The sequence below is a fragment of the Zootermopsis nevadensis genome, unplaced genomic scaffold (genome assembly GCF_977971745.1).
Source record: "Zootermopsis nevadensis isolate Lab colony 2312 unplaced genomic scaffold, Znev_1.0 Znev_ptg000002l, whole genome shotgun sequence".
NCBI lineage: Eukaryota > Metazoa > Arthropoda > Insecta > Blattodea > Termopsidae > Zootermopsis > Zootermopsis nevadensis.
In genome coordinates this window covers 21,165,774-21,407,405 of record NW_028259134.1, presented here as the reverse complement: position 1 = coordinate 21,407,405, position 241,632 = coordinate 21,165,774, and the positions used below count along the sequence as shown (strand labels likewise).

Genomic DNA, 241,632 nt, shown 5'->3' with positions numbered 1-241,632 from the left:
CATTAAACCGGGCATTCAATAATAACTACACAGATCGGCGTGGAAACTTCCTGCATTACCACCAGACACTATTAAGTTGAAATGCGTTATGCATGTTTGCAGTGTGAGACGTAGGGGTCACGGAACGACCTTTAAGAGGCCAATGAGAGGAAATCAGCGCCTGCGTTGCATGTCGTTAAATGTTCACAATACCGAACAAGTTAGGAAATGTGCGCATAGCGTAAAGATCACGGAGCGTTCGCCAGAATTTGACCTTCGTGAATTGCACAGTTAAGGTCAGGTTTTTTTGGGGGTCAGATGTACGAAGTATGTCGCTCTGAAACGTCGTTGCACGACCAGAGGGCCAATATCTAGCGCACGTCACCACAAAGACGATCAAATTCTGCGTAAAATAAAACAAATTCTCTTACAAATTTTCATGTAGACATCTAACACCAAATTTAATCGAAATTCGTTCAGCAATAAAAATTCAGTCCCTACCTCAAAGAAAATGCAAGACGTCTTCATCACAAAAACAAGTTCTTTAATGCTGATTAAGGGATCTAGGTACAATTTCAGGCCTGATTTACGCTCATTTATTAAAAATTTAAATATGAAAGAAACTGGGAAATCGAACTTGGAAATGAGGAAGACGGGAAAAATGAAATGAAAATTTTGCTGTCAGTTCTAATAACTTCCTATATTTTTATTCCACTTAAACACATTTGCTATGTACAAATAGAACACAGGCTATACACAGTAAAACATATTCTCTATAGGCGGTATCGATGCACTATTTCTTAGTTTTAAACATCATTAAAACAACCACAGACTTCTTTCTCATAAATCACAACACGTCCTCAGGCGACGTTCAAATATTTAGGTTCATCGACTAATGATTTAATGACAATAAACATAATTAAACTGTCAAGAGGGAAAATAAATCCGGCAATTGCTGCCAATTATACCAATAATTGTTACAAATAAGCCTTTTGCACACTCCATGCTATTTAAGATCTGAATTAACAAACTAAAAGGATAGTCAGGTAATTTTTGCAATGTGACACGTACGTAGAAACATGTAAAACACTTATAAACCACTAACGTTAATATTACTCATTTATAATCAATAACAGACAACTTTAATCCCTTGTAGTTCATCTAAATAATATTTAAGAATCCAGTCCGTACCGCAAAGAAAACGCTACAGTTCACCATTACAAAGATCAACTGGTTAGACTTGAGGTTCTCACAGCGGTGAGTATGGAGATTTCCGTCTTCTGGGTTGTTGCAACCCAGAAGACGGAAATCTTCATCAACTGGTTAACTTTGTTTATGGAAATAATCGCTGTCTACAATGAGAATTATACGGAAACCACAAATACAAAAGGAAGAGTTCTTAATTGTTGAAGCAGATGGAGGCAGAAGTTACAATTGGGTTTTTAAATTTTTAAATAACACACAAAAGAAAAACTACTGAGTATGCAAGTAGATGAATGTTTGCAAATACTGGAATATTCGTTAGGCTTGTTTTTTCGTTACATTTAATAATGTTCCTTGGTTGTATTCGATGAAGTTCTTTCTTTGTTCATCCCCACAGGAAGAAGAAATAGTTTACGTACAGAAAAATAGGTTCCAAAAGCTCATAAATGATCTCTCAGTATCAACGACTCAACCAAAACATTGTGACCTCTTCTTGTAAGAAGAATATTTAAAGGGAAAAGTTTGTCGTACCAAGAAACATGATTAGGCAGCCGTGGGAAACACCCCAGTTCGGTTCAGAATGTGGAATCTTACTTTTTGCAAAGATTTGAAGCCAATGCAGCAAAACCTAATTGAATATTCTGTTAGTGGCACTTAGGAGATGGTAGTCTTTCGGAGGTCGACGCATCAGGACACGGAGGAACTCGTCGACAGTTGAATTTCAGCAATTATTCCCACTTATGTATCAATGAGGTCATGACACTGGAGAAGTACAGAGTAAAACCTTATGTAGGCTATTGTTATTAACGAGATGAAACAATTAATTAATATAAGAATACTTAAAACATACTGAGTTTCAAATACACTACAATTGACAACTGTTAAAAAGCTGTAACAGAAATAAATACCGCATAATTTAAAAGATTAAAGATAATATTAAAATAGGAAAATTCTGATGTGTTTTTACAAAATATCAGGTGATAAACGATTAGCAAAGTAGCTAACTGCGCTGTACGAGTGGAATTCAAGATGCATGTTTTACCTTTAGTCGACTCGAACAGTCACTGAAAGATGTAACTTAGGAGAGAATGTTATAATAACACTTTAAATTCAGTTTCACAAACTTAATGGAAATCAATAGATGTTAAGCTATGTACAAAGTTATATGACTTGTAACAATTCATAATGCACGTTGCAGAAAACTTTAGAAAAAAAAAAGTTTAGCCTCTCACTTCACGTCTGTCTTCAAATGTTCCATCTCCAACTCGTCAGCGTAAATTTAGCAGTGCAAATATCCTTACACAAACGTAGCAGTCAGCCATTGTTTCTTAATAACACAAAACTATTTTTCTTTGGTTGATAAACAAAGTATCACCGTCGAACGCCTGTAAACTTGTAATTCCAAATTTCCTAACATTTAATACCGCCCTTGATAAGTTAAAATCTAAATATCAAATCTAAAACTTCTTGACGATGGTGAAGAGTCAATTGAATAAAAATTTACTTGGATATTATCCATCGTCTAGTATAAATATAAAACGTAAAACGACGTTTCGGAGATGGGACTCTATCTCCGTCTTCAGGTTCCTACACAGTTGGGCCCACTAGATAGAGCTAATCCCTATCTCCGGACCGGAGATAGAGTCCCATCTCCGAAACGTCGTTTTACGTTTTATATTTACTAGACGATGGATAATATCCAAGAAAATTTTTATTCAATTAAAATCTAAATAGTTTGTAGGTACAGTCGACGTATTCAGTACGTATTTTAATTTTTTTTCCAAGTGTCGGTTTAAAAATGAAATATTGTGATGGGTGTTTTTATCTCTCGGGCGGGTTTTGGTCTGATAAATAAATTAAGGAGACACTTTTGCTGATATGGCAGGCCATTTAAGATATCTGGGAGCATTTAAAATGCCTACGTATGTCTAATTGCGTAGACCTTCTGATGTCCGTTCAGTCTACAGAACTGAGGCATCATTTCTATTCTTGGTAATTCTGTTGTCTGCATCATGAAACCAGGTTTGTTCACCACGTCTGTGGTTAAACAAGAAAGTTCCCGTCTAATGCCCGCGAGAAGGTGTGTTCAACAGTAAATTTTGTGCCTATAGAATATTTAGGCTACAAGGACAGTCTGGGCTAACGAGGTTCGATTCCCGACAAGAGCAAATAATCCTTTCGTATTGGCGAACGTCGTGGAGGAATGGTCAGTACTTCAGCTTCGTATTCCGGAGGTCCATGATTTCAAATCTCACCTCGGACACCAGCTCATTTCATTATCAGCTGAATGTTAGGATAGTACCTTAAATTAGGCCACGACTTGTGTCCGTGCATATTTGCCTTAAGGTCCTCTTGTCGAGTTCCTGGTCGTCGGACCGTGGTCTTTGCATTGCACACATCACGGTTCACGCGCGTTCGGTGAGGTCCGATTTGTAGGGCTGAAACAGTTTGGGGGGCTCGGCGTGGGGGCCCTTGAGCGCTGTCGTCATGATCAAGGAGGCGGGTGGCGCGGAGGAACTGTAGTCACTGTTCTTGCCGTCTCCCGTCACGCAGTTGACGATGCCGCATCGGCAACTTGGCGATCCGTCGCAGTTGCCTTCGTCGGTGTTGGCCGAGGGCGGGCTCAGCGTCGGGCTGCTGTTCTCCGACCGGGTCGAATGTGCGGGGCTGGAACCACGCACGGGGAACGCCGACGGCCGCAGAATCGGCATATTCGGGAGGTTGAGTTCGGCGCCCAGCGAGGGCACCGCGGCGTTAGACGTCGTCAGGAGGGGCGGCGGAGAGGATTGGCGGTGGGAGAGGTAGGGTTGCGGCCGGTGGAGCGGCGAGGGTGGCACTGGGGGTGGGAAAGGGTTGTAGCGGTGAAGCGGGTGGTAGTAGGAGTAGGGGCTGTAGGCGGCAGCCGCGATGCTAGGAATTCCGCCCGCACTGGCTGCAGCAGCTTGAAGGATGCTGGCCGCGAAGACGGGGTCCGTGTACACGGCGTACGGCCAAGCCATCGCCATCCGCTGTCGCTTGTCCTTCATTCGTCGGTTCTGGAACCACACCTGCAGCAGGGACAGGATACACATGTACATACGTGGTCTGCATGCCTAGGAGCCGCGGGTTTGATTCCCGTCATTAACAGACTTGGGCCGAGGTAATAGTTGCAGCAGTGTGATCCAAAAATTACCTCGGTTGGCGAAGAACGCGACAGACGGAAATGAACGGGTTCTTTTACGCTACAGCAAAGAAAACCTGATAATGAATTTGAAAGAAATCGATCATGGATTAACTTAAGAAATTTCCCCAGAATTGTCCTAGAGTGACTAAGGGGAACCATGAAAGACCTGTCAGTGTGGCCGATTTCAGTGCTGTTGCTTGAACCCAGGATCTTTCGAGCACAATGTCGAGTGCTAACCACTCCATCAGGACGTACGACCATTAGGAATGAAATTATGGCGTGCAGATGCATGAGGAGTCGGTCTCTGAACCGAGAACCATCAGGCCCTGAAGATGGTTGAGTAGTGGAAGGAAATCATCAGCTGACTCCGGATCTGCTAATTTGTCTCGCAAAAAACAGTGTGGAGAGTCTGCCATGCCAACCAGTCGCTAATGAAGCATTTATCGGCCGCTAATTAATTGCGCTGTGGAGTGGGCCAGGTGTTAAAACGACGTTAAGCTGACGTTACCTGCTGCCACCAAGCGAATGATTGCAAATCTTTTGAGTGATGAGACCCCGAGTAACGCTTACAACATGGCGATCGTATAAAATGCAGCTCAGACTCACGATGACCCACGTTAATATTTGTGCGATAATGACATCGCGACGCCCTTGGGATGTTACTGTACTCAGAGTACAACTTTTGTTTCTTAAGAGATACGAGCGGTCAGATCTCAAAGCTGACTGCCCACTTCCGTTCAACGTTCATGTTAATTTTATTTATTAATTTGTGGTTTATTTAACGATGCTGTAAGTAGGTTAGACTGGTAGTTGCTTATGAAACTACACGTCACTGCCCAGAAGATAGTTTTTTCTCGTCTGATGGATCGCACCTGTCACGTGTCAGTACTCGGGAGTCGCAGTGTTTTTGGTTCAGTGTCGGATCACTGCACTTTGCGCAGGTAGACAACCTGGCGGCTGTTAAAATTTTGTAAAAGGTTTTTACGTGCTAGTAATTAACGCCGAAGAAAGCGGTACTAATGGATATATTGAAGCAGTCGAAGTAATAATATAATTATCACATAAGCTACCAAACGTAACATTGTGATGATGGCAGAAAGATGGCGGCACGTGAAAGGGTTTCATCATGTGGTTGCTAAGTGATCGCGCCCATAAACAAGTGAGCGGCAATTCTTTGTGCGAGTCTAGCAGGGCGGTTCGGAAAACATTTGGCTTTCTTTGATACAGAATAAGATTTTATTGAGATCTCTGGCTCTGTGGCCCGTGAGACACCGGAATGTACAAGGCAAACATTGTACCAAAGCGCCATTTCAGTGAGGCGTAATGTAGCCCCGTGATTTTGAAACTTGCCCAGTTTAACAATTTTTAGAAACGCTGAATTTTTTAAATGTACGATTCATACAATTCTTATCACTATAAGCAGCGATTATTTCCTTAATCAGCGTTAACCATTTGATATTTGCAATGGTGAAGTGTTGTGTTTTCTTCGCGGTACGGACTGAATTCTTAAGTTTTATTTAAAAGAGCTTCGGCTCCAAAGGTTAATTAGCGTTTTTGTCGTATTATTTCCTTAAACAACGTTAACCATTTGATCTTTGTAACGGTGAAGTGTTGTGTTTTCTTCGCGGTACGGACTGAATTCTTAAGTTTCATTTGAAAGAGCTTCGGCTCCAAAGGTTAATTAGCGTTTTTGTCGTATTATTTCCTTAAACAACGTTAACCATTTGATCTTTGTAATGGTGAAGTGTTGTGTTTTCTTCGCGGTACGGACTGAATTCTTAAGTTTTATTTAAAAGAGCTTCGGCTCCAAAGGTTAATTAGCGTTTTAGTCGTATTATTTCCTTAATCAGCGTTAACCATTTGATATTTGCAATGGTGAAGTGTTGTGTTTTCTTCGCGGTACGGACTGAATTCTTAAGTTTTATTTAAAAGAGCTTCGGCTCCAAAGGTTAATTAGCGTTTTTGTCGTATTATTTCCTTAAACAACGTTAACCATCTGATCTTTGTAATGGTGAAGTGTAGTGTTTTCTTCGCGGTACGGACTGAATTCTTAAGTTTCATTTGAAAGAGCTTCGGCTCCAAAGGTTAATTAGCGTTTTTGTCGTATTATTTCCTTAAACAACGTTAACCATTTGATCTTTGTAATGGTGAAGTTATGTGTTTTCTTCGCGGTACGGACTTAATTCTTATGTATTATTTACGTTACGTAAAGCCCTTCATTTTGATTATGAGCTTATGTTTTCAGCATTGTCAATGCAGCAGGAGGTGCTAATTACAGCACTTCTCTCCGCCATCTTGTGTGGTCGACGTATCCCCGTGGAGAATGAATTGCTCATTACAGTATCTGCGTACAAATACCACTCACGCACCGAATGTGTTGAACTCGTTACAGGGCAGATGTTTCTTACTATGAAGACGTCTTGTATCCGATTAAAGATCAAAGACGGATGTACCAAATACGAAAGAATTTGTCAAAGTCCTGATGTTTGAATGCCATCTGTGATAAATTTAATATCTTCTCGTTTTCGCATAAATTTTGCCTCGTTTCGTGTTGTCGGTTGTTAATTGGATTTTATTGTAGGCCAGTCTAAAGCTGTGTGTTTGTAATCTGTTGATTTCTTAGGCCGCACATAAAAAATTAGACTTAAGTTATTCAGAAAGCAATTTTAAAATGAACAAGATGCAATCCGTCTTCATCTCACGCATTTTTTTGTATTGTTTACGAAAATTTATTTAAAAGGTGTATTCGGACATAACCTTGTTTTGACTATGATCTCAGGGCTTTTAGATGTATCTGAGGGCCAATGCCGCCGTAGTACTTTGAAAAGGTCCAGACAACTGTCTTCCAAATCGTTAGCTACCCAACAACCTGCAAATGAATTACACACGGACAATTTTGTCATGCTTTGAGCTAGGTACATGACGCCTTCAATTGAAACACTGTCGTTAAAAAAAAGCTAATAAACCTAACCTAACCTCATATATGGCCTTCATACCTTAATGGTTGATTCCGGCAAATTGAGTTGAGACGCGAGTTCGCACCTACGGGGCCGCGACACATAGTTCTCCTTATAGAATTCCTCCTCCAGCCGCCCCAACTGTTCACGTGTGAACGCCGTTCGGTAGCGTCGGATGTTCTGCTCTGCGACTGCTGACGAACCACCGCCACCGCTTGAACTGCCATCTGGTGATCAAAGAAAATTATAACAAACCATAAGTCGTCGGTGTAAAATGTAAGAAATATCAGGACTGGCTATTAGCGCCTTTGGATTTCAAGATTAAGGCATTAAAAAGATTGGTATTACAGTGGGCGGGGCCTGTGGAAAGATGAGAAGTACAGAATCTTGGTTGGAGAGCCTGGGAGGAAAAGTCCATTGAGAAGACCTAGACGTAGATAGGAGGATAAATCTAAAATGGATATTCGAGGAATATGATTGGAAGTGTGTGGATTGGATTCATCTGGCTCAGGATAGGGACCTGTTGTAAACTCTTACGAGGACGATAACGAACGTGTTTTATGAATGGCAACAATTTAATTAGCCGAGCGTATTTTCAGCTTCTGAAGAAGATTTCCGTTCTGGAGAAGGACATGTCTCTCAAATTGTCTGGCCCCTTTAGAGTTTCCAATCAAAATTTGTTAAGTATATCTCAGTTCCCTGATATTCCCATTCATTTAACGATCACCCTGAAATTAGAAACGAAGTTTCTTATACCTCGGAGCGTTCGTGATCAATCTGTAGCTTCTTATTAGCCGCTACTAACTTCTGCAGTTGGATCTGTGTCGTCGGATACATTAGGAGTGCAGTTTCCGACCTTGTTGTGTCGATGTCGCCGGCAGAACGGACAAAGTGGTGTCCGTGGCAAGTCGGGCGGGCGCCTGGCGGCTGTCGAGACAAGAGCCATCTTCCGGCTGTGGGCTCTCGTGCACCGCAAGATAAGTCAAGTGCTCCGTAAGTCCGTGGGAAGAACCGATGTTTGCAGTTTCTGCCGCACGGAGCGAGAATCTTACGGCGTTCTTTACACAAAAACTATACTTTGTTTGCGTCGAATAATCAGTCTAATTACGTTTCTTAAGTATGTCTCAAGTACAGATGTTAGATACTGTCGAAAGAATGAGAAGATGATTATCGACGTGGGGAGGGTAACAAACCTGTAAAGAAGTGGCCGTGGACTATCGCAGAATTGGCTTGGGGAAACTGAAGACATTTATTAAATATCTCGTTGAAAGTAGTTGGAAATTGAACCGGGAAATAAATTCTGTGATTTCAATCACCAGATTCGATTTTTTCTTATTTCCCCGCGTTTTCCTGTTTTCCTGTCAGACGGGAGACCCGCGATTTCACGTACCCACGGGAACACACGGACTGTCCAGTAAGTTAAGTAGAAATATTTAGTCCATGACCTGAATAAATAGTTTACGAAGTAAGAAGATTAGTTCGAAACTGGTCTCACCCTAGGAAAGTTGTCGAAGATAAAAGCAGACTTCTTGGAAGGTTAATGGTAGGGCGCTGAGGACAGTATTGGGACCCAAGATGGCGAAGCGACAGGAGACTGGAGAAAACTGCATAGTGAGGAACTTTAGCATCTCAAGAAGGACTCTGCTCCGTGGACTTACTGTACTTGGAGATTTAAAAGTGCGGAAGGCAGAATTTGACCCGGGATATTCCGTGTTTCGGGAACTGCGAACAGAATATGACGATGAAGAAATAAGGAGGAAGATATCTGTCTTCTGGGTTATTGAATATTCATCGCCCTGATGACGGAGGCAGTATGACCTCTGAAACGTTGGTTAACATCGACCAGACTACACGGCGCAACAACCCAGAAGACAGAAATCTTCATACTCATCGCCCTGATGATGGAGGCAGTATGACCTCTGAAACGTTGGTTAATATCGACCAGACTACACAGCGCAACAACCCAGAAGACGGAAATCTTCATACTCTGATGAAGGAGGCAGTATGACCTCTGAAACGTTGGTTAACATCGACCAGACTACACAGCCCAACAACCCAGAAGACGGAAATCTTCATACTCATCGCCCTGATGATGGAGGCAGTATGACCTCTGAAACGTTGGTTAACATCGACCAGACTACACAGCGCAACAACCCAGAAGACAGAAATCTTCATATTTTTAATCGCCCTGACGATAGAGGCAGTATGACCTCTGAAACGTTGGTTAACATCGACCAGACTACACAGCGCAACAACCCAGAAGACAGAAATCTTCATACTCATCGCCCTGATGACGGAGGCAGTATGACCTCTGAAACGTTGGTTAATATCGACCAGACTACACAGCGCAACAACCCAGAAGACGGAAATCTTCATACTCTGATGAAGGAGGCAGTATGACCTCTGAAACGTTGGTTAACATCGACCAGACTACACAGCGCAACAACCCAGAAGACGGAAATCTTCATACTCATCGCCCTGACGATAGAGGCAGTATGACCTCTGAAACGTTGGTTAACATCGACCAGACTACACAGCGCAACAACCCAGAAGACGGATATCTTCATACTCACCGCTGTGAAAACCTCAAATCTTACAAGAAATAAGGAGGCTTATGAAGCAGGTTGGATTGGCTGTACCACGTCCGAATTGCTCTCCGCGGGATTTCCAATTGTGTGACATTTTCTCTGGGGTATTATGTACCTTCATATAGTTCAATACCACGTTTTCCAAAACAGATTTCCACATTGATGTTATGAGTGAATTCGTAGGAATGTTTCGTAGTTGAGCTACGGGCCCGGAAGGTTGAGGACTGTTCTGTTACGCGGTCCTACGTGCATACGTACAGATATAGACCCATGTTTATGGATATGGCTACAATGAAGAGCGGGGGGGCAGGTACAACAGGACTCTATGTGTATTTGACATGTAATTACTTGAACGGTCAAATGCTCCGATGGGGGATTCATAGTGATGATCAATTTATATGTATGAGATGGGATTCACTGTAATTGTCCACCCTAAAATCGACACTTGTTAATGGATCATAGTGGGGTGGGAGGGAGGCAGCTGTCACCACTTCGTCCTCCTGTTGGGATGCGCACACACGTTGCCCATTAGGGGTGTTAAAAGGATATATTTCAGGTAGGGCGCACAAACTAGAGACTGAACTGTCCCTAAGTCCGGCAGAGGACGAAGTTCTAATGAAGGTGTGTCGAATAAGCCGCAAGCAGGCAGGAGCGTGGTGCTTTACCTCTCAAAGCGCAGTGGTAACTATATATACCAGCTGTAACAACCAGTAACTTTGCATTTTATACGTAAGGACGTTGTTTGATTCTTAGTTGCAACAGCGGTTATTTCCTTAAACAGCGTTAACCAGTTGATCTTTGCAATGGTGAAGTGTAGTGTTTTCTTCGCGGTACGGACTGGATTCTTAAGTTTCATTTGAAAGAGCTTCGGCTCCAAAGGTTAATTAGCGTTTTCGTCGTATTATTTCCTTAAACAAGGTTAACCAGTCGATCTTTGTAATGGTGAAGTGTAGTGTTTTCTTCGCGGTACGGACTGAATTCGTAAGTTTCATTTGAAAGAGCTTCGGCTCCAAAGGTTAATTAGCGTTTTAGTCGTATTATTTCCTTAAACAAGGTTAACCAGTCGATCTTTGTAATGGTGAAGTGTAGTGTTTTCTTCGCGGTACGGACTGAATTCGTAAGTTTCATTTGAAAGAGCTTCGGCTCCAAAGGTTAATTAGCGTTTTAGTCGTATTATTTCCTTAAACAAGGTTAACCAGTTGATCTTTGTAATGGTGAAGTGTAGTGTTTTCTTCGCGGTGCGGACTGAATTCTTAAATATTTTTTTAAGACGAGCTTTGGCTTCAGAGCGTCAGTATTCTTATGGGCACTACGTAGCTTCTAAAAACCTTAGTCACTGCTTGACTTAAACCCCTGTTTATTTATTTTATTTATTTATTTATTATTAACTGCAAATGGGTTTATACCCGGTGGCAGTGGTGTTACAATAAGACGCAACAAAATAACACACATCACACAAAATAAGTCAACTCATAACATTACAAAACCATAAGGCACAAGTATTTAAACACAACAGATAACCTAAAGTAGAAAACTTAAAAATTAATACCAACTAGACATAAGACAGTAACAGTAATGAATTACATAGGATTAGGATTATAAAACGGTTGGCACGTGTATCGCGCACGGAGGACGACAAATGACTACAAAAAGGTATTTGGCAAGTCTAAAGGAAAGAGACCGTTTGGAAGATCTCGATGTAGATGGGTGAATAATATTAAACTACATGCGAGATAAATTTTGTTTCGGGTGTTGACGAGCTTAAATTGGATCAGGGCACGGAACGATAGCGGGCTCTTCTGATAACAGAAATAAAATTTTAGATTTCATAAAAGGAGGGGAGTTCTTTTGTACCTAAGCGTAAATTATACACGACCTTTTCAGGAGGGACATTGGGCCACGGAGTGGCTACCATGTTAGTAGATCTCACAAGCCAGTCATCAACATCTAAAGCATCAGTGAGCCTGAGCGATACGTTCTGTGTCAACTGTACGGCGATCTATCCATTATTTTACCCCCAGGGACCGGCTTTCACGCCGACATAAATTCAAATTCTTGTTCTCTGCCAACTACAGTTCGGAATATTGTCCATTGTGGTCTTCCTGGTTGCGAGGCCGTGCAGTCCCGTATTCTGGAATCAACGTTGACGACAAACCTATCTCCCCCCCACCTTCAAGGCTGAAGACCAATACAATAACCACAATCTACACGTTTGCCGCCTTGAAAACCTTAAAAATGAGACAGTAATGAATATCATTCGCCAAATATTATGGCGACCGTATGAGGGAGAATGAGGTGGGCGGGACATGTAGCACGCATGGAATAGATGTGACATGCATACAGTATTTTAGCCGGAAATTCTGAATGGAAGGGAGAAAACGTTGGTATTGATGGCAGGATAATAGACTGAAACATGTGGAGTACAAATTAACAAATCAGATTCCAGCTATTAAAATGTTGTAGGCCTGTACAGCGGTTCATTTAATGTTGAAAACGGAAAAATTAGTCCGAAATGGAAGTACATTGGTGTAGGCCTATAGTAAACTGTGTCTAAGTGTTCCATGACGTCTTGATTTTCAAATGCGTCTCTATTTGTTCACAAATCAACAACAATGATATAGTGTTCCGTCCTGTTTTTAGCGTGCTGTCACGTAGAAAATAATAAAAAAAGGTGACTTCATGCAGTCCGGTTAGTAGAATCACCATAAATTCCAAAATACTTTTATTTGCAGGACTTCCCAGTATAGTCCTTGTGAATAAGCCGCGATTCCAGGAGGCCGTGTCCATTACTTATCTCTGCTCCCGGCTTTTCACGGCCTTCTGTATGTCCGTGCCCGCTCAGCGCGTCTTAAAAATTACAAGTAACAAAAAAGGTAAAAGAGAGCCGCGGGCAATGTGCATAATCGAGCTACGCCATCAATGTCTGAGGCTGTTTAAGTAGCGATAAGGACTAAGTGCTTACAGGAAAGTTACTATTTTGTACACAAAAATGGCTCTTAATGGCAAGTTCTTTTGAAAGGGGGATTATTTTTTAAACGGTTGGTAATATGGTGGTGATTTTTTGAGTGTTGGCGCATAAATCTTGCGGGAGTGCATGCGTCTATCGGCCAGTGCATCCAGTGTCACCACATCACACTGTGGTCGTGCGTTTTCATCCTAACACTTTCTTGCCCTTGTTTCCTGTCCAGATGGCTCTCTAATAAGACAGACAAGAACCTGATATCACAGCAGCTCCTAATAAGCACAGAATGTGATGGTGTACAAACAGACCGCCTTAAATTGCCTTATTCTCTAGAACACACTCTTAAAATGCTCTGGGCGTTATTGATATTACCATAGGTTTTGTCTGGTTAAGAAAAGCAGTGTCTTAGTTTAAGGGAACGCAATGCCTTCAACAAGACCTCCGTCACCATGGCTTGAACGTAACTTCTTAATGAAACTTTTCTGAGACAAAATAATCCGTCCTATGGTCCATCGCTGAGTAAGTAAACCTTATAACTTTATGGTCACGTTTCGGGGTCTTACGGTGACGAGTCTGAAGATGACTGTCTTCTGGAGTGTTGCGCCGTAGTCTGGTTGAAACAAGCATCTCTGAAACGTCTGTCAAATTCTGTGAGGCTACGCGGCTCAGAATCCTGGAAGGCTGTCGTCTTGATATGTTCATTTGTGGACATGGCAGACACTGAATTGTCCGTGAAGACTGCAGGGCTCTGAAACTGGCCTAATTATGTCGAGGGGGCGAGGGTTCTGTCCCCAGTGCTTCCCCGCGCAAATGACTGTCCAGCTGCCTCGAGGACACCACCCACGTGGTAGAACACAATGCGACACCGCAAATTGCTCGTTTAGGTGTGGACACATGACAGGGGGGCAGGACACCCGCGAAAACTGCGGTCGGCCAACAAAGGAAAGAACGCTCCGTAAATTTCCACGGCAAATATTTAGGACAGTTAATGTCTTAGGTGACACTTTGCGTGTTAGCGGTTAGCTATTAATGATAAGCTGACAGTAAGCTATCAGTTGATGAGGTTATAAATGTGTGGTGAGTAGGAAGGGGTGCGTTTTGAAGCGGCAGTATTTCAAGGTAATATCCACCCCTCTACCCCCAGCATTCATTAAGGAAAGCGCATCTAAATATTATTTAAAAATTCGGTACGTACCGCAAAGAAAACACAACATTTCACCGTTACGAAGGTGGACTGGTTAACTCTGTTTCAGGAAATAATCGCTGTTTGTCATGAGAATCATATATACATGATAAGTAAACTGAAGAACACTGATGATGGAGGCAGCAAGGACCTGATTGACCTGCAATAAGAATTTCGATCATCTTCTGGTTAGGCCCGACCTCAGTGTAGTCTGAAGTCAAATATTACGGAAATATGTACTCTCTCCATGGTATCACTGACGATGGAGGCAGTAAGCACTTTTGAAATGTCGGTCATAAAGACTTAGTCAAGACTTTGTAGACCGACGTTTAGGAAAAGATTTATTAATATTCACCTGCCCCAAAGCAAGTTTAATTGATAACATCGAAACCACTTTCTTAGAACTCCATTTCAATATCATCCCCAAAAGTGTTCTCTTCGTATGAGCTATTTAAACTGCAAGTCTTTTACAAATTTCTGATTTTATCCATGCGTACTACATTTCCTATCCATTCCAACCTCATTATTTAATCACTAACAATTTCAAGCGAAAACTGAAGTCTCTCGCTGCTGACGAAGAAATATTATCATGAATGAGACTAGCTTATTCGTGTTTTTTTCCCGTCTAATCACAATTGTATATAAATAAAATTTATACATAAGATATTAAAATATCATTTACATATTTGGTACATCTTTTTGCTACATGTTTCGGTTACATTGAACCATCTTCAGGTGTAAAGTTAAAAGTTAAAAATTATAATTTTATAAACTAAAACTTAATTACTGTTGTTGTGTAACTTCTGATGATGTTTACTGCCAAATTCATTGGAATGAGGGTATATTTTGAAGTGATAGTGGTTCAATATTGGCCGAGGAAGAGCGTGAATATGTCATGAAGGTATTCAGAAGTACTAACGTATCCGAGGAGAACTGGATTTTATTTATATACAATTGTGATTAGACGGAAAAAACACGAATAATTACATTTTAATTCACAATATGACGCAATTATATCAACTTTTCTATAGCTTAGTTTTCGGGATTATAAATTTTTAGAATTAGACTCGACAGGGATTACAATTAGTCGAAATTTTTTGTTAGCTTAAGATGGTATTATAAGTTTTCAGGAACCGATCCATCGTTGCAGCAAGGAGACATTTGACAAGCTATTTTAAAAATAAAAAATTTTGTGCGTTAAGAATAATAACTTACGTGTTTCACCTATGTATATTAATATTCATTACGTCTGCCTTTTGGACACAGAATGTGGTTCTCCCCGAACAATAATCGATTATTTCCCCAACCTTTCGATCTTTATAATGGTAAAGAGTTGTTTACTTTGCGGTACGGACTGAATTCTTAAACGCTGTTTAGACAAGATTGTGTTCAGTGTAATATTACCAAAAGTTACTCTACCAATATTCTTCGTAATTTACTGTTGACGGAACACTTCGCGCAGGCTTAGTTGAATTTTCTATCTACTTGCAAACATTGCAAGACTGTTTAATATAACTTTATTACCATAAGCTGAATCGAACTTCGCGGCTGAGCGATGTGTAACTTTCCGAATCTCCTGCCGTAATCTGATAGCGTGAAGATGAATTTCTTCTTGAGAAGTTACGCTTTATCTCGTAGAAATTTTACGACGTTTCAGAGGTCACTTCCTCCCAGATTACATCCCATAAAAAAACCATCTTCATACTCACTGCCATGAGAACCTAAAATATCATGCCCTCTTGAGTACTTTCGTGATTTTCCTCAGTTTCTTCATGCAGACGACGAGATAATAAGCCGGAACAATTTGAAAATATTATGCGACATTTCCAAAATCCCTCCGCTTAGAATCCAGCAATGTATTAACTTAACAAAGAGGTGTGTAGGAACTCACCTATCAAAGTGTCGACTTTTCCCTTCTGGGGTGACGATGGGGGCCCCTGGAGGTGCGAGTGCCCGAGAACTGATGTGTACGCCGGTGGCAACAGGTCAACCACCACGGTGGCCGTTGTCGTCTTGTGGTGATGGTGATGACTCTTACTGCCGGAAATGCTGAAGTCTTCAGCTGCGTGCGACGTCGCGTTCTGGCGATGGTCCAGCGCTCCGCCGGATTGTTGCAGAACTCGAAATGATTCCTGCATCTTCCGTCCGACAGCGTTCCAAAGTCAGACGAACGGTCTCGGACCGAGAACAATCGAACACCCACGTTAAAAAATGTCAGTTTCAGAATGAAACAGAGACGAATTTTCGATGTATCTTCCGCTAACAAATTTATGCGAAGACAATTCTCCACGAAAAATCTTCGCTTTTCAACTGTTTCTTGAAACAGAGGAACAGAACACGATATTGTTCAGTGACCACATGGAGAAGTCGAGAAGGCTCCTGTAGTGACGTCCTGCTAATTGTTGACTGACGTTCCTCACGTGAGCGATGAGCTATCATCACCGCTGGGGCCCATCAAGCCCCAAGTCCCCCTAGTCACGTGTCACGACCGCTCATTGGTCGCGACTCTGGGCCTGCCCTAACTGGTTGCCAGGGTTACAACGGGGAGGAGCGAGACCCCTCTGAGGGAAACAGCGGCTTACAGCTAGCCGAGCTATTTATAGTAACAGGCCTAGTGCTTATTGAGAAGCTGATGGCTTCCTACAGCTCAAGAAATGCCTTGCATCTCACGGATCCTGACAGTTCATAACAGTTGGACTTTATCCTGAGAATCTAACAGATACCCCGACGCGTAGCGTATTTAAAAACTCGGTGAATTTATACCAGACTTCGTACCATAACATCCCTCAACAGAAATAATCTTCACACTCGTCGCCTTGTGTACCTGAAATGTCGTCAATGTAAAAGCTTGTTAACCCGGAGTTAGAATATTTGCTTTTTTTTTTTATTTGTAGTGTTCTGTCTGACGACAGGTCCATATGAACAGGATCCTTCCATCCTTTTCTCGGACTGGGACCTGTTCATATACGTTCTTGGCAGATGATCCAGAAGTGGTTTGCCATTGCCTTCTTCTGTGTGTGAGTGGAGTAATTGTTGGGATGCCACGGAGAAACCGGGGAAGCCCCCGGAGGAAAACTCCGTGATGCCTAGACCACGGCCTTGCCCAACACAAGTTATAAATTCGGGCACCACCGGGAGTTGAACCCGGGACCCCAGGCTTATAAGGCTAGTGTTCTGACCGCTAGACCACCGTGACACTGTAATATTTGCTTATGGAAACAAAATAAGCGAATATACGTTGATAAGTAGTCGAACCAGCACGGAGTTAATCGCCATTGCTGGTACTTAACTAAGTACGACGATGATTTCAGTTACAGATCCATCATACAACTCCGCCAGTTTCATTTTCGATTTGTTTATGTTGTAGGCTTACGTCATTTACAAAAAGGAACAACATTGACTTCAGAAATCCGCAATACCGCGTAATAACAGTTTTCGGACGACTGTCTGAAACGGTTATTAAATATTATGTGTGTGACGAATTGGAAACCAGAACGATAATGTTATTACTTGGGCTGAAGGCTTTAAATATTTCTTGTCGTATAAATTCTAAATATGTCTGTCTGTCTCTTTGTGAGAAAAACAATGCAGATATACAAGACCACACAAGACTTTAATGGTGTTATAAATCGACTTGAAAGGCTTTGTATCGATTAATCTAATGTTTTTAAAATGTTATGCTTTTTTTTTAATTTCTGAAGTTTACTTTGTCAATTTCAGTCTTAAACTTCGTGTGTCTGCTGTCTTCGTTAACCTTATTTAAATATAAGTAATGTCGACAAGTTTAAGGCCCTACTTTAGATCAAAACTTCTTTTAAACTTGAATACGGAAGGAGCAAATGCCTGGGAAACATTTATAAACTCCTACAAGTCCTCGACGTCATGTCCCAGACGATCACAATCAGCATCACTGCCGTTCTAACCTGAAATCACATCAAGGTTCACCACAGAGCTCTGTCCTACCTAATCCCCACCCGCCGCAGGTATTAGGATCATTAATTTAATGGCGAAGACAATTAATAGGATTTGTCTCAGATTCACAATGGCAGGTTAACAAAGCAGATGACAGGGGACATTAGTCTGTTGACCAAACAATTTAAGAACACAATCACTCACTAGACGCTGAATGGAGGGATTATGGAACCGGTTTGTTCTTTTGTTTAGGAAACAAAGACAAGTAATTTTCATAACTGGATACTTCTCGATTTCCTGAAAATTCTGGACTATTGATTGTGACTCCTGAGAACCTTCAACTGTTATTAAAGTCGTTCAAATGCTGAAAGTATAAATTCTTAAGTTAGGCCAGGTCTCTTTTGTTTCCCGATCCCATACCAAAATTCTTCTCACAGATTTTCTGCAATGGATTTTCCTGCTGTTTTCTTTGTACATATTTAACAATAAATTGAAATCATGGGACAAGTATTTTGTCAGAATCTCGATCTATAGCCAAAAGAATTCTTTCAGCCTTATCATATCGGGTCTTAGTCATGTCAGAGTTCATTGATTTGCTGGACAAATGAATGAATGAATGACAATTTATAGATTACTTTTCTACAATTTCAATAAGCGATGTATATAACTTTTTCTTTTACGCTCGGCCCAACAATTTGTGTGACTCGTCATCGCTAAGTGTCCTAAAAATTTGCAGGCCCTACGTAGGATTAGAGTTTCTCGCATCGTTGAATACTAATTTTCCTGATTAAAAATACGCGTTCCTTATACTACTCCTGCATGCGAAGGCAACCCTTTTTACGATACTGGTCCAGACGAGCAGATGAATGTAAGCTCCGCCTATCTCCCCCTCTACGATGCCGTTTCTATGGTAACTTTCTCGATAGCGAGTCGCTGAAAAGGAGAATGCAACGCCTTGAGGTCGATATAGGTAAGAGCATTATTACGTCACTAATGTGGCTGCCGTCCGCACTGGCTATAGTTCACTTGTTACGGGAAATTTTGTTGCGCCGAATGAATATGTATGAAGAAGTCCGAATGGATCATGTGTGTTAGAACTAACAGATCAAGAGATTACTGAGACTGGAATATAGAAAAGTCTTCGTTGATTGATTGACTGCTGATCGTTTTTAAAATCAAAATTTGTATTAAATTAAATCGTACTTTGCCTTCACTCTTCAATTAAGTAATGATAAGCAACGATTTTAAAATAATTCTAAAGGATATTGACCATGGGGAATTGTTACAGTTGTGGTTAAAATTCTGAGCGTTATCCATCGTCGGTTGTTTCTCATAACAAGACGTTTCGGGTACTCCATCAAAAGGTAAAATACGAATAACAAGGGGGTTCATACTCTGAGGGGTCCCTTGGAAGGAGCTAGTCTCCATCAGATCCAGTTCCCGAAACGTCTTGTTATGAGAAACAACACGATGGATAATGTCCAGCATTTTAACAAAACGTGTAAAGATTTTAAGTTTTTGAACACTTCTTTGTTTAATTGAATAAAAAATTTCTTGGATATTATCCATCGTCTAGTAAATATAAAACGTAAAACGACGTTTCGGAGATGGGACTCTATCTCCGTCTTCAGGTTGTCCCATCTCCGAAACGTCGTTTTACGTTTTATATTTTACTAGACGATGGATAATATCCAAGAAAATTTTTATTCAATTGACTCTTCACCATCGTCAAGAAGTTTTAGATCTGATATACTTCTTTGTTTGTGTTATAAATAAAATTGTTTTTACGTGCTATAATAGAACTTCGCGAGTAATTAACGGATATTAATGAGTTAGGGTACTTCATAACTCACGTTGTAAAAGCTTAAAGATGTGAAGATCACCATGTCTGTGAAACTCAGTTTTACGACCAAAATTGTTATGAAACTTTCGACTCCCCCATGCGAGCTGTATCTCCCTCTTGAGGTGTTCGCGTGTGTAATTATTATAACAGAAATGTCTCAGGTGACGAAATTATCTTTCCCCGAACGTGAGGAACGAATGAGACCAGCTTTTTCTGAGGATGTCTTTTGAAAAAACGAGGACCGGAGTTTGGATATTAGAACAGGCGGTACATAAAATGTTGTTGAACTAAGGAGAACTTCCATTAATTCAGTAGTCTAAAACAGTGGTATTCAACCTTTTTTGGTTCGCGTACCCCCAGATATAATTTCTCCTCTACTTTGTACCCCCAAAGTTGTTGGTGTATAATTCAAGTTATATGTAGTATATAATCTACATCTAAAATAAATTAAAAAAATTACATTACTGATTATTCAGTGTTTATCATAAAATATATTTTTTTTTTTAAATTTCACGTACCCCCTAAGATGTCTTTGCGTACCCCCGGGGGTACGCGTACCCCAGGTTGAATACCACTGGTTTAAAATACGCAGGAATACTTGAAGAATTGTTACTGTATTCGATCCCAGGACACAAGGTCAGTAGTCATTCGGGTTGTCGGCGTTCTTCGCCAGATGTCTCGCCCGTGTGGAACCACCGCCATTTTCGTCCAGACAAAACACAATCAACAGCCGGTTTTAAAGATTGTTTTACGGAGTGCTGGCGGCTTAAGTAGCTAATTCCGGCTTTTTATGAAGGGTTGGATGGCCTGCCGGAACCGGAACTGAAGAATAGCTTATTACAGCTTGTTTTGAAACAGACGACTGCAGCTCTGCAGACATCGGCAATGGGGCGATATATTAACCTAATTGCGCTGTTAGTTTTTGACTGTCAGTGGCGAGTGCACAGTAAAATATAATATACTATTTTCGATTTTAAATGAAAGGCTGTCATTGTTACTGCCAACAATGTAAATTCGCTCGTCTCTCTGTAAAATAAAAATGTAATTTCATCTGAGATTACTCCGAGATTGTGCTGATACGAAACGGTAGTACGTAATTCCGACGGATAGATGGCTCTGTCAACAATAAATAATCGATAATCGTGAGAATTAACGCCCGTTAATTACGAAAATAATTGAAGAAAGTTCATAAATTGATCCCGAGAACGAAATTCTGCCTAAATTAGGGTGGTGATTGCGAAGACGTACACAGTTAGAGTGGCTTATAATAGCATTTATTTCGTATCAGCTTTAATAATAAAGGTACCAGCCCTTTGCGTGGGCAGACATGATGACAGAAATTGCGTTGAAAGATCACTGTACAGTTGGTTCTCTTATTGGTTGCTAAGCAACAGCAAGACTGTATAGGCTAATTCTGAACTTGCGAACTAGTCTCTGCGCCCTGCGTGTGGTTAACAAGGCAACTTGATGATGGCTCCTGTAATCGTGTGTAATGGCTCCCGGACCAACAAAAAGCGAGCAGGATAAGCTGCTGAGGTTTGCGAGTACAGCACTGCACGAGAAACGAGCAGCAGCGGTTATCTAACCCTGTGGATAAGCTAATTGTCGTTCAGCCAGCCAACAGACGTCCTGGTATGTACGGGAGCCCGCACGATAACTGCCGTGTTCATAGCAGCACCCCAATAGCCATTAGATGACTTCAGTGTAACAACCATCCAAAGATATTTCTTCAAGATCCATTTTAATATTATTTCGCATCTACGTCTTGGTCTTCCGAATGGTTTATTCCATTCAGGTCCTCCAACCAAAACGTTGTATCGAGTTTTTAACTTATACTTATTATGTGTTGTTTCCGCGTTGTAAGAGACCGGGCTTTACACCTGTACAAAAAACAGGTAAAATTAAGTTCTGAGTTTATACCGTCGTTAGCTCACAGACCTGCATGTCTGAACGTTGAGATTTATTAACAGCATTCTATTATAGGACGTGTGGGGCATTTTGGCAGTAATTCGATTTGTGGACTCTTCTAATTAGCAGGCTTTGTACGATGTGAGACAGACAGCTTTCGGGTATTTGGAAAACCCGACCTTTGTCACAGATCCGTGACTTACGGGGGAATACGTGACAAATGCCAGTCACTAAGAATGCTAATGGTATTATTAGATTTACGGCTAATTACGTTGTTACTTGTTCTAATGATCTGTCTGGAAGGCAGTGGTCTAGGCAACACGGAGTTTTCCTTTGGGGGCTTCCCCGGTTTCTCCATTCACACACAGAAGAAGGCAATGGCAAACCACTTCTGGATCATCTGCCAAGAACGTATATGAACAGGTCCCAGTCCGAGAAAAGGATGGAAGGATCCTGTTCATATGGACCTGTCGTCAGACATAACACTAAATAATAATAAGATGAGGTGGTCTAGCGGTTAGAACGCTGGCCTTGTAATCCTGGGGGTCTCGGGTTCGATTCCCGGCGGTGCCCGAATTTATAACTTGTGTTGGGCAAGGCCGTAGTCTAGGCAACGCGGAGTTTTCCTCCGTGGCATCCCAACAATTACTCCATTCACACACAGAAGAAGGCAATGGCAAACCACTTCTGGATCATCTGCCAAGAACGTATATGAACAGGTCCCAGTCCGAGAAAAGGATGGAAGGATCCTGTTCATATGGACCTGTCGTCAGACAGAACACTAAATAAATAAAAATAAAATATTCCCATGACAACAAATAAATTCTATTGTTGAAAAGCCACGAATAGTTCGTGTTAACTGTTGAAAGATGGCGGGATACTTTTTTTCGTTGTTCTTCTCAGACATCAAATAAAATCAGACCAGAAGAACCAGAGACTTTAAGCGAGATATCTCGTGCGTAGCATTGAAAGGTTTAAACATCTGGCTAATCTACAATTCGATATTTAGGACCTGTCACCTGACAAGTTTGTAAAATGAGCCAAATGTTTTTGGATGAGCTATATAGCTGGTTGCAAGCCAGGTCTTGGCCCTTGGGAGCCATTTTCTATCGATTACAGACGCTATCCTCAGTGTGAGTGCAAGAGTGAGAAAAGGTTTGCTCGTCTCAGTCGCAACAATGAATGGGCAGATTTCTGAGAGGAGATGGCAGTCAGCGTGTCTCTGTGATTTCCAGCTGCGACGAGATTTCTTTGGTCCGTCTGACCTGGCGAAAACAATGTGCTAAGAGAATCTGTAGATCTGCTTTCAACTCTTAAAATTCCATAGTTAACTACACGTGCCACCTGCTTTAATGTTCATGAACCCTTCAGTTTGCCCACACAAGAAATTATTATGTGGGTATTTTATATCTCACAGAATGAACTTACTTTCCCTACATGAAGTCAATTAGCTGATCCTTGTGATGGAAACTTTTGTGGATTATTTCAGTAAAGAACGGGATTGTTAACAATTATTTAATATCAGCATCAAAGGGCTAACCGCAAAAGTGTAGAATCAGAAAATATTTGTATGCAGATGACATCTCAGGTTCTGAGGGGCACTTGTAGGAAGTTGACTATCTTGTAGGATGTCACGTCGTGTAATCTTGTAAAAAGTTGACCAACGTTTTAGAGGCTCTTACTGCTTAGTGATTTCCCTGATGATGGATGCAATAAACACCTTCGAAACGTCGGTCAGTTTCTATAAAACTGTTACAACAACCATCTTTAGCCTATTTTCAGGAGCGTGAATTTAATGTTGGCAACACTGTATGTCCTAATTTAATATTATAGTCACTTCGACGCTTGTGGAAGTCACAGAGAGGCAGGCGCGCTGAGGGGTCGCGCAGACAATGAGGTGCCCACTTGGTGGGGTCAGAGTGTCGAGAGGCTTATAAACAGATCTGTGGGGATTTCCCGCTGTCTTTATGATGAATGATGTTGGCCGGTAGGGGGCAAGTAGGGTAATCCTGCTTGTAAATGTTCTCCTCTGCATTAATCTCACAACAGAGCCGATAAACCTTCTCTGCTTGTCGCTCTTTTAAACAGTTGGTAGGCCTGTTGTTGACGCAGTCTGTTTCTTGTTCTTTCTCGATGAGACCCTTCGAATTTGGAATTAATTTTAGATATTTGGCAGGACTGTTTCGCTCCGTACAGGACCTCTCCTTACATAAAATACAACGCGATTATGATCCCCCCCCCCCCCCCCCCCGTTCCCTGTATCAGTCAGAGGGACTCGATTATGACATTTTAGCTTTCGAAAGGGAAATTTGTACTTTGTGCTATAACGGTAAATAGGAGATCTAGGCGTGGAATGTACCGGTCGCACGAGAATAGATATTAATACAGTTCGGTTCTAAATTAAGAGGGAAGACAACACTTGGAAGACCTAGGAGTAGATGGCTCTGGATTGTAGGTTGTTACTAGCTTGCGCTGCAATTGATTCTTCTAATACCACAACCCAAAGCACTTCATTTTCATAATACAATCTTCTGGCTTATGGCGCCGTCTTTTGGTGCGGGTGATGGACGTAATCACCATAACCCAAAAAACCGCAGTCGTCATTTTCGTCGCCAGGAAAATCTAAAATCTTCATCACTCAGAATCCTTGTGATTCGGTTTTTCCATTTTGTAGCAGATCTCAGCTTATTATTCCAGAAGTGTCTTGTCGTTTTCGACCTAGAGATGTCTTCCACATTTTTGTTGCAGTGTTCAGTGATTCGGATTTGGGTTGTCTTCATAAATCGCATTCCTTCTTTCTCCCCAGTTCGCAGGAAATTCTATGACACTATACAGGGTGTTCATAAAATCCCTTTAAATTTAGAAACGTAACTACATCGGTGCTGTGCTGAAGTAATTTTAATGCTAACGTAGAATTAAATGACCAAGTTTTATTAAGAAATGCCGACTGTCTTGCGTTTATACTATTCCATTATTTATTCTAAATTGCTTTAATTTCAACTTTAGGTTGGATGGTTTTGTAATTTATGAGTTGGTTGATTTTGAGTGGGATGTGTTGTTTTATTGTGTCTTATTGTTTTTTTTGTGTCCTTTTTTTTATTGTTTTGTTCTGTCTCTGTGGTGATGTATCTCATTGTTTGTTGTGTCTTATTGTTTTTGTTGTGTCCTTTTGTTTATTGTTTTGTTCTGTCTCATTGTGTTGATGTATCTCATTGTTCTGTTGTATCTCATTGTTTTGTATCTTATTGTAGGGCACTGCCACCGGGTATAAACCCATTTGCAGTCAATAATAAATAATAATAATAATAATAATCAACAAAAGATACGGAGCATTGAGAATGTTCTTCTCCGCGACACTGTTCTATTCACGGCGGAATTATGATGTCTGCCATAATGTAATTGTAACTGCTGCACAGACAACTGTAATTCTGGCACGTTTTAATAGTTGAATTATCTGAGATTTTGTTTTCAGTTTATTTTCTTCATTGTCTTCGTTATCACTCCAATGGTAAGTGATGACAGTCAGCAGAGGTTTGTCGTCACATGCAACCACAAGGTCGCATTTACACTTATAGATATCTCTTTGTTGCTGTCATAACTCCTCCACTTTTGTGCGCAAGTCTGTACTGCTGAATAAAGTGTCTCGGACGCCTGCACGACTACTACCCGTGTAACAACGGTGTCGGAGAAGTTGCCGCGCGGGTACGGCGCACCAACAAAACGTATGATAAAGTTTTCAGAACTGTCTTCTGGGATACTACGCCGTGCAGTCGCCCTGATGATGAAGGCAGTAGGTACCTATGAAACGTCCATAAATTTGTACCAGACTACACGGCGTACTCATTTAGAAGACAGGCATCTTTATACTCACCTCCGTGAGAACCACAAATCACACCAAGAAATGCGGTCGTAGGTTTAGACTGATTATTTTTAATTATGGTAAAGGCAAATATCATTTGTTTTGTTATTGCCTTTGAGTTTCTTAATTTATTTAAACAATAATAGCAACGATGCTGCATCGGGAATTTGTGAATGGCACAAACATAGCCCATAATTTACAATGCCCCTGAAAGTTTGTGTAGCAGATTATGTTTTAGAAATACGCAACTTAGTGTTGTGGCCATGTTTTTATAGAATGTAAGAGAATGATGTTGGATAATGCGGGCAGAATGAAGCATTACCGGTTCTGAAAGTCAATTGTCGAACTTCATTCAAATCGTCAAACGAGCGTACGTATTAGATAAACGAATTCAGAGAAATTTAAAACTTTGCTCCTAAAATTGTACCGTTAATTTTGCTACAATAGTGAAAAACTTTACAGACAACATATACAGTATATTCTGTTGATTTTTTCCATCGCTAAGATATTAATTCTTAATGTACTGTGGTTAAGTTTTAACGTAGTATAATGAGGAAAATGTGTTGTCATAATCAACTGGCCAGCATTTAATAGTCTACTGGGACACTCTGAAGGCGAAAAACATAGCTTTGTTTTAAAGTTTTAGTCTGAAAGGCGTGTCTGGGGCATTATTTTTCAAACTCTGCTACCAGTCGACAACTTCCTGTCTGGTAGAGTACAGTGCCCTTTGATAAATTAACGGTAGCTTCAGCTGTGAAGGAATGCCGTTTTTTATAGACCCAAAATGTTCATTACCTTCCTCACAACAGCCCGCAACCGATTCCTATTCTGGACTAGATGTATATAATCCGCATCTCGCCATCATATTGCCCTAAAATCTGTTTTAATATTATCCTAACAAATACGCCTTGGAATTCTGAGTGTTCTCGTCGCTTCAGGAGTCCCATAAATTCTTTTTATCGATTTCTATGCTCTCCAGTGAGTGCTATATGTCCAACCCATCTTAAAATTTCTGATTTGATTATCCTAATAATATCAGATTAAAACCAAAAACTATGGAGATCCTCAAATGAAACTTTCTTCAGCCTCCTGTCACTTGATCGAAGTACAGACACCACGCTTCGCAATTTTTCCTCTGGCTGTACTTGCTTCATTCTGTTCATGCACTGACAGTATCGTCTACGCCAGCGCCTCCATACGGATATTCCCAAAAGATAAATTTAAACAAGAGAGCATCACATTTTTCCCCCAGATTAAATTTTCTAGCATCCCGATAAACGTGCAGTCCGTTTCCATGGTGACGGCAGACTGATCCCCCCCCTCCCAACCCCCAACCCCTAACCCCACTTCACCCCCGCACATTTCGGACAGAACCACTTGGGTTCGATCCCAATGTTCCCTCATTCTTGTGCTGTCTTGCAGCTGGTATTCGGGTCTTTCAACATTTTCGGGACTTGGTGATAATATAAATAAAAAAAATTCTCTGTCTCTTTTATAAATATGATTGTTATGGCCGACGGAAGAATTGCAGTAATTATTTACTTTCAAATTCTGGGTTTTAAATGCAGTTTAATATTATTCGCCCATCTATTTCTAGGGCTTTCAACTAATCTCTTTCCCGTAACAGACGAACATTTTGTTGTTCTTCTCATCTGAATTTGGCGTCGTCGTACACACTCAGCCAAAAATTGTCTCTCTTAATTTTGTCATACGTACAATTTTTGAGTATCGCAATATGTAACTTAATATATACACTAATTAATTTTAGGGCCCTGAATACATTTTTATGTATCTCGCTAAGTGTTCAAGTGAGAGAACATTATCTCAAATAAAGCTGTGTATATGTGTGTGTGTCTCTATAAAACATACGTCATTTCGCTTGTAATGGCTGCACAAAGTTTCTGGGCCATCGTAAGCGTTGTCCAATCGCAATCATTGCGATCGCCCCGTCATCTGACGAGGTCCATTTAATGAGCACAGCACAAAAACCCTTTCGTGCATCCACGCACTCACAAGCCACGCTTTATGCGTGAATTAAATGCGTATTTTTAGTGACGCCCTTGTTAATACGAAGCCACGATGTTGCAGTTTTCTTTGTCGGCGCTGTTCTCTAGCGGCAGTGTGATAAAGCTTTAATTGAATCATAAACCTGGAAGGAACGGCGCGCGAGCCCAGTTTTATGACGTCATCATCTCGCTGCCTTATTTCCTTTCTCGCTCCTCACGAGGCGCAGAGATGGGCCTGTAGTTGCTTCAGAACAGTGGCGTGAAACGTCGCTGCAGTTTATTGAAACGTCGTAACAAATTCATAAAAATGATACTCAAACAAGTCCACTCGTCACTGAACGTTTGCTAATCTTTTATTTTGTATTTAACGTGGGTGATGTCACAAAACATGTGCGCGTGCCTCAGGTTGAGAACCCTTTGATTACGCTTATGATTTCATTCTCTAGAGTTATACCGAACTTCTTTTGAGTTCAGGGAGACTTTTCTTGATTTGTATCAACAACTGATATGAGAACATTACGCCTGTTTATATTCTATGTCCCGTTGATTTCAACGGCCCGCCCTCTAGTATTTATCTAAAAACAACCCATATCTGTGTAAACGCTTATCATTTTTATCCTGTGTCTTATTTATCAAATTTATTTTGACTATGTATACGTATTGTCACGACATGACATTCGTTCATAAATCAGTTCGTCAAACACTTTTAATTGACAAAATAATGATGAGGGAAATTGCCATTGTCAAACACCGAAGGTATTTAGAGTTCATTTTCAGGTGTTTCTGAACGATATAGCTCGTTTTTAGAAGCCACGGTGGTCTAGCAGTTAGAACGCTGGCCTTGGGGTCTCGGGTTCGATTCCCGGCGGTGCTCGAATTTATAACTTGTGTTGGGCAAGGCCGTGGTCTAGGCAACACGGAGTTTTCCTCCGTGGCATCCCAACAATTACTCCATTCACACACAGAAGAAGGCAATGGCAAACACTTCTGGATCATCTGCCAAGAACGTATATGAACAGGTCCCAGTCCGAGAAAAGGATGGAAGGATCCTGTTCATATGGACCTGTCGTCAGACAGAACTCTAAATAATAATAAGATGAGGTGGTCTAGCGGATAGAACGCTGGCCTTGTAATCCTGGGGTCTCGGGTTCGATTCCCGGCGGTGCCCGAATTTATAACTTGTGTTGGGCAAGGCCGTGGTCTAGGCAACACGGAGTTTTCCTCCGTGGCATCCCAACAATTACTCCATTCACACACAGAAGAAGGCAATGGCAAACCACTTCTGGATCATCTGCCAAGAACGTATATGAACAGGTCCCAGTCCGAGAAAAGGATGGAAGGATCCTGTTCATATGGACCTGTCCTAAGACAGAACACTAATAATAAATAAAAATAAATAGCTTGTTTGTACCACGTGAAGTGTTAAAAAAGCGACCAGACATCTGCGCAAAGTAAAAAAAATAATTGAAACTATATCGAATTTCGGTTTCAGGGAGAAAAGGGGTGGCCGACAACCCTCTGTTCACCCCGAAATGAATTCGAGCCGCCGATGTAGTGTTCCTACCTCTCTCCTTGACGTTACGTCTTAGACTTTAGTTGTTTTCCCCTATTGACTGTAGCTGTCTCGCGCCACGCCACTGTGAGTCTAGAAAAATCAAATTTTAGACTCCACGAGGATAATATTCAATTATTAAACAATAATCCACCGGTTAATATCCCAGCGGTCCCCCTTTCCCCGCTATCAAGTTTGAATCCCTGAAGAAATTAATTCTAACCCTGATGCAAGCCGTACCGAACAACTTCCATCATGCAGGAGATAGTGGCCTGCCAGAAAACGTCGACCTCTTGTCCACTTTTACTTGGCACGCCCGCAAGCCTCCAGGATAGCGCACAGACGCCATGACATGCGGTGTGGCAACTTCTCTCATGACGACGAATATGAAGATGGCTGTCTTTTGGGATCTTGAGCCGTTCAGTCCGCTTTGAAATTTGACTGACGTTTCGGAGGTGTTTCCTGCCTCCATCATCAGTGCGATAACTGAGATTTATAGTGGTTTTCGTAAAATTATGAAATTCTGTCCTAAAATAGCTCACGACCTCTTCTTTCGAACTTTCTTTTATTCGTTGTTTTATAATCCATTTGTTCGACGATATTTTTATGTAACCAACGCCATTAATTGAATGAATAACTAGATAAAACCACGATTTTGCGGGATGTGTATAGCGTGAATTGGCAGATAACAGAAAATATCGTGTAGACTCGATCTTAATTCTTATTTGTTGTATTTCAACCTCTGGCATATTATTTCAAGGCATCGTGTAATGTCGAAAGGCACCGTCCTTGTTGTTGTGCTTTATTCTGCAGCTATCAAGTTAGTCTCGCCCACAGTATGCGTGTAATGATGTCATTAAGGGTGCTACGAAGCCGCTCATAATTGATGATGGCGCTGCAGAAGCTGGTCTCAGAACTAACATGATGAAAGTGTCAAGTTAGGAGACGCTAGATCCATCATCGGGCCTCGGATTAATCAACCTTCTTCTGTTATGCCTCATTACCTATGGCACCCCCGGCGTCAAATTAAATATCTATGTAACAGCGACGTTACCAGATACTTCGATGTATATCAACCCCTATTTTTACAAGTACCCGTTTAATCACTGAACACGTAAACAAAGCCTATTATGTCTTGATTTTGCTACATTTAAATTATAAAGACTGCAGTTTGTAATAAAAGATGTTAATTGTTTTATTGTCGATAAATGCCCCGTAGTTGGCAAGCCTGTTTGACATCTCCTATCTATTAAATGCAGCTGTGGATACAGCAGAATTTGAAAGCCTATTTTTCATTATTTATTTTTTATTTAGTGTTCTGTCTGGCGACAGGTCCATATGAACAGGATCCTTCCATCCTTTTCTCGGACTGGGACCTGTTCATATACGTTCTTGGCAGATGATCCAGAAGAGGTTTGCCATTGCCTTCTTCTGTGTGTGAATGGAGAAACCGGGGAAGCCCCCGGAGGAAAACTCCGTGTTGCCTAGACCACGGCCTTGCCCAACACAAGTTATAAATTCGGGCACCGCCGGGAATCGAACCCGAGACCCCAGGATTACAAGGCCAGTGTTCTAACCGCTAGACCACCTCATCTTATTATTATTTAGTGTTCTGTGTGACGACAGGTCCATATGAACAGGATCCTTCCATCCTTTTCTCTTCTCGGACTGGGACCTGTTCATATACGTTCTTGGCAGATGATCCAGAAGTGGTTTGCCATTGCCTTCTTCTGTGTGTGAATGGAGTAATTGTTGGGATGCCACGGAGGAAAACTCCGTGTTGCCTAGACCACGGCCTTGCCCAACACAAGTTACAAATTCGGTCACCACCGGGAATCGAACCCGAGACCCCCAGGATTACAAGGCCAAATTACGATTTAATTTTCGGTATAGCATATAAATATCCAGTTCTTTCCGGGGCTTACCTTAGTAACACAACACAACAATAAATATCTTTTGTGTATTTAAATCTTTTACGGAACTGATAAATCATTTTACTAACCGATCAGATCAACATGGTCTTTATTCCATTTTCACAAAATCATCAGTCATTTTCATTATTGTTTTGTTAATGGAACGTAAATGAAATGTTTTAGAAATTGCTTTAAAGCAATTGAAGCTTTTAAAAATCATGGAATGATACAAATAAACGAAGGTAAAATAGCCTGGTAATGTAAAGAGTATATAACTCGCACATAATTATTTCCGTGCAGCCAAGTAGCCGTGTTCTTAGAAATATGAGGATTCTTAAACAATAGCATTCTTTACAATAAGAACCTAGCGGAAGATGCTTGTTTCTGCTGATCACTATTCAGCTTTTGTTGTAGCGATACTGAGAGATTCTAAAGATTGAACACGTACACATAATGCATTTCTGGGTGCGCACATAATGCTTTTAACTTTCAGTCATGGAGACTTCTTAAAGCAGTAACCAATGGAATACGACAATTCGAACTCAGTCCATGGCTCTAAACTTCAAAGTCTCATCGTAATCCGTTGTTGTATGGCAATCATTAGGCAGGTGTGTTTGTTATCTACGATCACTACAAACCCAACACAGTAAAGGCAGACAATCTCCACTGACCGGTCGTTCCCACGCGAAAAATCATCAAGACAGTGACTCACCCCCCTTCCAAGGTCTGTTTACTTCTTCGTTATTACCTTAGTTTCAGTAAGAACGCAGGTGCACAGTTAAAATGGGGCAGGGATCAGATGATCAACTGTACCTTCCATAAAGACAGTTCAAAAAACAATCAGGAACACAGCAATTGAATTCCCTGTTTAACATAAGGATTACAGAAAAGTTTTATCTTGGCTTTCGTTAAATATAGACACAAATATGGGTAAATACAGGCCTCTTTGATGACATATATACGTATATGCGCGTTTATTATACGCTTACAGATTTAGTACTGGCCTTAATGGTGTATTTATTTTTCTACGTGTTTTGGTAACATCAGTATTTTTCTGAGAAATTTGTTAACCAGATGTTTGGGTTTATGGAACGCTGAAAAGCATGATTATGACCCCCCCCCCCTCGTCTCACTAATTACCAAACATAATACGGAGCATTTCTGATGCAAATACAATTAAACTAACGTTACTTTAAATCTCGTAAAATAAAAACTAGTTATTTGTGTCTGAAACGTACGGGTGATGAAGGGACCCACAGACTAGATTTTGTTAACGTGGTGATGGAAACCCAGAGGACCGGGTGAATAATTATTAGCTGATCTTTTAACGTTGTTTTTCATGTATTTCATTACAGTGCTAGGTTCAATGACCTAAAAACACATTGGTAGCCCAATCCTCTCTTCCGATCTAATCTGTATAATAATCTCACATGTTTATGTTTAAATTTTGTGACAGTCTGAGCAACTATTAGCTTCTGAGCACACAGTTACTTCAAAAAATCAAATCCAGGGGGGAACATTATGAAAATGGTCGGTTGAGGACGGGGTGACAGACGATTCTAGAAAATGTAATTTTATTAAGGTGTAATGTTTTTATGATTGGAAGCCATTACTGCCTGATCTCTGACCACTTGGCTTACCACATAATTATAATTAATGTTTATTGGTATTCTGTAATTCAGATAAATAAAACAGATTTAAACCAATAATTTAATTCATCAATAAAATACATTAATATTGGCTAAAATCTTCTATTTTAAATTATAAATTAACATATGTCTGATTTTACGTTTTGAAATTCTTTACGCTCGGTCTGGGGCCGCTAGACACACCGCGTAATTATGATACTGTTTCTTGGCTTTCAGTAATTCAGATAAGTTTAAACAGATTAGGAGTAGAATGTGCTTAAAAACAAAAACACATTCGTATGAGATAAACTGTTTTATTTTAGATTATCAATTTACCTAACTGTGGGGAACACTTGTTGCACAGCACATAGGACTTGGATCAGTGCGTTCTTATGCTCGCTTCGGGGCTACTTTCATGTGGTGACGTCACTCTTGTCAAAGAGGGACGCAGTGGTGGGACGCACGTTTGACAAACTTCTGAACATGTCACAAGTCAACAGAATTACTATTAATAACAAATGGAATTCTTGAATTCTTTCTGTTAATCACATTATAAAGTCCGCTAATCGTTAGGTGATAACAGAGACATCTGTCGGAAAGCATTAATCAGCCATTTTGGCGGTTAGTTCAGAGAGTCCTTGGATCGCGTATGGAGTGGACGCAACGTTACGTGCTTACCAATTTTCTGTGCAACCAACCGCTTGTAGTAGGCCAGCTTGCATTATAGTGAATTTAATCAACAAATTGCAAGTATTTATTGCTTAGTAGTGATTAATTAAGTTTGTAGAAGCTCAAAAATGTTCATAAACTACTTTACACAAGTTCGTTAGTTGAGCAGTGAGTGGGGTCCATCGTGACTTTAATGAAGTTTATAAGTTAATAGTTTCTTAAATTCTGCAGTAATAATTTTAACTTAGATCAAACGTAAATATTACGAGGATAGAAATTGCATAATTACTATGTAGAGAAGTCATTAGTTGTCACTAAAATTACTTGGAGAATTCGCATTAATTATGGCGCCATTTTTGACGATAGGAAAGTTTATTGCAAGCGATGCAGCCATATTTGATTTCCCAGCTTCTTTCAGGCGCCAACATGAATATTACAACTTTACGATAAAATTTATGTGTGAGTGTGGAAACACTCATTATAACACTAAAATTATTTTTTTAAAATTTACTGTTAAACTGCGTAATTAAAAAATTTGTTGGAAATTCTGTAGGAATTTTAGCGCCATTTGTGACGACAGCAAAGTTTATTTGAGAAGATGTAGCCATTTTGGAATTTTAAGATTGTTTTTGGTGCCAACATGAATATTAAAACTTACAACGAAGTTTATATGTGACTGTAAGGAAAGATTCATTTTCCGGTTTAGGATGTTTTAATTAATTTCATTCATTTATTTGTTGTGTTGTATTTTCTGTGTGCTAGAAATGACCGTCTTCCAAAAATAATGTTAGAATGCTTGCACTAAAGTTCCAAGAACAAGTCTCGGGCACTCGGGAGCCATGGACAGGCCGAATGCACTAGAGTGCAGATGTTAGAATGAGTCATTAATTCGTACGTAGTGTTTTTACTGGGGATTTGTGGAACCGTTCTGGAAACCAAGCAAATGCAAATAGTCTTAGCTGACATCCGACATTTTATGCACTGTTACAAACAATAGAATTGTATCACGCCATTTCTTGTAGTGGTCGCGTAGTTTCTGTATTGTTCGCGGTCAAAAATTTCGAGATGCGGCTGTGAAGTGTACGCGTTTATTCTCGAGGACTTCATCAGGTGCTGTGGTTTTATTGTGTTTGTGCGCACGCGCGTGATTACAAGGACTCTCTTAAGTATCTGTGGTGCTGTGTTGTGTCAACGGCTGCAGCTTTCCAATGGAAACAGCAGTTGCAGACTTCGATGTCCAGATTCAGAGGAGGCAGACTTCGAACCAGGGACCATGGCAGGAAGAGCAACGCGCAAACCGTAACGTTAATATTAGTGTCGGCCGAACTCTTAGTGGTTGAGGACAAAGATTCAGTTTAACTTAAAACATAACTTGATTTTAGTTTTCTCGGTCTTTCACTTCATTGTTGAAAGAACCGTCTGAATCTATAGAGCAGTGAAATGTCATGTTTGTCTACAAAATGAGTTCAAGATTCAACATTAGAGAACGACATCGAATGTTTTTTTTTACACAGAAAAACGCATTAAGCGAATAATTAGATGTAATTGTTTTATGCATTTTTTAATTATCGATAAACGGGCATCCGTGACGTTTACATTTTGCGTTTCACGTTCCAGTAGACGCAACCGAATTAAGATTTTACGTATTGAAAAAAAAGTTACTGGCGTTGAAATACATTTTCAATCGAATGCGTCATTTTACGTCGAGCTGAGTTGACACCGGACTTATTCTGGCGACCAGTTCCTTCATGAGCAACAAGGTAAGTGCAGGGAGGGAACTTTGCAGGTTGGACTTCGTTTTATCTTCGAATTCAACGGAGTGTCGTGACAAAGCAAGTCTGGCTTCCGTTCTCACATGATAGTCGAAGTAAGGAAGATAATTTTGGCGGCGTTTAATTTTCGTCATTAAATGTCTCGGGTTGGTGGCGTTCGACTGTGAATATCGTATTTTAAATTCATTTGATTTGTACTTGATGATAAGTTCGACTGCAATGAACAGATTTTTCTCTCAGTTCGTGATAAGAAATACGAAAACGTACAGCGAATCCACCAAGAATTGTGCGTCTGAATTTACATTTACATGAAGACAATAAGAAGAAGGGAGTCAGAAGCAGGGGTAAGTTGTCTGAGGTGATTTTTTGAATTAACCTCAAGTTGTTTGTTACCGTTCTGACAGAACGTCTTTCGTTTGTTTCAGGCCCCGTGAAAGTGTGTACCATTGAGATAACATGCTTACCAGTTTATGAAATTTCTCTAATCACCAATGTTGGTGAAGATGGCGAGTTGTGCAGACAGGATGCCCTCTTAAAAGTCGGCCAGATGGGAGTGCGCCGTCAGCTTCACGCTCCGCCTTCTTCATCCACGTGGATAGGCGTCAGAATACCATTTCTGGTTGCTCAGCTGGCCAGGGGAAGTGTATCGACAAGGGATCGAACGCGTCTCCTACCAGAATAGATGCACTTCGTTTCGTAACGAGGATATAAAATATATCACGCATGTCAAGGTAATTTTATGTGGTGTCTGTTTTGCGTAATAAATAATTAGCAGCTTTTGTGTTGATTTCTTTGTGTATTTGCTTACATTTATATTGGAATGTTGTAATAGAGGATTTCAGATGACGTTATTTCTTACCAAGGTGATGGCACATTTTCGTTTCGAATTAAGGCGTCGGAACAACTGAATGTCTGGGCCTCGGCTGGCTTCTTGCGGTGTTGATGCTATGTTCTGTCGTTTGTCGTCGTCCTTTTACATGGTGGAGGGGAAATACGACAGTGAGCTGCCGATAGAAGGAGGTTTGAGCACGTGTTTCTGTCTGTGACCGCTAGATGGTGCAGGCAGCTACCTTCTGGAAATACATTTATAATTTTTATAACGTGGGTTGATTTTCCGTTCTCATTTTGAGAGTAGAAGGTTGTTGGGTCAGGTTTGGGTGGATTTGTAAGCGTGAGACTACGGACCGAGGTGTGAAAGGTGTCCAGTCCATCTTCAGAGCTGTCCTGAAGAATGGCGTTCGGGAAAACTGGACACATTTCTTCCCGTTACTTTCGAGAATGTGTTACTGTGTTCCTCCAGTTGAGATGCAATGATACTTTTGGATAAGCGTCTTTCTCTCTCTTAGTTAAAAAATACATTTAAATATGTCTGAACGAACCACTAGGAAAAATACCTGAGCTTCGAAGAGCTTCTTGGTCTTTATTAATACAAATATAGGTCTCTTAATTCCGTGGCTGAAAACGTCAAAATTAATCTTAAATTTTGGAAGAGGGACCTGAACACATCTTGGCACATTTTTGTTAGAGGCCCACGAATGAATGACACACGCACACACCAGATTTATGCAGACAATGCAAGTAATGAAATGTAGGAGGCCAATATAAGCTGGACAAGTTTTTAGCATGGCTTGGGGAAACAAGAAATACATGCTCAGTTTTGTTCGGCAAATGTATTTGGAAACTGAGGTGTCGGGTAGATAACATTCAGATGACAGGGAAACTGGAACTACCGATGTCAGCAGTAAGCACATCAGAAACATTGGCAATTTTCTGTTACTCGGCTTCTGGCCACACGGCTATGATCTGCTGCTGCAGCATCTTTATGAAGCTCAAGGTCACATTCACAGTCGGAGGATATTAAGTTTTTTGAAACAATCTCCAAAGTAAGCTCCTCTTTAATTTATTTTTATACAAAATTTGCGCCATTACAATGAGAAGAAAACTGTATTCTCTTGAGAATGGTGTACCACTCTTAAACAGTAAATCTGCAAGAAAGTTTCTAAACCCCACCCTCCCCTTCACATACAAACACACAGTATACAAGAGGTATGTTATTTATTTTTGTACTACTTTAGTATTCCATCTGACTCACGTCTGGAAACTCCTATCTCAGAGAGCTGACAAAACTGTGCGTTTATGGGAATGACATAACCTCACAAATGGATCTGGACCGTCTGCCAGTAAGAGTTTTCCTCCTATCATAAGTGTTACATCCAAGTTAGAGCAGAAAAGCACAACAGCAATTCAATTAGAGCAGTGGGCAAAATTCCAGTGCCATAATTGCTTACAAACTGGTTCAAAATGAGAAGATATTTTAGCAGCATCCTCGTACGTTGCACGTCAAAATCGACAAGCTGTTAAACAGTTTAGAAAAAGGCCAATAAAGTTTAAATATACCTAGACAGTAATCCATGTCCAACATAATTGTCGTCTCTATAAAAAAATAAAATACATTTAACATATTCAAGCAATACAATATATAAGTACCTCAAAGTACTTTTGCATTAAATCTGTCTCCCTGGCTGCCAGCTGACTCTACAAAATGCAGTCTATTTTTTATTTTATCCTCATTACTTCAAACTATTCTCGTCAAGTCACACCAAAATCTGTTACATTGTCACAACCCTCACACGGTAGCCATACGCAGAATAACAGCGAAGGGGGTCACCAAGACCGCCAGCATAGCCTCATGCCTGCAAGCTGCTGATGGCTGTTCTGTGGTGTGCCCTGTCTGCTTCTTATCAACCTCCTCCTCCTCCTGTTTCTCCTTCAGTGTCTCGGTGATTGTCCTGCTAATTGTCCTCATGAGCGGATAGTTACTGGAGCCACCACCACTGTTGTTGATGCAATCTCCATGGAAGTCATCAGTGTCAACTGACCAGACCATTGTACCGGCTAAGTCGAGTTTTATGGCAAACTTGACCTGAAAGAAACAGGAATGAAGTGTCAAAAACCTTACTGTAACTCATCATGAGCCGGAATAGCTCAGTAAAATATTTTGCAACAGGCTGGATGACTAAGATTTAATTCCTGGCAGGAACAGGGATTTTCCTATCTGTTCAGAAGAGTTTTGAAGCCTCCAACCCAGCCTACCCTATATTACCCTTTTGAAAGCTGCATCAAGAAAATTATTAACACAATTTCAACAGAAGTCCCGCCTGTAGAAACGATTCATTTTAGACCTGAGTACTGCCTCACAAGTCCACCATGAGAACATTTACCTTCTCTGCGATACTGCGCTCGTCGTCGTACGTGATCACTTTGTTGCCCTGCACTGCATATGGCGTCATGGAGTTGTCATCCCAGAATGTCTTCCAACCGTTCGATATATTGACACATATCTGGGAACAAACGGATGGATTACGCAGGAATTATCTAAAAATCCTATTTATTCAAAATAACGAAAGTATTGATGTAGTTGGTCAGACCTCTTTTAAACTCAATGGTTGTAGCAGCGTCAGGCATCTGCAGTGTGAACCCAGAATCGAACTGCCTTATCCTGGGCAATATGCTTTAAGAGACTAGATAAAGATTAAGTATGTAAGACTTGAGGTTCTCACAGCGGTGAATATGAAGATTTCTGTCTTCTGGGTTATTGCGCTGTGTAGTCTGGTCGATGTTAACCAACGTTTCAGAGGTCATACTGCCTCCGTCATCAGGGCCTGATGACGGAGGCAGTATGACCTCTGAAACGTTGGTTAACATCGACCAGACTACACAGCGCAATAACCCAGAAGACAGAAATCTTCAAAGATTAAGTAGTAAATAAATGCATTGAAATTCCTTCTGGAGTTGTACTCTGTCGTCAGAGCACTTTGACCCCTCTCTTTGTAACTGCTGACTGTGTTAGATACCTCATTATATCCCATAAATCCATCCTCCTTGGTGTAAGGTCCAGGGAAACCTTTAGGACTTGCAGGTACATCCATCACCATGGGGTTGTCCTCATTCTCCAGCAGGAATGTACGGCCGTACATCGGCAGTCCCAAAACCAGTTTCCGGGCCGGGGCTCCCTGCTTCAGCAAGTACTTGATTGCATATTCCTGTCAACATTAACGCTTGACGCTAATTGTATGCTATTATTAAACCTAGGACTTCTTCTTCTTCTATGGCTCTCCGGTCCGTATTCGGTCGATGGCCTCCTCAATTCTCCTCTTCCATTCGGTCCTCTGTCAGGTCCGTCTGTCGGAGGCTTTGATTGAGGTTTCGAAACATCTTCCTTTTTATGTGCAAGGTTGTTAGCCTTGCGACCAACCCCCAACCTGGAGGACCAGGGTACCTGTCTTAGTCTGACCTCTCCCCCTCGACCAATCTGGCTAGGGAGGACCTACCAGTAGCTATGCTACCGCCAGCATAGCTCTTGAGACTCTAGGCATACTGTGAAATATGTGCAGTCTAGCTAAATATATATATATATATATATATATATATATATATATATATGACAGACATCTTTAGAAAGAAACGTGTACATACGCTCCATATTTAGTTTTATTTATATTTACAAACTTCAAAATCAAGTTAAGTGATGTGTATAGTCTAAAGCAAAGGCAGTCCACAGGAATGTGTAGAAAATGCATTTGGAGGGAACTTACCACGGTGAGCGTGTCATCTGGCTGTGTGGATTTCAGGGGTGCATTGGCCCCCACGCGTTTGTCCCAGGAGCCATGAAGGTCATAACACATCGCATGAATATAATCCAGGTACCGGCTGAGCGCCGGTATGTTGTACGCTGCGTCGACCGTGTCTTGTCCCACACCCAGTGCCGCAGTCAGTAGCCAGCCATGTTTGTCAAACTCCTCACGCAACTCCTGCAACACATATTATAATGCAGCAGCCCGTCCATAAGCCACGGAAATTGCGATGAGATCCAATTAAAAAGAAAGCTAGTTCTCAGACTGGAGTTAACTATATTGACTAATGTTCTTCTGGTTCTCAGTTCATTCAGACAAATTCTGAGACGGTACCTTCAATTAGTCCGCGATCACTTCCTTCCCTATCATTTTCAATTCATTACTCATGAATAATCGTATTATTTGATGATTCGGCAATTAGTATTATATTTCATTCTCTCTCCTTGCATCGCTGATAACTTTTACTTCGTCATGCTCACCTTTACAAGGTGTACAAAGTTCTCCTTGTCTCCAGGGGCCCCACCCCTCTTTGCTGGGTACTCCCAGTCCAAGTCCAGGCCATCAAAACCATATTTTCTGCAACATTCAACACAACCTGTGAAAAGCGTAACAACGACATCATTTTGGTACCTTTAACAGACAAACCAGTGAATGGGGCACACCTGTTTTTGAAAGGTGTTCTTGAAACATTTAGCCACGTGTGTCCTAACAAGGAATTAGAAAATAAGGCAATACACTAAATTGTAACAGAATTTTGGGACAAAGAAAGTGTTTGTCAGTGGCACGTGCTCCCTGAATGCCAGAACAGCTGCAATTATTCATTGACAATCATTTCTGTGTCTTCCTTTAAGAAACCGCAATGAAATAGAATTCTGGGAAATAATACATTAAATGGGACGAGTTGGCTCTAGGTGTGGTCCAGTGGTGGATGCTGACAGAGGCTGTAGTGGACTTTTCAATTTTGTAATCTCACAGAGTACTGAGGAAGTTTGATGACTTATGACATTAAGTTGCTATGACGGGGCTAAGGTAATTTTTACTTTGCAACTGTATATTTGTATCTGTAATAAATGAACATCAAAATAAGCGAGTTATGAAGAAATGACAAAGAAAGCATTTGGAAAATTTGCTTACTCAAGGCGGAGTATACCATTTCTCATCTGTAGTGAGTGAGGTAGTGTGTTGTACTTGTTATTTTAATACATTAAACAGTCCCACAAACTAAGGAACAGTTCAAACTCTAACTACCTGATGAAGTTGGAAACACTACTGATGAAGGTCTGTCTGCTGGCGGGATTTGAAGCCATGATAGAATAGTTGGTTGACCCCTCGTTCCAGCCGCCTATAGCCAGTGACACTTTGAGATGTGGGTAACGGTTCTTCAGGGCAGTCATCTTCTTGTAGTTACCTGTGTAACACGCACATTTAATCTAAATTTTAAACTCGGTTCAGGACAAGCGACTGACTTCAATACAGTAAAGGATGGAGGCATGCGGTCAGGTTCAAATCCTGACTGCTTTTCCCATGATGAAAAAGCCCGAAGGGGACTGGTGGGTCCCACTGCTGGCCGGGATATGGTACCAAAGTGAATCAAACACAAGTCAGGGAAACAGTTAAAAAAATTGGTTAAGATAGTTTTAATTTTGAAGATGTCTGCTTGGCCCCCGCAACTGCTGCCATTATCTGCACAACTTAAACCATCATTCAAGACCCACCTTTGCCATAGTTGTCCTCAAGGTCATGGTACTCATCTAGGCTCCGGATTGTGTTGGTCCTGTTGTCGAGCCCAGCGAAGGCATACACGAGGTGTGTGCAGAGTGTTGGATCGAGGTTATCTAGCGACCATGAACCTCGGCCAACTCGGTAGACGGACCAAGTGCTCACATAACAGACCACTAGTCGGCCGTGCACGGTGGCACCCCCGACTCCTGCAACAAGCAGTCACTGGGAAGTCATGTCTGCAAGCTTGTTTTCTGAAGCTACTAAATGGATTTTAAGGCAATCTGGTACTTGATAACAAACTAAAATTTTTCATTGCAAATTTACACACAACTTAAGAGTACCAGCGTTAATAAATGATATTGGTTTTCCACTCCATCTACATAACAACTTTAAAACGTTAATATTTCTTTTCATATTGTCATGTAACTTTGGGCCCCAGCACATCCAAATCTGACCCTGTGAAGACCCAAGTCAATTGGTACATGTTGTAAAGGACACACAATACACAGCATGAAAGGTATATTTTCTTAGTGGCTGCCCCCCCCCCCCCCAACCAAAATGATTAAAATTCATCCCATGTTTATGTTGCGTAACAGGATGCATATACTATTAGGATTCCAAACAGAGAGTGAAAATGATTTCACATGCTGAGATAGGAAGGTTATGCCTTGGCCTGAGAGGACTACTGACGCACTGTCGACCTAAGAGGAGTGCTTTCTGTGGAAGCAGTCTGAAGTTTACAAAGACACACTTAAACTGCTTGGACCAAAATCAAATATGTCTGAAGAAAGTTCTATTTCCAAAATTGTACATAATATAGGTAAAATATTTCCATCTGTTCATCTGATGTATACTTTCCGATATGGTGAATACGTCTACACGCAAAATGACGATTACAGCCTACCCTACCTGGCAATGTGATTAAGAAAACATTTTATTCTCAGTCTTCAACATTGGTAATCTAAGTAATATTTAAACATTCAGTCGGGAGACCAACACTGACACAATATAAATATAACTGCTTCTGTTTGTTGTTAAACTTCTACCACTTTCCTAATTTTGCGTATTGAATTCAGTACAGCAAGGATTTCATTTGACTGGTAGACAGCTGATATATATGGCCGCTAAAAACCCAAGGCAGTTCATAAATTTGTTTTCTTCACAATTCCCCTATCGCAAGACAAGAGTTTCTCGGGAATAGCGTTTCCGGTGAAGTCAAAGGTCTAAACACATCGATTTGTGAGAGCTGCAACCGGTAAGACTTCTCCAACAGCATAGGCAACCATGACCGCATCACGTAGTAGGTAGAGATGGAAATAACTCGGGATTTCGCGAAAATGAAACAACCCGGTAATCCCGTACGGTAGCTCGGCAAAGTCATGTTTCCTCACTTCCTGGTTCATCGGTCTGTGTTTTGACGCTTGATCGTCGAGGTTGATGTTCCAAGCTCTGTACAAAAAAATGGTCTCTTGTCTCTTGTGTTTAAGCCGTTCACTGTTCATTAAAATAAACAAGAGTGGAAACAGATCGCGTATTTCATAGATGTTTTCCTTCTAATCCCGCACGCTGTATTGACCACTGACCTTAATACCAGTTTATTAAAGATAAAATTGTAATCGCACTGTAGATATCACATTGCAAGATAAACCATTCTAGGAGGGGCACAAATTCTTATACGAGCTTCATACAATAATGGACTATAGCTAGGTTCAAACCAACAGTAAGAAAAATTATTTAATGATTTAATTCCGTGAAATTGCGTTCTGCTGTTAGAGAGCTAAAAAACGAGGGCGAACGGACAGACACCATGCCTACATTACGCGTTCACTTTATGTTCTTCGTGCAAAGAACGCATTAAGGGGTATGAATGAATGATATAACACACGAATTCAAACATATCCAGTGGCCAAAAACGTTTAAATATAATAACAACTTTGTCTCTCACATTAAGGGTGTTTGGAAGAAGAATATTTGGACTTCAGAGTTATAAAGTGACAGAAGGATGGAGTAAATTGCATAACTATGCTCGTTGCCAAATATTAGGATGATCAAATGAAGGAGAATGAGATGGGAGGTGTATGTAGCACGCATGGGAGATGAGAAATACGTACAGGGTTCTGGTTGGAAAACGTGATGGGAGGAAACGATTTGAAAGATACAGGTATGGACGGAAGGATAATATTGAAATTCATCTTTAGGAGGCAACAGTATTTCTTACGAGGCGGGGAATTCCTTGAAATGTTTAGTGGCAACAATTTTCTCAAGTGCAACTCTGCGCCATGGAGTTTCAGATTACAAGGCGTAGATCGGGAGCATTATTACGAATAAATTTGAAAAGAGGCCATTTTTACTAACCGAGAAGTCAGATTAGTCAACATATGGAATGAGAATTGAACTCGCAAGCTTCCGAGCTTTAACCACGACGCGACGTCTAGTTCTTGGATTGAGACAGAGAGGAACTTTGCCTCCTTTTCTCCTATGCACCTTCATGGCTTTGGTGCTTGAGCACAGGGCTTACCCTCCCACAAAGATGTCAAAGTTCGTTTTAAGAAATAAACCGGTTTCGTTTTCAAGCAAAAAGAAAACTATTGTTAACAAGGTACGAATTAAGCTACACCAGCCACCATCCGGTTAAGTTGCACAAGCCAGTGACATCAACAAACGTTAACCAACTTACCCCCTCGGAAGGCGTCCACATCCGTCGTGATGGAAATCAAAGGCAGCAACAGGAGTATAAAGAACGCTGGCGTCTTGCGAACTTCCATATTGAAACACTCACTTTCACAAACTACAGACGCAACCTTCACAAAGAAGCCCACAACAGCCGGTGAAAGAGCGGCCCTCGAACGAGCATAACCCGTCAGTACCGTTAGTTTGTGACCTGAGGTGGTTTCCGACTTCACAATAGTATTGGCATTACGTCATTCGCCAGGTAATGCCTGCTTTCAATTTCCGAGAATCTTTCATGTGCCCTTATAGGATCTGGTCTGTTACGCCCTTTTCTATGACATCCTGAATTCTTTCGTATTGCTCCAGATAAAACCAAAATGTATGATAATGTGCTGCTTGGTCAGGGTGATGAATGTGGAGGGATGGTGGAATGATGATTAGGAAGGGAAAGCTGTAGAACTTGAATAGAAATTTGCTGCATTACCATTTCATCCATTATGAAACTTCTTGAAGTCTCATGGGATTGAACTGTTGTCCCTGCTGTGAGAAAGTGATCTCAGAGGCGTGTACTGTCTCTAGCATCAGAGCTGTGAGCAAGCGGAAAAGCAGTATCAGTTTTAATTTGTAAGTTTAATGTGAAACATGTAAAGGGAAATAAATAATACAAGTCCATCAAAGAACTTCATATCATCACAAGCTTGTCGACTTTCAGCTAGTTACTGTCGTAATGGGAAATATTTTTTTCTATTTATTCTTGAAATCAAAGGATAAGACCACTGAAGTAGCATTCTGTCCATAGTTCTGACATGGAATTCCAAATCAGACAGTGCTCTATTTTGAAATAAATCATTGTTATTCCTGAGACATTAAAATAAAAATATTTGTGAGGTCAAACTTTCATGGTCGTCTTCTGAATCACAGCAATTTTAGAACATTTCAGATCATTTCTTATGTCTGTGAGCCAGAAACATGACACCTTTAAGTATGTATAAGCACTGACTTATCTGATGAAACCGAACAAAACTGGTTCCATGGCTGGGGTTTGACCTGTACTGTTAACCTCGTTATCATACGTTTCCAGCGAAATCCAGTTCAATTTACTTTTTAATCATTGTCACATTTGGAATCACATGATTTCTTTAAAAGATGCAAGATAAAGATTATTTATTTGCTTGAGGTATTCATCATGGAGAGAATTCAGATGGTAGTATTCTGTTTTGTACCAAAATACAATCTTGCAGGTGATTACCAGCATTTAAAAAAAACATGTTGTCTCTATGTTCAGGATAGATTTTCATCTGAAATGTTGGTTACCATCCATAAAACTACATGGTGTAATAAATTGGAAGGCCACAAAATGGTATATTTATTTATGTTTGCCATTTCACATTCTGAAATTTTCATCGCTCTCCAACACTTGTCCTGTGCAATGATGTTATAGCTCATATCAAAAATTACTGCGTCATTTAGGAATACCATATCAAAGAATGCTTTTGGAAGTGTTGCAAGCTGTTATAATCAGCAGTGTACTGAAATATTTTATTAAAAACAGTTTATAAATTCTGCATATTGTTAAATTTTTTATTTAAACACATTATGAAGTATATTAATTGAAGTGAAAAAGTAGGAAGATGGTGGAAGGGCAAGGATAGGGCAATCATACAGTTTTAGATTGTGACAATGAGAGGTCATCAGTGGTATCTCAGGATTATGTAAATTGTTGACCTTGGTGTTTATGTTCATTCACAAAACAAGTGCATAATGGGGATTTATATGTCTGTCTGTCCACCTGCTTACATATTTTATTCATTAAATTCGGTATGAGGGTGTCGAGTGAATGTTTGAGAAATTTAATTTTGATTTGTATCTGTAATTACTTAATGGTTAATGAGGTGTACAAGTCAGTAGGACAGACATCATAACAATATCTAATTTTGAAAATATGTATATTGTTATTTTATACCATTCATACAGAGATTGAAAATAGTGAACACAGTATTCTGCTCGAAACAGCCATCTGCAACTTCCCATACCAGTCTGTGCAGAATTTTTTTGAACGTAAAATTTAGGATTTTCAAATTAAATAAAAGCCAAGTATTTTTTCTAATAACTTTGAACTATTTGATTTCTGTCCAGAATCTGGTCATCTGTCCACCACTTTTTCTTTCTCTCCGCCTCTCAACATCCTCTTGATATCTCAACGGAAGACACAAATATAGTTCAGGAAATTTGGCGGCTGTGCCGCAGGGAATAAGAACCTGGGCAGTCAGAAGCAGCAGTCACGCATTAACGGAAGACAGGTCGTGCCGTATAGCCAAATATCCTCAATGTACCTCTATCCAGTTTTAACGAAATTCTTCAAGAGACGCGAGTTGATGCTAAATATGGATCAAGGGTCAGTAGGAACATGAATTTAGAATGTTCGGGTTTTCATATATCAGTTAGTTTTTGTCACTGATTATTTGACTCTCAGAAGGGGAAAGTTTCGAAATTGTCTGGCAAGCCAGAAGTGTGGCCTTGAAAACGTGATTTTCAGCTTATTGGTTTTTATTGACTGTACTGGTTGGCCTCAAGGCAATCTAAGGTCAGCATCCATTATGTTTATTTATATATCTTTATTTGTGCTTTCATTCCAGACTGTTAACCCTGCTCATTTCCCTCATCAAGTGTGTAGATTACCAGACGACTAGCAATTGCCGTTCGCAATGTTGTCTGTACTCGTGCCATTTGTGTCATCAAATGTTCGACAGGTGAGTGATTTGTATTTGTTTTTAATGGCCAATAACGCCGGTAAGAAGTTGTAGGAAATCTCATTTCCAAATTATGAAATGAAATTTAATTTGTGCAGTAATTTGAGGTTACATTTAGGTTATGTTACACGTGTTTTCAAAGTTTTAGATGTTACACCTTATGGAGTAATGTTCAGGAAGAAATAACATTAGTTTTATATTTTGCTTGTTGCTTAAATGTTTTGATGAAAATATACATCAGAAACAAAATGGAAATTATAATAAAAGAAAAAATATATAATTTATATAAACTATGTTAACAAACACAGTAATGTGATTTGCGAATGGTTTTTTTTTTGTGTTTTCATTTGAATGTTTCCTCAGCGATACATGTGAAGATTTTTTCCCGTAGGGTTGCAGAAGGGCTGCCATTTTGCACTGCCTGATGTCAAGGTGGACAGGACAGGAGACCCTCGAGCAGGATGATCCAGAAATGTGGGCTCTTATCCACGAGGAAAAGATGAGACAGAAGTCAGGATTGGAGCTCATTGCATCGGAGGTGAATAAATCCATACCCCTTTATTATGTGATGCATATGTAAAAGGAGCCTTTATCTTACCCATGGTTTGTCTTTACATTATAGTGACCTTTTATACTTGCATGATGTTTCGATCTAAATTATTTTCAGGGATCTAGAAAAACAATTGTCTGCTTGCGATTTCAAGAGTTAATGGAGATCAGTGTCAAATATACGATCAATAATAACTGCTAGTCTGTCGGCAAGTTTATTTTCATCAGTGGTTAGTAGATTTAAGTTGTATTTCTGGAGCCCTGGTTATCAACATCTGTAGTTTTACTAGCATTGTTAAACACATACAAGAGTTGGTAAAGAAATAGTGGCGACACTGCTTAGCTTGTACAGAATGATTTGCTAGTTGTGAAACAGGTGACAGGTTTATGCATCAGTAAATGCTCCTGTGTACCACTGCAACATATACGAGCCAGGAAAAGGATGTTGTCATAACATTCTACTTTAAAATTATGTTTGTGAAGTTGCAGCATTGCTCCTTCACAATGTAGAAGCATAAGGCTGTAGCTTCAACAGTTTCTTTGCTGCGTGAGATGAGGTTTCTGTTTTTGTACCCTGAAGCAGGCATATTTTGTGAAACATTATCTTTATTTCTATATATTTCTTTTATATCGCATTGAAAAAGCTGGTTGTTTTTGGTGAAATTTTCAGTCACACTTTCTTCAACACAAATATTCTATAAGAATTTTAGGTACTTGTGGGTTATCGGGACACATCGCTTTAAAAATAGGTTAGGTTAGGTTAATGTGTGTGTGGATAAATGACATATACTTGAAAGTTATTATATTTTATTTCAATAAATGACAACTAACCTAACCTAACCTATTTTTAAAGCAATGTGTCCCGATAACCCACAAGTACCGAATTTTATATTTAAGGACCCTCAGTTCAACATTTACCTTTTACATCTGTTCTGGATATAAACCCTTATCTTTGTTATTGAGTCTTTTATCTAGTCAACTACTCCTAACAGAGCAGAATACAGGAAACTTCTGGCAGATTCTTTAGGGCTGTCATCGTCTCATGTTTAAGTAAACTGTCCACCAGTACCTGCAAACAAGAAAGGTGTCCAGTAAATTCAGATTGGGGACATGGTATCCTTACATAGTTAAAATAAATCCAGAAGATGGCAGCACCCTGACTTACCTTGTATGCTCCTTACCGATGTTTATTTTTCCAGAATTTTGCAAGTCGAGCCGTGCTGGATGCTCTGGGTTCATGTCTCAACAACAAATATTCTGAAGGCTATCCTGGACAGAGGTATGCCCCTCTCTGCTTGCTTCCTGATTTCTGTAATTTAAATGTAACAAGGATGTGGAGTACTGGCAGAATTTTCTCTTTGTATTGCTATAATAAGGAAACACGTGGGAAGCTAATTCTGTGTTTGTTTCCTCGAGTGATTGCTTATTCTTTAAACATCAACCGTATTTGTCACGTATCAATAGCAACAGCTGTTGCCAACTGTTTATTGTATACCTGTACTTCTTTTAGGTTAGGTTCTTCTCTGGAGAAGTATTTGATATGGTGTTATAACCTGGAAGTGTTTCTGCAGATACTTGCTTTGATATGTCATCTTCCTTTTCCTGTTCTCCAGCGTGAATACAATATTTCTAAAATACTTACGAACCCCTCAAAACCCAGTAGTAAGTTTATGTACCATGTGATTTACCAATCAGTAAATCTGCGCTGTGCATGGTGTGTATTTATGGATTCTTTATAATTCTCATAATAATCCATTATTATTTCCATAACCACTTGATCTTTGCAATGGAGATGAATTGTGTTTCCTTTGAGATAAGAGTTTACTTTTTAAATAATATTTAGATGGAGACTGTCAGTCATGATAGCCATCCCGTTGTCAAGATGTGAATTTGGTACATATATTATTGACTTGAAAGGCTAAATCAAATTTTTAAAAATATATCACACAATATTCCCTCTTCCACCCATGGACTGCAGAATGGTGTTTCTGCTGTTCCCAGATATTATGGTGGCACGGAGGTGATCGATAAGATTGAGTTGCTGTGTCAGAAGAGGGCGCTTGAGGCATTCAATCTCACCTCATCTGAGTGGGGTGTCAATGTTCAACCATATTCTGGTTCTCCAGCCAACTTTGCAGCGTATTCTGCCATTTTGAAACCGCATGATCGCATTATGGGGCTCGACTTGCCGCACGGAGGACAGTGAGTCAGTTTTTAAGTATATATAACGCGCTTATTGCTGGTAAGAACAGTGTTTATGAAATTAGTATCGTGCTGACATGACAGAATTAAATTGTAATGTAAATGAGAAGTCAAAAATTATGCCTCATAACCACTGACAATCAAAAATTTGCCAAAACAGTTTGTGAGGACATGAACTTGTTTAATCTGGCTCAAGATATGGTTCATATGGCAAGTATAGTATATTTAGCCTCCATAATTAGATATTTCTGGAGTGACTACTTTTAGGACAGCCTGTACTCTTTTCTTTCTTTTTAGTGATGCAGGATTTTAGTTTTTCGCTGTCGTGTAGTTGTGGATTGTGGTTTTCTGTTTTGTGATGCTGCGTAATCTTGTAAGTAGTTACCGACAGTTTGGAGGAATATATTGTCTCCATTTTCACTGTAGATTGGAGTCAAGTTCAGGATGCGAGTCATTTATATGGGGTCGGAGCAGCCAATGGGAATGAGGACAAAATATATTACTGTAAAAGAAAGGCCCTGGAGGAGGGTAGCTTCCATGGAACTTTCTAAAGGATGAAACTTCCATGGAAGCTTTGGTGACAGTGTTTCATGGCATTGACTGTCTGCCCTCTCATTTTCATAAATATGTGGTTTATGTCGACAATTTTATATTGTTTTGTGTTAATAGCCTTACCCATGGCTTCATGACCGATACAAAGCGGGTGTCTGCCACATCAATCTTCTTTGAATCAATGCCGTATCGTCTTGATGTCAACACTGGACTCATTGACTATGACATGCTTTACAAGACCGCAGTGCTGTTTCGCCCACAGCTTATAATTGCTGGGACGTCAGCATACTCCAGACTCTTGGACTACAAGCGCTTCAGAGAGGTATAAGATACAGGATTATATCCTGGTAACTGTCTGTAACTCATGGAAACTTGATTATCTTCTTCATTGAATCTTTTGAAGCATTATTTTCAGAACTTTGCACGTGTTTGACAAGGCAGCAAAATTTGATTTTTCTTTGGCCATGTGCTTGTAATTTAATCCAAAGAAGAGTTTACATAAAAATAAGGACTGGCATTCTCATTGCTATCAGTTTAAAAATTGTTTATTGATCGATATTTATATATTACCTTTCTTGTGAGACGCTTTGATACGATATCCCATCTTAGTGTATGTAATATTATTTTTTTCCCTTGAACACACTTTTATTTTCTTGTCAGATTTCTAACATCTCATATATTTAAAAACTTATTATAGATGTTCTTGTCAAATTCATGAATGTTTTTAGCTGTCTCGTTCATATTTATGATATTGATGCTGCTTAGTTTCGATGGAATTAGAAGTTCAGTTGTGTCCACTCTCACAAAGTTACCTGTAAAATTACTGAACCTTATTCTGAACCTTATTTCATATTTCCAGTTTTATAATAACCTCTGTGACCCTGTTGAGTAGCTGGTGGTGGTAGTCACTGCCGTCAAAGGATGCTAGGTAAGTACTTTTGCCGCTGGAACAAGACACAGAAACTTTATATTTCAGATCTGTGATGAAGTGAAGGCTGTGTTGTTGGCAGACATGGCACACATCTCAGGTCTCGTGGCTGCGCAGGTCATCCCATCTCCATTCGAGTATGCAGACATTGTCACCACTACGACACACAAGACCCTGCGTGGAGGGAGGTATTTAATAGCTTACGTTCAGTAAGATTTAATGTGTATTCCTTCTGCTGACGCTTGTAGGAGCTTCGTCATATATTGAGGGTTTCCATGACAGTCTTCTCAAATTTTCTTTATTGTCCCATATACACTTTTCTCATTTCTTTGTCCACTCTTTCCTTAGTCCGTTTTGCATACCTTCCTCCACCTAGTCTCTCCGGTGGTCGATTATCGACATCTTCACTCTTTTGTGCTCTGAAATTACTTCTGAATGCATAACGCAAGCATCGCTTTCTTTTCAAGGTCCGGTGTGATTTTCTTCCGACGAGGCACAAAGTCGGTAGACAAGAAAACAGGAAAGCCCATTGAATATGACTATGAGAGTCGTATCAACAACTCTGTGTTCCCATCTCTGCAGGGAGGTCCTCACAACCACGCCATAGCGTCTGTTGCAGTGGCCCTGAAACAGGTGAAAATGGAGGTGGTGCTTACTCTGAGGCGTTGATGTACTCAGCGCAATTCTCTTCATCACTTGTGTGATTGTCCAAGAGATATGTTGGAATTTACGTTCTTGTTGAGAGCATTCTGACGGTGAGATCCGAGGTTCTCATGGTGATAAAGATGTTGGTCTTCTGTGTTGTAACACCACTGGACTTGTAGGTTGATACAGTGAGCACTGTGAAACTCTGTTCTACTTTTTTTAGGCTCGCACGCCCGAGTTCCGTGAATACCAGAGCCAGGTCCTACGCAATGCAAAGGCAATGGCTGCGGCTCTGGTTGAGCGAGGCTACGCTCTGGTGTCTGGTGGGACAGACACACATCTCGTGTTAGTGGATCTGCGCTCCAAGGGTCTGGATGGCGCACGCGTAGAATCTGTGTTCAATGCGTGCCATATCACAGCTAACAAAAATGCCTGTCCTGGTGACCGCAGCGCTCTGAATCCCAGTGGTCTTAGACTTGGTAAGATTTTGAGCTCTTCATTTCCGACTTCAGAATTTCAGTTAATTATGTGAACTGTCATAAAATATAAATCTATCATTTTTATATCTTTGTCACTAGAAGCTCTTTTTTGAGGAAGTGGCTCTTCATAATGAAGAAGTATGTAACGTAACATTTTTACTTTGCTGGGTTTTGTAGATAATGTGTGAAAATTTTTGATCTTGTAAATATGTAGATATTCTTAAAAATTAATTTTAAATTTTATGCAACATGACTGCAGTGACTGGCCGAGTTGAATTTTATTAACGAGTTCCACATTAAATGTATCAAAATGTATGAAAATATTATGTAAATTTTTTATGAGAAAATTGTGTTTATTTTCCTTATGTGAAATAAATGTAATGATGACAATGCTTATGGAACATAATTAATATGTAAGTTATAAGATGTACAAGTTGTGTACAATTATGTGATTGGTTATTGACAGGTGCACCTGCGCTGACATCGCGGCAGTTCAAAGAGGCAGACTTCATTAAAGTGGTAGAAATGCTGGACCGCGGTGTCGCTATTGCAGCAGAGGCAAAGATCAAATCGGGTAATGAATGAATGAATATCTTATTACATGGAGTGATAGCTGGGGGACGCTACTGGACCTTTGCTACCTGAAGGAAATATTATTTTAATCTGTAAGATACTATCATCACAGCTATATTTATTATTTTTTTTTGTTTTCTTTTCACATTGTTCATAAAATTAATGAATATGTGGACAGAACCGTACTTGACAGAGGTAAGTACTGAATCGTCTTTTATATTGTTATGTAATTGCGCGATTTAAAAATATGGTGTTATTCTACTGCGGTTCATGTACTGGACCATATGATTCTGTTTGTTTCTTCCAGTCCTCTAACGTTGTGCTTATTCTTGTTTGTAGGCAGCAAAATTAAAGACTTCAGAGATTTACTAAGCTCTGATCCAGACATCAGACGCCAGCTTCAGGACCTGCGAAATGATGTGCACAACTTTGCTCAAAAGTTTCCCATGCCTGGCTTTGATGATCATTAGTACCCTGAGCTGATAATTTGTCGATGATGCGCCATTTTGACTGACTTGCATTTATGCAGATAATTTGAATGCTTGCGGACTAGCCAACAGCGCTGATGTATGACGTTGACCATCTGAGGTTAATATTTGCGACCCTTGGCGGTTGTAAAGGGATCATAAGGCATATTTTGTCTGTGGTACACTTTTGTAGGACAGATACGTAATGGACATGATACTGCATTGGATATACTCACACTGTAAGTTTTTGGAGAGTAATTTTGTCCTAATAATATTTAAAAGACTAAGAAAGATCATGGAAATTTCTAAGCAGAGTAGTCGGCCACTAAGTCTGATATTCATGAGAAGTGTTTTAGATATAGAAGGTTTTTTGTTTGTTTTTAAATGACAGTATTTATTTTACTTCGTTGTTGTGCAAGCAAAATACCGTATTTTGCCTTATGATTGACCTTACATCCGTGTTAAGCCACAGACAAGACAGCGGCATTAAGAGTGTCATTTGAAGATCAAGTTAATGAATACAGAAAAAAGTTAAACCCATCATCCAATTTTTCAGATAAATATTTATCTTTTTCAAGAGGTCAAGTTGACAGTGACATGACATTTTCATGGTTTTTGTCATGTCATTTAGGAAAAAAGAATTGTGTTGAATATGAATATCAAAAGAAAATGGGTGACCAAACCATTGATATCAGAGCATATGTTTGCAGGTTATATATAGCATTTATCTGCGTAGTTGCAATTTTTTTTTCCTTTGGTTGTGTTTGCAGACTTCTGTAATGTGATGTGCTGTCCATACTTTTGTGGCATTCTTTAGAGCTGATGTATAATATTATGTTTTTTTGTATATGGTGTACTTATTTTTGTATAATTATTACTTGACATTGCAATAATTGGCTGATTCTGTATGTTGTTTCATATTTGTCTGAAACTCTTTGTCCCTCTTAGATGTGAGATGAATTAACAACAGACGTGTTTCTGACCCTTTGGTGTAAGGTTCTTACACCAAAGTGTCAGAAACACGTCTGTTGTTAATTTGCAGTTGTGGGGGGCATTTGTGTTTGTATTCATTATTTTAACCTATAAAAACCCAGCATTCTTAGCATGACATAGTAGGAAAGGAGGCAGCAGAAGTAGTACTTGTTTTCACGAGAACTTCTTTAACCACCATCTTTCCTCTGTGTGTGTTAAGAAAGCCTTTTGTCTCCTTTTCTCAACCACGTGCTTTTCCGCCACACTGAATACAAACTCATTATGTATGTAGATAGGCTTTTGTAGAATTATCATCCGTGCTGGGAACTCAAAAAATACGCGTGTATGAAAATACATTATGTAGTTGAAAGCCGTATCGAATGAATTTACATAACATGCAATATTAGTGGTCCTTGCTAACAATTCCATATTATTTTGTGTTTAAACCAAGTGACAGGTTTGAATTTTCTGATGGCGCTGACATAGCGGTGTATCGTTTGGTCGTTGCTTGATAGATGGCAGGGCATGTCCGTGGGTGTACGTTGTATAAAGACTTTGACCGATATTTTGGTGTTTATGGTTTTAAACGTATATTTGTTCTTCTGCTAATAATTATTGTTGTGCTTGAATTTATATCGCAATAAAATTTAAAATGAATTTACGGTAAAAAAATATAAACATTCTCGTAGTATGTAAAACTTGTATCACTCCGCGCGGGATTACATTCCGCCTACAGCGATGCATCAGTTTGTTGGCAGCTGTAGTGGTGGAGTTGTCCGGCTCGGTTTGTTTACGACGTGTTGACATTTTGTAGTTATTTAATGTGACTTCATGTAAGGTAAACTGTGAAAATGTAAACCAAATGGATGGATTATTGTTCCGTTAAGTGTCCCTCAAGATGAATTGGACAGGAGGGAAGATATTCGCATTAAAATCATGGACTACTATCGGAATCATTTCGCTGTTGACATTGGTTGTGCAAGGTAAGCCAACGGGTTATGAATAAGAAAAGAGAGAAACATAGATTTCCAGGAATAAATAACTGAGTTATTTTTCTGAATCAATAATTTATCACACTCTGCTTTTGTTTCAAGTCAGTGCTGCTTTGAAAACGTTTTATTTTTTTCATATTATTGTTTTAAGTAAACGTGTGTTTCCATTACTGGGTTGTGTTGGTCGGAACAAGGGCTTTTTGAAAGAACACACCATTAGTCATCGGCCGCAAATGTCATATTGGTTTAACTGATAAACACAACATTAAGATTATTGCTTTCGTCTTATCAGAACGTTTTGTGTACATTGCTAGGCTATACCTTTGTGTGATAACTGCAAGAGTTTATCGACGGGCGATTACTGGCCCCCCTGTTATCGTTTATTGCTCATTTTATCCGTGAAGAGTTACAGAATATTAAAAGAACTTCCCGTACGTGCTGTCTTTATCATCGGACATGCATTTTAAGATGTGAAATTAGACGGCATCTAGACAAAACTGTTTTGGATATACATACACACGTGGTTATGGCATAGATTCAAGATTGCCATGTGTTTAAAAATGTTGCTTATCACTTCCAGTACAGATAAGCTATAACCAGTGCACACACGTATGTGACAAAATTAATTTGTTGGCACATATTGTACATTATTTTAAGGATTTTTTCTGCCTTACCTGCTTAGTTAACTCAGGTTGTATTTAACACAACTGGCCTTCACATAAACCTTTCAAACCTACTTAATCCATTAGTAATCTGTACTCCTCATTCATGTTCGGAAGGTCCCAGGTTCAAATCTCGGTTTGGGGATCTCCTTTTGTAACTTTGTTTTCCCCAGTGTGTACTGGCATGCCGGAACTCCTCATTCCAGTCTTTTCCAGTCATGGTTTTCATTAATGTTGCCATCATTCGACATTACCAAATGCCCTGATATCCTACATTACCCATGCTTTATTCATCACAGGCCCAGATATTTTCCTGAATGTCCTCCGTCAAAGAAAAATACAAGCAACAAAATTGTTTTGTCTGTCTTGAACTTCTGTTTACTTCATAAAATAAACTGGATGATAATTTTTGGACTGAATAATATTTCCTAATTTGTCGTTTACCTGATTTTATTTTGCATAAATTTGTTTGTTACTGCCGTTTCCGGTGGCTTGTTATGTGTAGTATATTATTACGAAAACTACATAATGACGAATTTAAAAATCTGTACTCCTCCCCCAGTATTGTCAGGGCGATTAAGTCGAGAAGAATGAGATGGGCGGGGCATGTAGCGCGCATGGATGGGTATTGGTTGGGAAGCCTGAGGGGAAGAGACCGCTGGGGTGACCTGGACGTAGATGGGAGGATAATCTCAGGCGGGATCTATGGGAGATAGGAGTTGAAGGAGACTGGATTTTGTTGGCCCAGTGGAGGGCTTTCGTTAATTCGGTGATGAACCTTCGGGTTCCCTAAGCCACCTAGGTAGCTAGTATATTATTACATTGTTGCCGAGTTAAGTAATTTGTCATGTATTTAGTTTAATTTGTATCTAGATGTTGACGTAACGCCATGTTTGTATGTCATGCCAGGCTTACACAGATTCGAATGAAATACCGTGACTTGGTAAGGATGTAGAAGGAAGCGGTCCTAGCCTGAAATTTGTAAGGACGGACGCTGAACATTCGTCAGTGGTTGCACTTCAAATGTCTGTCTGTCTGTCTGTCTCATTTGAGCGACTAGGCTGCAGTTTAATACTGACTTGACTGTACTCTTGTGTTCTAATCCTCTCTACCATTCTTTCCTCTCCCTTTCTCCTCAGCTTTGCCACTTCTCTTTCATTCTTTCCCCTACATTTACTCCAGACCATCACTGACTCACCAAAGATTCGATCCACCCCTTCGTATCATCCCCGTTGAAAACATTCACCCCTCGTGATGTCAATTTACCGGGATTCGAAGCTTGGACCGGTAATGGGAGCAACAGTTTCAGTCTCTGCTGCCCTCTGTGTTGGAGGGAGGTACAGTCTGTGTCATGCATCTGTCTCACCTTGCTGTTGATGGCGGAACTTATGTCGTGATTCAAGAAATTTTATTTCTCGAGAGCAGAATATGTGAGTGTTGAATGCGCAGAGTTTTAATATCCGCGGTGGCACTGGCGGTCGTACGGTTTCAACATCCCTTCACGGGGGCTTTGCCTTTTGAGGCCACTATCTCATCCTACTTTTCCAGTTCACTGTACGTAATTTCGCTGCAGTGGATGCTGCTTTTTTACACAACTTACGACTGAAAAGGGCTTTGTAACTTTTTTCAGGAGAGCTGTAGCATAATTGGTGACTGCAATTGTCATTTTTACCAGTCGATTGGAAATTGAAGGTTTGCCAGATTCCAGTGATGTTAAGGGAACTTACCACCTTTTTAATGTAACATGGACAATTTTTGTTTTGATGTTATCAATCGTTGATGGAGGTTCCATCAAAATCTGTTTTACAGAAAAACTTATACGCGAAAGATGGATGCAGACTTGATCGAAAATGGTAAATCGGTTTGACGACTGTCGCCAGGGGTTTATAAGACTCGGTTTCAAAGTTCATCTCCTCTGCTGCTTAACGCTGGAAATAAAACGTGTGTCTTATTGGCCCAATAAACGTTCGTAACAAGTAATGTAACAGCCATTTGAATAATGCACAACATTCTGCTTGCTTTTTTCGCGTTGGTTTGTCAGCTGGTTAAATTGTTATCATATCACAAATTGTGTTCTTTCGGTAAACTAACATAACCTCGTAAGACTTGAGGTTCTCACAGCGATGAGTATGAAGATTTCTGTCTTCTGGGTTGTTGCGCTGTGTAGTCTGGTCGATGTTAACCAACGTTTCAGAGGTCATACTGCCTCCGTCATCAGGGCGATGAGTATGAAGATTTCTGTCTTCTGGGTTGTTGCGCTGTGTAGTCTGGTCGATGTTAACCAACGTTTCAGAGGTCATACTGCCTCCGTCATCAGGGCGATGAGTATGAAGATTTCTGTCTTCTGGGTTGTTGCGCTGTGTAGTCTGGTCGATGTTAACCAACGTTTCAGAGGTCATACTGCCTCCATCATCAGGGCGATGAGTATGAAGATTTTTGTCTTCTGGGTTGTTGCGCTGTGTAGTCTGGTCGATGTTAACCAACGTTTCAGAGGTCATACTGCCTCCATCATCAGGGCGATGAGTATGAAGATTTCTGTCTTCTGGGTTGTTGCGCTGTGTAGTCTGGTCGATGTTAACCAACGTTTCAGAGGTCATACTGCCTCCATCATCAGGGCGATGAATATGCGAATAGGGTGTGAGGAGCTGGATTTATAGGCAGGGAAGTGAAAGGTGTAGCCTACCCCGAGCCAATGGGAGCAGGTATGGGAGTGGACCAATGGTAGCACGTGGGCGAGAGTGGGAGAGGGAGAGAAAGTAGAGAAAGTAGTAACATCACTTAAACACCAACTGGATAGGGCGAGATCTAAATGGGAACTGAGACTTTTGCACTAAATCGAAATCTAGTTCGTTATGTCAGTGTAAGTATTCTGCTGTCCATATTGTCAAGAGGAGGGCTCTGAATATTTTGCTTCTAATTGATTATTTGCTGGTCAGGGGATAGGCCAGTCACAACACTCGACACAAAGACGCGGTCATGTATCGATGTGAAGAGATTGATTAGATTAAATTGGCCCAGATCTGACGTTACAACCGAGTGAGAACATCGCACTTGCTTCGTATTCGGGAGTTGACGGGTTCAAATCTGGGCCCAGAGAACGGCTGTCCTGTCTGAGGTTTCTCGTAGTTTTTTCCTCAGTACCTCCAAAAATTTTGTAGTTTATGAATAATTCCACCATCTGACATGACCATCTGAGCGAGTGACAGCGTCGTTAAACAGACACCGTGCACTGTAATTTAATTTCGGATCCCGTAAGAACTGGAAACGTTTTGGCCAGCTGAGGGACTCGTAGTGCCTCTCTCAAAGGACGGACTGATATGGAAGAAAGTAAGAAACTGTGATCTATGATACACGCGCAGGGCAACTGAAAATGACAGACAGACAGACAGAACAGTTTTTTCAGGATTGATTCATTTCTAGTGTCCACAGGCTTTACTGGCGTCGTCTCAGGACGTACATTGGCGCCGAAGCTCGTCGTTTTAGTATGGAACTGCTTTATCAGTGAGTTATTTAGAAATCTGGTCATGGCGTAAGTTGTTGGTTTTAAATTAGCAGTTTGCTTTGTGGCTTTTCGCGAGTTAGATTTTTTTTTTTTTTTTTGCGTGGTCGTTCAATTAAACGTAGTAGTTGAGTAGTCCATATATCAGTTGGTGTTGATTAAAGGAATCGGCTATCTCCAGCTGTCGATGTACCTCGTATCATTTTAATGAAATTAGCGACCGGAATGTTCTGGAATGCGATGCTCGCTGGCTTTAGCGCTGTGTGTCAGCCATGTTTGTTCTTCCCACTGCTACCCGTATAGAAAGTATGTAATTTTCGTTCATTGCAAACACGTCCCAGAACGAATGTTAGGCTTACATTGGAAATAAAACAAGAGGAGACTTTTTTTTTTCCCTTTCAAAAACTCGATCTATGCAAATTTGCTTTGTCTTTTGTTACGTTTGCTGTTTCGTAACCAAACGAGTTTCTTAATTCCTTTCGTCGTGTCAGTTTTTGCCTGGTTCTTGAGACATTGCGGTATGAGCAACCAATGTGGTCCTTTCGCCCGTTCACATGTCACGCCACTTCGCTTGAATAACGATGCATTAGGGTATCGCCGCCTACCTCCAGACAGGTCATCCTCGCTTTGTTTCGCGTTCAGGTAGAAACAGCTTCCCGACCCGACAGCTTGGGCTCGGTTAACGTGACTGTTCCTTCCCGATATCTTCGCGTGGGGGCTGTATCGACTGCTTTATACTGTGGCATGTAATTCGCAGGGTAGAACAACATTAGATAAGATGGACAGTGGTAATTAGAGACGAATACATTGCCTTTGTGCTTCGTGAAACATTTCAGACCGAATGTAGCAGAAATAGTGAGGGACTAATCGTAATTATATATAGGATAACAACATGAACCAACTTCTGTGCTTCAACTTATTTCGGTAATAAAACTTGCGGTTAAACCCGTGTATTTATTTTAATCGATTGTTTGAAAGAATTCTTAAAATATTACTTGTAAGACTATCGATTTGGATAAGTTTATGAATTTGTTAGTAGTAATATGGGAGTCTTAAGTTTCTAGAAGGCTAGGTGTATCTATTTTCTAGGTCTACAAAAGCCCTTTTCATATTTATGGGCGTGTTTGTGTGCGTTCCGAGAACCATGGATATTCTCAGTAATGCCATTAGGTGTGTTTTACAACATTGTACAGCTTTTAGAATTTATAATATGGCTGACGAAAACGTAGAAATATCATAACAGGGAAAGGACTAGGATTGCGGGGGGGGGGGGGGGGGCAGTTAAAGATTCGAAAGGGCCGAGTGTAGAAGAGACGAAATGAATAATTTCTCGTTGGATTCCAAAAGTTAGGTAATTGATTGGATTGAGTTGGCCGATGATATTGTTCAGAGGCGGCATGTCGTGTTACCTTCTAATTTTATAGAATTTGTTGTTTCATACAATTCGACCACTGTAATTATTATTATCCACAAGTTTAGATTCGGTCTGGTTCTAACTTTTCTCCATTCCACGTAATTACCCTGCCACAATCTTCCATTAGTCATAAAAACGTAAATTAATGAAGGGAGGACCCTAATACGTGACGTTTCCATTACAATTTCCCAGCACTCGGTTTGGAAGCTCAGAGGTAAAGGACTGTCACTACACAGAGCATGTTAAGTAATAATTTTTGGTTTCGTTACCGTAAATGTCGATTCCATTTTAATTTACTTGATATGTCGTTGAAAGACGACACATTTTGATCTTAGGCCCGCCGTGTGAACGCGTCATTTGACGTCAAAATAACTCAGGATCAATAGAAACTAATTGTACAAATTATTAGATTAAAAAATATTGGAACATTTGAATGCCTGAAAACTTCAGTAAAACTAAAATTGTATTTTCAGTGGGGAGCGAGAAAATATAAGTTTCAGGAAACACGTATTTCCTTTTTCTTTAATATATTTATTTATTTCCGTCAATACACAAACTTAGTTGTTAAAATTGGTGTTATTAAAGCTAAACTTTAAAATTTTAAAATTTGGCGCTTATCATCGCTATTACGATGTTACAATTTTAGCGCTCATTATTTTATTTCACAACATGTTTCAATGCAACTGCATCATCTTCAGGCTATTTTCGTCTTTAAAACTAATGTATATTTATTAATGCAACTATCATTGATTTGTTTGTTTTGTACAAATCCTTTTTCTTTGTTTATTTTTCGAAGGACTGAAAAGTGTAGTCCTATTTCATTCGTTGTTTAGTTCAGTTTGTGAATCGAGGGGCTTTTTGAACACAGAAAGTAGGTCGTATGATAATATTAACAAGTTAGGAAAAAAAAAATTAAAATAGCAATTTCTGTCACGTTCGCCACAGTCAGACCTTTGATCTTTAATCAGGAAGGCGGTAGTAAGCAGAGTAACCAATAAGCAGGTCGTCTTGATATTCTGAATGAGCCCGAGGATAGAACAATTAAAACAATAAATTTATATTTTGATTTGGTCGTTTGTCATTAGTTGCGATAATTACATCTTAAGTGGGAAATAAAAAAAAATTAAATTCGAGTCCAGCGTGACAGTTTTGAAATGTAGACGAAAAGAACTGAGCCTAGTATAGTTCTGTGCATAAAAACAAGGGCCTGTGGGCCCCGAGGGTCAAAGTCGCCCAAATTAAATATTACACGCAAACAAATGCTTGAAATTATAAAAGGAATTCAAATGACCTAGTCACGTGGTTTGTTCATCAAGAATTCTGAGAGGCCAGTCGGTATCGGAAACTTTTGTTTTTAAATTAAAAGAATTCTTTTCTTGTTAAGCAGGAGAAGTTTTATTAATTCACCGACGACAGTCCTTTGTTCGTGACTACGCATTGTATTTCGTGACGACCTGTCAGGTGGACTCATTTCGCGTTTTGCTTCTGATAACTGTTATGTTGTGTAGGATTTATTTTATAAGTTTGGCGGTGTTTACCACCGAGTATTGTGGGGGTGGAAAAAGAATCCGGAATGAAATTTTTATTTAAATCCGTGCACAACATTAAATGTAATTTTTGTTTCAACGTCTGTGCAAAAGTACAAGCCTGCCAACCACTGAGCGTATCAAAGTCCTCAGTTTCAATAGTCATGTTGCCCGAGAAGGTTTCATTCTGTCCAGTCGCCGTGAAAACTTCAAGTTTAACAAAAATTAAATGTTCCTTCGAAAAACGAGTTTAAAATTATTAATATGTGAACAAGAAAAGATAATCGTGATCACGAAGCTTCAACAGCAATTAAACAGAACGATGCCTAATTAATTCACTGCATTCCTCATTTTCTGCAAACAAATGACATGAAATCAACTCCACGTGGCCAGCACGTAAGCCTACAGTGGTCAGCGTTTTATACCAAAGTTTCATTTTAAATTATCCGACACCAAATATACCTGTAATTTTGCTGCCAAAAAACGTAAAAAAAGAAAGACCACGAAGAAATTTGCGTTCTGGGATGTTGTGCCGTGTTGTCTCGTAGAAATTGACCGACGTTTCAGATATGTTTACTTCTTCCATCATCAGGGCGATAATTACAGAGGCAACATCCCACAAGATAGTATAATTGCGTCATATTTTGAATCAAATATTAAATTAATTATTCGGTTTTGTCCGTCTAATCACAATTATATTTAAAATTTAAAATTTACAAATAAGATAATTAAATTATCTTTTTATGTTCCGCATCGAATAATCGATTTACGTTTGGAACATTTTTACAACATGTTTCGGTTTCATCGAACCATCTTCAGGTTGAGTTTTAAGTTTATTGATATAATTTTACACCTGAAGATGGTTCGATGAAACCGAAACATGTTGTAAAAAATGTTCCAAATGTAAATCGATTATTCGATGTGGAACATAAAATGATAATTTAATTATCTTATTTGTAAATTTTAAATTTTAAATATAATTGTGATTAGACGGACAAAACCGAATAATTAATTTAATCCCACAAGAGTCTTCGTACGTTTCGCCACGAGAACCCAAAATCTTAAGTCTGTATGAGACGGTCTCGTAACAAAACGTACGTCAAGAAATACTATTTTATTGTTAAAGAGTATTATGTAACTCAAAGCGTGTATTTAGAGTCGATAATTCAATTCAGGGATAAGTTTGGAACCAAACTGTATTAACTTTCTAAGAGTATTTTACTACCATGAAGCATCGCTAATAATGTCTCCTTTATATACTTTATACATCAGATACAGAATGTTCGTGTAAGCGTGAATTTGCCTCCAAACGTTATCTCGTGTAAGGGATAGCCAAGACGTAGGATCTGAAGCCTTCACGGCGACTAAGTGTGAAGAAAGACTTCATTAAACAACCTTACACGGGTATTAACCCGATAAGAATTCATTATATAATATATACTACTAAGACTAGACATTTTCACAGAGTTAACGTAGCGGTATAAAGTGTTTCAGAGCTCTGATACGAATCTGGACCTTCTCCTCGTGGTTTTCCTCAGTTCACCCAACCAAGATCGCAGGTCAATCACGGGCAAAATATTTGGACTTTTCTCTATGTTCCATGGGGGGGGGGGGGGGTCTTTCAAGGTCATTCTGATATTTCCGTCTCTGCGTACAAGAAAATGAGGCATTTTAAGGGCGCTGTAGTTCTTCTGTTCGGCTCTGCAGCGTGTTGAAAATCCATCTCAAGATCCCACACAGCCATCAGCGCGACATGCAACATTTCCTGGAACCTTCGCGGGGCTCACCGTATAGGAGAGCAGGCTCGTAAAACCAGCGAGCATTTCTACATCACTTGGGGATCCCCCCTTCTCAAAAATTAATTTATAACCGGTACCAAAAATAACAGCACGACTCATTCCATGTGGCCATTTACCGGAAGTCGTAACACGGACCAAGATTGTCAGCGTCGCTAAAAGGAAAACCCAGAGAAGCAAAACACGAAACTATCTATTTAAATGTGCAGTGTGAGCGTTCTGAGACATCTGTGTCTGCGTTCTGTTTCAGTTCGCAGAAATGTACGCGTAGCAAACACGTCGAACCATTCAGATACTCGGAGATACGCAGGCCGTGGATGCTGGATCAGTAGCCAAATACGCTATCCGCATTTGTTATGTCTTAAGACTATTATTTATTTATTTGTTGTGTTCGGTTAGCAGTTCAATTTAAGTTACTTTTTTTTATTCTTGCTGTTGTTGGAGTGCTTTGCCCCACCGCAATCCGAAATGGCTGTCGCTCGTCTATAAGACAATGCATTACAAAGACTAAATTCTATTGAGGACAAAGCAAATCAACAGAAGAGATTCTACACGCGTTTAATCAGATGAGCTAAAAAAAAGCTTTCAATTAAAGTTGGTGTTATCAATCAAATTACATTTTACGCCATATACCAGTTCCAGGTTCAAATCTCGGCTGAGCTGAAGTTAGTACGACTTTCTTGAGTCCTTCCAGGAAAACTCCGGGATAGTACCCTAAATTAAGCCACGATTACTTCATTTCGCATCCTTTCCAATTCATCATTCACTGATCATCTTCTTTGCAGCGATGTGTTTGTTTTATTTAATCGTGAATATTTTGCGCCGAATTATTGGTTGATTAACGAATAATGAACTGGAGTGGACGTGGAAGGAAGCGGTCATGTCCTAATTTAAGATTGTTCCGGAATTTGCCTGTAGATACTGAGTAAAATAACGGGTAGTTCCAGTCAGGTTAGCAGTTCTAGCCAAAATTTAGAATTCGGGACACACTGCCTCGACGTTCAGTCAAGAAATTGTTCGAACGCCTTCCAGTTCGAATACGAATTCGCTCTGTGGGCGGAATGGAGAATTATTGATATTTGTAGCAGGTGATGCGTATAGTTTTCATTGGGCGCTAAGGGGTTATGACCTTTGTTTGTCTGTCTTGATGACGTAGAATACAGACGTTTAAGTGGTGATGGGATACCATATTTTTATTATGGCTCCTGGGTGTTCATCAGATGTGTCTGGTTGTGTTCGAGGGTTAAATATAAACACGTTTTTGTGGGTCTTACTTCGCAGCACAGCAGCCAAGCAACTTGTCTTGTCACATTGGACCTGAGCTTCGCGACAAGCACTTTTTTAAGCTTCGGAGAGCGTCGAACAGTGGGAGTCTCTGTGTTGAATTATAATCCTCTGATATATTCTTGGTTATGTTTAAAAAATTTTAAGCAGAAATAATCTCAGATTCCATCTTCTGTTTAAGTAACGTTGGAAACGGAACTTTATGATTAATTAGCAAAAGTTAGTTCACATAGGCTTGGTGTGTTATAGATTCTTAGATGGCTGTATTTTTATACGTATCATAACAAAGCCGCGGGCTGCAGCTCCTGGCCTAGGTGGTTGGTTCAACGGTATTGATTCCTAAGTTATTTACTTCGTAATTAAACATCGGCGAATGAGGTTGTTAGGCCATGGTTTTGCTGTTTGGATTTTTTGTTTGTTTCGGTAGTTGACAATCAACTCTGTGGTCACTGAACTGCAAAACGCGTTCCGTGTGTGATCGTGTAACTTGATCTCTACGAAACCAACCCCTTTTGCCATGTTGCTTAGCAACGCGGACAGCGTTCCGTGTATCTGATGAACGTTGGCCTTCTCCTAATTTCTGATTTGTCATGCGTTTCTCTGTTCTCTTCATTACGGAATTCTATTATATCGCCGTATGCCTCTTTAGCCACGGTGGTCTAGCGGTTAGAACGCTGGCCTTGTAATCCTGGGGTCTCGGGTTCGATTCCCGGCGGTGCCCGAATTTATAACTTGTGTTGGGCAAGGCCGTGGTCTAGGCAACACGGAGTTTTCCTCCGTGGCATCCCAACAGTTACTCCATTCACACACAGAAGAAGGCAATGGCAAACCACTTCTGGATCATCTGCCAAGAACGTATATGAACAGGTCCCAGTCCGAGAAGAGAAAAGGATGGAAGGATCCTGTTCATATGGACCTGTCGTCAGACAGAACACTAAATAATAATAAGATGAGGTGGTCTAGCGGATAGAACGCTGGCCTTGAAATCCTGGGGTCTCGGGTTCGATTCCCGGCGGTGCCCGAATTTATAACTTGTGTTGGGCAAGGCCGTGGTCTAGGCAACACGGAATTTTCCTCCGTGGCATCCCAACAATTACTCCATTCACACACAGAAGAAGGCAATGGCAAACCACTTCTGGATCATCTGCCAAGAACGCATATGAACAGGTCCCAGTCCGAGAAAAGGATGGAAGGATCCTGTTCATATGGACCTGTCGTCAGACAGAACTCTAAATAAATAATAAATAAATGCCTCTTTGAACATTCTTCTCGAATTTTATTGTGATTTGTTATTACATTTACTGCGTAACGAGTACTAGGTGAGACTTTTGGGCAGTCAGTGCTCTGATGGTGGAATTTAAATTCCTTACAAAATGTTCATAGTGATTTTAATCTTGTATGACATTAGAGTGCATAATTACCACACTTGAAGACGTCTGTTGTTAAAGTTCTTTTACATTTATTTTGGTAAGTTGCAAAAATGTTTGTTGTGCGTGATTTAACTAATGATTTTTTGGTATTGTTTCTGCATACTACTTCGTTTCGAGACGGTAGCATTTGTCAAATAATGAAATGGAGTCGGCGAAGTTCACATATTTACCCAGTGGAGAAGTTTACAGTTCTGCAAACGTGACCGGCCTTGATGTTCATTTCTTGCAGTTACGAATGGAATGTTGCTCAGCTGATCGAAGTACAGACGCCACACTTAACGGTCACAACGATATCTTCTTGTCATCCGGGACGCATTTGGCCGAAATCGAAAAATATTTTAAATAACAGCTATTTTGGGAAAACTGTTTAAAATCACGACCCCTATAATTTTTTTCTTTTGACCGTGTGCGAGGATCCTTATGAAATTCGATTTGGGTTTCATGTAAAGTAGGGATTGTAGGGGAGATAGAGGCTAGTTCATACAATTTTCAATTACGATTTTACAATTTACAAAGTTAGCAATTGTGGATTCAAGCACTACCACTATTCGGCTATATTAATAACATTTTTTCAAATGCCTATTCATTTTTATTTCATGTCAAAACTTGTTTATTTAAGAGAAGGCGGTTTGTAACAATATGCCCTGTTAAGGTTCTGGTTGTTACAGTGAAGGGGAAAATTGTTACAAGGTCAGGTTTGTTCCTTCCCTTTACTAAGTAATTAATTACAGACAATATACCAATTAACAATTAATTACAGAAATTAACTTCAAACATATGAAACATCGTCATCATATATTAGCAGCTTGCCTTAACGAGATCCTATATATATATTTGTTTTTAATGCTGTTTTGCGCTGAAAATAATAGGAAACCAACTATTATAAATTTTGGACAAGATTGCATGATCATTAATTATTAAATAAGGTGGTACATATACATACCACTGGGTTTTAAAGCTTAAAATCAACCGACTTTCCTGTATATGCTTTCCCTCACTCAGTTTGCACAAGGAACTCGTAATAAGATCTGTGTACACTGATATGTAGGCCGAACATGTCGTTGATTAGTGAAATATTAAGCTACTCTTGCGAAGAAACCAGCAATAGTGGGAATAGTCTGCAAGAAAGAAAGGTCGATGTGGGTATTTTCTGAGTGAGTCTGTGTTGGTGCTTGAAATTTCAGTTACTCATCTGCGCTGAGATTCACGGCATCCAGAGCTGCCGCGTCGTAACACGTTACCCAGAATCCCTCAGTGTCAACTTCACCGATTCCAGTCATCGCGTCGTACGCCGTTGTTACAGGAAGCCTTAGTACGCCTGGTTCATATTATTTGGGGAGGGGAACAGCGACCTTTCAGATAGTACAGTCTGCTCCAAAACTTAGACGATTTTTGTTGCAGAATGTATTATTATTATACATTGAAGTCCAGAAGGGAAGTGTGTTTAATTTTAAACCTGATATACGTATTTTATGAAGAAAGATGTGGTTGTGGTAGCTTCACATTCTTGTGGCTGAACCCCAACCCCACCCAATACTTTTTTTAAAATTAATTTTCTGATTTTTAATGAAACTTGATATTAGCATAATTCGTGACCACAGTATGGAAATTTTTCGAGCAAAATTTTGTAGAAAATTAAAATGCTTTACACATACTGCACTTTTCTGTCAAATATTTCAGTTTTTGAAGTAATTAAATAAACTTTGGAACTGTTTGGATCAGATCATATATTAGGTATCATTTCTCTTGCGACACACCTCTTACACATTACTTAGGCTATAACAGAACACCAAAAGTTTGCATTCAGATAGTACTGAAAATGTGTGGGCAGTATCATAGCGAAGGCGATGCTATTTGCTACGCTAGACGCCCATTTCCTAACTTGTTTACTTAAAAAGCAACTGAATGACGTAATATAGTTAGAATTTGGAGTTTATGATTTATGTATTTTGAATGTAGATGGCATGACGATCGATCGAACATGGTGGTGTTCTGTCTTCAGACTGCGTTCTTGAGATACGGGGTAGTAACTTAAGTCCCCGTCGCTTAGTCGTAACAACTTTGCCGCGGCAGAGTTTCGCTCTCGATCGTCTGTCCAGGCCAAGTATCTTAATGTTTTTACTCAGTTGCCCGGGGCACCCACGTTCAGCTTCGGTGCACTTTGCGTGTGTCCGCGGTAAGTACCACCGCCCAGGATGAACATATTTTTCTGTGGAGTTTGGATTTTGAATTAAATCTTGAATCAACCGGGGTGGAGACAGTACTCGCTTCTGAAACGTCTGTAAACTTCTCCAAGACTGCATGTCGCAAAGTTCCAGAAAGCTGTCATGCTCACAGAAATGTGTTTTTATTTCGAGTCATTGACCACCGTGTAACAAAGTATCTGTGCGCACTTCTTTTGTAGCTGGGGCGGGCACCCCGGTTGTTTTTAATGCAGTTGCCCCTCGGCTTTGTCCCCCCCCCCCTTCTGGGCCTATATTGATCAACGGCCGTCTTGTGTTGCGCTTATCGTGGTCCCTTTGTTTTAAGTGCGGTGCATTCGAAGAAGACGTTTCGAGTCTCAGCCCCCAGCGCCGTGCGTTGCGTACTCAAGGGCTCTTTGATCCGCGCGGTAGTGCAAGAGTGTGCTAAGGTCCGTGTTGCTGTATGTTCTGGTGTAACAGTTACAGAGACCTTGGGTGGAGTGGCAGAGTGACAGTGCTTCGTAGTCCTGAAGGATGGAACTATAAAGTAGGATAAAGCTGGAATAAAGGGGTTCGTTACTTAGATTCTCCCGGTGTTCGTCGGGATAGCCAGGAGCTTCAGAAACCATCATCAGTCTTACTGAACTGCTGCAGCAGGTCTGATCGTCTGCAAGCCATGTGTCTTCTCCCCTCACAAAGGGGTTGGGGGGGGGGCTTTAATGGTGATAGTGTGCCTGTAATTAGCTGCACAGGGGCTGAAAATTGCTTTCAGGGACAGCTGACCTGCTGCATGGTTTCCGACTCTTATGCGTTGGCCAACAGGTATAGGGCGGGTTGCGTGTAGCTTACCGATGAGATGTATTCATTGCAAGGTAGAGTAGGAGGAACTCATTTTTAAAACGCCTATTTCTATGCGATTTTGCAGATCTCATTAGCCTTGGTGAGGTTTAAGTTTCTCACGACGAGAGTTTGAAGGTAACTGACTTATCTACTTTGATTTTGCTCCGCGTAGTCTGGTAGAAATTGACCGACGTTTCAGAGATGCTTACTGCAACCATCGCCTTAATAATGTTAATAAGTATCTCTTGAAACGTCGGTAAATTTATTGTTGCAAATGTGTTCTGTATAAAACCAGGAACTGGTTGTATTTTTTAAATTATTCATTGTATAGAACAATATACCGCCACGGTGGTCTAGTGGTCAGAACACTAGCCTTGTAATCCTGGGGCCCCGGGTTCAATTCCCGGTGGTGCTCAGATTTATAACTTGTGTTGGGCAAGGCCGTGGTCTAGGCAACACGGAGTTTTCCTCCTTGGCATCCCAACAGTTACTCCATTCCACACAGAAGAAGGCAATGGCAAACCACTTCTGGATCATCTGCCAAGAACGTATATGAACAGGTCCCAGTCCGAGAAAAGGATGGAAGGATCCTGTTCATATGGACCTGTCGTCAGACAGAACACTAATAATAATAATAATAATAGAACAATGTTTCACATCTGAATGATATTAGTTTGATAACGGCCTACGATGTTGTAAGTAAATTTGTGAAATATGAAGGTAAAGTTCTCACTGTACTTAATATAAGCGGGACGTCATGAAGACGTATTTGGGAGTGGAGGAAAAGCTTCACCGGCAATAACCGAAGGTGCGTGATCAGCCTCTCTCTTCCAGGCTGTTCACCGCCTGCCCCTAACGGTACCCGTTTTATAGAGGGCTAGGTGGACCGCAGAGCCGGAAATAGACTTGTATCGCCTGAATTTAGCGAAGTTCTGTGAATTTCACCGTTAATAGCGCCGTCGGAAATGCGGCAGATGTCCTGCAGACGACGCAGAGAAGGGTCGTTGTGCGTTTTATCAGTCATTAGCCTCGCAGAATGAGTCCCCGAAGACGTGTTTTGTGACCATCACGCAGATTGCAGTGCGCCCCCCCCCCAAAGTACAACATGTCGTCATGGCTACGGCTCCCTTCATGACTTTCAATTGTTCGCTTATGTTATTGCAACAATACAACTTTGCTCGGCGCAACAGCGGCTCAAGGCATTTTTCGGTTGAGTTCTGGTTACGGCTTTTGTAACAGCATGTAGTAACGGTATTAACCTTTCAAGGTCGAATGGTAATTATGCGTGCGCTCTGTTTTAACGTTCAGTAACTCTGTATTTTACCCATGGAGTGTATCTGTGTCTTGCCCCCCCCCCCCCCCCACATCTCAGAGTCCTGTTTTCTTTGCGGTACGGACTGAATTTCTAAATAGTATTTAGACAATTCTCGGCTTCAGAGGGTTTCGTCTCATTACATGGCATATTCGGGCTGTTAGTGGAATTATGGACACGCTGCTAAATGTTCATTCTGTGGGCCATGGTTACACTTCTAATAGCCGTATCATTTTAGTGGGGCATACTAGATTTTTATGGCGTTACTTATGAGGCACCCTGTGTCTGATTGTTTCCTAATGCCGCGTTGTACTACGAATAGCGATTAAGAAAACAACTTGGTATGTCATTTTGTACTGGGTACTTAGTGGTTTGACTTAATCGCTACCACTTATGCATTCTGCTGTTTATGACAGTGAAGCACTTTATGAGGGATCCTGTGGTTTATTGTGATGTCACTTGAGTCAGTGGACGTATGTTCCAGTGTCCGATTCTGTGGTTGATAGTAAAGTAACTTTTGGCACAGTCTGTGAGTTGTTGAGAATCAGGTGACAGTGTACCTCTCTGTACTTATTTCCTTTCCGCACGCTGTTGGTGATAGGAAAGGTAATTGTTAACACCGTGCGAATGGTGATGTATATTTATGGGGCACCCAGTGGTTTGTTTTAGCGCACCTTGCATATTCTTAATTCTGTAGTTGTGAGTAGTGTAACTTACGTTGCTATGGTAATATGCTTTTTGAGGCGCCCTGTGGTTGATGGTAGTGTAAGTTGTGATGCACCTTGTTGTCATCTAATTCTCTCTTTACACGCTTCAGTGGCTCTGGCGTGTGTTTCTGCTTTACCTGATCCATTTAGTTTTTATATTAAAAGACTGGATCTTGTTACGACGAGGGAAACGGAGTTCCTGCTCACGATAGAGCAGTATCGCGGGTAGTAATTATGTCAGATCTTTAGCGCGTTCGATGCCTTGCGGTGCGCCTGTTAAATAGTTTGTCCGTCCGTCTGCACGCGTGAAAATAACTCGAGAACGGCTGAATGAATTTTCGTGAAATTTTATATAACGCGGTTTTATTAAAATGTTACTTACAATTTGCATTTTTGTTCAGAATCGGGTAACAGTAGCGTACTATTTTTTTTTGAAGATGTATCCGTTCGCCGAAGTTGAGGAAACTTTAGTCTACTTTGGTTACCATGCCAGGTGTTTAAAGTAATACGACTGTCCACTGCATGCGACCTGCCCTAGACCAGGAAAGTGGCCATGTCAGAGATGAAACCCTTAACTTGAGACCAAGGGCGTGACAGTGTGCTGCCCTTCGAGGGTTATCGCACATCTCATGGGGCGGTGAAAGGTGAGTGGCGGACTGTGAGAGAGTCGACCAGTTGTAGGATCGCAGTTTTTGTGAATTTGTGTGGAAGTGATCAAAATAAGTTTTAGGATAATTAACCATAATCAGGGCATGGCCGCCACGGTGGTCTAGCGGTTAGAACGCTGGCCTTGTAATCCTGGGGTCTCGGGTTCGAATTTATAACTTGTGTTGGGCAAGGCCGTGGTGTAGGCAACACGGAGTTTTCCTCCGGGGGCTTCCCCGGTTTCTCCGTGGCATCAATTCACACACAGAAGAAGGCAATGGCAAACCACTTCTGGATCCTCTGCCAAGAACGTATATGAACAGGTCCCAGTCCGAGAAAAGGATGGAAGGATCCTGTTCATATGGACCTGTCGTCAGACAGAACACTAAATAATAATAAGATGAGGTGGTCTAGCGGTTAGAACGCTGGCATTTTAATCCTGGGGTCTTGGGTTCGATTCCCGGCGGTGCCCGAATTTATAACTTGTGTTGGGCAAGGCCGTGGTCTAGGCAACACGGAGTTTTCCTCCGTGGCATGCCAACAATTACTGCAATCACACACAGAAGGAGGCAATGGCAAACCACTTCTGGATCATCTGCCAAGAACGTATATGAACAGTCCCAGTCCGAGAAAAGGATGGAAGGATCCTCTTCATATGGACCTGTCGTCAGACAGAACACTAAATAATAATAATAATAATAATAATAATAATAATAATAATAATAATAATAATCAGGGCATATGCACTGTGCTACATGCATGTATCATGTTACTAGCAACCGAAAAATGTGCCTTGCTACCTAATGTGTTGTAATGAAATCGTTAAGAACATATTTTTTTCGGACGAAATATTCTTGTATACTTTCGAACATGCATATCGGGACTCTTAGGTGATCGATTGGGTCTGACAACGTCTGCTGTTTCTTTGAGTGAAGTTGGAAGCCGGTCTGCCAACCCATCCACTCATATAGACGGACAGTTGTGAGGCTCTCTGCGGGATATTTGTTTTAGGTTGGCAGCTGTGTAACTGAATTTCCTCGTCTTCCGGATTTCTGTAGCAGACTCAAGCTGAGAGGTGTAATTGAATTTGTGCTGTGTTTTTTGCGGAGAATTTTGGGGATACCGAAGTATTGGAAAAATTACTTTTCAGAAGAAAAAATGTTTCTTTTAGCGAAGAATTTGCATGGATTTAATTGAAAACTGTTCAGAATTTTTTATTACGAGCCAAAAATAAATTGCAGTTTCCATCCATATTCATTTATGGGTCTTCAATTGTCTTTGTATTTTTTTCAGCAGAGAAATGTTTACTTTTGTTTCTATAAGACAAAGAAATTTTAAGAATATTAACTAATATAAGAAGTATTTAATTTCTTCTTCGTTCATAAAACTGATTTGTTCCAAATGAATCAATTCTCAACTCACATTTGAAATAAAAAATGTATTTTCCCAAAAATTATTAGACGTGACAAAAGGAATCGGTATTTAAAATTCATTGTAGGTGTCATATTTACGATTGTCCGGCCATGTTCATATATATATAAGAGAAGATGTTCTATTACGCATTAGTTCATGTAATACGTGGAATCTCATTTGAAATGGGTCGCGTGTAATGTGAGGGCATATAAACCCAGGCAGGGCAAGTGAAAGCGTAGTTCACAATGAGCTGACGGTCGCCCTGGCCCACTGTTTTGTTACTGCGTGAATCGCCCTTGTACCAAAAGTTACATCAGGTCCCATAAAAGGTAGGGAATCTCTTGGAAAAGTGAGCTGTTGTTTAGCTTCTGAAAGTGTTACTCCGTCGAGTTAGTTAAAGTGTCACAAGCGTTTGTTTCTAACAGCAAGAAATGAAAGACCGCGTTCTATTATCTATTAGTGATGAAAGTGGGTGGTCCCGTTTACATTGTACTGTAAGCACTCGTCTTATTACGTAATGAATACACGGTTTTGGCATATAAAATCCGAAAACAACAATATCGTCTGTTTGTACATGATTTTTATCTTTTTCTCTCGATGTAGAGCCACGGTGGTCTAGCGGTTAGAACGCTGGCCTTGTAATCCTGGGGTCTCGGGTTCGATTCCCGGCGGTGCCCGAATTTATAACTTGTGTTGGGCAAGGCCGTGGTCTAGGCAACACGGAGTTTTCCTCCGTGGCATCCCAACAATTACTTCATTCACACACAGAAGAAGGCAATGGCAAACCACTTCTGGATCATCTGCCAAGAATGTATATGAACAGGTCCCAGTCCGAGAAAAGGATGGAAGGATCCTGTTCATATGGACCTGTCGTCAGACAGAACACTAAATAACAAATAATCCCGATGTATCCGCCGTTTAAGAAAACGTAACCTCGAATTAAATTTATAGGATGGGTAAGCTAAGTAGTTATCCTTGTTAAAATTTTAATTATTGCCATATGTGTTTATTATTTGCGAGTTTTTTTTTTTTTGAGACCAAACGACCTTAATCCTCTCAAAGATCTCCTTTTCTGGAAGGACAGACGTACACTGAGGAAGACCCTTTACCCGTTTAGAAAGTCGTACTAAAAAGATAAGGTTGTCAACGAGTTTATCTGTTTATTTATTTCACTGGACACTGGAAATGCATGTACTGGACTGACTGACAGTGGCGACGGGATGTCGCCGTCTTGAGGCGTCCTAATTCATTTGGCGCCACGTGCCTTTCGCCGCTCCTTGTGAGTACATCTTGTGTTGAACACTTTTCAGTCCAGTGAAATCAAAACCTATATATATTCGCCGCATAGCTGTTCTCGCGAAATTTGTGTATTTATACCAGTTTTCAGATGTCCATAACATAATTCGTTGAGGCACGAAGATCATCTGAATATTAGACCTAGTTAAAAATCCAGTCCGTACCTCAGAGAAAACACAACGCGTCTTTGTTACAACGGTCGGTTAATATAGTTTACAGAAATTGTGTCAATTGAATAAAATTTTTTTTGGATATTATCCATCGTCTAGTAAATATAAAACGTAAAACGACGTTTCGGAGATGGGACTCTATCTCCGTCTTCAGGTTCCTACACAGTTGGGCCCACTAGATAGAGCTAATCCCTATCTCCTTTGGTCCGGAGATAGGGATTAGCTCTATCTAGTGGGCCCAACTGTGTAGGAATCTGAAGACGGAGATAGAGTCCCATCTCCGAAACGTCGTTTTACGTTTTATATTTACTAGACGATGGATAATATCCAAGAAAATTTTTATTCAATTGACTCTTCACCATCGTCAAGAAGTTTTAGAAATCGTGTTTTCTGAGAATAGTACACACGCACTCTGGAGACAAAATGCAGAGTTACTGAGGTTAAAACGGGCGGTACAGTTAAGTTGATGGTAGACACCCCTGTGCCTGAGCACCGCGTCATGCAGGCATATTGGGGACGTATAGATAAAGCTCCTTGTGTTATCAATGTTAACACCAGATGGCGGTGAATGGTTTAGCGTTCAGGTCCGGTCGCTTTGTGATTGAATCATTGAAGGTACAGGGATATTCGCTGTGAGGCGTTCAGCTGTGATAACCTGCCATTTCACTCGGAAGCAGCTGGTGAGCACAGTGTCGCCAAAGGAATAAATCAGAAGCCCAAAACGTTTTGTTGTTCCAGCTTATTTCTTCAATTCTCTGATAAAAGATAAACTTATTTTTCAAAGTTGCAAGTTGTAGCCGAAGTTATGTTGGTAACGCTGTGTGGTGGTATTTCTACTTGTTTGCCAGCAACACTCTGGAAACATCTGAATGTGCAAACGTTAATTGTACCCTCCGGGCGAATGTAAAAGAGGATGCTCATGTGTTGTGCAAAAGTGGCACAAGGAAGGCGTCTGCTGCCCTTCATTCCGTGTATGTTTACGTGTTTTAAGGGTTTTTTCGTATGATTCTCACGGTAAACACCGATTATTTCCTTAAACAGCGTTTACCAGGTGATCTTTGTAATGGTGAAGTGCTGTGTTTTCTTCGCGGTACGGACTGAATTCTTAAGTCTCAGTTGAAAGAGCTCGGCTCCAAAGGTTAATTAGCGTTTTAGTCGTATTATTTCCTTAAACAAGGTTAACCAGTTGATCTTTGCAATGGTGAAGTGTAGTGTTTTCTTCGCGGTACGGACTGAATTTTTAAGTTTCATTTGAAAGAGCTTCGGCTCCAAAGGTTAATTAGCGTTTTAGTCGTATTATTTCCTTAAACAAGGTTAACCAGTTGATCTTTGTAATGGTGAAGTGTCGTGTTTTCTTCGCGGTACGGACTGAATTCTTAATTTTCATTTGAAAGAGCTTCGGCTCCAAAGGTTAATTAGCGTTTTAGTCGTATTATTTCCTTAAACAAGGTTAACCAGTTGATCTTTGCAATGGTGAAGTGTAGTGTTTTCTTCGCGGTACGGACTGAATTCTTAAGTTTCATTTGAAAGAGCTTCGGCTCCAAAGGTTAATTAGCGTTTTAGTCGTATTATTTCCTTAAACAAGGTTAACCAGTAGATCTTTGTAATGGTGAAGTGGTGTGTTTTCTTCGCGGTACGGACTGAATTCTTAAATACTTGGACACGCTTTGGCCTCTGAGGGCCACTGCAAGCTTCTCATGCAGCCCTCCCGATGTAAATTAATCAAAATTCACCACCCCTTCCCTCAGTAGGAACTTCTAAATTATGTATTAAACTTCCAAATTAATAGTCTCAAAATTTCAAAATTCCGTCTTTTATGTCAATCATCACACTAACGCCTTCACTCTTACTTTATCCTTAACAGAAGGACGAGCGGGCATTGCCTGGGGACCTTCTAGCTATAAGATGCTCTTTCTCCCCCCAGATATCGAAGTGTCTCTCACTTCTCCCCCACCAATTTCCTCTTTCTCTCTCTCTCTGAGGGCGAATCCTCAGGTAATAAACTATACACCAAAGGCGTTGAAGTCTTCAACATAGTGAGGAATGCGTTTGGGAAATACGTGTAGGCTATTGCGTTAGAGTACAGCTGCACGAGGTGGTAAGTAATATGGCATTGGAGCCTGCTACCAAGTCAGTTTGGGTTGCCGTGGAGACAGAAAAGAGTTTCGCACTTCAGAATTTCTTTCTTTCTTGGTAGGACGTGCTGTTAGTGGGCCGGGAGCCCGCGGCGGTCCGTGTACAAGGTTGTCTGCTCGCAGGAATTTCCTGGAGACCTCTGACGAAGGTCGCACTGACGAGGTCCTTCACCCGCCATAAATATTTAAATAAGTGATACAGTCAGGAGGAGGCTGATGGCCCGGGGGGGGGGAGGAGCTGATGGAATAAAGATGATACCATCTATTAGCCGAGAAACAAAGTGGAAGAGAGAGGTACAGCACTGAACAAAACACGCGTACCTCATCCTCCAGCTCCACAGTGTATGCTGTGCGGTTTTGCGTGTTTCAAGTTGTACGCTCTTCTGTTGAGAGTGATTTTAATCGCCCTGATGATGGAATCAGTGCGCACCTCTGAAACGTGTATCAGCTCTTTCGAGACTACACGGCGCAATAGTCCAGAAGGCCATCGTCTTCATACTTGGCGCCGTGAGATCCTAAAATCTCACTCGACTTTATCCATAAGGCCTTGAAACGAATCTCTCTCCTCAGGTATTCAGTACGCACGTGTGTGATTTAGGTCGTTTATTCTCCGTTCCGCCTATTTTAACGCCCATAATTAATGAATAGGTTGACTCTTCAGGAATCCATCTCCATTTTTCAGTGTCGCCCCGATCTTAATTAGTTCCGCTCTCTCCAGACGGGGGCGGACTTGGAAGTCCCTGGATCGAATGCGTGTGTTGTGTGAAATTATCGTGGTTTTTGTTTCCAGCGTCGGCTCGTTCGTCCATCAGGCACATGAATCTCAAAATAAACTACTCAAACTGATTATATCGTGGAGTAAATAATTTGATGAAGTGTGAAAGGACAGAGCACTGGCACGTGTCCATAGACGCCACGTGTTTAATTAATGCATTGAATTGTGTCAGCGAGGTGAGGGCACCGCAGTTCGCTGGTAGCCGCTCACAGTTTCGTTAGGTCAGTGGAAATTTGTTCGAAGGCCAGAAGATTTTTAAACCTAAACTTTATTATGTTTATAAAAATCGGTTTTGAGTCGGGGTACTTCAGTCAGTGTAGTGATCAAACTACAGGCTGGACTTGATGCCTGGGTTTCGATTCCCGGCAGAGGACTTTTCGCCACAGCGTCCGGACCGGCTCTGGGCCCCACCCAGCCTCCTTATTGGTTAGTAACTGGGTTCCTTTCTCGAGGGTAATGCGGCCGGGGCGCAGAGCTAGCAATTCATCTATAAAATTTTGGTTCGTGTTGATTCAGTATAGCACCTGATTTGTGTTGCATGACATAAAATCTTGACCTCGTTACGGTCGGTATTAATCCTTCAAACCCAATAGTAACAGTGCACCACCTGCTTTAACGTTCGGTAACAATGTTTTTTACCTGCAGTGTGTACCCTTTTGTATGGTTCTCAGAATAAATAACCAGTTTATTGCTGTTGTGGAGACGGGTTGTGTTTTATTCGAAGTAAGAACCTCAAGTCTTACATAAGAACCGAATGTTTATATATTGTTTAGTTGAAATCCGTCTTCAGCGGATAAGTAAAGTAAAGTTTGTCCCACTACACGCCATGTAGGCGCTTGGGGGGAGAGGAGGTATAGCTCCTCTCTTTCTTAACCTCGGCACTAGATGGGGGTGAGTGGTCAGGATCACGCCCCGGCCGGCTTTACCCCCGGGAAAGGACCCCGGTACCCATTGTAGAGGAGGCTGGGTGGGCCCCAGAGCCGGTCTGGACGCAGAGGCTAGAGGAAAAAATCCTCTGCCCCCATCGGGGATCGAACCCCGGTCGTCGGATACGAAATGCAAATGAAATTAATTTCTGACCGCGTTGTTGTCTGTAGCACTGTTGGATTTGTGTCAGCGACAAGTGAACGTCAAGACCACTGACGTATGAAGAATTCAGTAGAACACATTTGGAAAATTATGTAGACTTGTAGTGTACTTTGTGGAGTTCTGTAGCCTGCGCGTCCTGGGACTGTACTTTCACGACTTTGCTACTACTGATAGTTGTTACTGCCAAAGCACGCACGGTCAGTCCATCCGTAGCGGAGGTGGTAATTTTCATGTTAGCGTAAATGTGTGTTATTATCGTCTGGAATAAGGTTGTGACGTGTATCTGTTTCCCTCATCCGCCTCATGTCTGAAGGACGCAATTGGCCAGAGCGGCGTTGACGTTGGGAGTGTTTGCAGAGAATTGTTTTCTTTCATCCCGCTAATTGTCGGCTCGAAGACAAATGAAACTCCGTCCGAGGATCGAGGTCACGTTCGTGAAGCCTGTCACAAAATCAGTTTCAAATTCGGTTTTTCGTTGATGTTTATGGGGCGGATGTGAATTTATAGTCCTGTCACGGTGGTCTAGCGGTTAGAACGCTGGCCTTGTAATCCCGGGGTCTCGGGTTCGATTCCCGGCGGTGCCCGAATTTATAACTTGTGTTGGGCAAGGCCGTGGTCTAGGCAACACGGAGTTTTCCTCCGTGGCATCCCAACAATTACTCCATTCACACACAGAAGAAGGCAATGGCAAACCACTTCTGGATCATCTGCCAAGAACGTATATGAACAGGTCCCAGTCCGAGAAAAGGATGGAAGGATCCTGTTCATATGGACCTGTCGTCACACAGAACACTAAATAATAATAAATAAAATGGTACAAAGTATTTTTTTTTCAGGAAGAGTTACTAACATTTAATCAGTAAAAATTCAGGTAATAAAAAGGTTTGTCAGACAATGCGTTGCAAATCAGTTTCGTGCTACTCGCTGTCTTTTAAGCAACGAACGAATTTCGGAGACAAATTGGATTCATTTCAAGGAACAGATTTGTTCAGTTGTATTTGCCAGGAAGCTGATGTCGGGTTTTATCTCATTCACTGTAACATTATGAACCAGTGTACCTGGAAAGTTAATGTAGTAATTTGCTGGTTGACAAATGAAAGCGTGACGCTTATATATATATATTTTGCGTTGTTGGTGCATGTTGCCAACGTGTTCTAAAGGTATATATGGGATGTTCATTTAAGCTGAATATTTCCAACATTACAGCAGTTTTTCATGTTTTCACACGTTTTATTTACATCTTTCGTTGTATGGATGTGTTTTTAGGGCATTAGAGGACGGATTGTCGCTTTTTAGGGTAGTGTCCCAGAATTTGCTTTTAAAAGTGTCACTCTTGCATTGCATTGATCGTAATAATTGAAACCCTAAATCAGAAGCCCTTATCATAGAGGATAGTGTAGCGTTTGATTGCAGGATTTTTTTTTTCTAAAACAAATTCCGGGGTAGTACAGTGTGGGTCTCCCCAGCATACTTCATTGCTTGTTTTAATAATTTTATTTTCAGATCGAAGTCGGTTGTGCTGTGCCAGATATATTCATCGAGTTGTGATGAAGTTCCGTACGATTTGTGAGAGTCTAGGTTTCTGAATCTGGTTTGGAAATCTGCCATCTTTCATTTCTCTTACTCTTTCATAAAACATGGTGATGAATTTTGAACGAAATAATGGTTTGTGTGCGTCTAATATCGTATATCAGTCCTTGGTTCATCTGAATAATTTATATAAAGTCGTGAAGGGCCAGAACGTCAATCACCTGGCCTCACATCGCTTATGTTTTATGTCTACAGATACGAATTTGACAAGAGTGAGGCTACAGGATTTCAGACTCTGAGTAAACAAGTGTGGGAAGACATGGACCTATTTGGTTACACAAATTTTCCGCGTGTTCTCTACAATTTTGTACATAATTGGCCTCGATATCCAGTTATTGCATATCAGAACGGATCGTTACAAAGTCAGTACACACATTAAGGATATACATTGCCTAGAATCAAATTGTTTACATTGCCTGTCGTTAAATATTGACCGTATCAAAACGTAACTGCTTTGCTGTTTTTTTTTTTTAGATCCGTGTAATGTTCCATGTGAACTCCATGTAAAGTATGAGTTATACAGGGTGTTTTAAAATATTACTTCTCGGATATTAAAAAGATAAGCATATATATAAAATCACATAGGCGAATTGTGCTAACATTTTTGAAACGCCCAGTAAAAGACTGACGCGAAGAACAAGGAAATTCTTCCAAGGAATGTTAGTGGCTACTTTCAGTACCAAGTTGCCTCTAAGTATGTCGAGTGGTTTCAGAGATATGCTGACAGACTGACTCGTTCTTCCATAAAACATTAATTTCATAAACTTCGTGCAAACAATGCACTAAGTATGGAATTTCTTGCTCTAGAATAAGGGCATAATAGTTGAAGTTTGGTCAAGGTTCGCGACGTATCACCTGTTCGTTCAGAAATTGTTCTTTGTCAGAATAATGCTCTTATCAGGTTCGCATGATTCTCACAAGAAACAGCGATCATTTCCTTAAACAGCGTTAACCAGTTGATCTTTGTAATGGTTAGGTGTTGTGTTTTCTTTGCGGTAAGGACCGAATTATTATATGTTATTTAGAGCAGCTGCAGACTTCAAAGGATTTGAAGTTGCAGTGGTGCGAGAATTTCTATTGGAAATTAATCTCGTAACATCTCAACAAGCTCTTTCCGTGGTAACTGCAAAGGCTTCCTTTGTTTTAGTATGGGAAATGAAGTTGGCTGAGAAACTACAGGCGTTATTGATGTTAGTAATGAAGATTTGTGTGCGATACCATCAACGCAACCCCTCACAATTATGTTTAAAGTCTCCGCACTAAATACGATATTAATAACGAGATTAGCAGCGTTAGGTCATTGTCATTTCTCTTGTAAGCGGAGCGAGACATCCGTGGGTCGTCGTCTCTACGTCTGCACGTACACCATGTCTTTGCGTGTGTGCTCCTTAAGAACTGATTAAAAGACGTGTGAATGCACGTAAAAGAGAAACGTGTGTCGCATGCGAATGAAAGTAGAAGGATTACTGCAAACTTGACCCGAAAAATTCCACCCGGCATGAAGGCGCTTCCGCTGTAACAAATTTTGCTTTGATTTTTGAATTTATAGTCTGAATTCAAGCCACGGGGGTTTAGCGGTTAGAACGCTGGCCTTGTAATCCTGGGGTCTCGGGTTCGATTCCCGGTGGCGCCCGAATTTATAACTTGTGTTGCGCAAGGCCGTGGTCTAGGCAACACTGAGTTTTCCTCCGTGGCATCCCAACAATTACTCCATTCACACACAGAAGAAGGCAATGGCAAACCACTTCTGGATCATCTGCCAAGAACGTATATGAACAGGTCCCAGTCCGAGAAAAGGATGGAAGGATCCTGTTCATATGGACCTGTCATCAGACAGAACACTAAATAATAATAATAAGATGAGGTGGTCTAGCGGTTAGAACGCTGGCCTTGTAATCCTGGGGTCTCGGGTTCGATTCCCGGCGGTGCCCGAATTTATAACTTGTGTTGGGCAAGGCCGTGGTCTAGGCAACACGGAGTTTTCCTCCGGGGGCTTCCCCGGTTTCTCCGTGGCATCCCAACAATTACTCCATTCACACACAGAAGAAGGCAATGGCAAACCACTTCTGGATCATCTGCCAAGAACGTATATGAACAGGTCCCAGTCCGAGAAAAGGATGGAAGGATCCTGTTCATATGGACCTGTCGTCAGACAGAACACTAAATAATAATAAGTCTGAATTCAACAGTGTACTTAGGCCACAATTCCGCTTTGAACTTTTTAACCCTCTGAATCCCGAAATTTATATAAATTATATTTAAAATTTAATTTTATACAGCAAAGAAACCTCAACACGTCTCTGTTACAAATATAAGTTGATTAATGTTGTTTAAGGAAATAGCTGTTTATTGCGATAATCACAGGAAGTGCTTGAATGCACGGCGGGAAAATGCCGAATCACGGAATGGTGAAGCAGGTGGCAGCTTTCAAGGTCACATGTTTTTACTGTAGACGTATTTTAGCGTTGTACGCTAAAATGCCAACATGACGTGCGGCGAAGATCTGGCGTGTGTTCAGCGCTAGTGGCAATTAGTATTATTTAGTGTTCTGTCTGACGACAGGTCCATATGAACAGGATCCTTCCATCCTTTTCTCGGACTGGGACCTGTTCATATACGTTCTTGGCAGATGATCCAGAAGTGGTTTGCCATTGTCTTCTTCTGTGTGTGAATGGAGTAATTGTTGGGATGCCACGGAGGAAAACTCCGTGTTGCCTAGACCACGGCCTTGCCCAACACAAGTTAGAAATTCGGGCACCGCCGGGAATCGAACCCGAGACCCCAGGATTACAAGGCCAGCGTTCTAACCGCTAGACCACCTCATCTTATTATTATTTAGTGTTCTGTCTGACGATAGGTCCATATGAACAGGATCCTTCCATCCTTTTCTCGGACTGGGACCTGTTCATATACGTTCTTGGCAGATGATCCAGAAGTGGTTTGCCATTGCCTTCTTCTGTGTGTGAATGGAGTAATTGTTGGGATGCCACGGAGGAAAACTCCGTGTTGCCTAGACCACGGCCTTGCCCAACACAAGTTAAAAATTCGGGCACCGCGATGTAGTTTAGGTAATTTTTGGGACAAATCAGAGCGTGGTTTCCGCCAGAAATATTCAGTTTTTGTTGTATCGTTTCAACATTTTTATTTGTATTTACTCCGATATAGTAGTCGTGTTGTCTTAACCGATGGTATAAAACACAATTATGCCATTCTAAATAAATAGACTTGTTATGGTATTAGCAAGTGGGAAGTATTTTAAAATTCCATAACGCATTTTACAACGAAACTTCAGCGAGGTAATAATTGTGTTGTGCAATATCAGGGGCGCCCGACAAAAATAGTGCGAATACTACGGTGACTTTATTATGGCAGCAGAAATTGAAAATAAAACGAAGAAACCTCCTTTAAAACAAACCATTGGCATTAGAAGCATGATTGAAACAGTTTCCGCGTATGTGGGTCGGCATGGCAATACAAATTTTCGAAACGATAAATAAGTTTCTACCGCGGAACACCCACGATGGAATCGGTAAGATAGGAGAGCGAAAGTGGCACAAGGCGCAAGGATTCGACACTTTTTTTTCCCCCCTGTTTTTATTAAGGGATTGTTCGCATACCAGGCACAATGAGGATATTATGGGACTCAAGACATTCCACGGGACTTTACAACGCTAGCTTCAGCATTTTATGCTCCATTTCTACGTTGAAATATTGTCAATTCGAATCTTGTCTTTTGCTTAGGCGTTTTTGTATTCATACGGATCGCCTGTTAAACTAGCTTTGTCGTCCCGTCTGTACGCACTTAAACAATCCGGGAGCGTCTGAGCGGATGTTCTTGAAATTTGATATTGGGGAGTGTTACTGTAATTTGTCTACATGTCTCAGGTTTGGTTGAAATTTGACAGCAAAGACGGGCCCTTAGCCTGAACGCTGAAGTGCAATTCTGCGCACAGAAATGACTGGGTGGGGAATCTCCATCCGGGAATTCGTCGTGGGTTATTCCCAGACGGAGAATAGACCCTCGGCGATATGGCCATTACCATTGAAATGTTGGTCGTGATGCCATTCAAAAACGCCAAAGGTCAAATTTTGGCGAACGCACCGGAATTGTTCCGCGCGTGTTTACTTCCAAACTTGTGATTGAAGATATCCGTCTTCTGGGTTATTGCGCTGTGTAGTCTGGTCGATGTTAACCAACGTTTCAGAGGTCATAGTGCCTCCGTCATCAGGGCGATGAACAGACTACACAGCGCAATAACCCAGAAGACGGATATCTTCATATTCACCGCTGTGAGAACCTCAAGTCTTCCAAACTTGTGATTGTTTGTTTCTGTATTCATTAACTTTCTTTGACTTCGTATTTCCGCTGCTTGTTAAGGAAATATCCCAGCGATTTTCTGGCGCGAGAGACGAAAACCGGTATCCGTGCCGAAATGATTCACTTCAAGAGGAACAAGGAAGTAATTTTGTGCACGGAACTTCCCTTACAGACTTTCACTCCTGTCGACTTTGCGCCTCCCGAGCCGTCTCATATAAAACGGTCTCCCGTCTACAGGAAGTTTTACCAACGTGATGTGTGCTGGTGTGATGGTTAGGATCGCCTGTAGTGGGTTAGAATACTTGTAAGTGCTGTCAATGTTGTATCTAGGGGGGACGGATCGTCATTACCCTGGCATCGTCCCACCCCTTTGTTGTTGTTGTTGTTGTTGTTGTCCACCCTTATTGCCAAGTTTATCCCCGAAACGCGCGTGAGAGTCATGAAGGCAGTTTGTACGATAAATGAAATTTCAGAAATGTGTGGGTCTTAATTGAGTTTGTTTATGCTTGTATTAATGTCGTCATCATCATATTCTAGTGGTAAATTACGGTCTTAACTCTGTCATCGTGGTTTGTAGAAATCGTGAAAGTAATGTTTTATGCATTTTCAGGCGAAGGAAGACATCATCATTATTATTTTTCTAATTATTATTATTATTATTATAATTGTGAGACGAACAGAGGGCAAAGCTGATGTTTTAATATACGACGTTGAGTGCATTTATTTTGTTTTTGAGATTAGACGTGCTGTCTGACGCTAGATTCATATTTTGGCTCAATCTGTTGGTAGGTTTTCGAGATACCCATAGCTGAGTCTGCTGTGTACTTCAAAATTTGTTAATTTATCAATTTGATAGCTCACTGCGTCGGGGTTGATTGAATGGAACACGGGTTGATGCAGACATAGTACCAAGCCGTCGTGATTTTATGCGCGACCAGTAACGTGTGAAAACCGCCTTGTCGTTCACATGAAAGTTGTTATTAAGTGTGACACTTTTAATTTCGTCAGGTTGCAAGTGAAACTTAATTTGCATTCCTGCAGGCGGTTATGCCACTTATTCATTATCACGGATGTATGTGAGGCGGTGCAGCATCGTGCCCCTGGTATTGTGTTCAGTTTTCGTGTGCTAGTGCGAAGTCGCCCAGTGGAGACACGGTTTTTGGCGAGCGTCAGTTTCGAAAATGGCTCTCGAATTGCCAGGCACGATGTGGTCTGTAGAGGCTCGCGCCTGTAATGGGAATGCTCATACTGCAAGACCGATCTATAGTGCAGGCGATGACGTAACTCCAAACCAGCTGTTTCATTACCTATGCCCTTGTTAACGATTAATTAATATGTAAGAATTTATTACTATAGTATAGTGAATGCTTCATTATAAATTCATAAGGAACTATTTCCTGATGTAGTCTTGCTTAAAAATGTTTGTTTTTCAGACGATCGGGAAAAGTCCTTATTTTATCGAACACGAATGTGTATTAACATATTCACAAAAGCCAGCCGCTTGTTCCCGTGATGTGTCTGCGATCGTTTAACAGAATAAACGCCCAGAATCACGAAGAATCTTTATTTTAGCCAGTCCAATCAACGCGCATGTCCGCATTTTTCTCGTCGACCTCGAGTTTTTCTTCAGTTAAGTGTCCGGGACTGATGTCCCGTTCATTACTCATGTCGAGACGTTTGCGATGGTTTGACGAGAAGCTTTTAGCGCTACGCAATCTTTGGTCCGAGTCCTCAATGCGTCTGGCCTCTCTGCCCACCTTTTTTCACTGGCGTGCAGTCAGCTGTGGCCATTGCCGTGCGGACATTCGACTGAAGGGAGACTTGGTCTCCATGGAAACTGCGTGGAACGTTTCGAAGATGTGCAGTCACATTGGGGTTCCCCACAAATTTATCACAGTCATGTTAACACGTGCTGAGTGTGTCGTCAGTGGCGTTCGGGCCGCGTTGTAGTCATGTCAGTGGCGTGGAGACTTTCCATAGTTGATCATTAGTGGCTTTAGAAGTACAGAATATTTATCTCAGTGGCATGAATATCACTATAATCAATTATGTCGGAACTGTATTAGACGCATTCAGATATGGACCGTCGTACTGATCAGGGCACTTTGCCTTGTGGATCCAGCTGTATTTTCCGATGTACTGCAAAGTAAGTTTTGCCTTGTGTTTGCCAATAATGTTTATTATCATCATCTGTGTGTTTGTCTCTTGGTTGACGCTAAATCCTGCGAGGTACCTACTATTCACCTTGTGTGATATTTAGCATTCTTGAGGCCCCGGTTTCTGATATCGCCCCCCGTTATCCCGGTCCGAGATTTATCGTAGTTTTCCTCAGTCACTCCGAGATAATGCTTGGGATAGATTAAGTACTCCATCACAACAGGTTAGGCTTCTGACAGACGTACGTCTCAGGCAGTTGACGAATTACACAACTTGTCCCCTGAATTGAAGTCACTTTGTGGCTTGTGAGGCCGCAAAGAGGAGCCGACTTCTGGACGCGCATCAGTGGTCGAGTTGATGGACAAATCATTCATTGACGTGCGGTGTAGCCGATGCTTATGATAATCGATTTTTGTACTTGAGTAAATGTTCGTTGATCGCTGTTAATGATCCTGTGGGAACTGTTTGTAGTTATTTTAGTGGAAGATTGACGTACTAGGGGTAGGTAGACATACGAGGTGCGATCGGAAAGTTTCAAGACTGCGCTTATAAAAACCCGTACACTTATCTCAGGTATTAAATCCATCCATCACCCTCGAAGTAGTTCCCCTGGGAGTGAACACAACGATCCCAGCGCCGCTGCCAAGCCTGGAAGCATCCCTGGAAATCTTTCTTTGTCAGCCTGTCAAGCACCATCTGCGATTCTGCCTGAATCTCTTCTATCGTCTCAAATCTCCTTCCCTTTAGCTGAATTTTCATCTTTGGGAAGAGGAAGAAGTCACACGGAGCTTAGAAAGGAAGTTGGGGTCGGTTCTTGCAAGATCTTTGAGCTCCTGACAAACGAGAAGTCGATTCTGCTTCTGGTCCTCAGACAGGATGCGTCGCATGTGGAGTTCTTCCTTTAGAATCAGCTGACAGGTCCCATAGCCTATCCCAACAATGTCGCACAAGTCGTTGATGGTACGACGTCGATCTTCGTGAATGGCCTGCCGAATCTTCGTAACATTTTCGGGCGTTGTGCTCGAAGATGGTCGTCCAGAACGCTCGTCATCATCGACAGAGGTTCGGCCATTTTTAAAACGTGAATGCCACACAAAAGTTTGTGCACGACCCATGCGGACTCCCCAAATGCTTGCTTTAGCATTTCATAGGTTTCCGTAGCCGTTTTGGCGAGTTTCAAGGGGCTGTGTTTGTAGTTGTTAGCAAGGGACGGGCAGGTAATGCGATGTGGGTACGAAGTTAGATTCGGCGGAGGAGGAGGTTGTATTTGCTGTGTCCCTCTGTCTCCTGCAGGCTCTGCGGTAGCGTGGCGCGACTTCACGCTTCATGAGAATGCGTGGTGGAGCTTTGCCGTAATCGACATTCTGTCAGCGCTAGAGTGATGGGGATCTCTCGAGCCCCAAAGTAATACATGAAACAGATGACTGTTCTCTGAATTGATGACGGCCATTGAAGAATGAGCCTTGTTGCAAAGCGCCCGACGACGAGTCTGAGGCAGCTTTTCGTGTGTTTCAGCGGTGCCAGTAACTACCTTCGATGTGTTCCTTAAACACGGTTTGGGCTCTCTTCGTCTTTACCTTTACGTCTTTTCATTTTTTTTGTCTCCTTATCGACACTTCCTTTTCGCTGTCCTGGAGACGACTTTTGCCTACTTTCCTGGACCCGGATTTGTCTTTTTTCCCCCCATCTGATTGGCCGGATTCTCTCCCCTAAGCCTACATGAAACCCCTCTTTTAACCCTGAAGATGGAGGCAGTATGACCTCTGAAACGTTGGTTAACATCGACCAGACTACACAGCGCAACAACCCAGAAGGCAGAAAGATTCATACTCTGATGACGGAGGCAGTATGACCTCTGAAACGTTGGTAAACATCGACCAGACTACACAGCGCAACAACCCAGAAGACGGAAATCTTCATACTCTGATGACGGAGGCAGTATGACCTCTGAAACGTTGGTAAACATCGACCAGACTACACAGCGCAACAACCCAGAAGGCAGAAATCTTCATACTCACCGCTGTGAAAACTTCAAATATCGCCCTGAAGATGGAGGCAGTATTTTCTTCCGAAACTTTGGTATGGGCGCAACGTTCCAGAGGACAGTAATCCTCCCTTTGTGCCCAGGTTCACTGCTTTGTTATTTGTCGTGTAACTGAATGTTATGAAGTTTTTGTCGCTGGGGAGAACCTACATGGACGTTTCGTTGTTTAGCGAATTTCATCTGATGCTGCGGAACCCCCCCCCCCCTTCCTTTCACGTAACCCAAAGCTTCGTTACCGTGTTCACAAGACCCCGCCACTGCACCCTATCCGAGGCGAAATATGTGAAAGTCTACTTGTTGAAACGCGGGAGTCACCCGTTTCATATTTTAAGAAGTTCGTGTTATTGTAAGTTGCAGCCCAAAGTCTTTGTTTTTACCACCGTATTTAAGTTCGCCGATAAGGGTTAGGGTAATTTTGATAATATTAATAATAAATTTTACCGACGTTGTGCGTTTTGCGGGTGGACGCGCCTGGGAATTTGACACCAAAGAAAACAGATGAAACTATTTAAGAGCCACGGCCTGAGGGGGGAAAAACTCCGCTAAACGTGACAGCGCAGGTTGGAAAGCGACCCATCTGCCTGTGCGGTCTGCACCCTGCACCCTATTTCCTATTTGTATTCACCGAAAATATATTTAAAAGTTTTTCTTCTCCCCCCCCCCCCCCCCGCAGTGCGCGACTCGGCTGCCATTGCGATACGTGCAGTAGTGGCGTATGTACCATCACGCAAGTTTCGCGGATGACCGGAGTAAGAACGGCTATCGGAACCAGATACTTCGGTTTGCGCGGGGCTGTGTCCCTTCTGGCATGACGTGCATCCCGCCATTATGCGAATATGTCGATAGTACATTTTTGCATGATCTCGTCTTTTCATTTTTCTTCAGGGTTGTGACGCCGTGTATGCCCGTGTTTTGGGAAAAACGTATTGTCTCCATCTTCAGAGTATGTTTCAGCCCTTATTGGCGGCTCAGTTCAAATCGGGGCACATAAAATGTTCCAACTACGAGGCGCGTCCTCAAAGTAAGTTTCCCACTCGTCCCACAGCTAGCAAACCTTATATTGCGCGAAGCGACTGTGCGTACGTGATAGAGCAATGACGTAGCATGGCGCATGCACTAACGGTACTTCCCGAGTTCTCACAGTAGCATCGTTGCAGCTGTTGAAGATGGAGGTTCTTATTCCAGCTCCCGCCGACTGTGAAGTGCGGTCAGTGATAACGCTAGGCCGCACACGGCTCGACGGACAGCAAGTCTCCTGCAGGAGTTCAGCTGGGAGGTGTTTAATCATTCACCCTACAGCCCGGACCTCGCTCCCAGTGATTTCCATCTTTTCCTACACTTCTAGAAATTCCTGTCCGGTCAGCGTCAGCGTTTTGAGAATGACAGAGAGGCGGAGATGGTTGTCACACAGTGGTTCCAATCCCAGGCGGCAGACTTCTACGACACAGGTATTCAAAAGTTGGTCCCACGGTATGACAAATGTCTCAATTCCGGTGGCGAATATGTTGAAAAATAGCTGGACACTTGCTGTATCTGTTGCAATAAATATTTCCATGAAATTGTGTTTTGTTTCTGTAAACGGCCCCAGGGAAACTTACTTTGAGGACGCGCCTCGTATTTTAAGTTCAACGAATTTTGACACTACGTAGATACACTTGAAATGTATTTTAAAGCTGAACTACCAGACGGTGAGATACAGCCGATGTTTTATTTTCCTCTGGTTTGATTTTTCTCTGAGATATTCGTGCAGGCTCGCGCGATGAATAACAAAAACAGACAAACGTGGTAGAATGGATCAGTGGGTGCTGTAAACGTCAACGAGATTTGTTACTTACGCACTTGTGCGCCCTGCTCTTGAAAGGCATGTGAAACGTACAATATTTAAATAACGTCACGGGCGAACTTTAAAATGTCAGCCTTCTTAAATATTCAGCCACACCGAAAAAGAAAGAAACTTCATAATAGCCGGTTATCTGTCACACGGTCTACATAACCATTGGTTTAATAACTTTTATCTTACTGGATTACAGGGACATCGTGCAATCAAAATTAATTTGTATCTCCCTAGGAATATGCTTGAGTCGTTGTTGCATTGAGCTGGCAGAGGAAGTCTGACGAAAACCACATGTTTCGTTTCTTTGAGCCTTTCTGTCACTCTTAGAGGAAACTCTGCTCGGAAATATAGCAATTCCTGGTCGAGGTAGACACACGTAGGCAATTCTGATCCTGGCATTCTGTGACTCTGGATTCGAGGCCTCGAAGTTTGAACACAGTTAACTCAGTTCATTCGTCCATGTCGTAATTAGTTTCTTGTGTTAATGACGGGAAGGTTTTCCCTTGCAGCCAGCACTGTATGAGGAGTTTACATTATGTTCATGACCTATAGTTTTGTTATGTGCCAAGAACTGTGAGCCCATGTATCTCTGCCCGAAAGACAGATAGGGTTCAGTGCTAAGGCGGCTGTCTTCTGGATTGTAGAGCCGTGTAGTCTGGTAGTAGAACTTTACCGACTTTTTAGAGATCCTTGCTGCTTCCATCATCAGGGTGATGATCGCCTTGATGATGTAGGCAGCAAGGACCTCTGGCACGTTTTTAAACTTCAGAATAATCGCTATTTACGCTTAGAATTCTAGGAAACATAATGTGCAGAGGTCGGAGAGATATATCAGACTAGGCCTTAAAAGGGTTAAGTATATTATAAACCCATTGAATAAACTCACGCGTGGTGTATGCCGTTGTTACATTGAAGTGCTGTAGAGATCTGACATGTGGCGTCCTCATGCGATAGACTCCTTGAACTAATGTGCTGCATATGACAACCAAATGAACGTCATCCTACTGTTTGTTTTATGACAAAAGTTAGTTCGCTTTCATTAGAATTCTGTTGTTTTTCCCCCCATATTGAAATATAACGTTGAAACGTTTGAGACGTATTCAGAAATAGAGTAAAATCCATTAATACGGCTGGCCTGTGACATGTGACGAGTGAGTGTTCTCTATGTCGTCCGGCCTTGATAGTTTGCGGGCGGATTTAAAACAAAATTAATCTGTCTTGTTTAAGTGAAGCTGTTTTTCATCCAGTCTGTTGTTATATTTCGTGACAAACAAATGTTTTTTTTTGTGTTATTGGAATCGTGTGTTGAACCGACGCCACAAATTCAGGAGACTGCTGAATTGTTTTAAAGATCGCTGTCTGCTGGGATGTTGCGTCATGTATACTGGTAGATGTCAACTTTTCATCATTTACAGTGTCGCTATGGAAACCGTTGTAACAACACTGTGAGACTGGAAAATGTGCATTTTTTCATAACATAGTTTTCATCAAGAAATACAGTACGGCAATCTGACTATAGATCGATAAAGAATTGTGTGTTGTGGCAAAGGCCATTGCTGAGTTTTCTATGATTTTATATGTGTGCGTTAAAAATGGCAACATGGCGACGCTCATAACTTTCAGGTTAATTTCGCAAAGTTCCGAGTATGGAAAGTCGATATTATCGGAAACTGTGCTTAATTTATAACTTTGACAAGTTTTCCTTCCAAAGCCTGAAACATGTGTCAGGGGTAAACAATCATTCGCTTGCCACATGCGTCTAGTTAAAGGACTCTTGACGTCTTGTACACGTAATCAGTGTTTTAATAATGACGCCAGTAGACTGTCCGTTGTTTTCTTGTCGTAAAAGCTGTAAAAGTGTTACGTATCTTGCCAGTGTCATTAGCTACATTGATCCCTGAAAGCATTTGGTATTTTGTAGCCCGGTGATCCAAAGTTTTACTCACCGCTGATATGAAAGAAAGTCCTCCCCTTGAATGTATTGATATATATATATATATATATATATATATATATATATATATATCCAGCGAATTAAAAAGAAAGTTTCTCACAAAGTAGAAGACCCCCTCCTCCATCGTTGTGTTACATTTCCTTCCGATGATGTTAGAAGAATTTCCTATTAAATTGGAGAAGCCCAGTTATGGGAAATAATACGCAGTTTGCCCCAAACGTAGAATTTATTATCTTCAAAGAAGAAATAAGTATGTGTTTCTTTAGAAGTTAATTCTGGAAATATAGTTATTAGTTTAAATTATAGTTTACTTTATTCTACAGTCTGTTTCAATACATCTGATGTAAGATTTGAGGTTTTCACATCCGTCATCAGGGCGATCGCCGTGATGACGGAGGCAGTATGACCTCTGAAACGTTGGTTAACATCGACCAGACTACACAGCGCAACAACCCAGAAGACAGAAATCTTCATACTCTGATGAAGGAGGTAGTATGACCTCTGAAACGTTGGTAAACATCGACCAGACTACACAGCGCAACAACCCAGAAGACAGAAATCTTCATACTCATCGCCCTGATGACGGAGGCAGTATGACCTCTGAAACGTTGGTTAACATCGACCAGACTACACAGCGCAACAACCCAGAAGACAGAAGTCTTCATACTCTGATGACGGAGGCAGTATGACCTCTGAAACGTTGGTAAACATCGACCAGACTACACAGCGCAACAACCCAGAAGACAGAAATCTTCATACTCATCGCCCTGATGACGGAGGCAGTATGACCTCTGAAACGTTGGTTAACATCGACCAGACTACACAGCGCAACAACCCAGAAGACAGAAGTCTTCATACTCTGATGACGGAGGCAGTATGACCTCTGAAACGTTGGTTAACATCGACCAGACTACACAGCGCAACAACCCAGAAGACAGAAATCTTCATACTCATCGCCCTGATGACGGAGGCAGTATGACCTCTGAAACGTTGGTTAACATCGACCATACTACACAGCGCAACAACCCAGAAGACAGAAATCTTCATACTCATCGCCCTGATGACGGAGGCAGTATGACCTCTGAAACGTTGGTAAACATCGACCAGACTACACAGCGCAACAACCCAGAAGACAGAAATCTTCATACTCATCGCCCTGATGACGGAGGCAGTATGACCTCTGAAACGTTGGTTAACATCGACCAGACTACACAGCGCAACAACCCAGAAGACAGAAGTCTTCATACTCTGATGACGGAGGCAGTATGACCTCTGAAACGTTGGTTAACATCGACCATACTACACAGCGCAACAACCCAGAAGACAGAAATCTTCATACTCTGATGACGGAGGCAGTATGACCTCTGAAACGTTGGTAAACATCGACCAGACTACACAGCGCAACAACCCAGAAGACGGAAATCTTCACATCTGATGTTTATTCTTTCTTGGAACTGTCCTTTTCAAAATTTATGTGCGTACTAAAATAGGGCAAATACGGCAGACATATTTTTTTCCCCCGTACGAGTTGAACGGGAACCCAATCCCCGAAAACTTTACCCCCACACTGGAATTCGCTGATGGTCGCGGGTCATTGCCCGTCAAGAGAGTGAGCTTTTGTGTTCACTTCCGGCAGGCACATGGGCGGCTCTCAGCTGTTACAAGAGACCAGTGCTGTTCGTTTGAAGCGCCGGCCGCCTGGAACTTGTTCCAAATAAACACGCGACTGCTGCAACTGTTGCCATGGAAAAGGTTTCGTGGCTTCATTGCAGGTGCGAAGTCGACTCGGAAAGTAGGCTCTGCGTTACAGCATCCTGACATTTTATCTGCGGTGTATAAAGAGTGATCCAGTAGACGTTAGGGTCAAAATGTTTCGAACCCCATTGAGGATGGTACAATTTTTCACTTCACCAATTGTGGTTCTATCAGCACTGTCGCCTGGTGTACGGAAGACGGCCATCTCCGCTCCCCCTATACGCCTTGGAAGCCCCGTCACAGCCAGGCTTGTGTCGGCCCCTCGCTTGTATCCAGACGTGATTGGTACCATGGGCACTTGGCCACGTCTCGAATGTCGTAGCCGTCATGTTCGTATTTTTTAATTAGGCTGACTGACACATTGATTGCAGTTTTCCTGTGCAGGGCTCAGCGGCTGTGCGAACCGTCTTCTTCTTCTTCTCCTTCTTCTGCTTCTGATCTTCGTTATTTGCCTTAGTAGATGATTTTCTCTTTTTATATCTCACTATTCTTATTTATTTAATTTCAAATCTAAAACTTCTTGACGATGGTGAAGAGTCAATTGAATAAAAATTTACTTGGATATTATCCATCGTCTAGTAAATATAAAACGTAAAAACGACGTTTCGGAGAAGAGGCTCTATCTCCGTCTTCAGGTTCCTACACAGTTGGGCCCACTAGATCCGGTCCGGAGATAGGGATTAGCTCTATCTAGTGGGCCCAACTGAGTAGGAACCTGAAGACGGAGATAGAGCCTCTTCTCCGAAACGTCGTTTTTACGTTTTATATTTACTAGACGATGGAAGGTCCGGAGATAGGGATTAGCTCTATCTAGTGGGCCCAACTGAGTAGGAACCTGAAGACGGAGATAGAGCCTCTTCTCCGAAACGTCGTTTTTACGTTTTATATTTACTAGACGATGGAAGGTCCGGAGATAGGGATTAGCTCTATCTAGTGGGCCCAACTGAGTAGGAACCTGAAGACGGAGATAGAGCCTCATCTCCGAAACGTCGTTTTTACGTTTTATTACTAGACGATGGATAATATCCAAGTAAATTTTTATTCTATTTAATTTCATATGATTTTTTGTATTCTATTCTCTATATTTTCTGCCTACTCTTTCTCTTGGTTTCGCCTTGCTTATTTATCTCCTTTTATCACAGTATCTGTTTCGACCTAAATCTAGTTTCCCTTCCAGTCTGCCCTAAACCAATCACCCAGTGTTAAGTTTGAATCTGTGGCTGCGGCGTTATCCTGTTGTCAACAAGGATCATTATGCCCACTCATTCCAAACTTTGGTGGCCTCTATTGGCTTGCTGTTGTTCTATACTCACAATAGTAATAGATGGTAACACTCATCCCGCATGCATTAGTGGCTCAAGTCTCGTTTTCGTTTAGACGATGATGTATCTGATATTATCAAATGTCAGATCGGCGATTTCTTTTACCGAACACCAGCGCCAGCGCCAGTTAACTACTTCACGGAGTGCGTTTATGTTGACAACGCGTGCATTGATCTCAAATGCTGCTTTGTTTCAGATCAGTGTTTCTGAAATTGTTTATCTCAGACAGGTTTTTTTTTATGGTTGATAACATTAAACTTGCGTAATTTCATATTCGTCATAGTCCATTAATAGTACGAGAGTCGTGTTAAAGAACCACTCGTAAGTGTCGTCGGCTAACAAGATTAAATGTGCGAGTTGACTGGAGTTTCCTCTCAAATAATTTTGTAGGTGTCGCCTGGCCTTTATTTTTAGACGTAGAAACAGTTTCAGGACTTCACATTTTATTCTGTGCATACTGTATTTTTTTATTATTATTATTAGTGTTCTGTCTGACGACAGGTCCATATGAACAGGATCCTTCCATCCTTTTCTCGGACTGGGACCTGTTCATATACGTTCTTGGCAGATGATCCAGAAGTGGTTTGCCATTGCCTTCTTCTGTGTGTGAATGGGATGCCATGGAGAAACCGGGGAAGCCCCCGGAGGAAAACTCCGTGTTGCCTAGACCACGGCCTTGCCCAACACAAGTTATAAATTCGGGCACCGCCGGGAATCGAACCCGAGACCCCAGGATTACAAGGCCAGCGTTCTAACCGCTAGACCACCTCATCTTATTATTATTTAGTGTTCTGTCTGACGACAGGTCCATATGAACAGGATCCTTCCATCCTTTTCTTGGACTGGGACCTGTTCATATACGTTCTTGGCAGATGATCCAGAAGTGGTTTGCCATTGCCTTCTTCGGTGTGTGAATGGAATAATTGTTGGGATGCCACGGAGGAAAACTCCGTGTTGCCTAGACCACGGCCTTGCCCAACACAAGTTATGAATTCGGGCACCGCCGGGCATCGAACCCGGGACCCCAGGATTACAAGGCCAGCGTTCTAACAGCTAGACCACCGTATAATGTGTACTTATTATTTTTAATTCGTTGCCATAATTTGCAGTAGACAAGTAGTCTGTTAACGAGTAAAGATTAATATAGTTGCTTGCATATATTTATATATTTTTCATCAAGTTGCTGAGAACCTGAAACCTCTCTCACAAACGTTCGGACAGGAGAATTTCCCATTGAATGAGACACGTGGGACATCTTGATTTAAATGAGACGATGGTAAAAGAATCTTCTCCCATCACCACATTGTCACGTGTTCGATTGCTGCCCTGTGCGTGCTAGGTAGCGATATTGTTGAGTCGCCAGAGGCCGGCAGGAACATTGTTAGTGCAGGATTACAGTGTGACGCAGGGAGTTTATTCAGACCCTTCCAAGTCAGACAGACTTAAGCTGACTGTCAAATCACAGTGCTGGGGCCTGAAGCAAATGGGTGTTATTAGATAAAAGTTCATACATTAAGGAATATGTCCGAATTGATGTGACGTAGGAGGTCGAGGAAGATCAGGGGGACATTCCCCACCCTCTGAAGCTTGTATCTGACGGTCTGCGTATTTTACGGTAGAAGTCGACCGACGTTTCAGAGGTGCGTACTGCTTCCATCGTCAGGGCAATCGCCGCGAGGACTCGAAGTCTTATAAAAAAATTATATTGATAATCGTAATAAGAGATGTAAATATTGGAATTTGTGTTGTAATTGTTACCTTGTCCCCTAGTGTTCTGTGCAGTCCGAGTCGGGATGTTTAACCTGTGGATTATAATTCGTCCGGCGTTTGGCTACCAGGGACGTGACTCAGGGCTAGTGGTCTTCTTCCCCTGTAGTAGCACAGAAAATTTATCTCTGAACTCCACGTGCTGTCCCATTGTTTACTAGCTCTAGGGGAGTTCCCGGAACTTCGACACTCGATTTGCATCATAAGTCCCCTATTGAGTTTGTTTCTGTCACCATAGCAACTGGACGGATTAATTTAGTTACCGGTCTGCGCTCGGGGAAGAATTTTGCTGCGCTCTGACAGAACCAGGAGAGAACAGCGAGAAACAGAAATTGATTGTAAGAATATTTTTGAAAGGTCTTCATTTGAAAGCTGTCACAGTGTTTAAACAGTTCATGGCGTCAAGACTGTTAGGAGATTCTCTGTTTTTTAAATGCACAGGATTCATTGAAGTCAGAACAAAAGTGGTCTACGCCGCCACAGCGTTATTGTTGTATTAATATGAAGCATGTGATTCCTGAGAAGTAGGACGAACGAGCTTGGTATTTTAACACGTTGAACAATGAAAACCGGTTGGCAGTTTCGAGATTTTTTTTTTTTTTTTTTTTTTTTTTTTAATCTTGAGGTTCCAGGAGGCCACGAATCGACCGACGCATTCGAATCTCTCAAGAACGGTGCAGTTCCGTTGGGTCACGGTGTAGGGCAGCGTGATCCGGGTTTCCGTAGTCTTTTGTCCCGGTGGAATTTTGTATTGATGTGTCCCGTTGTGGTTAGCCGGCTTTAGAAGTTTCCTGAGGGCTTTCTGTCAATAACGTGACGGATAACCCGAATGAAAAATGTGGGGAATTTGTTATTTCAGGCTGGTTAGTTAATATGCAGGCCCTGCTTACGTTATTGAAAGTTATTTATTGCAATAAAGTATCTGTTTGTCGGTGCACATTGGGCACGAATCTTGTTCGTAAAAGATTTTTGTGTTTCGTTTATAAAGTTTGGCGTTTTTGTAACTGTCCCTCAGCGCTTATCAGATTTTTTTCCCCCCACTTGGAGACGCGTTTCGGCTTACTAAGTCATCTCAAGTGGTCGAACTGATGAGACTAGTCTGCTTTTAAAAAAGTGTTGTAGTAAGTATGGGTGGACAATTACAGACAAAGAAACAAATTCTGTTCGTACAAAATCAGTTCACTGTCCATGTGGCATTGTGTTTATTACTTCAGTTATGTGTTTAGAAAAGTCTTAACCATTTGCGGTCCACTTTAAGTGCCACTACGGCTCTCTCCAGGTCTATTTAAATGCCACTAAGCTGTGTACATTGAACTACTATTATGAACTGATTTTATTTTCTGTTTAACTTGCATAAAACGGAAGATACTTTGCTAAATATGGTGAAAATATGTTCTGAGCGGATCACAGTTAATCTTTTTTGAATACTGACCGTCTGAAATATTTTTCACGGACTGTACCACTGTCGATAGTGAGATGCGTAATATACGATGCATAAGCATTGGATTTCTTATTCTCAGAGCTGTGTTTCCTTACGTCCTAATTGTTTTCGAAAGGTCAAGACCAAATTCAACACCAGAAAAGGGAAACACAACGCGAAGTGTAGACGATAAGTCACTACTCACAAAGAATTCTTTATAAGAAGACGAACGAATGTGCACATGTCAGAGGTAGATTGCTCTATGCGCCAAAAATAATTAAAATATATGTAATTGGGATATGGGATATTCGTTTTCTAAATGTATCAGATATAAAATACATCTATTATAAGTAAATATGGGAGCTACACACACGATGACATTACGTCTCTATATGAGGTATGGCAAAACACTTGGTGTGGAGTCCTGGCTTCCTTCGACACGTGTCAGAATAAAACGAGTTGTCTCTCCTGCCTCCTATCACTGTTATAAGGTATACAGAGTCTTACCAGGAAAACTAGTACAAAGCAGAAGGCTTGTGTGATATGCTGACTCTGTTTGCCAGCCTCAGTTTTCACTCCAGATCACGTACAAATGCGTAAAATACGTGGCGGACTCAGTCTGACATCGGACCAGAACTCGGATATTTAAATGTCGGTCTCAGTCCGACAGAGACCGCAAAGGGTTAATCGTGAGTGTGATGGGTTAGACGCCTTGCCAGTGAAGAATGTCTCGATTGAATGCCCTCATTAGATCAGTTCTTCACACTTCGGAATCCTTCACCGAATTTGTTAAATGCGCAACTTCGCGCTCTTCATTCCGAAAACTCAGGGTGATTTTTTTTTTCCAGTAAATGTCGTCTTGCTGTCAGATGTTTTGCGCCTTCCGTACCTCCTTCAACCCGTATCTCTTTCGCGTTATTGAAGCTTTCTATAGAGAATTTTCTGATGCGATATCAGTGCTTCATACGGCAATAACAGTAATTTTTTTTTTTTTTCCAAAGAAGATTTTAAGTTCGTGCGCTGTACCTTTCGTATCAAGCAGTTCATTGCAGTGTTATGTATTTTTTTTAAAATTTTGATCTTTTGTCAGCGGAAACTTGCAAGACCAAGATGGAGATGGGAGCCGATCACGTTTTTAGTTATGTGGACGAAACCGAGGAATTTCACGGAAATCTCAAGTCAGGACGGGGGGTGGGGGGTGTGCCCGTCTTTGGTTCTTCCAAGTATAAAGCAGAATTTTGCATCAAGATTTGTTCTTCCTGGAATCGTTGTTTTACGTCGTACATAGAGGAAGATGACTGTCTTGGCAGACGTGAAGCTCGCTCGACTGATGGTAGGGATTAATACCTTTTAATAATGGAGTAAGGAATTTGTAACTGCACACTGGATCATTAATAACACGCGTCTGTTTGCAGAAACAAAAGTTCCTTCATCTGCGAAGACTAGGAAGGATGTAATGTAAAGCTTCTTTGTTAATATACGAGATGATGATATTATACTTAACATGTCACTGCCCAAAAACTTCTAATTTTAATTTTTCAGATTAAAACCCTTATATCACAAAAACTTCTTCGTGCACAAACCATAAAGAAGTCTTTTTATCTTTTCTCTCTTCGTACTTTATTTTCCAGGACGATCAGCTCTTTTTATGCCACCCAACTCTGAACGATTGTGGGTGCCTACCCCCCAACCCTCCCCCCAACCCTTCGCGCGAGGGTAGAATCAAAATGCGCAAGACGCCCTTTCAACTTTTCCCGTCCCCTCGTCTCTGTTCTTTCCTCTTTTAAAGAAGCTGGGAAACAAATTCTGTCGTGATGTATGTGACAAGAGAGCGGTGAACCGCGAGCTTTTTCAGGCGATAACGCTGCACTCTAGATGAAGAGGTATTAACGAGTAAAATGCGTAGAATTCTTTTGGGGTGCCGCGTTTCTTTGGAGTAAAATTCGTTCTATATTTGTTAATACTCAACGCAGACACTTCTATGTTGCGTGTATTAGCATTACCTTACATCTTCTTACTTTATTGACACAAATCTGACGACTTTCTACGGCGAAGTTAGATTTCGGAAAATCTTCTATGACTTTCTAGTGGATTTTGCACTTTACATAAGGTTCATATAAACTTACGCACAACTAAAGCTCGTCTACATAATTATGAGTTCGTACCGCAAAGAAAACACAAGACTTCACCATTACAGATATGGATTTGTTAACGCTGTTTAAGGAAATAATCGCTGTTTAGACTGGGAATATTGATTTACGAAGACGTAGCACAGGGGTGAATCAAAGTAGTAAGCATACTTCTTGGGGAACTTTATAATTCGTGCAATTTATATGACATTGTTTAATTTATTGATTGGAGGATGCGTGAAGTGAGTGGGACTTGTGTCATAGAATCACATGTGAATGTCCTCACTTCCTCTTATCAGCAGACTCTTGAAGTTGACCAGATATGAAAAATAGCAACCGATTCAGTGATCGCGCGTAGCGGAAAGGCTGTGTCCAGGCACAGTCGCCAGATAATCTCCCTGTAGAAGCTGTTGGTGAAAAAGTTTCCGGAACAGCGTACGTCTCTTATATAGATCTGGAGGGTAGATAAGAATATATGGATTTAAATCTGCATTGTGTCGAAGCATCAATTGACGGCGCCCTAATAATAACAGGCGGGGTGCACACCCCATGCGAAAATGTCATGGGGTGTTCTTTGTTCGGCCATTAAACATATTGACGCTGTGTGGAACTACTGCCATCTGCTGCCTTAGCGCCTGCAAGTTCGCGTGTAGGCAACCTGCCTCACTAATGTGTCGGAGAAGTTGCCGACCGAGGACGGCGAGCATTCTTCGGGTGAGTTGTTACAAGCCTCAGGGTCTGCTCGTTGATTCTGCTGATTTTCAAATATGATAGGGGCTGAGATGCGAATAGAGGCACATCACATTAGTTCTTCTGTCTGTCCGTATTTTATTTACAAGCGTGGGTATTGGTGAAATGAGTGGAAAATAACGAAGATGACTGTCTTCTCGGTTGTAGCGCTGTGTAGTCTTCTAGAAGTTTACCGACGTTTCAGAGGTACTTGCGACCTCATCGCCCTGACGAGATCTTTATAGGCCTATTGTTCCATAACCAGAATTTTTTAATTTCTGCAGTCGGCTTAAAATTATAAATGTGAGTAACTGTAGTTATTATTTGAATTTATTTTTTGTGTGTTGGATGTTTAACTTTGTATTCGGAAGGGCCGTGGTTGGGAATTTTGTGTGCTCCATAGATGTACCTTTCCACTATATTTTATTTATTTTATTTGTAGTGTTCTGTCTGAGGACAGGTCCATATGAACAGGATCCTTCCATCCTTTTCTCGGACTGGGACCTGTTCATATACGTTCTTGGCAGATGATCCAGAAGTGGTTTGCCATTGCCTTCTTCTGTGTGTGAATGGAGTAATTGTTGGGATGCCACGGAGGAAAACTCCGTGTTGCCTAGACCACGGCCTTGCCCAACACAAGTTATAAGTTTGGGCACCGCCGGGAATCGAACCCGAGACCCCAGGATTACCAGGCCAGCGTTCTAACCGCTAGACCACCGTGGCTTGGTTGTAATCAAGGCTTTCTGGCGAATACCGATTCATCTTAACCCCCCTCCCCTCATCGAAGTGCCGTAAAGAATTCCACGTGCAAAGAAACTTGAAGCAGTGACCGAGTCCAATGAATTTATTATTGCCAAAGATTCGAGAGGCCATTTTTTATTTGTTTGTTGGGGAATCTTTTGTTGTGGTGGTAATTGCAAGTTATTAGTTTCCTGTGGCAGGAACGCGATGTTCGCTTCTTTATATTGGATTGATATCTGACATAAACAAAAGATTGCTGGATTATTGCCATCGTCTGGACGCGTATTCAACAATGATGCAGCTGAGCGATTGGCGCGCCGCCAAACGGAAGGAGCAGGAACTATTATGTTCAGCGACTCGTGACCGTTGGCAGTTTCAGCTAAGAGCAGGACAGGCAATTGATCTTGCGGGCGGTGCGTGAAAAATAAGACAATTAAATAAGTAGAGACTTTCACCCTGACATGCTAAATTTGCTGCTCTCGCGTTTTCTGTAATAGAGTGATTGTTGTGTTCACGTGGCGGTCCAATAAATTACAACAGCGAGAAAGAAGAATGGAGTTTCTAATATTGCAGTCAGAACAATAAATTTATTAAATGTAGGGAAACCTTGAGTCATTTGCTGCGTAAGAAATGACATTTCACATAGTGTAATTCAAAGAAAGTCTCGAATAATGCTGCCATCCGTGTAGACTGTCTCTGAATCGGTTCGGTACATATACAGGGCGTTTCTACTTGCACGCAAGGGATATATAACGCTCTGTAAGCTTAACACTGAACAGGAAAACTGTAATGTGTATGGTACTTAAAGGCTTGGGTGTCGAGGTATATTAGACGCTTTGGAACTGAGAGTCCGCCGTAAGAGAAGACTAATCATAAATGTATTTTTAACAGAAATTATGTTGTTGAGTGCACAATAATTAGAACTAAGTCTGTTAATCGTTGAAGGCTTTTAACGCAAGCTTCAGCACGATGCCTCAAATAATTAGCCTGTCGGTTTATCTTCAAGTGAACATTCCTCGCGTGCTGTGTTTTGATTAATGTTTATATTCTTCTTCGCTTTATTTCTGCCGTTTGGCATAGATACGTGAGTTAGTAGACGTGTTATTTTTCTATCTCGGAGTGTGATGTCGCGTTTGTTGTGTGTCGTGATTTGCCTGTCCCATAGCGTCTTCTCAGCGTCGTGTTTGATATTCGACGCCTGTACATCTTTTACAGAAATGAAGTTGCTTTGCGTTTCTCTTTTTCTAAGCCAAAGAAATTTACTTTTATCATAGATGAGGCGGGGCGTTGAAGTGTCTTAATGTTTTTTTTTTTTATTATTTTGGCGGAATCGCAATGGGAGTGTTGGCACCCCTTCTTAACTTCCGTACCGGTTTTATCAGGGCAGGCAACAGCATGTGGAAATGGTCTTCTCCTTTTATTGGTGCTGTTGGCATCCATTAGCCAGATCCTTCACCTGATTTTTGTTGCGCTACTGAATTTACGCGTTGTCGGTTTCATATACAGGTTGCCCCAAAAACATGTATACACACAAAGTTAGTATTCCGTATTAAAATGTATATACATCTTTTTGGGTGAGTGCAACAGTGTAACATGTCTAGAGCCGGCGTAGTTTTGTGTGCAGGAGCAAAGCATTGGTCACCTCGTGTGTTGTTTGTTGTACGTAAGGAAACAATACGATGTGCGTTTAATTTTTGTTTGGATTCGAAGTGAACGGTGCATGAACTAAACATATATATGCTGTACCATTTCTTGTATGATCCTTTATAATTTGTCTCGACGTAGAATAAAATGAAATTAATCTTAACAAATAACTACGTAAGCAGTAGCTTATAGTAGAATAATTAACGTACGGTATATATTTATTTATTATTTCAGTCTATACACAAACTTTAGTTTTTTAAAATGTTGTTGTTAAAATTAAAATTTAGCGCTTTTCATCGTTATTACGATGTTACATGAAAAGCGCTAAATTTTAATTTTTAATTTTAACAACAACATTTTAAAAACTAAGTTTGTGTATAGACTGAAATAATAAATAAATAAATATATACTGAATTTTAACACAAACATGACGCATCTAAACTATAAACTCAATTAACGTACGCCTAATTGAATCTGTACAAGAATAATGCTCAGTGTTTTGTAGATTTTTTTTTCTGTGGAAGAAAGTGAATATTATACTGAAGGAAACACGACAATCGATCAATGGCTTATTATTTATAGCGTTATTTCAAAGCAAAGTAAAAGGGAATTTATTTTCGTAAAATCCTGTCGCTTGTTATTGATAGTTTCGGTTCGTCGTCGTATATACCGTTGTTGCACGCAGCGCTTGCCGTCTCCTTGGCGACAGGTGGCGTGTTTGCTTTGCGGAGCTGAAAACTACGGACGGTCGCCTCGGGACGAAATCTGCATTGTAGAGGATCTGATGACGTCGTCGAATGCTTATCCCCTCCTCCTCCTCCCCCGTTTGCGTCTCTTGTCTTTCGGTAATTACGAAGTCGCCTCAAAGGGGCCCGCATTAAAATGCGAGCTGACGAGCTCTGCATTCGGCTTCTGGTTTTCTCGCGACCCGGCGTAGGAGTGTGAACGGATCCAGCTGGACGGGGTAGGATGCTGGGTGTTGATCTGTTACGATTTGCGAGGAAGTACGTAACTGTAACTCAACAGCATACATTCTTGTGCCGTCTTCCGAGACGGGGCTGCTGGATGGCAAATTGTAGCCAGCTACTCCGTGTGGAGGGATTGATTTTTGTTAAGTGTTAATCCTTACAGAACGCAGGCGACTGGCTAAGATCGTTGCCCTGGCAACCGAAGGCGTCTTCGGATTGTGCACACGCAGTTTGGTTACATAAAACCCATGCAGGCAACTGCATGCGTCTTCCTTTGCTGACGTCAGCGTGCCACAGGTTGCCATGCACTGGTTCATGTTTGGCGATTGTCGGAGGACAATGATTCGACATTATTACGACTGTGAAGACATCGATGTTGGTATTATGGCCTGTAACGCCCTTGTAGGTAGATATCAGTGTTTCGGAGGTGTATAATGTTTCCATCTTCAGGGCGTATTTGCCTTCGGAATTCTCCTTGTGGACTCAGAAATACCACGGCATGTCTCGTCTCATGGTAGCGGTGCTCCAGATGAGATTCGAACCGGCTTCCTCTGAATACAAAGCAGGAGTGCCAACCACTGCATCGAAGTTTTTGTTTCGCGGCTTAATATTGAGAAATGGCCCGCTTTCTGTGAACTGTCGCTGTAATTTATCTTGATGTCTGTTACAAAAACTGAGTGCGTGAACGGTCCCCTTTTGACACGAAAGTTTGTACGCGTTCGTCCGCAGACTGATGTCTTTTGTCTGTATTAAAAATGCGACTTGTAAATTTCGCGTAATGATGATAAATGCCGAGCACTACTTCTCGCAAATGCTGACGCGTAATGTTAATGTATCGCTGTTATTAATTTTCAGCTCGCTGTCACTTGGTTCAACACGAAACAAGCAGTTGAAGGCTGGCGAGCTACCCGGCCGAGGGGACAACTCCCCGCGCGAACTGGAGCTCAAAATTTATCTGATATAACTTCGTATTACTTTTTTCTAGAGTTAAATGCACGTCTATACATTTCATTTCAGTGTTTGTAAATGTGTCTGTTTACAATATGGATTGATTGATGAATTGTTTATTCCATTACCCTGTCTAAATCATCTAGCTACGTAGTGTGGATTGGTAGGATGATAAATTTATAAAGGGCGTGTGTAAAGAAGTGGTCGTGACCTATTTTATGGCTATGTCCAGGCATTGCTCTCGTGGGACCCAAGAAAACAGCATAAAGATCCCCAGCTTGTATTGTCTTGCTCCGGACCGACATTTGAGGTTTCACGGACATGAAATTGTGGATTGTGTTCCGCTTTGTGACGTCCTGTAGTCCTGAAGATGGTTTGCTAAGTGAATCCGAAGCGTAACATTACAAAGCTACTCGCATTCACAACCCAGACCAGACTCTTCTTTCCATGCTATTCACGAGATATTTCGTTCAGAAACACTCCTTCCGGTCTGTGTTCGGGATGTGTAATGAGGAAAACGTGTCCCGCCATCTGTTAACAGTTAAAACAAAATGTTCTTTCCTTTTCAATAATAGGAATTACACGTTAACATTTGAAAATATTTTTGAGGAAAGAAACTTGTTTGAGTAAAATCAGTATTGAACTGTTTAGTGTAGTCACTTCTGTTGTTGTAAGTTATAAATTTGCGTTAAGTCGGAACACAAAGTGTTCTTTGTGCTGGTTACAGAATTGACACGTCCGTGTATTGTATTCTTATAGTTGTGCAGTACCGCGATGTTATTTGAATGCCCTTAACTTACACAGCCTCTGTCTGAGGCTTTGAAATGGAACTCTGCGAAAACTGGTTTCAAAATGCGGATATCGGTAGTGTGGTGTGTCGACCACATCCATTAGCCACGGTCTCGCGACCTCTGAAAGCCAGCTACCTTGCTATAGGCGTTAGCGCTGTTCATTATGTTATAATATGACCGGCGCGTAAGTTTCTGAACGTTATTTTACTTGGGTAAGAAACATGGTAAATCGAAAATAAAGCTCCGACCGGGATATTAATATATTCTGCTAAGCACAGGTCCTGAAAAGAGAGATATTAAAACTGATGGAGCGTATTCAATTTAAACGTATTTACCCCAGTTTAGAGATGACTGTCTTCTGGGTTGTTGTGCCGTGTGGTCTGTTAGAAGTTTACCGACGTTTCAGAGGTTCTTGCTGTCTCCCGCATCATTTTCTACCAAAAAAGGCAACCATCTTCGAACTCACCGTCGTGAAAACCTTACCCCAGTGGCATTTACTTCCTTTTTGTGCCATTCTGTTTGAGGTCAGATGTTGACCTTTGTCGTCCGATGCTCGATGCGAGCTGGCTTCGTGGTATTGGTCGCGCAGGATTCGAATTGGAATTCAACTGTTGTTTATCGACAGCGGCGCAAGGCGTCAGGGGATTCCTGGGTCATTCCGGAAATGTTCCTGGTTACGGGATGTTTCCTATTTCTGTGTAGAAATCCAGCGAGCGGCGTTTAGGACGACGCACGAGAAGCGATCTTGACCCCGCGTTTCATGTTAGGTCAGCCATTGCCATTTCGGTTTGGTTTTTGTCGAGTCCAGCTACGTTGAACACTTGCTGCTGAGACAGACTAACACTTTTACGTGTGTTAGTCTTGTGGATTATAGTGCCGTGTGGACTTGAAAAAGTAGGTAAAACGTTTCGGAGGAACTTATTGCTTCCTTCGTCAGGGCTGAAAATGGATGCAACATGTTCCTTCGGGATGTTGGTATCTACCTACAAGTCCACACGATACGCCTTCATGACGTGGTTATTAATTAAGCTCATGAATGACTTTACATAAGAAATGAAACTTCTCTCTCCAGTCTTATAGTATGTTATCGTAGTTCAGTGCTTTTACTCAGTTATTATTGGCCATGTTAAATTTCTCGCAGTCTCTACAGTGGTTTTATTTATCAGGCATGCCTACAAATTTATTTTAAAAAGTAGAGCCATGTCAAGGAATAAGTACGCTCCTTTGACAACAACACCGTTTTTTTTAAAAGAATAGCCGCTTATAGTTCCCTCTGTCGATCGCGTCGCGAAACTGCCGGAGCTCCAGTACAATGAAGAGCTGATGAGCCTCTGTCACCTGATTGCTGATGTGATTAGGCTTGATGAGTGGTGCACTCGGTGCTAGGGGTCCTATGTTTAGAACCCGCATCGTTGTCGATAATGTGACATTCCACCCTGGATGATCGAGGGTTTAATCAGTCATTATCCCGCGACGGCACGGCTTCTGCATGGAAATGTCGACCATTAAATAATATCGCGAACGGGAAGGAAACCGCCCAGGAAGTTGCAAGGCGTTTATCAGACTACGGCTTTAGAATCTGCTGTCAGCTCCAGACTTCTGGGTAATACGGATACAGGGCATTGGTTGGATTCATCTGGCTAAGGATAGGGACCGGTAGCGGGCTCTTGTGAACACGTAATGAACCTCGGGGTTTCATGAAAGGCGGCGAATTTGTTGTCTAGCTGAGCGTACTCTTCGGTTATTCCACTGGCTTACTGTCTCAACCGGCGGCCTCGTAACTGTTTTGGGGGTTTTATATCGTCTCTTATTGGACAACAGATGTAGTTAGACTGTGAAATTATGATAATTTTGAGACATTTTAGCCTAAATGTTTGAATTAATGTATTTCGAGCGCAAAAGTGTCAAATAGTGCGTTGACCAGATACAAAGCGTGATGAAACGTCATCTGAGATTGCTGTTGAGTGCTGAGAATAGCATGAAGTTGATGAGAATCTGCAACTTTCCTCTTGGGATAACAGTCAGTGGTTTTAGAACTTATGCTTCAAATCGTATCACCGATTTTAACGCGAGGTTACATACTCTTCACGCTCGAAATGAGCAATGTCTGAGTTTAATGGCTTACTGCTGCGCCTGCAGCGTGCGGTTTAGATTACACGTTAAGCAGTGGAGGCGGAGAAGTTGCCTATACAGCACGGCGATCCAACGTGATTTACTCCTAGTCCAATTACATTTTTAATGTGTGGGGAAAGAATCCTATAGATTTACACATAGCAACGTGAAATCTAACACACTGTAAATAACCAGACATGCGAAGATAAACTGACGTCTGGTTTGTAGCGCCGTGTAGTATGGTAGAAGTTTCCCAACGTTTCGGAGGTCATTGTTACCTCCTTCATCAGGGCTGTCATCACCCTACAACCCAGAAGACATCTAATCTTCATACTCACCGTCGTTAAAACTTCAAATCCTAATCGGAGAAGTCAATAGGCATCAATGAATTATAAAACTTATCAGAATCGACTGGTTGCTGCTCCAGATATGTGCGTACAGTTGGTTATCTTCCGAGTTAAGGTGTATTACATGATTTGAGCGTAATTTAAAATTAGAATTGGAATTTATGATAATGGTTTTAAATTGGAAAAGTTCGTCGCACGCGGCTTTACGATGAAACTTCTGCAGAGGGTGGGTCGTTACTTTTAATTAACTCGCCCGTCGCCAGGTGCAAGCTGTCTCTCTTAATCCCATTTGCACGCGCGGGGGGGGGGGGGAGGCTCATCCACTCAGCTGCATCATGCGTAATCATACCTACTTTCAAAGTCACGGTTACAAAACGCCACTTTGTTTTCTGTCACCCCTATAAAGCACACTGGTTCTTTATGTGCTGCAGACTTTAACATTGAGTAACTATGTTTTTCAAAATAACCAGCGATTATTCTCCTAACAAGACGCAACCCTCGACACGCTAACGATTGCATGACAGATTATTAATTCCGGAATTATAAATTTACAAAGATTGGGTACTTTTACTTTTAAACTCTTGTCAGTAGGTTTTCGCTGCTGGAGTTCAATGTATAATTTCAGCTTTAGGGTGTTTGCCGAAGTTAAACATTTTACCTTTAAAGTTTAAACTTATTTAGGTCTGTTTGAAATATGTCATGTCAAAGACACAGATGTTACGCTTATTAAGCGGATAAAAGAGAAAGGCACGAGTCACTTGCATATTTTGTTATCCTTTTAAGAAATTTGACATTTAATTTCAGTGACGATGTAAGCATTGATGTCTCCATTCCATCCCACCTCAGAATGCTTATTAAATACGTCACGACAACTTCGTTTCGCATAAAATTATAGGAGTCAAAGTTACTAAACTGAGTTTCATTATCGCATAAAAATATTTGAACCAATTAAAGGTCTCTGATATCTCTGAACTAGAAGAGGATTTCGCCAAACGAACACGGAATGTTGCTGCCAAATAGTTTGCACCCCTGCTTTATACTCAAGAAATCTCAGGTTCGAGTCTCGACCCCAGACCGTCTCTCCTGACTACTAAGAGCTATGATGAAGGCAGCAGGCATGTCTGAAACGTCGGTAAACTTCTGGCGCAACGTCCCAGAGGATGGTCTTCTCCGTTTGTTGGGTAAAAGACACGAAGCGATGTATTCTCTCAGTTTTAACTTACGACATTTCAGTGCCAGATATGTGAAGATGTTTACGTATTACGAAAAAAAAAGTTGATTGAGGAATGTAGACAAGGAACAATTGACAGTCGGGTTGTTGTTACCAGCACCCACTAGAGAGCAGTAATGTAGTCTGCCCCCCCCCCCCCCCAACACTCTCGGAGATGGGAAGGGGCGATAGACACCCCCCCTGTCACTCTCTTTATACGCCACCCCGGCATTGAAACCACCGCCGCCATATATTTGAAATTCAATTGGGGGATCTTCAAGTACCCTGGAACCTCACCAGCGACAAAGTACAGACTGACACACAAGTCTCTGCACTGCGGTGTTGTCGTTTGTTCCTTCCGAACAAATCTTCAAAAGTGCGCAGTTCATTTGTGATTATCCTGTAAGGCGTCGTCGCAGCGAAATGAGAGGATCATTTAGCATTGGACAGAAGAGCGTTCTGGAAATCCATCCATTTCCATCAAAATACACTGAAGGGGGGTGAGGAGGGGGAGGAAGGAGCTGATAGTCCCCAATTATGACGTCATTAGAAACCATTTGTGATCCAACGTCGAATGAATAAAATATTTACGTATTTTGCTTTGAGGCTCGTGATTCAGCGTTGGTTTGGCTGGGTCGTTTTTTTAATCTTCTTGTGCTTCTTGGTATAAATGTTTGGCCTCAATTGACGGAACGTCGTAGATGAGTGGTCAGCACTCCTTCGTATGTGGGAGGACCCGGGTTCAAGTCTCGGTCCGGAGACCGACTTTTCTGGCTGAAGTTTCTCGCGGTTTTCTTGAGTACACCCAGGAAATTCTGGGATAGTACCTTACATTAGGCAACCACCGCTTCCTTTCGCGTCCCTTCCAGCTCATTATTCATGGTAATCCTCTTATCCGGATCTTTTATAGCCTAGTTGGCGAAAGCATCGTTAAATAAATAAACATTTAACGTAATTTGTGGCTGGCTGGATTGCTCAGATCGCAGTAGACAACATTTATGGCATTGGCACAAATGTTTTCACCGACTCCAATTCTAATTTTTATAAATTAATTGTTTAATCTGCCTCCTTGGATGAGCGTTGTTCAACTCGACGTTTCGTTAATTTGAAATCGAATTGTTTTCAGTACTGAAAGTCGACGTATCGTGCGAAAGATTGACGTACTTTTTTTCGCCGTAGGTGTGTCAGAACTGGAGCTGACGGTGGAGCCTCAGGACACCGTCGTGGTGCCGGGCAGTGCCGCCATATTCAATTGTGCCGCCACCAGCTCGAACCCAGGCGTGACCCCCACCATCCGGTGGCGAGAAGACGGGCAGTTTCTGTCCTCCATCGGCGACCAGTACAGGTGAGGCGTCGTTTTCCGTGCGCACGCATTGCGTTTAAATAATAAGAACGTTTTGTTATTGACAAGAGAGTAATGTTTATATATATATAATATTGATTCGAGATTTAAATAAGTTATTACGTCTTATAAATGTTGATAGATAAATTCTGTGTAGAATTTCGTTGATGAAAAGGATTTTGGTGCATTTGAGGCAGGTGGCTTATACAGTGTAAAATTAGTCCCATTATACATTGAATAAAATTTAATTATTCTACTACAATATTTGGCTCAACAAAAAGTCAAATTGGCAGACGAATTACTCACTTTTTCTAGCAGGCAGTAGACTTGTCAGAATGTGGAGTATTGACAATTAGCAATTGAAATATGCTCACATATCGCGGGGGGGGGGGGAGCTCTAATGGAGAAACCTCGCAGAAACGTAACACTGTGAAATGTGTAAGGAATTATCACCGTGGGAAAACTTTTAATGCAAGTAAAATTTATACAAGCAGCAGGCAAAGAGACTGTTAAAAACGTTTGTAAACTTGTTTATTTCTGAATATTTCCGTCTTCTGGGTTGTTGCGCTGTGTAGTCTGGTCGATGTTTATCAACGTTTCAGAGGTCATACTGCCTCCGTCATCAGAGTATGAAGATTTCTGTCTTCTGGGTTGTTGCGCTGTGTAGTCTGGTCAATGTTAACCAACGTTTCAGAGGTCATACTGCCTCCTTCATCAGAGTATGAAGATTTCCGTCTTCTGGGTTGTTGCGCTGTGTAGTCTGGTCGATGTTAACCAACGTTTCAGAGGTCATACTGCCTCCTTCATCAGAGTATGAAGATTTCCGTCTTCTGGGTTGTTGCGCTGTGTAGTCTGGTCGATGTTAACCAACGTTTCAGAGGTCATACTGCCTCCATCATTAGGGCGATGAGTATGAAGATTTCCGTCTTCTGGGTTGTTGCGCTGTGTAGTCTGGTCGATGTCAACCAACGTTTCAGAGGTCATACTGCCTCCTTCATCAGAGTATGAAGATTTCCGTCTTCTGGGTTGTTGCGTTGTGTAGTCTGGTCGATGTTTACCAACGTTTCAGAGGTCATACTGCCTCCATCATCAGGGCGATGAGTATGAAGATTTCTGTCTTCTGGGTTGTTGCGCTGTGTAGTCTGGTCGATGTTAACCAACGTTTCAGAGGTCATACTGCCTCCATTATCAGGGCGATGAGTATGAAGATTTCTGTCTTCTGGGTTGTTGCGCTGTGTAGTCTGGTCGATGTTAACCAACGTTTCAGAGGTCATACTGCCTCCTTCATCAGAGTATGAAGATTTCCGTCTTCTGGGTTATTGAGCTGTGTAGTCTGGTCGATGTTAACCAACGTTTCAGAGGTCATACTGCCTCCGTCATCAGGGCGATGAGTATGAAGATATCTGTCTTCTGGGTTGTTACGCTGTGTAGTCTGGTCGATGTTAACCAACGTTTCAGAGGTCATACTGCCTCCATCATCAGGGCGATGAGTATGAAGATATCTGTCTTCTGGGTTGTTGCGCTGTGTAGTCTGGTCGATGTTAACCAACGTTTCAGAGGTCATACTGCCTCCTTCATCAGAGTATGAAGATTTCCGTCTTCTGGGTTATTGAGCTGTGTAGTCTGGTCGATGTTAACCAACGTTTCATAGGTCATACTGCCTCCGTCATCAGGGCGATGAGTATGAAGATATCTGTCTTCTGGGTTGTTGCGCTGTGTAGTCTGGTCGATGTTAACCAACGTTTCAGAGGTCATACTGCCTCCGTCATCAGGGCGATGAGTATGAAGATATCTGTCTTCTGGGTTGTTGCGCTGTGTAGTCTGGTCGATGTTAACCAACGTTTCAGAGGTCATACTGCCTCCATCATCAGGGCGATGAGTATGAAGATATCTGTCTTCTGGGTTGTTGCGCTGTGTAGTCTGGTCGATGTTAACCAACGTTTCAGAGGTCATACTGCCTCCATCATCAGGGCGATGAGTATGAAGATATCCGTCTTCTGGGTTGTTGCGCTGTGTAGTCTGGTCGATGTTAACCAACGTTTCATAGGTCATACTGCCTCCGTCATCAGGGCGATGAGTATGAAGATATCTGTCTTCTGGGTTGTTGCGCTGTGTAGTCTGGTCGATGTTAACCAACGTTTCAGAGGTCATACTGCCTCCATCATCAGGGCGATGAGTATGAAGATATCTGTCTTCTGGGTTGTTGCGCTGTGTAGTCTGGTCGATGTTAACCAACGTTTCAGAGGTCATACTGCCTCCATCATCAGGGCGATGAGTATGAAGATATCCGTCTTCTGGGTTGTTGCGCTGTGTAGTCTGGTCGATGTTAACCAACGTTTCGGAGGTCATACTGCCTCCGTCATCAGGGCGATGAACAGACTACACAGCGCAACAACCCAGAAGACAGAAATCTTCATACTCACCGCTGTGAGAACCTCAAGTCTTACATTGTTTATTTCTCTTTGTGAAAGTGGGAGTTCTAAATGCCAGATGAGTGTAGGCCTTGTTTGAATATGAAGTGTGGAAGATGTGAGTCTGCTGGAAGCTTTTTAAATATGTGAAATGTTAGGTTCTGATGGTAAGGAATATGCCAGCCGTGGTCTTCTGGGCTGCGCGTGATGCAGGATAGTGTCATAAATGGTAACCAATGTTTCCATGGAACATATAGCTTCCATCTTGAGGATTGAAATGAGTTTACATTAAGATACTTGTCCTATACAGAGAGGAGGATACGCCCATTGGTCGCTACTTCATCTTACCATTATTTTATCTCTGTAGGCCACCATCATTTGGTGTCAATCGACTTCCCTCAGTCCGCAGTTCTTGCAGAACCTCCTCAGTAGTTGATCCGTTTCGGAGCCCGGTCTGGCTGATTTGATCTTGAGCCCTTCTTACTGACACATGCACGTGCATTAGAATTTGTAACTGACCATCACCAAATTTCAATCAGAGCTTCATTTCACATGTGAACACTTTTCAGTTAGAATGCAAACCGCGTTGGTTGTTTATTGAATGAATGGGCACTCTCCTCTCTTTTGTTGTGGCGGGGATTTTTCAACTGCCACCCCTCTAATTCACCAATAAATGCAAATAAACCTCCCGTGTGCTGATTTTTATTTCATAACGAGAGTATGAGATGTAACATTCATGTACCGTGCCAAAAAAATGAGTGTTACTGGTAAAAGTGGTTTTGGGACAGACAGCTGGAACAGTTTCCTGCTAAAACATGTATGTGCATTTGTAAATGCTTCACTAATGCATGTTTGGATCCGGTGATTACGATGTAATATTTCTTACCATTCAGGAAGTACGGTGTGTAGTCATTTCTTTATTAAGTCATATTCTGAAAATTCAAAGCATAACATTTTCTTAATGAAAGAAAAGTAATTTTCATCTAGACTTTTTTTAAAGTGCAAATCGGACTCGCAGTATTGGCTTCAGGATGTGTGAAAAATATGTTCACACGAAACGTGTAACTCGGTAGTTGGGTTTAAAGATGGAAAGAAACTAACATGTTTCTTTTCTCTTGCACATGACATACAAAAATGACAAACATTAAATTATAACTATAACCACAGGGTGCTATAAAAATGTATTCTCAAAGAAATTGTATTTTTTTGTGAATATTACAAAGGTGATATAAAAAAGAAAATTATCAAAAGTCATGCTTTGAGGAATGACATAATATGTGAAAAGCAAAAAATGCTTCTTCTTGAGAAAATGTCTCCAGTAATCACTGTGTTAAATAAAATGTTTGTGACATATTTTATATCAGTGAAAATATACTCAATCTTTCATTTGGCTAATTTTGTATTTTTAGAAGAATCTGTTACTGTAAAAAAAAAAAAAAAAAAAACGTTTAATTCAAATCCACTTGCTACAATGTGCATTTACTGTATGTATATGTGAACATAAACAGCTGCCGAGTTATAAAGTGTAATGTATATCCAATTTCCTTTGCTTCATTTGTTCACATTTCTATTAGTTTTGTGATAGTTTCCGTGAATTTTTCCTGTTCCAGATCACAACTATCAAATGGATCGCTATACATTACCACAATGTTTCCAGAGCAGCAGGGTCTCAAAGGTGACTACCAGTGTGTAGCCACACTTGACAATGTTGGCTCCATTGTCAGCCACACTGCACGCCTCAAAGTTGCAAGTAAGTAGGAGTGATTACTTCATTGCGTGAGGAAATAGTGCGTAAGTCCGTATACGGTACGCAATTGAAAGAAATTTTTGCCGTGTGAGATTTGAGGTTTGCGTGTCTGTGAAGATGTTGATGTCCTTCTGGGTTATGATGCAGTGTGGCCTCATGAAATGCTGGTCATGTACTGTGAATCTACATGGATTTCACACAGCCTTTTTTTTTATTTAAAACAATTTCAGGATAATGCGTATTTAATTAGATGGAAACATTTTCTCTCTGTATAATGATATCTGCAGTAAGATTATTTTTTGCAACAGTAGATTTTTAAATGCAATAAATAAATTAATTATTCTAAATTGCTCAAATGGAACACAAAAGGAGTGTACATCAGCTTGAATTTTGGAGCAGATCTTTCCATTCTTGTTCCTCCTAATTGATACCTGCTGTGAATAATGCAGTTTGACTTTGCATGTCTGATGAGGATCAGCAGTGCAGTGAGATAAACTGACAGCTGTGCTTGATATAACACCGACATGACACTCTCTGCAAACCCCACTTAACCCTGATTGGCATGAATCTGAACAAGCTAGCGAAGGGCAGTCAATCCCACTTGTTGTGGAAAGTTTAAAGATGTAACAGCCACCCTCTCATCAGAGTCCCGCTCTCTCGTCCCATGTAGATTACAGCAGAGGGATGTTTTAAGGTGATGTGTTATAGGGGCGGAAAGCCCAGGGCTTATAGGCCAAATGAATCACTCTGTAAAGCGGGCCCACTGCAACTAAAAGCATTAGAATCATTAAAAAGTTTTACGGGAGTGAGGGCTGAATAGGACTGTTGCCTGCCCCTCTACTATTGCAGAGAAAAATATTCGGTTCACCAGGTGGCAAGTACTGCGACTGGCGAATGTATTAGTGACCTCTCATAGGAATAGTATTTTTAATTCTGGTGGTGTCATGGATAATTATATGGGATTTTCAAATTTCAGAATAGTGATTAGGAGCTACTGGTCTGTGGTAAATGTTTTTAGCTTGGGTTATAAGCATGCGACCACGCGCAGTGGCCGACTTACTGCGACACTGTCCGTGATTTTCGTTACAGCGGCCCATTGTAGTTTGCCGTATATTTCGACAGATTGTAGAGACTCGTTCACTGGCTCTACTTACCTGCAGTAAATTATGCACATTTTGTTTTAATTTATTCACTGGAAAGTTTTGAGGAATTTTGAGCTGAACTGAGCTAGTTATGATGCTGTCTGTTTGGACTTTTGTGGGGATGGTGTTAAACCGTTTAATTCATGCCAGCAGATAATTTGTTGGGCAGTTAAATATGGAGTTTGGAGATGACTTTGAGTTGAATACAGTAATTAATTTGATAATAATCTAAAATTGTTCTTATCAATAATTTTGTTGTCCGTTGTAGGTTTATTATGTATACACAGACATTTATTTGTGATGTAAAAGAAGGTTGACTATAGCAGGCTCAGTTATACTGTGACAGTTCCGAGCTGTTATTAGCTGACAAGCTGGAGAGTTTATTGCTGCAAGGTGTGCAAGGAAGGGGCTGGAAGATAAACTGCTGAAGTTCAGAGACTGTATGTGTTTGGTGTGGGGGTGGGGGGTAGAATTGCCCTCCAGAGGAAGCAGTCTGAGATGAGGGAAACACTTAATGCAGCCGGGGCAGAAAATACGATGAGATAACCTCTTCACACCATTCCAGGTGGATGGTTCAGTTTTTTGGAAATGAAATTGCTGCTACACGTGTGTGTGTGTTGCAGAAAGTTTAATAACATTGCGCTAATTTAATACAAGCTGTTTGCTATGTGGAAGAAATGTAAGTTCAGAATATGTAGTTTAAAATGGAAAGCGTGTTTTCTAGTTTGATATCTGTGAATTAGTGTTGAAAGTGTATATCGTAATGATAATATATCAGTGAAACACAAATATGGTCAGAGAAAATATAACCAACTGATATATGTGTAAATTATTAACGTGTAAGGCAATAACGTGACCAACTTACAGGCTTTTGGTTGCCAAAAATGTTTTCATGCCTGAATATGACCATGATTTGGTAGCAGTCTGGAAATAAAAGTTTGGCATTTCATAATGCTGGTCTTACTCCCACAGAAGATGTACGTACAGGATCTGTGGATTTACTGTTTACATATGAGACTAACCATTGTCGTCTCATTGCTGGTAGACTCATGTAAACTACTTCATCCTTTTCAAATGTTGGAGCCAATGCTGCACTGCCATTGTGTTGTATTAAGAGCAAACTGGCAGTTATATAAGAGGGCAACTTGCTACAGAAACAATGGCCTTATGACAAGTGCACTCCATATGGTGCGTCTTGAGCACATCTCTCATTAAAAGTCAATCATTGTAATGTTCCTTGTAGTATCAAGTTACAGTGGGGAAAGAAGCTGAATTATTGAAAAAGGGTTTGTTAACTGCCTGATGGGGTGGACGCTCTTGTTTGGGGAGTGGGATTCCTCATTGTACATTGGGAGTGCTTTACATACATCACTGGCACAAAGACCATACATCACTTCATAACCCCTTGCCTTGTGCTCCAGTGTCTGGAAGCTTTGTAAAGCAGCACTGATCTTATGATTTCTCAGTTTCCTATCCAGTAAGTACTGGGGGTCTTTCCCCCAGGGGTAAAGCGCTGTTAGAGCACGGCACTGACCACTCACCCCTATCTAGTTCTGGGTTCAAGAACAAATAGATGGTATACCTCCATTCCGTCAAAGAACTTCCATGGGCTCTAGTGGTACGTTACAATCACACCAAAAGCAATTTATTATGAGCTTTAAAATGGAATAAATGCCAACAGAAGTTCAGTGCCTTATTTACTCATATGTCAGATAATTGAACGATGACGTAATAGGCTAGTCGTGAGAACTTTTTGTCATGACATTGTCTGACTTGTCATTTAAGAATTGCATGTTAGAACCACCTTCTCTAAAATCACTTTATATGGAAACATGTGGTATTGAATGGGTATTTTTTGTTCTATGTGTGAGTTAATCTTGTTCTGTTGCAGTCAGTGGTTTAGCATTTACATTCACAAATGGGCTCTTTCCTTGGAATTGATTTCTATCCCTATAGTGTGTAGAGGGGATGGAGGGTATTCTCCCCCAGTGGCTATGGTAACGTAATGACATGGTAGCCGAACATTGCTTCCACACTTGCGGCTTAATTTATTCCACCCCACAAAACCCTAACAGAGAGTGCACAGGGACACAAACTAACATTTATTTACTTAATAGAACAGCAGTAACTGAATATTAAAGTGCCTGACATGATATAGATATGATATAATATGCAGTACGTATGCATGCGTGAGGAGATGACTTTTGAATAAGTGAGCTGTCTGCCTTCTCTGTTTAGTCCATGCAATGCATCATATTTCTGTTGATTTTCTTCAATATTTGTTTTGCATATTGTTCATTTTCATTCTTCCACTTTTGATAAGCTGATAGTTGTTAAGCTAGTCAAGAAATCCCTTGTGTTTTACTTTATGGAACACAAATGTTTAGTACCATGTTTGCAAGAATGCACCAACAGTCTCTGTCGTGAAGTACGTGAATCCAGTCTTTATCCCTGAAGATAGGGGCAGTGTGTTTCTTTGAAATGTTGATATCTTTTTGCAAATCCTCATGACATCATAGTCCAGAATTAATGTTAATATATTTTATATAGCATTGAGAAGTCTGCAGTCTGTAGTGTTTACATTATTTTAAAGTGAAGAGAACTTGAAACGTTGTGATGGAGTAACTATTATATTTCATTTATGCGCTAAGCGCAATGGAAATGTTATCAGTTAATGTAGGAGTTAAGACAATTTTCCTCTGGGTCCAATAGATTGAGTTCTGTTGTGATTCATCATTGATGACATAATGACACATTGCCGTGAGGGTGATGTATTGTGATTTACTGAGTTGTTATTCTTGTGGGAATTCTCTTTGTGGTCAAGGGACACTGCACATGAATACTGTTTCCGATGTCATGCGACAGCGTAATGAAAGGCCATTCAGTACAAGTGACACAAAACTGGTCTGTTTGTGGAACTGTACAGATATTGTAATAATTGTAAGAATTCCTTCTCAGTTTTTACTCACTCTTTACTGGTGTGGAAATATATACTCCTTAATGGAGTACACACAGTTTTGAAGGGTTTTATTCACTGCAGTAATACTTTACCATGGTGAATGCCACTTAAAATTCTGCTTTAAAGATAACTTTGAAAAAGTATTTATTTTATTGGTGCAGCAGGATTTGGGTGTAAAATACACAAGTTTACTGAGTTTATAATTCTGATAATACGAAACATTTATGCAGTATCATAATCCATTTATCAAAATAAACTTATGAAATAGAATTCAGTTTAAATTTACGTCAGGTGTGTTGGCAGCAGAGTACAATTTTTGAAGCTTGTCATTAAGCATTTTTCTACCTATTGCCTCCTTTCCCTTAGGTCCAAATATTCAGTTTTAAAACATCCTCAGATTGTCCCTCAGTGTGAGAGACAGGTCATGTTTCACACCCATACAAAATAGTAGTTAAATTATATTGTGTGTTTTAATCTTTATGTTGCAGATAAGATATGAGAAGACAGAATATACCGGACTGAATGGTTGCAAGTGTTTCTAGGATTTAATCTGTCCTTAGTTAATTAATGAGTGTAATTTTTTGTTTGTTATTGTATTTCCAAAATGTGTGAACTTAGCCCCATTTTCAAAGGATTTATTTTTATTGCCTGTCTTAATATTACAGTATTGTAATATTATTCTGCATTCTGGTGACAAGATATGAATATGTGCTCAGATGTATTTGTATTCAGAACTCAAGCAAGGGATTCGGGAATTAAGAAATATAATAAGAATGGGTAAACAGAGAGTTTGTGTCACCTTGAATAAAATAGTAATATAATGCTCAAACTTGTTTTCTTGCAGGGGATGTTTTGTTTTTTAACCTTCACTGTCCAACATTAACACAATTTCGTGTTTGATTGTACAGCACTACCACAAATACAGCAGCAGCCGGCAGACCAGCAAGTATTCCCAGGACAGACTGCTTACTTTAGTTGTTGGGTGGATGCTACTCCACCAGCCACTGTCACTTGGCTAAAAGATGGACGACCATTGCATTTGGATGAGAGTCGCATGTTGGTCCTGCCCTCTGGTGAGACTGTGTGTGCTTAAGAAATGATCTGCTTTTTTCCTGAATTTATTAATGAGTTTATATTGTACTTTTAATTTATTTTGTTACTACATTAATACTTGGCAAACTGAAGATTGTGCAGAATTGAAACATGTTTTCAGTTTCGGAATGCTAATGTATCTAGAAAATGCAAGTAAAATTCATAGTTGCGTTGTACTTATTTATGACATACAGACTTTTGAACTTTATTTTTGAAATACTAGAATATTTAAAAAGTCAGTATGTTCAAACCCCGTTTTATTGAATTTATAAAAGTACAGTTGCGGATCTTGTTTACCCATGTAATTTATTCAAATAATGAACTTGTTACACAATAGTTTGTGATATCGTACGGTTTAATAAAAGTACACTTAATCCTTGTAACTATATATGAATATTACATTAATCTTCTGCATGTATTTTCAATGAACTTCTGGGCAGTTTGGTATCTTAAATACACTCATGGCTGAAAGGTAACACTGAATTTTTTGTAAATATAGAGTATGTAAGCTTTCTGAGATTTGTGTATATATATAAGTGAGATGTTAAGTATGTGTATTAAAGGCATCGTGCATCAGCAAGGGTTTGTAAGGTCGAGACTTGATAATGAGTGAATATTCAAAGGAGGGACCGACTTCTCATGCTGGCAAATGCAATTCCATGTATACATTGTTTATAGGAGCGCTGGAGCTTGATGAAGTACGAGCATCAGATCAGGGCAGTTACCAGTGTAATGCCACAAGTCTGGACCAGCATCGTCTCACTGTCGCTGCAACACTCAGCATTGACTTGAATCTCGGTGAGATTGTTGTGACATTTGAAAAGTTTTTGAACTGGTGTAACGGACTGACCGTGTTTGAGGACCTCTCTGTAATCTTATCAATTGTCTGTTTTCTGCAAAATATCTGTCTGGCGTGTCATGCCATATTGGTATTCATTGTTTACAGCAATGCAAATAAAAAAGAACTTTTCAGGCCATGCTAGGAATGACTTACATTACAAGAACACAAGAAAGAATATGGATCTTAACATCTGTGGAGATTATGCCATTGTGCTTAAAACAACTCTGTACTGTATAGTGGACAGTGCACCAAACCATCACATACCATTCCACCATCAGCCACGCCACAGAGAACTCCATGACCGTCAAATAAACAAGCTGTTACATATACCACTGTACACATTTAACAAGACCAAAATGTTCATAAATTTAAGTTCTTTTAAGCTACATAATGAACAAAACTGAACAATTTAATAATTCAACGAGTTTCACTAAAATAACTAATTTTATATTTATGATATGTATGTCATATGTCTGGATGGGCCATTTTTTAATATGCTTGTATAAGCATTATAAGTGCATATATGAAATGTATACTTCCTATTTTATATCTTCATGTAAAGGTCTGGTGTTTGCATTTGTTATATGCCAATATGTATAAAATACACTCGATGATTAAAAGTTGTCGTCTGACAGAAATATAGACAATTGTTTAGTAAAATATTAGGTTGAAGTAGACTGTTACAGGTGACAGCAGTTAATGTTTTTCTTTCTTTCCTATTTTTTTTATTAAATTGTGTCAAGGGGAAAAAACATGAAGATTAATACATTTTTCACATTAGATTTATGAGGACTGTTGATGGCATGGTGTTTACAAGTGATGTGAATTGGGAAAATTTGCCTATAAGTGCTCAGGAATGCCACAGTAGTTGGTTTGGGGAATTTATCTTAGCATTGCTGCACCGTAGAATGAATTAGAATATGTTATGTCAGATGGCTATCCTTCCAATGAACATCATGTTTGTTGGTAGAAGCTGGAGCAAGCATAGTGCCACCCGTGTTTGTGGCCACGCCTCGGTCATCTGTGGTAACAGAGGGCAGCACTGTGACATTGGACTGTGCAGCCAATGGCCAGCCTCGACCGTGGCTGACATGGTTGAAGGATGGCATCGCTATTGACATGGCGTAAGTGATGAGATGCAAGCATTAATTTTAAAGTGAACTGTGATTTTTCTAGTTAGTATATTAATGAAGACTTGAACATTGTAATATATCCATCTTATTAGTGAATGTGACTTATATGAAAGATGTTTCAAACTGTTTGTCGTTTTATATATATATATATATATATATATATATATATATATATATCCTCTCCCCCCCACCTGTGAGATTATACTGCAGTTTCATTGAGATTTTCCTGTTGCAGGGAGCTGGGCAGTCGGTTTAGCAAAGTGGGGACGGGTAGTTTGCAGATCAGTGACGTTGTGGAACAAGACCAAGGCACATACCAGTGTCGGGCCGAGAACAGGGACGATTCAGTGGATGCAACTGCCACACTTGAAGTGCACGGTATACATCCATTTGATCCGCAGGCTTTTGATTCTTTGGGCTGTTACATAATATAATTGGTGCTTCAGTTGTGCAACTATAATGTTATGGATATTTATGCTTTACTGTGTGCTTTTATTTTGCAGTTCCTCCAAGGTTTCTGAAGCGTCCGTCCAATCACTTTGCGTTGGAGAAAGAGGACGTGGAATTTGAGTGTGCCGTGTATGGAAAACCAGAACCACACGTGCACTGGGTGAAGAACGGGGATATTATTTCGCAAAATGACTACCTTCAGGTGGTGAATGGCTACAATCTCCGCATCCTTGGCCTCATGGAAATGGATGCTGGAGTATTCCAGTGCATAGGTTCAAATGCTGCAGGCAACATCCAGGCTGCGGCTATGCTCACCATTGTCCAGCCAGGTCTCAAATCTTACTAAGATTCTTCCTTGCATGTAATGGTCCCAGCATCTCAAACGCTGCAGTAGTTTCTCTAGTAATGTTAGCAGGCTATTATACTTTTCTAGATGCCTGATGGGTCTGTATGTTAAGTGACCACATACTAGAACATTTATTTGTTAAGGTAATTACCTGTTATTTACTCTGATACCAACAGACATTAATTTAGGTACAATGTCCCTAATTCTGTTTGATGTTGTCAAGGTATTAAGATAAGCAGAATCCAGAATGGACCTCGCTTGATTTTCTCGCTAGCTGTATGCACTGTAAATATAGTTACTAGGGACCCCTGCACTTATATTTCTGTCTTAATCAAGATTTTATTTCTTCTGTTTTTCTTGCATTTACAATACTTTCACTAAAGCACATATGAAAAATTATGAGCTCAGTCAGTATAGTGACTAGCTACGGGCTGGACGACCGGGGTTCGATCCCCGATGGGGGCAGAGGATTTTTTCCTCTAGCCTCTGTGTCCAGACCGGCTCTGGGGCCCACCCAGCCTCCTCTACAATGGGTACCGGGGCCCTTTCCTGGTGGTAAATCCGGCTGGGGCGTGTTGCTGACCACTCGCCCCATCTAGTGCCGAGGTCAAGAAAGAGAGTAGCTATACCTCCTCTCACCCCAAGCGCCTGTACGGCACATAGCGGGACAAACTTTACTTTACTTTTACATATGAAAAATTAATTTAAGAAAACTGAATTAATAATATCTTAACATTAACTTGGGCTAGGTTGAATTTTTTAACCTGTGGTTTTCCCATCTGTTCTGTAATGTGATCTCATTGAAATATTTCTGCATCTTTCTGTGACATTATGCATATTATCAGCTCGGTCGTGGAATGTGGTTCAGTTGTGATGTGCAATTTGTAACAAGTTGAATATGCTGTTTGAATTTAGTTTATTTTTTATGAATGGTTTGATCTCACATTTACTTTTAAGACTAGTTGACACATCTTCAAACCACTTCTGTCTAAGACTCATTCAACCCGTAATGGACAGGTTTCTTCTTGTATTTCGTCTGCCACTCTGTCCCATACAAGTGTCACATTCTGCACATGTTGATGTTTAATAAGCTAAGGTTTTCTTTTAGTGTTCTGTAAATTTCATCCGCATGTCAACAGAGTATGACTATTTCTTTAATTCATACATTAGCTTTTTTGTGTAAAGGATGATCCATATTATTTACTGTAGATCAGTGCTGACTTGGATCACTAATTATTTATAAGAACTGGTGATATCACCAAAGTTCATTTAGTCATCAGCCAGATTTATACTGTAGCAAATGAACAGTAAGATCACAAGGAATTGTTCACACACTTGTCTTTCTGTTGTGTTGCTTACACTATTTTGTAAACCATTATTCTTGTTGACACAGTGCTGAAACTGTGAATTATTTTCCTCTTAATGTATTGTTTGTTGATAATAAGTGAGTTTCATTGATTTTCACCTGCAACTCACAGGTTTGTAATCAACCTGTTTGTGTTGTCACATTATTATTAGTATTTTTTATTTCTCATTTATTTCCTGTGAGTTTTTATTTTTATTTACTTTTGGTTTTGTTTTTTTCTCTCCTCTACTTTATTTCTCCCGCATTGTGTTGTCCTGATTGGCCTCAGGCCTGCCAGTGGCCTCCTCCCCCAGTTCTCCTGGGCTCGGAGCTGTACTAACAGCATATACGGCCCCGCCTCCTACAGATGTACGAGCGGAAGGCAACAGTGGGAAGGAATCACAACCATCAGGAGGCACAGATCTGCCCTCTGCACCACGTGAACTGAAGGCTGTTATTGTGTCAACGAGGTTTGTGACGCTGAGCTGGAACCCTCCTGAGAAAGTGAATGCTCCAATCATTACGTACTCCGTGTTCTACCGCCAAGAAGGATCTGAAAGGTAGGGTGTTCAGCTTCTAAAAACTGCAGAGTAAACTAAGTATATATTTATGTTTCATCATCAGAATGTTGGATGAATTATGATATAAAGATGGGAACCGTGTTTTTTAAAATGCGACAAAATTCAGATACTTGCGGATGACGGTAACATACAGATATACTGTAATTTTTAAACTAATACTTTTCTGACATATGGTGATCAAAAAATATTTATACATACATTTGGTTTAGTTATTTATTTTAAATATATTAATGAGCATTGATGAACTGGGGTAGCTCAGTCAAAATGGTGACTAGCTATGGACTGGACGACTGAGGTTTGATCCGCGACAGTGATACAGGATTTTTCCACTAGCATCTGCATGCAGACTGGCTCTGGGGTCCACCCAGCCTCCTATCCAGTGGGTACCAGTGTCCTTTCCCAGGAGTAAAGGTCGGCCGTTTTGTGACGCTGACCACTTACCCCCATCTGGTGCCAATGTTAGGAATGAGTAGAAGCAAAACATCTTCTCTCCCCCAAGCTCATACATGGCCTATAGTGAGGCAGATTTACTTTACCTTTATTAATGAGCATTTTGAATCCTTTTCGTGTTAATGTGTTTTGAATTTCTTTTGTCACTTAGAGAACGTGTTGTGAACACAACAGGCTCAAGGTTGGAGGAAGTCAACATTGCAGGACTGACTCCTGACCGTACTTACTTCTTCCGAGTGCTAGCATACAGTGCCCGTGGTCGAGGATTGGGTTCAGATCTTTTGGAAGTTACCACTAAGCCTGAGGTTCATGTGCCAGGCCCTCCTGTTAAATTGAGGGTGATACCCGCGTCCCCAACAAGCCTGCTTGTCCAGTGGGGCCCACCAGAGCAGAGCAATGGACACATCCAGCATTACAACATGTTCTATATGGAGGTGAGTTTGTGTGATAGGCGTCATAAGAGCAGGGAATTTAGAACTGAGAGTGCACTGCCTTTGTAACCTGGACTGAGGAAATGACTAGCCAGCTGTATAAGCAGATTTTTCCCTCAGAATCTGTTAGTCACATGAGTGGTCAAGGATTTCCCCTCTTTTGATGGGACCCAATGCTAAGTTTGTAGTAAAAGACGTTTTCAAATAATTAACTGTGATAGAACTGTAAAATATTAACCCAGAAGCAGAAAGTGCATATACTCTGTACGTGGAAGAGATGATATTTGGCAGGAGGGTGATATTTTTTAAATAAAATGTTGTGTGATGAGCAATTGTAAACATGTGTGAAGTTACTTTTCTTGTATGTTTAAAAAAAGTCATTACTTCAGTGACATGAACTTAAGAGACAAATGACTGAATTTATATTAACGTTCTCATAGAAGACCAACCGATTGTGTCTGACAGATATTAGAATTTTTATACTGACAGTTTTATACAAAGATGGGGTACTGAGTTCCATAAATTTTAATTCATAAGTTTGATCTGCCTCTCTTTCAGAGGAGTTAGAATTTCAAAATTACCCTTTCATGTCTGGATGTACAGATAGATCATGCTGGAATTTTATGAGTCTGTATGAGCCTTCTGAAATGGCAGTGAAGCAAATAGCGTTCTGTGTTTTTTCAGGGAGACTCAGCAGAAGAGCACCATGTGGTGACATCAGACTTGCAGTTTGAGTTGATGGGTCTCAACAAGTTCACAGAGTACAGCGTTTGGGTTGTGGCATTCAATCAGAATGGACCCGGTTCCAGCACAGAGGAGGTGGTGTGCAGAACTTTGTCAGATGTACCCTCTGATCCACCGCAAAATGTCACGCTAGAAGCCAGCAGCTCAACGGTAAATGACTGTAACTAACATAGAATATGAAATATTAAAACAATTTTTGATATCTTGGACTTGTGTTCTATTCAGGATGTAAATGTAGTAGACGTAGTTTTCATTCTGTAATGCAGCTGTTGCTTGTGAGCAAGATATGCACAATATTTCTTTATATATATATAGAGTGTGACAGTAAGGTGGGAGGCCCCCCCGAAGGAAGGTCGCAATGGAATCATCACAGGGTACAAGCTGAGGTACAGGAAACGTGACAGACGTGGAGAACGTCGAGGTGACACTGTGACAACAGCTGGTGACAGGCGCCTGTACACATTGGTAGGACTGGAGCGACGGTCTGTGTACCAGGTCCGCTTGTGGGCCCTCAATGTTAATGGGACAGGTCCTCCTACAGAGTGGTATACCATTGAGACGTATGAGAACGACCTGGATGAGAGCCAAGTTCCTGATATGCCTACTGCACTGAAGGGTAAGGACAAAATGCAGTAAGTACAAAATAGTGTTAAGTGACTGTATACTTACAACCTGCAAGTCAAGAGTAAGTACAGTGAGATGTAGACTGGACTAAGTCTAGCCTTGCTTTCCTCAAACGTCTGTCTATGTATTTAGGTTGCGTAATGAGGGGCTTGATAATTTTTACTTTTCAAAAATATTAGTATGAGGTCCGCAGTGGCCGCGCGGTCTGAGGCGTCGGTCTTATGCCGCTTGGTCGCAGGGACTGTGGGTTTGAATCCCACTCAGGCCATGGATGTTTTTCTGTGTTGTGTTGTCCTGTGTACAGGTAGAGGCCTTGTGATGGGCCGATCCCTCGTCCAAGGAGTCCTACCAATGTCCATAGATCAAGCCAAATGAAAAGTTGGGGACCCGTAAAGGGTACCGGAAACTGTACAAACATTGTTAAACAGGAAAAATAAGAAGAAGAAGAGATATTAGTATGATTGAAACGAACAGGATGAGATGAGCAGGGCATGTAGTGTACAAGGGCAAGATTAAGAATTCATATAAAACATTGATAGGAAAGTCTAACCCACGCATAGATAGGAGGATTGAATGAATTGTATTTTAGGAAATATGGCATGAGTATGTAGACTGTGTTCAGTTGACTCAGCATGCACCGGTATGGTCTTGTGAACACATTTATGAATGTGCAAGGTCTATAAAAGGATAAGACTTTTCTAAGCCGCTGAGTAAATGTCATCTTCTGTTCCTGGTCTCTGCTGCATCAATTTAGTAAGCTTTGTCTTACATTTTTGCAACTACATTTATGTTTCAGCTCGACCAATGACAGACACTATCACTGTTTCGTGGAACCCACCACATAATCAGAACATCATGGTACGGGGCTATACCATTGGCTGGGGGAAAGGCATCCCTGATGTATACACGCAACTTCTGGATGGGAAACAGAGGTTTTACGTTATTGAGGGCGTTGGTGAGTGCATGACCTTAGATTGAACATTCTGTGAAACAACACAGTTTACAGATAGATTATAATGTTCAGACTATGGTAAAATTAGAGTGCTTTATACTTTGGCATCATAGTGTCTTAATCAGATTTGGCAATTTATATGAGTGCCAGGACAATTTTGCCAGAGTAGTTACGCCTCTGTTCTTTAGAAGAACAAAACCTGTTTGGATTGTAATCGTATTTAGTCTTGGAACTGGCACAAATGTTTCAGAGGAACTTTGTCGCCTCCACAGGCAGAAGCAATACAGAAAGTGAAATACTTCAATAAATATCAGATGATGTCCTTCCACTTAAGTCATTAAATGTTCCTGTCTCAGTGGAAGCCATTACATTCTTCATTTTTGAATTCATTCACTTATTTTTGTATTGATATTTAGAGCCCAACTCGGAGTATGTCATCAGCTTGAGAGCATATAATGACATGGGAGATGGACGCCCTGTGTATGTATCTATGCGTACAAAGGAGATGGTTGCTCCAGAACCTGTCTCACCACTCATACCTCCTGTGGGACTGATGGCCATTGTCCTTTCTTCCGCGACAGTGGTTGTGTACTGGACAGACACCACCCTCTCCAAGAGTCAGGTGATGTAATCACGTGTCCAAGTCAGTACAGACTACATATAACCTGCAGACACACAAGCATGACAGGATACATCTTGTGTGTGATTTTTTTTCCATTTAGTCTTTGCTGCATTCTGTAACATGTTTATGGTAAACACTAAAAACTTTCAACAAAGAAAACCATTGCATTTACATCTGTGGTGTTTGGAGCCAAATTGGATGGCCCAGAGAATTTTAGAATACAGAGATATAGTAAGATTTCCCAAAATAAGAATGGAAAATCTTTCCATGTTGGAGTGGCCTTCATCCCTAAAGGTGGAGGTAGTGTGTTCCTCCTAAGGAATGGTATCTGCCGAATGACATCATATCCCAGAAGGCCAACACTGACATCTTCACTGGTGTGCGAACCTCAAATCTCATCTGTTTATCTTATGTTGCAGTTTGTGACGGATAATCGATACTATGTGGTACGCTACACACCATCTCACTACTCTAACAATCCACGCTACAAGTATTTCAATGCCACTGATCTCAACTGCATGATCAATGACCTGAAGCCAAGTACCCAGTACGAATTCACCGTTAAGGTTGTCAAGGTGAGGCTCATTAACATGCAACGAGGAAGTTGTAAAAACTGCGAAGCGTTACTGTAATGCGTGTTTCGTGTGCAGGGTCGCCGAGAGAGCCCTTGGAGCATGGTTGTATTGAACATGACCCAGGAGGCAGCACCATCCAGCCAGCCCCGAGACCTTACTGTTGTCCCTGTGGAGGATAACCCCAGTGCTGTCAACCTTAATTGGCAGCCACCTAAACAGCCCAATGGACCTATCACAGGTGATTACTGTTTTGGCAACCCTTTGCAGGACACTGACCTAACCACTTACCTTTATGGCAACGAAGAATAGCAGCTGTGGAGTCCATGTTATACTTCCATATTAGGAAAGGGGACCCAGTTTCTGGTCTTGCCAGAATTCCATGATGTAAGTTCATCCTTGATCAGTTGATAGTTATTTAGCAGTTCAAGGGAAAAAGAAGTCTTGATTTTATAGATTGCAAAGGTTTTAAGATAAATCTATTCTGAGCCAGTTGTATCCAGCATCTATTTCTCAAAAATCAGTTTCATTATTAATCTTTTATGTGCTCACAGATCTCTTGAACAGTCCCCCCTTTTTTTAGATTTTCAGACGAATATTTTGCATGCATTTCTCATTTCAGTCTCACTTATTCTAATCGTACATGCCCCACCAATCTCATTCTTCTATATTTAATTACGTTAATGATATTAGGTGAAGGTATTTGTTTTTTAATCCTCTTTGGTTGAGTGCTTCTTGCTGTGATAGTCTTTGTCCGAAGTGCCAAAAATAATTTCACTCTGTAGTTTGTGTCTTAACATTTTTTTCATTTTCAAAGTTCATTGCATTTTGATATGAGTTGTGTTGGCAGGCTATGTGATCCTGTATACAACAGATCATACTCAGCGAGACCGTGAGTGGGTAGTAGAAGGTATTCTGGGAGACAAGATGACTACAGCCATCAAAGGACTGACTGCAGACACCATGTACCACTTCAAGATTCAAGCCCGCAACAACAAGGGCTACGGCCCGTTCTCCAACATCGTTTCCTTCACCACTGGACCAAGTGAGTAACTATATTGTATGGTGTAAAATGAGCATGAGTGTCGTGTGTTTCTTTAGTCACTCCAAATATGTGGTGACCAGTAACTAACGCTTACCACAGTGTGTTCCAAAAAACATTGACATCATATATCACTCCAGAACTTTTACTAAGAACTTTTGAATTGAATTTGTTAGTGTTGATAGGGAGGAAGTAAAAATGGTGATGAAATACCAGTTAGTATATCTGTGCTCTTCCTTTTGTTTATCTGTGGTCCGAACCATGTAAATGTAAGTGCGTGGTATTATCCATCCCGTATACCAACTGATTGACAGTGCTACATATTTGGGGGAACTGAGATTAAATGAAGATAGGTTATGTAAAGTTGCATGTCCTGTATGAACATCTTTCAGTACACATGCATGCATTTAGCTGTGTGTCAGTACAGGAAGGCCCTTGGTGAGGAAACGATGCAAAATAGAAACGTATTATAACAACGGGATTGTCTCCACATGTCATATCCTGAATTTCTATGATCTTTAGGTGAGTCTGTGGAAGTTTTCTTTCCCAATTATGGTACATCAGTTTTTGTTTTTCACAAAAAATTACATGTCTGTCTCATAAAATCATTGTATGCCTCTGTTTGAGTTTGTTTGGGTTTAATATAATGTTGAAGTATACTTGATAACATTAATTTTAATAGGTGTAATCTACTCGCTTTTTAAATTATGAAAATGTGTTTATGAGTTCAGTATGAATTCTTTGTATTATGACCAATCTTGTATGAAAAGAAGATACGAGCAAGTCATAGATGGCAGTACAACTAAATTATTGTAAATGTTTCTAATGGTTGGCTGTCTAGGAGATCAATGTGTCAGTATGGTTGCGGCTAGTATATCTCACCAAGAACTTTCCTTCTGTTTCAGTGTGTCTGTAAAATCAAAACTGTGGGCTGTGCATTTAAAATATTTTTGAATATTTTTTCAAGTTTTTAAGATAATGCATTTTGATGAGTAAACTTTATTGTGTGCCATGGCGTAGTCCACGGTGACTAGTTCATTGCTCGTGGAAATTTATTGTCTTGCATTTTTACCAGCCCCTCTCGACTGTGGACCCGTGCCAGTTCATCATGTAGCCTGTATACTTTTTATTAATTTCTCTTAATTTTTACAGCAGTTACCTGCAAGTTTCTTTACCCACTGCTGTGTTACAGTCAGCATTGAATAGAGTTGTATATCTTTGTTTGAGATGCCTGATCTTTGTGTCGTAATTGTCTATCTGTTTGTTTGTTTGTTTGTTTCCAACATCGCCATAGGCAACGGGTTTGATTTTTTCGATAGAGGGCAGCCTATGCGAGGTAAGCATTATCTTGCAACTTTAGAGTTTAGCCAGTTTCATCAGTCTTCTTTGCTTCTGCATTTGAATACTATCATAAAGACAACTTTGTGCAATATTTGTTTCTGCTTTTTAATTTATAGAGATTAGAAATGCTTGTTTCTGTGCAGCTTACATTTTAATTTCTAGTTATTTATGATCACATGCTGGCTTTGGAACTTGAAATCCAGGATGTACTGTAGCATGTTTATTTATTGGCTAAAATGTCACACAGTTCACTTTAACCTGGATGGGTTGAATAGAATTGAAGGAATCAGTAGTTTTACTTGGCACACGTGACAGAATACATCTCATATGTTATGTGGGAGTATTGCATTGATTAAGTCTTTTGCAGGTGAAAGATGGTTTGTGTAGTGTGTCCATATTTTATTCTCAAAAGACAGTGAAGGTGTTATATAAGGAATATTTGTGGAGGCCATGTGTGGCACAGATGGAACATATTTTTACGGCAACGGCCTAAGTTTATACAATGAAGTATCATATATTTGTAGTTCGTTACATACATCCTAATAAAGTGGCCAGGTTTTCTTAATTTGAGGATGGAAAAAAAATGTTTAAAATAATTGTAACGTTCATTTTTCCTTGTGTTTTATGCAACCTGAGTTAGCTGTTCTATATTGTTGGTCAGTTTTTGTGACTCCTACTGTCCTGTTAACAAACATGTCCTATGCTTCTCTGTGGGCTTTCTGTATATTGCTTTCAGCACTATCTTTCTCTGTTTTGCAGTCTTCATTTTCTGCTGCTCTTGTGTGCTGTAGGTTACTATATTCCTCCTCATTGTCTGTATTGTACACTTCAGACATTTAATTCTGTGAAACATTGCTTTTGTTATACCATTCTTCATTAGTTTGTTAATATGTAGGTATCAGTCAGTGTTATTTCTACATAAAATTATAAGCCAGTATTTCAAGAAGCTTTGCCTTGTAACTGTCCATTTCTGAAATTAAAATATTTTACTTCCATGGAACTAAACTTTCTGTTCTCAGAATGTATGTAGTTTAGCCTCTATAAGCTTTGTGCTGACTCGGGAATTAACTAAATTTAATTAAATGCTTTTGGTTGTTGGGATATTAATTGAAAGAAAAGGACACACAACAGTTGTATGGAAATGAGAATGTAGGGACAACAGAAATTCGAGTTTTATAAATTATACCTCTGTTCCTTAATGTCTGCCTGGTATTTTGCTCAGATTTCCCAGAATGACGTTTTCGATTTTCATTTTCATCTGGTTATATTCACATTAAGAAAACCTGTCATATACAATACATTTCTATCTACTGCATCCTCTCGAGGGTTTTTAGTTCCTGTGAGTGTTGGCGTAATTCAGAAACATTTTGTATTATTATTTGGTGTTACTTATGATCTGTTAAGCTAAGAAGAGAAATGAAACTGGGTGTGTGTTCTTTCTGATTTGCACGTTGTACGAACTGCTGTAATTTCAGTGTTGTATGTTTCAGATGGTCGTGGGCTGAACACAAAAGTTCTGATGTACATCGGAGTGGGCAGTGGGCTGGTACTGGTTACAGCTATAGTGGTTGGGGTTGTTGTGTGCTGCCGGCGTAAATCAGCGCAACGGAGCAAAAAGGGGTGAGTTACCTATAAAGTTGACATTATTTAAACTTTCAGCACTATAATTGTGTAGGGACATGACGATTGCCTAGTCTGCCCAGCTTGATTGTAATATGTCATCCCACATGATAAGAATGTTTTGCTGAAACTAGTAGAAAATAAAATATGTCTGTCTTTTAGAATATTGTTTATCTTTGAAATACCAAGCTGTAGGATGGCTATTATTTATCCAGTCTGAATCTTTCTAGTGTGCTGCCCTCTTTACATAGATTACACCTCTCTTCAAGTCCTGAAAAGGGTACATTTATCACAGCATTATGTTAAAATCTTTCACCTCATAGTCTTCGTCCATTTGTGATTACAGTTACATAAAAGGCAATGCCAAGGGGAAGCCAGGCAAACCTAATATCAAGCCACCGGACTTGTGGATCCATCATGACCAAATGGAATTGAAAGCCCTTGAAAAGACACAGTCAGGAGCAGGAGTAGGGGGAGGGGATGGTCCTTCTGGAGTGCCAATTGCCGTGAGCACGCTGCCTCGTACGTCAGGTGGCCAAGACTTTGAATCTGGTGACCCGCATCATCACAGCAACTCTCTTGACAAGCGAACCTATGTCTCTTCTTACATAGGTAATGAAAAGGATAATTTCATGTGCTCTGGTTGCCGTGCAGGATGCAGTTGTTTCTTGACCATGCATGATTTCAGAATGAACTTGAATTTGAACCAAACAAACAGAACCTAGTACACAAACCTGTACTGCAGTGAATATGATTTATGTTTCTGTAATTTTATGTTTTCTTCAGTTATATACATTTTTAATTTAATTCCCATGAAATTTCCCTAAGTACAGTGTTAACCCATCTTACGAAGGAGGTTGGTAAGGGGTAACTCACTGTTTTTAGGATGTGTAGTCTAAATCTTGTTAGACTTCCCACTATCCTGTCTGAGGTCTGTCATGTTTTTTTCAGTTTTGCCTGGTTAATGCCAAAATATTACTGCACAGTATGCCATGAATGCTTCTGTATGGGTCGTTATTGACAATGGATGGTCATATGTCGATGGTATTGCATGCTATGTAACATGTACTTCAGACAGTTCATTAAATAAGCTAAGAATAAATAAATAATGCAATTTGTGTTTCATTTCTATCTGTTTATGTTCTATACAGATTTACTTATTTTATGAATATCTGTCCAAAATATGTCCAACTTCACATTCATAAGGTTGAGGAGTAGCTTTAAATTTGATTCCTCTGAAAATATGGGTTAGCGCCATATATATGAAGCTTTGGCACCTCAGTGCACTTTATCTGCATTGGTTACGTAGTTGTGTTAGTATTTGGCACACCAGCAGCTAACATACAGTGAGCTTGATCATCATTTAAAAATTAGACGGTGAAATTTCAGTTTTACAATCACTGCCGTTGTGTGTTTTGATGTTTCTAGGTCCATCAGAAAACTTTTATGATCAGTGCATGATTTTCTTTTAATTTCCATTTGTGTTTAAGCCCAGAAAATATTATCTGTTTGAATGATTTCCATGTTTAGTGTATGTGTAGAGCTGCAGGGGCATAAGTGTTCCCTGTTTTATTGTTAAAATGTACACTACTCTGAATGTATCATTGCACTCGCTTGGCTGCTGCATCACCCTGCACAATCGCATTGTACCAGGCGGAGATGAAAAGATGTCAACCGCACGGCGCATCATCAAACCCAAGCCCATCATGCTGCCCGTTGACAGTGTACCTCTCCGAGAACGTGAGTAGCTCTGCTCGGTCTGCATAGCTGGCATGTGTACTGTTGCGCACAAATATTACAGTACAGTAGACTCCCAATTATCTGACCTCAGCAGGACCGAAGGATGGTTGAATAATCAAAAATGTCGGATAATACTGACGAGTAATGAAAATGACAAGGGTAAATGTCAACTCAGTCTTTAATTTGATTTACTATATTATTATATTATGAAGAAACTACAGTAGGGCATCAAATGAAAAAATCTCCAAACTAAATTAATATTTAACAAATTTAAAAATTTGTAAATTAAAGTATATTTTGGGGGGAAATTAATAATGAATACATCAGATAAAATGGAATGTCTGATAATGGAAGTTCAGATAGTCGGGACTTTGCCGTATCTGTTTTACTGGACAGAACCTGTTAGGTCTGATGGTGTCATGAGCATTATAAGCTGTAAATAATTATACTTTATGAATGCACATGTAAATGTTTCAAATATGTTAAACTGTGTGTATTTGATGTACTTAGCATTAGTGATATATATACTGTCTTTGCTGTCCATGTTCTCTGGTCCCATACCCACATCTCATTGAATTTATAGCTACGGGAGTAGTGCTGAGGTATCGTAAACCTTCCCATGCTATTTAAATAGGGAAAAGAATAGTCTGCACAAAGATTATTAAAGAAAATAAAATATTTGTATTTGTTCTGTAAGTTTTCTGTTTTTGGTGTATAGATACTTTACAGCACTTTGTTGAAATTAATCAAGAATGTGATACCATGACAGCAGTCGGATAGAAAGCTGTATATGTACTAACAAGATATAATTTATGAATGCTTCTTAACAATCAGAGGTTGGCCTCCAGGGTCTGTTCCAAGTCTCAAAACTGATCAGACCATCTTTTCTTCTAGGCTCTCCCAACATTTCTTCTTTTCTGAGGTTTGTATAACAATGCTTTCCTATGCAGTATGTTCTCCATTCTTTCTGTTATCTCCAGTGTACTTGGTATATCTCAGTATCTTCTACTGTATTAGTCATGCAAACACGATCTCTAATTATTAATTGATTGCAGGTATAATCGTCTAATGTAATGAACTCGTGTTTACAGCAATTGCAACAGCAACTCCAATAGCAGGCAGCAGTAATATGCCTGGAAGCCAGCAGGGGACAAGTGTGGACATGGTTCAAACAGGGAGCAGTCGACCACTGTACCCACGAACCCAGTACACTATCTCGCGGGCCCATGTCACACTGGACCAAGCAGGTACGAGCAGAACTGAGCCATTCTGGTCATTGCTTGTGGATGACAGGCTGTTTTATATGTCTGGTTGCTGTTAGCAGCCAGTAAGACAGTCACTGATATATATAAATATTAACATATGAGTAGATGAAAAAGAAAAAGTTTAAAATCATTGGTGTGGGAGGAGGATATAAAGACATTGATTTTATAGTTGGGACTATCACCAACAGTATCTGTCTATTTTTCAGCTCAATCACCAGAGAACCCTTACTCCTTGCAGGGAGGTTATGGCACTGTGGGAAGTCTGCCATTGGCTGGAGCGGGGGCTCCAGGCCCCCCTCACCACCATCCTGGTGTCACTGGCACACAACAGGGACCCTATAGGTACATTTAGTAAGGTGGCCTATTTTGAAGATGTGTGTTAGGTTTTGAAAGGTAGTGTATTGTGAGTTCTGATGTGTTTGTAGTACTGGAATGTCTGCCCAGGATGGCACAGGGTCTGGGACCATGGGTAAGCGACTGCAGGGCCATCCACTGAAAAGCTTCAGTGTTCCTGCACCCCCTCCACAGTCAGCGCCCTCCACCCCTCAGCAGAAACACGTGGGTGAGTATTCAGATTTTAAGTCTCCATCTCACTTTTACCATGTACTGGTACTTACAAAAAAAGGTGTGTTTGGAATTATCTGCTTTTATTCCCTAGCTCCTTCAGTGACTGTCAGGCCCCAGGGGTCAAGTCCATACAAGAAGGCAGATATCCTGGCTTCAGGAGCCGCTGTTTCTGCAAAAGGGCGCAGTGTGGCTCCAGGACCTTCCACTGCCCCCACAGTGACGGCTCCAGCCTCATCAGAAGATGCCAGCAGGATGCAGGTTAGATTTAGGCAACATTTCACCTGAAATTGAAACCTTGATGCAATTGCATTTTGTGCCAAGTTGAAATCTAGTATATTCATATGGCGAAAGCAGTTTTAATAGTTTTTAACAAATGACAGCATAATAATATTGACACAAATATATGATATTTGATAGTTCTTACCTGATACAGGACACATTCTGGTTGCAGCTCAATGACTATCAGCTTGTCAAGAATGGCTTCCCTTCACTGAGTTAATTAATACAAGTGCAATGTTCTGGCATGTTGAAATGTTCAGAACAGACAATTAATTACTCAGACACTGAAAAATCACAACTTGTAATACATGCTGTGAACATGGGCTACTTCTCGCATGTCTTTCACACTTGCATCTAAAATTCCAGCTTGTTTATTGTCAGAGTAACTGAGGACAAGTCAAGCCTGAATATGATTGTGTTTCAGCCTTCATACAGCACAGAGGAACTAAACCAGGAGATGGCTAATCTTGAGGGTCTGATGAAGGACCTGAATGCCATCACAGCATCTGAGTTTGAGTGCTGAGCAAGTTCCTAGTATCGCGTTGTTCAGAGCTGCTTCTCACGAAGGGAATAGGAACTGCAGCCAGCCTAAATGTCGTGAAACACTTGTCTGAACCTTGTGATGAAAAATGCAATGTTTTTATGAGGCCTAGTTCTATACCAATATGTGAGAGAGAAGAAATGATTTGTTTTAAGGTCGATTGGTCATGTGGTTTATTTAAAAGTGTTTTTTTCAGTTGTGTTGTTTGTGCAGGTATGGATATGGTCAGGATTTATCTGATTCAGGATATAGTTCAGTGGCAAGATGAACATGGTAATAAACCTGGGAGGGTCAGAACAGTGGGAATTGGACTGATGCGCCATCTGGACATAATTAACTGGTGATGGAATCAAAGCATAATTAGATGGTAGATTCCTAAGCTTCATTACATGACGGATGAAATCAGATTCAGAAGATCTGCATAATAATTTGTCTCGTTTTATTTCCAGAAAATTTTCCAAGAAATGAAAATGAATTGAAAGCATTTCTGTTTCAGAGTACAAAGTTTATCTTCGAATTTTTTTAAGTTTATTACTAATGTCTGTCGACCTACCTGGTCATTCCATATTACATTGATTAAGCAGTATATGAAAAATCTGAATTTCGAGACCCTCACATTGGTAAGGTTGCTGATATTAGTCTTCTGAGACATGATACTGTGCAGTGTGTTTAGGTGCAGACCAACATTTCTTTAGCAATACAACATGGCTTGCAGTAATTAAAGAGATTTTCATGAAAAGTACTCTAATAATATTGTTTCTTTATTGAGAGACCATTTAGCTTGTGTGCAAGTCCTAATTAATATGTGTAGTGTACAAACCATGTTCTTTCAGTTTTTATGTTGAAGCGAATTTTTTATACATCGTATTCTCTGTCTGCAGTGATACCATTGCATTTCCCATCACAGGGTTAGGACAGTAGGCCTACAGTGCTGTGTTCTGAATGCTACTGCCAAAACTAACATGATGGAACTGCCATATTGTAAGTGTTGTGCCATGACAGACTGATGTTTACAAATTGCCTCTTATGATTCTTTCCACTTCTTATAGTCGTGGAAGTGAGACATTGTGTGTTGAATGGATTGTCGTTATCACTGCTACTTTTATTTTTAGCCCCTTTATTATATCAGTGGTATGAAAATTGTGTGTGCGCGCGCGCACGTATGTGTGGCAGGCAGCTATAGTACGGGAAGGGAAAGCAAGAACTTGTCGAAAAGTCTCAGGAAAGCTGTATTTCAGTCTACAAGTGCAGTGATCAGTATCGAGCATTATTTTAAAGATTTCGATTTCTTAAGAGACTACTGTCTAATGGATCAGGATTTTCACCTTACATTCTTTAAAGAGGTCCAGGAAACTCAGTTTTATGTGTTTTCTACAAAATGTCCGTAAGATGTAAAATGGGGATGTCGTGTCTATCTGTCCGTCCATTTAGTTCGTTTTTAAGATTACCAAATGAATTTCAACATTGTTTAGTTTTGGGGATCTACACTAAAACTTAATGAAGCGAATTTAATTTTGGTGTCAGGCCAATGTAACACATACTGTACATTATGCTCAAGTTAAACTTTATAATTTTCCATAAGGAAGTAATATGTGACATGAAGTATAGATCTCATTACACATCATACGAATTTAAATGTTTTTTTGTTTTGTTTTTTTATGAATGAATGTTTCTAAATCCCATGTACCACAACTGTTACTGTAATGCACTTGTATGCAGAAACTAAGCACTGTGGCATAGGCAGCTTTGTGGATTGGGTGGTGATATTCTTCATTCTGAAAGGAAACGCCTGCAAGGATAATTTATGAATTTAAGGGTCTTTACTATGAAAGTTCTCCAATCGTTCTTAGGTGGTTTATTGTACTGTCCGAGAACTTTTGCATAATAATCACATGAACCAATACTTAAAACTCTGTCTAAATTTTTAGTTTGTGAAAGTTTCCTGATAATTCGAATATCTAGAGACTTGCTATACCATAGTAGTGGTGAACACAGTGTAATTAGAACAAGTTTCCTCCATGCATTTCAGTCATCCTTTCGTTAATGTTTAGTGTGCAATAGACTTGACCATCCTGTACAATTTTGGCTTCACCTCAGAGGCAAGAGAAAGAAATGTGACAACATAAAAGCATTATATGATCTAGTACAAATATTTAATGAAATAACTGCCTGCACATAGTGACGTTAAAATTCAGAATATTGTTCATTGCAGGATAATGTCCTCAAGAACAGGTCAGCAGAAACCAAGCTTTTGATACTTGAAGGGTGTGATGTTGATATGGCAGTCACTTTATTTACTGAGGAATTCATAAAAATGCTTATACTTATTCAAATGTTACGAAGTCCCTGACTCAGACCGCAGTAATTGAATAGTGTATCTTACAGGTGTTCTCTTTCAGCAACAGCTGAGTGCAACTGAGCAGTATTCTTGCCACGACACACTTTTTGTTACAAATCTAATTTAATGTGCTGCAAAATGAATCTCTTTATTATTTTATATCATCTTACTGTGTGTGTGTGTGTGTGTGTGTGTTTGTTTGTTTGGAAATGAGTATAAGTACAGTTTCATGAACTCTGTGTCTTATGAGGTGGAACATGTGAAACTTGTGAAACATACGCAGTGCTTTAAACTTTCATGATCCTGTTAAATAATCACTCTAAAAATGTGTATAAAAGTGAAACAAAGACACATAAAAAGTTTAGCTCAAGTATTTCTGTATTTCTAAAGCACTGTTCATTGAATGTAGAAAGAAAATTAGAAAAATAATTTTTTGTAACGAAATTAGCATGATGTAGGACTTCGAATCTCGCACTCCTGCCCACTGGAAGGCATCGAGATAGTCACATTTGTCTTGAGAACTTGAGATGGCTGCTGTGTAGAACTGCTGATGACGTTCAACAAGTCAAAATGTGCGTACATTTCGTTCTACATTTACATTCACTTACCAATATAATTTACTTAAAGAAATGTTGAGTAAATACATACAAAATTTCAATCAGACAAATGTGTGCAAAATTAGTGTTAAAGACTGTATGAGGATGTAGGGAGAACTGAACTGGTACTGGAAGCTTTTGAAAACATGTTGATGAATCTTTGATTTCCACAAAAATCAAATTGTGTGCTTGGCTGAGCATCTGATGATTTTTAATTTTCTTTCAGCTGTAGGCCCAGAAAAGTGCTTTAACGTTAATTTTTCTAAAGTAAAACAACAAAGGTAACTGCTGTGGAACGTTTCCACTGTGGTTTTCCACAGCTCTGGAACTGTACGTATGTCAGAGCTGTTGCTGAACCGTGCCAGCAGTTTGCAGACTTGAATGAATGTGTGATGTTTTTTTTATGTGAGGGCAAGAGCCTTGTGACTGTCTAATGTGATTAACATGTGCAGCTGTGCAGGCTGCATTTGGGTGCATCAGTAGACGTAATTTAATTCATAGCCTCGAGACAGTAGAATTTAAGCTTTTTAAGAAGTTATGATCTAGGTGTATTTTTTACCCTAGGAACCATTTATAAAATTGAACTATACATTATATGTTACGTGTTTCTTTTTTCGTAGTTTCCTGATCATGTTCTGAGACTGGATCCATATTGTTACCTCCCTTGTCCTTGATACTTATCAATCCTAATGCAACATGCTTAATGATGGTAAGTTATTTTAGTAAGGAAGTGTTGAATGTTTTAAAAAAGAATACGAAGAAACAGAACTTCTGTTTTTAGAAACAAATTAGATTAGATTTGGATGAAAGATAATTTTGTGTGTCACCATTTAATTACAATTTTTTTTAATACATAACCTTATAATTCTAAGCCTTGCAAGTTAACTGACCAGGATGTATACTTGAGTGATGGAATATACATGAGCCTCTTCAGTTTATTATTAATCAAATTCTAGAATTTATAAGCTGCTTCTGTACTACATTTGTATAAGAGCCAAATTAACTGCAAGATTCATTGAATACTGGTACACAAAAAACAACTGACATTTTTGTTTGGATTGTGATATTCTGGTTAGTGATGCTAGTCTTGTGGAAGGTGAAAATTGGTAGTCATAAGAAAAGTGTTCCAATAGAAATACATACAATCATGATCATTGTCATGAATCTACTTTTAATGTTTTATGTAAATGGATGTCCATGTCAAAATACTGAATGATTTTATCTCGGCAGTAGTTCGAGAAGTCTACGATTTAAACCTCAGAAAACCATAAGATTGTTGTTTATGTGTATGATAATGTTCACAGGTTGTGCCGCAAATTTTGAAATTTTTTGAAAATGTATGCTATCAACTGATATTTTTCCAATTCTTTATTTTTTTATTTTGTAAAGTATTCAATACTTTGGTCGAACCTAACACAACTTAAATAAAACTAACAACCAAACCTCCCCTAACCTGATCTGACCTGAAAACCACAACTGACGTTTGCCAATGTGAAGGGTGTGTGCTTTGAGTTTTGACACATTTTTATTTTTATGAGATTTTAAGCAAATTTTGAAAATTTTTATAATTCTTCAAAATTTTAGAACAGGAATGCACACTGTTATCCGTGACACAATGTCACGTTCCCCAAAGATGAAAATTATACTTTTCAAAATTGATGAGGAATATGTGTTTTGGTTATGGGAATGGTGCATGCATGGTGGTTATCTGTGTTACTGACGGAGCTACCGTAACCGATCATATGTATGCAGCGCAATGTCGTAAGTAAATGATTCGGGATGCAAAATATAATTATTCAAAAATGTTATACAAAACCCTATTGTAACTGGACATAAGAAACAGCTAAATTATTGCAATAATGAAGCAACGTTTTAAATTAATATTTCTGTTAGAATGGTGTGAATATTACCAATTGAACAGAACAACACATATACAATAAATTAACGTAATTACTTGCCCGACATAACCACAAAATAATGTTGTATTGTTAAGTTCATAATTTTCATTCCCAAGAGATCTTATAAAAATACATAATTATCGTTATGACTTGTTTAACCAAGTTAGTCAACTGTAGATAGTGGTCTTCTGAAATGTGAGTCTGTTAAGGATAAAATATCACGTTCATCTTCAGGGTAGAAGTGATGGTAGACTGGAAGCAATACGTTGATCACCACCTCTAATATAGCACGTCATTTCGGCCCAGAATACCCCAATCCAAATCTTCATAGACATGAAAATTTTAAACGATTCGTTTCTTTATTTTCCGTGTAACTCCATGGCAAATTATATGCCCACGTTCCATTGCTTGCCTGGACATCATTTTTTAACTTGGTTTTATTTTATTGTGAGGAATTTTTAGCTCCCCACCAAACCTCCAAGCTGGAGGACCATTCTTGTCTGCTGTTGGATACTTATTCAGTATATTTACAGCTATCTTCAAAATCCAGAGGCTGTTTCTTCGATCCACAACCTTAGTGACAAGGGACTTACTTAACATGGCTATCAATCATTGTATGAAATTTTTATTCCCAGTTATGATAGTTAATCAATTATTGCTATTGAAAGTATCAACTGTTGTCACAACTTATTTCCCATTCTATAAAACTGGGACCTGATGGTTTTTAAAGGTGTCATTACATAATATTTTAGGCTCTTATATTAAACTTCACTCTTGCGGTTTTTTCACCACAGGGACAAATATTATTTTTTGATATATTTATATAAATTGCATTTCAGTTTTGTTTGTTTATTTAGTAACCCTGTAATTCATCAGACTGACAAATGTCAAGTGATAGCATGATTAACAAATTGGGAATGATATGGAAGGAAGTTGTTGTGGCCTAATTTAAGGTACTATCCAATTATGTGTGGAGGGACTTGGGTCATTATGGCCTTGGTGTGGTCAGATTTGAACCCAAAACTTTCCAATATGAAGCAGGAGTGCTGACCACTCAGTGATGATCAAGTTGCATTTAATGTGATCCGACAAATTCTGATTTGGGATTTTGTAAGAAAATGGTTAATGATTCTTTCATGAGAAAATGAGTCAGATCTTTGAAATCTTTGGAGAAAGTTGTTTACATTGCATATTAATTGAATTTACAGAGGAAATATGGTGGATGTTCGAGTGCCTAGGTGGTGGATGGGGGGTGTGGCCTCTGCTGCAGCTGCTTGTTTCACACAGTTCCTGGACACAATAAAGGTAAACTGTGCAGTGATGGAGACAGTAAGTTCCTTTGAAACGCTGGTGAACTTCTACTAGACTACACAGCGTTACAACCCAGAAGACATTTATTTTCATACTTGCTGTTTTGAGAACCTCAAGTCCTGCAAAATATGTAGTTTTTTATTTGCCATCTTGGCCAGGGGCCCGTTACTTCCTTAAATCCATATCAGTATTTATGTAATAGCTGTCACATTACTTTCTGTATTGATTTTGCTTCAAAATAAGGAATTATTTCCTTTATAATGCAATATTTTAGAGATATCCATCACGCCTTAAACTCAGGACCCTATATTTTATGGTTAGCCAATTATTTTTATAATGCATTGTTATAGAGGTACAAAATTTCTTTCAAATTCTGGGTACTGGACTCTGTATCAGAATGAATATTTTTATTCTTCACCATTTTTTAAGATATAATATACTGTTCAGGAGATACAAACTGTTGTCATGTCTGGTCACCAGTAGCCATTTTCTTGCCATGACAGATACATCAACAAACTCAGCAAGATGTACACCTGTCAATAGTCCGCCTAACAATGAATGTCATAAAACACGATGGATTTTTAAGCCTCAACCATGGTCTTACTGCAGCTGTGTTACGCCAGCTCACATATTCGACTACGAGGTTTGCAGTCTATGAGGTATTTATGTCTGCTGCACTGTTTCCAGTGTGTCTGCACAGTTGGTGGGCTGATCACAGCACACATTCATTCCAGAATAGGGGTCAGCAGTCTGTGCATTAACAAACTTACTGAAAATATAATTATATCTGTGATAGGAATGCAGACTGAGTTCTTTTTAAATTTTATTCTTTTTTCTTTTACACATTTCATTGAAGAAGTGCAAGATCATTTCATTTTTAAACAAATTCTACACACAAGAAAATCAAGTTTCTGTCTGAAATATTACATAGAATAACACTTGACCTAATTTCTATAATTAAAAAAATTCAGTCTGTAAATTTTAGGTTTTCAAGGCGATGAGTCTGAAGATGGCCATCTTCTGGGTTGTTGTGCCATGTAGTATGGTAGAAGTTTACCCACGTTTCAGAGGTCCTTGTTGCCTTCACCATCTGGGTGATTGATAATGGAGGCAGCAAGGACCTCTGAAATGTCAGTAAACTTCTACCAGACTACACAGCGCAACAACCCAGAAGACAGCCATCCCCTATAAATCAAGATGTAAAAAAAAATATATATATATAGATAATTATTTCTGAGCATCTGCTGAATCAGACAGAGGTTGGCATGTGGGAGTCACGAACACAGTCTGTTGTGTCACAAAAGTATCATGTCTCTTAGAAATATGTTTGGACGTCGGAGGATACGACAGTAATTAAAGGAATTCATTGGAAGTGGTAAGAACCTTCAGTAGCTCATCTGGTATCCTGTATTAACCTCACCAATGACTCACTGCATGTTGACTACTGATCCAGTCTGCCATTGCTCCAAAATAATACTGGTTAGTTTTGGATGTATTGTACTATTTGTCGAATGAGTTACATTTAATTTGGTGATGCACCTAATTGTTTTGTTTATAGACTGCTAAAGAATACATTGCCAAACCAGGTGAGGAAGTAGCTTTTTATGAGAAAATTGGAATAGCAGCTGCTGGAGGAATAATCGGCGGATTCATTGGGACTCCAGCCGATCTCATAAATGTTCGTATGCAGAACGATATAAAGCTGCCAGTTGCTAAGAGGAGGAAGTAAGTGCAGACCTGTATGGCAAACCAGAGAGCAACATATGGTACTTGAAAATGTGGTCCATATAGCAGTACCAAATCACGTTTCATCTTTCTTGTTCATGCAGAATGTATACATCGAAATTTATTATGTTCACCATTTCAAAACCTAATTATATGATAAACATGAACCACTTCAAATAATGTATAATTCAACTTGTATACAGTGACTTTGAATTTTTAAAGTATTGTAGAGTAGAATCTTTTACTGTGTTTCAGTTATCGTCATGCATTTGACGGGATATTCCGGGTGTATAAGGAAGAAGGATTCCGGCATTTATTTTCTGGTGCATCCACCGCTACTGGAAGATCAGTGCTGATGACTATTGGACAGCTGTCCTTTTATGACCAGTTCAAAACAGTGTTACTGAATAGGAATTATGCAGACAACCTGACAACGCATTTCCTCGCCAGCCTTGCCGCCGTGAGTTTAGACACGGTTACATGCCGTAAATGGAAATGTAGACTGTCTTTATTTTTACCGCCTTTCTCAAACAATACAATGAAAGTTCTGAAGTCTAGCTGAACCAAAATTTAGAGAAATTACTGCAGGATCTTGTAATCCTCTCACATATTTGTTGTGCGTATTTCAGCTGTTTCTGGGTTGCTGAAATTGATGACAAGTGTGACTTTTGTATAGCCCAGACATTTATCCATTCAGTTTATATATTTGGGGTTATAAGGAAGAGAAACTGTACACATGGAAGCTTATTTCATATACAGAATTCAAAATAATGATCATGCATATGTCAGAAAGTTATCAGAACACATAATCACATGTCTTAAGGCACTCACAAGTCAGAATGAAATCACTTCAGGCATGTTCTGCATTTAGAACAACTTTCCATATTGTAAAATTTTGATATTGCTCTGATTTTGGCTGTCCGACTTACTTCTTACAATGTGGTATTATTCTGTCAGAATGAGTTATGTTGATGGCGAGTGCTTTCAGTTCTTTCTTGACATAATCTACTTCAGTCTGATGCTCAGCACCTAATAGTGAACTTTTGAGAAGTTTCTCTTTTAATCAACATACTTTCACATTATTAATTCTGTTTCAGATAATTTATCACTGATTCACTTCATATTTGTGCTACAGGGTTGGGTAGCAACAACACTGACTCAACCAATTGATGTTATCAAAACGAGGACGATGAATGCCAGACCTGGAGAATTCAAGGTAAATAATCATATTTAATGTTCTACGACTTCATATTACCAGAATCTTATCTACAGTGTGTCCACAAATTCCCTTTGGGGGTTTAAAAAATTGTGGCTAGCCTAAATCATGGACCTCGTTGAAAATTCATACGTTATCAGTGTTACCAGAAGCTGCAGATCATTATTGTTACGTATAGTACAAAAAATAAAGTGTGGTGTATTTCCAACTATTTGGTAGCATGAACATTGCAAAATTTAACAAAATATTATGCTGTCAACAAAAGTGTGGGAAGAAAGAGTGTGTCCATGAGAAATTTGAAAACTCAATAAAACAACTGATGTCACCTTGAACTGTACCCGTGGTTTGTGTATGTTTCAGAATATGTGGCATATAATTACATACACAGCAAAACTGGGCCCTGCTGGATTTTTCAAGGTAATAAAAATGCAGGAAAAGGAACTGACACTGAAAATAGTTTTAATAAAATGTTACATTGATCACACAATTAAACAACTTAATCCTGTTGAGATTTGAGGTTCTGTCTGTGATGAAGGAGACAATAAGCTCCTCTGAAACATCAGTCAGTATCTACCAGACTACACAGTGCTACATCGCCGAAGACGGCCATCTTCAAGTTAACCTGTTCTGTCCATCTGTCAGAGCATTAGGTAGTTTGCTTGATAATGTCATAAATCTTTCATGCATTTGCAGATGTGTGTAAAAGACTATTTTTGCACGGTCAATGTTAACATATTACCAACTTCTGTGTTCTAATTGTATTTGGTATTAAAATTATTACTTGATAATTTAGGAGTATTCTTGATATTCTGATATTTTGGAAATTTACACTAAAGACCAGCAACTTCAATATTTAAATTATATCTTCAGATAAACGTAAATGACTGTTCTAAGAAAAATTCTTGTTTTCTTTCTTTCAGGGGTACATACTACGGTTCACTCGTCTTGCACCACACACAGTACTAACATTTGTGTTCTATGAGCAGCTTCGCCTCAGCTTTGGCATTGTAAGACAATCTTGATTAGATATATATGCTTAATTATTGTCATTAGATTTTTGCTGCTGGTGTTTAATGTAAAACTTCAGCTTTCAGGGATAAGCCACATCAAATGTTGCTTTTTTTCTATTTGAGTAAACAATGCAAGTCATTTTCAGGGGTAAAAGCTAAGTTATATGCTTCATGAAATTCAACCATTCATAATCCACATACATTTTGATGCTCCACTAGGCTCAGTATATTTTTAATTTTAAAATTATCAGACAGGAACTTGATTTCTCAAATGTAGCACAAAATCTGAGAAAGGGCTTCTTTTATGAGGGAATTTCATATTTCATCTGGAATTTTGATCACTGCATTGTACATGAATCATCTATTTTATATAAAGCTGTCTTATCCTAAGAAATTATGTTCAGAAATGACACATTCACATCGAGGTTTATGAGAAACAGTGACAATTCCCGGTCAAATTTGAACTCTGTTTAAGTTTATTTATAGTCTTATTTAAATCATGAAAGTAAGATAAATACAGTATTTTAAACTTTAAGATTATCATACTGAGATTGATGAAGACCTAAAAGGGTTAGATATTTGGTGCTGAAATATTACTCTCTGTGCTTTAAGTGGCACCTTGTTATCATTGCTCACTTAATCTAAGTCATCTAGAAGGCTGACTGTCTAAACAGAAGTAGGTAGACAGGCCCTCAACATTATTGCTCAACTGTATATAATTTTCTGTTATTTATTAGAGGTTATTCATCTAGTATTCTGGTATGTTTCTGCTGATACACTCGCAGAAGCCGACCAACACAATTTGTCTAAGTTCATGTTATTTAACTTAAGTTCTCTTGGCGTATAAAATGTATGAGATTTTATCCTTTTCTGAATTCCCTGAACTTCACATAAAGTTGAAGAAAGGAAATTACTTTGTACAGTATACGGCAGGAAAAATTGATATGTGTTGACCAAGAATGTTTAACAAGCAGCATCAAAAATATATTTTGGTTAAGCAAAAAACATATAAAAGATATAAGTGTTGATTGTTATGCCTCATTACTTGAAAAATGATCTTGATTTGTATATTCTGAAATTTAATACGACTGATACTGGAGTGATGCCTTCTCTTATTCTGTGTTCTCAAGAATGGTACCACATTAAAGAAGGTGCATGTACAAAATATATATCTCAGGGTAGTCCACATATTTTTCAACCTTTGTTAACATTTTCTCAGATATCAGATGTTCAAAATAATGATAAAAATAACTGGTGGATATAACGATCCTTCTCTGACTATGACCATCCGCTTGCTTATACAAAATTCCATGAGTCCAATGCTGTTTAGTGGTTAGATACATTCACAGATGTAGGTACAATGTATGAGAATTAGTTAAACATTGAATAGATTATTTATATGGCATCAGTGTATATACTTCTGGATTAATTTATTGTTCAACTTTCTTCCCTGGACATCCTATGTATGGTATACCTGAATATACACCAGTAACTGTTGACAGCAGTTTCAAAATACGCTCTGCAAGATAGGAGCATTTGGCTTCATTTGCCACACTCCCTGCTAATACGTAACCTCCGTATTTACGTTGAAGATCCCGTATACGGTTGAAGTTCACAGCCATCTCAAATGGCTTAATGCTATTATCATGGACAAAGCACATACGCCCCAAAGTGAAAGCAGTACTCATTAACATAATATCCTCTTCCACCTCTTTAACACAATATCTGTTCCGTGTGTCAATTCCAAATACAACAAAGTCAACATGAGAGTATGAATTCACATTTAAAACATCTTGCACTCGTTTAGACACATATGTTACCAGTTTATATATGCCTTGCTTCTTACTGCAACTGTATAAAGCATCAGATAGCCTTTCACAAAAGATATCTGATGAAACAACCAGTATACATAAAGATAATTCCTTGTCTCTGATACCGTAATACTTCAACATATCTGTCATTTAAAAATAACGAAACGTTAAGCTCTACTTGGACTATTTTCTTGCTTACTGGAACCGGAAGAATGTTTTCGACAGCTGTTAATGTAAACCACAGATGTCATAAAATGTAGGGACTTTGTTTACTGTGGGAATAGTCGATCTATCTTTTTGAAACGAAATGGGGTAGGTCGTATATATTACCCAGCCACTTCTCAAGCTGTTAGTGAAGACCATTAGTGTGTTTTAGGTACTATGTACCTAGAAGAGTCAGGACTGCGTGTATCACACTTGTCTTTGTATTTTTTTTTCTGGAATGGGGAATGTTTCTGATTTACTTGCATTCTTCGAAAAGCGCAGACCAGATTTAAGATTCAGTGGTATAATGCAATAACAATGTCAGTTACATTGGAAGTAGCAAATATCGAGGATGAATAATCTCGATGTATCGAATTATTTAGAATTTTTATACCGTGATGCTTGTATATTCTAGTATCTTGTAGTTTATTGTAAAAGTCGTAGTGTATGGTGGAAATGTATTAATTTACGATATTTTAATACTTGGAAAGTGATAATGCAAGCAAGTAGGTAAGTAAATGAGATTTTCTGTGATTGTTATGTTATATTATAGTTTGTATTGATACAATGAAGCTGTTTGACGACTGCAAGATTTATTATGTGCAGGTAACAAGTGTTCCAGAATTTATGCAAGCAGAATCAGTAATGGCTTCCGAGACAGACTCCAATCCTGTATGGTGTTGTTTGCCAAAGAAAATGGTTCTTCATGTTATGGATGCCACATTCATGACATTATTGCTAGTTGTGCAGGGTACTATCCTAAATTATTATCTCGTCAGGCAATACAGCAACACAGTGTTCCCATATTTTTGGTTTCTTGCTGATTTTGCCTGTTTGTTTGCATTCCTTGGCACACTGACAATTGCGTATCAGTACTTAACAGCAAGTGAAGATGTTTCCATTCAAGACAGAGTATATAGATATTCACCAAAACAGGTGTTTGGAAGCAAATTTCCCACATCAAAACTTGGAGTATTACCCCTAAGTTATGTTTCATGGTTATTTTATACAGGGATTCTTCTGTCTAAAGTAATGATGATATTCAAATCTGAAATTCCAGATAAATTGATTAATCATGAGGTGTTTGGTCCACAGCTGCTTCAAGTAACAATTGCAACATCTGGGGTCATTTTCCTTTTGCTAGTGGAAGGTCACAATTGGGCACCACGTGACAGTCCTCGTTACACTTACGTAACATCACTGTGTGCCAAAACAGGAATTGAAATTCTAGACACTGTGAATCTTCTGGCATTATTACTAGTGAATGAAACTAAAATGGTCCTGACATTCACATTGGAAAATATAGTACTTATTCTTTGCTCATTCAACTTCATTCTTCCAACACTCGCAGTTTACAAACTTAGTTTGTCTGATCTCATATCTGAACGGTTGTCTTTGCCATTGAAAATTGTATACAATCTTCTTCATTTATGTCTGATTGACATTCCATATCTTGTAGTCCGTCTTTATCTTTGGGTTTCCTATGGAAATAATGCTTCCATCTTTCTTATGAAAAATGTGTTTGGTATTGTTTTTGTGTTGCGAGGGATTTATCCTGATTTTGAGGAACTAGTGAGAAGGCACTGTTCATTTGAGGAAACTCATCGAACTGGAAGTAATGGTTACCTGCCAGGCACAACCTCAGATGATCAAATAGAAATGGAAACTCTCAATCCAAAGCCAACAACACCACCAGAGAACACTAAGGAACATCCTAAGAATGTGTGAAACTATTTCATTTGCATATGATCAGTGTCTAAAGGATGAATTTCATCTATTGTTGCAGTATTTTAAACTTTTCAACTAGTTCTTCCATTCAGTATACTTAACATAGATTTATAATAATAGATGTATGTAGCCAGTTTATTCTGATTTAAAACAGACGAGATCAGAACGTTTGTAATGCTTCCATTAAAGGTGTAATATTACGACAAGTTCAGTGTAAGTGAATTAAGTTGAATTGACTTGGGGTATACTTAGTGGTTCAAGGTCTCACAGACATACAGAGTCAACTCATGGAGGAAGGTCATAATGTATTTGTCCTTGATATTTCTGTCTTGCTTAATATAATTAATATTAAGTACATAAAATATATTGCAGTATTGTGTAGTCTTTAATTAATATAAATTAATTCTAGTGATTATTTTGAATGGGCTTAGTAATTATGCTTAAGTACATTCAGAAGGGCTTAGTCCATGGCAAAGTCTATATGTGACCTGTTTGTTTATGCGTTATAATAGGTTATGATGAACATGAATACATGGTATTGCTAATTGTAACTGCATTTTGCTTGCTGTATGTAAGAGAATAGTTGCCAATTATACATAAAAGGGCCATAAAGAAACATTCTAATACACAAATATAATTTTAAATATAATATATATTGTTTCTTTTGTTAACATTTTGAGTAGGACAATAACTGATAATTTTATGTGTGTGGTTTCCACTGCACTGAGTGTTACAGGATTTGTACTGCTTACGTTATAATGTTGCAGTACAAATATAAATTGAAACAAATCTTTGATGCAGGATGATACACGAGAGTATACTGAGAAGCTATTGATTGCCAAATTTTTTATGACATTTGTTTATGTCACATTAAGTTGTGTGTAGCTCTCTCTTTGATGACATGAAAATTTGATATTTTTAAAGAAGAGCCGGTATAGTTCTATACTTTGGCCTATGTGATATAGATATATTTATCACGCTGTTACGGTACAAAGTGAACACTGCATGTATTACTAAGTTGAGTAAGTAATTCTTGCTTAAGCTGGGATTAACAGTTAAAATTAAGTTTTATAGCAGACATGGAAGTCATTTCCTTATATTTTAATTTATTATTTTTCCTTAACTTAAGGTATTTGAATAGAAGTGTAAGGTTGAACCAACATTTCAATTTCACTTTCCAGAAGTGTTCTGGTAGACCTGCCTATAAATACCTGTTGTGTGTCATATTATGACCCTCAGGAATTTATGCAAAATTTCCTCCAACACGTTCTAGCACAATGACACTTCCCATATTTCTTCTTTAGCGTTTGTCCCGTATGGTTGCGGGGTCCGCTGCTTTGCTTCACACTTCCCGTACGATTCATACAAAAATCACATTGAGAAGAAGGAGACAGTAAACTCCTCTGGAATATTATCAGGCTACATGATACAGCATCCCAGAGGACAGCGATCTTCACACTCGCCATTATAACCTCATATCTCACAAAAATCATGTTCTTTGGCAGCATGTCTAACATTAACCAGTCACAACCTTAACTCACTATTCGGAACTGTTGCATCCTTATCCCCGTACAGCGATTACCACTATTTAACATATTATTCAACACTGTTTCCACATCACTCATTTACAAACACATACCAACATTACAACAGGATACTCGCTTATGAAACTTACTCATTCACAGCGTTAACAACTACTTAACAAGCTGTTCAACACTATTGCAGCCTAATCTACGTTAACTTGTGCCTACTACTTAACACACTATTTGACTTCATTGCAGCCATATTAATTTGAAGATAAATAGCAACCTAATAGCATTTGGTATTAGAATTAATTGACCAAAGGTAGGCAGTTGGTAGCTGGTCATTCGGAAGTGACAGATGGATTCAGATTTGTAGGATGGTACACTGTATATTTTTGATTCTCATTTTGAACTGAAAATCAGGATACATACACAGACATATATTTATTAATTTCAGATAATTAATTTTTGTTAATATGAAGATAAACTATGGCTCTACATGGTTTAAAGTAAAAATTGTTAAATTTTCACGCACTCTTCAAAACTAGTGGACCAATTTTAATATGTGAGAATGAAATTTTATAAGAATATTGTGCATTAACAAAACAGTGCAGAACCCAACAAGCGCATAATTTTTCGTTGTAGTCCCACTACAGTGCAGCTCACTTGAAGCAGTTTTTCGATCATCTTTGAGGGGTTTAACAAATAGTAGGCATGGTCAGGGCTGTATGGTGGATGTTGTGTGTCTTCACAATGCGTCTGCTGGAGTGTTCAGATGTTTTGGCCAGCAGCGTGAGAATGGGCGTTGTCATGTAGCAGCAGAGCGCCATGGTCACAGAATCTTACTATAAAGTGCACTCTTAATAGTTACACTACATTACTGATTATGCTCAAGGATTACTCCTAAGAATACCAGAAAAGTGTAACGTGTTCTGTCCTGTTGACTGAGGTTTGAATTTGTTTTTTGATGGGAGATGTCAGATGTTCCTTTTTTGTACTCAGTTGTTTACTCTTCATTTGTTTGTAGTTGATCTGCGTTTCATCACATGCGACAGTGATGCAGAAAGGACTCGGGTCACTCCTTTCTCTTGATACCTGTCCCAAAAGCGTTAACAGCTGTCCAAACAGTTTATGTGTATGGCATTCTGTGTGGTGTTTGAGAACCTGTTTTGCACAAACTTTTTGGAAATTAATTCTGTCATGGATGATTTTCGTTAGCAGAACTATGACTAATCTGCAGTTAGTTTGTCGCTTTGTCAGTAGTTAACCTTCTGTTGTCAAGATTCAGTCCATGGATTTTTTTTTCAGTTTTTCCATGAGTCATTGAGTTTATAAAAGGGTCATGGCCCAAGAACCGTCACACTTCCTGTGGATACAGGCATCTGAGACAGGATCCACAGCTTCCATTTTATAACATTTAAGGGAATAAAATACACTGTGGTTTAAGAGCAGTCTTCTGTTTATATTTCAGTATTTAAAGCCCATCTGAATTCTGGTAATAAACCGCAAGTCTGTGTTTTATATTAGTCTGTATCAGTTTGTGAGTACATTCGTACATTTCTGAGTTCATAAAGATATTCTGCAGCTTGTGTGGAGGCTACACAAAGTACCTGTGATTCAAGACTGTCTCATTTTTAACCTGTGGCTGCTTTTTTTGTTTCTCGCCTCAAATTGGGCCCTGATTTTTGGTATTGTTTACTCCAGAATTATTTGATTTGTGTTTGTAACAAGATACATTAAGATACAGGAAAATATGTTGTTTGCTTCCTGCGAGAAACTCGGAAAGCAGTACTGGTGATCTATTTTAAATTTATGTTGTCTCCGGATTTATGGCGTTTGCTTATGAAGTTGTCTTTTTTTTAATGAATGAATTTGGTATTTTTATTTTGTTAGTATGTATGAAACTAAGGCATTTCCCTGTGTTGTGATGTGCAGGTACCACACACAGTAGATGATTCTTATACATGAACAGTCTCTTGCAGGAAATTGCTCGGCAGTTCTAGTCTTGAGTTATTCGGCAGTTCCATCGCAGCCGAGTCGTGGCCTTATTATTGCCATGTTGTTTGCAATATGACGCAACAGTTTACATAAACTGTATTAAAGATATTAATTTAAGGCTGATGTTTCATACAACGTACCAAGTATTTTTGTAATGATTTTAAAATTGTAACACTTAAAAATGTAATGTCTGTTCTTATAAATAATTGTAACGTGAATACGATGTGTTGTATAATTGGTAGAGAACTGCAATGGAGTAAATGATGATATGCATTTTTCTGTTTTATTCCATTTTGCAGTGAATTAATGTACATTAGAAGCTGTTGGAAAATTGTGTTATTTGCTTGTAACCTTATCGCTGAAATTATAAATAACAACACTGATGAATTTACATGGCATTCCCTCTGACTGATACAACCATTGTCTGCCATCCCTTCACAGGATATCCAGGCTCATTGTGGAGAGAAATATCCAAACCTGTGGTAAAACAAAAATGTCAGATTGTTTTATAATACTGTTAATCATTCAATACTTGAAAGAAATTAAATTAAGTCACACATTTTTTGAAAAAGATGGCCAGAGCTTGTATCTAGTGACTGAATGTACTTTTTTGTTTTATTCTTTTCATTTAAAGCATATTCAGTAGCAATCTTTATGTCGGTTAATATTACTATTACGTCCACATGGCATCACAAACAAGAAGACCTCCATCGACATTTTCACTGCTGTAAGGACCCGAGATCTCGCTGTTCATTTCCATTTCTGTGTATGTGTTGAGACGAGCATTGAGACAGAGTGTGTGACGTTCTGAATTCACATATAAGCAATCGTGGCTTACCTAGTTGTTCATCTTTAGCGCTGACCCTCAGCTTGCCTGCACATTTTAGAATTCCAAACATAATACAGGATGCAACAGATGCCCAAAGGATGATGATGGATGCTCCAGCCATCCTATAAGCGAACAGCTGGAAGAACAATTTAAATTTTGGTAGAAATTAATTGAAACTAAATATTGTCTGTGACTATGCATTGGACAGCTCTCATATACAGGGTGAGTATTTTAAAATGTCTTGCCAATAGAATTTATATTAAAAAAGATGGTGTTGGAGCGATGAGAAACAAAGAATTATGTTGATTTTTGCTAAAATGTTATCTAATTTTTTGAGAATATACATGCATATTTTATTATTGTAGAGCTTGGGATGTTCTTACCATCAAGGATTCTCTCGTGATGCCAAACACGAGTCCGTTGTTGGAAAAGATTGACGCTGAGATGAGACCCCACAATCCTCCTCCGAAGTGAATGGCTACGGTATCCAGCGGATCGTCAACTGTAGAATAGCGCCAGTATGATAGAAATTGGATTTATAACCACTACACAATGATTCTGATAATAAAAGATGTCACTTTATTCTTAGGAGTCTAAAGGAACCTCTTACTTTGTGCTGTTCTTGCATTGATGACTGCCATTGCTAGTGTGAACAGCGCGTTTCAAAATGCTGACAGCACAGACGTGGCCGTCATGTGGACTTGTAGAATTCATTGTGTGGTCTTATATTTCTCAAAAATTTGCATTTTTTTTATTGAATTGTTGTTTATTCATGTGGACTGTGACATGAGTTGGCGAATCATTGTTACTTGAAATGGAAATTTGTATGGTAATGTTACAAATATATTACAAGTTTCATATGAAAAGAATTTTGTTTTCATTTGCTGCATTTATTGGTCATAAATGTTACTTGTTGTTTCATATTCTTGTGTTTTAGTGAATGCATGGAGTTTAAACTCGTCTTCGCATGTGTCCATACAGAGACAAATTTACATTTTTGTATTACTGTAGCAAGAAACCGTGTACTAAACGTAATGAACGTCATTTCATACTTACTTTTACACCACAGAACAACGTAGTGGATTATCATGTAGATTGGACCAGCAATCATCCCAGACACAAAACACTCCCACATGTTCATCTTGTTGACACCCGCGCACACTGACACCTGGAACGTCGGAGGTACGGGCCGTTGGACTGTATAGCTCATCGCAACAAAGTGATAAGTTATACATTTAGCCAACAGGTGGACACCATAACATTCTTATTGGGGGCAAGTTTTGAGCTTGTTTTCATAGATGTATAAATATACCACAATTTTAATTATGGATTGAAACTTCTTTTGTCCTGTTAATGTGAGATCAGTTGTTTTAAATATTTCACAGAATACACTTGTTATGCAAAGCAGGAAACAGAATGGCTCAACCATGATGCTTTTTTTTTTTTGCCTCTCCCACCCTGTTTTCATAAGATTTATTTTAGTATTATCCTCACATCTACGCCAAGTCTTCCAAGTGGCTTTTCACTTTTTCCTACGAATTTCTCATCTCCATGTACACCCCAGTCATTTCACACTCCTTGATTTGATCATTAGGAGCCACGGTGGTCTAGCGGTTAGAACGCTGGCCTTGTAATCCTGGGGTCTCGGGTTCGATTCCCGGCGGTGCCCGAATTTATAACTTGTGTTGGGCAAGGCCGTGGTCTAGGCAACACGGAGTTTTCCTCCGTGGCATCCCAACAATTACTCCATTCACACACAGAAGAAGGCAATGGCAAACCACTTCTGGATCATCTGCCAAGAACGCATATGAACAGGTCCCAGTCCGAGAAAAGGATGGAAGGATCCTGTTCATATGGACCTGTCGTCAGACAGAACACTTAATAATAAATAGAGCAAAAATTATGAACTTCGTGTAAGTTTCTCCAGTATCTTCATTTCGCCACTCTCATGCCCATACATTCTCATTGGCTTCATAATGTGATGATCTGTTTCTGTCAGTATTCAGACGAACTCTTAACATTGCTTACCATGCCGATGAAGGCCCCGTTTAACGTACTCAAGAAGCTCCAGCTGGGGACCCCGTTCAGACCCAATTTGCTCGCCAACATGACCGTTATGCTTCCTCCTGTGCCACCCATCACCGTGTTGATGATCACCCGGGCGATCAGCTCACTCTCTCCGGGTCTCGTCATTGACCCCAGCGTGCCACCGTTAAACGCCAGGAACCCTGCTACCAGGATCATGCCCCCCAGACCAGTCAGCTGCACAGCAAATGAGAAAATACTCTCAGAACGCGTAAGGGTGTGAACGAGTTCAGTTATCTTAGACATTCCTGTGACTAAAACCCGAGAGAGAGAGAGGAAGTTTGGTGGGAAATCAAGAGAGTAGAAGCAAACAGAAAATTTGGCAGGGGATAAAGAGCAGGTTAGAATTAGAAGGTTCCCAGGCAATGACCACTCGTCCTGGTATGGATAAAGTTAGATAGGTTGCTAACAGAGACGGCAGAATTTTTATTTGCTCGTTGGTGAATATCGAAGCTGTAATTTGGAAAGTTACCCTGAAGCCGAAGCTGATTTAAATAATATTAATTTAATCCGTATCTTAAAAGAATACACAACTGTCTCCATTACGATCAATTGGTTATTTCTGTTCAAGGAAATAATCGTTGTTTGCATTAAGAGTCATATGAAGCCGTAAATACACAAAGAGTTAGTGTTGGGCCAGTGTAATGCAACTATATACTTGCAAACACTTACCGGCACGGAATGTCCTGGTATCTCTTGAGAATCCTCCGCCTTGCTGCTAAAACGTCCCAGTCGAGGGCCCAGGAAAGCGGCTCCAAACAGAGAACACGTTCCACCGAGAAGGTGGATAGGTCCACAGCCTGAGAAATCTCTGTATCCCATTTGGTTCAGCCATCCTTCTTCTGCCCACACCCAGCGGCTTACCACAGGGTACACTAAGCCTGGACAAGCACAGAGCTGTGTCGAAATGATTTTCCTCATGCACTCATTTCACATCTGAATTCGTGAGCTTCTGTCATTGGCGTGAAAAGACGTGACTTTCCTCTGGGTGTTTTACGTATGCATGCGTTTATTATCGGTCTGTATCAGCATTTGATTTTGTTACTGACATGTCTGGTGGTTGTCGCTGGCAACCTACGCCATGTTCTTCCCTCGGGATAGACTGACAGACGTTTTGTTATTGAAATTTTGAACATAATGTATTCATGTTTGTTGGAATTCAGTACAAGGATTGTGCATATAGTGTTTTTATTCATAGATGTATTATTACAGACTCTTAAAAGTACGCTGTCAGCAGTGAGCTAGTGTGTTTTAGTGCAACAAAACAAAAACGTCGCCGGGTTACGTACTACGCAAAATTTTCTTTGAAGCTGAGTTAGAACAAAATTTGATGCAATTTTTTCTGGAACATTGAAAATACAATTTTGTTTTTCGTTAAACTATAAGTGTGACGTGTTTTCGGAAATGAGACACGAAAAGTCTTCATTTTGTACACCCGAAGTACAAGAACATGTAAATCGATGGCAAATGGACCGTACGATAACCTGATATAACTGCACTGTAGGTGACGTAGGCAACAAAGTGGCACCTCTCGGCAACTGCCCCGGAGACGAGGGTAGCCGCCGTTGCGGCAAACACGAATTGGAAGAACCAATGAGCCATCTGATGCCCCTGGATTCCAACGCCGGCCCAGTACGTGTGTCCCACGAACGGGTTGCCTTCTCCATGTGCCAGGGCGTATCCTACCAGCCAGTAGCACAGGGCACTGATGACTGAAAAATCAAGAACTCGATTTTGTAATCCTTAGATTTGACCGCGATATAGTTTAGGCAGTTCGTCGCCGGTTTTTCGCCACGGAGGCCCGGGTTTGCGCACAATTACAAAAACCTTGAAACTAGTTTAAATAAGAAGATTTCCGTCTTCTGGGTTGTTGCGCTGTGTAGTCTGGTCGATGTTAACCAACGTTTCAGAGGTCATACTGCCTCCGTCATCAGGGCGATGAAGGAGGCAGTATGACCTCTGAAACGTTGGTAAACATCGACCAGACTACACAGCGCAACAACCCAGAAGACGGAAATCTTCATACTCACCGCTGTGAGAACCTCAAGTCTTACATAGTTTAAATAATATTTAAGAATTTAGTCCGCACCGCAAAGAAAACACCACACTTCATTACAGATATGAACTGGTTAACGTTGTTTAAGGAAATAATCTCGGTTTACAGGGAAAATCATACTAAGCCAATAAATTAGACACTCTTGGCAAAATGTACAGTTAATGAATGCTGAAACAGGTGGTACATATAATTACCACTGGCTTTGGAAAGTTAATACTCACACATGTCCATGAAGTTCTTCATAATGATGTTGGTCGTGTTTTTTGAACGTACTGCTCCAGCCTCTAGGCATGCAAACCCGCACTGCATCACTGTGAATTCAATAATACAGATGATGAAGGTAATGATAATTCATTATGAGCGAAAGTAAGGCGTGGCTTAAGGAGAAGTCGCGTTCATCGCAGCTTGGTAAGGCGCCTGGTTTGTCTTTCGAAATGATAGAAACGTTAGAAATGCAAACACCAAAAAGTATACGGAACTCAAAACAAAATTAAAATGAGCTCATCAGAAGTTATTTAAGACTCTCAGGAATAGAATAAAGGTAGTAGTTGTTCATCTAGATTTGGCCAGAATGAACTCAAGAATTTCATAAACATTTTCTAGTTCCTGCTTGCACTTAAATCATAGTTGGTGACGGAAGATACTGAGATCGCTGTACTCACAGCAGACGATGATTCCGTTCGTCAAGATGAAGACGTCATTGATATTCTTCTTCAGCTCTGAGAGTTCCTCGACCCCAGTATTTGCCATCGTTGATGTAGCCGGATTTTCGTCTCGGCTGCAATTAACCGTGTCATTCAGAAAACATGTGAAGTGTTAATTCCTAAACTATAAAATGTTAGCAAGAGGTATCAGGAGCTTTCGCCTCGCTTTATGTTAGTATCCTTGCTGTCTTCGATCGATCTGGAAGCAAAAGCTCACTCTAATTCAAAAGCACGACGTTTAAATAGCATGAAATTTGTGTGGGTTTTGTTAAAATAATTATATATATTTGTTTACCGTCAAATCACAATAAAATAGTAAGATAATATAATTAAAATGATTAAAATATCATCTTATGTTCCATATCGAGCATTCGATTTACATCGGAACATTCACAACATGTTTCGGTTTATCAAACCGTCATCAGGTGTAAATTATAAACTTTTAAACTCAAATTACAATTATTTATAATTTTTACAATTTTATACTTTTATCATCTTTCTCAGTATATTTCTTGGAAGTTGTGTTTAGATATTATTAATATAACATTATTTGTTGAGGTGGTGTTATTGATGTTTATACCAGTCTGTGAAGTAAAAGATTCGAAAATATTAATGAAATATGATTGAATATAGAAAACAAAATGAACTAAAATAATATATTATAGCAAATAAACATACCATATATGAAATAGCAATCGGTTCAGATGTGTTCAGAGGAGAGATCCAGAAGTGTTACCATCTCGGAACAAGGTTCGTTATTGACTGCGGTGTAAGTGGGTTAAAGGTGGTTTGTCAGGGTTGGGGTCAAGGTACTGGAGTGCATTGTAATTTGAGTTTAAAAGTTTATAATTTACACCTGATGACGGTTTGATAAACCGAAACATGTTGTGAATGTTCCGATGTAAATCGAATGCTCGATATGGAACATAAGATGATATTTTAATCATTTTAATTATCTTAACTTACTATTTTATTGTGATTTGACGGTAAACAAATATATATAATTATTTTAATTAATATCACAATATGACGCAGCTATACTATCTCGTGGGTTTTGTTGTTGTTGTTGTAGTTGTAGTTTGTGAGATTCTCGATTCAGAAAACGCATCTGATCAAGATACAACCTGGAAGGCTATTGGGCATGCATTACAAAATTACTGATCTGTACGTACCTGTAAATGACGCACATGTGCACCCAAAAGCCGGCCCGTGTCTGCTCTTGGACTCAGCCCAACCGCGGACTAAATCGTGAAGGCGTTTACATGTGTTTCGAGCAGATTCCATCTCGATCTTACACTCGCATGATTCTGACGTGCGCAGTCACGCGGGAATTGTACATGAAAGAAATTCTGGCCTCGGCTCATTCTGGAAACCCTTTGAAGAAGGTCACGTGTTTCTATTCGACTAACGAAATGCAGCCCACATAACAGTTTCCTGTTTTAATTTCGTCTGAAGGAAACGTTTTAACTGAGTTTCTGAAGACTGGATACGAAAATACAAGGCTTTGGGGATATACAGGGTGATCGTTTTTTTTAGAAACATTAACTTTTCGCAATAAAACTGCTGTTTATTTATACACTGATGGCGATTAATTGTTGTAGCTACGATCATGAGTTCTTGTGAAATTTATTCTGTCATATAAGGCGCTGACAAAGGTCGACCCTGGAGTCCATTTATAATTTAACGCGATGATTCAGACCGGCGAATATTTGTTGTAATGTGTCCGCGGGAATAGACGCAGTCTCCTGTGCAGATGTGTTCTTTGAGGTCGCCTATGTAGTGCGAGGCGTGTTCATGTAGACCCCAGAAGAAAACGTTTGGCAGGATATAATCCGGTGACCTTGGCAGCCAGAGGTCTCATGAAATTACAGTTTCTGATACAAAATTGAAGCTTCACGCGTCGTGTCGGACACCGGGGGCGATCACTTAAAGCGCCTTATATGAAAGGTGTGTACCTGTAGTATTTGAGCACCATCGGAGCGTAAATAGTTGTTTTATTGCGAGAGGAACCACCCTGTAGCCTGTTACAAATCTCAGAATATTTTCAAAAGATTTTGAGATGTATGGACTTCCTCATTTCTTCAGGCAATTACCACGATATGGCTCCCTTAGTCACTACTCGCATCCATTTCCAAAAACGAGGCTCTGGCGACCGACTCATGGCGGTGTGTCTTGTGTGAGTGAATAAATGTCATTACCAACAATTTAAATTTAAATTTTTTGTTATGTTAAAAATCCAAGATAATTGTTTTATTTTTGTGTTGAGTGTCAATGTCTTTACACAAGAGCAATGAGAAAATCTATGAGATTTTCTTATAAATATCGTAATAATGGTGTGCCTACTTAAAGGATAACAGGTTTTGAAATAATTTTTATTACAAACCTGTACATCTACAGCAAATGGTGTCACGTGTCAAGACCATCACACCTGATGTGGCCACTATTAATATTTCGTGAAGGTAGTCTATTAATTCTGAAACTTCTCATTACTGGTTAATGATGCACGAATGTCTTATACTGAAATTTTCCGATCACAGCCTCACTAGCTTTTTCCGTAAGGTAACTTCGTGGCCTCTTAAAAGGTTCATCACATACGAATGTGACAGTTTGCGTTCCATGTATCGGCTAGTGGACTCGTAACACAACACACATGTTCACGGAGTATCAGTCCGATCGCTGCAAGTGACGTGTCCATTTGTCGTAGACAGAAGTCTCACTTCCGGTCACATTCTGACTGAGAATTCAGAAGGATGCGGGTCTCCGCCGTTTTCCGTGCTCAGGAATGCTTGATTTGTGAAGTCGGAATTCCGAAGTCTGTATGCGTTTTCTGTAAGCATTGGAATAAGTTATTATTACGTTTAAATAAATATTCTCATATTTCTTTACTATTTATAAGCTAGAAAAGGGACTGTATATAGCTGTAAGGCCCTCACTTTTTTTTTGTAAAATTTTCTTTTACAAATTTCTACGTATGTAGGATTTGAAATTCTCACTGCTGTCTTCGGGGTTGTAACGCAGTGTAGTCTGGTAGAAGTTTACCAGCTTTTTAGAGGTACTTGCTGCCTCCATCATCGGGGCGAAGACATCCAGTCTTGTTTCCATACGTAATTATATTCAGTGCGTGGACAAACAACGGTTTTATATGGCTTCGGTGTAGAGGCCCTACTCTTAGGAAAATCTCTTTCATTAAAGTAGGCCGTACCTTAAATGCTATTATTATATTAGTCACTTTTTTTTTACAATTTAACCCTTTAAATCCGAGGGGTAGTACCATCTGCTTTAAGAATCAGTAACGCCGAATTTTGTATTCGTAGATTTCGTATGATTCTCGCAATAAACAGCGATTATTTCCTTAAACAGCGTTAATGGTGAATTGTGATGTTTTCTTTGCGGTACGGACTGAATCCTTTCGTGTTATTTTGGCTTTAAAGGCTTAAAGAACAAGTCAAGACAGGAAAAGCTAATAATTTCACGACTTACTTTGACTGTCGCGAGCATCCTGAGTAACGTGCGATGTCTGACGAGACACCGGGGGGAAGGTTTCCCATCCCATCGGGTGATATCCTGGTTCATTGTGCATGGCAATGTCCAGTCCTGTAACAGTGAAATAGCGCACTGTTCTAACCGCTATAAACGCTAGTGGAGGAAACAGAGAATTATGATTTTATAATTTTCCAAAATAATCAGCATTATATTTAAATTTTTATATTTTTTCAGCTATTCAGTGTATATTGGCTAAATTATCCGTGGTATTTAACCAAGCACTGCCACGTAGACATTCTTAACCTTGGCACTAGATGGCGAGTGGATAGCTTTACGCTCCGGCCGCTTTAACTTCTGAGGAAGGAGCCATTGTATAGAGGCTTAGTGGGCCCCAAATCCGGCCAGGTTGCCTGTATTTGTAAATCGAATTTTGGTCTTGAAACTGTTTTACCTTTCCGTTCCTCCTCTTCGCTGACCCGAAGTTTCCCGAGCAGCTTCAGGATCCCGAACATGACGCTGGACGTCGCCCCTCCCCAGATGATAATGGCGCAGGCGCCAAGCATCTCGTAGCCTAGAAACTGATACGTGAAACATCGTGTAAACTACAGTCCGCGACTGTAATCTTGAGATATCGTGAAGGTGAAATATATCGTCTGCCTTTAACGCTTTGGACTTCCTGCATCCCTTGCAAGTATCAAGATTACAGTCGCGTACTATAGAAAGAAGTTGATTTTTTTGTAGTAAATATTCAACACTGTTCGACAGCATTTGGTAAATGTTTGTAATACCGAGTTTGAACCAAATCGGTCTGGTACAGTAATTTAGGCGCTGTTACCAGCAGACTGAAGGATGGACACAGATCTGATAGTGGTTTAGATTAATTTAAATGCCTCTAGAAAAATGCTTTCAGTGTTTAGGTTGTAATGAATTATTCTAGTATAAAATACACGGCTGTTTGTTCACGACAGGAATAAAAAAATGTAACAGACATGAAATGAAAGCAAGTACGGGGAATGTTACCAGGCCAGATTCTTTGTTGACACCGTATACTATCCCTCCATGAGCGAACAGAGCTGCTGATACGAGACCCCAGAATCCACCGCCGAAATGAACAGCCACTGCATCCAGCGGATCGTCAACTGTAAATAAATTTGGATTTGTTTGTTAGTTTGTTTAACGATTAGGCCAATCGTAGCATTTCGTAATTTACTGGATGTTGAAAGCAGGTCGTGTGCTTTAAAGGGTTAAATATGTAGAAGTGACTTAACTGACCTTTGCACCTGAGCATAAAATAGTGAATCATTACGAAGACGAGTCCAGCAATGGCTCCGGAGATGAAACTCGCCCAAAACTCCATCCTGTTGACGCCTGCACACACCGACACCTGCAACCAGCACGCCACTCTTTGCATGCAGTTCTTTCTGAAGCCGCGTTCAGACTCTGTGATTCATTACGTATTTCGTATGATCCTCATTATAAACAGCGATCATTTCCCTGAACAGCGTTAACCAGTTGATCTTTGTAATGGTGAAGTGTAGTGTTTTCTTCGCGGTACGGACTGAATTCTTAAGTTTCATTTGAAAGAGCTTCGGCTCCAAAGGTTAATTAGCGTTTTAGTCGTATTATTTCCTTAAACAGCGTTAACCAGTTGATCTTTGTAATGGTAAAGTGTAGTGTTTTCTTCGCGGTACGGACTGAATTCTTAAGTTTCATTTGAAAGAGCTTCGGCTCCAAAGGTTAATTAGCGTTTTAGTCGTATTATTTCCTTAAACAGCGTTAACCAGTTGATCTTTGTAATGGTAAAGTGTAGTGTTTTCTTCGCGGTACGGACTGAATTCTTAAGTTTCATTTGAAAGAGCTTCGGCTCCAAAGGTTAATTAGCGTTTTAGTCGTATTATTTCCTTAAACAGCGTTAACCAGTTGATCTTTGCAATGGTGAAGTGTAGTGTTTTCTTCGCGGTACAGACTGAATTCTTAAATTTCATTTGAAAGAGCTTCGGCTCCAAAGGTTAATTAGCGTTTTAGTCGTATTATTTCCTTAAACAGCGTTAACCAGTTGATCTTTGTAATGGTGAAGAGTAGTGTTTTCTTCGCGGTACGGACTGAATTCTTAAGTTTCATTTGAAAGAGCCTCGGCTTTAAACGGACATCACTCGTTATCCGACGCTATGCAGTCTGAGCTGCTAACAGCGTCGACAGAATACCAATAAGAGTAATTTTGTTGTAAAGCTAACGAACGTGTAGATGAAGTCTGGCGGTACTAATTTCAATTACCATGCCCGTAATAGCAGCGTTCAGTGTGAGGCTGAAGTTCCAGGTGGCGGGACCAAAGAATCCAGCCTTGGTTAAGGCTAGGATTACGATACTGCCTCCACTTGCACCGAGAAGAGTGTTGATCATGACTCGGGCCACAGTCGCGCTGTCTCCCGCGTTTGTGATGGTCCCTAGGGATCCCCCGTTGAACGACAGGAATCCCACAATGAGAAGCATTCCTCCTATCCCCGTCAGCTGCAGAAAACAGCAGGTGTTAACGGGAATGTAACGCGATTCAGTTCAGGACTGTGCGAACAAGTTCTCAGTACCGGCGATAGGTGACGGAATTGAGTAGGGGTTGAGGTTCTCACGGGGGTGAGAACGAAGATGGCTGTCTTCTGGGTTGTAGCACCCTGATGATAGAGGCAGCAAAGTCGAATGAAACGTTGGTAAAATTCTTGCAGACTGCACGGAACTACAACCCAGAAGACAGCCATCTTAGATGACAAGTTCTGCTGTTTGGTTCCGGAATGTTTTTATTGACTCACCGGAACGGAGTGTCCCACGATTTCTTTGTCTCCTGCACCAAATCGCCCCAGTCGTGGGCCCAGGAAGATGACAGCAAAGAAGGAGCAGACACCCCCTAGCAAGTGGATCGGCCCACTGCCTGAGAAATCCACGTACCCCAGTTTGTTCAGCCAGCCTTCTTCTGTCCACGCCCAGTGTGTGATGGGAGGGTAGATCAACCCTAAAATATTTCAACATAACTCTGTCTCCGGGATGCATTTCGAAAAAAAAAATTAACCAGCGTCTTGTAGCGCCGTGTAGTCTGGTAGAAGTTTATCAGCGTTTCAAATGTCCCGATGATGGAAGGGGCGAGGACCTCTGAAACGTCGATAAACTTCTACCAGATTATACGGCTCTACAGTCCATTACTGAAATAATACGTACCAGAGATGGTAATACTGTAAACGATGTAAGCAACATAGTTGCACCTCTCTGCCACGGCTCCAGACACTATGGTGGCAGCAGTAGCGGCGAATCCAAACTGGAAGAACCAGTGGGCCCTTTTGGCGGCCGGAAGCCCTTCTCCGGCCCAGTACGTGTACCCCAAAAAGTAGTTCCCTTCTCCGTAAGCCAGGGCGTACCCCACGAGCCAGTAGCTGACGCAGCTGAAAGCTGGAACAAGTGGATACCGCGAAGTCTGTTGTTACCTGCCCCTGCTTCAGAACAAGAGAACTCAGAGTGGTCGGAAATTTTACCCCTGAGAACAGATGCGTAAATGCATGCCAAGTTTTTGATTCGTTTATTAAATTCAGAGTAATGAGATTCTTAATTTAACAAAAGGCGAAATGTAATGTTATCGCAGAGAGCGTCATTTTGTGTACTTACTGCATTAAACTCCATCCTAGTTACGCCCTTAAGTCCGGGAAAAGCGCCTCTAAAATGGAAAATATTATATATACCGGTACCCACACATTTTGGAATTTTTATGTTTGCTGTTTAACATAAAAGTGTTCTTCTGTGCGGTCATTTTTAATACTTAAATAAAATAAATTCCCTTTAGAACGCGTCAACAAATATGCGATTTGAAACTTTCACGATTGAATTTACCCGTCACTGTTGACGGGCAATTTTCTAGGTACGTACACAGATCAGAGATGAAGCTACTCACAGATGTCCATGATATTCTTCATCATGATGTTCGTTGTGTTCTTGGCCCGCACTGCCCCAGCCTCCAGGCCCGCAAACCCAATCTGCATCACTGCATAAGAACATACTTTATTTTTAAGATAGTGTAATTGCGTCATATTGTGAATATTATAACAATTATTTATTTTAATCCGTCTGATCACAATATTTAAAATTTCTTATAATTAAGATAATAAAATATCATTCATGTTCCATATCGATTGATCGATTTACATTTCGGAACATTTACACAACATGTTTCGGTTTTTATAAAACCATCATCAGGTGTAAAATATATCTAAGAACTTAAAACTCAATTAAGATTTCTGTACAAACATGTTGTGTACATGTTCCGAAATGTAAATCGATCAATCGATATGGAACATGAATGACATTTTATTATCTTAATTATAAGGAATTTTAAATATTGTGATCAGACGGATTAAAATAAATAATTGTTATAGTGTTCTTAAGTTGGTGCACGTAAAATTGTAACACAAAACGTTGGAGAATTTTCGAAGAAAATAAACCTGGTTGTCTATTGTAACGTACATAATATTACCTGAATTTAATTGGAACACAACAGTAAATTCTGAATTTCAACTATTTATTGTCAATTTGAGTCAAATTAATTTTCAATGTGACATCATATTTATTCAGTAATATTAACCCAGTTTACGTACAGTGTAAGATATGTAATTCCTTAAACAGCTTTAACTAATAGATCTTTGTAACGGTCAAGTGTTGTGTTTTCTTTGAGGTACGGACTGAATTCTTAAAAAAAAAAAAAAATTTCTTCAGATGAGCTTCGACTTCAAATGGTCAATGGTTGAACGTCTTCCTTTGCAGTATTCATGTCTACACTTATTTAAACATGCAATTAACTTACTTACATATGAGAATTATTCCATTTATCAACAGGAATAGGTCGTTCAAATTGTCGTTCAGTTCAGTGATATCTGTGGTGTTGGTAGCCATGTTTGTAAGAATGCAGTTCCTTCACATGAGTTGTCCCTGAAAGGGAGAAGACAAACATAAACATTTTAATAGTATCTTTCAATCAAAGGTTTTAAATTCAGATGTTAATGACAGTGTCTCTTTAATCGAAACGAGAAACAACAAACTTGACATTTCGTATTTTGGGTCTCCACATACATTTCTCGCGATACTTCTGTTTATCTGCTGAGACAATACCTGTTTACAAATGTTAAAAATAAACAATTATTATTCGTAGAAATGAAAACCTGAAAGTTAAGAAACTTGTTTTCGTCCTGTTCGTTAACACACCAAAGATCACTTGTCCCATCCGCTGTAGTCAACTCCTTTTCATCCTTTCGTAGAAGCAGGAAAGACGTTAAAATTTATTTTTAATTACGAAGTACAATATATCCTAGCGTTACCATCGATTAACCCTAAAAAAACACAACACGTCACTTAAAAGAAACAGCAGGTTAATTATGTTTAGGGAAATAACAGCTGATTAAATAGATAGACCGCGTGAATAAGACATAGAGTTATTAATTTTAAATTTGGTTGTACCTGTAGTAAACATCGCGTTTTAAATTTGTATACATGGTGCCCAGAAAATATGTATACACACATTCGATGAATCAATTGAAGAGATTTTAAAAAACTAAAACCATTACGTAAGTCAACATTAGCATTTAGTAAAGTAGCGAATTTACTGTAGGTGTTCGAAATAACCACCGTTATCTTAATGGCGCTGTTGACAGCGGTGAGCAACTGACCGTGTTAGAAAATATTTCTATCTCTCTGGAAAAGTTAGCATATTTTTGAATTTTCAGATAAAACAAGTTACTATTTTCAGTACAAATATACTTTTACACAGCCATATAAGTTCCAGTTAAATAATTGCTTAAAATATAGCTTCCTTTCTGTTTGTCTACCTTAGTTTTATTGGTAAATTGTAATTCAACACGTGTGTTCTTATTGGTCATTGATATTCTTACTGAATGCTATTCGATTTACATGTGCATACAATTCGCAACGAACATACATCATGTGTCAATGCGTTTCACCAGCGAATACAAATTTTACAAATTATAATGCGTAAGAGTTGGTACAGCATTCCATGTTGAACAAAGCCTCGTACCTCTGCTGTGTGTTTACAGACTTGTGATTTATGTCGAAGCGTAGAAACTTACGTCCTTTCTTCAGAGAAAGAATTCATGTCCAAAAGTGATGCAACATGGAGGAAATACAAAAATTTTATATATTAGAAATTTTTAGTGTTTTAATCATCTGATGTAATTAACTTTTTAAATGTGAACATTGCATACCCTCAGGGGCTCACATTAGTGGGTACGGGAAATGGCGATCCCGAGGTACCTGAGCTACCCAGTGCCCGGGGGTATATCTGGGCCACCCTGTCTCCGGGGGATAGAAATTCGGAGGCCTGGTCCTCCAGGTTGGGGGTTGGGCGTGGGGTTTACAGCCCCATCCCGGATTAAATATATTTATTTTGTACAGTCTATACACAAACGTTTGAAGTTTATTGGTGTTGTAAAAAATTATATAATATTAAAACATTTTGTTGTGTAAAATATTATATTAGCGCCCTTAATCGTAATAAACTTCAAACTTTTGTGTATAGACTGTACAAAATAAATATATAAAATAAAATGTTTAATTTACATGGTAGAAGGGAAGGTATGGACTCCTAACACTCCAGTTGTAAATGTATGTATACAACATGCTTAAGAAATCAGTAAGTATTCATTTTTTATTTGTGGATTTTGTATTGAACTAAAAAATATTTCTTATTTTTTAAACAGCGATAAACAGATTGTATTTGCAATGGCGAAGTATTGTATTTTCTTCGCGGTACGGACTGAATTACTATGGAAGTACATCAGTTATCTACAGCAGTGGTATTCAACCTGGGGTACGCGTACCCCGGGGGTACGCAAAGACATCTTAGGGGGTACATGAAAATTTAAAAAAAAAAAATATTATTTTATGATAAACACCGAATAATCACATTTAAATGCAACAATCCGCATTATTTTCAGACTACCTCCACTTAAAATTTCGGGAGTAGATGAAATTACGTTTTTCTACATTGTTAAAGATTTTCCAACGCTGTGGATTGGTCTACTGTTTCTTCTCAATGGAAGTACGTCTCGGGAAATTTTACACAGCTGTTAGTTGAGTAATTATGATATCCACGTATCCTTCCCACTTTGTAGGCTTTGTGCATTGGCCTTGGGGTTTATTTAGCAAATTAACTTGCCTATGTTAGTAGACCATGTTCAGGCATCGTGACGTAAGATAGCGGGCTATCTCAGGAAGTTTAATATCTTTCGCCGAACACTGTTCTATGAATATATATTGAGTATATAAATTAAAACGCAACTCAAAAACAGACACGAACTACGATGCAAAAATAAAAACAGAAGAAGGTCCAACTGCGTATTGTTGGGGGGGAAAAGTTATGCTACAGAAAAATTAGTAGAACAGACTTTAGCAAAAATTAAAAAAACAGTCACTTTTAAACAGATGTAAATATTGCGTAAACGTAGCTGGTCTGCTAATTGTTATAAACTGCTGCATTTTGATGTTAAGAAAATATTAAACCTAAGGCATTTATTTAAAAAAAGTATAATTTACTTTAACCAGACGAGAACATTCTTGTGGAAATACATTCCGTGCGGAACATTTTCATTACTTTAGAAGGAACGTGCTAAACCTTTTTATCACAATATCATAACGGTTATGTATTTTTGTTGGAGTCATGAATACGTGCTTGTTTCTTTATCTTAAGGAAATATAAAAATAGTTAGAATTTTTACATTTAGTCAGTACGCCTACAAACCTTGTCTCATAACTCGAAGTCTGAGTAAAAGTTTTCTTAACTGTACGTTGCTATTCGTATTGTATGCAACCTGTGTGTTCACTCACGCTTACTGATCGCTGTTGCATAACGCGGTACCAACACAGAGAAAACAATGGCACAATAGATCTTAGCGTTTTAATCAGGAAAATACATTTATAAATATATAATTTAGGATTTCAGTATCTGCAAAAAAATGGTAAGATGGTAGGTAATTTGGCTGGTACTTGGTGATGGTAGGTATTATCCACGGAGGACACGTAGAATTAAGACGAATTTACGCATGGAGACATATTTTAAGTCTATACGAGGCTGAAAGTCTTAGCTGAGAAGTATTGAAAAAGAATACGAAGTGTTTTAGTAACAAAACAATTGAATAAAAGCTATTTAGCGTCTATCGGACGATTAATTTATAAGTTATGAATAATTTTGTCAAAATCGAATGTTTGTAGATAGCATATTAATCAGAGATCGAAGCGACTGCCTTAAACTCGAAATCCTAAGACAAAGTAACATTTTCTATATTGTATTTTATGAAAATTGTTTTGTGTGACGGCGAGTTAACTTGTACGAATGCTTGCTGTTGGAAAAGCAGTGAAAAGGTCGAAACTATCGTCTACTACAATACACTCCTAGATTTTTAATGTTGTAGCGAGGTCATCTTATCAGCAAGCGATAAATCGCCAAGTTCCACATTAAACGCCGCCCTTCCAAGGCCAATATCAAAATTCAAAATTGTGCACGAACGCAGGAAGAACCTGGGTCAACTTCTCTCCTTGATCCACATTTCACCACATCTTTTCCACATCCAAATGCCTTACCTTTACAAACCCTATCTCTGTACCTGAAGGACCAGCGAGCACTGCCTGGGGACCTTCGTAGCCGAAAATCAAAATTTATGCCCCCCCCCCCTCCCCCCCCAGTTAAAAAGTAGTGAAAGTCACTACTTATCCCTTTCTTTATTGCTTCGTAGGATTATAATTCTGTTCTCTTACCTGTCCACTGACTTCCTCTTGTATGCGCTGTCACCTGCGAACTGACTATAATACCAGTTGACGTAGTAATTCACCTTGGAAGAGAGAGAGAGAGAGAGAGAGAGAGAGAGAGAGAGACCTGTCCTAGTTCTCGGCCAACTGGCTGGCCCGTCGCTTCAGTGTGTTCTATAACCTCCGAGGTGCAGATTCACATGAGTGACCTATCCACCCAAGAATATTTTTCAGACTTGGAAATCTAATTATGTAACCAACGAACGTCATGGAGCAGAACGCGATTTTCCCTCAGAAAATCAAGGGATTTACCGAAGACGGATGTCTTCTGGGTTGCTGCTTCCATCATCGGGGCGACGGCCCTGATGATGAAGGCAGCAAGGACCTTCGAAACGTTAGTAAACTTCAACCAGACTGCACGGCGCTAGAACACAGAAGATAGAAAACTTTCGGACTCACCACCAGCGGCTCACACGGTATAGAAATTGTTCTTAAGATTTTATATCCAGGTCGGAGTCGGAGTCGGTACATTTTTAACGACTCCGACTTCACAGCACTGATCCTAAGAAAGTTGAATGCGTGGCATGGCGTGTAGCTCTGTTTGCAGTGAATCAAGGCGAACACGGTATAAATAACTTTATTACTTCAATTATAAATTAAATACATTAGTATAATTCTAAATTAAGCATTGGTTTAGGGCAATATAATGAGCCGGGATAGCTCAGTCAGTATAGTGACTAGCTACGAGCTGGACGACCGGGGTTCGATCCCCGACGGGGGCAGAGGATTTTTCCTCTAGCCTCTGCGTCCAGACCGGCTCTGGGGCCAACCCAGCCTCCTCTACAATGGGTACCGGGGTCCTTTCCCGGGGGTAAAGCCGGCCGGGGCGTGATGCTGACCACTCACCCCCATCTAGTGCCGAGGTCAAGGAAGGGAGGAGCTATACCTCCACTCACCCCAAAACCCTACATGGCGTATAGTGGGACAAACGTTACTTTTAGGGCAATATAATACAGGAATAAATAAATATTTGCGATGACAACACGTGACGACTTTTGAACTTTAAAATACGTGTAATATTCTCAGGAATGTGACGTACTAGACGCGTTCGTAAGAACTCACGGAGAGTTTTAACAACACAAATAGTTTTGATTAATCAGCGTTAATCAAAGTTTAAAGAGAAAGTAGTTTGTAATAAACATTGAATAAAACAGCACTGAAATAAATAATGCGTATTTATACAAAGCGCAGGCATATTAGTGTACATCTTTATAATAAATGGATTTGTGTGTTGTCATTAAAGGCATCCATTAGGCCAATAATACTGAAACCTCGTAGTGTGATTCTAGATAAATTTGTGGAGCTCCAATTTACATTCTCCATACTGTTGTATTACTGCTAAGTGGTATGTATATTTACCGTCAATTATAAATAATTATTATTGCTGAAATATTAAAATCTCAAGAACATTTCTACTTACGCGATGTTATAAAATATTATTTGATTCTTACCATAAATGTTTTATGCTATTCAGACATCATCGGGGGTTTACAAATAGTTTTCAATCAAAAAATTATTAATATAAGGTTTCAAAACTGCAATCCCGTGACGATGTCTAAAGGAAAGGACAAACCATGTTGGATGATATGCAAATTAACTATTTGTAAAATTTTGGAAAGTCACTTACGTACATGCCTTTATTCGTATTTGACGTCTAATTTGGTTGACACTTATGGACGCTGAGTACTTGTTCTGGATACGCTCATACTAACATGAAAATTGAAATTTACGGTGCTCCAAGATAAAATGCCTCTACACGTAAATAAAGTTTAGTTTTTAAAATGGCATACAAATATCCGCTTACATCCGTTATCTTCTGGTCTGTAACACCGCGTAGTTTTGTAGACTGCTATCAACACGTTGAGGAACGTATCGTCTCCATCGTCAGGGTACAAGACCACAATGAATACCTTCGACGCGAAAATACGTGAATCTTACAACGCACGGAAACGAACGGTAAGAACCGTACTTAAAAATATTAAAGTCCATTTCTGAAAGCTCTGGAGTGAGCGGGAAACGCCTTATGGATTCGTCCTTGTCTGTCTGTCGCGTTCTTGACTACAGTGCGAATCCAGGTCATTGCTTGGGGCACATTTTTGCAGCAATGAGGCCACTGGTGTTGGATTTTTCACTGTTGCAACAATAACCTGTAATCGCATTATTACAACAAGGACATTGGATAACACTGTTGCGTTCTATATTTCCAATGGTTACCATGGTTCATGGCAATCCTTTATGCCAATTCTCAAAATCCATACACATCATGACGTGTGTACCATAACACACACACATTGTGGTCATGTGTTGCAAGGTATTAAGGGACGTGGAGGCGATGTGGCCCCTGTGTCTAAGCACCACGCTATGAAAGCGTGTTTAAAAGTGGAGGGAAAACTTTGGCATGGGTGGAATTGAGTGGTTATCTTTGTTCTACAACCGCCGAATCTGTCAGCACCGATTAAATGGTAACAGAATAAACGTGTCGATGTTGGTTCGTCTGAAATGTTATCAGCCCTGAAGATGGAGGTAGTATGTTCTTCCGAAACGGTGGCATCTTCCTACGAGCCCTCACAACTCAAGAAGACCAACATCGACATTTTTACCGACGTGATAACCTAAAATATCGTAAAGAAGTGACAATGGATGGGGTAAGGAGCGGGTTATGCGAACGATCTGTGGTGGCAATTCCAGATAGATCGTAGTACGGCTTGAAGGTGTTCTCGGGCGTTGAATTTCACTTCGCCTCTGACTGCGAGACTTAGGGCCGCGGAGGTCCTGGTAATATTTCATGGGAATGCTCGCTCGATGGACAGTTACATCTTGCTCGTTTCTTCCACTGCGCGATCTCCGTTTTCCGTGTCGACAAAAGCCTCGTTTACGAAATTAGTTGAGCGTAGATTGTGAGCGTTGTTTTCTGTGAACATGGTAGTAAAAAGTGTGATTAAATTTCTTTGTTAAAGTTCTGTGAAACGCTCTGTTAAGTCAAATTGCATAGATTTAAACATACTTTGGTGTTTTCTGCCGCGGTGAGTGACGTCAGTTGTTGACAACAGCGAGGTCTGCCACGGAGCTACTGGAGGAAATGTCTTCCAGCCCGAAGGATGGTAGCCGGGTTCATTGTGCATCGCGAGGTCCAGACCTGGAACGGAGCACACTCGTCGTCACTAATAATAAATGTTGTGAGGCGCGTGTCTTGTGCTCAGAACATTCTGTATACCTAGAAATATATTTCGAGACCTTACGTTGTCCCACAAATGCCTCCGTCTAAACCGTTTGTTGATCAATCATCGTATCAAGAGACCAACTGAAAGAGTTGTTATGTAACTAAATCCGTGGTACAGAAGCCTCTCTTAAGAAAGTGATGGTTTATCAGCTACTCAAAAAATCTCCCCGCTAGCAGTCCATGTCCTGAGCCAGATGAATCCAATCCACTACCTCGCACCCAATTTTCTTAAGATTCATCTTAATATTATCCCGTATCTGGGCAAGGCCGTGGTCTAGGCAACACGGAGTTTTCCTCCTGGGGCTTCCCCGGTTTCTCCGTGGCATCCCAACAATTACTCCATTCACACACAGAAGAAGGCAATGGCAAACCACTTCTGGATCATCTGCCAAGAACGTATATGAACAGGTCCCAGTCCGAGAAAAGGATGGAAGGATCCTGTTCATATGGACCTGTCGTCAGACAGAACACTAAATAATAATAATAATCTGCTCCTAATCTTAGCAGCGATCTCTTCCCTTCAGGTTTTAAAACCAAAATTCTGTACACATTTCTTATGTCTGTGCGCGCTACATGTACGGCCCATCTGTCGATAAATAAATGCGTGGCAGTGAAATATAGGTGGCTACGATATTTGTAGAATCGGGAAAAATAGATGCACGCAGAGTTTTGATGGGGAAGCTCGTTGGAAAGCGATCAGTAGTTAGACGAAGAAGGAGATGGAAGGAGATGTATCTCAGGCAGTACGAAAGAAAAGATTGAGGAGTCGTGTCCAGTGACTGATTCTTGGACCAGCAGTCCTGCACATTCGGGCTGGACTGCCACAGTCTTTGTTAATTAGGACACATTAGCAAGTTCGTTCGCTCCACGGCCATATTTATTTATTTATACGCAGCTTGTGTGGAAATCAGCACCGCGGCTCTGCGACTGCCGTGTCCATCGACGCCCACTCGCAGAGACCCTCAACGAAGATAACTAACAAACACGGGAACAAATCCGACTAACAAGGCGTCCTTTTTGGAGAACACTAACATTGCACGCGTGTTCTTTACGACACTGCGTGGGCGATGAAGGCAGCAGGGAAGCCAATTAAACAACGACATCAAAGGAAACAATTATATTCAGGGTCACTGTTGAAAAATGTGATTATAGACGCGACGGACAGACGGACAGACATGGACCTGCCTATAAGATGTCAGTCGCTTACCTTAAAACGTAAAGAACTTCTAAAAACCGGTTCATTTCGTAAAATTTACAAAACAACATACTGAAGAAGAGATTTTAGATTCTCACGGTGACAGTAAGCACGTCCGAAACGTCGGTAAATTTATACGGCGTAAGAACTCAGAAGACAGTCTTCATAATTATTTATGTTTGATATGGAATGAACTACGATGCAGCAGTATTGTCAGTGTGTAAATAAACGCGTTGTAGAATTTTATAAATGTCCTTACCTCTCCGTTCGTCCTCTTCACTTACTCGCAATTTGCCGAGGTATTTGAGCGTTCCGAACATCACGCAGGACGCGAATCCTCCCCAGACGATAATGGCCGCTGCTCCGATAATTCTGTGCCAAAGAATCTGAAACATCGTCGACTGCAGTAAGAACCGTGTCCCGGATAAAAATTGCAAAACAAAAAAATCACGAGTTACGAAAAGTACGACAAAGTTTTGCTAGTCTTAGAGACTTCAGAGCGAACTGCTTTTCTGCACATTCTAAAGTATTAAAGCTATGCAAAAATTTGTTTAGGCAACGTTGGTGAACATTTGCCAAATTTGGCAGTTAAATTTCTGTGATAACTCTCTCTGATTTTATTATACATCCACTTAAATTCCAATGGCTTTTATGTCTGACGTAAGACCCACGAGTTATTTTAAAATAAATAATTCGAAAACGAATTGCAAGCGATTCCGAAAGAACATAAATACGAAATGCTGACAGTTTTGTTGTGACGTTTGCTTATTGATGTTTCAGATCAGGTCCTGTAGCTTATTTAATTTCGTAATTAATAAATACGGGAAAAATGATTCTTCCTTCGAAAACCCCTGTTTCAATTGACAGACTTTCTCAGATAACGTACCAGTGAAGATTCACTGACGGCGCCAAACACCAGTCCGTTGTTATCAAACAGTGATGCTGCGATGAGTCCCCAGAGACCGCCACCGAAATGGACAGCCACAGCATCCAGTGGATCATCAACTGAAATCATCGATAATTAGGCATGTCATCAGAAAATGTTAAAAATATCGAAATTTGTACGTTTGTTTTAAAGTCTTAAATTGTCAAAGTTAAAGAACCTAATTTGAAATCGCTTCAAATTAATTAAAAAAAAGAAGTATTTATAAATCTTTAAATTCAGGTGAGCGTATACTCTACGTTTATACTGAGTTTAAATATATGAATAATGTAAAATTTAAAAGAGCGTGCTCTTACCAACAAATTTTTATACGAGCTTTTTGTTTCGTTTACGGGTTACAAATATGGCGACTGTGCGTGTGTTTGTAGTCTAATAGATATTAGTTTGTTTAAATCTTGTCAGTCTAATCACAATAAAATTCCTATTAAATATTAAAATATTGCTATAATTAACATTTAAATATTTAAAATATATTAAATAATGTTCTCTATCGAAATGTTCGATTTACATTAGATCATCATTTTTTTACACGGCAATACTTCCAGACGGACGTAACTCCTCCACAACTTCAGTTCTGGATGATACAAAAACAACAACAAAACGTTCACCCACACAAAATCATGTTAAGCACGACGTACATACAGAACAACTTCGAATACGATATTAAAAATACAATAAAATCTGGAAGAAAAACATCATTTGAAATCTGATAAACATCTGACTAAAAGTTGCATTTAAGAAATTATATTTAAGTTTATATAATTTTTTATACACCTGAAGATGGTTCTTTTAGAACTGAAACATGTCGTGTAAAAAAGTGATGATCTAATGTAAATCGAACATTTCGATAGAGAACATCATTTAATATATTTTAAATATTTAAATGTTAATTATAGCAATATTTTAATATTTAAAAGGAATTTTATTGTGATTAGACTGACAAGATTTAAACAAACTAATATCTATTAGACTACAAACACACGCACAGTCGCCATATTTGTAACCCGTGATTAGACTGACAAGATTTAAACAAATATATATTTATCACAATATGACGCATCATCTCAGATATTAGTTTGTAATTTCCGATGGAATAATTTAAAGATGATGTGTTTTACCACCTTTGTTTCATAAATTACTTTCTTAATCGACTGACGCTATAATAAATTTCTCGTGCTCCAAAATGAAAGCGGTGAACAGAAATATTTTGAATCTCATGACTTTTTTCTGGAATCGATTTACGCGTCCATCGATAAGTGAGTGGGTTCCTGCTGAGATTAATTGTCATCGGTGTCACAGTCGAGGATACGCACGGGTAATGACACGGACCGGCCTTGTCTCGACCTTAGGCCGTTTGATGACAAAGCTCTGCACAGTTGTCAGATGGAAATTTCTTTGTTCTTACCATTTCAAGCCCTCTTTATTCTTGTGGATTTATTACTTAATATCAATTAACGTTGTAACTCCAATAAGTTCGAAGCTATAATTCATTCAGTGTTAATAATGCCAAATGCATGGAGTAGAAATGACCTATTTATTATATAAGACAAGTGTATTGGACTCTTACCTACCAGGTGTTAAAATATTAGAGGACTAATTCACAAAGGACAAAAGTCTATTAAGTAATGTCGGGGTATAATGTGAACGTGGCAACCAGCAGCGTATTCAAGATGTACAGCATTATTTTGTGACTTGTAGGTAGAGTAATAAACGTAAATGATTTCTTTATCTAGAGGAAATTGTATGTGTTAAACAGGAACTTGTTTGAAATGAAAGATGTTCACGCTCTAGTGATATGGTTTTCAAGGCTTTGTTGTGTCACGTACAGAGGAAACGTACTAACACGTGGTTGTTCGATGTCCTCAAACCCAGTAAACAACAAAACAATTATGTCAGAGCTATTGTATTTTTTTACATTCTCGCTACATTTGAACAGAGAGCTGAAAATTTGGCACCGAATTGAAATATCGATTATAGAAAATTAAATTTAGTAAAAGTGTCTACAAAGCTCCCAGAAGAAACCTAAAACACGAAATAAAATGGACTGTCCAACAGAGATCGTAAATTCCAGATGAAAATTATAAACCGCTATAAGATTTATCCTCTGGTTCAACCGGGTTTGTTACCAGCACCATAATTATTATGACCAAACTTAAAATGTAAATAAAAATATCTCTGAACAGTAATTTATCTGATCTTTATAAAGCAGGCTGTGAAAAAGTGAATTGGATTAATCTGGCTCAGGATAGAGTACAGGGGCTCGCTCCTCTGAGCATAGTGATGACACTTTGGTAAGGGAATTTATTGACCTCGGTCAGATTATCAAAAGAGAGTTCTTGTTCATGGCGTTAATTGATAAGTTCATAGCGAAATCGCGCTGTGAAGGAAGATAAATCTCATTCAACGAGATCTACCATGAGACTTCGTACGAGGCGAGATTTCAGGTTCTCACGACAACGACTAAGATGATGATTGTCATCTGGAATGTTGCCCGTGTAATTTGGAAATAATTTTGCCGACATTTCAGATGTGGTTACCGCCACCATTATCAGGTCAGATCTTCAACATCTCAAAAACGTCGCAGAATCCCAGAAGACATTTATCTCTGGACCTTGTGCATACGAACAAAGATATTTCGTGACAGGACGTAGTTCCTCTCGTACTTCTTGCTTACCTCTGCAGCGAATCATGATGGAACGAATAAGAACATAGATGGGCCCAGCTGTAACCCCACACACGAAACTTGCCCACATGGCCATGTTGTTGACTCCAGCACACACTGAAACCTGTAACACCACGCGAAGTTTGGCGAGTCAGACATTTCTTAACGTAATGCAGGCGACTAGAAGACTTTGCATGAAAGTACCAGGCGAAATACTTGTCACTCACTCACTTCTAGGTAGCGTACAATCCTCTAAGAAGTTCTACAACATACGCTACCCAAAACAAAGTCCCTGTTATTTCTTGTTTCGTAATAAAATAGAGAAACCTTCTTCAGTAACCAATTTACATCCGGCAAAGGTTCGATTCGGATCTGATTTCGTCACGGCGATGAGTATGAAGAGGGCTGTCTTCTGGGTTGTAGCGCCGTGTTGTCAGGCTGAAGTTTAACGACGTTTCAGAGGTGATTTCTGCCTCCATTATCAAGGCGATTGGAAGACAACCATATTCATACCTATCGCCGTGAGAAAATGAAATCTGATATGCAGTAGATATCCTGCTAATATTTTAGAGCAAAATAAAATTTTAATTTGTAAATTAGCTTTGTTTTTGAACCGATCATGTGACCTAATCCATAAAATGACGAGAAGAAATCAGCTTAGTTTGATAACGAATCTGGACCTAGTTGTGTCCGATTTACTATGCTACTGATCCGGTCTATGAAGAGTGTCTGCACCAAGTTCTAGTTACCATGCCGATGAGCGCTGCGTTGACTGTGAGGCTGAAGTTCCACACTGGCGGCCCGCAGAACCCCATCTTGCTGGCGATAAGAATGGTGATTGCGCCCCCGGTTCCACCCAGCACGGTGTTGGTGATCACCCGCGCGATGATGTCGCCATCTCCTGGGTTCGTCATGGAACCGAGTGAGCCGCCGTTGAAGGACAGGAACCCAGTTATGAGGATCATCGTTCCGAGTCCCACCAGCTGAAGGGTAGACAAAAGTGTTTTGAGGGAGGTTTGAAGTTGCGAGGTACATTTTGATTTGTGCAGGTTGCAATCCGTTATTTTCCTGTGGTTTTCGATGAAAAAAACTGTTCTGCCAAGGTTTTCACAGAATTAATTTCCGCCGATCCACATAAAATTATTGAATTACGTGAATATTCCATTCGGTTGAGTGTCGTGTACTTACTGGAACGGAGTGGCCGACAATTTCCTCTTTCTCTGAATTTCCGTCCTGGGACTCAAATCTTCCGAGTCGCGGTCCAAGGAACAGTGCGCCGAAGAACGAGCAGACTCCACCAAGCAAGTGCACGGGTCCGCAACCGGAGAAATCCACGTACCCTAACCTGTTGAGCCAACCGACTTCAGTCCACACCCAGCGGGATATAGGAGGATACACGATTCCTGAAACAGATGCAGAATGTTTCTGCGTCACAAACTATTCCGCTCTGTCTAAATTGCATTACGATGACGTCCCTTGTCAGGTTTAGAGCTCGAATTGGCCATTAGCAGTTTGTAAATACTTCATAAACAAGCGAACATCGCATTTTGGCTTCAGTTGTAAACAATAAAAGACTAGGTTGGCACTCCTGCTTCGTATTCAGGAGGTCGGTTATCGTAACTGAGATCTTTCCGTGGGTTTCATCAACGCCTTAAGGGAAATGCGGGGATAATTATTATTATTATTATTAGTGTTCTGTCAGACGACAGGTCCATATGAACAGGATCCTTCCATCCTTTTCTCGGACTGGGACCTGTTCATATACGTTCTTGGCAGATGATCCAGAAGTGGTTTGCCATTGCCTTCTTCTGTGTGTGAATGGAGTAATTGTTGGGATGCCACGGAGGAAAACTCCGTGTTGCCTAGACCACGGCCTTGCCCAACACAAGTTATAAATTCGGGCACCGCCGGGAATCGAACCCGAGACCACAGGATTACAAGGTCAGCGTTCTAACCGCTAAACCACCTCATCTTATTATTATTTTGTGTTCTGTCTGACGACAGGTCCGTATGAACAGGATCCTTCCATCCTTTTCTCGGACTGGGACCTGTTCATATACGTTCTTGGCAGATGATCCAGAAGTGGTTTGCCATTGCCTTCTTCTGTGTGTGAATGGAGTAATTGTTGGGATGCCACGGAGGAAAACTCCGTGTTACCTAGACCACGGCCTTGCCCAATACAAGTTATAAATCTGAGCATAACCGGGAATTGAACCCGGAACCCCAGGATTACAAGGCTAGCGTTCTGACCGCTAGATCACCGTGGCGGCTCGCGGGGATATAAATCAGGCCACGACCACTTCACATCGTATCCTTTCCAATCCTTAGTCATAGTGTAATTCGACGGTATATTCAGTAGCCTGAACTACTGAAAGTGTCATTAAACAAAAGAATAAGTTGCTGAACATTTGGCCGTCTCAGGATACTGTTAATTGGGGAGATTTTTCTTGTACGGCAATGAACATTTGTGTTGCAAGCAATGGGGTGGGAAGATTTCGTGACCATCTGATCTTGATTTCTGTTTTGTGAAGGCGACAAGACTTATTTTCCTTAGGGTTTTGTAGTAGTTTGTCTGTCTGTCTGTCACTCACCTGATATTCCAATGCTGTAGACGATGTAAGCGATGAAATTGCACCTCTCTGCTACGGCTCCAGACACTATGGTGGCAGCCGTAGCTGCGAAAATGAACTGGAAGAACCAGTGGGACATCTTGTTTGCTGGCAGTCCGATCCCTGCCCAGTACGTGTACCCCAGGATGGAGTTACCCTCCCCGTACGCCAGCGCGTACCCCACCAGCCAGTAGCTGATGCAACTGATAACTGAAACGCAGTGTTAGAAATTATACTTGATCGTCAGTCAGAACTTTGCATCTCTTTTAAAAATTCAGTTCTTACCTCAAAGGAAACACAACGCATTTCCGTATCAACGATCAGTTGGTTGATATTGTTTAATAAAATGATCGCTGTTCGTTCTGATAAGTCTGGTACAGTTAAAATTCCGAATGAAGCTGTTATCTGTAGCTGCATAATATATGTCAGGTCCCGCGAATGTTCAAAGGCAGGGGATCACGTATCACGCTCAGTTGGTCATGTTAAGTCCTGCAATGGATTGCATTTGCGGTCCCATAAAATGTCGAATTTTAACAAATCTAGAAGCATTTCTAAAGCAACTTAGAGTGTCAAATAGTTCTACCCAAGAAAGAAGTTATGATTTTTTTTGACGTAAATACTTCTATATTTTAGGGTCAGTGTCATTCGGCAAAAAGTGTTACGAAAAAGTGTTACGAAATAGTGTTACGAAATAGTGTTACGAAAAAGGGAAACGAAAAAGTGTAACTTCATTGTTATGTTACCTAGGAAACGTCAAACTTCATTGTTATGTTACCTGGGAAACGTCATCTGTTTATCAACAATTAAACAACAATGGTTACCTACATAGTTACATTACATTACTTTACCTTACATTACCTTACCTTACCTTACATTACATTACATTACTTTACATTACATTCAGCTACCACAGACCCATCTTAAGCGTAACTAATTCAAGTTAAATAAGCAATGTCTTAATCAAACTTTACTCAATTGTAAAGCATGTATAAAGGAAATATTTAGAATAAAGCCAATATATAAACTTCCTTTCCGTATAGACGTATTTACGTCTAATTCTCTGGAACCGTGGTTCCACTGACAACTTTTCCCAGAAAGGTGCTTTTCCTTGTTCATTTTCATACACGTGTCTGAAGAAATCGCCATTATGTCATTACGTAAGAGGTCTCTACAAAGTGTTGCTCAGTGTTGCCAACTTCTCACTTCCATTACCATATAACAAAAGTATTCTTCTCGTCTCCTTAGTGGTTCCAGTTACGTAACGCCGACAGTTGCTAGACGGCTTGTAAGTTCGAGGATACGTGTATATAAACACAACAATCCTTTCAATCTTGTTACGATACATGCAAAGTAGTTACGATAATTTTTATTATGAGCACGAAGTAATTTGCTTCATGAATGCATTCAAGTTTGGCACACGATTCCGCGCATAGGTTGAGGTTTACTGTTGGTGTTTTGTGACGTCACCATCATTTATTGTTGAGAATTCATGAAAGAGACGCAGAACAGAAGAGTTTCGTGATATGAAAAACATATAAAAGCAATATTACTTCGCCATTATTGTTATCTTATCTGAATACAGATCAGTCTATATTTTAAAAATCATTTAAATTTACCTACGAAGGGATTTTTATCAAGAAATGTGTGTTCCGCGGGGTATGGAGCACACGGAAATAAGAGTTGCGTAATAAATTTTGTTGTGTTGACGTGATCAAGCGGGAGACATGACAATGTACGCAGTGGTTCAAGATCGGAACCTTGGTCGAACCAAAGGGTGAGGATCGGGTGAGAGCAGGGTAGCCAATAGGAGGAGGTCGGACAGCACACGTTCGCTAATATGAGGTCCGTCGTCATGTTTGTACTTGCAGACACGAGAAATACGTCCGTGTGAAACTTGAGAGACTTTTACATTAACAGTGCAAAAATGCAGTACTTCGAGATTTTTTGTTCATGAAATACGAAATCAAATACGTTTATCTGTCTTACGCAGCGTAGTGTAATTTTCCATTTTCAGTAAGGGTAATGAGAACAAGAGTCATAAACAATCATAAATAACTTATTGCAAATCTTGTACCATTTAAAACGCAACCAAATTCCAATCACGTACTACGTGGGGGAAAAAAATTAAATTAAATCAGATGTAGGTCCGCTCCCGTGACATTCGATTCAAGGTCACCCTGGTTACTAGGCCGCTACTCAGGCCAGTTGCGCAAAAGCTGCTTAGATGCGAACGAGGCGTTTACGACCAAAACGTGTGTTCATTCTCGAACATTACTTCGCTTCGAAATGGTTTTCTGTTGCTCGAGATGCACTTTAACAGCTCTTATCTCGAAAAGGAAATGCCGAGTAGGACAACAGGAAGTTTACGGCGTCGGACAATGTTGACAAATGCGAAGCCGCTCTGTTAGTTCTTCGTAACATACGATGTTACTGAAGGTTACATACACGTATATTTATGTTATTTATGATTGCGTTTTAAATGGAACTTTACGTATTATACTTCACGTATTCATTGGTGGGTTATAATTTGTGGGGGGGGGGGGGGGGGTGTCTCGTGTTCCTGAAATGCATGATTCAGGTTTTCTTCTTAGGTTAAAGAAAGACGAAATCATGTTCACAAACCACACTTTTTGTCAGAAATAAATAAAATTGTTAAGCTACCTTTACTGGGAGATCAGCCAAGTGCTGGTTCACAGACATGAATCCCGTCACTTGGGACCAAGGGTGTCAGGGTTGACGCACATTTGAGAGGCGGTGATTGGTGACTACGAAGAGATTGATGGAACGGCGATTAGCTGGAGGAGCGAAAACTGGGACACAAAAAATAAAAAGAAACTGGTCCATTGCCACTTTGCCTACTCCACATTTCACTTGAATTCATCCGGCCTTGATCCCGGGCCTTCGGCTGCAAAACATTAGTTCTTGGGTCATTTAGCGACCTTATTTCAGCTTCAGAGGTTTTGTAGCTGGAATAGGGAAGGTTTACGCGGGAGCCCTCATAACGAGTTGTTAGATCGGGAGGATCTGAGGAGTTCGACAAGAAAAGACTTCAATACGTTTGGTTCCTCTGTCGAATTTGAGATTGGAATATTTATACGCGTGATGTGTGATGTAATTTGATGTGTCAGTGACCATAATATTTAGGCTGCTTGATTAAGGGTGTAAAGAAAGGCGCCCTTTTATGTCAGCTTCTGTGTTTTGTCAGGTTCATAAGGGAAATTCAGTCGTTAGTAGCATGAAGCAGACTTGACTAGGTGGGTGAACACGTGGAGAGTATTTTTTCGCGTGTCGTAAGACCAGTTTTATGCTCTGAAGTTCCAGGTAGAAGATATAAATGAGATGTTTACTTCACTCTTTAATTGAACCCAGCGAATAACGAGGATTAAATGCCAATGTTTGTAGCATTTAATTTAAACCGCAGTTTGTAACTAGAAGATGGCTGTCTTCTGGTTTGTTGCGCCGTGTAGTCTGGTAGAAGGGCCCTGATGATGGAGACAGAATGTACCTCTGAAACGTCAATTCTTATAGTTGTAAAAAAAAAAAAGAGAAAAACTTGTATTTTTGAGAAGAAAGAATGTAATGAAGTGAACTGAAATTTGTCGGGGACCACGAATGACAAAAATTTTGGAAACCATTCCTTTGAGACACGAACAACGAACTGACAAAATTCATTACAATTTTCTGCCAGGACTGTGACTGACGCTGAAGTCGAAAATGGAGAGTAATTTATTTTAACATTCGCCGCTAGTATGCGCTGCCCATTGTGTTTTCTGAGTCGCAGTCGTCACGTAATCTGTGTAACCCCCCCCCTCCCCCGGATGCTGACGTCATAACAGTTTTTACGAAGGATCAGTCGGGAAACGCTCCCGACCATGCACTGTAGGTCGAAACCTCTTGGAGTCTGTGCTCAAAGACATTTAGAAGTCACGAGCCAGAGATTTCTCGAAGATCCCTGTCTTTTGACAGGTTGAGGCGTGTAGTCTGGTAGACACTGACCGACGTTTCAGAGATGCTTCTGACTACATCGCCCTGATGATGGAGGAATTAATTCTGTACATTGTGTCTTGGGTACTCACATATGTCCATGATATTCTTCATGATGATGTTCGTCGTGTTCTTTGACCGCACTGCCCCTGCCTCCAGACATGCAAACCCGCTCTGCATCACTGTGAAATATGAACACAAAAGACTATAGATATTATCCTTTACAAATTTGAAGCAACTAAAAATTAAGGGAGGAAGTTGCCGATATTAATCTTCTGGGTGGTAACGGCGTCTTGACCAATAGCTAAGACGACTAACGTTACAATTCAGAAGACCAACACATTCAAGACCACGGGAACCTCAAATCTCCATAACAGAAATTTATTCGCAATTGAACATCCGAAAACAAAAATATGTAAGAAGGAAACAAAATTGAAACTGCATACAGGGTGTCACTCGTGAAACCTTTCGGCACCGAAAGACTAAAACAATGGCAATATTGAATTCTTGCAGCCGTCTCGTCGCTCCGTGAGCGCTTGTTAACAGGCAAACACCTCTTGTGTCCAGAAATTGTGTTACGAGTCGGAGGATTGTCTTATCAGGACACGCATTGATAAATTGCTTCACCAAACACGGAAAACGATTTACACGTGACCTTAAATCGAATCTGTTACAAGGAGGTGGACTTGTTTGTAATTCTATTTATATACGATAACACTGGAAAGTTTTCAAATGGTACAAAATCTGTTATGTAACAGAGAGTGCCAAGTTGATGTGGGAACAGAACAGACATCGCTTGAGGTATTCTCCGGAAACGCTTTATGAAGGCATTGAACGACACGTCACTTATCTGCAAATCAAAAATAATGAGTTTAATTCGACGCAAACGAAGTTTTTTGATTGGGACTGCTGCTTTCCATGACGTGAGTCAGTTCGTTTTTGATGCCTGCAGAACAAATGCATTGCGAGATTTATACTTTTCTCTTTTGTCAGAAGAGTTTTGGGTCATTGCCAATTTAAGTTGCTTTCTGATGTAAGAACTGGTTAATTTTATGCTAAAGAAGTGAGTCCTGTGTCATTCGTGCTGAGCTGATGGTACGATGACCTCGTTACTATGTCATGTCATAATTTTCCGATGAAAATGAATGGGGATTTCCTAACGTCAAGTGAACTCACGTGGCTGTCACAGGATAGCTCCGAGCAAAAAACATGAAAATGTCACGTAAAGAGCCGGGAATTCCCGAAGAAAAACGACCAAGCTCCGCCTTGCACCGTCATAATTGGTCATTTGTACAGTAATCCTGATTACATTTCTATAAAAACAAGAAAATTATGTGTGTTTGGGGGGGGAGGGGGGGGTGACGTGACAGACAACGTGGATTTATTAGATTCGTATTATCTGTGACGGAAATCCTTTTTCATTTTTGACCTTTTTTTTGGGGGGGGGGGGTGTTGTCTACACGCAAATGAGCTTGTTCGATTCCTCAGCTCATGATCAAAGGAGGCAATTTAAATAAATATACAAACCTTATTTTTTTCCCCCAAGAATAAATAAAAATGTGGCAGTTGACATTCTCACGGCAGAGTAATTGACGATGTGAGCAGATACCGACGTTTCGGACTTAAATACTGCCGCCATATTCAGGTATAAATTCACTGATAAAATATGTTAAATACTGTAATGCATTAACGAAACTTACAGCACACGATAATGGCATTCGTCATTATAAACACATTGTCCACATTTTTCTTTAGTTCGATCAGGTCAGTAGAATTGGTCGCCATTCCTGCAAACGGTGTTTCCTTCTTAGTTCCTTTCTGAAACAAAGAGACAAGTCATCGAGCGCTGAAAAACGGGAGATCTCCTTAGAATCATTATGTACTGACGTATTTTATGCTGGGCACATGGGACAGAGCCTTTGAGAAACTGATAGTCGCTCATGTAGTCCAAATATTCTCCTCCTTTTATAGAATCTTAAAATATCCATTCACGAATCCCCATTGCGAGCCCAAATTAATCCAGTCAACATTCCATCGAATTTATTTAGAATTTGTTCTTTTAATTTTCCCCCCATCTATGTCTAAGTCTTTCGGGTGGTCTCTTTCTTTCAGGTCTTTCGACGAAAGTTTTGTACACATTTAACATCTCCAAATGCGTGCTACATTGTCCTCGAATCTCGTCGTCCCTAATTCGATCATCATAATAATTATGAAGCTTCTCAATCTGTATTTTTATCTTAGTAGAATCTGAAGTTCTTCCGTCGCTGAACACGAAGATGGCTGTCTTCTGGGTTGCAGCGCCATATAGTCTGGTAGAAGTAACTAACGTTTCACAGGTACCTTCTTCCTCCATCTTCGAGGCAATGAGTGACAGCAAGGACCTCTGAAACGTCGGTAAACTTCTACCAGACTACACGGCGCTACAACCCAGAAGACATAAATCTTCATACCCGCAGAAGTTTGAACACCTGCGTCTTACTTCAGAATTGTATTAGCATGGGCTTGATATTATGTTTTGTTTTGTTTTAATAAAACTTACTCAATGCTTGAAGAAGTACGAGGTTACAAATTCTTGCCTTGCCAGGGAAAATAAAATATTCTTTCATAGTTTGTCCCTGAACAGCATTTGCCATGCGCAGATAACGATGTTCAGCCACATTACTAATTTACGGTTTGTGGCCGTCAACAAAAACACAATGCGTAGCCGAAGCTCGGCTAAATAACTGAGTCCGTACCGCGAAGAAAACACTACACTTCACCATTACAAAGATCAGCTGGTTAACGCTGTTTAAGGAAATAATCGCTGTTTATTCTGAGAGTAATACGAAATAAATACAAAAATTAAGAGATGCTAATTGATAAACTAGGCGGGGGAAAAAAATGTACTGCTATAATTTAAAATATTTAACTTTGGGACCCAAAGCCTGCCCAGGCGTCGTGGAAAAGAAATTGAATTTGTCGCTCGTCGAAACCTGGCAGCGTGTTTGTAACGTCACAGCTGTTGCGATGTTTCGCTGACGAATGTCGATTCCTTAGATTATACACGGAGCAGGGGTTAAGTGTCCGGCGACTTCTTCATGTCTTGAGCTACGCTACTGCCCCGTAGTTATTAAAATTAAACGGTAAGGGATATATAATTTTCTATCGGTTACTTTATAAAGATTTCCCGGAACGCGAGTCAAATTAGTAGCTAATTACAAAGGAATTATGACGCGCACTGTTACAGTTAATAGAGAAGGACTCGTTTTTTTACATAAATGCCTTTGTGCTTTGTTTTAGGAAGAATATTGTAGTCCAATGAAGGTCGCCAGTAACCTTTATACCTTCAGGAGTTTCTCTGTGTAAACGTATGCCCGACGGGGCAGTGATTAAGATAAACAAACGAAATTTATGAATGTAGAAGGAACCATTCGGCGTTAATTACCATATTTTAAACACGCTCGCAGCGTATCGCCTGCGACACAGATATCGCCCTGGTGTTACCAGCAAGTGACTGTCCTCTGACTACGAGGGACACATTGAGAACTGTTTTCATTGGAAACTTCGTACAGTGTAACAGACTGGTGAAAGCATAGCTAATGATAAGTAATCATTATCTGTAATTACGTCATCTGATTGCTTCCTGTCCACTCTTGAGTTTTCCGGTCTGTTTTGACCAGAATTTGCTAATTAGGTCAGATCGTATGTGCCTTTGATTGAATAGGCCTAGATGAGCGTGGTTGTATACAGTGAATTCTGAAGAAGCTATTAGTTATTTTGCATTTAGTAGGATACAAAACGAACCAAATTAAACACACCCTGTATGTATCACAATCAGCGATTTGCGACTTGAATATTTATGCCGATACTTAATATTTAACAACAGTGTTCTTGATTTTAATATCGGAATGCAGTAGCAAAACACGTTCTGTAGGCTCATAAAACATTTATTGGGATCTGAAGTTTTTGAGTCTCGAGGTTTGTAGAAGTCTCTGATGTGTGCATGGAATAATGTTCTAAGCGACTGTTACAAATCTTGAAGACTAGTATCTGAGAAGCCTTCATTAGTCTATAACAAATAATTTTTCTGTCCCGAAATTGTAATCGTTGAAATTGTTTAAATAAATGCAGATGTTCGCATTTGTCGGAGCAGTGGTCCGTATTTCGTACTCGATATTTATCAATTTAAAAAAAACACCGAAGGAAACCACATATAACGTCGTTAAAAAACCAGACTTCCGGTGAATTTTAGATAACCTTGCATGACTTACCGCTAATGCTGTCTTCTTAATGCCAGTGAATAATCATACGAAGTTGCCAAATTCTGGCCCTAAGACGCATATCCTGCAATGTGTAATTCACATTCGGGTCTCCCCGGTTTCTCTTATTTCTGACAATTTGTGACGACGGAACCTGGTAAATTCATGATTCATTGCCACAGTCATACCCACGTGAAACATGGAGATAGTTCAGCAATACTCAGTGTACGCTACTAAGTAAGTAATGTAACAACAACAAAAACTTCACGAAGCAGAGTCCTTCGTAAGAAACTGGCAGTAACTCAGGTGGTAAAGGAGGTACCCGATTTCTATCAAATCCGACCGTTCATCACAGTACTCACAAAAGACCTCGCGCCCGAGAGCTTGTATAACATTTGTGACATGTCAGTTCTTGAGGTGAGAGGTTTATGTTTCCGAACACAGTTACCAGTTTGGTGGACCTCCTCTTGTCATATGTCCTCGATTGCTTATTCAGTTAATTGTTGACTTCGGATTTTAAGCGCACGCTGTAATCCTATCCACAAACGAATACACTAGCTCAAATTTAACAAGTTCAAAATATGATGTAATATTTACAAAATGTTTTGTAGAAAATAATTAAATATCTACTATAAAAATTTGTGATTTGTCGTCGTCGTCAAGAAATGACGTCATCAAACAATGCCACGTTATTTGTTTACTTGGCATAGTTGTGTTGGTATACTCAAATTTTGTATGAACTTTTTGACATTAAAAGTCACTCAAACCCCATAATTCTTAATTTCATACAGTCGGAAATATTAATTAATAATAATGGCGGATATACGGTCTTGTGAAGTGGGAGCCACATTAGTGTGATTTAACAAAGTTAATTAAATTCGGTGCTGTAATATATTTTAAAAAGAATGCAATTTTTTACTATATGTTTTGATCAAAAATGATCATCATTTCAAACTCGGATTCTACATAAGCCATTTGAAATAATAGTTACGTGCACAAGATATTTAATTTTGTTGAAGGTAAAATAGTGGGTAGAACGTAACAAAATAATAGGCTAGTGTTTTGCTAAAATATTTAAAGAAGTGATTCGTGGCACAATGATGTTGTCTTGTTATCTGCGTTGCGTGTTTCGCATTCTGTTGGCGAAAAAGTGAAAGTTATAAGAAAAAAAAACGTAATACATCGTGAAGCTACATTACAGAGTTGCTCGTTATTGTTAGATTATAAACTTGCATTATCAAAACAAAATTAATTTTAAGACAGAAGTCATTTACAACTTCTCTCGCAGAGGCAAACTTTTTTCCGCGCTTAAAATCCGTGTCGTGAAGGCGTAAGACACTACTGCTACCCAAGATTCTAATTTTATTTTATTATTTAATTTTTTTCGCAATGTTAAACATTTACGTTTTGTGCAATAAACATGGCAGCCAAGTGCCGAGCGTCTTACCTGCGTGGTTGTGCCGCCAGTCCACTGCACGGTTCTTGCTAAAATGACGAATGCTTCTTCCTTCGTGATCTGCCAGTTACCTTGCTTTCCGCCAGTGCGTTCCAGGAACTCTGTTTCGACAGTGGTTGGCAGTGAAGTCAAGGTTGTGGTTCCCCCCCCCCCCCCCCAGCTCATCTGCGGTGTTCGCATTCTAGTGCTGAAAACAGGAAAATATCGACAAAAGAAAACATGTAGTCTGTCACATCTGGAATTTTGAAAAAGAAAATCGTGACCCTTATATAAAAAAAGACCTAAAAATGTTTCAATGGCGAAAAAATTGTCGGGGTTTCAGACATTTGCAAATCGTAACATATTCCGAAATGTGACGTTTCTAAAAGTCTTGATACTTAATTTTAACAAAATGGAATGTTTATCGACTAGTCGAATGTTGTCTTCTAGGTGGTCACCTAATCCCAGTCGCTGGTTACCACCTTCAGGACACAATATCTCCGATAATATGAAGTTAGGTATTTCACTTACGAAATGCCCTTCGAATTAGGTAGAACCCAGGGCAGACCTAAGGACCTAAGGACTTTCCTGATAAAGGGAAGTAAGGCGGCATTGTGTGTAATAATAATATAGAGTCCCTTACGAGTAAAGGTACAATTTGGCTGCACGCGACAGAGACAAGCGACCGAGGCAGGCGACAGAGTTGCGAGACCGAGACTGGTCGCTTCCTGTCTGCTCTCTGTACAATCGTATGAAGTACAATTACGAGCGCGAGACAAAGACAGGCGACAGAGACAAAGCACAGGAGACCGCTCTCGGACCAGTAGTGTCTCGCGACGGGCTCAGGCAGCACGTGTGTTGTTGAGTAAAATAATGGCAGAAATTAATGGTGACCAAGATGAGCAATTGGTAGAATTAGTAGCAGAAAACCGACCACTGACCACCGACAGAAAGATCCTTCTTCACGTCTGGTTTTGAATATTGAACTCATAGGTTTTCTTTGTTTCTTTCGGAACAAAAAACACAGCAACACATCATCTTCTTTTTATTCTTCGAGTAACCTTTTTAGAAGCATTTTTGTACTCATTTTTCACAGAATATGTGCACGTATGTCTCAACAAAACAAAGAAAACAAACACTTTGCCGCATGTCCCGGTCGTCACCTCGCGTTTGCACGTGACTTGTCCACACTTCTTCACAATCTTCAGCGACTGAAACTCGGTAGTGACGTAAGAAAATCGCGCACCTGCCCCGAGAAAGAATAAAACCGAAGACTTTCAACAAGTACGAGATCATGATCTGCTGGGGTTCTGAGGCCATGTGGAATCTTCGGTAGATATAAACGTTTCGGAGAGACACACTGCATTAATCTTCAGGGCTTAAGATGTAGGTTGTGCGTTTCTCCCAAACGTAGGTATCAGCCAATCAGTTCACACGACGTTACAGCCCAGGAGAACATAAAACATTTTTTTACAACCTTTAGAAGCTGTTGCAAAATCAACTTTAAATTTGATATTCTGAGGGGTTTGGACACAAATCAAACACACGGACGAACATGGCGCAGACACGGACTTCGGAATATGAAAGTCGGGAATATTTGATGTCGTTCGTTTAATCTTTGGACAAAAAATTGCTAGTGGAAGGTCACACGGTAAAGCGTATTCACTCTACCGCTACAAATGAATTGGTTTCTGCTGAAGGATACAATAAACAATTTCCATGTGCGTGGTGAACATAAATTAAACATTCAACCTAGTTTCAAGTCTGTGTTCAGTTTTGTTACATAACTGGGAATGTTTTATGCAGCATACACATCGAATGTTAAAAAGAAAATTGTTTTTGGAGAAAGGTCGCTGAGAGAAGGTTGTTTTGTGTTCTCGACGTTTCTATCTGACGATCCTTTCAAGATACCCTGGGTGTACAACATCGGTCTGACGTAGTAAGTCTAGCAGAGCCGTGTATGACGAAATTTGCAAGATAATGATACGGAAACCAGAGAGGAAATGTTATATAATCGTGTCAGTTGATTCATGAATCGATGAAGATACACTCGTGGAATTTGGTATGGCGGGGACAGTAATTTATTTAAATAGCGTCACAAAGTTTATGGTTCTTAAGGCGCTTGTGAACTTTACACAACTTTTCTTCACGCCTTTACCCCCCCCCCCTCCCCTCCCCTGCCCTCTTACCTCCCAACACCAGGCCAGCTGACATGTCCATCCATTATCTCTTTAATTTCATATCAGAAAACCGTGTTTTGACTTTTCAACGACTCTGTGTGAACTCCAAATGTTTCATAGCGTCGGTGAATCGACTGTGGAAGGACTAAGGGCAATTGGCGATAGACACCAATGAGCCGGGAATCAAACCCGGAATCTCCGGGCTAAACAGCAAGAGAATTGATAACTTGGTAAAGACGTTTTTATCTTTTAAAGCCAAGTGTTAGTTTACTCTCAACCTACTTTCATAACCAACAACTCTACATTTTGTGTTTATGTGTTTCGTTTGATTCTCAAAACAGCGATTATTTCCTTAAACAGCGTTAACGAATTGATCTTTGTAATGGTGAAGTGAAGTGTTTTCTTCGCGGTACGGCCCGAATTCTTAAGTTTCATTTGAAAGAGCTTCGGCTCCAAAGGTTAATTAGCGTTTTAGTCGTATTATTTCCTTAAACAAGGTTAACCAGTTGATCTTTGTAATGGTGAAGTGTGGTGTTTTCTTCGCGGTACGGCCCGAATTCTTAAGTTTCATTTGAAAGAGCTTCGGCTCCAAAGGTTAATTAGCGTTTTAGTCGTATTATTTCCTTAAACAAGGTTAACCAGTTGATCTTTGTAATGGTGAAGTGTGGTGTTTTCTTCGCGGTACGGACTGAATTCTTAAGTTTCATTTGAAAGAGCTTCGGCTCCGAAGGTTAATTAGCGTTTTAGTCGTATTATTTCCTTAAACAAGGTTAACCAGTTGATCTTTGTAATGGTGAAGTGTGGTGTTTCCTTCGCGGTACGGACTGAATTCTTAAAATACTATTTAGGCGAGCTTCTGGTTGAAAGGATTACGGTCCAAGAAGTTGTGTCACTTTGAAGGTAAAGAAATGAACCATGATCGTGTCCAGTGGCCTTTGTAGTGTCGAGGTCACCTCATGAACTTTTTCTCCCTTTTGCTCTCACCTGGAGGCGAGTAGTTCGTTGGCATTCGGTTCTAAAGCCAAAACCAGTGTGGGCCTGCAGAAATAAGAACGAGCACTTGGCCCCGACCTCGTTTCGACTTTTGTGAGTGGGATTCGCTATACTCAGGTCAAGGGACTTGTATCAACCAGAGGATTTATTTAGAGTGGAATTCTTATGAACGAATAGAAATTGGTAAAGCGGTTTTTCAGGTTCATTTTTTTTTATTATTTTGATACCGGATTATTCTGTTTGGAAGTGACAGGCGACCATACATTGCCGCGAGAAAATCCAGTAAATTAAAAAAATACAATATCAGATTTCTCACTCCCATCTTCAGGAACAATAAATTCAAACGGCACGTGCCGCAGGGTCTCAGAAAATGAGTTTTCGTCAATGTTAGATTTTGTAATACTCGTATTTTTTTTTTTTAAAAAAAATTCTGTGCATTCCTCATACTCTGCACGAAAATAAAAAAAAACTACCGTATTTTTATGGTCAATAATTCCTGATCGAGTTAGTGCAAGGCTGTAAGCGACTCGCGGGCCATAATTTTCCAACACCTGTCAAAGTCAGAAGGCAAATCCCTAAGATTTATAGTTCGCAGATATGGCAATCTACACCTTTAAGACGATCAATAGCCTTCAATATCTCGCGTCTTCTATTTTGTATGGAGTCTGTGATGGTTGAAATAATGCGTAACTCACACACAGGTGTTGAATTAACAATGCTGCGGGTTTTTAAATGGAAATATTTCTTAAGTTACAAAGCCGCTCGATGTATCTAAACGTCGAGGGCTGGATTAAAGTTATGTGACCGTTTTGCTGTATCCAAACACGGGCTGACTGATGACTCAGAAGATGGCTGTCTTCTGGGTTTACCGGTGATTTAGAGGTGGTTACTGCCACCATAATCAGGGCGATCTCCCTGATGATGAAGGCAGCAAGGACCTCGGCGCAACAACCCAGAAGACAGCTATCTTCTTAATGTTTTTGTGTGAGACGATGACAGTGGATCACTATTTAAAATCGTTGTGAACTAATCTACGAGGAAGGTATCTGTCGGCTTCACTATCAGACTTCGGCCTCGTTGTTGCGTTCTTTGGTATCAGTGGCGGATTTCACAGAATTCTGTGTTCCATTTTCCGTTATTGGTTCCACGTCCAGTTCCGCCTCTGTTCTCGGAAGCGGTTCGTAGTGAGGCCTCACGGAGTATTGTGTCTCGGGATGCAGAGAAAATTGAGGCGGAACGTTCCACCCCTTCAGCGGGTAACCTGGTTCGTTGTGCATCGCGATATCCAGACCTGCAGGACAAAGCATTTTAATTTACAAAGTAACAGGATTGGCGTTTGCCAAATTCTGACTTGCATTATCTTCCATAAGCATTTTATGTTTCCTTCAACGCTCTCTGGTGGCTCTCAGGAGAGTGACCTGTATCTACCATATGCATTTAATGCACAAAGAGATCGATTTCGTGGCGGTACACAACAGAAAATGTGTGTTGTGACATAATTTTGTACTTAAAACTTTCTGTTAACCAGCAACAATTCAGTGACATTTGAGGTTCGCTCTGGAGTGAAGGCATTGATGTTGGTCTTCTGGGTTTTAATGACATGTGGACTTGTAGATACATTCCAGCGTTTCGGAGGAACATACGACCGTCATCATCAGGACTAAATTTCAGTCGAAACATTGGTATTTACCTACAAGTTCAGACGCTTCTTAAACCCAGATGATCGTCCCATAAGACTCCGTGGATGAATATCTCCTCTCACCTTCTAATTCTTGTTCCTCTGTGACGCGAAGTTTCCCGCACCATTTCAGGAGCCCGAACATGACGCAGGACCATACAGATCCCCACAGGATTATGACAGATGCGCCTACAATTCTGTGCCACAGCATCTGTAAACACAGCACTGTAACTGAGGAAAAAATAGACATTTTCAGGCTAGGTTATACCACGCATGGCATTCTTTACTCAGTCAGCATGAAAGCGAGTCACTCAGCACGTCGCTAAACAATGCGAGAAATATTGATAATTGTATGTGTTGTACTACAACACTGTTCTTGAAACACCGTACACTAAAGGTAAGATACTACATTACCAAACCCTTAACGGAAACACGAGAGAAATGAACGCGTAAAGACAGTTTTAGTTTATCTCAGAAACAGAATTGAAAGGACAGGTGAACAATACGAGCTTTTCCTCAGACGCTGTGGTAACTTTATACACCACCTGCTTTCATAAGCAGTAACTCTGAATTTTCTTTTCAGAATATGTGAATGGGTTTCATACGATTATCAAAATAATTAGCGTTAACCATTTGATCTGTGTAATGGTGACGAGTTGTGCTTTCTTTGCGGTACGGACTGAATTCTTAAATATAATTTCGATTAGTTTCTTAAACGGCTAGAGGATAACCTACGTATTATTTTGTGATCTGAGGCATTAACCTTGCAACATACACTTTCAGATTTCCCCATCTCCCACACAGACGCAGCTAAAATTTGATTTTTTGGTAGACCCCATCGCAGGACACCGCCATTCGGCTGTAGGTGCCCCAGGAGGGTCCATTCCTCAGGCGGTCGCATCGATCAATCACCTCCGCTTGACCGACCAACCTTGAACCTAAGGACAAGAGTAGCAAAGAAACGGGATACTGGCATCTGAAATGTGATTTCTGTAGCCGTGATTCTTGTAACTGCATCATGGAACAAACCAAATTGTTCGTTTCCTATCCAAATTATTTTTTGAAACAAATGTGTATTAATTTTTAATAAGCGTCAGGTCGATTGGAAAATACCTTTAGGGCTCACGTATTTAAATGCCGGACTGCTGGTCAGAAGTCAGAACGTATCCGGAAGTCGATCAAGGTTTTCCGTGGTTTTCCTCGTGCCTGTAGCAAATACTGGGTTGGTACCCAAATTCCACGTTCCTCTGCGTACTTCTCAGGCGGCCCTCCCAGTGCCAATATTAAAATTGCGCCCCAAAGTAGCCCCCCCCCCGCCCCATATCAACACAAAAGCTTTTACCAAACTCCGACCTTCAAAGGCCGATATCAAAATTCAAAAATGTGCACGCACGCAGGAAGACCTTAGTCAACTTCTGTCCTTGATCCACTTTTCACCCCACCTTTTCAACTTCCAAATGCCTTATCTTTGTCTTCTCCTACCCCGCGTTAAAACAATTGAGCTAATCCATTACACCCCCCCCCCCCACCCCCCCAGTGACGAGGATGTTGGCGTATTTCTTATCAGCTGAACTGGAAATTGTTACCGAGCCAGCCTCGTTTCCGGCCCCATACACAATTCCTCCAAGGCCGAAGAGCGAAGCTGATATGAGACCCCAGAATCCGCCGCCGAAGTGAACAGCCACGGCGTCTAGCGGATCGTCAACTGTGAAGTAGAATGTCACATGTCACTAACAGTATTATCTAATTATTACATAAGTCACTTTTAATTTTTTTTTTTTAAAATTTTAATCAGTCATTTCCCCAAGGAGAAATATTTTATTCTGAGCAAACATTGAACAAACTCCAAGCAGCAGAGACTTTCTTCAGAAAATGATGGTGAGTCAACTGATCAAAAAATTCTTCGTCTTTTGTGGAGATTGAATATTTTTAACTGCGTTTACAAGAGCCCATAACCGCTGGGCCACTTGATTCCAAAACACGATCTCTCACACTAGTTCTTTCCCACCTTTTTTAACCTTCCTGTTCCAAGTCGTCGCGTTTAGTTGGGTTGTACGACTGAAGTTCTACCCTTGTTTGTTTTTCTTCCGTACGTGGAAATGTCCCGCCCGTCCAATGCTCTTTGATTTCATCACGTAATGAGGTTCAGTGCCCAGAATTTCTCTGTCTTGAAACCAGTTCCATTCCACGGAATTTTGTTTTTTGAAATTCTCTGAACCTCGTGCCTGCTTTTCGATCTCGAAGCCGTCGTACGAACACCGCTGAAGCAAGGCACATGAGAGTGGGGTAAAGACTGCAGTCTGCTGGGTTGTTGCGTCTGGTAGAAGAAGCGTGCGTGTTGGCGGACGGCCTCATTGAAATTTGAACCCACCTTCAATCCAGATCATGATGTGGTGAATCCCCAGGTAGATCGGCGCCGTCAGAGCCCCTGACAGGAAGCTCGCCCACATCCTCATGACGTCGGCCCCAGCACACACGGACACCTGTGATGACGACAAGGTCAAAACACCCGTCTGTTTAATTGAAATGGCCAAATAAATAACAAATTTAATTCTTTAAATAGTTTATTTTAACAAAATAGACTCTCACTGTAATGACCACCAATATCCTACAGACTAATTACGTCATTAAATGGTTCTCCTCAGTTACTCCGCTTTATTCATCGTTTCCATTTCATTATTATTATTTTTTATTTATTTAGTGTTCTGTCTGACGACAGGTCCATATGAACAGGATCCTTCCATCCTTTTCTCGGACTGGGACCTGTTCATATACGTTCTTGGCAGATGATCCAGAAGTGGTTTGCCATTGCCTTCTTCTGTGTGTGAATGGAGTAATTGTTGGGATGCCACGGAGGAAAACTCCGTGTTGCCTAGACCACGGCCTTGCCCAACACAAGTTATAAATTCGGGCACCGCCGGGAATCGAACCCGAGACCCCAGGATTACAAGGCCAGCGTTCTAACCGCTAGACCACCTCATCTTATTATTATTTAGTGTTCTGTCTGACGACAGGTCCATATGAACAGGATCCTTCCATCCTTTTCTCGGACTGGGACCTGTTCATATACGTTCTTGGCAGATGATCCAGAAGTGGTTTGCCATTGCCTTCTTCTGTGTGTGAATGGAGTAATTGTTGGGATGCCACGGAGGAAAACTCCGTGTTGCCTAGACCACGGCCTTGCCCAACACAAGTTATAAATTCGGGCACCGCCGGGAATCGAACCCGAGACCCCAGGATTACAAGGCCAGCGTTCTAACCGCTAGACCACCTCATCTTATTATTATTTAGTGTTCTGTCTGACGACAGGTCCATATGAACATGATCCTTCCATCCTTTTCTCTTCTCGGACTGGGACCTGTTCATATACGTTCTTGGCAGATGATCCAGAAGTGGTTTGCCATTGCCTTCTTCTGTGTGTGAATGGAGTAATTGTTGGGATGCCACGGAGGAAAACTCCGTGTTGCCTAGACCACGGCCTTGCCCAACACAAGTTATAAATTCGGGCACCGCCGGGAATCGAACCGAGACCCCAGGATTACAAGGCCAGCGTTCTGACCAACATTTTTGTTATTCGGCTACTTATATTTTATTTATCTGTGGTTTATTTAACGTCTCGATCAGCAAAGTGAAATGCGTTTGTAGTACGTACCATGCCGGCCAGAGCTGCGTTGAGAGTGTGGCTAAAGGACCAGGCCGATTTAACGCCCAGTCCAAGTTTGCACATCGCCAACATCACCAGACTACCACCGCTGCCGCCCAGGACTGTGTTGGTGATGACCCGGGCGATGACAATGTGATCGCCGGGCTTCGACATCGAACCGATGGACCCCGCGTTGAAAGCCAGGAATCCCGTGATCAGGATCAGCCCTCCGATACCCGTCAGCTGCAGGAAAACGTGTTTCTAAACCGCGTGTAAGAGTTCTTCCAGCCTCCCACATCTGGACTTAGCGACACTCTTCAGCTTACGTGCCAGAACTTTCGACGTCAGTGTCTCTGTCCCAGGAACTCTGCAGAACTCTACTAAGTCGCGACAGCAATGAACATGATTTTCTTCTGGTTGTTACGCCGTGTAGAATGTTTGAAGTTTACCGAAGTTTCGGAGGTAGTTCCTGCCTCCATCTTCAGGGGAATCACCCAATCTACACAACGATCCTAGAAGACAGCTTTTTTTCACATCAAGCTTTCCGCTTGGTTACATTGTTGATAACCGTGTTGTGGAATGTAGCGCCCTGATAATGGAGACAGCATTCACCTCCGAAACATCGGCAAACTTGTACCATCATACTAGCTGCCGTGAGAACCTGAAAGCTCGCCAAATTCAGTTGAACTTACCGGAACTGAGTGACCCACTAGCTCTTCCTTCTCTGAATTGTTGAATTTTTTCGCAAATCTTCCGATTCTGGGCCCCAGGAAGAAGGCCCCGTAGAAGGAGCAGACCCCACCGATCAGGTGAATCGGTCCACACCCGGAGTAGTCCACGTAGCCAAGTTTCTTCAACCATCCATGCTCTGTCCAGGCCCAGTGAGTTACAGGAGGATACACGAAGCCTGCATTTCAACAGATTCTCTTATATCGGTTACACGCACGTTCTTACACGTGTAATGTTTTTATTAATTTATTAATTAAGCGAACTAATGATAATTGTATTATTCTTCCTCAAAAAACGTCGTTTTTTTGATTCAGCCTTAATTTGAATTTCTTCCAGTTAAAAAATTATTTTCGTATTCGTAATAATGTGTGATAAATATAACAGCAAAAAACAAGAAAGTCGTGTATAACTGGACACACAGACAGTATTTTATGCTAATTGCATAATAACTAAAACGGATGACTTTTGGATTGTATTTTGAATTTATAAGACAGTCTGATTGAAACTGAACCAGACACTTGGAATAAACCATCGCTAATTAAATACATAACAACAGATTCAAAATTCGCGACCATTCTTCGTACTGAAATGATTTAAAATAACCTTTTCAAGCCAAAGTTCGTCTAAATAACATTTAAGAATTCGGTCCGTACCGCAAAGAGAACACGACACGATTTTGAGGAAATAATATACGTTTATTCTGTGGATCATAAATACAAAATGCAGAGATACTGATTGTTAAAGCAGCTGGTACATATAGTTACCACTAGGCTTTAAAGGATTGAAAAAAGTGTCCTCTAGACTTGTAAGAATATTTAAGATGATATATTTATTATATGAATATTAGCAAGCAAGTCTTAACCCAGTGCTTCGTAAAGGTTTTGTGAACCTGAGAGACCTGCAACCCAACTAACACGGAAGAGAGCTGTGTTGCCTGACGTAAGGTGCTCACCGATGTAAATGGCATCACTTAAACTTAATCGTAATACCTGATATGACAAAACTGTAGGTGATATAGGCAATGTAGTTGCATCTCTCTGCCACTGCTCCAGACACTATGGTGGCAGCAGTAGCGGCGAATATACACTGGAAAAACCAGTCGGCCATTTTACCATAATCAACACCCATTCCAGCCCAGTGGGTGTATCCAATCACAGAATTACCATCTCCATATGCCAGAGCGAAGCCGAAGAGCCAGTACGCCACTGAACTAATGACTGAAACAGAACAACGCTGCTCTACAGTGATTTTCTGAAACTACAGGGTGACACTCAAATAAATGTCAGGTATTACTCAGATCGAAGACTGCAAACCAACAAATATGCAGGTGAGACTGTATTCTGGGATATTGAGCCATGTCGTGTAGCTAGTTAGTGACAGATGTTTCAGAGGTGCTTATTGCCTCCATCATCAGGGCTATAATATAGGCAGCAAGTGCCTCTAAAACGTCGGCCAATATCTTCCAGAGTACACGATGCAAGATCCCATAAAACAGACGTCTTAAACAAATATTGAGTACAGCAAAAGATTTATACTGACGTTGTTTGGTAAAAATATTTGTATTGTTAATGTAATATTTCCTCTCAGTTGACTGCGAACACAAAAGTGCAGATATAATTTTTCGCACTACTCACAGATGTCCATGATATTCTTCATCATGATGTTCGTTGTGTTCTTGGACCGCACTGCCCCTGCCTCCAGGCATGCAAACCCGCACTGCATCACTGCACAAATAGAAGAGTATCTTACTTCTTAATTGCGCTCTGTGTTTATTGTCGAAAACATCGCATTTGTTTCAAGATAACTAATTTATCGGATTGTTGTTTGTTCTTTCCTTACGCCTCTGTTGTTGCACGGGATTTTGTAATCACGATGATGAACTCTCGGACACTATAAGGGGCAGATAATTTCTTGGCGATCTCAAGAATAACTCTGCTCTATGTATTTGAGAGGCCATAGGACGATGACAATGGTAATAGAAATACTGATTGTGATATTAGTGAAAACTTCTGTCTACTCAGAGGTCTTTGTTTAAGTTTCAAAGAACCCCCAAAATGACAACAAAGATTTAGTTCAGGTAAGTAAAAATTACTTGTATAAATAATATGAAAATGCGGATTGCGGTCCAGTGGCGGAATATTAAAACAAACCAACAAAAAAATTATATGTTAAATATCTTGACCAGCTGAGCAACTTTCAGCGTTTTAAGATGACACAGCGTCATGAAATTAATTAACAAACATTTTAAATTTGCTTTACTCACAGCAGACCGTGATGCCGCTGGTTGTTATGAACACGTCGTCAATATTATTCTTGAGATGTTCCATCTCCGTGCTGATATCTGCCAGGGAAGTATTACCTACGGCAGTAGCCATGGAAACCACTCCGGTGATATTTGTTGCCATTCTGACATGAACCTGAAGAAGCCAAACTTGTTATCGAACTGTGACTGCGATTCTGCAGAAGTGAATGTCAGGGACCGGTCTTCGCGACGTTTCGGAGACGTTCGAAGTCTAATGACCTGTGTGGGTTTTGTCGGCTACTTTTCTCATGCTAAAGAATACAAGAAAATTAAAGATATTGGGAGATGTACTTCATAATTTGTACTCTTCAACATACGTAAAGCTAAAATAAAAGAGGATGAGCCACGCATGTAGATCGCATGATTGAATAAACGAAAATAATACAAAGGTTTAGTAGGTGGTAGAAAAATATTAAAAATTAATCTCAAATAAATAGGGTTTTGACTGGACTCAAATGTCTCAGGATATGGTCTTGTGAACACGGTAATGAGCGTTTGTGTTCCGTAAAAGGCGGGGAATTTGTTTGACCAGGTAAAAGACTATCAGCTTCTCAAGAAGATTTCCTCTCCGTGTAATCAGTTTTGTGTTTGCGAATATATTTTACAAGTACATGGATATGAATAAATATTTATTCTGCGTCGTTGGAACAATCCACTCTGAATTTCTTTGACGTTCCTTTGTTCCGTGAAGTACTCGTAGGCCTGCAACGATATCGTAACTTACCTGATGACGCCGAGACTGCTCTCACCCGGAGCGCGTCGAACCACTGAGATGTGTCTGGCTTTTAGGCGTATATGTAAGTCAGTTCCAGGTCACCATCGACGTGTGCCAAACAAAGACTGTTTACCGATGGCTAGTTTGTTTCCATAACTTGTTGATGGTACATCTACCCGAGCTAATTGCGAGGTGAGAAGTGGCGCACAGCACACCAGGTGCAAATTGGCCACTGCCTGCTCTCTTGTGCCTGGCTCCATATTGTTGTTCTGTGAAATGCAAGAGGCAGAGAGTCCAAGAGATTAATGGATAATCTTGGCAATGATCTTACAGAAACAGGAATCATTTGGTCCAGTACAAGGTACAGCGGCAGGCTTTTGTGAGTACGGTAATGAATATTTTTGCGTTTTATAAAAACGGGTCATTAGATTCGGAGCAGTAGCTCGTTTTGGCTTTATTCCAATCGTAAGATGATATAGTTGCGTCATATTGTGAAATTTAATTAATTATTTGGTTTTTGTCCGTCTAATCACAATTCGTATTTAAATTTACAATTAAGATAATTAAAATATCATTTTATGTTCCTCATCGAACAATCGATTTACAATTGGAACACCTTTTTACAACATGTTTCGGTTTCTATATAAACCATCTTCAGGTGTAAAAGTTAAAATTATAAACTTAAAACTTAATTACAATTTCTGATATGCAACTTTCTGGTGATGTTCACTTCCAGATTCATTTTTATATTGGAGTGAAAAAAAATCAAAAAACATTCACTCCAAAACATTCACTCCAATATAAAAATGAATCTGGAAGTGAACATCACCAGAAAGTTGCATATCAGAAATTGTAATTAAGTTTTAAGTTTATAATTTTAACTTTTACACCTGAAGATGGTTTATATAGAAACCGAAACATGTAAAAAGGTGTTCCAATTGTAAATCGATTGTTCGATGAGGAACATAAAATGATATTTTAATTATCTTAATTGTAAATTTAAATACGAATTATGATTAGACGGACAAAAACCGAATAATTGATTCCAATCGGTAATTGTAATGCGAAACAGAGGATAGCCGCGGAAATAATAAGTAAAGCCAGCTTAGTCCTACCGAGAGATGCACCCGATGACCTAGAGCATATTTTTACGACGCTGGAAAAAAACTTCCTGCTCTAGAATGCACAGATACAGAATACGTACTATGTGATATTAAGGGCCGTGTTTTCTTCCTGCATATCAGAATTCGGTGTTGACGCCCCTCTCGCTAGCTTGTCTAAATTTAGATTCGCTGAGGTGTTAATCGTGTTTTTTTGAAATTACAGTATGTATACACAATTTATTCTATTTATGATTTCCACTCTAATGATGTTTAAAACGTCTGCTTCTTTGAAATATGTTTATCTTCTCAATTTTAGAGCTCGATGTAGTGTACCTTACGAAAAGTAAATTGCTGTATAATTTGTGTTAGGGTAACAACATACGAGGTGCGATCGGAAAGTTTCAAGACTGCGCCTATAAAACCCCGTACACTTATCTCAGGTATTAAATTCATCCATCACCCTTGAAGTAGTTCCCCTGGGAGTGAACACAACGATCCCAGCGCCGCTGCCAAGCCTGGAAGCATCCCTGGAAATCTTTCTTTGTCAGCCTGTCAAGCACCATCTGCGATTCTGCCTGAATCTCTTCTATCGTCTCAAATCTCCTTCCCTTTAGCTGAATTTTCATCTTTGGGAAGAGGAAGAAGTCACACGGAGCTTAGAAAGGAAGTTGGGGTCGGTTCTTGCAAGATATTTCAGCTCCTGACAAACGAGAAGTCGATTCTGCTTCTGGTCCTCAGACAGGAGCCTTGGCACAAACTTGGCTGCGATGCGTCGCATGTGGAGTTCTTCCTTTAGAATCAGCTGACAGGTCCCATAGCCTATCCCAACAATGTCGCACAAGTCGTTGATGGTACGACGTCGATCTTCGTGAATGGCCTGCCGAATCTTCGTAACATTTTCGGGCGTTGTGCTCGAAGATGGTCGTCCAGAACGCTCGTCATCATCGACAGAGGTTCGACCATTTTTAAAACGTGAATGCCACACAAAAGTTTGTGCACGACCCATTGCGGACTCCCCAAACGCTTGCTTTAGCATTTCATAGGTTTCCGTAGCCGTTTTGGCGAGTCTTTGGCAAAATTTGATGCACACGCCATTCCGAAATCGCAGGAGGGTCGGTGTAATGCACTACCAAAACGCCCGTAACTAAGAAACAAATGCTAATTCGATGATGCCGGCTGGCACACTGATTCACTATGAATGTAGGCCGCACCCCCTAGCGGCAGAAGCTCGTACTACATCCGGTTCGCCCGCTATTGACACAGTCTTGAAACTTTCCGATCGCACCTCGTACATGTTGCCAAAGTAATATTTTTTTACGTTGTTGCCAGAATAATATTTTTTCAGTTTTCTGACCATATTAAACGCATTAATCTTTACTCCAGTGATTTTTTTTCAAGGGTGGGGGGTATCTTCCACCGCTATTTCACCACTGGGCGGTCATATACGGTCTAGTGCATGAAGCAATCGCGTTAATACTAAGAAATATACGTATTGGCACATTCTTTCGTCTTTAATGTTTTAATTTAAAGTGTTTCTTTGGGAACAGTATGCTATCTCTGCAGTAGTACTGTTAAAACCTCATGTATACCACTAATTAGGTTTGAATTAACAGAATCGTTGTTTTTATAGCATCTCTGAAATTCGTACAAAAAGTAGTATAACTGCAGTATTAAACACTGCACATAGTCTTATATTGATTGTGACCTTCTGTATAAATCGTTACAATCCACCGAATTTTCACTTCTCTTGCGAAAAAGAATTACTCCTTGTTACTTAGTCCGTAGGAAATTTGATTTACGGTAAGGACAGAAATTTTCCTCTTTGGAACTGCGTCAAGACCGGTCATGGGACTTACACAGCCTCCAATCTCTGTGAAAAATTGGTCTTTTTCTCCGGTAATAAGGTAGCCGGAGCGTGAAGCTGACCAGGTTGAGAATGAAGCTTATAACCACCGTTCAGTCAATCATAGTTGATTGTTTTGGCTGTAGAGGGGACTGATTTCGCTGTGGTTCTTGTCTTCACCGCTAGAGTAAATGTCGATGTCTGTATCTGCGTCATCACGGATGTAGCTGTGTGTACTATGTTATTCAAATTGCGTCCTCAAAAAGCATTGAAGAATAAATATCATGCTATTTTATCCGTACATGAAATAATCAGTAACCTAATTATGTTTTCTAATAAAAATTTTGTTCGTTAACCATTGACCGTGTAACGTATTTAGATTTAGTTTTGAACTCGTGGTTAGAAACGTCATTACGCCATTAAGGAAGGCTGCTGCGAAATTAACGTATTCTGAAAAGAGGTGCTTAGCTTCTTGGCATTCTTTTGTGATTTATTTTAATAGGTAAGCACAATACCGTAGTATTATTTACCATATCTTAAAATAGCATAGGTTAAAGTAAACATGTCAAAATCTGTTTAATCAAACTTGTTTCCAAGATGTCAGGGTCGATTTGTCATATGACTCCTTATCGAATGACTTGTGCGTTTGCGTATCTGAATAGATAAACGTTTCCGTTCTTTGTTTGCATAACTTATTTGTGTTGAATCCTATTAATCTTGTTTTATTTTCTACTATTATTCAAGTAAGCCCTTCCTAAATAACCAGAGTTTATTACAGTGGAATAGAATACATTGAAAGCAATCATCAGTTTTGTTTGCAGATTTATCACATGCAAGGAATGAGGCTCAAGTTTGGAGATCACAGGAACGACTGGAAGTGTTGTTTCTGCTGTCATGTAAGGACTGGGACCATATTCTTAGGAATATGGCATCTTGTAAGTATTTGTTATCTCTTACAAAAATGTTGCCTGTTAAGGAGTTAATTTTCACATATAAGTTGTTGGCAAAGAACAGATATTCTGCCACTGTAAGTGAGCTCTTTCAATATAAAGAACTGGCAGTTTTCTCATAAGGAGCATCTGTAGAAGAGTTGTTTGCCTCATGACAGAAATGAACTACCGCAAGATTATGCTCCTGGTTCGAGAGTGATTACATACTGTTAACTCTTTAATTGTTCAGATTTCCTAGTTACCTCATGAACTGCAATAACTTATTTGTTTCATGACCTGGACACTATATAGGAAAGAGCCGAAGGACAGAGTGAAAGGTGGAAATGGTCAGTTTGTAATCTGGTATGCCTTGGTTAGTTTATAGGCATTCAGAAATTGTAATGTATTGCTTCCAGATGATCCATTTACTGGCATTGTCAGTAATAGCAGTGGTGCTTCGTCACTCTGAAATGGTAGATGACTTGATGATGGGCCCTGTATTGCCAACACCTCTGAGTGAGGTGGAGGAACCCGTTGTGGAGATTATAAGTCCAAATCTTGAGCTAAGCCTGGAACCTCAGGATCCTGATGACACCAGGCATCAAACAAGCTTTTCCACAGCCCATGGTTATCGTGACATATTTACCCGCCGCAGTTTGAATCATCGTGAGTCTTATTCTGTTGGTAACCTGAGAGATATCTGTCTTTACCTCTTGAAACAAAAGGTTATGCAAATAATATTTGAGAATTCAGTCCATACCTCAAAGAAAACATATCTCAGTTACAAAGATGAACTGGGTAATGCTGTTTTAAGGAAATAATCACTGTTGATCCTGAGAATTATAGGATAAACATAAATAGAAAATGAAGGAGTATTTATTGTTAAAGCAGGTGGTACATATAGTTAGTGCTGGACTTTAAAGGGTTAGCTCAATGGGTCTGATAGACTTTTTATCTCCTTCTGTACGGAATGAAAGGAATTTATATTGGACGATCACAACATTTGTGCCATTGGTTAAATTACCAAAACGCTGTATTAAGACGTGTCATCGGCAAGACAAAAGCTATGCAGCCATGCTTGTATTGATAGCCCATGTTATTAAAGCTGATGTTCATCACAATTTGTTGATCCAGTAATTATTAAGTACGGCATGACTTGTGAAATGCAGGGTTTCCAGAAATTTTTGCGTTGTGTATCATCATATTCCCTTGCTTCAGTATGTTTGTGACTGACCATCGTTGACTGTGGCGTTTAGAGAACAGTAAGAAAATCAATTAGGTTAACGGTGTAAAATCTCTGTTAGTGATAAATGCGTGTGAAACGTGGACGAAAAGAAGTGCAGTATTAAGAATTGAGGCTTTTACAGTGACAAACGTTATACGATCATCTAGGGCTGTTTATCCTCTACTCGATTAAACTGCATTGTGTTACAGAGGACCTGAATGTTGGTGTTTTTGTGACTTTCTGCACATTTGCCATCACTCTTCTAATGGTTTTTGGCGCTGTGAAGGGGAAACCATCGTATCTGATGCCATTTTTCTGTCTTCAGGTCTTTGACTTCTGTATTGCTAGGTAAGTGTGTGTCTTGCTGATCTATGCGTTTCAAGCATTTTACTGATGTGATAGCAAATTTTGATATTTAAACTAATTTTGTGCACCAAATTTGTGTGCCCATGCTGAATATCGATCACAGCGTGTCTGTTTCAGCCTGACAGCGGTGGGGTATCTTTGTTATCTGCCAGACATCCATCGTTTGGTTGCAGAAAATCCTCACTTACCCTTCCAGGAAGAATTGTTGCGGCTGAACCCTCAGTGTCTCTCACTTCTTGTTCTGTTTACGTTCATGGCAGCAATGATGGTTAAGGTTGGTGGAGCCTTAGCGCAGTGCACATTAATACCTGTCAAAGTGTAATTAGATGAGACAAACATTGCATAATGTGACCTACTTTTAAAAAAATAGTAATATTTTTCTGTGTCAGTACTTATGTTTTTTATGAACGTTACTATTTCAGACCTACTTCATTGGGGTAGTGTGGAGGTGCTACAAGTACCTGAGTCTCCGCATGGTAGCAGCTCAGAGAACCATTCATTACATCGACCCAGATAACCAGTCGCTGCTTCCGGACCTGCCTGATTATGAAACTGCCGTTGGCGATCCTCGTTTTGCCGCCAAGAAGTTCCCGACTCCCCCTCCTTCGTATGCGAGCGCCACTGCGGCAGTCGTGGACGTCGCCGAGGAATCCGCGGTTGTTGCCGTCCCACCTCAGGCCCAGCCCCAGCCACAGCCGCAGCCACAGACCGTTTCTGAACGTCCTGCCGCCTGAACCGCAAGAATCACGCGCGGCCTGTAGGATGTCACATCGTTGTGCAGTAGGTGTGATAATTATGTCTTACAGAAAAGTTATTCATTATCTATTCTTTAATTTATAACCACAGTTTTCTTAGCATTTCAGCGACTCTTTCCCCCTGCATTCTGATACTGGTTTGTCTTTTGATTGTTGTTATACTGATAATGTAAAGTTTGGTTAATTACGAGCAAAGAAAGGCTTTTTGTGTATGTTCCAGTGTTGACCTTGAATCCACAAAAAATATGTTTTAAAAAGAATTGTCATGTGGTTGAACCCTGAAACTTCCCACATTCCATTAATGGCTATGAAAGTAACAGTGATTGATCACGTTACATGAATTTATGTAAATTGAATTGAATGAAACTTTATTTTTAGGTTTTTTTTCCCTTGGCTTTGCATGTACCCAAGGTAAGTGTAAGTGCGATCTCTGCCTCTTTTAAAGAATATATTTTAGAATACATTATAGTTACTTTTACATTAACGTGATAATGGCGTATCGTATTATAAATGAGTGAAGCCCGTGCCCGGATCAGAGACCAAGACGTCGCGTGCCGTGCCGTGCTGATTACCGGTCGTATTTTGACATATTTCAGCTTGTTTGTCGGCAAGTGACGTCGCTCTCGATATAACACGCCTTTAAATTGTTGGTTTTTAAGGTATCTTATTTGTATGGCTGTAGCTTTCGAGCAAGATGATAGCAATTAATTTATTTTAATTTTGAATTGTATGAATAATGATAATTTGGTTGGTCATAATATCTTGTTTCATTTTGTGTGACTGTCGTATCGATGTTGCCGGGACGTAAAATGAAATGCTGTGAAACGCAGTTGCAGCACATTTAAAAATCTTGGGATGCGTAAATAATGAAAACGTATAAATAATGTATATGTTTTACAGAGACTGAATCAAATCAGACGTGCGCGACGATTAATCGCTTCTGTATAACCAGGCGTCCTATTGGTTTTGCAGAGCACAGATTTTGATCAAATTTGTTACTTTTTTTTTGTTTTTGTGAGGAATATTGTATGTTCAGGCGTGATATTTGTCTATTCTCTTACCGAATGTACCATGGAAGGTAATAGTAATTTCAGAGTTGAATTTTGTCGAAGTACGTGCTTTAAGTTATCGGAATTTAAGACGTTTTGCGATGGCATAAATTGCCGTGCAATTGAAGAGGGTTAAGTATTGAATTTTTACAGAAATGTTATAGGGGTTGTTTTGAATGGAATCAGTATTGCACTTGGTGGTAATGAATTTTGCCACTTGGAACATATTTATGATATCTAAGTGTATACACCAGCGTAATTTTATTTCGTGAAGTGACCAGAGTTGAAAACGGACTCTAGACACAGAATTTATAAAATGTTAGTAGTTTTGTCATTTTGCGACTGTAAAGCTGTCGCTAAATGTTGGTCCGATGTGAAATACGTGCGACCAGGGGGTAAGTCGGCGTTTTGTACGGTCCATTTGTTACATATATCAGATATAGGTGCGAAGAAATTAGTTGTCATTGATAACGTAATTACCGCTTGTGGGACGTATTACCAGAAACTTTCTTTTAATTAATTGAGAAGGTTCTGTCCGCTGTAGGGAATGGTCTGTAACGCATTGCTGAGGGGCGCTGAATTACTGCGTAACAGTTTCTGTACGCTGCAGTTGCCACATGTTTTTGACCGTGTTTCTAGATAGTTTCACTTACTTATTATATAACTACATTTACCAAACTCATTAGATCTGAAGATTCATCTACTCGGAAAAAATTTACCCTCTGTTTAACGGAAGCTCAGTCCATGTACTGCAGATTGATCTTACAATCCTCGGAGTAGGAGACCAGGTACTGGATTGTTCAATTGAATTTTTTATTTTGTCATAGAATATATGTAATCAGTGCTTAAAAATTGTTATCACTCATTTCAAGAATGTATTTGGATGTAATTTTTGTTATAGTAAGATTCCAGTTAACTACCAGCCACAAAATTGTTATTTGTATAAAACGATCGACGTTTGTTAGTACATGTAAATATTAGTTACATTAAACTGGTCCGTCCATTTAACTTACGGGGCTGAGATTTGATGGTAAACTTCCTACTTCATCCAGTTTCCATATTAATTCCTTTAAGGTTTGACGTAGATTTGACTTTAAATCTGTCGATGAGATGCGAATAACATGAAAATGATTTGTCTGGAAGTATTTTTGAATTGGTTTGTGTTAAAGAAATGATTTATAGTCCGAGCGAGTATCATCTGGAAGAAACAGTAGACGTCGCATTCGCGGAGTTTGCCCAATGTCTATAAGACGCTTTAAAGTTGAAGTCTTGAGTTCGGTTAAACCCGCCATATAATAATTATAGTAATAAGATTCGTGACTTTTGGTGGATCGATGTGATTGTAATTTTAAATATTTTATAATTATTTTGTAGCGTAATGGTGGCATGTTTCTTCTCTGGTCACTCCACTTTAACATCTTATATAAACTTAAAATTAAACATGTCTATGTATGTGGAGCACTTAGAAATATTTATGTATTGTATTTGCCGTTCGTGCGTTACACATTTTAATATTATTAGAAGTGGAAAATGGGAGCTGTAGGTGCGCGTGAAGAATGGCACTAACGAATTAGTTCGCAGTGGGCGAAGAAGAGTGACCTCGTTACGAAACGTGAGATCATCTTATGGTTCAGAAAGAAGTTATGTCTTATTGTCTTCTTTCAGTTCCTATTCTTTATAACTTGTGTATTGTGTAAAACTTTATCTCTCAGTATTAGTAAATAAATATTTGGGTAGTTATTCAGTTTATAAGTGTAAAACAGTATTTAAGGGGTACGAAGAAAGTGGAAATTGGAGTTGTGACACGAGGTTAATTTTTGCAATGGGCGTCTTTCAATTCGTTGACAGATGAGTAGAAGGTCACTGGATGGATGGCCCCCTGCATGCAGTTACAGGGGCTAAGCCCATTGTTTTGTAACCCACATAGAAGATTTGCATTATTAAACATGTTTTACACATTTCATTGTTTCTGTCTTGTTTCCATGAAGCGTTCTCTTCAGAACATTCAGTCCACGGAACAGATACCCGAGAATACGCGTTGTGCTTCTTGTATTGAAGTGCAGTGATCTTGGAACGCGGGCCCTCCCTCGTACACGCGTGTTCTCCTTAGGCTGACCCGCCGTGCCTCTCATTCTAGTTTGACTGTCAGTTTACTTGTGTTCTGCGGCGAAGCTGCCAGGCATTGTTTTTACGAAGTTCGTAATGCTGGATTAGTTCAATCTTTATTTTCTAAACTGTCTTTAGCTGTGTCCTATGCTGATATAATGTGATAAATAGTATTGAACTCTATAGGATTTGAATTTTCTACAGCAGTGAAAATTTTGAATGTTTCTCCTCTTGGAAGATGGAGGTGATATATTCGTTTGAAACTGTTCAAAACTTCGATAACCAGGTAAAAACAAAAACAATGTTACAGCCAAGAAATGGTAGTCCACAACTATTATTTCGTGACCAGAATACTGTGTGTGTGTTTGCCCAGACATTTGTCGTAAATTCTTAGATTATTACATAAAATGGAAGAAGAATTTTTAGATTTCCATTGCTCAAGGACTGAATAATATGAAGCTTCCTGGCAAGGTATACAGTGATATTGAAATTATACAGACTAAAAATAGGTCTCGACAAAATTTATCAAATCCTTATGTACGGAATTTCAATGCTGAGAGTCTGTAGATGGCTGTCTCCTGGGTTTCAGCACCATGTAGTCTGGTAAAAGTTTACCTGCGTTTCACAGATCTTTGCTGCCACCATCATCAGGGCTATGTAACTCATCGCCCTGATGATGGAGACAGGAAATACCTCTGAAACATTGATAAACTTCTACCACATTACACGGCGTTACAGCCATCTTCTGTCTGTAGTTCAGACTATGTAGCGTCGAAGATGATAAAATTAATGAATGATGAATTGAAGATATGGAATGTTCAACGCGTAATTTAAGATACTATACCGGAATTTGGCCTGGAGGGACTAAGGTAAACCACGGAAAACCGGTGACCTCCCGGATACGAAGGATTTGCGCTAACCACTCGATCATGATGTTCGATGATTTTAATGACGCGATGAGAATTGAATTGTTGTTCCGTTGTAAGATTTATATCAACGTGAATAAGGCAGAGCTGTGTAATGTTGAAAAAAGGCGTTGTTTGAGTGCATCTGGGACTCGACTCTTGACAATTGTGCGTTTCATTTGTTTGCTTTCGAAGGAAACGTTTGCCTGCGTGGTAATCTGTAATCGCAACGATCTTTTTGTGTTGTGCAGCTTGCCTGCCCTAAGGCGAGGCTATTCTTGCATAATTGAAGGGCAAGCCTTAGCTTTGTTTAGCCACTTTTCTACCTACGATCGCCTCTGCATCATCTGTCTTCTCCTGAGGGTATGCAAGATTGTATCGTCAAAAGAATATGACGGCATGTGTATCATTTTTTTTTCTATCCTGTCCGTTTGTCGGTGTCACCAAAAGGCTAAAGGCGTGATGATTTTTGTTTGTGTTTTCGTGATGTGACAGATAAGTTAAATATTCGTACTTTGATTGTCATTTTGTACTTTTGATCTCCACGTTAAGAACACCCGAGTTCAGTTAAAACTGAAGGAGATGGACGCAGAAGACGACGGTCTTCTGGGATGTTGCGCCCTGATGATGGAGGCAGCAAAAATCTGTGAAACACCAGTAAACATCCCCGAAGACATCTTGAAACGTATTGTCTTGTCATCAGACTTGATGTGCTCGAGTTCCGTGTTGCTTTGCGCATTGCGTCGTAGAAGACCCGACTTCATTTGCAGTAGAGGTTTGTCCTCGTGCTGACTGCGTCCGTTTTGGAGTTGAATATAACAGAATGTAGGTTGAAGTTACTTCAGCTTTATATTTGTATTCAAGGCCACAATTTTGTAACAGCAGTTGGTTTCTTTGCGTTTCATTGCCAATTCTTTACGCAGTTCATGAAGTGAGTGCATAATGGGGGGTAACCGGTGTGTCCGCCCAACGTTTTACATGAATTTGGTATTTGGGTGTCTGCACTATTCTGGTAGACTTTATGCTATTTTTATGATTGCATGTGCTGTTAGCAAAAGGAAAACGAACTTATACAGAAGGCAGACGTTCCATCTCACATAATATATTTTATTCATAATGAAGGGTGTTACTAGGGCGACATGTTTCGACCCCGCAGGGATATCTTCAGGTCCTCACAAATACATTTATATAATATTAGGCAAAATTTCATATATGTGATATGAAAATGTCTGGAATTTTATGTCGTAATAGAGATGGTAAAGTTGCGTCATATTGTGATATAATAAATATATATTAAATCTTGTCCGTCTAATCACAATAAATTCTTATTAAATATTAAAATATTATAATAATTAACATTTAAAATATTAAATGATGTTCTTTATCGAAATATTCGATTTATATTAGACCATCATTTTTCATGTTTCACGACATGTTTCAGTTCCTAAAAGAACCATCCTCAGGTGTATATAATTATATGGATTCTTTTAGGAACTGAAACATATCGTGAAAAATGATGGTCTAATGTAAATCGAATATTTCGATAAAGAACATCATTTAATATTTTAAATGTTAATTATTATAATATTTTAATATTTAATAAGAATTTATTGTGATTAGACGGACAAGATTTAATATATAGTCGTAATAGAATTGTGGTCCTATAATTATTTTCAAAATTGTTGAACTTGTTAGTGAAAAGATTGAAAGTGTAAAAAGTACGTACATTGGCCAGCGCGGTTTTTTGGACAAAAGATCTAATGTACGAACTAGCACGCACGCACAACGTATGACTTGCTAACAATCACAATAAGATGGATAAAATGGATGTTGTGAAAACAAAGCGTTGTTACTTAAAAGGAATACAATTTTTTTTAAAGTGAAACATTGTCAGTAAATCATTTACGGGATTTAATAACCCATTAATGTGTAATAACAATGAAGTTTAGCATACACTGTCAGAAACACGTCATCTATTATCTAAGTGTTTGTGCCTACGGGCCCTGAAATCCCACTCTGTGACTAACACAAGACCTTGTCATTTATGGAACTTTTCTTATGTAAACCAGCGTATTTTTTTTTACGATTTCCTTCATATAAAATATATAAATTATGCCATGCTTTTTCCCAAATCTCATGTGAGAAGGATAATATTAAAAAAGTTAATTTGTCAGTGCTTATTTGAACTGACACTGATTTTGTTTGACTTATGTTTTGCTTATTTCATTAACAGAAGTTTGGAGGTAGTGGTCCTTTTGTGTGACGTCATCGAAACAGGCGTACTCAGGAATATTAAAAATGCATTGGCGTTCTAATCAAAAGTCTTTTAACTTTTCACCTTCGAATCATCAGTCCGCACTCTGACATCTTAGCAGGTGCAAAGACTGATTGGTCTCCTCTGTGCGTCAATTTTCCACGTGTTTAGATGTCAAAGTGTGGACTTCGTTAAGTGGACTCAAATCTGTTTTGAAGAAAATAATGAAATCTGATGTTCCGTAAAAGACGGGGAAATTATTAGCCTGCTTAGCGACTATCAGTTTCTTGATTATAGCTGGGAACTTTAAAATCTGCGCTTATTCCGGTTACAAAGTCGTTTATGTATCACTAAGCCATGTCGCAATTATTTCGCTGATGTCCGCCAGCTCTCCAGGACTGTGGTTTGTTTGTTTGTTTAATTTCGGTCTGTAAGAAGGAAATTACTTGGACAGTTCTCGCCCCGTTCATAGAAATGGCGTCACTTCCTGTCTGCTATTATTATGCTATATAGCACATCACTCGTACTCCAGAAAATACCAAAAGAAAAATAATTAATTAGTTTTGATTTAAGTATTGTTAAGTGGAGACCTTGCTGTTTCAGTCTGTGTACGTCATCTCTAGAAGTTTATATCTGACACGTACGTCACTATGAAACTTTTTTCACAGGAAGTACCACGAATTAGATTAACATGAGGCTGAATCAGGGCAACAGGCCTACAGTACAAAGATTATATTTTTAATATTATCCTGCGTACCTGCCTTTCAAGTGGCCTCTTTCTTGCAGGCTTTTAAAACAATTGTCTCCGCATTTCTTCCATACGTGTTACACATTCTGCTTTATTTTATCGCCCCAATATTTGGTGAAAAATATGTATTGTAAAGCTCCAGAAAACGGAGTTTTATTCAGCCACCTCGTCCTCCTTCTTTCCCAAGTTTTTTTTTTTTTAATGTGAGATACAAGGTTTTACACCTACTCAAAAGAAGATGTAATAACTTTTGTACTTGTGTGTACAGTTTACGTTGTCATGCGAAAATAAGAACCGAGAATGTTAGAAGGAACTTACAGAAGTTTGAAACCGGGTTGAAATTCCTTAATAACCATAAATTCAATTATGTATTAATTTCCTTCAGAGTTTGATCCTTTTAAGTCATCTCGTAAAACAAGTGTGACTTGTCGACAGGCGTCGTGGGTAGGTGATCTCAGCTATTCACTGAACTGGAAAGCAGTTTAAGCTTGTAATCCAAGTTATTAAAGGGTCAGTGATTTGAATAAATGTCTTATTCGATATTTACAACGGAAAGCTCTTGAGTATTTGTTAATGTGGTTCAAAAAATGTTGTTTAATCCGTGATGACCGGGCATGTCTTGCACCCACTCGACAGCCTACGCACCGTTTACTCTCTCCCTTGCATATCACCGAGTATACTCGATAAATTCGTACATTGACCCGTTCTAAGTCAAATTAATTAAAGAACTCGTGTTTGTCTGTTATGGGAATGATGATGTTCGGAATAAAATGCTAATTTACATCATTGCGAAGGTAATAGTTCTCGCAGTTGTCAAAAAATTCCTCGCTTTTGTGAACGCCGGAAGTTCAGGGTGACCCGGGTTAGTTTCATGGCCGACAGAGTTACCGCTGATTGCGTGTGTCTATAGTCACCTCAGGGGAAAGAAATGTGATGTATTAAAATGGGACACGGCCGCTTATTCACATTCGTCTTGACACTCGATGACAAGGCGTCGTTAAATAAATCAAGACTCTGTTCTCTTTCCGTCTTGGGGGTGGCACCACCGGGTAACCCCAGACTCCAGTCCGCAGCGCTGGTCGCTGTACCCGTCATCTTGGGGGATGTTTCGTGCTGTAGGTTGAAAAAAATTCAGATTGCAAATTTAAATGCGGTGGTGGAGTGAGTCAGAAAGTAGAAGTGACACCCCCAGTGAAGCGATTTAGGTCCATGGCCACTGCTTTTTCGTCGGTAGGCAACCCCACACTACTCCTTGTTTAGATCCTGAGTTTAGTGATAAGTAAGAATAGAATGACTTAGATTTTGTTAATGAAGGATAGAAACATGCATTAAGCAAGCTTAAGTAACAATTAAGTAATTTAAGCAGTAATTGAATTGTTTCGGTATTGTTTACCTTAAGAAAACTCAAGGCTAGTAGTTAATAAGATAATTTTCATAAGATGGTAAAGTTGCGTCATATTGTGATATAATAAGTATATGAGGATGGTTATTTTAGGAACTGAAACATGTCGTGAAACATGAGAAAAATAATGGTCTAATGTAAATCGAATATTTCGATAAAGAACATCATTTAATATTTTAAATGTTAATTATTGTAATATTTTAATATTTAATAAGAATTATTGTGATTAGACGGACAAAAATTTAATATATAATTTTCATGTTTCTTGAATATGGCGACACAAGAGTTAATTTCCGTACAGACAATCTACGTGGCCGAATGAAACCTCAGTTTATCCTCTAGAACAGAGTTCGAACTTTCTCCCTTACACGTTTGGGACACTAACAAGGTTATTTCTGTCCATGATGTGAAAAAAAAAATTCTCGTTAATGAAAAGGACTGTATTTGCATATCCGAACATTTGTTTACTGATCTATTTCAAATCTTTCTCTTGGAAAATTAAAGTCGGAATCCAAAATGATCCGCCTGGCATCTACTCAACATCTGTGATGAGGCACGACCACACAAGATGGCGGATCAGTTGATAATGCAAACTGCCCACAGTACAGTCATTACGATACTCATTATGTTCCTTCCCTACTTGTCACATTCGTTTCTTTATTTATTCTTTCTATTAGGTCCGTAGTTTTCCTGTGGTTTCAATTCGTTTGAATTACGTACGGAAACCGCATGACACGCGTCCCAATATGGAAACTGACACTGGCTAAGACTGGTCTCGTACTGCGCGGCACGTAGCGAGGATGTGTAATCGTTCGCATAAGAAACCCACGCCACTTTCCTCAGCCACCCTTGCATCAACGTCTGCCTTAGGGCGGCCGCACACCAACTGCGTCAAGACAAGCATCAAGACAAGAGACGCATTCTTGCTTCATTCGTCATTCAGACTCGAGTCTGTCTGCGTCTTATCACATCTTCTCTAGTTGATGACATGACGTTCGTCCAGTGAGGAAGATATTTTAATGTGCATGTGGCTGAAATTACGTAAAAGAAGGAAAAGGAAGTGGATTCATGACTTTAATGAGTCGTGTGCGTACGTTTTAGCGCTCGACTTGTTAAACGATCCGGTAAAATTTCAGTCTTATTATCGAATGTCCCCAAAATCCTATAAGGAACTTCTTCAGAGAGTTTCTCAACCGTCTGCACTATCTTAATATTTGTTCACTCTTCACTCATGTCGATAACGTACTGATGTCTCAGTCTTGACGCACAGAAAAGGAACACGTGTCTGCAGCATGAAGCTGACGTCAGCATCATGACTCAGACCGGTGTGTGACGGTTTTCATAATCTCATTCGTTTCAACTGTGCTCCTTTCTTTGCGTCATGTCGTAGACATCGTGTCTTGACTGTTACATGTCTTGACGCATGCCGGTGTGCGGCCTACGTTTACCATTTGATAGTCAACAGTGCTAGCTGACTCCTTGTGCCGGTTAAAACTGCGTTTTTTACCCTCTGAAGCCCGAAGTTCGCCTAAATAACATTTAAACATTCAGTTCGTACCGCGAAGAAAACACAGCACTTCACCGTTACAAAGATCAACTGGTTAACGTTGTTTAAGGAAATAATACGACTAAAACGCTAATTAACCTTTGGAGCCGAAGCTCTTTCAAATGAAACTTAAGAATTCAGTCCGTACCGCGAAGAAAACACTATACTTCACCATTACAAAGATCAACTGGTTAACCTTGTTTAAGGAAATAATACGACTAAAACGCTAATTAACCTTTGGAGCCGAAGCTCTTTCAAATGAAACTTAAGAATTCAGTCCGTACCGCGAAGAAAACACTACACTTCACCATTGCAAAGATCAACTGGTTAACCTTGTTTAAGGAAATAATACGACTAAAACGCTAATTAACCTTTGGAGCCGAAGCTCTTTCAAATGAAACTTAAGATTTCAGTCCGTACCGCGAAGAAAACACTACACTTCACCATTGCAAAGATCAACTGGTTAACCTTGTTTAAGGAAATAATACGACTAAAACGCTAATTAATCTTTGGAGCCGAAGCTCTTACAAATGAAACTTAAGAATTCAGTCCGTACCGCGAAGAAAACACTACACTTCACCATTACAAAGATCATCTGGTTAACGTTGTTTAAGGAAATAATACGACTAAAACGCTAATTAACCTTTGGAGCCGAAGCTCTTTCAAATGAAACTTAAGAATTCAGTCCGTACCGCGAAGAAAACACTACACTTCACCATTACAAAGATCAACTGGTTAACCTTGTTTAAGGAAATAATACGACTAAAACGCTAATTAACCTTTGGAGCCGAAGCTCTTTCAAATGAAACTTAAGAATTCAGTCCGTACCGCGAAGAAAACACTACACTTCACCATTACAAAGATCAACTGGTTAACCTTGTTTAAGGAAATAATACGACTAAAACGCTAATTAACCTTTGGAGCCGAAGCTCTTTCAAATGAAACTTAAGAATTCAGTCCGTACCGCGAAGAAAACACTACACTTCACCATTACAAAGATCAACTGGTTAACCTTGTTTAAGGAAATAATACGACTAAAACGCTAATTAACCTTTGGAGCCGAAGCTCTTTCAAATGAAACTTAAGAATTCAGTCCGTACCGCGAAGAAAACACTACACTTCACCATTACAAAGATCAACTGGTTAACCTTGTTTAAGGAAATAATACGACTAAAACGCTAATTAACCTTTGGAGCCGAAGCTCTTTCAAATGAAACTTAAGAATTCAGTCCGTACCGCGAAGAAAACACTACACTTCACCATTACAAAGATCAACTGGTTAACCTTGTTTAAGGAAATAATACGACTAAAACGCTAATTAACCTTTGGAGCCGAAGCTCTTTCAAATGAAACTTAAGAATTCAGTCCGTACCGCGAAGAAAACACTACACTTCACCATTACAAAGATCAACTGGTTAACCTTGTTTAAGGAAATAATACGACTAAAACGCTAATTAACCTTTGGAGCCGAAGCTCTTTCAAATGAAACTTAAGAATTCAGTCCGTACCGCGAAGAAAACACTACACTTCACCATTACAAAGATCAACTGGTTAACCTTGTTTAAGGAAATAATACGACTAAAACGCTAATTAACCTTTGGAGCCGAAGCTCTTTCAAATGAAACTTAAGAATTCAGTCCGTACCGCGAAGAAAACACTACACTTCACCATTACAAAGATCAACTGGTTAACCTTGTTTAAGGAAATAATACGACTAAAACGCTAATTAACCTTTGGAGCCGAAGCTCTTTCAAATGAAACTTAAGAATTCAGTCCGTACCGCGAAGAAAACACTACACTTCACCATTGCAAAAATCAACTGGTTAACCTTGTTTAAGGAAATAATACGACTAAAACGCTAATTAATCTTTGGAGCCGAAGCTCTTTCAAATGAAACTTAAGAATTCAGTCCGTACCGCGAAGAAAACACTACACTTCACCATTACAAAGATCAACTGGTTAACCTTGTTTAAGGAAATAATACGACTAAAACGCTAATTAACCTTTGGAGCCGAAGCTCTTTCAAATGAAACTTAAGAATTCAGTCCGTACCGCGAAGAAAACACTACACTTCACCATTACAAAGATCAACTGGTTAACCTTGTTTAAGGAAATAATACGACTAAAACGCTAATTAACCTTTGGAGCCGAAGCTCTTTCAAATGAAACTTAAGAATTCAGTCCGTACCGCGAAGAAAACACTACACTTCACCATTACAAAGATCATCTGGTTAACGTTGTTTAAGGAAATAATACGACTAAAACGCTAATTAACCTTTGGAGCCGAAGCTCTTTCAAATGAAACTTAAGAATTCAGTCCGTACCGCGAAGAAAACACTACACTTCACCATTACAAAGATCAACTGGTTAACCTTGTTTAAGGAAATGACCTCTGCCAAAGTCATAAATACAAAATGAAGAATTATTGATTATCGGTAGTTACCATTGTGGTTAGAAGGTTTAAGGACCCAGGTATTTGGTGTAGCTAAATGCTTTTATTTATAAAATAATAATAATAAATTAATTTTTTGTTTGAGATATTTATTGCCATAATACCATAATGAACAAACTCAAATTTAAAGTTATTTATGCTAAAACGGCTTAATAAGCTTCTTTCTTCTGCAAACTTTTCGTGGGGTGAGGACCCTCGGCAGCATCCTATATAAGTTGCGATGTGCCTGCACACCCCCAGACACACCGGTGTTTCATGGAATTTCAAACGTACAACAGTTTTATAAAAGGTTTCGTGAACGCTGGTCTTTATTATTATCATCGCGATAAGAGATAACAGCTTTGTATGGCCTTGGTTACATCTGCTTAAGTTGCTAACTAACAATCAACAGAGATGCAGGGCGATCCTTGACGCGTGTGTGTACAAACTTTAAATATGAACATTTCCTTGACTCAACATTCTTTTTATTTACTGAAATTGATTAGTCTGAACTTCTGTCTGCGGGTTTACAAAATTAAAACTTTTCAATGAATAAAAGTGCTTAATTATGTAATTATGCTTCTATTTTCGATAGAAGCGTGTTGAAAATTCTACCTACTTATGTCCTTGTCGGCTCTTCTGTTCTCGAACTTATTTATTTACAATTAAAGTGTCATAAAACCAGCAATAATGTCGCAACATATGCAGTTCTCCGAGTCTGGTCGCCATATGGCTGTAATATTCCTTGTGTTTAAAAGCTAACTTCATATATGGTTAGATTTCAGGTTCTCACGGCGACGAATATGAACATGGATGTCTTCTGGGATGCTGGGCGATGTGATCTTGTTTTTCCTCATCTGTCATATTGTATTATAACTATCAGGCATCAGCGTAAAGTTGATGAGGAGAAACTAGGAAGATGTTTCCAGCCTTGTGTGAGTCGTCCTACCTGACAAGCTGGCGTCCACATAAGGAAAAAGGCTAACGTCTGGTTTCTATATAAGGAAACAGTAGACGTCGCATTTGAATAATCGAATTGCTATCCGGACGCTAAACACTTTCAGTCAGACTGTTTGGGATAGAGAACACTTGTTGGAAAATAAGTGACTGTTTTGAAAGCGAGCGATCGAACGCCGACCTAGTATTTTCTGTATGTGGTTCAGTGGTCGTCTTGCAGTCTGCAGTGTCCGAAGCTGAAGGCGCGTTCACGAGCCCCGTGTTCCCACATGATTCGCCGTGTTCCTCGATTCCATCGCACTCCACGTTTTCTGTTTGGTAGAATATGTTTAAAGCAGCGAAATTGTTCATAAAAATCGCAGCTCGTAGATGCAGGCTGTTAAATTGATTATCACCACCTGCAAACGGGTAGCAGTTCGACCCCTCGAAGGTGTTTCGAATAATGTCTGTCTCACTTGTTCCTTGGTGGGTTAGGAATTTGTCGGCCCACGTTTATTATTTAATTACTACATTCAAATTATGATAAATAATTTCTTAATTTTTATTTTCACACCAATGAAATAAATAATTTGATTTTATCATATTTGAGGATTATTATTATTTAGTGTTCTGTCTGACGACAGGTCCATATGAACAGGATCCTTCCATCCCTTTCTCGGACTGGGACCTGTTCATACACGTTCTTGGCAGATGATCCAGAAGTGGTTTGCCATTGCCTTCTTCTGTGTGTGAATGGAGTAATTGTTGGGATGCCACGGAGGAAAACTCCGTGTTGCCTAGACCACGGCCTTGCCCAACACAAGTTATAAATTCGGGCACCGCCGGGAATCGAACCCGAGACCCCAGGATTACAAGGTCAGCGTTCTAACCGCTAAACCACCTCATCTTATTATTATTTTGTGTTCTGTCTGACGACAGGTCCGTATGAACAGGATCCTTCCATCTTTTTCTCGGACTGGGACCTGTTCATATACGTTCTTGGCAGATGATCCAGAAGTGGTTTGCCATTGCCTTCTTCTGTGTGTGAATGTCACGGAGAAACCGGGGAAGCCCCCGGAGAAAAACTCCGTGTTGCCTAGACCACGGCCTTGCCCAACACAAGTTATAAATTCGGATTTATATCCACAAAAATTAACATTTTTCTTTAACAGTTACACCACTCCACCATCTCAATATCGCGACAGCATTTAACTCTCCTGTCGAGCAGCGTACGGTGGTAAATATCCTGATTAGAGTTTTCGTGGTTTAACGAAGTCCTCCAAGCGAATGACGGACTCATCCTTTCCAATTCTGGCTTTTAGGCAAGGAAAATGTCATATAAGATTCTGCGTCTGACCCATCTGTTGAGATCAGTGGCGCAACCAGTCACAGTTGTTGCAACAGATGGCGTCACGTTTAGGGGACTTTTAGGTTATGAAGTAGCGTAATAATTTTATTTGATATGACTGATATGAACGTACTTGCTTCTTAGATATATCATCTCGTGAAATACTACCGCATAAAATAATAATAATTCAAATTGCCCTCGTATCCAGAGTTCAGCTTGGTCATAATAAATCATAATGAGTTTGATGTTGTCAGGATTCTTCATATGGTTATGTCAAGTCTGCGGAGGTTGGGTAACACGCGGCTTCGCAACCCAGAACAACATCTTGGTCACTTCGTATGTGTCACATGGGTGTAATAAAATTGGTAATCAGCTGAGCTACCGTTAGGTTCTTAAAGGACTTTGTTTCATGGAGTTAGATATGTTTGTAAAATTTGTGTTTCATTTCTTAACACGTAGCTAGTAATTACGACAGTTGAGGTAACTATAAATTCATTAAAACTCAACAGTGTTTATTAAATGATCATTGACCTATATTTGTCCTATCCCGTAAATTACACCGCGAGTTTTCAAACACAACGGTCCTTTAAGGTCCTGTGGCTGTAATTTTGGTCTCAGATGTGAAATGTTAATTACAGCGATGTGTTTAGTATTTCACGGGTTAACATCAACCCTTTAAGACGCAGTGGTAACTATACGTTCCACGTGCTTTAACAAGCAATTCAGCACTGCCCACAGTGTTTATTTATGAATTTCGTATAATTCTGAGTGGAAACAGCGATAATTTCATTAAAAAATATTAACTAATTGTTCTCTGTGATTAAAAAGTATTGTACTATTTGAATTTTGGATTTAAGGGGCTGATTTATAAGTAGCTATGGAATTAAAATTAAAAATTTATTTACGTATATAAGAATATGATAGTAAAATTGTCCAAATAAGCTTGTTCATAGCTTTATGAATATTTTTCAATTCTTCTTACGTACCTGGTGTATATCAAATTTTAAGCATGGGCTGGGGTGAACAGTTAAAATTGCAGCCCTGAATTTGTTGTTGAAATCAGTTTTGTCTGATGTTTCCGCAGTGTTGCTGTTAATGTCGCAGACCGATTTGAGGACACGTTTCTTATACATCCTGTGATTCTGTTTATGTACGTGAGGCTGTGCTTGTAAGCAACAGTTTACTTCCAAATTTGGTGATGTGATATGTAGGTCACTAGAATAGAGCTATTCACTAACGTAAGTTTTGAAACGTCTGGCTGTCGAGTTCAGAACCATCGATTCTTTTTATCAGATAATGCATATACTTCGTCACCGAGATAAGATTATATGAGAAACTTTTAGAGACGGGACATGAGGGTCTGTTTTGTTGACATAGGTCAATGGATGAAATGAATTGTACTTACACTTTTTTTTAAAAAAATTCACGTGACGTTAAAATATCTCATCCAAGCAACGCTAAATACTGATTAAATCTGGCATTTTTTACATAGTTCTTTCCAACTGTTGTGGTTATATAAGAATATTGCGACAGTGGGATGAGGTAGAAGATATTTTAAAAATTATTCCTCAAGGAACAAAAATTCTGTTCGTGGGTTATCTGATACGGGGGTCATAAAATGCGTGAGAAAGGCCTTAAAAAGGGAAGTTTACGGACCCACGGTCTTTAAAATTGCGTGATGGGTTTTAATTGTTTGGAAAAATTTTTTGGAAGAGAACAAGTTTATACGAAAGAAATGCAAAGAAATAAGATGTATGGAAAGTGAAAAGAAAGTATCAAGCTTTATGGATGTGAAATAAAAATAAAGAAAGCAGAGAAAGCAACAACTGAAGGAAAATTGTCTGACACGATAATCGATCTTTGGGACAAGATTTGAATCAGAGACCTTTCGAATACGAAATAGGATTTTCAACCACTCGGCCGCGACATTTGGTTTTTAATAAATAAATAAATAAATAGATAATTTAAGTTTATTTGTTTAACAAGTAAGCGAACGACCGCATAATCTTAGTTTCTATATTTATTTAATAAAAATTTAATAACATAGTAAACAGTTAAAAAATGACAAACCTTACGCCAATGTAGCTCAGTCTACGTCGCTTAGAAGCGTCTGTTCATTTGAAATACGTAGTCTACTGTGCATTTGGGTTCAGTTGGTCATCCTAGCACACTCGACACGTTCTTGCATTTGTGTGCAGCGTTGCCCAGAGAAGCCTATCTGATATGCAAAATAAGGGAAACAGACAAAACCTGTTCTAAGTCACTTTGCCTCGTCTTGTTTTGTTCGTTAAGCATCTGAATTTCATTTGTCCTTGGACGCGTTCGATTCGAAATCTAAGACCACGACTCCTACGAGCTGGCAATTATTTTTGTACGTGGTGTGTCTTATGTAAATAGCAGTTACATTTGACAGCACTCAATAAGATTCCTCGGTCTCCAAATTTTATACGTCGTAATTAACAGAGGATTCTGAACATAAACTGGGAAGGATGTGTTGTTCTTCCTAGCGAATGGTATGATAATATTTGAAGTCAGAATTTCCGGTCGATGCTGTGATAACTTTATACTTATGTTTAAATCCAGTTCAAAATCCTTTCTTTTTAAACTATTCGTCGCAGGCATTCGAGTTCCAAGTTGCTTTGTGTCACTGGTTAGTGCCGTCTTAATCCGAGTTTCGTTTGATTTGAACTTCATATTTTGTGAATTTCGAAGCAGATTTAACCGAAATTTAGTTACTGCAGCTGTGATTCGGCAGTTGGTATCATATCCTTTAAATAATAAGTTATAATCTCCAGAGACGCTGTTTGTACATTGCCTCGTGCCGCCAGTGTGGAATTCCAAATGGTGACAGGCAGTGACTCCACCTAAAGACGAGTCTTAAAACACGAACTGCTTTCTCACACACAGTCCATTGCTGTCGTAACCCTGCGCTTCGTTTGTTTTAAGTCAACCTGTAAGAATAGCAGGTGGGATTTATAGCACGTAACTACCGTCTTTCGAGTTTGAAACTTTTATGAAATTTGGAGAAAATATGACATATATTATGAGAACAATTAGAAATACGGTATGAAAATGTTATGACGTTAACTCTCGAATTTGTATGTGTGGGGAATTGATATTTGAACGTTTGTCTGTCCGTAATTATCTCCGAGTGAAGAAGGGCGTCTCCTCTCGAATTCCTAATGACACGCCTCACTTCTCAGTAACCACTTGCAGCTTACAGTAATGTTCACAAGATCGCAATTTCAGATCGCGACATTTAACAGGTAATAAGCTTTCAGCCTACTTTCCATTCAGAGGAAAAAGAAAGTCTGTTATATTTCTTTTCAGTTTCTATAATTATTGCAATATGAATATTATATCTTTTGTTTCTGTCTCTGTACGACATTCCAGGTTCTGGTGCCTCAGAAATTTCTAATTCTCGTCCTTATTTCTCCTGTCTCTCAGTTCATAACTTGTCTTGCTACTTCCAAAGAAGGGATTTTCCTTTGAACACATAGGCATCGTGTTACAGATGAAGATTTATGATAGGGCAGTCATTCAAACATCAGTGTCCTTATGGTCGCCAAATATGGGGCGGCTTCTTCCGATGGAGTCAATAAATTCGAAGTTGAAGACTTAGCTTACTAAGCTCAAAGTCGAACCCACCAAACTTGTGACCCCTGACCTCTGACCCATAGAAACCCTACTTTCTATATTCGTACCTAACATAACCTAACCTGACAGAATGAATCCTTCATGGTTGTTTGTGTCCTCACAAAAGTTGGCTTCAAAATTTTGTGTGATATTTTCTTTTGTAAGTAATAAATTACAGCGATTTCTGGAGCAGAATTTATAGATTACTGTAGGATATTAAGACCAAGATAAATGCCACTAAATTCTATAATTACTTGCAGACTAACTGTACACAAAATCCAAAAGAAAGTAGACGTGATGATGAAGTTATTATCAAAAATATTTGTTATGTTTTCTGGTGCCGTGCGATTTTTTTTTTGAAGGGGAGGAGTGAGTCGATACATTTCGGATGAAATTCGTTTCTCAGTTTATTTTACTAACAAAGCTGTCTTAACCGTAGCATCTAATGAGAAAAATGAACTATCAGATTACCATTAAAACATCCGATGAATTTGCTACTTCCAAATTTCAGGTTCACTTAGTTTAAGGTTTAAATCTTTGATTTGCGACTGGATTTGTGTGATTTGCTAACAGTTTAGGTTATCTAGTCAATCAATCAATACCGCACGAATTTCGCCAACAGCGACTGTCTCATGTTGCGAAACTGATCACGAGTTATTGGGTTAATTTAATGACTAGTAAGGATCAAAGCGACATTTTTGTTCAGGGTACGTTCAGAATTAATGAACTGCAGTCTTGCGCAGACAGAGCGAAGCTGCATACCGAGGCAACTGCTGTCGACTGTGCTATTTTTTTTTAAAAATTATTTATGTAACTGTGCATTAGCTAAGAACAAGTGATTTACAGAGCGACACATTTAAATTGAAACTCTGTAGTCGAGGTCAAAAGTCATCTTGTTGCTTCACTCCCACCTGCCCTTATATCCTTAAATAGCCTTCGATATACGTGCCTAAATTTAAAAGTGACTTCAGTTTGCCATGCTTATTTCATCTTTGTTGTAGGCGGGTGTTTGATGTGATTATTTTCCTTGGCGGATGAATTTAAATCAGTCCGCGTGTCGGATGTCACTGGGTGACGAACTAGTCATTGAAAATTAGGCGTAAATTTAGAAAGGCTACTAATTTCTGGTTTTTAGTCACCAATACTAGGAGAAGATGTAATTGCAGACTGAAATACAAATATATTTCCAAATGTATTCTTCATAGTTCCGTAACGAATAAAAATTTCATTGGATTCATCTGGATCGGGACAGGACCGGTTGTAGCTTTTGTCAACGTGGTAATGAACCATCGGGTTGCACGAATGGCGAACCGGAAGTAAACGGAACTGATAATTTATTCAAAGCGTGGAAAAATTATGAGCGAAATTAGTAACGAATTAAATTCGGGTTTTAAATGTAGGCACGTAATCTGGTATCTGCATGTATCTAATCTTTTTGTTTGTTTTGCACGGTGGGGTGCTGCTGGGGTCTCCGAGGGGCTCTCGGGAGCCGATTACTAATTTTGGGGGTAATTATACGAGCATTCATCAATCGATACGTCCCCTATCTGTAAATGCCTCAACGAAAACTAGAAACAAAATACAGTTTGCTGGTGGGAGACGCTTATTAACACATTGGTAACACGCCCCTGGACGAGTCTTTCTGATAAAGTCGATAAAGTTTGATTTGAGCGTCATGAAAATGAGTTACCACCTCCATTAGTCTGAAGATTGTGATGTTCGCTTGGAGTCGTGGACCCTGACCTCACTGGAGTGGGTTATTCTCCGAATTTGAAGAGTAGACTTTGTTGAAGGTAGAAAGGGCCTCCTGCCAAGACTTCTGACACCTCAGAGAAGGTCTCGCTATGTCCCACATCCTCTGTGACTGCTGTAATTGCATCTGGAGACATTTTGTTTGAGATTGCATTGGCATGAAAATTTTATTACAGTTTTGACGTACTAGAATGTTTATTTTTAAAATTCGTAATAACGAGTCTTAGAACCTTGCGTGCTAACAGAATGTCGAATCGAAAAGAATTAATTTGTGAAAAATTTAGATTTTTGGGAATTATAAATGTAATCATGTAATTTAATGAACTGTTTCCAGGGGCGACCACAATTACAGAGTGTTCCATTTTAGAAGACAACCCCACGCTTTCCCAATGACGTCCTAAGATTTGAGAAACTACAAAGAAGTAAATTATTAGGGGTCCCCATATGCTTATCTCCGCCTGCTTCTTAGTCAACATTGAGTAACAATTTCAGATATAGTCAACATGGCGGACGCGCGATTTAACAATGGGGGTGAAAGGTGACGTAAGATAAGACTCGAGGTTTTGCTTCAGGGAATAAAAAAATTAATGATGAATGTTGGATGCAGCAACAGGGCAACTGTTTTGGGGTCGGGTTGCGTGCGTCAGGCGCTCAGGGGCAATGGCGGAAAGTAACGTAAGAGGTCGCACTTCTGATACATCGGCGCTGCATTCATTTGTTTCAATTTTAAGATTTTCCATTTTTCTCTATGTTTTTTGCTGTGTCCTGTGGCTGAAGACCGGAAGTGTAGTTGTGTCGGTCTGAATTCGTTGGTTCAATTTTATTCTGAAAATAACGTATGCTGAAATAGTTTGTAGAAGTGAAAGTTAAATGCTTACGTGGACTAGTGACGTTACTGTAAGTGGTCATTGTGAACCAGTCAGCCGTTGCTTAACTGTGGCCTAATTTCAGGAGCAGTTCTGATGTCAGGGTCAAATGCACAGTCCTCAAAGGTAAATCCATCACCGCGTTTTTATGCCGTGAGTCATACTGAGCCCATCTGGAGACTGTATCCAGGATTTATCCCGATTCCTGGTCATTTGATTGTCGCCAATTTACCTGGAGCGAAGTCGAAACTCAAATGTTTATGTGTACTTAGTTCTAGAGACGAAACATGTCTTTGTGCGTTGTCTCCTCCGACAGAGAGATTAACGCGTTGGATCATGGCATGTCCGATGCGCATTTTCAGAGTGATGGCGTGATAAACACAAAACAGGAGAATGGACTTTGGATCTCGAAGAATCGAACTTACTGTTTACGCGTGTCGTGGGTTGTCCATCTCTGATTTAGGTATTTCTGAATTCCGAAAGTTTGTGACAGTGTACAGTTTCTCGTAATGCTTCGTTTTTCATTCAAATCTTTTGCGTTTCTTGCACAGTAAGAATTCTGAGGCTCTATGGAAATTAAGGTTAAGTCTGTTGCTCGAAGTAAGTAAATAAGTCGACACAAAATCAGATGATGATAAAATGGCGTGAATTATGTATTTTAAACACTAAGAGAGAGAGAGAGAGAGAGAGAGAGAGAGAGAGAGAGAAATTTTGACGGGGAGTTGTGACAGATATTGCATGTAACGGCGAGGTCACAACAGTGAAAGTTTTCTTGCGTTAACCTCTCATCATTCTGGTAAGTTCGTCTGAATAACTAACTAACTAGATGGCTTACCGAACCCGAAGGTTCATCACCGAATTAACCAAAGCCCTCCACCGGACCCTGTCCTGGGCCAACAAAATCCAGTCTCCTTCAACTCCTATCTCCCAGGGATCCCGCCTGAGATTATCCTCCCATCTACGTCTAGGTCTCCCCAGAGGTCTCTTCCCCTCAGGCTTCCCGGTGAACACATCTTTCCCCATCCATGCGCGCTACATGCCCCGCCAATCTCATTCTTCTAAGTTCGTCTGAATAGCATTTAAAAATTCGGTTCGTACCGCAAAGAAAACACAGCACTTCACCATTACGAAGATTAATTTTTTAACGCTGTTTAAGGAAACACGTAAGTGAACTGCGTGGTTAAAGTTCAAAACTACTGAACCTTACAGCACGTGGTACCTACACGAAGAATTGGGCCCCGAGTAAACGATTTTTTTTTGTGAGACTTAATAAAGCGAGCTTCAGTTTGTGGACGAGCGGGTGGTGTGGGCAGAGACCTTCGGTGAAGGTGAGGGCATGAGGTTTTGCGCGTGGGAGAAGCCGGCTGAGCCCCACTCATCCTCCGCGAAAGGACAGAGCTGGTCACATCGTCGCATCTTGCACAAGTGCAAGACTGTTTAAACCAGCAAACCTCTGCTAAAACTTTCCGGAAATAACTGTCCTCCAGTTAGGTGCAGAGGTCACGCAAATCCGAAGGAGTCTGTAAAACGACATCACCTCAAAACCAAGATGGTTTAAGAGCGGGGCATGAAATGCGGTACATCAGGGCGCTATAACCCAGAAGACAGCCCTCTTCATATTCATTGCCGTGAGAAGATCAGATCCTAAAAGTAAAGTTTAATTTTCACAGACGTGACATTCGCGTGCGTGGAATTAGGATTTGTCATTACGGAATGCGTGTAGGACGACAAAACCCTGTAATGTTCCCGTCCGACGCCTCTGCAGGCTAATTACTGCATTTCAGTACGAATTCAGATCGCCGAAAGCCACCCGTCTTTACATATCACTGAATAACATACAATTTTTAGGAGATGTCCTTGTCCAGACGCCTGGTTTGTGAAAATTTACACTCCACACTCTAGTAGGAGTAGAATTATACTCGAGGCCAAAGCAAGTTAAAATAACAGACGAGTAATTTCCTGTTCAGTTCCTTTTAAGAAGCTGTGGTAGAAATCCTTCATTTTTCCAAGCCTCCAAATTTGGGAGATTTTAAGTCCTCCTGTTGAATAGGGAAATGAAATATATTTTACTGTCGAGCAAATATATCTTGTCACTGTTGACCACTGGAAATTTGTTTACATTACAGTGTGATAATTATATCTTAAATGTTTATGTACAACTCTCGAAAAAAAATACATGCTTTAGCTGCAATGTTAAATTTATATTATACAAATTATTTTGTTACAAGATGGTTCTAAACTATTTTAATCTCAAATTAATAATATCATGTCCTTTGTATTCGTAGCAGGCCTACAGGGAGAGTTGATGGGTCTAATACTTGTGGTAAATTAGTAACAATTTGGTGTGTACGTACTTTGTGTTAAGACTGCGTAAATATGTGTAATAAGTTATTGGAGAAAAAGTCGATGCCAGAATATTTAGGGGTAATAAATCAAATACTTTTACAGCCATTGAAAAAAGTGGTGCGAGTCCTACACAGTTACAATTTTATCAGCCATGCTCACGCAGACTGTGTTAAGTACAGTTACTTAAAATCTTAGGAGTTTACTGTTAGTCCGTCCGCCTTTCTAATCTCTGACAGGGCTCCCGTGACTTTTGATGCTGTATTCAGAATATCTGCATCATCACGTCAAAATTTTCTGCAGTTGAGATGATTTTTTTTTATTTTAGATTGTTACATTTTCTTCGTAACCCATTTAGAGCTCCGTTGTGTCTGAATGTACCACCTGCTTCGATTTAAATTTCCTCTCCATTTAGCATTTATAGGTTTCATATGATTATCTGAATAACAGCGATTATTTACTTAAACAGCGTTAACCAGTTGATCCTTGTAATGGTGAAGTGTAGTGTTTTCTTCGCGGTACGGACTGAATTCTTAAGTTTCATTTGAAAGAGCTTCGGCTCCAAAGGTTAATTAGCGTTTTAGTCGTATTATTTCCTTAAACAAGGTTAACCACTTGATCTTTGTAATGGTGAAGTGTTGTGTTTTATTCGCGGTACGGACTGAATCCTTAAATAATATTTACGCGAGCTTCTGCTTGAAGTCAGCGTGCTAAATAATTATTATGAAAATTATAAGTTCTTGGATATTCTAGGAAACGTTCACCATGTTAAATAAGAATTATATTGGTTTCACATATGGGAGAGTCTTTAACTCTGTTACCATTACATAATTCTCGTATTATTTAATGATATGGTAACACGGTATATTAGCACTTTGCATAATTGCAGTTTAGTGAGTCGCGTGCTGCCTGAGGTGTAGGGGCAGTATGAAAAAATGAGATAATTTCCCCGCGTCCTTTTAAAAAACAGGGGACACGGATAGGTCCTGGCGTCTTCAGAGCGGAGTTGTGCAGTTGAAACCATTTCAGCCGTACTAGTTAACGAATTATATGTCCTTTAATTACCTCCCGTGAGTTACCGCACGACGTAAAGGTATCCTTACGTAAAACTAATTCGTACCTGCCAGCATGTTTGTCTGTTTGCGTCTCGATTGTGGTTTTGACGTCCTTAGAACCTCCAATATGCCACGTTTCCGTCTGTGTCTCCCTGTTTTATATTTGTTAGATGTTAGAGGGTGGCCAGTTACTTGTCTCCTAATTCTGAATCAAGGGTTATTTGGGGTCGAAAGGTTATTACGAACGTCGAAAGTGCAGACATTTTGTACGAGGCCATTACAAGAGAAATACGTGAGTTTGCTCTGTCAGCCTCCAGGGTTGATGTCTTATGGAGACGTTGATCTAGTGCACCAGCTTACTGTCCGTGGGGCAGTATTCGGCTTGTATTTCCTGGCGATTGAAATTAAAATTAAGGAGCAGAGTAAAACGTGACGTCACGGGGTGCCCTTGTCTTGACCCCTTCTCGCCCATTATGATTATTAATTCGGACACATGGTTCGAGGCTTTACAAATGCTGTGTGACATACTGGCGACACAGTACGAGCTCGAAGGGACTTGACTGCAGTCCATCAGAAGTGAATAGGACCTTCTAGAGAAGCTGATAGCCGCTCAGCTGCTCAATAAATTTACCGTCTGCTACGGATCGCGAAATTTCATTGCCGTGTTCATATGAGCCCCTTATCGGTCCCTGTCCTTGGCCAGTTAAATCCAATCCACATTCACTCATAATATTTTAATATTATCTTTGCAACTACGCACTTGTCGTCTGAGTGGTCTGTTTCCTTCAGGATTTTTGTTCAAAAGTTTAGAGACGTGTCTTTTTTTACCGTTTATTAACCCCCATGCGTGCTACATGCTCGTGCCATCTCATCCTCCTCGTAAGAGCAGTGTGTCCGTCTGTGTGCGAATTAGGCTTCTGAAGCTATTTCCAATGTAGGAATTAAATAGCCTTATTTGATGCCGAGGCAAATAGTTTCTAATTTAATATCTTTTGGCAATAAATTGTAAAGAATAGTATAATAAAATTTTGTATTTGTGGCTGTGTTTAATGCCGAGGCACAATCATCTCAGAAGTACGTACAAGAGATTTTAAATGTGTCATGGTGCCAGATTCCCTTGGACGAACTACGTGTGCGGTGGTAATTCATTTTATTTACAGCTGTAACAGACGGATATGATCTGACAAGCACAAATGCACGGTGGAAGTGTCGGCCCGCACATCAGTTCTTCGGACTCCACCCAGCCGTTTTAAAGCACTTGTAAGTTGTTCATCAGGAGCGCGTAATCTTTTTGTAGAGTTATGGGCCACGTCGCACACGTAGTGACGGCTGTCGAGCACCCGGGAACTCATGATTGACGGTCAACCGACACTATAATGTTTACACACTTGTTATTCTGGCAGAATACGCCTGATAACATGGCCGGTAGTGCGGTATTTAAAGCGTATCACTGAGTGTAATTGAATCATTGCAATAACAGAGTAATTTGTTAACATACGTCATTGTGCTTCAAGCTATTGTATTGAAGGATTTTGGTGTGGCTGCGAAATTAATTCCTATAATTAAATTTTGTTTAAAAACCTGTTGTAAATTCTGTAAAGTTAAATAATTTCCTTGAGTGTTTCGTGTTCAGAATGGTCTGAAAGATATGTTTTATCGCTATGTATTTTTAACTACGCTTTAAATTACGTCATTCTAAAAATGTTAGAAAATCAGGAGGTTGGAGCACGCCATCTTATGATCGATGACGATGATATTAATCTGACGGCGGAAAAATAATTGCTTACGGTGTTAGACGCTACTAGGGATGTTAATCTAGAAGTAAACACACGTAAAACTAGGTTGATACTTACGTCTCGTCGACATTGCAATACGCAGGCAGCCAATAGGCTACATACATCCTTCGAATATGCGGAAAAGTTATTTAGGAACGACAATAAAGAATTTGGCGAGTACTTAATCCTTTCTCTTGAAGACGTAAACATTGAAATGACAACGATGTTGGGGAGATAAGGTAGTTCGCGAGCTGGAGGCATCTGGCATAGGACAGGGTCCAAGGGCAACCTCTTGTGAGCATGCGTGTAGCCCTACGGGTCACACACGCGTGCTACATGACTCACGCGATGTAGGAAACACGGATTATCGATGGCGCCAGTGCGTGTGGTCACGAAGCAGCTCCGTTGAACTGCGGTCTGACCGATTACTTGTTCGCCCTTGTGCTGGAAACCATTTAGCACACTGAATCACGTGGCCGTTCGTTTTAAACCACATGCAACTACAGACGTGTTCGAAATTATGTTAACATTTTCATATCTGGGCACAACAGCGCGAAATTCACTACACGCTGTCGCATTTCAAAAAAGTTCTCTCGATATGAGTATTTTTTTTTAAAAAAAAATAAATGTTATATTGTAAAAATAAATTACTTTTTGTGTTTTATGATTTGTGAAAAAGGGTAACTTTCTCTGTGAAAATAATCATGTTATAAATGCTTGAAAGTAATAAAACATGGAATTCAGTTTAATTGAGCCAAAATTTCACGATAAGTATTAGTAGTTTGTGACCTAAATACGCGAATAAAACGGCTGGTGGGAACACGAGGGGACAGCATTCAGCGCCGAAACAAGGATGTTCCTCCTTTCAGCACTGGCTCTTAAATACTTCTTGATTGAATACGGTCTGAAGACACGAACTCTCTCATTAAGACGCCACAGGCATTTCCTCTGACGGCCGTCCACTTTATCCGACTTAGCTATCGGCTCCTTCTTCCAGCTGAACCACTTTGGGATGAGCCAACATTTCTTTCCGCTGCTAGATACCACCCGCAAGACCGAAGCAGAGATCACAGGGGATAATATTAAAAGGATTTTGAGGAAGTACGTAATGATGTACTGGATTACACTGGCAAAGGACAGGGATCCAGTGTTGTTGTGAACTTTGTTAAGAATCTCCTGTTTCAAAAAAAAAAAAGAAAGGCAATTTATTGACCAGCTGAGCAACTGTTAGCTTCTCAGGAAGGAATATGCTGCATGGAGTCATTGCAGGACGAAGCTGAAAGACGATGTTAGCCCAAAACTGACCACAATGGAAACCCTTCTCCGACATCGGTCATACGTACAGCTGTAATATCGACTGTCGTGCCATCGCGTCAGCTGACTCGCAGTGTGACGTCATTGAGCAGTGAAAGTGTCCGTGATGAGGTGTTTCCCTGTCATTCCAGCCCGTTCCCGGCAACTGGTGAAACGTTCTTCCCGCCTTCCTGTCATTTTCGTCACAATCTGCCCCCCGGTCGGCGCCGCGCCCCATAATCCATTGTGCGTCGGCTCCAGACACGGCCAGTTCGTCGCACGTGTTGCGTTGCGTCCACATCTGCTGCATTCATGACCTCGTGCGATCAACTCGGAGCACCGTCTAGATTAATCTGGCCTGAATACATTAGATACACGCTGCATGCCGATGATGGTAGCTAAGCTGCTCATTTCGCTTTCATACGTGATAGTCTTGGGTTTGTTTTGTTCGGTGACTCCGCGTCTGGACGAAACGTCTCCAGGTTTTTTTTTTCTTTTAAATACGTACGACGAAGTGCCTGAGGTCAGGACTAGAGAACAGGACCATCCACTTTGCATTCTGCCTTGTCTGCGACGTCGTCCGAGTACAACTTTCGTTCCATAGATTAATTTAAGCTTATTCGCAAATTATGACAAGCTTTACGTACTCACAGCTGGAAAGAATGAGTTTTACATTAACTGAATTTCTCGTGTTTCGCCTCGTAATGGTTTTTT

General features: G+C 40.1%; 11 protein-coding genes and 1 long non-coding RNA gene across 25 annotated transcripts; 6 read left to right on the top strand and 6 right to left on the bottom strand.

Moving 5' to 3' along the window:
• Nucleotides 1-665: 665 nt before the first annotated feature.
• On the bottom strand, nt 666-16,424 carry eve (homeobox protein even-skipped). The gene is made up of 3 exons (XM_022077884.2): nt 15,927-16,424; nt 7,342-7,529; nt 666-4,229 (listed from the first exon to the last, which is right to left on the bottom strand). The coding sequence occupies exons 1-3, from the start codon at nt 16,171-16,173 to the stop codon at nt 3,588-3,590; spliced, it is 1,077 nt and encodes a 358-aa protein (XP_021933576.2). The 5' UTR covers nt 16,174-16,424; the 3' UTR covers nt 666-3,587.
• An 18,394-nt stretch (nt 16,425-34,818) lies between these two features.
• Nucleotides 34,819-35,876, top strand: LOC147875113 (uncharacterized). Its single transcript, XR_015537334.1, has 2 exons — nt 34,819-35,085; nt 35,523-35,876. It is a non-coding gene; the product is annotated as an uncharacterized LOC147875113 (long non-coding RNA).
• A 1,098-nt stretch (nt 35,877-36,974) lies between these two features.
• On the bottom strand, nt 36,975-44,262 carry Cht2 (Chitinase 2). Its single transcript, XM_022077881.2, has 8 exons — nt 44,131-44,262; nt 41,447-41,659; nt 40,980-41,139; nt 40,211-40,307; nt 39,693-39,908; nt 38,952-39,140; nt 38,319-38,438; nt 36,975-38,020 (listed from the first exon to the last, which is right to left on the bottom strand). Exons 1-8 carry the CDS (start codon nt 44,216-44,218, stop codon nt 37,724-37,726), a joined length of 1,380 nt encoding a protein of 459 aa, XP_021933573.2. The 5' UTR covers nt 44,219-44,262; the 3' UTR covers nt 36,975-37,723.
• LOC110836563 (serine hydroxymethyltransferase, mitochondrial) lies at nt 44,252-54,176 on the top strand. 3 transcript variants are annotated; one of them, XM_022077879.2, is made up of 11 exons: nt 44,252-44,385; nt 46,760-46,873; nt 47,265-47,411; nt 48,622-48,701; nt 49,424-49,624; nt 50,294-50,498; nt 51,153-51,292; nt 51,572-51,737; nt 51,973-52,228; nt 52,695-52,802; nt 53,141-54,176. In XM_022077879.2, the coding sequence occupies exons 2-11, from the start codon at nt 46,829-46,831 to the stop codon at nt 53,269-53,271; spliced, it is 1,479 nt and encodes a 492-aa protein (XP_021933571.1). In that variant the 5' UTR covers nt 44,252-44,385; nt 46,760-46,828; the 3' UTR covers nt 53,272-54,176. The 3 variants fall into 3 exon arrangements, with proteins under 3 accessions (XP_021933571.1, XP_021933570.1, XP_021933572.1); XM_022077878.2 differs by lacking the exon at nt 44,252-44,385 and adding an exon at nt 46,381-46,518; XM_022077880.2 differs by lacking the exon at nt 44,252-44,385 and adding an exon at nt 46,560-46,648.
• Nucleotides 54,177-54,979: 803 nt separating this feature from the next.
• On the top strand, nt 54,980-142,895 carry fra (neogenin protein frazzled). Of its 7 annotated transcripts, none has more exons than XM_022077871.2 (26): nt 54,980-55,223; nt 112,368-112,533; nt 116,552-116,691; nt 121,698-121,862; nt 122,560-122,679; nt 123,696-123,846; nt 124,091-124,233; nt 124,359-124,634; nt 126,286-126,556; nt 127,179-127,461; nt 128,143-128,352; nt 128,518-128,818; nt 129,623-129,781; nt 130,195-130,400; nt 130,820-130,975; nt 131,051-131,213; nt 131,823-132,017; nt 133,309-133,350; nt 134,846-134,975; nt 135,322-135,587; nt 136,629-136,715; nt 137,807-137,962; nt 138,187-138,322; nt 138,406-138,542; nt 138,639-138,805; nt 139,251-142,895. In XM_022077871.2, exons 1-26 carry the CDS (start codon nt 55,139-55,141, stop codon nt 139,347-139,349), a joined length of 4,410 nt encoding a protein of 1,469 aa, XP_021933563.2. In that variant the 5' UTR covers nt 54,980-55,138; the 3' UTR covers nt 139,350-142,895. The 7 variants fall into 7 exon arrangements, 6 of the variants coding, with proteins under 6 accessions (XP_021933563.2, XP_021933565.2, XP_021933562.2 ...); XM_022077873.2 differs by having other exon boundaries at nt 123,693-123,846; nt 126,364-126,556; XM_022077870.2 differs by having other exon boundaries at nt 123,693-123,846.
• A 1,126-nt stretch (nt 142,896-144,021) lies between these two features.
• LOC110836550 (mitochondrial dicarboxylate carrier) lies at nt 144,022-150,874 on the top strand. 2 transcript variants are annotated; one of them, XM_022077853.2, is made up of 8 exons: nt 144,022-144,062; nt 145,408-145,504; nt 146,014-146,169; nt 147,069-147,235; nt 147,491-147,695; nt 148,371-148,451; nt 148,812-148,868; nt 149,372-150,874. In XM_022077853.2, exons 1-8 carry the CDS (start codon nt 144,058-144,060, stop codon nt 149,471-149,473), a joined length of 870 nt encoding a protein of 289 aa, XP_021933545.1. In that variant the 5' UTR covers nt 144,022-144,057; the 3' UTR covers nt 149,474-150,874. The 2 variants fall into 2 exon arrangements, with proteins under 2 accessions (XP_021933545.1, XP_021933546.1); XM_022077854.2 differs by having other exon boundaries at nt 144,048-144,394.
• Nucleotides 150,875-151,551: 677 nt separating this feature from the next.
• Nucleotides 151,552-157,116, top strand: LOC110836549 (transmembrane protein 121B). Of its 2 annotated transcripts, none has more exons than XM_022077852.2 (2): nt 151,552-151,986; nt 152,068-157,116. In XM_022077852.2, the coding sequence occupies exon 2, from the start codon at nt 152,104-152,106 to the stop codon at nt 153,202-153,204; it is 1,101 nt and encodes a 366-aa protein (XP_021933544.1). In that variant the 5' UTR covers nt 151,552-151,986; nt 152,068-152,103; the 3' UTR covers nt 153,205-157,116. The 2 variants fall into 2 exon arrangements, with proteins under 2 accessions (XP_021933544.1, XP_021933542.1); XM_022077850.2 differs by having other exon boundaries at nt 151,553-151,986; nt 152,083-157,116.
• Nucleotides 156,983-163,681, bottom strand: LOC110836552 (putative ammonium transporter 1). 2 transcript variants are annotated; one of them, XM_087356614.1, is made up of 10 exons: nt 163,572-163,681; nt 162,358-162,473; nt 161,917-162,006; nt 161,124-161,351; nt 160,312-160,520; nt 159,583-159,816; nt 158,611-158,722; nt 157,938-158,056; nt 157,564-157,690; nt 156,983-157,202 (listed from the first exon to the last, which is right to left on the bottom strand). In XM_087356614.1, the coding sequence occupies exons 1-10, from the start codon at nt 163,586-163,588 to the stop codon at nt 157,114-157,116; spliced, it is 1,341 nt and encodes a 446-aa protein (XP_087212740.1). In that variant the 5' UTR covers nt 163,589-163,681; the 3' UTR covers nt 156,983-157,113. The 2 variants fall into 2 exon arrangements, with proteins under 2 accessions (XP_087212740.1, XP_087212735.1); XM_087356609.1 differs by having other exon boundaries at nt 156,983-157,690.
• A 1,061-nt stretch (nt 163,682-164,742) lies between these two features.
• Nucleotides 164,743-174,807, bottom strand: LOC110836548 (putative ammonium transporter 1). Its single transcript, XM_022077849.2, has 11 exons — nt 174,676-174,807; nt 170,721-170,841; nt 169,811-169,900; nt 169,087-169,314; nt 168,684-168,883; nt 168,157-168,390; nt 167,155-167,266; nt 166,903-167,021; nt 166,334-166,460; nt 165,880-165,993; nt 164,743-165,226 (listed from the first exon to the last, which is right to left on the bottom strand). Exons 2-11 carry the CDS (start codon nt 170,803-170,805, stop codon nt 165,123-165,125), a joined length of 1,413 nt encoding a protein of 470 aa, XP_021933541.1. The 5' UTR covers nt 170,806-170,841; nt 174,676-174,807; the 3' UTR covers nt 164,743-165,122.
• Nucleotides 174,808-175,883: 1,076 nt separating this feature from the next.
• On the bottom strand, nt 175,884-195,182 carry LOC110836565 (putative ammonium transporter 1). Its single transcript, XM_022077882.2, has 11 exons — nt 195,025-195,182; nt 191,040-191,157; nt 189,432-189,521; nt 185,338-185,565; nt 183,935-184,149; nt 183,496-183,729; nt 182,759-182,870; nt 180,028-180,146; nt 179,401-179,527; nt 177,731-177,862; nt 175,884-177,637 (listed from the first exon to the last, which is right to left on the bottom strand). The coding sequence occupies exons 2-11, from the start codon at nt 191,122-191,124 to the stop codon at nt 177,537-177,539; spliced, it is 1,443 nt and encodes a 480-aa protein (XP_021933574.2). The 5' UTR covers nt 191,125-191,157; nt 195,025-195,182; the 3' UTR covers nt 175,884-177,536.
• A 2,141-nt stretch (nt 195,183-197,323) lies between these two features.
• Nucleotides 197,324-207,535, bottom strand: LOC110836562 (putative ammonium transporter 1). Of its 2 annotated transcripts, none has more exons than XM_022077876.2 (10): nt 207,262-207,535; nt 206,499-206,652; nt 205,870-205,959; nt 205,225-205,452; nt 204,199-204,413; nt 203,516-203,749; nt 202,235-202,346; nt 201,450-201,568; nt 199,948-200,074; nt 197,324-199,476 (listed from the first exon to the last, which is right to left on the bottom strand). In XM_022077876.2, the coding sequence occupies exons 2-10, from the start codon at nt 206,638-206,640 to the stop codon at nt 199,247-199,249; spliced, it is 1,497 nt and encodes a 498-aa protein (XP_021933568.1). In that variant the 5' UTR covers nt 206,641-206,652; nt 207,262-207,535; the 3' UTR covers nt 197,324-199,246. The 2 variants fall into 2 exon arrangements, with proteins under 2 accessions (XP_021933568.1, XP_021933567.1); XM_022077875.2 differs by having other exon boundaries at nt 206,499-206,788; nt 207,262-207,534.
• A 3,015-nt stretch (nt 207,536-210,550) lies between these two features.
• Nucleotides 210,551-216,480, top strand: LOC110836569 (lysosomal-associated transmembrane protein 4A). Of its 2 annotated transcripts, none has more exons than XM_022077890.2 (6): nt 210,551-210,700; nt 211,020-211,133; nt 211,544-211,793; nt 212,562-212,700; nt 212,836-212,992; nt 213,141-216,480. In XM_022077890.2, exons 2-6 carry the CDS (start codon nt 211,029-211,031, stop codon nt 213,450-213,452), a joined length of 963 nt encoding a protein of 320 aa, XP_021933582.1. In that variant the 5' UTR covers nt 210,551-210,700; nt 211,020-211,028; the 3' UTR covers nt 213,453-216,480. The 2 variants fall into 2 exon arrangements, with proteins under 2 accessions (XP_021933582.1, XP_021933583.1); XM_022077891.2 differs by having other exon boundaries at nt 210,553-210,700; nt 211,008-211,133.
• Nucleotides 216,481-241,632: the final 25,152 nt, after the last annotated feature.

What these genes read in the sequence shown, in the direction of transcription:
- eve (XM_022077884.2), bottom strand. Translation starts at nt 16,173, where the DNA reads ATGCAGGAATCATTTCGAGTTCTGCAACAATCCGGCGGAGCGCTGGAC. An exon ending in AAAAGTCGACACTTTGATAG is followed by an intron (nt 7,530 to 15,926) that starts GTGAGTTCCTAC and finishes TTTGATCACCAG; the next exon opens with ATGGCAGTTCAAGCGGTGGC. An exon ending in TGCCGGAATCAACCATTAAG is followed by an intron (nt 4,230 to 7,341) that starts GTATGAAGGCCA and finishes TCCCTGCTGCAG; the next exon opens with GTGTGGTTCCAGAACCGACG.
- Cht2 (XM_022077881.2), bottom strand. Translation starts at nt 44,218, where the DNA reads ATGGAAGTTCGCAAGACGCCAGCGTTCTTTATACTCCTGTTGCTGCCT. An exon ending in TGTGGACGCCTTCCGAGGGG is followed by an intron (nt 41,660 to 44,130) that starts GTAAGTTGGTTA and finishes TGCTTGTTGCAG; the next exon opens with GAGTCGGGGGTGCCACCGTG. An exon ending in ACTTTGTACACCTTGTAAAG is followed by an intron (nt 39,909 to 40,210) that starts GTGAGCATGACG and finishes TATGTGTTGCAG; the next exon opens with GAGTTGCGTGAGGAGTTTGA.
- LOC110836563 (XM_022077879.2), top strand. Translation starts at nt 46,829, where the DNA reads ATGTTGTCTGTACTCGTGCCATTTGTGTCATCAAATGTTCGACAG. An exon ending in ACTACAAGCGCTTCAGAGAG is followed by an intron (nt 50,499 to 51,152) that starts GTATAAGATACA and finishes TTTATATTTCAG; the next exon opens with ATCTGTGATGAAGTGAAGGC. An exon ending in TTGCAGTGGCCCTGAAACAG is followed by an intron (nt 51,738 to 51,972) that starts GTGAAAATGGAG and finishes TACTTTTTTTAG; the next exon opens with GCTCGCACGCCCGAGTTCCG.
- fra (XM_022077870.2), top strand. Translation starts at nt 55,139, where the DNA reads ATGAATTGGACAGGAGGGAAGATATTCGCATTAAAATCATGGACTACT. An exon ending in TGCCACACTTGAAGTGCACG is followed by an intron (nt 124,234 to 124,358) that starts GTATACATCCAT and finishes TTTATTTTGCAG; the next exon opens with TTCCTCCAAGGTTTCTGAAG. An exon ending in TATGCCTACTGCACTGAAGG is followed by an intron (nt 128,819 to 129,622) that starts GTAAGGACAAAA and finishes TTTATGTTTCAG; the next exon opens with CTCGACCAATGACAGACACT.
- LOC110836550 (XM_022077853.2), top strand. An exon ending in AGTTCCTGGACACAATAAAG is followed by an intron (nt 145,505 to 146,013) that starts GTAAACTGTGCA and finishes TTGCCATGACAG; the next exon opens with ATACATCAACAAACTCAGCA. An exon ending in TCCTCGCCAGCCTTGCCGCC is followed by an intron (nt 147,696 to 148,370) that starts GTGAGTTTAGAC and finishes TTTGTGCTACAG; the next exon opens with GGTTGGGTAGCAACAACACT.
- LOC110836549 (XM_022077852.2), top strand. Translation starts at nt 152,104, where the DNA reads ATGCAAGCAGAATCAGTAATGGCTTCCGAGACAGACTCCAATCCTGTA.
- LOC110836552 (XM_087356609.1), bottom strand. An exon ending in GAACGGAATCATCGTCTGCT is followed by an intron (nt 162,007 to 162,357) that starts GTGAGTACAGCG and finishes TTGAATTCACAG; the next exon opens with TGATGCAGTGCGGGTTTGCA. An exon ending in TCACGAGAGAATCCTTGATG is followed by an intron (nt 157,691 to 157,937) that starts GTAAGAACATCC and finishes TTGTTCTTCCAG; the next exon opens with CTGTTCGCTTATAGGATGGC.
- LOC110836548 (XM_022077849.2), bottom strand. Translation starts at nt 170,805, where the DNA reads ATGGCTACCAACACCACAGATATCACTGAACTGAACGACAATTTGAAC. An exon ending in ACGCTGCTATTACGGGCATG is followed by an intron (nt 167,267 to 168,156) that starts GTAATTGAAATT and finishes TGCTGGTTGCAG; the next exon opens with GTGTCGGTGTGTGCAGGCGT. An exon ending in TCAACAAAGAATCTGGCCTG is followed by an intron (nt 166,461 to 166,902) that starts GTAACATTCCCC and finishes TTCACGTATCAG; the next exon opens with TTTCTAGGCTACGAGATGCT.
- LOC110836565 (XM_022077882.2), bottom strand. Translation starts at nt 191,124, where the DNA reads ATGGCGACCAATTCTACTGACCTGATCGAACTAAAGAAAAATGTGGAC. An exon ending in ACGCAGCGCTCATCGGCATG is followed by an intron (nt 182,871 to 183,495) that starts GTAACTAGAACT and finishes GTGGTGTTACAG; the next exon opens with GTTTCAGTGTGTGCTGGAGT. An exon ending in CCGTCAGTGAATCTTCACTG is followed by an intron (nt 179,528 to 180,027) that starts GTACGTTATCTG and finishes ACGATGTTTCAG; the next exon opens with ATTCTTTGGCACAGAATTAT.
- LOC110836562 (XM_022077876.2), bottom strand. Translation starts at nt 206,640, where the DNA reads ATGGCAACAAATATCACCGGAGTGGTTTCCATGGCTACTGCCGTAGGT. An exon ending in CTACAGTTTTGTCATATCAG is followed by an intron (nt 204,414 to 205,224) that starts GTATTACGATTA and finishes GTTGAAATGCAG; the next exon opens with GCTTCGTGTATCCTCCTGTA. An exon ending in AGAGGAACAAGAATTAGAAG is followed by an intron (nt 199,477 to 199,947) that starts GTGAGAGGAGAT and finishes TTTGTCCTGCAG; the next exon opens with GTCTGGATATCGCGATGCAC.
- LOC110836569 (XM_022077890.2), top strand. Translation starts at nt 211,029, where the DNA reads ATGCAAGGAATGAGGCTCAAGTTTGGAGATCACAGGAACGACTGGAAG. An exon ending in TCTTAGGAATATGGCATCTT is followed by an intron (nt 211,134 to 211,543) that starts GTAAGTATTTGT and finishes TATTGCTTCCAG; the next exon opens with ATGATCCATTTACTGGCATT. An exon ending in CCGCCGCAGTTTGAATCATC is followed by an intron (nt 211,794 to 212,561) that starts GTGAGTCTTATT and finishes ATTGTGTTACAG; the next exon opens with AGGACCTGAATGTTGGTGTT.